The sequence below is a fragment of the Corapipo altera genome, unplaced genomic scaffold (assembly GCF_003945725.1).
Source record: "Corapipo altera isolate COAL_440 unplaced genomic scaffold, ASM394572v1 49, whole genome shotgun sequence".
NCBI lineage: Eukaryota > Metazoa > Chordata > Aves > Passeriformes > Pipridae > Corapipo > Corapipo altera.
In genome coordinates, this window is record NW_020884879.1 from 14613150 (window position 1) to 14901507 (window position 288358).

Below are 288358 nucleotides of genomic sequence, written 5' to 3' on the forward strand. Positions count from 1 at the left end.
TGGTATCCTGGGCTCCACTAGAGGAGTATTGCCAGGTGTGGAAGAAGGTGATCCTGCCCTTTTTATTCAGCACTGATGAGGCCACGCCTGGAGTGCTGGTGTCCAGCTCTGCGCTCTTCAGTACAAGAGAGAGACATGGGCATACTGGAGAAAGACCAGCTAAGGGCCACTAAGATGATGAAGCGACTGGAGCATCTCTCTTTTGAGGAGTAGCTGAGAGAGCTGGGACTATCCAGCCTGGAGAAGAGAAGGCTCAGGGGGATTAATTCCAGTGAAACCAAGATTAGAAGTTTATTTCTCATACAGGAAAAATGACACAAAATGTTGCTATGAGCAATCATGTTCTTGCTTTGACCTTTGTTAGAAATGCAGACAGAGTGCCACCTTTCCAACCTCAAGTTTCCTATCTCCATCTCTCTGATGATTTGAAAGATGCCCTTACTTCTGTGGTGGAATCCAAACTGGGCACACCTTGGAGCTGCTTGTTCTGGGAAATGTTTCTGTAGAAAGGTACGTTAATGTTCTGAAAGTTAAATTTGGACTTCATTTGTTCTACCTCCTGTGTAAGAGATGGTTTCGTCTCTTACTCTTTTTGTTGTTTTCACATTGACCGGTTTGGTGAACAAAATGGCGGACTCTGTCTTTAACTCCTGGCAGGGCTGTCTTCATCGTCTGGAGAGGACATTTTTAGACTACTTACCAGCCCTCCTGGAGAGTCTACAGCAGGGAAAACTTACATTGTCCCGCCTCAGCAGAGCCGGCCTGCCCAGATACCGATGGTCTAACCAATTGGCAGCGTGGAGGAGTCTACGCTGCAAGCCGGCCAATGAGTGTTGACTGTGGGGTATTTAAGACCGTGCCCAGCATTGCCAGTAGAGAGTTTTTTGTTGGTGGTCTTTTGTTTTGGGGGTCCAAGACAGCCGGAATTCAGTTTTGTTTGGGCCCAGGACACGCGGTGTTCAAAATCCAGTCCACCAGGTTCCAGTGTTCCAGTCTGCTGGGTCTTGACCCCACTCCTTGCTCCATCGCACCTGCCTCCATCTCGCCTGCCTCCGTTCCACCTCTCCCGCTCACCTCCAGCTTGGTCGAGTTCAACTCAGGGGCCAGTGTTGGCTGCTGACCTCCACGGCTGCTTTCGTCCATCTTGCCTGCCTACTGCCGTCCCACCTACCCATCCACCCTGCTCACCACCTGCCTCTGTTTGATGGTTCTTCTGCTGACTGCCTGAGGTTGTGTGCACCCGGTTTCTTCCCTCGCTGGTGGTGGCAATCCCTTTGTAATTTAATTTTGTAGCTTTTCCTTTTCCTTGTTTTTCCCCTTTCTCCTCCCCCCTTCCCTTGTTTTTACCATTTATAAAAATAAAGTTCATTTTCTGTTTGAGACCTTAACATTCGGATTTAGTGCCTTAATCTCATCTTCATAGTAGCCATTTAAAGAACCTCGTCGCAGCCACTAACTAGACTGTAACATCATGGCAGTAGACTTTTTAGATGTCTAGGCCTGTCAGTCATTTGACTGAAAGGCAGAAAAAAGCCATGAGAGGTATCAGAGGGAGCAGTTATTCAGTAAGATTTGAAATAAGATTCTGTCATTTGGTGGCACAGAATATTAAAAAATCATTTGTGTACTCTCCAGGATGGCAGTAATCTGGTGGAATACAAAAGTCCTTGTCTTCAAAGAAACTTTTGGAAATACATGTGTAAAATCATTGATGGCTGTATTTCTTACAGTTCCAGATTGGAACATTGACCTGAAATTTACTTCCAACATCTCAAGAGCTTCCCTTGCATAAGCACTACCACGCATTTTGCATAGAATGATTTCTGCATATATGGATTTTGGACAGGGGTATGTCATATAATGGATAAGACAAATCTTTAGAAGATACACCTCTAATTGTCCATCATTAAATTCAAACCTAACAATTTCTGACAAACTGTTTCAGGGTTATGTTTCAAATATTTTATTTGGTCAGACTTTTTCCCAAGCATCTCTGTCTTCCTCTTTTGTGGCTAGACAGTTATACAAAATGGAATCAACACAATTGTAGAATCATAGAATATACTGAGTTGGAAAGGACCTGAAAGAATCATTGAGCCAAACATCCTGGCCCCTGCACAGGACAACCCCAAAAATCACAGAATGTGTCTGAGAGTGTTGCTTCAGTATAGTTGTTTTAATATGTAAAGTATGTCTGAAACAACTTTTTCAATGAATTTCAATTTGGGTTTTATGTTTTCCAAGGTAGCAAATATGAGATTCTCAAAAACATTGGGCAGAGCAAATACGAGGATGGAGGTTGTGATCAGTTCATCACACATTGACTGTCTTGCCTTCCTTCTTAGGTGAGGACTCTTCACTCTTGCCTGCTCCAGCATGGGGTCCTTTCCACAGGAGACAGTCCTCCAGTGAACTTCTCCAATGTGGGTCCTTCCCATGGGCTGCAGTTCTTCCCAAACTGCTCCAGCATGGGTCCATTCCGTGGGGTGCAGTCCTTCGGGAACAGACTACACCAGCATGAGTCCCCTGTGAGGTCACAAGTCCTGCCAGCAAACCTGCTCCAGTGTGCGCTCCTCTCTCCACAGATCTGCAGGTCCTGCCAGGAACCTCCTCCAGCATGGGCTTCCCACAGGGTCACAGCCTCTTTTGGGCATATCCGAGGGCTGCAGGTGGATATTTGCTCCACCATGGACCTCCATGGGCTACATGGGGACAGCCTGCCTCACCATAATCTTTAGCATGGACTGCAAGGGAATCTCTACCCCAGTGCCTGGAGCACCTCCTCATTCTTCAGTGACCTGGGGGTCAGCAGAGCTGTTTCTCTCATATATTCTCACTCCTTTTTCCCCACCCACGAAGTAGGGCGGCCCAGTTCTAGTTCCATTTCCATCTGAAGAACCATTGCGACGCTTTGAGGGATGGGGAAAGGGAAACTCCAGGGGTTTCTCAGGGGTTTTTTCAGGCCCTGAGCCTGGAGGGGAGAGGTGCTCCCCTCTCCCCCCCCGCACGTGGCCCCATGCCGGCAGGGAGACAGGACACCGGACACCGGGCGTGGAGAGGAGGCAAGAGAGCGTTTATTGTTGGGGATGTTACATTTATAGGGTTTAGGAGGATTCACAGAGTAACCAATTAGAAGTCTCAAGGGGTTTACAGGAACACCCAATCACAGGAAGGGCTCAGGACACCTTCCCAGGACATTCCTGCATGGATAACACGGGGGCTATGCAGGACATTCCTGCATGGATAACATGGGGGGTGCTGGGAAGAAGAAGCATGTGTTTGCAAAGAGACCACCAGAAGCCATTTTAAAACCTGTTTAAACCACAGTTTTCCCATATAATGCAGGTTTAATGCTACACTCCTTTCTCCTGGCTGCTGGTGTTGCACAAGTTTTTCCCACCCGTTTCTTAAATATGGTATCCTGAGGTGCCACCACCATCACTGATGGGCTCAGCCTTGGCCAGTGGTGGTCCTGTCTTGGAACTGGGTGGCGTTGGCTCTATTGGACATAGGGGGAACTTCTCACAGAAGCCATCCCTGTATCCTGCCCCACATTATATGTCCTGCTGGGTGGGTCTGTCCTCTGAAGGTGTCACGGCTTTGGCTGCGCAGGGCAGCTGTGAGCTGCTGAGCTGGGGTGGGCTCTGGCACCTGTGACATCACAGGGTACGAGTCACAGTTGGGGTGGTTATCAGGGCCTGGCCATGAGCAGTCAGGGGGAGGTTGGGCTGGACAAGGGCTGGGACAGAAACGTGGCCCCTGCAGGGTGGATTCTCACCCTGCACTGAGGGCCCAGCCACCTGCCAGGAGCCTCACCCCCTCTCCTATCTGCACCCAGCTCCATGCAGCTTGCATCCCTGCTCCTTCCACTGCCAGCTCCCTCCTTCCCAGCCCACTTGATCATTTCTGTCCCTCCTCCTGCAGGCCATGGCTGCCCGAATGTTCCTCTCTGTGGTGCGACACATCCTCATCCAGCGCCTGCAGGTGGTTGGTGATGAGCTGGACGAGGCCACACGCGAACGCATGCAGCAGCGTGCAGAGATGCTGAACGAGGAGATGACTCGTCTGCTGCAGGAGCTGGAGCAGAATGACACGGCCCAGAGACACCTGCTCTTCACTGCCATCTGGCAGTGCTGGGCTGTAGCCCTTGTTGTGCTCTTGGGGCTGTGGTGGTGGCTCCGATTTTTGAGAAATCGTCATAGAATTGTAGAATCCTAGAATGGTTTGATTGAAGGGATCTTAAAGATCATCTAGTTCCAAGCCCCCTGCCATGAGCAGGGACACCTTTCACTAGACCAGGTTGCTCAATGCCTCATCCAACCTGGCCTTGAACGCTTCCAGGGATGGATGGGGCTTCCACAACTTCTCTGTGCAACCTGTTCCAGTGCCTCACCACCCTCACAGTAGGGTTTCTTCCTAATGGCTAATCTAAACATACCTTCCTTCAGCTTAAAGCCATTCCCCTTTTTCCTATGACTACAAACCCTTGTAAACAGTCCCTCTCCATCTTTCTTGTAGCCCCTTTAGGTACTGGATGGCTGCTATAAGGTCTCCTCAGAGCCTTCTTGTCTTGGTTTAAAGACAATGTATACTAGGAGGCGGGACCTCTGATGGAATAGAAACCCCTCCCTCCCAGACTTACTGTAAATTTTAAAATTATGAGACTTTCAAGCAAAGAATAGAAACGAGTAACAGTTTTTACTAAAAAAATGGAGAACAGGAAAAAACCAGAACAAAACAACAACCAAATACAGAGAAAATGTCACCCAAAAGGCACTCTTATGCCTCCACACTGCAGAGGCAACAACAGAGTCCTGGAGCAGGCACATGGTCCCCGAGGCAGGAAACCAGCGCAGGGCAGCAGGCAGGGAAAAATGCGTGGCAACTCCGGACACTGCGGCACAGGCAGGTGCTGCAGTCTTGATTGGTGGAAATGGCTGCTGATCTGGAGATGGCAGCGGGCAAGGGATGGCACAGGCTCCATGCAGCGAGGGACGGCAGGCAGTGGAGGGGGCTTCGGGGAGAGACAGCTCTGATGGGCACAGGCCTAGAGTGGCGCAGGATGTGCAAGGCAGGAGCATGAAACAGGTCCTCCCGTGGCTCCTGGCAGCTCCCTCCCAACAGCAGTCTCAGGACAAAGAGAGCGAAACTGGAACTCCTGGTTCCCCTTAATCCACCTAGTTATCATGAGACCCCTTCTTCCTGGGATCTCGTCTTCCCCTCTGTCTGCTCCCCAGCCCATCCCGTGGCTGGTTCCCCAGGGGCAGCTGGACCTCACAGCGCTATTGGCAAGCGCCTCCCAAAAACCCATAGTCGCATGGGGAAATTCAACAAGAGAATCTAAACTACAACACTTCTCCAGGATGAACAACACCAGCTCTCTCGCCTGGCTTCATAGGAGAGGTGTTCTAGCCCTGTGATCAACTTAGTGGCCCTCCTCTGGATTTGTTCCGACAGTTCCATGTCTTTCTTGTGTTGGGGGCCCCAGACCTGGACAGAGCACTCCAGGCGGGGTCTCATGAGAGTGGAGTAGAGAGGCAGAATCACCTCCCTCATCTTGCTGGTCTCGCTGCTTTTGATGCAGCCCAGGACGTGGTTGACCTTCTGGGCTGTGAGAGTGCATTGCTGAGATATGTCAAGCTTCTCATCTGTTCTCTGCCCAGTCTGTACTTGGGATTGCCTCAAGCCAGGTGCAGGACCTTGCCCTTGGCTTTGTTGAACTCCACAAAGTTCACCCAGGCCCACCTCTCAAACCTGTCAAGGTCTCCCTGGATGGCATCCCTCCCATCCTGCATGCTGACCGCACCATTCAGCTTCGTGTCATCGGCAAACTTGCTGAAGGTGCACTCGATTCGATCCCATTGTCCATGTCACCAGTGAAGATGTTAAACTGACTGGTCCAAATACTGATGCCTATGACTATGTAAAGCCCATTCAGCACTAACACTGTAATAAATGAAGTAAAGATATAAATGTTTGGCTGCTGCATCTTCTATTCCTCAGCTAGCATTATTTTTAGACAAAAAAAGGTTACCATAAAACAAGAAGTTTAATATTGATGCTCACCACTTTAGTTTCTGAAATTGTACTGAGCACTAATTCATTTTGGATCAACAGATGATAGGAATCACCATATTCAGACCTTTAAGTGACAAAATGATTGAAGTATCTATTAAAATGGAGAGCTAGCAGTATTATTGTCCTCCTATGCACACTTCACTTGTTTGCATACCAGTGTCTGCAAACCTGAATCCACCATCTCAAACTCCCATCTCATATCAACAAGGATATGTAGCATTTTGTTCCCACATCCTACGATACGTGGAGAGGAAAGAACAGGATTTTATTCTCCTTTGGATTGAAATTATTTAAATTTCATTAGAGGGGGTAGGTTGCTTTTTTGTTTTACTTACATGCAGGATGTCATTTTTACAAATCCAAGAACGGTCACAGGTCACTGTGACTTCCCATGCACAGTACAGTGGTTCTACATTTATTTGGTAAAAATACTGAGTCCTCTGCAAAGGTGTGCTGTAAGTTCAGAACAGGAGAACAGCCTACATGTCATTTTTCTTTCCTTCTGCAAGGTTGAGTCACATCCTCAGGTCTCCTTTTAAAAAGCTAACAAACGGTTAGAACAAAAAAAAATCTTTAATGGAGAAGCATTGCATTCAAGTGAACATACAGCACTGACAGAGGCCATAGTTCAATTCTTTGGCTCATTTTCTGCAGCGGCACAGACAAGAGGACTACACAGCTTTTTTTTCCTGTTAGAAGGAAAATCTGATGCTCTTCACAGCCAGACAATTTCGTCAAGGAATTTCAGAGAGAAATGAAAGGTTTTAATATTTATGAGGAGTCAATTAACACAAACAAATTTCCTGAAATTGCTATAATTAAAAAAACCCAACCCCCCAACAACCAAACATATGGCAGAAAGCAGAAAGTTCAACTACCTTTAAAGACAATACCTTTCTATAGAGCAAGTTCAGTCTAAAATTAAGATCTGTATTTGTTTCCTTTGGTCCTTCTAGCCCTTCAAATAAAATAAGTCTTTATCCTATTAAGCCATGATTGCCAGCAGAATAAACAGTTCTTGCCTTATTTCCTCTGTTCTACTAACGGGAACACCACTGGGTTCACATGGGTAAGTTCCCCTATGTTAACCCCACAAGTTAAGTTTCTCGAGCCTGTTTTGCTCAGCCCATCCAGTACACAGGCTGGGGCAAGCAAAACCCTTACCTTAAAACAGGTAAGTTAAACTTTAGATAGCTATTCCTAGTTATGCAACATCTTACTACAGTTCATTTCATCACACTGAAATGGACGGACCTCTTTAAATCATCTACGTTATACAGTTGCACAATCAGAACAACTGAGCAATTCGGATTAGAGCACCTCAGTCAACAATGAAGTAACATCCCAGATCTGCAGAGTTAAAATCTGTTAAAGCCTGAAAGTAAAAGTGAAGTTATTAGAAAACTATCTGTTTGTTAGGACAAGCATTTTATCTTTATTGTGTTTATAATTTTTTAAAAACAAACATTCTATCTTACCTCTAGCAGAGATGACACTGTTGATTTGGGAAATGCAAGATCCTGTCTCCAAAGATAAGTGGTAAGAAATAATTCAAAACAAATAGTTTTCACCATAGAGAAAATAACAACTTGCCAAATATTGTTTGACAGATGAACCAAGAATAGAAAGTAAAAATTATTATATGCTGCTATTATTCAGAAACAGTCAGAAAATGTACAGGCATCTCGGCATTATTTTGTTAAACACTGTATAGAGACCTGAGTACTCACACAGTCATTCTTTGTTCTTAAATAGGTATAGATGTTATTTACAAGTTATTTGTCCCCAGATGATGATTTACATAAATATTTGTGTTAAACCTTTTTTGCCACTCTCACAGTTTTACCTAGCTGTAAAGAAAAATTTTCAAAATGGAAAAGGAAGAACTCCAACAAAAACTTGGTATAATGAGGAGCTAGTTTGGAGTTTGTATCACCATATAGAATACATACACCTTGTTTAAATTGGAACAATATCTGCTATTTTGACACCTTTACATTTCTCTAGTTGGATTTCCAGCTTTGAAGAACTCAGACTGAAAATGCCTCCCTTAGAAACAGATTTAAAATATAAGATCAATTCTAATCTCAAATGATTTGAATGCAACTTGTCTTCAGTCGGAGAAGAAAGCTCAGATGGTTGTAATTACTAAAGATTGCTTGCCATTAGATGCAGGCACATAAATTAATTTCCTTTTATAATAAAGTAATGCCACTGCAGTTATACATAAGCCCTAAGGTAATTTGGGCTAAAGCAAACAGAAATTCACACAGGAAATGATGGACAAATTTACATAGGAGTTGAACACATGTTTCAATTAAAAATGAAGGGTTCCGAAAACGATATATTTATAATCCCCTCAAAGGGCTCAGCCATTTCCTGTCTGTGATGATCTAAACAGACAAACTATGCAAAACAGAGTAAACATTTTTTGCTAACAGCATTATTAACAATTGTTATTTAAGGTGGTAACATCTGACAAATTGAGAGTGTGGTGATGATCTTTAGTGAATAAAACCGGTAATACTTACATATCCTTTTTCATCTGTATTTTTAAAAGGCTAATGATCAATCTTCTTACTTCATAGAAGGAAACAGACACTAACTCTGGCAGAAATGCCTTGCTAAAATTTATGCACTTCTAGTTTGTGAAAAGCCAGGAAGAAAAGCCCATTCTCCTGAGATGCAGTCGTGTGACCTATCCACTGGACCATGCTACTTCCCAGAATACTGTAGTTTTTAGAAAGCCCTCTATGAAGCAATTTTTCATAATTAAAAACAAACGAAATGTCACAGCAAATATTTCATATGTTAAAAGTTTCATCTGAGGGTCAAAATTAACTTTCCTAAATTACATATTTCCTTGTGGATATTATTCTGAGGCTCTGAAAAGTAAAACTAGATCTCATAAAAATACACTCCAAGGAACAAGATCCTTCATTAATTCCTTAAAGGTTTAGAATAATTGTTTTTAACTCCAGAAAAGTCTTTCAACTAACTGGATACTCTCCGATGTCAGTTCCTCAAGACTTGACACAAGAAAAAAGTTCTATGTGCACGCAATTAATCTTATATTTTACCACCCCATATTTTAATAATTTTCACCACTTTGGGACCTGCATCCTAAAATGATACTAGCTCAACTCTGTAGTATTTAGATTTTGTCTGGTTTTGTAGTTTTTAAAGTATTTGTTTTTATAATTTTATCTTAACCTAATTTATGGTATGATATACAAAATGTTTTATATTGGGATTTCAATAAATACCTTAAATACAATGGAATCATTAAGGTTGGAAAGATCTTTAAGATTATTAATTTCAACTGTTACCCTTGCAGTGTAAAGTCCACCACTAAAACATGTCCCTAAGTGCCATGTCTATGTGTCTTTTAAATACCTCCAGGGACAGTGACTCGACCACTTCCCTGTGCAGCCTGGTCCAGTGCTTGACCCTTTCAGTGAAGAAATTTTTCCTAACATCCAATCCAGACCTCCCCTGGCGCAACTCGAGATCATTTCCTCTTATCCTTTCTCTTGTTACATGGGAGAAGAGACCAAGCCCCACCTCACTACAACCTCCTTTCAGGCAGTTGTAGAGAGCAATAAATTCCCCCCTGAGTCTCCTTTTCTCCAGGTTAAACAACCCCAGTTCCCTGAGTTGCTCATTATATTCCTGTTCCAGACCCTTCAACAGCTCTGTTACCCTTCTCTGAACAGGCTCTGGCACCTCAATGTCTTGTAGTGAGGGACCCAAAACTGGACACAGGATTTGAGGAGCAGCCTCAGCAATGCTGAGTACAGGGGGACGATCACTGCCCTGGTCCTGCTGGCCTCACTATTGCTGATACAAGCCAGGATGCCATTGGCCTTCTTGGCCACCTGGGCAAACTGCAGGCTCATGTTCAGCCAGCTGTCGACCAGCAACCCCCTAGGTCCTTTTCTGCTGGGCAGCTTTTCAGCCACTCTGGCCCAGGCCTGTAGCACTGCCTGGGGTTATCGTGACCCAAGTGCAGGACCCGGCACTTCACTTTGTTGAACGTCATACCATTAGTCTTGGCCCATGGATCCAGCCTGTCTAGGTCCCTCTGTAGAGCCTTCCTGCCCTCCAGCCAATCATGCTCCCAGCTGACTTGGTGTCATCTGCAAACTGACTGAGGGTGTGCTTGATCCCCTCATCTGGGTCATCAATGATGATATTAACCAGGACTGGCCCAAATACTGAGCCCTGGGAACAACACTCATGCCCAGCTACCAGCTGGATATAACTCTATTCCCCACCTCTCTGGGCCCGGCCATCCAGCCAGTTTTTTACCCAGTGAAGATTCCACCTGTCCAAGCCATGAGCAGCCAGTTTCTCCAGGGGAAATGTGGGAAATGGTATCAAAGGCTTTACTGAAGACCAGGTAGACAACATCTACAACCTTTCCCTCATCCACTAAGTTGGTCGCCTTGTCACAGAAGGAGATCAAGTTGGTCAAGCAGGACCTGCCTTTCCTAAATCCCTACTGGCTGGGCCTGATTCCCTGGTTGTCCTGTACGTGCTCTGTGGTAGCATTCAAAATGATCTGCTTCATAACCTTCCCCAGCACCAAGGTCAGGCTGACAGCCCTTTAGTTCCCTGGATCCTCCTTCTGGCCCTTCTTGTAAACGGGCATCGCATCGGCCAACCTGCAGTCAGCTGGGACCCTATCATCACCATTATTCAGCTCTAGACAACCAAAACACTCCCTAACATACAGGGCTACCCTACAGCCTCTCCTTCCTTGCCTATCCCTTCTGAAGAGTTTATTGCCATCCACTGCAGCACTCCAGTTCTGTGAGTCACCCTACCATGTCTCTGTGATGGCTACTGTATCACCGCTTTCCTGTTGCACAGTAACTTCCAGCTCCCCGTTTGTTGCCCACGCTGTGTGCATTGGTGTACATGTACTACAGTTGGGTTATTGATCCTGCTGCCTTTATTTTTAGGGAGAAGCTCTTACTCCCATGTGACCGCTCTCAGGCACTTCTATGGTTTCTAACACATCAATAACCCCTGTGTCTTTGCTGCCACGTGGATCTCCATCCACCACTTCCACTGAGATGGCAGACTTGAAGGACCTCATTAACACACTCTCCCTCAAACAGCAGTGTGGTGAACTGAGGTTTATCTCTATCCCCTTCCCCCTTTAAATCTAGTTTAAAGCTCTTTCAATGAGATGTGGTAATTCCTGAGCAAAGACCCTTTTCCTCCTTTGAGACAGGTGTACCTCATCTCTTGCCAGAAATGCAACCATTCAATCTTCAGGCAAGAAAAGTAATTTATGGAAGCTGTAATTCTATTGCTTACCAAACATTCGAAGGGAACTTCAAAGGAGAAGGTCTGATAGAATAATGAAGCACCTTTGTCCCAGTAATCACAGAATAAATATGAATGGCTTTTCTCCAAGCCTGCACACAGTAAGGAAATCTGGTACTCTATCAGGAATTAGAGCTTAATCCTTGGTATTTGACTGTCACAAATATGCATATATTTCTTAGGATTTTGTTGATATCAGTATGTATAAATTGTTTAAAAATGCAATTTGCATACATGAGAAATGCAAGCATACAGGAACACTTAAAAAAAGAAAAGCAGAAGAACAGGATAAGGAAGAAGTTCAAGCATAATTCAGCATTTTAGCATTCTGTAATTTTAATATATTGGCAAATATTGCTAGATTAAAAAATTGTGTTCATTAAATTTTTTATTCATTAAAACATGAAAGGCACTCATTTTGGAATGCATGCTTGTCTCAAAAATCCAATTAAAGAGAACTTATTTGTATGTGCTTTAGTATGTACTGTATTACTTCAGCTGTCAATTATCTGATATGTGGTACTCATTTACATAAACTAATTTTTAAATAAAAAGTGGGTGCAAATATGGAAGAAAAAATCGATGTATTTGTTGATACACAGCATGTATTGTTCTCAAGGATCCTCTTATTCCTAACATTTTTGAAATCCCAAAACTGTTTGGTAGAATGAAGGCGTACTCTCTATCTGTTGATGATTCTCCAGCGTTCAGGATACTCTTGTGCATGTGTATGTGTGTAGATATGGATGACTCCTCTCTGGAAATCATCTTTGATGCACGGAATTTTGATCTCAGAATCTGGAATAACGCTAGCATTAAAAATGGTTGATCAAAGACAAGCACACTGTTATTTTCATTCCAAGAAAATTAATAGCTTTGAATATTTGAATACCACAGCTTTCTTTTCCTGCCTCCCCACCACTGTCATGCCGAAAGAAGAATGAAACTGTTCTCCTATCAAACTGCACATCTGACAATTATCTCAGCTTTACTAGCTCCAATTAAACATATTTTTCCTATACAGTTGGATGCTGCCTTAAAACTTTTGATGAATTTCTGCTTCAGGGTATCTGCATTTCCCTGCTGAATTACAAATTTTCATTGTATAACTTGCACCTTAGCTTCAAATACACTGGAATCCATTTGGATGAAAAGCCTCAAAATGAATAACAGCTATTAAAATTTCCAGACCAAAACAAAACCAAAACCCACATCAAGGCAGAGTTAAGGCTGAAAAGAAATATCAGTTGCTTAAGGTATAAAGCATAATGGCATATTGTATAAAGCATAAACTACCCCAAAAGTAAACATTCCAACCCCCCCTTCCCCCAGGAAACTCAGGATTAAGGACAAAAACTTAAAAGAAATCCAAACATTATTGAATATTGGATATTATTGAAATTCAGTATGAAAGCCTCCAAAACAAACAAAGATCAGCCCTGCAGCAGCACCATGTTGTAAGCCAGCAATTATGATTAATGCATTTAGTATCTGTGGCCTGAAATTAGCCTAATACATATTTCAGAGATATTAATTTTTCATCTTGTTGTGAGTTTCACTGCAGAACTGGTCAACACTTGACTACTTAAAAATATAAAATGTCCATCATGAGTGTAATGCTGTAAGCAAAACACTGTTGTACTGTGCATAAGTGTTTCATTACTGTGAGAAGAAACCATTTCTGGCTGGACCAGTAAACCCAAATCAGGAAAGGTTCCATTAGATTTAATAACTTGTTAAAAGATAAACAAATGGGATTTCAATTCTTAAAATTAAACACAGATATTAAAATCTGAGAAACAAACTTCTTATACTGCATAGCTTACCTATCTAATCTAACTGAGTAGACAGTACTTTTCTACAGAACAATAAGAAAAAGAGTAAGAGAAGATAAATGCTTGCCAAAAATATCAAGGCCCAAAATACTCACTCGGTTTCAAAATTCTTTTATTGCAGTTGGATGAGATAAATATCTAAGACCAAAATCCAGTAAGTCACATTTATTTTTCTCTTGGAACAATTCTGCAAACTGGTTGTGTTTTATGATAAAGAACAAAAAGTTGCACTACATTTCAGAACATTTTGTTCTTTAAAACTGGTCAGACAGGTGGAAAATATTAAAGTACTACAAATTAAATGAATACTTTTCCACTCCAGCTTCATTTCCCAAATTGAACAAGTCCGAGCAAAAGAAACTATGGTATTTTCTGCTTTGGAGATGCATATCAGCTGGTGATGCGCTTCAAGCTATATTAATTTGATTAAAAAGTTTATCCTTAATAACCTGAGACATCAATCCATGTATAGCTTCTATGGTGGTCTTGCAGCTGAAAAACAAACATAAATTCAATGTTGGACAAAACCTGAACAGAACTGTCATTTTCTTTGAAGATATTCAGCTGTTTTGGAAGTTCAGGGTGCCCATAACCCCATGAATCTTAACAACTGTCCAGCAAGAAGTCACACACAGCAATTTAGTCATTGTTGCCAATACCTTTTTGTTACTTAAAAAGTAAACTGACTATACACACACACGGACCAATTCCAGAAAACTTCTTTGGCAATTTAGGACATCTTAACAATAGCAAGTGGGCTCTATGGTCCTCTAAACCAAAAAATGAAATAAAATGCCCAAAGAGCTGAGAGGATTCCTACTGATCCAAGTTTTCCCCAGTGTTTGGCTTAGGGAGATGTATCAAGCTAACAAATAAAAACAAATGCAAAAGGTGAATCAGCCCTGAAGGCGTGGAGAACAGGGACAAATTACTACCAGCTAGATAAAGGAATCTTATGGAAAAGAAGCTGACTTGGAGCACAATTTGGCTAATCCATACATACCCTTAGAAAATGGCTCTTAGAGATGTATATGTACAGTAACAGAAGATGTCATACATCCCAGTGTAAGCACCTTTATCCTAATGCCTTACAGCACTGTTTTTCCTAAAACAGGTACATCCAATAATCCTTTAGTAAACTTTGCAACCTTATTTTCTTCAAAGTAATTTAGGTGCCACTGAATCAACTGTCCTGTGTCTATAGAAGCCTTTTATTATCTTTACTCTCCTCTTAGGAAAGATTACTAATTGAAGAAAATACGCATCTGTAAAAGTGTTACAATTTGTTTTGGGAACTACGGTAGCTTTTGTTACACAGGAAAGCAGAATTCATGACAACAACAATCCCTTCCAGTCTTACAATTTATAAACTAACTACTGATGAAGACTAAACAAAAACAGAAAAGTATTTGCAAGAAATAAGACAGTAGGATGATCAGAGGAGTTATTTCTTAGAATAACTGTAAGCAGGTGAGAACAATGGGAAAATAAAATGTGGTCAGTATTATGGGACACCAAACAGGGACCAAAATTGATGCAAATTTGTCAGGAACTCCATCCTTCTCATGTCTTTTAAGCATTGCTATTCTGTTTCACTACAGGAACTGGGAGGTGTCACTTAACCTGGCTGTTATGAGCTAGCAACAGCCTTCACTTCATTGCAGATGTATTCTGCAACTGAAATAATCTAAATGAGTATTAACTTCTATAAAGTCACTCCCCTTAATGTTTGTTAGAAAGCTTGTAAAAGCTGTTAACTTTCCATAACAAGGAAACAAATGCACAGATGACACAAACACAATACCAACTCTGATTCTGTTTAGCAATGACCATACTACATTTGCAGATATTCCCCCATTGCTTACTGGGGAGCAAAGGCTTGTCCAACACAGGCTGACTCCTCTCTTTATTAAGGCAAAGCCTGTGTCCACCTTAGTCAGAGTAAACAAGATGTAAATAAAGTAATTTCTATTCACACAAGATCTCCTTTTTTTCCTCTTTGTTTTTTTTTTACCTACCTAATAAGTCACCACTCATCTGATATCTCAAAAATTAGTCCCTAAGTAAAGCTGGTACTGTCACACACATTGCTAGCATGCAGATGTGGGGGGGGAAAGAATACCAGAATACTGTTTTATGTATCAGGATAAAATGATGAGGAAGAGGGCCAGAAAGCCTCAAAATCTGAAAAGTAGAACATCCCAGCTTTTGTTCAATTTTTGCAGTCTGTACAAAGGTATTCTACAGAATTGTTCCTTACTAAATGGAATTATTATCTCTCACTCAGAACACTCCTAAGATGCCTGCAGGCAAGTTCTGCCTTCTCCACAGATGGATATGAAATTGCACTTGCATGTACAGTGCAGTATTCCTTGGTTTTTAAGGTCTGAAATTTGTCAAATACAATGTTCTTGAACAACCCAACTGTATGACTTGTTGGATACTATTACCTTTTATTAAAGATTTTACTTGGAGAAATGGTGACTATAATTCTGTACACCCAATGAGAACAACTTCATTAACTGATAAGAGCAAGTATTTCCTATCAGGCAAGATAGCTAAATATAAATGCCATAATATCTGTAATCTACTTCCTAAAAGCAAAACCACAAAAACCCCTTCCTCATTTGTGGAAAAAGGAAATATTAATTAAGAAACATGAAAAAAGGCAGTTCTTAATTTTTAAGAGTAAAAGTCTTACACAAGTGTAAACTAAACTTACTGGACTGTTAGCGTTAGTTCTTAAAATCACATTCTATACAATAATTTTATTTACTGTTAGTTTAAACCTGATTAACTACAAAAATGTGCTGTTAAAATTTTGCATTTGACAGAAAACATCTTTCTTTTGTTTGCCATATTCTGATGGAATTTTACTGAGATTTTTTTGTTTAATAAACTAGACTTAAATTTATTCCAGAAAAAAGACTGAAAAGTCTTAAACTTTCAAAAATAACTAAAGACATTTGGAGTCTCTCATTCATATCTACAATTTAATAATTCTTATCTCTAATCTTGTTGGGTTACAATTTAATTGGCATGTTACAATTTCAGGCATGATAAAAGTTTAAAACAAAATAACACTTTTTACAGAGAAGACAAATGTATGCATTATCTTACCTGTCTCTTGTTGCTTTTGCAAGTTTGTCTTCTGATTTCTTGTCATGAGTCTCTAAACCCAGCATGAAACTGCCCCTTCCAAGCTGAGCTTCTGACTGTTCTAATTTTTCAGACAAATCAAAGACTTGGCCAGTGGTGTAGTCGGCATTCTTGGGAGAAAGAAGGCAATAAGCATATTGATTTCTAAGCTACACATTCAAGCCTTTATACACAAAATAAACAAAATCTGAAAAGACCTTTTAAGACTGTAGTACTGCACATTTTAACCTATATCTGCAATTGAAGTGATGCAGAACATGAGCGGCATGAGTGGTGGTTGAGAGAACAGAAGCTAAACCTCAGACAATTTCTCAATCCCTAAAGCCTGAAATGGGCACTCTTTATTACTGTCAACCTGTGCCCTAGGTCATGAAAGAGTAAGTAAAACTCAATTGGTTCTGTCCAAGAGAAAAGGCATAAAACTGTTCTACAGAAGGAAGGTTTTGATGCTGTTATGCTGAAGGTCTACTTGCAGTATTTCGGTTGCAACGTTGTTTCAATAGTCTCATTGACTGTTTTTTTAAAAAGTGTTTACTTATTAAACACCATTATTTTAAGGCATACTATTAATTTCAGTGTTGTATAGAGTTACAAGGTTAAAAGGTGTTTAAGATAAAATTTAAGCGTACAGAGACAACTCAGTAAAATTAAATGTAAGTTATTCCCACCTTCTACAGAGCAGATACCAGGAACGTTTCAGTACTTACGATTAGGAAAAACTCACTGTCTTGTATAATCTGATAGATTCTTAATATCTATCATATCCCCATATCTAATGTGGGATCTATATCTATCAATGTTCTGTTAAGCATTTTAAAGTGGGGGGTCCGGTTTTTAGCACTCTTGAGTGAATAAATGCACACAACAACATACTGTGGTACTTACAGTAAGTAAACTAGAAGAACTGAGAGTGTTCACCCAGTACTTGTTCCACAAAAGTTCAAGCAATTTACGATCCAAAGATGATTTAAAGTATGAGACTTCTAAAGCATAATACCTTCAAAAACAAACATGCAAACAAAAAAAGCTTCCAGCTAAATATGTCCTTTGACTGTCACACACAAAATACATGCAACTCAAAAAAATCCTTATCAATAGCAAGTATCTTCAAAAACACAAAGCACTGAACAATTAAAAAAATTACCCCCAGTTCCAATTCTAACTCTTAAGATTTTCCATAAGTAACTCCTATATAACTTTAATACAGGAATACATAATCCCCACATATACTGCTGTGTTCTATTTAATGAAATTGCAAGGGTTTTTTAATTATTCTCTCAACAACTTCTTGTGCAATGTAGTGATGCCCTGTTACATGCCTGGAATACTTCAACACTGTAATAACTTACAGTTGATTGCAGTTTTGCATATGCCACCTCTAACTCCTTTAGGAAGAGTTGGTAGCAGTAAATGTTACAAATAGGCAAACAATCTTATGTTCTACCACACCTATTTTGAAAGCCAGGCTTCAGTGGTGCTACAAAATTCACAAGAGACAATAAAGCAGATAGAAAGTTGAGCTATGTAAAGTCATCAGTGTGGGTGAACTACAGCAACTTTTAAGAGCTATATTAAACTTTATTTTGATCAGGAAATTCTTGCACAGGTTATCAATAATCCTGTTATCTCTTGGTCTCTCTGTAAAGTTATTTTGCTCAGCATTTCTGTAAGAAGTCCCCTCAGAGATAACAATGCTATAAAATCTAGCAACTGACCACACTTTAATACTTCTGGAATTTCACAAATAACATTATTGCACATATGTGACAAAAAATGAGATACTAAGCCAGTTCTTCCAAGAGATGTGTGGCAGATCCAAAATTAGAAATCCAGGTTATTTGACAAACAATGTACTTACTAAAAATATAAAATGGAAACAATTTAGCATTGGGCTTTGAACATCAACTAAAGGAGAAAAGTTGGATTAAGATTATCCAGACTGCTACTGCTACCATGAATTGATTAGTAGTCACTGGCATTTCAAACAGACAGGATCATTAAGAGTCTTAAGAGAATTGGCTGAGGGAGCTGGGGTTGGTTAGCCTGGAGAAAAGAACCCTTGGGGAGACCTTATTTCTCTCTACAACTACCTGAAAGGAGGTTGTAGACAGGTGGGGGTTGGTCTCTTCTCCCAAGTATCAAGCTCAGGGCGAGAGGAAATGGTTTCAAGTTGCACCGGGGAGATCTGGATTGGACATTAAAGAGACAAACCCATGAAAGGGTTGTCAACTCTTGGAACAGGCTGCCCAGGGAAGTGGCTGAGTCACTGGAGGTATTTAAAAGATGTGTAGATGTGTCTCTTTAGGGACATGGTTTAGTGGTGAATTTGGCAGTGCTGGATTAACAGCAGGATTCAATGGCCTTAAAGGTCTTTTCCAACACAAATCCTCTCTGGTTCTATGACCATCATTCAAGTTCTCTAAACTTTTAATTCTTAGTCAGACTACTCATACTACTGAGAGGACACCACCACTCTAGTCTTTTGTATTATCAGTAATTTAGTAATGTGACAAGTTTCTAGTTTTAATTCCCTCTCCTGCCTAACTGCTGTTTCGTTCTATGAAAGACTGGAAAATACTTTCTTGGTTTGGATGGAAAGCAATGACTCGTACAAGAAGCCAGCTTCCTGAGATGGATATTCTAATGATAATTACTAAGTGCTGCCAACTTTAAAAAACCCTACCAAATGTACTCTCAGTTTTACAAAGATTTCCGCGTAGCTCCTGTTCTGGACCTTTCCTCAAATCAGACAGGAAGGCCAATTCCAATTGTTTTAATTTCTTCATCACTTCAGAGTCAAACTTTGCATTCAACTACAAAAACACTGAAGATCAGATACCCATGCACCAAAAACATGAAAAAACCCCACTATGCAACAGCCTACAGGGCTGTGTCAATGAGGTCTGCAAGTTCTCTGTACACAGATGCTGAAGGCAGAATTGAAACCAAGCCATTGTTGAAGGAATTGGTCCCATCCTTCCTTAGTTACTTTGCAAATGCTGTGTCTCCAATATCTGTCTCTACTTTCCCCCTCACTTTAGCTTAACCAGAAAGGACGTGTGTGCTCCCACAATTTAGGCCAGATCAGGGGACTGACCTGGCAAAACAAATGCCCCGACACATAAAGAAATGGTATGTATGTATGTATGTATGTATGTACATACGTATGTCTGGGGACACAACAGCTAAAAAAAAAGAATGGTTAAAACTAAACTACCTTTTTAATTTATGGAAAGTAAACTAGCAGGATAGAAAAAGCAGTAATTCTTCCTGTTACTGATCTTGTCCTTGAGGCTGCGCCACTTTCCAATCCTACCAGAGACAGAAACAATCTTAACACAACCAGTGATGCAGGATAACGAGCTGCACTCGACATGCTTACAAGAGCAAGATGGATTACAGGCTCCCCAGCCCTCTTGATCACTCTACATCTGAGCTTTCTTCCCTGCCCTAACAAGGCACTACTACTAAAATGTGTCCAGAAATCAAGTGCTAAAGCTTTTAATCAGTTCATCGTTCCAACAGTTCTCTCTTAAACCATCTCCTGCTAAATGCCAGCAACACTTTTTCACAAGACCAACAGTGCTAAAGTAACACTGAACTTCAAAATTCGAAATGCTCTAAGGAATTTAGTTTTCCATACTGCATCACTAACCTAAACACAAACATGCTGAAGTTATAAGTTTTTCTGTTACTTACTGTTTACAGTGTACACCAAAGTCTTCTATTTTATTAAGTGGAATAGTCTGGTATTCGGAGGGACCTTCATCTGGAGGTTTATAGCCCTAAAAATTCAACAAAGGGCAAAGATGACACAGTAATTCTGAGACTTTTTTTAATACCTCAACTCTTGGAAGCACTCCACAAAAAAAAAATCTAGTTTATGCAATTCTAGTTTATTTTTCCTAGGGAAAATGACATTTCACCTGGTAATCTGAAATTCAGAATTTTCTCGGATCTTGGGTTTACATTTGGCTTTACTAGCAGTCATTAATTTGCATGTCTATCAAAAGCAAACCAGTGGTCAACAGCTGAGTTTTTTCAAACGAGTAATACAGCAGGCTATAATCAGACCAAAGAATGGGCAAGCTTTTTCTAAGATAATATTTCTCTACCTATTCTTTGAAGTAATTTCAATCCTCTTTGAGGGAAGATTGGAGATGTGAGAAAAGGGAAGAAAAATCCATGCATTGGATATGCCTTAAAGATACCCAAAACTTCAGTTACTTATTTAGCCACTGACTAAGCAAAAAGTCCCTGCAGTCCACTGTGAGGACTCCCGAAAATTAGGCTTCCAATGTGACTTTCTAGATATGATTTGGTTTTCAGGCACAAGATTCTTCTCCCTGCTCAAAATTCTGAAAGTATTTATGAAGTAGTTTTGCCCACAGAATTGAATACGCTGAATCACAAACTATTCTAAGAAGATCTCTCATGGTTTTGTCAACAGAAAAATAATGCTTGGATCCAACTGGGGACCTTTCACAAACATTTTTGTTAATTTTTATTAAAAATTAATTTTGTTAATTTTTATTAAAAATTAATTTTGTTAATTGTTTTACTGGATGGCTGCCTGAAGTTCTTGATAAGTCAATAGTAACCGAGTATTTAAAAGATATACCTGAACTTTCTCAGATTGAAATTAAATAACACAGTTATCTCTCTGCCAGGATTATACACAGGAAACTGCATTTGGAGATCTGGATCTCCAATACTGATGTGATTTTCTAGTTTTAAGCCTAACCCTTCCATATTGTTTGACTTTTTTGTACATTATTTTGTGAAGATTCATAATATTTATTTGAAAGCTAAGTAGATAGTTTTGAACCTTCTTTTTCTCAAATGAAAAGCAAATTACAACATTTTAAACATGCTATTAACATTTGGTTTTAAGTCTAAAAAAATAAACAGAGAAGAATTAATGTAAATCTATTTTGATGAGTGCTGCCTACAACTATATCCATTAAAAAACAGCTTTATGGAGCTATATAATTTTAGGACAGCTCCACAATCTAGATAGTATATTTGATTTAACACTGCCAAAACTCTATGAAAACCAAACCAGAAATCAACTTTTGTAAACATAATCAATATCCAAAGGCATGAAGTAACCAGTATATCAGCATGTCCTCCTTTTGGAATGAACAATGACACACAGTACAGCACAGCAGATCAAACTGCAGTAATCTCTAGAACCAATCTATACTTATTTAAAGACAGTTCAGTGATCACACACTAGATGATTTTAACTATTTACCTTAGGATATGTCCTAAATGCTCCAAGATTTACTTTTCCTGCAGATATTGTTCTTGTTGGGTCAATCTGTAGAAATACAGGTAATACTCATAATGTGTATTTTATAAATTATTACAGGCATAAACTAAGCTTATTAATTACAATTACTACACTAATTAATTGTAGTTCAGAAATGTAATTCATGCAAATTGTATTAGTTTTGTCATAAATGGTATTTTTTCTGTTGGGATGAGACTCTAAACAGATGGGAATATCAATAGCCTGCTGTGGGCCATTTTTTCAAACTAATTTTCCCTGTTTAAAAAGTACTTAAAAGAAATTGCACTTTAGAACAGTCAATAAACTGTAATAAAAATCTGCATTTTAATCTTATAACCACTAGAGGTAAGAAAAAGTATTATATTATTTGCTGCACTTTGGTGGAAAATGCAGGAAACTAATGGAAAAATCTCCTTGCTAACATATGTACTAATGCCCTGTTTAATTTCAAAACTAATTAAAAAAAGAAAAGGAAAAAAAGAAAAAAGCAGTCCCTTGAAAAGTGTTCTGAATCTGTGAAATTATGTCATACAGGAAAATTCACACGGTGAAAATACTTCTTAAGAGTCATTTATCTTTTTCTTATGTAATTCTTCCATCAGTTATATTCCTTCTTTATGACTAATTTCAGTATTTTTTCCTTTATTTCCTTCAGTAGCAATGGTTATACAAATAGTATCTAAAATAAGGTTTACTTTTGATTTCAGAAGCCTAGAGAACATGAAGGTCTCAGGGATTTTTTTTCAGGTTGCTTCTTTAAAGATACATTTCCTAGTGTCTTCCACCTTGTACTATGCCACTGACTTAATTTAAAAGGCACTTTAGATACAAAATAACAGAACTTCGTGAATGTGCTTTGCTGTATTTCAGCAGCAGAAGGAAGAGAAAAAAAGAAACAGATTTTTTTTGTTTTATCACAGGAAATTAAACATGGATTGCTCAACACATTTTTTTTTCAAAAGTACCAAGCAGAACTTTATGTTAAGAGTAATGTATGGATTTGTACAAAGCCACCATAGATGGAACAATGCCGTGAAAATGGTCTTGGCAAACAATGCTACTGGTTTGGCCAGAATGTGGCCAGCAAAGCAAAAGGCGTGGCACCAATTTAAAATGTGGATCTAACACCTCCATCATGCAAAATACACACTGCTAGAACGTTAACAGACAGAAACCTAAAAATTATTCCCCCTTCAATATGATTTGCTACGCCGTTTAATCACTCATCGGCCAGTACTTACAACCACTGCTACGAAGGGTTCTTGAAATTGCTGATTAAGCATCTGCGTGCTGACGTCGATCCCCGAGAGCCAGCAGCCGTAGCCAGGGTGACTGTGATACCAGCCGATGGCATTTTCCAGGCGTCCGACCTAGGAACCAGGAAGGGAAAAGGCCGAGTTCATCTCCGTTCCCAAAGTACCGGCTGCCCTCCAGCGGCCCTTCCTGCACACTGCAACGCCGCGGGAGGATAAACAGGAATTTATTATGTTGCTCAACCATCCCCTAGAAACCGCGCAATGTGTAGTACTGGCATTCTCTGCTACAGCTGCTGCCACAGAACAAGGACCTTCAAGGAGTCAGGAGCTGAACTCCAGCGTCAGCTGAAGTACAGAAGAGGTTCCACACAGTGAGGTGGTGAGCTGGGACTCCTCAGCAGGCATGAGGAATTTTTTAGGGTGGTTATGACACAGGTATATATAATCTCATATAATGCATGAAACATCAGCAGTGAACGAATTGTTTAGTACAGTAACACATCTCAGAGGCATATACTATTAGTTTAGTGGTAGGTTTAAAAATTAACTTGAAAGGCATGTTTTTCAAACACCAGAAATGACAGAAACTATTGCCCAGAGCCAGCTCTAAAATCCAAAAGGTGAACTTTTGACACATTTTTATCAGATAAAAACTCAAACCAAATAATACCCCTGGCAACCTCTAAAAATACTGGAAGAAAAGGAACAAAGCCAAAAAAAGACAGGAGAATAAACACCCATTTAACCTAATTTTTGTAATCCTCTCTGAAGAATTGCTTACTGGCTGTTCCACACTGAGTAGGAAAATTTCAGTCCAACCTTACATGCCAGTTCTTTACTGAGAATTAAGATGTGTTTGGACACAGTGCCTGTTTGGTTTTGCCCAATACTGAGTATGTCAGGAAGGTTCAATCTGAAAAATTTAGAGATGAGAGGGAACACACAAACCTGCTTACTGAATGGAACATTTATTTTATTTTTTACTGGTGAATAATGTTTGTATTTCCTTTGCAATTCCCATAAGAGAGGCCAACAAAGCACTTTAGAATGTGTGTTATTTTTCAAAGCCAAATAACACATTTTAACTGTATTTATACCAGATCCTGCCCATGGAGAAGCAAATAACTGAAACACTGACCTCTATAAAGCACTTATGTAGAGGAATATATAAAATAGCAACTTAATATTAAAAAGAGTTATTCCAGGAACAAGTGCTTGCCAAAGTCAAATATGGAGCATGCATGCAAACCCTGCCAGAACACCAGGAAAGCTGAGTTATTATATTTGCACACGAGTTCAATTTCAAAATTGTGAAACTGTAGACAAAGCTATAAAATGTTGTTAATGTTGACAACAGCAAAAAACATTTCCTATGGCATAAGAACTCCTACAGACACACAGGTTGTTTTAAACACAAGCTGAACTCACTGTATATAAACCCCTAATTTTATGCTATATACTAACTGTTTTGAAACTCAGTATTTTTACCTAACAACAGGATAGTATGAATATATCTCTATCTAAAGATAGTATGAATGTATCTTCAGGCAAAGACATCTCTCCCAGTTACCTATTTTCTGCAACAACAGTATTAGCACCATGATATTAACAGTTTCCAGATAAAACAAACCAGATAAAATACATTATTTCTAAATTTTCTCATTAACAAGGTTGAATTATTTAAAAAGGTCTCAGAACATTTCTACTTCTGGATAGGAAGTATATTGAGTTACTCAGAAAGGATATTGAGGTGCTGGAGCAGGTCCAGCGAAGAGCAACGAGGCTGGTGAAGGGACTCAAGCACAAGTCCTATGAGGAGAGGCTGAGGGAGCTGGGGCTGTTCAGCCTGGAGAAGAGGAGGCTCAGGGGAGACCTCATCACTCTCTACAACTACCTGAAAGGAGGTTGTAGCCAGGTGGGGGTTGGTCTCTTCTCCCAGGTAGCTATCAGCAGGACAAGAGGGCATGGTCTTGAGCTCTGCCAGGGGAGGTTTAGGTTGGATATTATGAAGAAATTCTTTACAGAGAGGGTAATGAGGCATTGGAACGAGCTGCCCAGGGAAGTGGTGGATTCTCCATCCTTGGAGGTTTTTAAGATGAAACTGGATGTGGCACTTAGTGCCATGGTGTAGTAACCACGGTGGTAGTGGATCAAGAGTTGGACTTGATGATTTCAGAGGTCACTTCCAACCCAGCTGATTCTATGATTATGTTTATTCTTTCCTGATGTTATGATTCAGCCTAATGCACATCTATTTCAATATCTCTACCAGTATGCAAGGCTGTGAAGATAAGTAAAACACTCCAAAATAACCCATATACTCCTCTGTTATACCCACATAGTAAGTAAGGGGCTTCTAATTTTAGCTGGTCTAAAAATCAAAGTGTCAAACGGGTCTCAAAACTATTTGAGCTTGGAGAGTTTAAGTTATTTCAACTCTTATTTGTAGTATAGGATTGCCCTGTACGGGAAGAAGCACATCAGCAGGTGTTCTGATGAGCTGTGCTGGTTTCTACATCAGCCACAGAGCAGTCGTATTTCTGTTATCCTTCTGCACACGAGAACTTTACTGCATAGTCAGGTTTAATGAGACATGGATCTCTGAAAACAGAGAAACCGAGTCTGTTCAGCTAAATTTCCAAATGAATAATTAAGTTGCACTGAAACTTTCTTATTCCTTCATTGGCAACTTCTTCACTAATGTGTTTTCTTTATTTTATGGAAAAGAGCAGCATGGTTATGCAGTAAGACTTCAGGAGAAGGTAAGAATAAATGCCATATTTGTGATGTACAAATATAAGTATGTCTGATGCATACATATTGTATATTTAATTTTGCATATTGTTTTTAGAAACATGTATCAGTTATTTTAGGAACACGATCCCTCCTTGTACCATCCACAAGCCACCAGTTTCAGCCACAAAAACACTTCCTCAGCAATGAAAATAATTTACGAAGGAAAGAATACCGTACTCATTATAGAATCATTAAACTTGGAAAAGACCTCCAAGACCATCGAGTCCAACTTTTGATGACCTACAGTAAGACATGGAAGTACTTATGTGCAAATGTTTACAGGGCCCTGAGTTCCCTGCTGCTGACACAGTTACCACTGTCATGTCTGAGGAGAAACAGGACAATCGGGCAGGCACTAGTACCGGGGGGAAGCCTGCGAGCCCCCGAATGTGTTCCTATAGCTCACAAGACCCACAGGATCTCCGTGGAGGGGCAGAAACACCCGCTGCCCCCCCTCCTCACCTGCTTGGCGTTCTCGATGTACGCAGCCATGTACTCGTAGGCGGCGGCCTGCGCGTTGACGCGGGTCTCGGTGCCCTCCACGGGCAGGGCGAAGCTGTCCATGATGATCATGGTCTCCCCGTCCACCTTGCCCAGCATGAGCCCCATCACCTCCAGGTTGCCGCCGGACCTGGCGTGCATCACCATCTTCAGCAGCGCCAGCGCCGAGATCTTGCAGTACTTGAAGTAATGGTGGCTGCAGCGACACAGAGGCCGCGGGGGGAAGGCAGAGCTGTCAGACCAGGATCCTCGCAGCCCGTCCCGCCCGCCCCGCCGGCCCCGCTCCCACTCACTCCTTGGTCCAGGGCTTGGCCGCCAGGATCTCCTGCTGCTGCTTGCGGTCGTACTTGTAGATCTCGTCGATGCTCTGCGCCTCCTGCATGTTGTTCGCCAGCTCCCACGTCTTCTGCGCCATCCCGCTCCCGGAGGCGCTGCTCCCCGCCCCCGCCATCGCTCCCGTTCTCGACTCCAAGCCCGCTCCCAGCCCAGGCCCCGCTCCCGGCCCAGGCCCCGCTCCCGGCCCCGGCTCCGCACCGTCGCTCCGGGCCGCCGGCGGAACCAACCGCGGGGCGGGGGTGCGGGGGGTGCGATCCAGGGTGGTACGGTCCGCGCAGGCCCGGGGAGGGCGGCGCTGCGTCCCCAGCGGCCGCGCGCGGCTCTGCAGCCGGGTCGGAGCCGCGGGGCCGCGCGGCGCGCCCCCGATCGCACCGGGATGCGGCACCGCGGGAACCCTGGCCCCGGCCGGGCGGTACTTCACGGGGAGCCTCCCGCCAAGTGCCTCTTGTTATTATTACTGTTATTATTGTTATTTTATTTTTTAACTTGCTGTGTCCTGTTCTGGGTTCCTCAGTACAAGAGGGACACGGATCTCCTGGAGCGGGTCCAGCGGAGGGCAACAAAGATGATTAAGAGACTGGAGCATCTCTCTTACAAGGAACGGCTGAAGGAGGTGAGCGTGTTCAGCCTCGAGAAGAGTCGACTGAGACGGGACCTTATCGGTGTGTATAAATATCTAAGAGGAGGGTGTCAAGAGGATGGAGTCAGGCTCTTCTCGGTGGTGCCAACCATAGGATAAGAGGAGACGGGCAGAAACTGATGCACAGGAGGTTTCACCTGAATATGAGAAAGAACTTCTTTACTGTGTGAGTGACCGCACACTGGAACAGGTTGCCCCGACAGCTTGTGGAGGCTCCCTCACTAGAGATATTCAAGAACCGCTTGGACGCAATCCTGTGCCACGTGCTCCATGACGACCCTGCTTGAGCAGGGAGGTTGGATCAGATGACCCCCTGTGGTCCCTTCCAACAGGGTCCATTCCGTGATGCTGTGAAGCCCGCCCGCCACCTCCCACGGCGCTCCCTTTCCCCGCCCGGTGGGAGGAGGCGGTGGCGGCCGGGTCGCGCCGCCCTCCGGGGCAGGGGGGGGCGCTGCGCGGCGCCGCCCGCCGGGTTCCGGGGCGGTGGTAACCGAGGGGCGCGGACGGAGTCGGGGCTGCCGGCACCGGTGAGCGGGCGGCGGGGTCGCGGCGGCACCCGGGGACCCTCCCCCGCGGTCCCGCCGGGCAGTTCGCAGGGGCCGCACTAAGTCGGGGCGGTGGCGGGACCGAGGGGGGTCCGCCGGGCAGCAGGACGGGCTCCGGGGCGGGACGGGGCGGGGGCGCACCCGGGGCGCAGTGACGGGTCTGGATGTCCCTGCGGAGGCGGCGGGGCTCGGCCCGGCCCGGTCCGGCCCGGCTCGGCTCGTCCCTCCGGCGGGGCCGCTTGTTGTGCGGCCGTTGCCTGACAACGGCGCCGCGGTCCGGAAAAGGGGCCGAGCCGCGGGTGCCGCATCCCCGCCCCGGCCCCGGGGGGTCGGTGTCTCCGGGAATGCCCGAGAGATGCTGCCGAGGAGGGAGGGAGGCTGGGAGGCGTGCGCTGCAGGCCGGGGGAGAGACGCTTTCCCGAGCTGTCGCTCTTGCGAGAAATAAACCTGATCTCCTGGGTCTGAAACTTTGCCGAAATTGGTGTCTTTTTGGATCAGAGTACGTGCTCTGCTCTCTGGGAAGGCAGATAAACCCTACTGTGGAGGGGAGGTAACTCGTGAAACTTGTTGGTTGGTTGTTTAGAGGGTGAATTGCCTTCTTAGTTGCGAAAAGTCAGAGTTGCTTTAGTCAGAGTTTATTACTTGTGACCAAATTTATTATTTGTCCAGACCCTGGAATCTTTTGTGCTTTTTCAGCCAAGGATTTGAAAGAAACGGCAGTGAAAGGTACAGGAAGCACGTCTCTGGCAGCAGGAGCTTATTCTAAGTGCCATTCACAGGGATAGAGAAGCAGCCAGTACTGGCTGCTGTGAGACTTAGGAGGTTTGCGTGAAACTTTGAAAAATGTTTCTCAGTGACACAATTGGTGACTGTATAACCTGCAAGTACAATTACTAAACGTGGTGTATTTCAAAACATTTGGTTTTTCAAAGGTTTTTCAAAGCATTTTCCTCCTTGCCAGCCATGCTGCAATTCATATGGATGGGAATTGCCATTTTGCCAGTGTTCCTGATGTTATTTTAATATTGTGGTAGCACAGAAGAGACAAAATCTATTTGCACATGCTTATTTTAAATTTTGTGCCTCGTTTTCCTGAACAAATAGGAGGAAAAGGGGAAAGATTAAAACGGAATGCAATAAGCATTGCTCTAGGTGATAAAGTAGCTACACAATACATAGCTAAATATACTACATAAGATAAATATACACATAGATGTTTTGAATACCTTGAATACAGAGACATGCATTATTAACTCTGGGCATAGACCCATTAAAAATGTCATGTTCAAACCTGAATATCTATGTGCTTTTTATTGCTTGGTATATTTGCTTAAGTTGAAGTCTATTTAGCTCACTCCGTAATTATTCAGAGTTTTTGTGCTTTTGTGAAAACTTTCAGTTGGAAAGGAAAACAGGTTATGAAAATCTAAAATGTTCCTGAAAGAAAAAATACAGAAAAAATATTTTTATGGAACATTTTCAGACAGTAGTTGAATATATAGCAGCAGTATGTTTAATGAAATTGCACTTTGAATAATGCCATGTTTGAGAATGCAAATAATCCAAGATTTAAAGTTGCAAGAGCTAAAGGAAAGCTGATAGATTTGTGCTATCAAATGTTTTTTTAGCAATGGTATTTACAAAATATTGTGTTTTCCAAAAAGCATGAAAAATATGATGTTTACACCTCATAATTTTGGAAGCATATGATTTGTCCTTGGGTTTTCAAGTGTTTACAGCATATTCTGACTTCCCCTTTTGTGCATGCATGCACATGCTCATGGAGTGATGTCTCCAAGCTTGGTTTTGAATCTGCTACCTTTACTAGTAGTTGCAGGGGGCTAGAAATGTACAAAAGGCATTCAAATGCATTGCTAACCTGAAAATGAGCTATTTTGTTTTGATTGGAAGTGGCGTTATAGTGTCAGGGTTTTCCTTGGTGTGTTTGTGCAGTCATGCGAAGCCAGTTTGAAGTTGACAGTTCACTGTGAGTTTAGTGCTGTCACCTCCAAGATAATTCACTGCACACCAAAGGGCTGTGGTAGGCCTCTTCTCAGGTAGAAATGTGTTGTTTCCGTCTTTTTATTGTGATTAGTCATGATCTCTTCACATGATACAGTAAATGATAAAGTTGATTCATATTCAGTGGGACATTTGCTTACATGCTGGTATATTTTTGGAGCTTAGCAGTGTATGCATCATTTTCAAATTGTCACTCTTTTGCTTAGAGTAATAAGATTTTTTTCTTTTTTAGTATAAGATACTTGTTTTGCCTATCTCATAAAGTTTGCACTTGCGCATCTTTTAAGAAGATCGACTCAAGTAGAAGGATGTTAAGACTCAAAACATCTAGATGTTTCTAAGAAGGATTTGTCTACTTTTCCAGGCTATTTAGCTGTATTAAAGGTATGCTGAATCAACAGTGCTGTAGGATTAGTCATCTTAGTATTCTCCAAGGCCTGGAATCACCAGCTTTCTTCACACCGATCAAATTTGCCTGTGTAGTTCAACTGTAACAGTTTTGTCTTTGTTTTTAAATTTATTATATTGCTCTTTCAAGCAACGTGATGGGAGTGCAGAATGCTGGAATATTCATGGTGTTCCTCATGCTAGATAGAAAATATACTGCAAATACTCCTTTCCTTATACTGTCTCTCGGAATAAGCTTGTTACCATTCCCATGCAGTAATTTGGAAACAGTTCTAGAGTTTATAAATGCGATTGTAAATGGATATAAGAAATATAGATGTTACAGTCAGCGAGCTTTTGAAAAGGCTTCTCACAGTGCTTCCTACGTGCGGTTATTTTCCTCTTGATGACTGTGCTGCCCTAGATGGGTGATGAGACCAACTTTTACGTTTTTTAGTATGACAAGTTGCTTCAGCCTTTTTTCATTATTCTTATGTAACTTAATAGGCTAAATAAAATTTACCAGTGCCTGGAAACTTATCCTCTTTTAACTTATCCTTTCTCAGTGTACAAAACTAATGAGATTAAAGATTTAGGACAAATCAGATGGGGGTATTTATTTTTGGAATTGATTGTCCTGTATTACCACTAGGAATTGTAAATAGGTTGTCCTAGTTCTGCCTCCTTTGTAACAATATTATAATTTTATATTATGAATCAAAAAAGATAAAAAGTTTAAAGGAGTACATTCTGGGGAATATGTCAAGCAAATGTATTCATTAAATTAAGTTAGCCTGCAATTACTTGGCTTTATATGATAGCATTTGAGCATTTTTTGTTTTCATCTTACTTCTAGTAAGCATTTATCTCAGTCTTTCTGGACACATTATTTTTATGTTTACCGATGTGCTATCTTATTATATTTGAGGTGGTGGTTTGGTTTTTTGTTGTTGTTGTTGAAGTTCTCTGATCCTCTTCCTGAAACTGTTTTCTAATATACCTTTATGTTTACTTCATACAATCTATAGGCTTTAGAAAGATATCTAATCAGCCTCAAACAACCTACTGTTATAGTTAGATTAGTATAGAATAGTTTAGATGTTTGTTTAGATACTGGATGTGATGGGATTGTTCAGGAACCTGGATAAGCAATCCTATTTCTTAAGTTCTGTGGGTAGCATTAGAGTGATTTGAGGGTCACAATTTTCTTCTCAGTTTCATGCTTTTTTAAAGTATGGAATATAACTTAGAGATTTTTTTTTTTTAATCAGTGGGCTTGGTTTTGCAAAACTTCTCCTGCAGTGAAGTTGATGAAAACACTGAGTGGAGATTAGGATGAGTAGGCTTGTATCCAGTTGTTGGTTTTGGTTTCGTCTTTCCCTTTTTTCATGGTTACAGCTTTGCAGTATTTTTAGTTCTGGTAAGACTGTTCTAACAAAGAGTATTCAAAATTAACTTTTGTACAGTTTCACTGACATGAATTTGATTGACTCTCATTTTTATTATGAGGTTATCCAGGTGCAGCAATGTACAATAGATTCCACAAATAAGATGCTAAAATTTCTGCTCTGAAGGGCTTTCAGTTAAATAGGCAAGGTGCACAACTTATGAAAGAGAGGTAATCAGCTCTTCTTCAGTACATGTTTTCTTACAGATGATTGGCAGATTATTGCAGAATTGTAGCTATTCTTATTGCTTCTGCTATTTTAGTGGTACAGGAGGTAGTGATACACTGGTGGCTCCAACTCCAGAAACACTATGCATGTATTGTGAGTTTTTTCTTTGTTTTGTCTTGTTTTTAATAAGCTTGATTGTTTTTAAGACTTCTCATGATAGTAAGTTAAGCACACAACTGACTGTATGATTTGGTACGTATTTTGGACTATACATGTAATATGCACTTTTCATACTCTTTTGTCTAGTGATTCCTTTATCCTGTTTATTTTTGTGTATTTTCTAATTTTGATTTAATTGTTCACTAACAGTCAGCTTGTGCTAGTGTGTAGCAAAGGGCCATTGGTAGACTTGCAGTTAAAAAAACTAACCCCAAACACTTTAACTGTGTTAGAAAAAAGGATTAGAGAAGTATCTTCAATCTTACAATCTAGAATCTTTGAATTTTCTCTCTGGTGAAACATCAAGTAGTATCCTCCATGAATGGGTTTCCTAAGTCAGGTGTTTTGTTGACTCAGCAAACATCTTAAGAGTTGTAGTTCTGAGGGACAAACTTGGTTATTTTTTAACTGCTGTCTTAAGCAACTATAATTGAGCTTTAAATTTTTGAAATTCTAATGTAAAGGTAACGTCTAAAGTTCTGCGTCTTTTCTGTAACCTTAGAAATGATGGCAGATGACTTAGACAAATCTATTGAAGAACACAAGGCCAAATATGCACAAGATAAGGCAGAACTTGAAAATGATCCACCTTACATGGAAATGAGGGTAAGACTGTTAAAAAGCTTTCCTGAATATAAGTACTTGTGTTGCTAAGCCTAGTTTTACTGTGCTCTTATAACTGGTTTTTTTTGTTAAATTATATATTAAAGATTAAGTAATTTCTAACTTAAATACTTTGTATCTGTATGTATGTAGATTTTTAAAAACCTGTATGCTACCAGGCATACACAGTAAGATTTGTATTTTACAAGTGAGAAAACTCTTGTAAATGGCTATTATTGCTCCTTCCCCCTCCTCCCTAGGGAAGGTGACTATCAGGGATCTGCCCTCTGCTCACTCCAGAGCTGTGGTCTTGGGATATCCTCAACAGTTCTCTTACAGAAACTAGGAAATATAAAAGGAAAGTAACAATTAAACAAAATCTGTTCTTATCACAGTTTTCCTGTTAGTAATTTTAATGTGTTAATCCAGCATTACTTTCAGTCTCTCTATTCTCCAGTGCCAATAATTATGTTACTAATGTTCTTATACATGATATTTCCTTTACCTTGTACTGCAGTAAAGCATTTTGTTTTGTTTTCAGAATAAGGAATCAGAGAAGCTTTCTGAGACTAGGAAAATGTTAATCTCCATGGCTAAAGAAAATATACCTCCGAATAGTCAACAGAACTATCCTTTAGGTATAGTATATTTTTTTATTATATTTTCTAGATTTAAGTAGCATTTAATTACATTTGGGAATTTTTGTAAGGGAATTACTGCTTTAGATCTTTAATCATAAGATGATCATTGTAATTCAAGTGCGTAATAATTCTTCAGTCTTCCAAAAGTCTTGGGATTGTATGGAATTTTATTTATTTTGCAGTTACGCTTTTTTTTTTTTATCAGGAGAATAGGGCAAGCACTTTCTTCCTGTAAAGGTAGTGCCACTAAAAAAAAAATCCAGATCAACCAACCAAAAAAAAAGAAATCTGCTTGCCTGTCCTTGATAGGTGATATGTCCTTTCCTGTTGTATTTGAGTGAAAAAAGCTTTGAAATTCCATCTCTTATCTGGACTTTACTTCAAAAGGATACATTCTCTGTACTTTGTGACAGGGAAGTAAGAATACTTTTCCTTTCAACCTCTTAGGTTAAGAGTCCTAGTCCAACTTGACTAAAATGCATACAGTTAAACTTAAGTTTTTTCATTCAATGGTAAGCATCTTTCAGATGTTTAGGCAGTTAAAACTGTTTGTATTGCTCTGTAATTTTTTTACAATGTACAACGTCCAATGTTATATGTAGTCATTTACTATTCAGGGACAGAACAAGCACTTAGTTTTGGTTGAAGTCTTAACTAAGGGAAATGGTTAAATTTGTTTTGCTGTGACTATCAGTATTAGTAACTGTTTTCATTATATATTGTCCTTTTTCTTCTTTTCTTTGTGATTTCTGATTGAAAATGTGTGTGACAGTGTTCTTTTCTCCATTTTAATGTTTCTGTAATGTGCCACCCTTCCTTACTTGTCCATCTCCTTTCTGTTGGCACTACTGTTTTTCCTTAGTTACACTTGTATAGCTCAGGTTTGTTCTGACAGCTTTAGAGCTTTTTCATGTCCTATTTCTTGTTGATAGGGAACTCTTTTCTTTCAGTGTAGATGCTTTGGGTTTGTACCTCATTAATTTTCATGCTGTGCCTGCTGTAATTCTGATGTAATTCTGCAGCTTCCAGTGGGAGGTGGAACCTGAGCTTGTGAATCTGTGGGTTTGAACTGATCTTAGCTGCATAAATAAAAACATGGTTTTTGTAAGGATGTTGTATAAATAGATCTACCAGCCATCAGAAGACTTTTAGAGGAAAACTTCACAAAAAATACTTGAAATGGTAATTGAATATTCCTTGCTGCCAGAAGTCATAATAGATAAACTTGGTTGTAGGACAGCACTTGAATAAGTATCTATCATGCATTTTTGGTGGTTTTATTAGGATCAGCATGTTATTCCTGGTGTTGATAATTCTTTGCTTAACAGTGGAAACATATGATACAGAAAATAGAATACAATAGGTAGTATCCCACTGCCTGACAGTGACAGATCAATACTGAACAGTTAAGCTATTTTAATATTAAAATAACTTTATCATTGTGGGAGAGCTATAATAACATATCATGTTGTGTTTGTTATTACAAATTTGAATTAACTGTTAACACCTAAATATAGTAACCCAACAAAGTATTACAGGTGAGGGGCATTTTCAGGTGGTCTTAAATGAAAACCAGTAAGTAGTTATTGCCCTGTCATGGTTTAACCCCAGATGGCAACTAAACACCATACAACCACTCACTCACTCTGCAGTTGGGGAAGAGAATTGGAAGAGTCAAAGTGAAAAAGCTCATGGGTTGAAATAAAAGCAGTTTAATAGTTGAAAAAAAAAGTGATGAAAAAGAAAATAACAAAGAGAAAGAAATAAAACCCAAGAAAGACGAGTGATACAAATGAAAACAGTTGTTCACCACCAGCTGACCGATGCCCAGCCAGTTCTTGATGTTATGGGTGGGAGTGGAAGACTTAAACAAAATTTATTAAAGAAACCGTGCTGTTGAGTCAGGAGGTCCAGAAAGTATCCAATCTTAGCCTCAGATTTTGTCAGTGGTTTAAATTTAAGGAATTATAGAGGTGTGATTGAACCGCCTTTGTCCGTAGGTTTTAATGATGGGAAATGAATAATTTATTATTACAAATGATCAGACAAAAGATCTTAATCAGAATTATCTATTACACAATATAAATCCTAAAAGTACTAGTAGTGTTAGTAAGTGGCAGGAGGGCCTACCCCAATAAGAATCTGGTAAGATAGCACAGTGCACTATATTGAGGCAATTATTGAAGCAATTATATTAGAGTTATCAAAAAAAGAAATAATTATTAAGTAGAGATTTGATATAACTTACCCATACCAGTGCTTGTGGGGAGATCTCTTTCCATCAGCCTTGGAGGGTGTCCCCAGCGAAAGGGAGGAATCTCCACACACACACCCCAGGAAGGGTTATGTTAGAAGAACCTGACTGTATGAAAGTGACTGGACTTTTATAGTATAGAGTGATGGACTGCTAGTCAGAAATTTACAGGCGAGCTACCAGCTTATCTGTCACATCCGACTTCAAAAAGCAGGATATATGTTTGGAGTTCAGTGAACCAGGCTAGTTTTAGCATAATTCAACACCAAAAGCTTTACCACGGTGCCACCAGTAACTCACTACAGAGAGCTGGCGTTGCTTGCATTCTCTGACCAGATTCTAGGCCTTACTGGGGCAAGCCCTCCTGCCACACTCGAGCAGCAGACCCCCCCAACCTCCCCCCTAGTGTTATTTATGAGCATGATGCCATATGGTATGGCATATCCCTATGGTCAGCTGGAGTCAACTGTCCCAGCTGTGTCCTCTCCCAGCTCTTTGAGTACCCCCAGCCTGCTTGCTGATGGGTAGAACAAGAAGCAGATAAAGCCTTGATGCTGTGTGACCACTGTTCAGCAATAACAAAAACATCCTTGTGTTACCAACAGTTTCCAGCACAAATCCAAAACACAGCGCCACAGCAGCTACTCTGAAGAAAATTACCTCTATATTAGCCCAAATCAGCACTTTCTATAATAATAATTTGGATGCTGAAGTGGATGGTTGTTGGTATTATTGGTTGGCTCTGCTTTAAAGCAATGTAATTTCCTGTGGATTAAATCAGACAGGGACTTGTTCCTTGGTAGCTACTAAGTGTACTCTATAGTTCTAGCAATAATGTTGAGATTCAGACTGAATGAAGTGACAGTTATTTCTCATCATTAAATGCATGCAAACGTTTATATAAAACTGCATTTAAAATCTTAGCTTTTTTAAAAAAATTGTCAGTGTCCTTATATGTGATTAATGGAATATGAAATGGCAGATAACTACAGCAATTACACAAAAAACAAAAGCAGAAAACCATTGAAAAAGGAAGTAAATCTCTTATTCTGATGGAAGAATTCAGACAAGTTGCGCACGAAATTAGGGTGAATGTATGTTAGCTGCAGTAGTTTTGCTCTGCTAGGCTCTCCTAGAATAAGTTTTTGAAGTGAGTAGTTTTCAAATATCCTGCAGATCATTACCCATGATTGTTATATCAGTGCTTTTCCAGTGGCCAAAAAAAGGTCTTCTGTTAAAAAAATTAAACACTTTTTTGTTTGAATACTTCACATATTTGAATCAAAGCACTTGATTCCTTAATTGTCACTTCTTTTCTTTTTTTTTTTTCGATACTGAATTTTACTGGCATCTGTGAAATTCCTGAATAAATCTTGGTCTGACCTGTTAGTTGCTTTTGACCTTCTTCTTGGTTTTCTATAACTAATTCAAAAATAATACATGTGAAAATAAAAAGCAAGAGCAAGTAGCTGAAACAAACCATTTCCTCTTCTGTATTCTGTTCATCCTTGCACTTATCCCTTTTCTTAGTGTTGAAATGGTACATTACTTTTTTAAACAGAACTCACATTTACCTTATGTGTGGAATTGGGAGAAAAAAGTAACTTGGAGGTTGGAGAAGAAGCTCCTGTGCAGATTTTGGTTAGTAGTTGAATTCTGCAAGCTGTTTCAGAGTAGCATATGACATATTTAATCAGGTCCTTTGGTTCTACAGAACAGCAGGCTGACTCCTGTTTGTCACTTCTTCCCTGTTACACTGCTTCACTGGCTTAGGAGGACAGTTTCAGCTCTGTCAGAATATATCTCAATCCCGGCCAAACAAACTCATGCAATAAATTGGGACTGATATAAGAGTAAATCTTGAATATCCCTCTCTTCTCTCTTACTCCTTGCTATTAATTTTACATAGATCACAAGATGTAGAAATGCTTAATAAAAATGCTTAATAAAAAAAGCCCCCACCCAATAGTTGCAATTTTTGTCTCTTGTTGGATGGGTTTGTGGAATTCACTAGCTCTTTGTGGAGAGTGGTGAAAGTGGTTGCAGAGATGGCCTTCTGGGGCAGGGAGTGTTTCTTGCAAAGTACGTTAAGATGTATTTTGGGAACAGCAAACAGCTTGCATAGCATTATTTTTTTAATTTAGCAGCTGTTATGAGACCAGATAGTAATCTCAGAAAAGTACTAATGTGTTTTGGGTCTACTACAATTAAAAACACTGCGGTGGAAAGAAGAATGATTATAATTATCGTGTGGTCAGATTCTAGTTATATAGAAGCCAACATATTTTTCAAGTGCTTTGTGCTAAACAAATAGCTTGTTGCTTTCAGTTGTGAATTATGTTTTCTCTTGTGTGACAAGCACAGCATAAAATATCAGATTAATTTAGGAACTAACACATCAAAGGAGATTTCTTCTGAAACATACATTCACAAAAAAAATATGTATAATCTTTAGGTTATATTATACTGTTTGTAAACTCTTCAAATGAATTCAATTTATGTTGCTTTTTTTTCTTTTTTTTTTCCAGTGGAGAGAAAAAGCGCAAGGACTAGAGAAAAACTAATATCCAAATACCAATCTATTTTTTTTGTGCTTTCCATCCATCTACTCATACATACTACTGTTTTTTTGGCTGTTTTGTAATTACTGGTTGCATAATTAATTTTTTTTTATTGCTTGTGTCAAAATCCAGATGTAGCTTTTGCAGGATGTGCTTTGCATTGATGGAAAATAGTAAATATGATATTTCATGGTGTCAAACTTTCAGGTGACTATGGCATGAGTTTACCTCTTGGAGAGGAATATGAACGAAAGAAACATAAACTCAAAGAGGAACTCCGAGAAGATTATAGGCGATATCTTTCTCAGGTATGGCTGCTTGACTGCTTGCTGTACTTTAGTGAGTATCTTAAAATGATTCTTTCATTTATTTGAATGAAAATTAATGATATCTGTAAAAAATTTTTATAAGCAATGGCTCATTTCAAAGACTTGGATAAAAGTAATTTCAAAATGTTACCTCTAGGAAGGGTTATATATTTTAGGCTTCTACAGATCTCATTGCCATGAGACTACGTATTACTTAGTACACTTTATTCTGAATACTTTATTTTTTTGTCTTCTTCCTTAGTTTTTTGCTTAAGAATTTAAAATCTGTTACTTCCTTAAGTACTTAACGTATTTTGTGGTCTGTAATTGGGGTAAGAATATTTCTGTAATTAGTGTGAGTCCATTTGACAACTTCTTTTTAATTTTAGGAAGAAAAAAGCTTTGATGTTCTGCTTAACATGAGTTACTAAATGTCACAGTCAATTTAAAATTGAAATGATATGTATGAAATGTCATCATCTTGGGAGTATTCCGTATCTCCTCTTCGTGAGACAGAAAAAATAAGGAACCAAATAATTTCTGTTATATGAAAATGCTATTTATCAGTGTCTTTAGTTCTTAAAATGAAAAAATGAATTTGCTTTAAGAAAGGAAAGACTTTTTGTTAAGTCATATATTTTTGAATGAAAGACTCTTTTTGAATAGTATCTTCTCCCTGACTTTTAGGGTATATCACAGGCAAAAAGAAAGGTAGGGTGTCTGCAATATGATTTTTTTTTTCTTTCCAATTAGTTGCTTTTTGCTTTGTTTGAAGGCTTTGTGCTCTTGGAATTTAAGAAATCATTTTTTTTGTGTGGTTTGTGTGTTTGTGCATGCTGTAGTGATTAGTTGTGACTAACAGCATTGTTTGCTTTGTGCAAAATTATTAATTGTATTTATTATTTTCCATTAGTAATATTTTAAAACATTTGTTGATTTCCTTTTCCCTTTGCAGTTGCTATTGTTGCTGTCTAATGCTGACTGTACAATAGTTTTTATTTTAGTAGACATTTGCTTCCAGGTTTATCAGTTACATAGATATTGAGAGTTCAGATCCTTTTTTTTCTCCATGATATACATACTTTATAAGGCTGATACAAAATAGTAACCTCTGAAATATTATAGTGTGTCATTGAAACCAGTCAGGGATTTTTTCTTCCAATCACTATCATCAGTTGTGCTTAGGGAAGCAGTAGAGTCAGTTATTCAACACCTGGTGGCCAGAATGCAAGAATTGTGAGGAAAAATAAAACCTCTGGTGTTATTTTTGCAAGCTTTGGCCAATTGATTTTTAATTATTTATATCATTATACTGTCATGTATCTATAATTTTAAAATTTAACACAGTCCATTCAGGTTGTTCAGATCAAACAACTTCAGTAACATGGTAGAAACACAACCTACTGGTTTTTCTGGGGCTTTGAATAACAGAATTTGTGAAAAACAATAGCAACAGCAGAATAAACTGCCTTCTTAACCTCTGACTCAAATTATGCTTATGTGATTGTTGCTTCTTGTTTAATCTTAAAACTCCAGATTATTTTCGAAGTTAGAATGTTGTGTTAAAATTAATGTTTCATAATTTTCACCAAAGTACCCAAATAATATAATTTTTGCATTAACTTCTAGTGTTTTATTCTCAACTGAACTCCAGTTTTACAAATTTAGGTTTACAAGGTGGTGTTTTTTGTTTTATTTTGTTTTGTTTTGGTTTGTTATGTTTTTTTTTTTTTTTGATGTAGTACATGTTAGCTATATTAAGCTTGTAAGGCCTGACCAAGAGACAGGATAACAATCTTTAATTTCTTTTCCAATCTCTAATTTCTTTTGCCCACCTAAAGAGATAGTGTAACTTTTAGCAGCTCTCGCAGTGATAATTTTTTTTAATTAATAACTTGTTTAATCTTGCTTATCTAGAAAAATGCAGTTTCCATATCAACTTCTGATTTTTGGCAAATATGTTTTTAACATCAGGGATGATTTCCGTAGATGTCTTCAGAATGCGTGAAAAAAATTACTTAATAATGAGGATTACGGTTTATTTACTTAAGCTAGTTGTCTTGATGCTTGAATGTTTGCAAACCCCTTAAATCTTCTAATGTGTAATTGTAAAATATAAGTCATAATGATGTGGTTTTGTACTGGAACAGACAGAGCTCTTGAGTGCCTCCAAGCTTTTAAGTTACCCTGCAACATAGATAATGGAAGGGAAACAGTGCTAGTGAATACCATATCTCACCCATTCCCTTCTTCAGCCCATGCCACACAAAGAGATGATCATTTTGTTAATCAGATTTATAAAACACAGATGATTGACTGAGAAGGGCCTGGGGATGCTTTTAGTAAAAGAGTGATGTGTGACGGAGCCACTAGACCTGGAAGCCAAGGACGTGCCCCAGCATTGGTATTTCGTTTGAAAGGCAACTACTTTGACTTGCTGCACAGCCCAGTTCCCAAACTGTGACCCAGAGATCTATACGGAGCAACAACATTGTGGTTTTGATGGGAATTTCTGTTCTGAAAGTGACTGATGGTCCGTAAGGAATTACAAGATTTAGTAATGGGTCGTTATCCTGAAAAGTTTGGGGAATGCTGGTATAGAAAACACTGTTGAGATACAGATGTGACTATGCTACTGTTAGCATAGATTTCATCTATTGAAGTAAGAGGTAGACATGTTTTCTGCAGTTAGAAAAAGCAGTTTTTCATCTTCAGATATCATCTTGGAAAATTCCTCTTATGCTTGTACAGATGCTTGTGCTTATGCTACAGAAGAACTGAGTGGGGTTTCTTTGAATAAAAATTAGGTTTTTTTTAGTATACAGAGACTAACTGTAATACTTCAAATAGTGTAACAGGGAAGAAGTGACAAACACTTTCAAACTCAAGCTTAAAACTTGACAGAGACGTTTACTTTCTGCATTCCTTGACTTCATTCATGCGTTCCAAGAACACTCTACATTTTCAAAAACATTAAGGTTGTCTTCAGTGTTTTTTTTTTTCACTAAATTGCTCAAATTAATTTCAAAAAATATGATTCCTAAAAACTATTTACTTGAATAAGAATTGGTATTTTAAAATATATTGAATGGTTTTAAATTTTTTTTAATGTAGAAAAATTATCTGACTACTGGTGAAGTAGATCCATATACTCAGGGATTATCTCTTCCTATTGATGAGCGAAGATCTGCCAAGGTAAATATATGAAGGAAATTAAGTAAGTGAACTGTAACTTGAAAATGAACCTGAATGTCTAAACTGTTGTGGAAAAAATATTTCTATTCAAGTTTTTTTGTTTGGGTGTTTGTTTGGTTTGATTTTTTTACACAATAGAACATTTTTGGAAGTGGTCATTAGAATGATTTTCTGAAAAGTCAAGTCTTTACATTTTGTTTTTGTTTTGTTTGTTTTTATTTTGTTTTTGTTTTGTTTTAAAAAAAATTTAATCCTAGGTTACTTTTACTCAATTTTTCATAATTTGATGTATAGTTCCATACTGATAGTAGTCTGAGGTTTGCTACTTCTCATCCACAACTAGTGGTTGTGCTTAGGTTTTGTTCAGCAATAAATATTGATCTGATAAAGAACATTGGTTTTGTTATAATTGTGTATGCTTTTCTACTTTATTGCTCTTCTTACTGCAGCCTGGGGATTGTTTTAAAAATATTTGCTCGTAGGTGTTTCTACAGTGATATTTTTACCAGTTCCTAACAGCACTGAAGAAAGTGTGCTTTCTGCTGCTCACAATTTGCTTTGGTGTCTTTTGCTTACACTTAACCTACCCACTTATCCTCACACACTTCTTTCTTTTAACAGTTGAATCTGGAAATCTAAATAAAAGCTGATTTGATATTTCACATATTGCCTGCTGTTAATATAGGAATCTTCGCAATTTCAAATCTTTCATTGAGAGTACAGATGCTAATTTGTTTTGTGAATGGAGTACACAAACTCTTTCTGCATTTAGCCCCTTTGATCTCCCAGAGGTTTCTTAGCAGTTTGTGATCTTGCTTTCATTTGTTGTAGTAGTATACCAGCCATGAAAGTCTCCCTGCTGTTGGAGCTTCGTGGAGGTTCAATTACGAAAATGCAACATGCTTATGTGGGTTTTCTTTACCTCTGATCCATTCCTCTGATGTATGGTATAATTCTGTGAAAGCCAAAATCAGTCTTACAGGAGTCATCTCTCCTCATGCCCTCACATGGTTGGTCTTATAATCCCAGTTCCTTTCTTATATTTGCTTGTAAATTGATCCAGGAAGTTGAGTCAGCAGAAACACTGTAATTTATCAAAAGTTTTGCTAATTCTACAAGTGCAACTGGTTGGTTGTTAGGATTAGTCAAACCACAGTGGGCATACAAGGAAGAAAGACAAACTGTATTGCTGGAGGAGGACCAGACATTTGCGCTCCTGGGAGTTTTATTTTCTTTTGGGTGTTTTTTAACCTATATTGGCTTGAGGTTGCACTGTTGATCTGTGTTTGGGACTAACTGTCGTTGTAACCTGGTGCAAGGCTTCTGTTTTGGGATGTGTTGGTCTTGTCCTTGCTGTGCTTACTTACACTTTCTGCCTCTCTTGTGGTGCTTTGGCCATATGAGGAGCCAGGTGAGAACTCAAATAAGTGAAATTGCCCTTGTGAAAAAACCCCAAACTCCAAGTTACATGAATGCAAAAAGGAGGCAGCAAGAATGAAATGTCCAGAAAGGGGAAAAGGACTCCTCCTCAGTGGCTGCATACACTTGTACTAAATTTGTGTTATCTTCAGGTTCTCATGAGCTTTGTGTTAACCCTTGCAAGTATGTGTGCTGAAACAGTGGAAAATAAAAGTATCTTTGATTAATTCTGTGGAAACTGAAGATGTATTTGAACTGGGAACATGTCTGATCATTGGTGGTTTTATATCATAGCAGGTCAACATTTATTGAGATTGTCTGTTTGTACAGTTGTGTTATATCCTTTTTATGCTTTTTACCCATTTATTGCTGTTGCAGAACCTAGAAGCTGCCAGAAGATGTCACACTGTGCCCTGCTAAACAGTTGGTTTCTGGGCAGATAGGGATGAGAGGTTGACATTTGCATTTTGATTTCCTTCAGTGCAGTCACACAGCATATTGAATTTTCTGCTGAGTGTTTTGCCACCTGTTAAAGACGAAGCTTGTTTCTCAGCTTTGGAAAATGCCTCTCAGGCAGCTTTCATGGCTGTCTGCATGTTTTATATTGTCACTGTTATAAAACCTAGACACAAATTTTGGGAAAAAACCAAAAATCAAACCAAACAATTTTGGCGACTATTAGTATGATTTGCAAATCTATTACGAGTCTGGTATTTCCATGGTGATTGAGGTATAAATTTTTTTTGTTGTAAATTGGTTCATGAGAAAGTAAATTTATATGTAATGTTCAGATTTTTTTAATACCTTTTCCTTTTTTTTTTTTTTTTTTTGAAAATGCTGCAGTGGAAAAGAGCATGCTTTGTAATGTTGTAATATAACTCTCTTTTTTTAATTTATGTGATGGTTGAAATGAGGTAATATAAGAGATGCCCCATGCTCTAAGCACAAGGTAGTAATATCAAGAAGTAATGTAAGTTAGAGTTTGCTTTATCCAGAGACTTGTGTTTCATATATTATTAGACTATTGATGTGCAGTTCATGTGTGTTTTTGGACCTGAGCAAGCTGGTTATAAATATTGTCACCTTGAAAAAGCAACTAGGACAATGTGGATAGATCAGTTTTTTCCCTGTTTTTCCTTGCATTCTTTGCACTTTTGACTCTTTTGCTGTCAAGTTCAAGTCAAATTTAACTGCTTGTTTGAATTTCACAGTTCATGTTATACCCTAAGCTATAATTGACGCATCTTTTCTATACATGTATTTGTTGTCCTGTTTTAATTATGAACAGGGCAATACACAACTAATCTTAACACACAATAAAAATCGTATGTGTAAAAATCATCTGTAAATACATTCAGATTGGAAATTAGAAACTGGTTTCTAATTGTCAAGGGAGTGAGCCTTTGGAAAATTTTGGAATAGGTTTAGCAGGAGGAAGCCTAACTGGTTGATCTACAGTAGTGTCACTGGGGACTAGACTTCATGGCCAAGGAGCTGACTTCTGCTTACAGATTTCAGATTAGGGGAAAGTACTATGTTCAAGAATGAATAAAAACCTCAAAGCAATTCAAGCCTTATTTGTACATCACAAAGACTAGGGGGGGCCAAACACACAGTTTGCATGTATTCACTTAATACGTCAGTTCTATGAAGTTAAAAGCTACTAAAAATGCTAAATTATGATGCCCTTTTCAATGCCTATTTTAGGAGAAATTACGACTTGAAAGAAACAAGGAGTACAATCAATATCTCAGGGATAAAGAAGAATGGAATGAAAGGCTAAGGAAATTAGGGAAGAAAAACAGAGAGGTAATACAGTTTTACAGTCCTACCAATAACTAAGACATACAAAGTAAGACAAAACAAGCAAATTATGTTGTTCGATGAGACCAGTTTTATTAATGTGTCTAGGAGGTCCTGGTTACAACTCATACAGTACAGTTCTTGATTCCTGCTTCCATCATATCTGTGTCATAGATGGGTGCTTTCATTCTTCTATGTGTCTAAAGCAAATCCCTGGGTTGTTTTTGGTGATAAAAGTGGTAGCCAAAAAAGCTGTCTCTTTGAACAAAATATTGAACCTTATAGAGCTTTTATTTGCAGATGCTCTTTTCCTTAGTCTGTGTCCAGTTCATGAGAAAGCAAGGCAAGTGCAGGCAACTGTCCAGAATATGAGGCTGTGCATTTGTGAATAAAAAACAAAAATTAAAAAAATTTACTACTGAAAGTGAGCTAGACACATGCATAATTGAAATCACGTTCTGATCTGAGGCCTTTGATTTGTATGGCAGTAAGCAGGTAGGAACACATGCACACTCCCTTCCACTGGATGAGGGAAAGAATCAGAAGGGTAAAAGTGAGAAAACTTGTAGGTTGAGTTAAAGACAGTTTAAGAGGTAAAGCAAAAGCTGCACGCACACAAGCAAAGCAAAATCAGGAGTTCGTTCCCTATTTCCCATGGGCAGGCAGGTGTTCAGCCATCCCCAGGAAAGCAGGGCTCCATCATGTATAACAGTGACTGGGGAAGTCAAATGCCATCACTCTGAATGTCCCCCTGCCCTTCTCCTTTCCCCGTCTTTATATGTTGAGCATGACATCCTGTAGTGTGGAATATCCCTGTGGTCAGTTGGGGTCAGCTTCCCTTGTGCCCACAGCCACCTTGCTGGTGGGACACCATCAGAACCAGAAAGTCTTTGGCACTGTGTTAGTGCTATTCAGTAGGAACTAAATTATTCCTCTGTTACCAACATTGTTTTCATCACAAATCTAAAGCATAGCCTCATAGAAGCTACTATGAAGAAATTTATGCCAAACCAATGCAACAGCCAATGGGATTTTTAGATCTGATTAACATTGTTGTGAGACCCTTTGCTTTAGTAGTCTGGAAGCAATATATTGATCTGAGAAATCTGCTTTCTAATAATAAAATCTTTTCTGGAAAGGGTAAATTTTATTTTTAAAATATTTTTGCCTTAGTTTAATAATTTGGAACTCCCTAATGTAGATTTGATTTAAGAAGGCCTTCCACTTCTTTTTAATACAGAAATTCTGAAGCGTACACTAGCGTGAGAGCTAGGTCGTTCCACGAAGTGCCTTGTATTTGTACTCAAAACATCCAAAAGTTTATTGTCATTCTTACAGCAAGTGCAAATACCCATGTGTTTTTAATTTCTCTCCAGAAGAATGTTTCTTGTTTCTAGAAGGATTGTTTTCTTATGTAAAGGTCTTATGTAAAGATCTTTTCCTCCAAGTACATTGGAGTGTCATATAGTTAAAAAATATTTTAGTCTGTGAAGACATGTAGAAGGCAGTATTCAGGCATCCTTTAGATGTTGAAATTCAATATCTGTTTCTTAACTGACTTCTTGAAGGGTTGGAGTGCTACACAACAGTGATCCCTAGGAAACTGGCAAAAATGCTGTTTGTGTTTGTGTAACTGAGTATGTAAATTTCTAAAATTTTTCTGCATTTTTGGGCATTTATGTTTCCTTATCTGACTTGTCTAATGAAATCTATTTAGGGACTCAGGGTTTTTTCTTCTTGCTTTGTTTGTTGTCCAGTTGGACTTCTAAGTTATATTTTTATTATTCTTGTGTAGAAACAATTTTGCTGTCATAAAAGAACAAACAGAAAAAAAGCCTGGTGACTAGTTGTTGAGATTATGCCATCTCTGAGGGATATTTAACTTGGAGTGAGAGTCAAATAACATATGTGACCTCAAAAGTTTGATCCAACAGTTTAGATAATCCTAGGATAAACTTCAGTTCCAAGGAACCTCTGGAAGTCATATAGTACAATCCTCTGCCCAGAGTAGGGTTAATTCACAGTTAGATTGGGTTGGTCAGGCCTCATCTGGTTGAGTTTTGAAAGGATGAAGTATGCACAGTTCCTCTGGGCAACCTGTTCCACTGCTTTAACTTCTTGATCTGAATTTCTATTCCTCTGTATCCCACTGGAATATCCTTTCCTGCAACTTGTGACTGTTGATTCTTTGAAAACCATTATTCTGGCATCTCTGTAACTATCCTTTAGGGAGAGACTACAATTACTAGTTCCTCCTGCTCCATACAAACCCTCCTTAGGCACCTTCTTCCAGGCTGAATAAACCCGGCTTTGTCAGCTTCTCCTTTAAGAGCTCAAATGCCATCTCAGTAGCCATCCTCTGCACTTTCTCCAGTTCATCAGTATCTGGGTGGGGGAGGGAGAGCAGAAACTGGGCACAATACACCAGAACCTGGATACTGAATAAATACTGAGCAGAGAAGGATCACTTACCCTGACCTGCTGACAAGAAGTAATGCAGCCCAGGTTGTTGTTAGCAGTTATCACTGCTGAGGGCCCTCTGCTGACTCATGTGCAGCTTGTTGCCCACTGCTAACCCAGGCCTTTATCTGCAGAACTGCTCTCTAGGCAGTTGGTGCCCAGCCTGTGCTGTGTGTGGCATTGTTCTGTCTCAAGTGCAGAGTTTTGCCTTTGCATTTGTTGATCTTCATGAGGTTTTTGTCAGCATATTTCTCCAGTTTGTCAAGACCCTTCTGAGTGGCAGTTACACCTTCTGGTACACTGATCCTTCTTCCCAGTTTGGTGTCATTTACATCCTTAATTTATTTTTCATTATATTTTGTAAAGTGTGAGTTACTGTTATCTTTATTCCATAGATGAAGGATTAATGCACAGAAATACTACAGGATTTATCCAAACCCATGTAGTTTGTTAGAACTGTGTATTGAACTCTGGTCCAGTGTGTCATAGGTTTGGTTTTTATTTACTAAACTATCCTTCCTCATAAAGACTTCTGCTGGAGAGCAAAGAAATAGATTAAGAAATAGTCAGGTTTTAAAAGGTTGTGTTGATAGGGAAGAAGTATTACAGACTTACCTGAGTCTGGATATAATAAAGATATCTAGTCTCTTGGTGAGGTGTAAAGTTCCAAGTGGTTTTTTGATTATTTGCACCTCTGAAACTGAAAGTCAAATTAGAGTTGGTAAAAGGCCTGTCCAGGATTGATAGCCATGCTTCTGAAACACATTAGATACAAGGAAGAGTACCTTTTTTAATCTCAAGAAAAAGAAATAAAACACTAGCTTTTAAGCACTTCTGGAAGTATTTTCCTCACCTCTTATCTTTCTTCCAGTACTTGTTTAGGGATTGTTTCAAGCAATACAAAACTAAGGTTTTACTCAATGTTATTAGTTTTTATTCAGATCTTTTAATATTTTTTTCCATTAAACAGAATGAGATGGACAGGAATAAAAAACCTGCTGCTGTTACCAGGCTCAAGCCAGATCTACATACAGAAGTACAGCCCTTTAATACGGGTGCAGAACCTCCCAAGAAGGATGCCTTTACTTCTACAGAAGATTATGAAGAGCTGCAAAATAAGAGATGGCTGGAGGAAGACAGGTACCACAGGTTAGATGATGAGGTTGAATTAAGAAGTCGACTATTAAATAAAAGACTCGATGCAGATTTGGATGTTCCCAATGGAAGACATCATGGATTTGCTAGCCAGTCTGTAATTCCTATTAGGAAGCATCACAGACTTGATGAAGATCGTGATTTTGGTAGAAGATACTACAGAGTGGACTATGATCCTGAGATAAGTGAAGAAACGGACCCTAGATTTAGATGTGAAAGCACCTATGACAGAAGAACTCCCCGGGTTTTTCATGCTGAAAGGTATTCTTAATTCCACTTTCTCCTTTATTTCTGTAGCTCTCATTGACAACCATGGCTTGCTGTCATTGAAAATTATACAAGATTCCCATGTGAAAGCAGGATTTTTGTACTTACTTATAAAAAGGAACTTTGCAATAATTTATAGAAAAAGTGTTGAACAATTGGACCAGTACCTAAGACTATACATCATAGATTAAGGAGCATTGTCTATATTATAGCAAACCAAGGATACTAAAGAAATTACTCCAGAAGAAGCAGCCCACAATTAATTTTTGTGAGGAATGGTGTCCCAGAAAGCATGTTATTATTTGAGAGCAAACACCTGCACTGGAAACCCAGTGTTATCTCTGTTTTCTTAGTCTGAAATAGTAATAGCAAGTCAATTTTCAGTTCAGATTCCAAAACTGGTTTGAGCTTCAATTTTTGGTACATGCCACTGTGTGTATAAAATGCAAAAATGTGTTTTTAAAAAATCTTGTTTTTTACTCCTTGTCTTGGTAAATGACGGGCTTTAAACCTTTGCGTAATTGAATCAAATCCTGATGGTTTTAATAGGTGCTAATCTCTGTAATAACTACACAGGTTGAATAAACATATAAGAAAGCCCAAACCAAACAAAAGAGGGTGTCTCAGATAAATCATTCAGGAGGAAAACTGATATTATGTACTGTTCAGTATTAAATAGTCTTTACTGTGTTAACTGATACAGCAGTTTTGTTACTTTGACATAAATTGTTAATCATTCTCTTCCAGCTTATTCACTTAAAAGAAAAAAAAAGTATAACCTTCCCAATCATTCAAGGTCTGGCCACCTTTGGTTATTCTATTGCAAGAACTGGTTGCTTTAAACCCACATGAGTTGTGGTGCAAAACAGTACCAACCTGGAAACAGATGTGTTTCATATAGCTAAATTCAAATGAAATAAATTGGTAAAGTTTATTGTAAACAAAAGGGACTTTAAGGGTGTTCATTTGGTTCACTTTCCAGATCTTGGGAACATGAGTGTTATAGCTTTTTTTTTTTTCCTGTTGCCAGAATTATTTTCCTGCAGTTGCTTTAAGGGAAGGAAACACCAGTGTCTTCTCTTTGTAAGGCAAAATAAAGACTTTTTTTCCCCTAGATTTAACACTTCTAGAAAAAACAAAGGCAAATTGTACTACTTTCAACCATGTTAAATATTAGTCATGTTTCGTTGTTAGTTGCTGGTGGACTGGTTAAATGATCTTTTGAGTTGTTGTTTACAGGGATAATTTTCTGGATAATAGTGCAAATTAATAACTGGGGAGGGGGAAAGCCCTAAAATGCTTATCTGTTTTAAAAGCATTTTTTTAATTCAATGGTCTCATGCTGCTTTTCCAGTTTCAAATGCCACTAGAGTTAAAATATTTTTTCTCAAAAGCTTTTGATAGTCTTTATAAAAAAAAAAGAAAAAGTAAAGGAATTAGATCTATGGAGAAAATTAAATGTCTGGAAGAGGCAGACTAAATAAATGGGTTGTTTCAAAGTTTCAGACTGTGTTCTGATGTGCTTCTAAAAGCCTGTATTCATACAGTGTTTCTGAAAAAGACTAGCAAATGGAAACAGTGGTTAAATAGAGAAGAGGAATAAGATTGCCTGTTTTCTGCTGAATGAGATTCAGAGAAGAGAAAATTGAAGGTTTTAGGGTAGAGTCAGCTTGTCCTATAGCTTTTCAGAAAGAAAAAATATTAGAAGCTAAACTTGATGTCTAACAAAGATAACCAAAATATTTTTGAGACTAACAGCAAGTTTAATCATCTGTGTTAATTCATACTCAGAAGGATGAATATCCTCTTTTTATTAGGTAGCTGTTTGCCACTGTCTAATGCAGTTGGACACAGAGTCTAATATTTAAAATATAAAAATAACCATTTGATAACAGTTTGTTTCTCAAAAAATTTATACAGAATTATATAGATAAATGATCAGCAAGCATAGTGTTTGAACCAACAGTAGACATCATGTTGAATAGAAGTATACTAGTTTTTAATTATTCCAGAAAACATGGATAGTGCTTATATAATATATCTGTGACCAATATATCACTAGGCAATTCATTGCTTATTTGGAGAGGCCTCTGAAACAGGTTTAGTTTCTGTTAAAAGAAAATATAGAAGATAGTCTTATCTTTGCTATTGGCAAACCTGGTGCATCTTCTTAAAAGCAGTTGCTGGACCACCACCTGAATGGCCTGAACTTAAATTTGTACATGAAGTTCTTTGGGGTTTTGTTGGTGTATTTTCTATTACTGAATGTTTATTAAAAATTAATTTTCAGTATTTTTTTATTAAATGTGTTTTTTAATCTAGTACTTTTTTCTCCTTTGCAAGGAGCTCCACTTAACCTCCTATGAACTACATTCAGTCTCTTTTCAAGGAGAAATACATCTCTTATTGACAGCTCAGCTTCTGAAGAGTTAGTATTTTTTTTTTATTTCAGGCAAAGTCAACTTTTCCAGAACACGTGTGATTCATGAGAGAAACTAAATTCATGAGGAGGCATATTTTTGTTTTCTGTGCTAAAGTCCTTATGTTCCTAAATGGGATTTATTAGTTTTGAGGGGCAGCTTTTCATAACAGGACTTTTCAGAAAGGCTTGTTTTGACGGAGGCACAAGGACCATGGCATATTTCAACAAATAGAAATGGTGCCAGGGAAGCGAGAAGAATTGCAAAATGTTTTGGTTCTTAAGGGTAGAATGCTTTAATCCATTGCCAGCAGTTAGGTGTGTCCTATGAACAGGAGACAACAGCTTCTAGATTGATTTGGGCCAATATGTCTGGGCCTGCCTTGCTAAACTTGCTGCTTTCTACAAAAAAAGGTTGCCTTTTGAATCCTAAGGTTTGTTTCTTTGCTTCCTCCCTGCATCCTTTCATTACAGTATGGACTGGGCTTTCTCTTTCCTAACTGCATTTGTCTTACATGACCAGCCTTGTAAGGAGCAGATTGATCATCATCAAAAAGATGATCTTGATCATGAAAGGAGATCATGTTATGCAAAGAGGGTGGATATCATTCTTTCATGTTGTTTTTTGGGTTGTTATGATGCGAAATCAATGTTTAATAACCTGCTTGTTCCTTTTGCCTTTGATTATTGACTCTTATTTCAATTACAGAAGACCTGTGGTTCTTTTTACGTAAGAGATGAGGCTTTTTCCATGTTTACCTATGGGTTTTTTTGATTTTTTTTTTTTGTTTGCTAAATAGGAAGTCCATGGCTCTGTCCAGCTCTGGAAAATATATGACTTTGTTAGCATTTGTTAGGTACTTTATTTTTCATTGAATACCTATTCTTGTCTTATTTTGTTGAGATAACTTGAAGTCCACAATAAAGAGTTGTCATTTTGCAAGACGAGAAAAGCTTATAAATTCAACCCCCCCAGATCATTTTAGGAATAGCTCTCTTGTGTTCATACAATATTTGGCATCTTTGAAGTTACTTGAAGTTCCAATTATATTACTTCATATGTAGATAAATCAAATTTTAGCTCCTGAATTTTTGTATTCACCGTGTTGCCTGTCTTTTATCTTGATCAAAAGTCACCTCTCCCTTTTAAATTCTATCAGGTGCATAGTGAAGGTTAGGTTGTCATTAAAGAAGCTTTTCATATCTGAATTGGTTGTTTCACCAGACTTGCCCAATAACTGTGCATCAAAACCTGTTGTAGACTTTGTTAGCTCCTGGGGATCAAGAGCATCAAGATCTGTTACGATTAATGCAGTGTGAGTGTCAAAAGTCCTTCAGCTCTCAAAACTCTTAACCAGGCTCAACAGTTAAAGGCTGCATGAAAGCAGGCTTGGGAATTCACACTCCAGACAAAGAGCTGACTTGACTGTGCTAGCAAAATGAATTATTTCTAGAAATTTTGTGTGATATTTTCAGAACTGGTTCTGCTGCCCAGTGTGCAGTCAGGCTGAAAATACATTTACACGAAACTGCTGGACCTTCCATTTCAGATTGGATGTTTTTAGGCAAGCATAGCTGAATATTTTCCGTTTCTTTAAGGCCCTGTCTGAATGGAATAGTAAGAGACATACTTGTAGATTATGAAGACAAATTAAAGGAGAGAGCATGTATGTGGCAGATCTCTGGAACTGGATATTCTAGATGTGGTATACTGTGTATTTTTCTGATAACTGCACTAGAAAATCATGATGAAAGGAAAATATTAATTTAAAATCCATGATATGTTATCTGAAATGGCTGATAGTTTTTCCTGCAGCTAGTATAACAAGAAAAACATGTTTCCTTTGAGAACAGCCATTGAAGCTTGCATGCCAGTTTTCTTTTTGAATCAATAGATCACCAATTTCTCCAACTGAAGACTTTTATTGATTCATGTAATGGGGAATCCTTTTTTGATAGTAGTTTTAAAATTCCTTTTTTTCCTGTTGTCTTGGTTTTGCAACTCCTGAAGTGATTTAAGTGTATGAGGCAGAAGCAGAACACTTGTAAAGCCCTTACATAAACTCTTGACTGGCACCATACAGTCTGTCAGCATGATTGAAGTGCTCAGCTGAGTCAGTGTTGCTGATGGCTGCAGAAACCACAGGCAAATGGGAACTGTGAGAAGCGTCTTCTTGCCAGGCAGTTTTTGCTTTTGCTCCTGCTATTTCTATGGATTGTAGGAAAGCTGTTTTTCATATATGTATCACATGGTGACATAAGTGCATCTATCATGTTTCACACAGACTGTGAAAGAAATTCTTGAGGTTGATCACTTGGTTTTCTTTTTTGCCTCTGCCAGAAATCAGGTACAGATTCATCCTTCAGCTAATGAGGAGGCCAGGTCTGCAGCTGAAATGCGGTATAGATCAGGCCTTGTTCTTGGTATGTATGAGAACCTAACTAATGACACTGGGTTAAACTTTCCTTGCATATATTATTTTTCCCTGTGAATAATTAAAACCTAGAAAAATGAGCTTTTGTTTTCCCCCTTGTGCTAGTTGTCTCCAAGACAGGTAAATAAATACTATTGACATAGAAAAAATAAAGAAAAACATGTTTTCCCCCTTAACGCAACAGGACTTTCTGATTAATTTTGAAGAGCCCGAGTTTCTTCTTAGATATCGTTAACAGTTTAAGGTCCAGATATGTAATTACATTTTTTTTTTTTTTTTTTTTACAAAATGAAGCATAGAAGAAGTCTTAACCTCTGTATTCTTAAAGACACAACTTTATAGTGAATTTTAATTGCAGAAGTATGGAAAATGGTAATTTTCACAACCTTGGGCAAGAATAAATGATTCTGATCATCTCTTACTGCTTAAACATAGCCATAAAATTTAGCAGGGAACATTAGTGTTGACTGTAATCGAGAGAAATACTGTTAAATGCATAGCATTCCTAGCTGAATTCAGAAAATTATAAGATAAGAATGAATGAACTGCAGTAGTAGTTCTTTAGATGGAAGCTTTTGAAGGCGAGCTAGGTTTGAATTATGAAAGGATCGATTAACAGTTGTCAGAATAATTTCTGTTTATTCTTTCATTTGAACTTACCTGATCTTCAGTACTATATGTAGCAGGTAAAGTTTTTTGGAACTGTTTAAAGGCAGCATTAAAACAGTGGTGTTGTGGTGGTCAGTCTCTGGTCTGTCCAGTATCTCATTTGTGGTAACTTGAGTACACAGAGTTATGAATTTGTATTCCTGGCAGTTCTGGTTAGAAGAGTGTTGTTAGCTATGTTGTATAAAGATTAAGTAAATTAAAACTTGAAATTTTTGAAAATGAGAAGTGATTTCAGACTCTCCCCAAATCACAAACCGTGAGGTTATCTTGCACATTTTGGTCACTTTACAGTTCCAGCACAATAGTTGAACAAAAAAGTCAGTCAGTCATGCGTCAGGTTTTGGTGTTGTTGTTGATTTGGCTTTTATTTTATTTCTTTCCAGCTTTCTTCTCTATATTGTTCGGGTCAACTTTACTAGAGATCCACAGTGACTTTGTGTATGGAGTATGTTAGGAATTCCTGTGTCTGATAGTTGTACTGTACAGAAAGTGGTGATGATGGTTTTTATTGTTTTGTCTGTAAAATAATAGAACACCTCCACACTTATTCTGAGGGTACGACTAAAAGTTGAAAGTTTTTTGGGTTCCTTAAAATCCATGTGGGGTGTTATCCCTTTGCATACACACATCTCCCAGTTCTTTGCTAATTCTTAGTAGTCATGGGAATCGTTCTAGAAGTGGAGGAATTTGCTTTCCTCCCTGTGGGCTTGAATCTCTTCAGTTTTAACTTTCCTTTTGTATCCTGAGCAGTGCATCATAATTTTGGAGTGCTGTAGTGTATCTTCATTAGTTGTGCATTAGAGGAAAAAAAAAACCCTAACTTTTTTTAGTTGCTGTTTTATCACATGCCTTTGAAATTTGTAGCTTCCTGACTATACAAAACCAGGCAAACTGAGAAAATAATAATGAAAATTTTAGTAGTTTTGATCATACTCCAAACAAACTGTATATTAAAACTATCTATTTTTTTTTAGTCAACAAAGATCCAGTGTTCATATACTCTGCTGTGTTTCAGGTTTTAAATTGACTGAAATTCAGTGCTTTTGTTCAGTACCTTTTGTGTATTTTGTGGAGCATTTACACAAATGTGTGATCATTTCCATTAGGTGGTCAGGACCGAGAGCTTCTCCAAAGGAGAAAGGAGAAATACAGGCGAGAGCTGATGGAACAGATGGCTGAGCAACAGCGAAATAAAAGACGGTAATGGAAAGTTACTATGTTTTTCTAAAGATAGTGGCTGGAATTTGGAGGCATTTCATTAATTCAATGTGGTAAGAGAAAAATTTGTAACTGAGGAATTTCAGGTAGTGAGGTAATATTGCATTCAATTAAACTCATCGCCGTGAGAGCTTTAGTTTCTAATAATCAAATTCAGCAGCTCTCAATGGGACAAAGAAAACCCAGGTATTTTTTCATTTTTAAAAAATAATTTTTAGTTTCTTCAGGGTAAAGAAGCTTTAACTGAAATTATCTTTTTTGCTGATGCGGGAGTGTCTAACTACTTGGCAAAGTTGAATATTAGTCTTGTTTTTGCCCTCCAATTTAGTAAAGTAACCTCTTATTTTTGAAACACTTGACCATGTGGCTTATGCAGAATAATAAAATATTAATTTCTTCCTTAACTATTAGCAGCTGCCTACTTAATACAGTATGGATACATAAAACACACAGTTATATTAGTGAAGGGATAAGGAATTAAAAATAAGTTAATATTGACAGTTTCACTATGATGAAAAATTGTACATGCTGAACAAGCCTGAGCCCAGAAATTACAAAATAGTATTTATTGCTGCACTTTTGAATAATTCATTTCAGTGTATTTAATATTAACTTATTTAATGTGAATAAAGATACATTTTTAAGAAATGTCCTGAAAAGTTGTAGTAAACAGGTTTGTGGTGATTTGTCCTTTTATGGTAGTTGGATTTTTTTAGGTGGAATAGATGATAGCCAGATGCTTCTTGAGAGTTCTGTTTATTTAAAATATTACACAGTTTCCTTCACTGACTCCAGAAGAATTCAAGTGGATCATTGTCTTCTGTTATCCTGTATTTTCAGAGTTATTTTAACTACCAAGTTGTGAGCTCTGTGCTTTGAAAGAATGAGTATAGTTGTTACTACTTTCTGATATGATCCTTTTTTTTAAAAAAAAATCCCCAACAAAACAGTGAGAAGGAACTTGAGCTCTTAGTTGCTGCTTCTGGAGCTCATGACCCAGAAAAGAAGGTAAGAAACTTGGATTTTCTTTCACCTATATAGACTTTTCCTTTTTTCTTGCTCAGTCACAAAACTCTGTAGGGCTTCTATAAAATGATAAATGCTGATTGTTTTGTGGGTTTTTTTTAATAGGGCATCAGCATAGAACAAAATTGAAACCAAGGATGATAAGGCTGTGTCATGGTTTAACCCCAGTCAGCAGCCAAGCCCCACACAGACGCTTATTCAATCCCCCACCAGTGGGACTGGGGAGAAAATAGGAAGGATAAAAGCTAGAAAACTCATGGGTTGAGAGAAAGACAGTTTAATAGGGAAAGCAAAACCTGCACACACAAACAAAGCAACACAAGGAATTAATTCTCTGCTTCCCATGGGCAGGCATCTCCAGGAGAACTGGGCCCCATCGCACATGATGGTGACTTGGGAAGACAAACACCATCACTCTGAACATCCCTCCCTTCTTCTTGCCCCCACTTCATATAATGAACATGATGTCATATGGTCTGGAATGTCCCTTTGGTCAGCTGGGGGCAGCTGTCCCAACCTCCCATGCACCCACAGTCTCCTCACCAGCATGTCAGTATGAAAAGCAGAAAAGGCCTTACCTCTGCATAAGCACTGCTCTGCAATAACAAAAACATCACTATATTATCAACCCAGTGTTCAACACAAATCCAAAATATAGCTCCGTAACAGCCACTGTGAAGAAAGTTAACTCTACCCCAGCCAAAACCAGCACAGGCACGTTACACATGCTGTCAGCTTAAGAGGAAAGTATTTTCATGGAAGTTATTGAACATTTTCTTGTGCAGTGACCAAGTGGAAATTTTGGACAGGCACTGATTATCATAAAAAAAATTCTTAGTGTCCATTGCTAGCCTGTTTACATGCAAACAGTAGTAACCTTTCCCTGGAAATGTAAAGTATGCTGCAAAAAGTTTTTTCTCTTTTTCAATTAAGAAAAAATCTAGTTGTTTTGCAGACGAGTTGATTTCACTGTATCAATTTTTAATTTCAAATTTGTAATTGTTTTTAAATGATTCCATGTAGTGTTCAGGATTGCAAGCATTTTTATAGGATTTTGTAAAAAACAAGATGCTTAATATTTTGTTGCTTGTAAAAGGTAATGCAGAGTTCCTACTGTCTCCACTTCCTTAGTGAGGTGATGATTATGTTAAAATTTTTGATTAGCATATATCAAGGAGTAGGTTGTCAGCACTATAGCACTAGTAGCTGACTGCTTGTTGCAGAACTTGCATGATTTGCCTGTGTGTTTGCTATGTGCCTGAAGCCACTGCTTCTTGGAGATCTGCTGCTGAAGAGTTGGTAACCGTTTCAATCAAGAATAGACTGGTTATTAATTTAACTGGTAACTGGTTTAAATTATCAGCAGTGCTGGGTGTTTTTGAATGCAAGAAACTTATGCCATTTCTGGAGGGTCCAGCAGAGGTGAAAGGAGGTCCTATTTGCTAGAAAATGAAGGTGGGTGGATAGCTGTAAGATTTTATTAGTCAGCATGTGAGGCAGGAGGCTGAGAATGTGTGCAGACAAGCAGCGAAGCTCAATCAAAATTCTTACTTCTAAATGGGGAGGGAGAACACTGCTCTGGGTGTGTGTTCCTGCCCTCCCTGCTGAAAGTGTCTGTCTTGCTTGTTTGATCCGTTTTGCAAACTGAGTCAGCTTGGTTAGCTGGCAAAAATCTGAATCTTTTTTGCTGCTTTAGTTGGCTTAGAGAGGTCAACTGGCTGATCAGGGATTCAGATGGTGAAAGGGAGAGAGATGGAGTATACTGCTGAGAGCCAGGCAGGAAAAGAGACAAAACTGAGCAGAGGATGCTGGGTCCTTTGGCTCAGCAGGCTGCAAGGTCAGTGTAAACAGTATTGTCTAATCAAAGCTGACTATGCAGAAGCATGCTTTGCTGCAGCACTCAGTATACCATATGTATCTCAAAAGTGCCTGTTGTAGGAATAAAATTATATCTAGAGCACGTCCAGAGCATGCACAGTGTTTTAAACCCACTAATTTAGCTGAAAGCCTTCAATTAAGTAGAATTGCTGCATTCATTAAGCATCAGTCACTGTTAGCTTTAAATTGCCTCTCAGGGAGAGATTCTAATTAGGTGGATTTCTTGATTAATTACAGGTTGGTTAAATAGCAATGCCTGATTAAGAATCTATAAATGTAGACGTTTGGCTCGTTAAAATGAAACAATTCCCAGGATGAACTGAGTACCACAGTCACATCTGAAATTAGCTACAGAGCTGAAATCTGGGGCACTTTGGGAACAGTTCACATTAAAGTTAGTGAAAAAGGCTGTTTTAAATGTTCTTCTGCTCAAGACACTGGATTTGAAAAGACAAGTTAAAAAATAGTCTGTAGACTGTATTATAATTTTCAATTGCTGTAGCTTGTATCTGTTAGCTAATTTTGTATTCACATATAGAAATTTGAAGTTAAATGTTACAAGCAAATCAAGTAGATTTTGAGAATTTTTATCTTAATGCTGTAGTCTGTGATTGGTGAGTACTAACTGCTTTGTATATACTGTCTTGCAGCTAAGTGATGAGGAGGTAAAGATTTAATATTTTGCTGAAATACTTCCATATTGTAGGGTTTATGATTTGCTGTTAGATATTTAATAATTAGCTGGTTTCTGGTATTACTTTCTCTGAATGCATGTTAGTTGAAGCACTGCAATGTTAGGACCAGTGAATTCAGAACAAAATCTGTTTTACTTATACACTGTATGATTTGTTTCCATTCTTCTATTATATTAACTTATTTAAATAAACATTAAAATAGTTATACATAGCAGTTGCTGTAAGGGCTTTCTGGATGTGATAGGGTAGTTCTGAAACTAACTGACTTGCATGCCTTTGCATTATTTGCATGTTGCTTTTGAATTTCTTCTGAGGCTACCAGTTATCAATAAACATTTGCTACTTCTATTTTTAAAAAGAACCGCCCCAAAAATTCATAATTGTTGTGGTTGAAAAAATCAATAAAATCGAAGGAACTTAAAAAATGAAATAATGGTATTGCAAGGAAATGTTTATTGGAAAAAGTCTCAGTATGTGTTTTAGTTTTTAGTGATTATGAACCATTTCAGTCTTGGGATGGGAGGGAGGGATTTTGTAAACTTTTCCTATGCCTATTATAATGTGACAATTCTGTCAGTGTAGAAAATTGGCAGCTGTAGATAACCCGTACTACAGACAAAAATATTCTTTTTTCTGGGTATTAACTAGAACTGTATGCTTCTTGAAACTTGCCACAGAGGTTGTTTTTTGTAGATCTGTGATAAACTTCATAGATTTCCTTGTAGTATTAGATTCCCAGTAAATCACTGGGAGAAAAACCTGCAATTACTAGAAATTTGAACAGCTAGTTGGGACCCAGTGAAGTGTTTAAAATAACCTAAATGGAAGGTCAGAATATCTCCTAGTAATGACAAGATAACCGTTTTGTTTTGTTTTGTTTTTTTGTTTACACTCTTTTTTTCTCTTACCTTTTTTTTTTTTACCCTTTTAGCCAAATAGACTGAAGCAGTTTGGCTTCACGGCAAGAGCTTCTGAAGAGAAAGTACCTCCTGAAAGGCCCAGGGTGGCTTTCCAAACTCCAGTGCCTGCCCCTTCAGCCTCTCCAGTGAATGAAGACTTTCAGAGTGATAAAGACTTTCACAGAGGGCTAGCCAGCACTCTTGGTGAAATAGCAGCTCCCAGGTGCTTCACCATCATGTTCATTTTGCACGTTAAATAAGATTGATGTTAAGGATGTTATTGCTGCTGAGGTAGAGCTCAGTGGTGCTACTGATCTTTCTCCAAGGAACTGGTGGAGGTAGAAATAATATTTTGACAATTAACAGAAAACTGACTACTTTGCACTGGAATAAAATGTCAATTTCTTCACATTTTATTTTGAAAAATCTGTGGAGGCTGGATTATCTGTGAAGACAGCTCTCTCAAAGTGGGTGTTTGTATAAGGGTTGTGCTGTAGAAGTTATGTCCATGCCTGTAATATTGAATCATGTGTGAGGATGCTTGGGCAGATGCCCAGCAATGTCCATATTTTCAGAAGACTGGTATGGTATGAATTTGTCAGTTAGCAATATCCCAAGGTTAAGCTCAGGAATGCACTGTAGGCAAGGACAGTGTCCATTAGATGCTGTGATTGAGGCTAAACTGTTGAGAGAGAGAGAAGGAGCTTCAGGCATGTGGCTGAAGCTTTGCTGAGCTACTCAGCCTTTGACCAGAGACTAATCCTTGCCTTGTTTTATTTACTGTTACTGATGTAACCAGTAAGTATCATTAACTGAACTAGTAAAAGAAGGCGTGCTTGTTTTATGTTCTTTAGATCTCTGGAATAGTGTGGGTTCATGTACTACTCCCTAAGGGAAGGTAAATTCCCTACTGAGGCTTATTGTTTCTGCACGGCACTAATGAGAGGTCTTCAGCTGAATTAAATTAGAATTTTTTTCATAATGAATTCTCTTTCTACTCCCATTCCCCCTCCCTTCTCTTTCCCTCCCTCTCTTTTCCCTCCTCACTTCGCTTCTTTTGATGATCTCTTTTCAGCTGCACAGCAAACCAAAGAGCTGTGTCCCTTTTTTCTTTAAGGCTTGCACCATTGCCACCGCCTCCACCACCAGTTCTGACAGACAACTATAGAACACCTTATGATGACGCATATTACTTTTATGGGGCTAGGAATCCTCTGGATCCCGCTCTTGCGTATTGTAAGTGGATGATTTTAGGTGTATTGGTTGTTAGAGTGATTAAGGTGACTACTTTTAATCTAGTTAAATAATGAATAATGTGGAACTAGCGACAGCAAATTGAACTCATTTTTTAGATTAAATGAAAAGGGCTTTTTTCCAATGGTGTTTTTGAATGAAGTAGTTTTTTTTCAACTACAAAAGGGGCTGTGGCTTCCAGAAATCTTGTTCATCACTTGAACAAGCTCTAGTCTCGGCTACTTAGCCATTACTCCTCCTACATTATCATTTTCATTATAATTTTGATAATTAAAACATTATTTTCTAAATTTACTTAACTAATATAATTCATTTCATGTTTGGTGTTGTTACAATTTCAGATATAATTTTAAATATTTTTAGAACATTAATACATTAAATATCGTAAAATAATGTACAAAGAATTCTACCTTTGTATTTTAAGGACTTTTTTTGGTCTGTCCTTGGAGCGCTTCAAAAATGATTTCATGAGAGAAACAATTGTGATGTGTGTGTGGAGGGACTGGATCGTGTGGTGTGTGTTTTTCTCTCTTTTCTTTTCTTTGCTTTTTTGGAGGAAAAAGCAGAAATACTTTTTAAAATTTGTTGTGCTACTGTGCTGGTTTAAAGGTCATCATCATCATCATGATGGCTGGGCTTTGCGAACAAAGATTTGGGAAGGGCTCTACCCACGTTTGTTGCAAGCGCATTGGTTTACCTTTACCTTTCAGTTTAAAGGTAAATTGAAAGGTAAAGGTAAACTGAACCCAATTCAAAAGAGATTATAAATCAGAGTTACAATTTAATAACAATAATACAGTAAATACAATTATACAGGCAGACAATTGGTTTTAACCTACAAAACCCAGCACACTGGGGCACACACAGAATGATGTTTGTTGGCCCCTGTGCTGAGCCCCACATGGCCCCCCTGAGTCCAAAGTAAAAGGGGAGGAAAACCTGTTGGTGAGAGTGCTGGTCACAGTCTGGTTGAGGTTCTGGTCCTCCTCTGGATCTGACGAGTGAGGGCTCAGAAGTCCCAAGACCCCAAGATTATATACTCTTAGGTTCGAGTGGGAATGCCCAGTACCTGCTGCAGGATGGGAAGTTCTTCAATGGGTAGTTGTGAGTTGTGAGATATTTTTGGGGTCCTTGGTGGCCCATTAGCAGACATGACCCCTCAGGCTGGGTGTGAAGGTGCTAATGGCTCCCTGGAGGGGAGTTATCACACTTGAGTCATTGGTGTGAGGATAGGAACATCCTCCTATCTCACAGGCTTTTTAACACCCAGCTTATAGCCTGAGGGGTCAGGTGTGCTCTGGGCAGCTGCTGCAAATGGTCTATTGTTAGCAGCTTCTGGGAAATGACATAGAGGGTGTAGAATACACAGTTTGGGTTACACCCACACAGTGATGAACTGGTCCTGGCTGCTCTAACTAGGACAGCTACCTTCATAGAAACGGTAAAATAAAGGGGGAAAAAAAACCTTACAAAAATAACTCTTTTACTAGTTTTATTTGAATGGTATTTGTATGCACTGAGGAATTTCAGGAAAGCTGGAGACTGAAGAGCAAAAGTTTTGGGATTTTTTTTTCTGTCTCCATTGTAAATTTCTACTGTCTTGTTATGTGATAGCTTAGGGTTTGAGAAAGACTTGTTTGTTTCCTTATTTAAAAGTTCCATGCATTTTATCTTTTCTTTGTAATATTATTTTCAGACCACTGTTTTAACTCACAGAAGTTTGGGGAATTTGATGGGGTTGTTTGGTTTCATTTTTTTTTTCCTGTATATTTTATTTTGGTAGTTATTGTTTTGTTTTGGTGTTTGTTTTTAACCCTTGTATCAGTATAACTTCTAGGATAAAATGGCTTACAGTTTAGAGTATTAAAAAAACTAATACTTGAAATTCACATGTGAGAGTTAAGTTGTCCTAAAGCTTGGTTACTCAAACTGGAATATTGCTAGTGCTTAATATTTGAACAGTGAAATTGTCTTGAACACAAGCAGTAATACGCACAGTAATTTCAAGCCCATTGTGGCAGGTGCTGCAGGTCTTGTTTCAGTGAGAGTACAGGTGCCAGATGTACTGCAATTAGATGATACATTTGGAAAGCATGAGGACAAGTGTTACCATTAAGCAAGTTATTTAATTTTGTTATTTCATTTTAAAATATGTTATTGAAGTAATTTGTAAAATTTAAAGGGGTTTAGTTGAATTTAAGAAATAGATTTGTACCTTGGCATTGTATTTCTTGCTTTAGAGGGCATTATGGATTAGCTAAATTTTTTATAGAAGCTGAGAGTCCTGTTAGTAATTCTGCACTTACAGAGTCAGAGCAGCGAACTCTGTTCTTTTAAGTGATGACAAATACTTATACCCGAGCATTCAAAATTTAAAATGGTATTTTTATTTTTTCTGTGTAGATGGTACTGGTATGATGGGAATGCAGCCCACTCCTAATCTGGATCCTCCTTTAAATCAAGCCCCAGTAGAGCAATCTGTGTAAGTGTTATCTGGATTCATATTCTTTGTTTGGGTTTATCTTTTTGTGTTGGGATTATTTTGCTGAGAATGGACATGCCTTTGAAATAAAATATATTAAACACAACTCTTCAAACTTATAATGAAGGATTTCTGTCTAAACAGTAGACCAATAATTCAGCAAACTCCTACTTTCATATAGATTTATGAAAATGTTTGGGATTATAATCTGCCAGGCTGTGGAAAACAGCTTTTAAGTATTTCAGGCAGGAATTTTTATTTTTCTTTTTTTTTTAATTCCCCTCATCTGGACCCTGTGATGTTTTCCTTTTGTATGTGTGGTTTTTCAATTCAGAAGTAACATTGGACAGAGGAATACAGGAGACAGACAAAGAAGCATAGGAATATTTTCTGAAGAAAAAACACAGCCTTCCAAAGAGGCAACATTATCTTACCAACAAGAATTACAACAGCAGGTACTGAGTGATAAAGCTTCTGACTCTTTATTCTTTTATTTTTTAACGTGTAATAGCTGTAACCATAGTACTCTTTCAGACATTTTTATTTAGCTTACAAGTATAAAGTTTTCTAACTCTCCCTCCCTTCATCACTTCCTTCCTCACGTTCCTCAGACCTTGCTTTGGTTCACTTTAGCTTTTCAAACAGACAGTAAGCTCTTCAATTTTTTTTGTCAGAGGCAGAGAGAATGTTAAGATTTACTGCAAACATTAGTTCCAGGCATGAAGCTTTGTATGATTATTTTCATAAACATAAGAACCTGCATCTTAAAGGCAGTGGATTATGGTGCTGTGATGTTCCTGCTAAAAGATTGCTTTTGAACATTATTGCTATAATTATTAAGAACAGTCTAATTTCAGTAAGTTCTTCGTGATCATTTGGACACTAATTCAAAAGCTTCCCTGATGTTAGTTTCCAGTGTGTTTGCAGTGGTGTCTTACCATTTTTAGCTTCCTTTTTGATAGACTAGACAAATTTTTCGAATCCCCTGTTCCAGTAGACATCCTAGACCCCTACTCATTTTAGTGGCCTTTTGCTGCTGTACCTTGTGGGAGTTTATAAAATTTATTTGGCCATAATGAGGCATATTATTTTGGAAGATATTTTACTAGAACCCAGTTCAGTGGCACTTAATATTTTCTTATCTTATTCTTTATATATTTCTTTGCTGGAGGTAAATAATGGCTATAAAAATATTATAGTTCTAATTATGATTGTGCATAGGGATAAAAGAAAGGCTGCCGAGCAAAGTCAAATAAAGAATTAAATAAACATTTAGGAATAGTGTCTGATATTGCACATATGCTTCTCTAAAGGCATTTTTTTACTATGGGCTTAAGTAAATTTTGTCTTGCCATATGAGAGACTGCACAATTTGACATAAAGGTCTAATAAACATTGCACGATACAGTTTTTCAGAGTTATTATGCTGCTTATGGTTGAAAGCAAACAGAAGGCATTCTGCTTTTTTTTCCTGTTGACAAGACTGACCATTTTTATAAATGGTTGAAGGAGCTAGATGGGTGTTTGTTGACTCATTATATCTCTAATGAAATTGTATGACTACTTGATAAGGGGAAATCATAGAATTACAGAATGGTTAGACTTGGAAGGGACCCTAAAGGTCATCTTGTTCCACCTCCCCCTGCAGAGACACCTACCATTAGAGCAGGTTGTTCAGAGCCATATCCCAACTGGCCATGAACACTTCCAGGGATGGAACATCCACAGCTTCTCTGGGCAGCCTGTTGCAGTGCCTCATCACCCTCACAAGTGGTTTATACTAACTATATTTATCTAATTAGTAAGTTTATCTAATGCACATGCAAACTTAAAAAAAAATACAGTAATATATTTTAGTTACATAGATAGTAGTTAATGTTTGAAAAGCTCTAAGTAGAAGAGGAACTTTTTAACAGCTGTTCACTTTGTATATGTTACGTTTATGAGGAAATTTAGTTACATAAATTTAACCTGATTTTGAAGATAAGGAAGAACAATCTGTATGAACATTTCTGTGTTACATACATACATCATATGGTATTACTGCAGAAAACTAGTTCATCAATGGTTATAGAATTGTGTATCATTCTGTTAAGGCAGTTATTGTTAGGAGTCATCTCTAGTTTAAGTTTTGATTGAACAAAATATACCAGGTTGAGAGAAGCAAGTGTTGTAGTATTGTACAATTTTCCCTGTTTGGTTTTCAGGCAGTATAAACATCTGTTTCAAAGATGCAGAGAAATGGAACTTTAAATATAGATCCAGTGTCAGATGTGAACATTTCTGGAACTTGGGAGTCTTACAATGTGTATCTGTGTGTTTCTCTGATTATGCACAACTGGCCATGCACGTTTTCACAACGGTATTCAATGCACTGTCTGCAGCATAGACAGTGAAATGTTTGGATCTGCTTGATACAGATGAGGGAAATAGATAATGAGAGCATTCAGTTGGCACTGTTAACTTTTTATTAAAATTGTACCTAATGTGATATTTTTATGGAACTGACTTTGGTTTGTTTTTAGATAAGAGAGAGAGAAGAGCGGCGCAGGCAGGAGCGAGAGGAGAAGGAGCGCTATGAAGCCAAGTTAGAAGCAGAAATGAAGAATTACAACCCCTGGGGAAGAAGTGGTGGTGGTGCTCCTCTCAGAGATGCGAAAGGAAATCTGATAAGTATGTTTGCCAAAATTATGTGTTGTCTTTTCAAGATTGATGTTTTCTTGCTCTCCTAAAGGCTCTATTCAGCTATGTTATCCCTTGTTTTGTAACACTAGTAACCCTTTATTGACAAATAGACTTACTTGTTTCAAGGAGGTGCACTCTAGGAATATTTTGGTAATTATTTTGATTTCTGTAGAGGCATTCGAAGAGTACAATTTGAACAAAATGGGCAATGCAGGATATGTCAAGTAGAAGTGAAGATGCAGTCGTAAAGGGAGAAGGAGGAAAACAAGCTGTTAGAATCATCAGCAATACAAGTATGCTCTCTTGTGAAGACTTTTATTTAAACGTGTCCAGGGACAAGTTTTAAATTGTTTTTCTTTTCAAAAGTAATTTCAAGGGTTAGAAATCTCTACTTATGACATGGAAAATGGAAGCATGTTTAATATAAATATACAAAGCTAAGTGGAATATTTAAATTTCCACAAGTAACACTGCTGGTAAGTGGCTATAAAGAGCAGTCTACAGTAATGTTTTTTAAGACTTAGTTTTTTCCAAATGCTCTTTTATACAAGATGGGAGTAGTGAGCTGGGAAATAACTGTGATCCAGGCAAGTTGTTCATCCACCCTTCCAGTAAATCATGGAACGCTTACTTGGATAAGTAGTTAGTTTCAGTTATATGACACCTGAGCAACATATGGCAAAATTAATAGTGTAGTTTGAGGGTAGCAGGTGAAGTTTAAATGCTTTTTTAAAGATTTTGTAGCCAAATTACAAGTTCAGAAGCTTGCATTAAGGATCCAAGCTTACATTTATTGCCAGAGCAGATAGAGGTGTTAATACTGCCTGACTTTAGATGCTGCATTTAAGTGTTTGGCTTCTTTCTCTGCGCTTTAACAGTGGTGAGAGTGGAAATGTAGAGGTCTCACACTAGCCTGAGCTCTACTGAGAACTTTATCTGTAAATGAGGAACTGAGAGAAAGAAGCTTCTTACTATGTTTTCCTGAATTACATATGTAAAGTTCTTTTCCCACCATAGCTTGGCAACATGATGGATAAGCTATGAGTCAAATGGCGTGAAACATCACATGCTTTCTACCATGTCTCTTTTTTATGCAGTGTGACTTGTCTTTTTATCCTCTTAAAAATGTCTGTAAATAGCTTTTGAGATTCTGATATGTGCAAAGGCTGCTGTACAGAGAGGAATGTAATTTGAAGTTCCTGGAATCCATGTGCTTAAATGACTACGTAATTATCATTATGATTACATAATTATCAGAAATGCTATTTCAAAAGGTAGTCTGAAAACTGTGCAGTACTTTTTTTGTTTTGAAATGAACCTTCTAGGTATAGTATGGTAACACTTCAAAACCAGTTGAAATCAACATCTTTGATCAGGCACCATGTAAATTTTGGTGCAAATGCTGGATAATGTTGCTTTGCTAACATATAGAAATTTGCATCTGGATTATTACTGAAGACATGAAAACTGAAATACACTTCAATGCTTCAGTGCACTTATCACTCCTAATAGTAATCAAATAGAGATTCAGTACTTAAATACCAACACTAAACTCAAAAGTGTTTTACAGGTTTAAGGAGATAGAAGAAGGGGTGGTTTCTAAATACCTGTTTGTCAACATAGACTCGTCAGTCACTTTTGTCTTTGAGCTCTTTATCTTTTCATTTAATAGCATTTTGGGGTGGAAAAATGGGAGGTTTATTGTGAAGAATCGTTCCTGACAAAAGAAAAGCAACAAAATAAATCTTTTAATCAGCTAATTAATAGTACCTAATTATATATTAATTATATGTAATATATATACACATTATATATATTAATAGTACCTAAGTATTTCACCTTTAGCCTCTATATTCTTGTCTTTGCCTGAATCTTCTGTTCCCATAGCTGATATGCTCAGGAAAAGTGGAATTCAGTCAAAAACCCCTGTATTTTTGAGAATCTGGGGTGAACGTGCTTTTTATGAGAATAAAATACTATAAACAGTTATTTCCCCTTTCCTTTAGCGGACTTGAATATCATGCACAAGCAAAATGAAGATGCATATCATAATCCAGAGGCAAGACTATATGAAGATAAAAGGGCTCTTGTAGCTGTTGACCTAAGTTTGGCCTCCTCAAGACCTGAGAACACAGAAGCATCTACAAATAAAATAGCAGGTTTATACTATATTACAGCTCTAATTATCCATAAGTCTTAGTGATCAAAATTCTCTAGTTCTTTACCCGTTTTTAGTAGTCTTGTGATAGTGTTAGTGCTCTCTGTGTGTGAAAATCAGTATCATGCTTCTTTCCCAAACTTCTTCATTGCTGTCACTGCGTGCCCTTAAAATGTATTTTCTTATCTGTCTTGTCAGTAGTGGTAACTAATCAGTGTTTTAGCACTGACGAGTCAGGATCAGTATGTTAGTTTTCCAGGTTCAGTGTTATCTAATCAAATCCTCATACGTACTTTTTAAATTCTTAAATGACATAGTAAAATACGGCTATATAGTAGGTGAGAATACGAAATAAAAGGAGATGGAAGGTCTTTAGGTGTATATTAGAGATTTAAGGTGAAATTGGTACAGTAATGAGCTTAACAAGTTCTAAAAAGTTACAGGTAAATTAGGTCCGTATGCAGCCCTGTGCACTGCCTCCAAGTTATAGAGATTTTGTTTTTTTCATGTTTAAAAACAAATACTTCTTACATTTTGTGAGACATCTAAATGAGAACACTGTGGTACTCCAGATCTGTCCCTAGTTTAGGCAAACACCAGGATCGGTGATGATCTTCTTAAGTCAGATGCTACTTTTCTTTCTCCTGTCCGAACTGTTGCACTGCTGTATAAAGAGTTACATGGTATTTGGGGCATAGATCTACTTTGCATGATTACAACTCACTGTCTTTACTACTAACTTTTGTTCCTTCTGTCCCACCTCTTATTCTTTATCTCTTACAGGCTGTATATTTAATCATTTAGTGAGAATGAAACAGGGAAGGCCGATAAAGTAATAATGTAAAACAGCAAAGAGCCCCCTGGTTAGACCACTTACTTTGAAATCAGGTGGTGGTGCACATCAGTGATGGGAACTTTATAGTCTTGCACCTTGAATTTGATCAGCCAGGCAGTGAAGTGACATTGTATATGTTTTGGTGGGTTTGGTTGGTTGGATTTGCAGGGGCTTTTTGTACACCAACTCACTAAAAGAGGAACTTGAAGGATAGTAGCTGGTACACAGCAAGTGTTTTCCTTGATACTTTCCATAGTAACTTGTGTCTGTCTTGTATCCATGCCTTCTAAATGGTATATAAAATTTATTCTGCTTTTTTGCATGGAACATATCTATGGGAAGTAACTCCATCCTGAAAGAGCTACATGTAAATTTAGTTACATTTTGGAAAGATTCAAACACTGCTTCCATGTAAGGAAGAATAACACCTCAAAGTGTACTCCTTGGTGTGCAAGCACATGCTCCTAAGGTTAGACTGTGGTAGTAAGCGTATGCATTCCTATGGGAATACGTGTATGTGTTATTTCTGCTTTCATCTGACTTAGATGGTACATCACCATATAGGGAAATGTAATGTTTGTCTGAGCTCAGTGGAGCTGTTACTCTTGCACATCTTTGAGGCACTCTCCTTCAGAGAAGGCATGATATGAGTGAAGAACATGCTGTATGAGCTGGCAAGTTAACACAACTTACTCTACTTTTCCTTTACTTCCTTTCTTTCTCCTCTATTTCCTGTGGGGATTCTGTTCTGCAAAATCTGCTCTGTGTGGTATCTGAATTAATCCTCCTATCTAGAGCTTTTGGGACTGTATGATTATGACATGTTTGTAACTCAGAGCTAAAGGAGGCCTGACGCTTCCTGCTTCATAGTACAGAAGGCACCTTATACTTCCAGAATTCAGTTTTCTGACTGCTTAGGATTTTATTTGCCAGTCTGGGGCTTCGTTTTTTGTAGCATCCTTTGCTATTTTACCTAAATATTTGTTCTATTAGGATACTGTGTTTTTAAGTAGTGAATAAACCTAAGGAACAGAACTATATGTTCTAAGAGTAATTGCAAGCAGTGAAGTTATGAGGTGTAAAGTATTTGCTATTCTATTAACTTGCAGGTAATATTTTTAGATACTAAACTGCAGATCAATCAGGAAAATATATGATTTTTGTAGGTGTTATTCAGTAAAAAAAAAAACTCACTTTGATATTATTAATTAAGCAGCTAAAACCTGGCAATATTGTAGGCAGGCAATGTAATAACTTTTAATCCCAGTTATAGTATTGAATTATGGGTGTCATAAGATACCTTTTGAAACAAGTGTCTTAGATTCTCCCTTCTTCACTCTGACTTGCTGTCTTAAATTTGCTTTGATTTTTGTCTGTAATTTTTCCCCTCCCCTAGGTTTTACATTTGCACAGGCCTCTCCTTTTGCTCGAGGTAATGTGTTTGGTGAACCACCATCTCCACGGTATCTGAAGCGACAGGAGTCATACAAGAACTTTCTTCGTCTACAGGTCAATGTGCACACCAGATATCATCTGATTAAATGAACTTTAAAAAGAGGGTTTGCAGTTGGAGCAAATCATCACTTGATGATGACCAAAGACTCCACTTACCCAATCATACCCAATTCTGTACACAAGAGGTGTAGTAAGAGCTATGTACTATCAAGTTTCTCAGATTTTGGCTTACATAATAGCATCACTTTTATAAGCATTTCTTATTAGTTGGCTTCTTTAATCCAGGTTCTATTTTTTTTTTTTCTAAGTACAGCTCTTCAAATACAGTATTGAATTCTCAAACTGTGCTTACTGTACAGGTTTGTGCACATAAATACCTAAAGAAACAAAGATGTTTGCCTTTGGAAGTTTACATGATGCACGCTCATCAAAACGAAATGGTGATCAGTGAGACAGTCACAGTGTAGTTATTTATTGATGTGTATATAAAACCCAACTGTTCTTCTACCAGCTTCTGTCTTCTGTCCGTAATACTTCACATTTAATCTTATGCCACAGGAATTAAATATCAATGTAATTAAATATCAATATTGAGGAAATCCTATATAATTTAAAAGAGTACTAAAGTCATACAGTAGTTTGATTTGGATCTCTTGAAAAGATAAAGGGTTTTTTTGTCTCTGTGTATGGGACTGCCAAAAAGACTAAAGGGCAGACCTTTAGCTTTAGTGAGTCAGCACCGGGTCTAAAAATACTATAATTGTGGAAAGGGAAAAGAATTGTCATGTATTTTTTGTTTGGTTTCCCATCTTCCATTATTTAATCAGTGAAGAAAAGTGTTATGCCAGCACATCTGGAGTAGAGTAAGTGTTAGGAAATACCCTGGGTTTATTAGTAGCATTTAAAACTAGTTTTCTTACTGGAGGATGGTTCTGTAAATAGTGGCCAAAAAGAAATAGTAAAATAGAATGTCATTTTAAAGGAGTTCTGAAACTGAAATGTAAGATAGGCCCTGGTATTCTTTCCGTTGCACCATAAAACTTTTGATTGTGGAAGTAGGTACTGCAAAAGGTCATGATGGTAAATGTTGTTTATCAGATTATTGCTGGCTATTAACAGTTAAATACGTCTGTGTTTTATTTTCTAGATTGAAGAAAAGAGACGTAGGGAAGAAGCAGAACGAGAAAAACTTAGAATGGAAGAAGAAAAAGAGGAAAAACGACTAGCAGAACAGAGGATGAGAATTCAAAAAGCATATGAAGATGAACAAGAAGAGAAAAGGAAGAAAGACGAGGAGGTGTAGTATTTTGATCCTTGGACTTTTTTACATCCTAAACTAACCTTTTGCAATATTTGTCATTTAGACTAAGAAGGTAAACTAAGCATTGTCCTGTGAATTGGTCCTTGCTTGTAAATGGGTCCACATTAGCCAGAGGAGAAGTGGAAGATTGTCTGCATTAACTAGCACATCCTTCTCACTCTTTATTGTGTACTATGACCTCGAAGTGGTGCTGTTACTGCTTCTTAGAAAAATTACATGGTTTTGTAAGTGACAGTTGTACTCTTCTTTCTAGAGGAATTTGGTGATAAAACCAATAAAAAGCTTTGTCAAATTGGTGAATTAAAAAAAAACAGCCCAGTTTTTGGCTTTTTTTATTAGCATCTTAAATCTAGCTCTCATGGAACTATTTGTATTCCAAATGTAGCTATACAGGAAGGTTTTGTAAAGCTTTCTTTTGAATTGGTAAAGAGATATCTTTGAGATAAGAATACTACTTGTTTTGGAAGAATGCCAAGCACATCTAATGAATGCTTTTCATGGAGGTAAATTCAAATCCAAATCAATCCCCATGGATTTAATTAAAATGTAAAAGCTTTATTTATCAGGTTTGAAAAAGTGAATACATTTTCATGATTTTGAATATCATAAATAATTGTAGGAAAAGGATGCAGGACCATCAGAGATGGAGGAATCTTTCAGTACCCTGCGGGATTATGAAAGATTGGTTCAAGATGTAGGACTTCAAGTTTTCTGAGAGAGAACACTTAGCTTATATTCTAAATTCTCCTTCCATAGTATGAGCAAGTTAGTTGGATGAGCCTTGTTTTCGGAATACTAGAGCTGGTCTGGTATAGAGTGGGAAACTTACTGGTATCATCGCTAATTGCAACCACAGGACTAAAATTGAGATTGAATGATAATTTTCTCTGTGGGCTAGTGATTGACTGGTGCATGTTTATGGTATGTTTTGTTTGAATCTGAATTTTTGGAAATCACTCCTGCAGTTTAGCCTTAGCTCATGGCAGATCTGGGGTCACAAACTGATGTTTATAGAAATTATTAGGAATTCTGTTAAATGATGTGAGCAAAGCCAGGACTGTGGATGTTTACTATTTGCATGAGATACTTTTTTAGTTTGAATGTTTGAAGTCAGCCTAATGAAATATGCTTTTCATTTCATACTAGATACTTTGATGTGTAATTTTAACTTTCCGAAGAAAACCAAAACAAAACTTCAGTAATTTTGAGTCTTTTTTTTACGTACTAATAATGTTTATGTTACAGCGAAGATTGAAAAATAAAGAAATAATTCGATTGGATGAAGAAAGGAAAAAAGAGGCAGAAAAAAAAAGAAAAGAAAAAGAAGAAAAGCAAGAGGAACAACTTAGACAATATTTTGAGAAAGAAAAGATGGAAGAGGAAAAGAAGATGGTATGCTTCAGTGACTTTCTAAGATACAAATACTTCTTTCTAACTTCTAGAAATAACTGGATTTTAAAGAAATCACATGATTTCTTATACCTCTACTTTCAGTGTTGTTCCCTTTTCACTTTATCAATCTGCAGTATACTTAATGAACAAACGGAACAGCTGATTGAAAAATCAGATATACTGCAGTGGAAACTTATCTTGCTGATCAAATTTGCATTAAGAAATAGTAAAAACAAGATTAATAATAGCAAGGTGCACTCTATAGTTGATTTTTATATCTGCAGTGAAGTACTGTGATCTGAATTAGCAGAGGTGCAAATACAAATAAAATTAGTTATACAGTGTAGAGGACTGGTAGGACTGTTTGTCTTGAACAATGGTGTTATTGATAATCTAATTATTTTTCTTTGACCTGGATGGTGTAAAAAGTCCATCACATAGAATTTTGATGGACAAAATTGAAGTAAATTATAAAACTGTCTCTCTTATAAAATTTTTACAAAATTTCTGTCTCTTCTCCAAAGTGGACAGATATAATAGAAGTGTCTAGAGGAAAAAAGATTTGCAACTTAAACATAAATGAAAAAGTCCCTAGAGCATAGAAAAAAAAAGGATTAAAACTGCTACAGGTGAAACCAAAATCATATTAAATAATTTTTTCAATAATTTTATGCATTTAAAAGCATTTTACTGTCAAATGAAAAACACTAACAAAACTCTTCCTGTCCAAAATAATACTTTATTCAGAAGCTATAGGAACATAGTTTCAGCCTTACTTTCCTCCTTGCAGTTTTCACGGCAATCTTCTCCCATCATTCCCACTCTTCAGAACAAATCAGTAAGAAAAGAAGAAAGGATTCCCTCTGCTGAGAGCCGTATATCTTACTATTCACAAGTATGATTATTGTAGCAAACTTTTAGTGGTTTATTTAAGACCATACAGTGTATGAAATCCTACCAGGTTTTTAATGGTTGCTAGTTATTACTGGAATGCTGCAGATAACTGGAGGCAGTCTTTACATTGATCAGTCTTGTAGCTCTGAAATTTAAAGTTAAATTTGATTCCAAGTATTGAAGACATTTTTTGGCCATGTGTTGTTTAAATTTTTTTTTCTGCATATGCATATTCTGTAGGGATGAGCACCTCATTTTGGACAGGACAGACACTGTCCAAGACCCTTACCAAGGGTCTAATGATCTCAAGATTTAGGATAAGAAAGATTACTTATTATGTAGCAGCTCATCCTGTTCACTCAGAGAACTTAGTTCAGGCATGAAGTTTAGTGTTGATTCATAGCTACAGACATTATTGTTTCATCTTTATGTTTTTGAAGGTACAAGAAGATTATAACTCCTAATATGCTTTGTATCTTCTCTGCATAAAAAATGAGTTACAGGAGTGGTCCTGAGACCTCTCATTTCTTTCATTTGGCAATCTTCCCTGGGACAATATTTTTTTGTTTTTTTAAATAAATTTCTCCTGTAAAGAGTAGATTAAATAATTGGTTATGATACTTGAATCTCAGTTTACACTTCTGTCTTTTTACTGAGAAAGTGTTTTTTGGGTTTTTTTTTTATAAACTGTCTGTATGAACTCAGCTAAATACTTTATAGTGCAGTTTCAGAGAATATTTTATGTTGGACTTTAAACCTTATTAAAACCATTGCTTTCCCTAAACGCGAAGAATGCTGTGGAAAAAGGTCTGTTTAGTTCTGTCTTAGCAGTACTTCATATGGGTTTGTCTAGATCTCTGAGTAGTGCATTACAGTAATATATAAATTTATAGTGGCTGTAAATACTATCCAAACATAGGAATTTGGATTATACATTTAAATATCAGATTTAAAAAACCTTAGGCATTAACAACCTGTAAGGTTATTATTCTGTCTTCCAATTGTTAATGTAAATTGAATGTAAAATAAGGAAGTAAAATGTACTATATTTTCTTTCTTTTGCGTATTAACATTTCATGTTCATTATAATCACTAGGATCCTGCACAGCCAAGAGTTCCTTCTCCACCTGTCCCTGCTAGAAGAAATCAGTTGCGTTCATTAGGTGTGTATCTGTCTTTATTACAAACTCACTTTCTGTTACAATAAAATTTTTCTCAGTTACAGTTCCCTTTCTTTCCTGCAAAGAAATAGTCTTTTAAAGTTTGCATTTATATGTGGATGTTTTCTCTGTCTTAATAATATCAGTGTATTAGTATGATATATCTGAAGTTTTAATGCAAAATAGAAATACATTTATTATGTATCTTCATCAGGAAAAGTTTTTTTGTAAAAACTCTTATAATGGAATAGTCTTCACGGGAAGTACTGGATCTCTCAGTCAGAACAGTCATTACCACTGTGACCAGAATATTGCAAAATGGGAGAGTTTTGCATTGGCTGAGTAATGGATTAAACCAACAATTGCAGTTGTAACTCTTAAATTCTGCTTATATTTGGTAATCTGCCTAATCCTCTGCTTGTTCCTCTTAGCTTTCATTGTTGGTTTTAAAATTCAGCTGTGCTGGGAGGATCTCCTTTTTATATGCTAGTTATCTTGGCAATATATGGGTGGAAAGCAGTAATTTTTCTTCTGACTCTTTTTTACTAGAAATATAAGAAATATTCTTTATATAAGAAACAACATATGGAATGTAGCAGTAAACACTGTCCTGTTGTGTCTTTTCCACTAAATGGGACAGTGGTTCTTAATGCGGCCATTGGAAATTGATTGACTCAGACTGTCTGTCACGAGAGAAATGAAGACATATGAATTAAGTCTTGTGTTTGAGGATTTAAACTAGTAAAACTTGCTTCCCTTCTGGGTTCTGGACACAGTCTAAAAGTCAGTAAAATATCAAATTACTAAGCATGTTATTTGGAAAATGAGGAATTTATTAAACTAGTTTAACTTGTGGAATAATGCTGTCGTGACCACAAAAAAACAGCTTAGACCCGAAGTGGGTCTAAAAAGTCAGCATAAGCACATACTAAAAATTGAAGTTAGTAGTTGACCACTTAAGACAGTCTGCACTGGACAGACAGATATTCCACTTTTGAGACAGGAAACAGAAATGAGGTTGTGTGCTTGCAGATACCACCTCAGTTCCTGTCATCTGCCTCTGGACCTCTGAGGAATGCGTAGGTTTGCTTATTTCAAAGTAAGGCTTTTTACTGGCAATGTCCTCTTGCTGCTATTTCATAGCTTTTCCTTTTTTTAAATATAGTGAAACATTTCCAGTGACTTTTGGATGCTTTCTGCTATTCAGGGAATCTGGTCCTTGTGTTGTCTCAAAATACAAGCTCTAATCTAATTTCTAGTATATGAAATGCTGCAATCCTTGTGTTTGTACAGTCCTTGTTTCAATTAACATTTCATTATCTCTGTTTTCTCTTTTTTTACCTTATGTTTATGAAGTAGACAGAAAAGTGGCTCTGACACTCTTTATTTTTAAATTATTTGTGCTAAATTCCAGAGGAAAGAAAGAACGTGATAAATGAATTATCAGAGATGAGGAAACAGCTTCGTAGTGAAGAAAGGCGACTGCAGGAACAGTTGCTAAATATGGCCACTGATGATGATGTACCAATTACACGGTAAGAATTTCATCTTCAGTTTTAAAAGTTAGGTTTTGCATAGGAACTTAGAGCTTCTGTGTATTAGTTGGCCAGTATACATGAGCGAAATGAGGATATAAAGATAGAACTTGTATATAAAATTATCTTCATTTTTTTCTAATGTGTATGGTTTTTTTCCAAGAATCTTGCTAAAGTTTATTGTCAGAATGGCTATACTGGTAAGATTGGAGGTTGCAATGATCTGCCTCAGAAAGAGGATGTGTAAGGTGGAATTTTATCTCATTACCTCTTTTCCTAGGGCATAATTTATGCCTGTAAAATGCAGTACTGCTGCTGTTGAATATGTTTTTGAATGCCATACTGCTGTGAAAGTACTTACTTTATTCTTGAAAAATCATACCCTCTTTATTTAATAGGTTTTGTTTGTTTCCAAAATGGATTAGTTAATTATATCAATTAGTTGGAAAAGACTCACCTGATCACCAGTCTTAGTCCTATTCCATAAAGTTTGAGGGATTTTTTTTAAGTTTTAAGTAGGTTATCCCTTTTTATAACAACTTTCAAACTTGTTTTCCTGTTTAGATAGATTTATTAAGGATAAAAGATCCAAATTTTATCAATATTATATTTCCATCCAACTCATTAATATTACACTCTGCTTGTTTTACAAACTTTTCATGCAGGAGGAGAGACAAGAATCCAAAGGATATATTTGAGAAGGCCAGACTTCGCCTGCAGGCCCCAGTAAGGCGACCTTCATCAAAGGAGGCACAAGATCCTGTCAATATACAGAATATCTGGGAATTTAATGAGCTTAAATACAAAGGCAGGTAGCTCTTCCTGTTGCTGATGAAGACGGGTAGTGAAACATCTGTTCTTTTCTTCCATCTTCCATTCCATCCAGTATTTAATGGCAAAAATAAAAATCAGGCTCTTCACAGCTACTGCTCAAACAACACAGTCAGTGAATGGCCTTCTGTATGTGTATGTATCTGTGTGGTCATTCCTACAAGTCCATGGAATTCACAGCATCCTAATGCTGTGTTTTCACTCGGAGCACCCACCTGTCTTCTAGTCCTTGCTGCTTAAACTTCCTGTGCATTTGATGTTATGGTGTTTCTGAAAGTAGACCAAATTAGATTTTTTTACCCACAAACAAATTATGGTTCTCTGTAACTTTCTGTTTCTCCTTTACCAGAAAATATATATTTTTAATGTAGAAAAATTGTGAAGTCATTGTGAAGTGGCTCATCCTCTTGGACACTGTCACCATTATTTTTAATGTGATTTTTTTATGACTTTCTAGCTATTTCTTCAAAAGTGCTTTTCAGAAATGTTGGTTTAGGGGAAAAAAAGTAAATTTCATATCTTTACTATAGATTCTGAAACGCGTATTGGCTTGAGGCACATGTATCCTGATCCTCCAAAAGATGACCAGACTCTAGAGATTCAACAGCAGGCACTGTTGAGGGAGCAGCAGAAGAAACTTGACAGAATGAGAATGAGGAGAGAAACAGAAGGTAAGGAATGAATGGTCTGAGATCAACAAAAATCAATGAAATTGTGTTTTGAATTTGATAAGAATTAAAACCCATGAGGTCTAGTTTTACTTCTTCCAAGTTCACTGTCAGCACTGCAGTACGAAACAGTAAAGCACCAGAATGCTGAAATTCTATAATAATGTAAACATAAAGAAATTGAGTGTTTGTGGGAGCTTTTGTGGTTTTATATTTGGTTTTGGGTTTAATTACTGCAACTGTTTCTCTTTGGTTCCCTGATGAAAGTAATTTAGCTAGTGCCTCATACTTCAGAAAAATGCAAGAGAGAAGTAATTTTGTTACTGTTTTTTAAAGAAAAATACAGAACAGGGTAGCTCTTCAGCTGATCTGTGATAAAAGTGTTAGCAGATAAGTTCCTTGAAGCAATTCTTGAGTTCCCACTGAGAAAGTAGATGGCTTTGAGCTGTGAATTGATTAAAATGCAGATGGCATATCTTTACTTTGCTCTCCTTTTAATGGATTAAATTTCTTTTATTTCCATAATCTTGGTTTGAGTATTTCAAAGTTTTGGCAACCTGTAGTCATAAACAGGCTTTGCTTTAGAAACCACATGTGAGATATCTTAAATACTTTAAGTCTCTAGAAGGAAAATGTTGCTTGTATTGCTTAATAGAGATGTTCCTAAGATAGTAAAATATTAATATTCTAACATGGTAAAATATTTTAGCTGCATATTGCAGAAAGAGCGAAATGTAAATGTAATGCCCCTTTTTTGCATGCTCCGCATAATTCCAAATGTAAGGTTCATTTAGATACCTTTTACAAACAGTCATGAAGGACCAATATCTCCAGTTATTTTGGATATTTAAAAATATAATGAGAGTTGCTTCAGCCTTCCCAAACCATACAAATGAACTTAGTTTTGCGTGCAAGATACAAATTTCTCAGAAAACTGTTTGCCTCTGTAATTCAGACTGGCCTAGCTAAATTTTTGAAGAGAGAGTAACTTTATTTCTGTGGTGGCTTAGCCTTTCCTAGCAGCCAAACTCCCACCCAGCTGCCCTCCTCCTTACATCCCCTCACTCCTGCTCCTTGCTGAGGTGGTAGGGGATACAGGAAGAATAAAGCTTGTTGGCCAAGCCATAGATGGGAAGGTTGATTACCAACTACTGTTGTGGGCAAAGCAGACCTGACTTGGGGAAAATTAACTTAATTACTCTAAACTTAAATATTTAATTACTGACTTTGAGTAGCAGGAAACAAAAAGACAAACATCAAACCCACATCTTTTCTACCCCCTTCCCCATACCGAGTTTCACTCTGTGCCCCTGCTCCCCTTCCTTGGTACCACCACAGGTTATGTTCAGTCCCTTCAATGATGCAATGAGTGGTGTCAGGCTGAGGCAGGGGGGAAATATGGTCAGTACATAGTGGTTTCTCTCTTCTGCCTCTGTCTTCTTGCACCTTTCCATCTGCTCCACCATGGTCTCTTCAGGTCCTGCAGGGGAATCTGCTCTGGCACCTGGAGAATCTCCTCCCCCTCCTTCTTCTCCAACCTTCGTGTCTGCTTTTTGTGTGTTTGTCCTCACTCCTAACTGACATGCTTTGCTTTGCTCTTTCTTAAATATGTTTTCAGAGGCACCACAAACTTGACTGATGGGCTCAGCTGCAGGTCTGTTATGACACTAGCTGTGCCTGGCACAGAGTCGTCCATGGCATCTTCTCACAGTGCCTGCAGTCCTCGCCTTGCCTTGGTCACCTCTGCGACTGCTTCTTAGACTTTTTTAGCCTTAGAGATGAGGTGAAAATTGGACATTAAAAAAAACCCTAACACAAACACACATGGAAGGAAAATAGTGATACCTTTCCATACTGGTTTAAAAAAATGGAGTTAGCTGTTCCTGTTAGCTGTTACTAGACCTATATGTGAGTAAGATCAACAAAATTGGTTACCAGGGTGTGAAGGGTGACAGTTACTTGCAGGGTGTTCAGTTCAGCTCCTCTTGAGCATTAAATATGATTCCTATTCTGTCTTGGACAGATGTGCTGGTGTTCAAGCAAATGTGTCCAATATTGCTTATGGATAATAGAACATCACAGTTGCAAATAAGCATATGTGTACCGTTTTCTGTGTTAATTACATGACTGTGAATATAATTTAATGTCTCAATGGAGTGTATAGGGTTGTCTTCAGTCTTCCCCTCTGTGAGATTGAGTGAAAATGATAAAAAATAGTTCACTAACTTCAGCTGAGATTTCTCTGGGGTGTGTTTCTGATTTTCCACCATTAGAATATTTTTTAATAGTCCAGTCAGAAAAAGGTTTCATATAATGTTGTCTGAAGAGGAACCTCCAAAATCTAGAAAGTAAATTTGCCATTTTCATTCATTTCGAGCATGTGCAGTCATTTTAGACACCTACTAATGCTAAATGGATAATGCAGGCTTACATGATGACAACCTGAAGAGGCCTTTCCTTGGACAACTTGTATTAGTTGCTAGACAAGCAGCTTATTTTTTTAATGATTTTCTACCGATGCTTCTAGAGGATCCTTGAACAGCTTTCTCTCCCTCTCTCTCATCACTTTACAACTTCATTTAACTTTATAGTCTGTCACTGAGCACTGAGCAGGAGAATTAGTTGCTATGTATTTCTCTGTTTATGACATATTTTCGTCAGAGGAAAGTTCATCATCCCCTCACTGAAAATAGATGAGTGGTTTTATTGTCTGATTTAAGGCAGAAAGGAAAATGAATTAGAACAGTATGTAATTTTGTACTTTTGCGTTATGGGCTGTAGTGGTGTACCTGTTTTCCCACATTATGTAAGTGTTCTTTACCTTACATGCTTTTTATACAGTTTCCACTGTCTTTACATAAAGGAGAAATATGTGGACTGTTAGTGGAACTATAAACTGAAAAACTAGTGATTTTAAATGTCCTCAGTTTTAAATGCTAGATGTATCCCTATAAATAAGACAGTTTTTTGCAGATTTCTGGACAATTGTTATTTCAAGGGATAGGAGGGAAAGGCAGAGGAGCAGTTTTGATGTTGTTGCACTGCAGTGCTGGGCTCTGCCTGACTGGAATATTATGTTGGGAATGGACTGATAGCCCATGTGCTCTGGTTTTTGATGCTGGAAGCTCACACAGCTTCACACAGAAGCTCAGCTACACACTGAATAAGTTTGCTAGACAGAGATGCAAACCCCAAAGTCTATCGTATTAAAAAATAATAAAATAAAATAAAAAAAATTTTAAAATTAAAATAAAATTAATTAAAATAATTTTAAACATTAATAAAACACTATTAAATGTTTTATTTGAAAACTTAACCTAAATAAGAAAAGTAACTTCGATTTTGCTTCTTTGCATTTCCAGCATGCATTAAGCCATTTTTACAATGACCTAATGATACAATGATATAATTGACAATGACCTAATGATACAATTTAATGATACATTAAATTTCAAGATGATTCTCTGTGCTCTGCAGAACTGAGGTTTTTATCCTTAGACAAGTACTTTCCTCTGTAGTGATCTCTGTCTAGTTCAGCCACTCTTGAAAGCTGCAAGAGTGGTGTGCTCAGCATGCTGAGTGTGCATTCACTCCTGGGGCTTTCTGCAGTCCCTGCTCTCGTTATTACACCCTGACAGAAGGCAAGAGAAATGATTTCATTAACAGAGTTGATTGTGACACATCATCCTCCTTGCTAGTCAGTTTGATTGTTGAGGTGTCCCACCTAGGGGAGAAGATCATTAGTCTTGAGTTCTGTTGATATAAGTACAACTGTTTAGTTATACAAACATTCCTGGCAAGCAGATGTCTGGAATATAGAGTAAATATTTTTGGAGTATCCATGAATCTTAACTACCAAGCAGTGTAATATTTAGCTTCACTGCATATAAATGAGACTCCTGACTTGCAGTCTAGCCCGTGATAAACTGCTAAAAATAATGGCAAAAACCAAATTAGGGACAGGAATTATATGGCTTGGGTGATCCCTAATTTTGGAAGAAATAATTAATTTTTGGCTCTCTAAGTTTTGAAATTTGATGCAGAATTGGTTTGTATTTCTACTTGGTTCATATCTAGTTTAAACAAAAAATGATAAATCAGAGAGATTTCTTTCCATTTTTGGGGTCTTTTGTGTCCTAGCTGGGAAGTTCAGATGGAGTTTAAAGTACTGCAGTTTAGCACTAGCAATTGCTGGTATGCTGAATACCATTAACTTCTGATTTTTTTTTTTTAATTTACAAATGTGTTTCGTGTAAGAAAAAAAATGTGACAGATAAAATTTAGTATGTGAAGATGATGGCAAGAAAACCAGAATATGTGTGCTAGGAAAGGGAGGATAATCTTCATTATAATAAGAAGGCCATCAACTTGGAGTTATTTGCTACACTTTGGAAAATAGATTTCTGTCAAAATGCTTTTTCATCTGCAGTACTTAACCTGTTGGGTTTTATGAGTACCACATTCCATTTGCATTAGGATTCAGCAGTGTACAGAACACTGGACAAACCCCCCATTTCTCTCTAGCTGTGTGGCTGGATTTTGTCGAAGATGCAGTAATTCAAACAATAAAGATCTTAAGGTATCAAAAACTGAAGCATAAGGGAGAAGAGAGAGAAACTAAGTATTCATGCAGCAAACTTTTGTGCCTCCATGTGTTGCTTTGATGGTTTAAACTGTGCTGCTTTCCCACAAATTGATGGGTTTTTTACATTATTAAGTCAGTACTTGGACATGACCTTTCTGTAACAAGTGTTTAGAATATTATTGTAAACATACCTCAGAGGTAGTTCTGACTGTTGCAGTATGGGGAACTTTTTCAGAATTCAGCACAATTTAGTGCAATTCTAGCATTTAGTGAAATGTGATTATAATCTTTTAAAACATGGTTTTCAGTAGCCACAGAAATGGTTATGCTTCCTTTTTCTGGATAACAAGTAAGGTTTTGAGTAAGATGGAAACCAGTTGATTTTTATTAGTAGTGAATAGTATGATTCTGCTGTGAAATGAATGTGACTGAATCCAGCCTTAGGGGCTTGCATGTGCTCAACATTTTCAGAAACAATACACTACAGATTTCTGTTTGATTTCTCTGATTCTGCTTAAATTTATGTAAGGAAACTGGAATAACCGTTGCATTCAAATGTTTTGAAAATTTGTTCATTCGTTACAATGTATGTAAATTTAAAGGTGTAATGCATATTGGTCTTCATTTTTGTAATTGTATAGTGATAAAACTTTTAGGGTGTTTTGGTATTAACTGTCTTTATGTCAACACTGTCATTTTGTCTCTTGTCTATGTTGCCTTTGTTGATCAAGATGACTCTGCTTCTGACAGCTACCCACAAACCATGGGACTGGTAAGAATAAAACAGGATTTGTATTTTATTGCTTTTTTCAAGTGGGAGAAATATTGTGTCTTTCACTGATTTGGAGAAGAGAATTAAATAACAACGCAGCAAGCTTACTTACTTCTCTTGCTTGTCCATACAATGAGTAACAGCCTCTTTAAACTTGACATACAAGTTATGTTTGTGTGTAGAGAGAGCCTGATTCTTTAACTCCCTTCTTTTTATGTTCATCGGTATGTATTTTATATTCATACAACATTCAGTTGTTGCTTGGGGAGATAATTAGTAGAAAAAGACAAGCCAGAAGCAGTTGCTCCAAATTTGGGTGGTTTAAGGGATGGACTTGGCAGTCAAGAATTAAGTCTGTTGTCTCAGATGGGATGTTTATTCTCTGACTTGGAGAAAAGAGCAAAAAGAAGTGCTATCAAATTGGAATTTTGTACTAACCCAAGCTAAAGGATAACAGAGCTCAATTGTGTTTCATGGTAATGTGAAACCATGCAAAATAGGAGACTGTGCAAGAGCAAAGACATTAACCTTGAGGATAATACTGTAACTAAATGCAGAAATGGAACAGTTTTTTGTTTAAAAAAATAATCATCTTAATGCACTTTATAGTTGTAATTTATTGACTGAAATTCTCATTCAGAGCAATACTTTGCAGTAAAAGATTCGTTTCCTATTGTTCTGTTCCCTCTGATAGTTTCTACTACTTTGATTTTAGAGTGGTTTTCAACATAAATTATTCCACAGTAGAATTTCTGTAACAAATGGTTGCATTTATGGAGTGAACTAGGAGTGTTGGTCTTAGGGCTTGCTGCTACGATGAAGAAATTTGTTATTTTAATGCTTTAATGTCAAAGCTTGTATGTGGTGGGATAAGCGAAACATAAGGAATCATTCTTCATTTGATCAATACTTCATACAAACCTAAAGTGCAAAGCTCCCCTCCAGCACTGACTGTTCTGAAACTCAGATGGAGAGAGAGGGATCTATTTCTCAATAGACATGTCTGTGTTGCACGAATCACCAAAACAGCTGCCATGTGTGGGCAATTTCAGCAAATGGGATTACTACAGAAAAGTAAAATAAAGACCCTAATGCTTAAAGGGAATATGAGTTATTTAAAAATGTATTGGGTTTGTAGAAACCTAAAGTAAAGAATAGTAGAATATAACGCTGTAGAGCTGCTCTTTACTTTGTAGAAGTTTGGCAATTAATTTATATTAATTATAATTTGGCTCCAGAAATATATTGAGGCCTCTGAATTTCCATTTATTCTGTTTCACTTTTGTAGTTCAGGAATGAATCTAATGAATTCTTGAAGAATTCACTGTTGGAATCAGATAGCGCTTTTATCGGTGAGTTCATACCTCTCCTTAACCATTTTGTGAGTGTACAAACATGTTATTCAATGCTGTGTCTCTTAAATGATTATTACTGTTTTAAAAGTTACAGCGGTTATAGGTATCGTGGTTGGTTTAAAGTATTAGAAAAATTATGCCTCCAAATTAAAATGCAAATATTTATGAAATTGTACTGCAATAAATTTGCGTAGATCACCCCTAAAATTAATGATGCTGCCTTATACCACTTTACATCCTTTTATGAGAAAACATCTTTCTCTGCTCTTTGTGCCTTGTCTGGGATGCTAGTCTTGTCTAGGAGCTTCTTTTGACATCTTCCCAGCTTTGGATAAGGAAAAGCTAATATTTGTTCAGCAAATGTGTTACAGCGGTAGAGTATACAATGCTCTTCTGTTGTTCTGCGGCAAATAAAATACTTTATTGGCAATCACAGCTTACAACTGCAAGCTGTCCATAGTGAAATACAAAAGTCTTAGCAGTTATTTTCGCTGTTATTCTTTTGATTTACAAGGATGCTCAATTTTAAGTATGATTATATGGGTATAATAGTGATTCTCTCTAAATTAATCACTTTTCTGCAGTCCACCTATTATTTCACTTGAAGCATCATACTTGTAAATATTGTTGCGTTTTCATCATCTGAAGTAGATGATTTTTAGTTTTAAGATTCTTGTATAAAGGACTGCCTCATTCTCTTACGTCTGCTTATTCAACCTTCATCTGCATGTATGTATAAGTGCTGTTTTATTTCCATTCACTAGAAATAATAAGGCTAGAAAACCCCAATCAACTCAGGCATCTACACATTATTTTCCTTTAGCAGGCATTACAGTATCTTGAAATTTCCTTCGTTCATTTTACAAGGTTTTTATTCTGTGCTGTAGGGAAGATGCAGTTGAGTTCTGCTTTTTAATGAAAGTAGATGATAAACTGATGATTATTATCTCTGGCTTTGGTTAAAAGCAAAATTTTTCATTTGTAATGTATTCAAGCTTATTCTGTTAACATGCAAGTCCTGGAGTAGAGGATAGAACCTGGCCTTGGGAGGGGCACAGGACGAGGCTTTCAGCCTTATTCAATGCATTTGGTACTCTTTGTAGTTCTGCAATGCCTTCTTTTTCAGGTTAGGAATAGTACAGCCCAAATGGGGAAAGGATGCTTTAGGAGAGCCCATCAGTCTAGAATGTGGCCGAATATCCTAAGTCAAATGCTCTGTGATTGCATTTAATAAGTCTTGCAAAGCTGGGTCTTTAATAGGTTGTCTTTCATGAATGGGAACGAGCATTTTTGAATCCTAATTGTTTCCCATTAGCAGTATTGTGTGGATAAACATCCACACTATCTCCTTTCATCTGCTCTGAATCTGCCACCTGTGTAATGAGGTGCTCTTGGTTTTGTTCACCGCTTTCACAAGGTTCATGATTTTTATAGTCCTCTCACCCTTTTCGTTTTTCTCCCCATCCAGCTGGTACTTGCAGCTCAGTGAGGTGATGGAGTTAACCTATGATATTATATATTTCCCCCTTTCTTTTCCGTTTTATTCCCAGATCATTTAGGACCGTGGTGAAAACCATGTTCTCTAATACTGAGCTGTAGGCACTAAGTAAAACTGTTATCCTTTGCATTATTTGGGCTTGACAAATTAAAATTCTGAATGTGAATCTGGTGACTTCCATCCCTGACTACCATTATCTGTGGGCTGCCTTCTCTGTGAATCGTGCTGCTCACATTGTCTGAGGGTCTTTTGTGAAATACTTGGGGTATATTTTAACAATGTTTTTCATTTCCCAAGAGGAGTGTAACACTACCCTTTGTTTTTGGTTTTTTTTTTTTTTTTGACATGGGTTTAAAATCCAACTCATTTTTGACATCTATTATGTCAGCATTACAAATGAATTTATCTCCCAGGGCTCAGAAATTTGAGGCAGTTAGGAATAAAGAGGTTCATCAGTTTCTTTTTTTCCTTTTTTATCTCACTGGAAACCCTACAATCATTAGTGTTAATGCAGTGATTTGAAAGCATCTCTCTGCAGCAGTATGTGAATGATAGATGTTTACAGGAACAGGTAGTATCTTACACGAATGACATGCTAATGGTACAAATAAATTCTACTTTATCTTGTACTTTGTTTCTGTTGTCATAAATTGACATGATTAAACCATTTTTTATACTTTGAGTAATAGCACTAATTTGAATATAGTGAAGTTGAACTGATCTTGTAGCTGGAATTCTGATATGTGGATTGTTAGCCATATACCATTTCAAAATTACGCTTTGATTTTTTTCACTGAAACGTTTGTGATAGGAGTATGAGTACCTGTGATGAAACTGGGAAGGGAGAAGAGGAGAGGAGAATAAAATTTTTGTTTTTAGAGAAAAAACAACTGGTAATACAAAAGAATTTTTTAATATCTCTTTGTTTCTCTGAATTTGTTTCGTATCAATAAAATGTATTTTTCAAACCTAAGTATTTCATTTTTCAACCAAAATAATTGTTTAATTGTTACTTTTAGAATTTACACCGATCTGTCATCTTAATTCTTTTACTTAGTGTATCATACCAGACTAAGCACCTTTTCAAAAGGTGACTTTGTTACAAAGAGTAGTTGGTTTAATGGATTCTATACTGATTTTGTTGAGCAAAGTCCTTCCTTTTCCTGGGAGTATCAGTCCTTGAAGGTGCTAGAGGATCTGAACTAGGAATGAGAACCCAATGTTAGCAGCAAGCAGCAGCAAAACCATAAACCAGCCCCCAAGCAGTGGTTACTAGTCCTGGAGAAAAAAAAAAGTACCTGTTTGAAATAGTTTGTATTTGAAATAGTTTCCAGAATCAGCAAAAGAAAGGGAAATAGACAAGACAAGTGTGAAGCAGAGAGGTCACCTTAGGGTTCGTTTGTATTATAAAAATAGATGAAACTCCCTCCACTGTAATATGATACAGGTAGGATAAAAAAAATTAGTTGTTTTTGTATGAACAGATTCTAACAGTTTATTACAAGAAATCGCTGAGATATGACCAAGGCTGTGTGATTAATGCATAGATTGTGTTATCATATTCTATGTAACATTATCATTCTGTGTAATGTTATTATGTATTCCATGTAATATATTTCCATACATAATTTATTACATGATTGTATCTTTTTATGACTCTAATTTGCCTAGTGTTCTCTCTTTCGAGCAAACAAACTTGTTTGAATACTCATTTTTCTCTAAAGGTCTAGGTATAAACAAGATGTGGTGAAGTGAGGTGGGTGGTAGATTTGCAGGATGCCTTATCCTTATATAGAGTTATCTTGATATATATCATAGAATCACAGAAGGGCTTGGGTTGGAAGGGACCTTAAAGGTCATCTTGTTCCAACCTCTGTGCCATGGGCAGGACATCTTCTACTAGACCAGGTTGCTCGGAGTCCCATCCAACCTGGCCTTCAACACTTCCAAGGATGGGGAGTCCGCAACTTCTCTGGATCACCTGTTCCAGGAATATTTCTGGCCTTTGCTTGAAGGTCATCCCTTTCTGCCATTGTGGTGCCTTGTTCTTTTGTCTGAATCTGAATTATCACTGGCTTTGTCCAAGATGTCCTAATGAATACATGCCTTGATTCCTGTGATGAAATCAAATACAGTATATGGGCTCATTTCAAAGCATAAGCAGGTTTGAGCACTGTGTGGTATTTTGATTTCTTTGCAAATGATTTCACCTGTTTTTCCAGGTGCTAACGGGGAAACATTTCCTGCCTTAGAAGAAGTTAATTTATTACCACAACTTCCATCTTCTGCAAGGGAGAGGAGACGAATGAAGCAGAAAGCTTTGGAGCGTGCTGCTGTACGTATGATAACTGGCTTGGCTTAAATATGAAGGTGGGCCACAGATCTAATGTCAGACAGTTCCTGTGGTTCCTATGGTGTTATAGATCCAGAGAGAGTACATATGTAACTATTTGCCCTTTCAAAAAGGGTGCTGTTTAACTGAAGGAATTGTGCCTTCTTTGATTTTCTGCAGGAGGATGTTCCAGCAGCCCAGACACCACTGCTGCAGCCTGACAGCCTTAGTTTGCACTCAAATTTCAGCCTCGACGTTGATCAGTTGAAAGGCAAGAATGAGGAACGATTGCACAGACTGACTGAGCTCCAGCAGAAATCTGCTTACTTGGGTATGCTCTGTGTAGTAGAGATGATGTAGTGAATACTAATTAATTACAATAATTAAAGGAACAAATAATAGGCTGCACGTAGTAGAACAGTGAGGAACTGGATCAAACACAGGAATTATTTACAGAGTTGTGTAGCTGCTGCAGGGAGTTCCCCAGCAAACTTCAACACAACTCTTTTAGAGTAGGTTTAGAGGAGGGTAGTAGGAAAAGATGCTCTAATTCCTGTCTCATCAGCCACTTATACTTGTCCTGTCTGTCCCACTGCGATGTGTCACTGCTGGCAGTAGGGTGGGGATATCCAGCTGCATTGCTGAAATATTAGTGGAAAGAAATGAAATGCCTGAGTGATGAATGGTTTTGAGGTGCCTGTGTGAGTTTGTTGGCACTCCTGGGAATCAGATGTGTGTGGTCTAACCAGAATGAAGATATGCCAGAAAATTGTGTATGGTGAAGTACTTCAGTTTCTAGTAATGTAATTTTCTAGTGATTGGTTAATATAAATGAACATTCAGTATTTAAGGTTGATATTGATACCTCATTCACTGGACACACACTGGAATTCATTCTGTGTTTCTTATCATATAATACATCAGACTGGAGTCATCTTGGAGCTTCTGCACAGGCTGACTGCCTAATCTAGATATCCTTTGTATATGAAGTACTAGTCATGGCAGCCATTAATGGCTTGTAATTCCTCATGTGGGTTATGACCCAGATTCTTTCATATGAGTCTGAAATCTCCCTTTTTTTAGGAGGTGGTTGCTATGCTGTATAGGCAATTACAGTATCAGTATCCTTTTTATAAATTTAATGAGAGTACAGATGCTGGCAGTACTTTTGATTCTGTTGCTATGGGTACTCTTACAAGCACTTCATCCTTTTTTTGTTTGCTTTAAACATCTCACTGTGATTTTTAAGTCACTAAAAAAACCCCATTCATATTAATTTTTTTCTATAAGCTAAATAAATGCTTTACTAATTTTACTCCACTCAGATATTTTTGCTATATGAACTTCTTTTACGTCTCTGCGCTTACTCTTATCTCACCTCTTTTATAATTTCACTTCATACCATATGAACCACACTTAATTTTGTTTGCCTTCTGTTTTTCATGGTCTCCAGAGCTTCAACCTCTAGTATATAATTTTTATATGTGTATGTGTGTGCGTATATTTGTATGTCTGTATGTAACTTGTTCTTTGGAACACATGGGGACCATCACTCATCCTTACCATATGTGCTTCTTGAAAAGGTAGCTAGAGATGCTCTTGCTCAGCTGTGGTCATTCAGGCTGCACTGCTGCCTGCCTTCCTGTTCCCTCCTCATGCTCAGGGACATTACAGAAAAAATGAGTGAAGCCACGTGGTTTTATTCCTTTTCCATAACAGTTTGATAGAACCCTTGTAGCATCCTTTTGCTTTCCCAGCAGCTAGGACTGTTATTTTTTTCTCTGCCCTCAGAGACACTGCTGTAAGAAAACAAATCTGTCAAATATATAACTAAGGAAATGTAACTGGTTATCTTCCCTTTAAATGACCAGAGATGACAATTTACAGGCTTAGATAAATTCTAAATGCTGATCCTGTTGGCTAAATAAGGAGGCTCTGTGCACAGCAGTTCACTTTCCCCTCTGGGACTGATATGGGAATCCTAAAACCATGCTAGTATTGTTTTCTTAATTGGAAAATTAGAAAAATGGAGCCAGGCCTCCTCTGCTGTTTTAACCCATACAAAAAAAAACATTCCCATCAACGCAGACTTGGTGAATCCTTTCAGTGATGGACTCTGCCAGCCAGCAGATACTTTCCCAGCGAGCAAGGTGGGCATGTTCCTAACTGCATAAACAAGAGCAGGCTTACATACAGAAGAGAGAATTCTCACAGATTTGGGCACATTAGGTATGTGGCTGAGACCCTGCTATGTGTAAGAGAAATTGCCTAAATTGCTCGAGACTTTTTAGGCATTTCTCTGTAAGTAAAGGAATGCCAGAGCTTGCAATGATCTACAGCAGGATCAGGCAGCAGCACTGGTTCCTGGTAAGTGCAGACTGGCAGATGATGTCTACTTGAGGTGCCAAAGGAGTTTGTTCTCATTGAGGGGCAGGATGAGCTGTAGTCAGTGTTTTGCTGGAGGATGCCACTAAGTTTCTAAATCAGTATTCTATGCAAAGGAAAGAGCTCTGCTTATCAGAGCTCTGCAGATACAAACTGAATTATCAAGTGGCAGCTCCAAAGAAAATGCTTTTCATGTGTCCCAATTAAGAACAGCTTTTTATGGAGTATCCAAAGTGTTGAAATTCATGGTGAAGGAAGTTTTGCGCTGTAGCTGATCTGTGGTGCTTTCTAAAAGCAGCGCCAAGTGATTCTGATATAGTGTTGTGCACTATGATCTTATCTCTGTTAAAATAGTTGTTCCTACCTCTGACATCTGGAAGATCTAAAGGCTTTGTCTTTAAAGGCAGTAATAGTTTAGCTTGGGGAAATGCAGCTTTCTGGCCTGGATGTCCAGTTTGTCTCTTCTCTAAACAAATGTGTTACCTTATATTTATTGTTTCTAAGTATCATCTCTTGAAGCAGCAAAGAGAAATTTAATTTTCTTTAGGTATTACTTTTTCTGCTATGTATTGTTTTTAACCTCACCATAACTTACGTGTGTGAAAACCATGGGTTCCAATCCACAGGAGAGTTCATTTGACCCAGGATTTAGGAGGCAAAGAGGTTTGCTCTGCCAGCTTTAAGCACTGCTCTCACTTCTAATGTTACAGTCAAGTTTTGTTTTAACTAGACTAGGAAGGCTTGGAGGATGATCAGATCAGTGTCTGTATGATGTGACAGAACTAATGATTTGGTGCCAAATTCTTTTAGAACAGGAAGTAATTGGCATTTTGTTTGGGAATGTGAAATCCCACCTCGGGCATGAAGAGAAAAACAACCTTTGCTCCCATTGTATGTGGGGTCGTGCAGTTTCTATCCTTCCCTTCACCTATCCACACCTGGCTGCTCCTTCTGCAGGACCTGAGTTCTTGTGCCTATGCTTAAACCATCAACTTTCAAGTTTTAATGAGAAGATAAAGAGAAATTTTGGTTTAAAATCAGATTTTAAAAAGTCATAATTTTTTTCCAAAATAAAAACCTTTAACTTTGGAAAAATCATGCAAATGCTTTAATTAAATGACACAAATTGCTAAAGGGAATTATTTGATCACTACATACAGAATTCTTTTATATTTTGCTTGAATTAGGATGTTTCTGCAAAACTTTTGTGATTTTTTGTTTTTTCCTAAGCCAGAATCTTTAAATATTTTTCTGCCCACCTTAAACACACACCAACAAACCAGAACCTCTTCATTTATGTGACTCAGCTTTAAAGGGGAAAATATTGCAATTTTCAGATGTTTTAGGTGTGTATCTGGGGATCGTGTAATTTTGTGGTTTATATACATAAAATGTTGTGAAGCCAAAAAATGAACAGCACAGAGAAATTGATACATTTATGTATAATAAAAATTTGTTGTTTTATAATCCACACTAAGAACTATTTGTTTAAGGTATTAGGTATGTATGGTTGCTAACAGAATTGAAATGAGTGAAGTTCAGACCTCAAATTCAAAGGCAAGGCAGTTCAGCTTTTTTTTTGGTGGGGTTTGTTTTGTAGCTGGAAGATCACAACTTATCCAGTTTGAGAGTGTCGTTGCATTGAGGTTATAAGCTGTGCTGGACTGTGATACACTTGCATTTACATGGTTAACTAGTGATGAAATAATTCTTCCTGAGTTCTCTCCCGAGTAAGAGACTGACTATACAAGAGTGTTGGGCCATGCCACTGTAATTTAATGGCCTTATTTTTAAATGCATTTTTTAGGCATATGTGCTCTGACAGATTTGAGTTTTCCTTATATCAGGAGCTTTTGGGGAAGCCAGAACCATCTACTGAGTCCATCCACCTTTGCCTGTATCACCCCCTTGTTGACCTGGTGATGGGGGTGTGGAGCTGTTGAGGCTCAGTTCCTCAGAACATCAACAAATGTGTCTTAAGTAGAAGTAAATGTGATTTACGACCATTATTTATGCATTCTTTGCAGACAAGCAACCCTGTTGAATGTTCTGGTAAGATGTGATAAGCTTCTGTCCCCTTTATCACGTGTGTGTTGCTCTCCTCCTTTCCCAGGTGATGACATTTCCTTAGGAGATGTGGATGATCTTTTGAAGCGCCCTCCATCCCACACGGGCAGACGCCCCAGTTCTGTTGACACGGTCGCGACAGAGCCCTGGCTGCGACCAGGAACTTCCGACACGCTCCAGAGACTGATGGCTGAACAGTCAAACCCAGCAAAGCTGCCGCCGGAGAACACGCTCCCGCTCGGTTGGCAGGGCCTCTCCACTGCGCACGGCTGACTCCGGCCTGGGGGAACCAGCTGTGCCTTGCGGCCAAGGAGGGACCATCCAGCACTACCGCACTTTCCAGGGTCTCCTGGAGGGAGAGTTCTCTTCCGTGTACATAGCGTGGAGTTGTGCGTGTGTGTAATTTAAAATAGCAATAATAAAGATTCAGACACTGCAGTGTAATGGAGAATGTAGCATAGGGATGTTTTCTATTCCATGACGTGGGAAGCGGAGGAATAGCTTGTCGGCTTTTGCACTTTTTATACAACTTGGTTTCAGCCTCAGAGCTGGTCTTACCACAGATACAGTGTGGGGTGTGTGTGAATTTAGTATGAAATCAAAGTTATTTTTTAGCTTTATAGTCAAACTCCAGAACTGTCTGGAACTAGAGTAACCCAAGAGCAGAGGGGCATTAGGTTTTTACCAAAAGAGTGAGTAACTTGGAGAAGGACCCTTGCTTTTCATACCTTTTGCATGGAAGGGCAGAGAACATTTCAATGAAAAAAAATTATTATTAGCAATGTGTTGTATGTTCCCTAACTTATGTGCTGAAAAGATATAAATTGTTGCAAATATTTATGTTTCTGATTGAATGAAGAGTCAAAATAAAGTATTTTGTTACTAAAATTATTTTTGTTACAAAAAAAATGTGAAAGCAGACTTCAATTTTCTTAATTTATCATTTGATTCAGCTTACATTTACTTATGAACAAACTGTCTTCAAAGAAACAGGAAAACACATGGAAAATTTGTTGATTAAAAGCACAGAGCTTTAAAAAGGACATGTAGAGATGGAAGTAAGATTTTAGGAGTTCAGTGAACTGAAACACGAAGGTGAAATAAGGATAAGGCTGCAACTTTCCTCTTGGTTAGGAAATTCCCACCCAGATGCCACAGCTTAACCAGTGGGGGGAGTGGGGGTAGGATAACCACTGATGAAAACAGTGGTTTTGTGAATTTGTAAAAGTATCTTCATTTTTACTAAAATGCCACTTTGAAGCTTTTGTAAACCTGCTTGAAGGCCACAGCAGTTCCATGATGACAGCAGGCAGTTCTTGCTGAGAGAGATGTCCTTCAACCTTGTGTTGGGCTTAGCTTCTTCATGGGTTTAGCATGTGCTGTCCCAGAGAGGATTTATCAGATCTGACTAATCCTTACCCTGAATCTCTGGCCCAGCAGTGAGAAGGCTCATGATGTTCAGCAGTGTGGGTGTGAGAGAAATGGCCAGTCCTGCAGGGGCTTTACTGTAATCCAACACCTGGGCTGCAGCATAGGACAGGCGGCACAGCTGTGCATTGCTGACTTCCCAGAGGCAGGAAGCACAAAGGAATTTCAAGCAGCTGAGGTGAAAATGTTCTATAATACATTTACTTACCCCCCACTCCAGCACCTCTCATGCTGAAACCCATCATTTTATACTTCTCTTGGGCACCTGCCAGCCTTGCCATTGTTTTTGATGCCTGATGGCTCTTTTCAGTTGCTTCACAATTTGAACTTTGTGATACGTTAACTGGACTAACTCTAGGTTACATAAAGAACTTGTCTTCTTCCTCATCTAGGTGCCTATGTAGTTTAATTATTCCTTATTCCCTTAGCTTTAATTGAAGTTTTATCCTCAACAGAAGCATAAAGTCAATGTTACCCGATGAAACCACCCTCATGTCACTGCAGGAAGTTTTTTAAATGCCAGACTACCACAGGCCAGCATTCCTTGCCTCCAGTTCAAGCCAAGACACAGCCCATCCCCTCCTGAAGTTGTTTCCTTCACTGCTGCTGTGGCCTGAAACCAGTGAACTTTAACCTTACTGCTCAACAGCCTTCAGCACCATGAATTACACTTTTTCTCACGTCTATCCCTCCCTTGGGCACCCAGGCTGCTACTCAGGATACTGTGGGTCCTTCAGCTTTCTCTGCATCTCCAAAGCTCAGCTGTTAAAGGCCCTTCTGCCTTCCTAAATTTTTTAAACTTTTTATCATGACAGCCTTACCTGCAAAATAAATGGACCTGCACAGTGGTTTAACATTTAAACAATGCACAACAAACTGCAAAAGTAAAATATAGCCCAAGAAAAAGTGTACAATTACAATTAATTAAAATAACCTCAAATCTCCCCCTTCTGACATTGGTAAATGCAATTTGGTGAATCACAGGTCATGGCAGTTAATTCCCGTCTCTGACTTTTCCAGAGCTTATTCATCAAACTGCTTATGTTTTTGGAACCTGCAGTGAAGGGCAACTGGAGATTCATTCCTCTGGAAGAGAGGGGAGGCTCCCTCACACACCTCAGTCTTCAGACTGCTCTCCTGTGCTATTCAGGAGTTCTGCGGGAACACACTGGAGAACAATTCCACTTTTACTCATCAAATCACAGATGCTGACAAAGCTGAGCTGGCTGATCTGTTCCAAGTCAGCAGAACTCCCAGCCTTTGCCTCCCAACCACTCTTTCTCCCTTGTCAGTTTGGTGTTTATATTTTAATCCCCAGAAAGCAATGCCCAGTATTTGAGTTTCTATCTGTGCAGCACTAGAGGGTTCAGCTGACCAGTTCATGCACAAACATTTTTATTCTCCTCCTCCCTGCCCTTTGTTTTTAATTTACCGTTCTTTTTCCCACTGTATTTGTCTCTAAAAGTGAGATCACAGTCAACCAAAGGTCACCCACCTTTCTGCCCCCAGGAGGCTGGGGTTTGCCCTTTTGAAACAGAAGCATGAGAGGCAAAGCAAACTAAAACAAGTAGCTGTGGATTAGACCGGTTTTGATTGCACTGATGAAAGAGTTCAAAAACTTTATTGACCTATAACCTGATTAGAATATGCCAGATGAGAACCAAATATTGTACAGAAAGTTGTACAGAATTTTTTTTTTACATAGAAAACTTTACATATCTGTACCATATACATTTTGTCCATCTGAAAAAAATTTCTACATCCATTGTAATACAGAATGCTTGACAATCTCATCTGTTAACCATCAGAGCACAATTCACAGTATGAATACATTTCCAATAAATTTAACCATCCCCAAACCATGCCAGATTTGTTACTTGAATATATTCAACATTAAATTCTGTACATAAGAGTGAAATCTACATCAAACAAAAAACATCTGACAGCAGACACAACCTAGACTTGTTTGCAGTGATTCAAGTTCCAGTCCTTGAAGGATCATCATTTCAATGGCTCGTTTTAATATTTAAAAGCCCTAAAACAAGTATATTACAGGTAGTTATGTCAGTCGTGATATTTCTACCGCTGTTCTTGACAAAAGTCGGCAACACTAACTTCTGGGCTACAATGAAACAAAGCAAAACAAAACAACAAAAACAAAAAAAAAAAAAAAGGAAGAAAACTCACAACCCAAAAAAAAAAATCAACCCAAACTTCTAGTGCATTTGGTAAACGAGTAAGAGTTATGGGCTTTCAGCAAATCAATATTACAGAAATAAAACAATTCGGGAAGAACTGTATAGTGTTAAAGAGTTTATATTACAGACCTGCATCTCTGTACATTTTCACAGAAGGATGATTTCCAATGTCTCAGACAGCCTGAGTGTGCAAAAATCTTAGAATAAGAATATCAGACATAGTTGCTAAATATCTTTTACCATGAACAATAATCTCAATTTTCTTTTCACTATAAACATTTTATCCTTCAAAATACAGCTCTCCTGAGTTGTACTTCTCGCAGAAGCTCAAACCTTTACATATATATGTTTCTTTGGGTACATTTTACTTTCACACCCGCCATAAACATCTGTTGCTATACTGCTGTCTAGGACAGTAAAGGATACTGCAGCCCATGCTGACAAGGGGACTGTGCTAAAAACTGGCTTTGTGCTCAGCACGAGCCAGGCAAGAGAAACCGATAGAGATAATCCGTCAGGAAATAAAGGGACTGGAGTGTTGCAAGCCTTAATTACAGTTGTAAGCATCTGTACCGTTAACCCTTGGATACATGTTGCCATACAAAGAAATCATTTTTATGGATATCCAGACAGAATGGCTCAGCTACCTGGTCCTTGTATTTAGCTGAGGAATATAAACTTTTAAACAGTGTCACTATCTGCTACTGCTTGCTTATTCCAGACTCTTGTTCTGGTGGTTGGGATATTTGGAAAACCACACCAATCCGCAGGAAAAACCTCCGTAAAACAGCTCGAAGCTCAGGAATAAGGTCAAACTGCATGATTTCACACAACAGAGGATAGTAGAACGATGCATGGGCTTTGAACTGCAGAGAAAACAAGCAGAAGAAATTACTCTATTATACATCAATACACCTCAGAAGGCACATTGCAAGATATGAATTTTAAATACTTCTCCAAATCACGGTGAGAAACCCACAATGTGACAAGCAGAAACATCATTATAACTGAAGTTAGCAATGCTAGAATAAGGCTATGACAGCTGTAACATACTCTGACAGACCCTCAGTAGCTACACACAGCTCCTTATTAATGCTTATTCTCCAAAAGGAAATATTTTTCTATAACCAGTTTTTTACTGTAGTTGGTCCCTTTCACTTAAATATTTCAGCCAGGTTTTGTTAGAAACAGAGAGAGACCTAAATATGGATTTATTTACTGCAGAGTTGCTTTGGAGAAGGTCAAGGTGATGTACATGTAGCACTGAAGTCAGAAACAGAGGTTAATTCTTTGAATCACTAATCCTATTCTTCAGCAGGAGAGGGGTAAAAGCAACTTAACACACAGTTCTAAAGGATTCTAGCATCTTTCAACTTCTCTCAGACACGTTTTATTTTATCACTCACTGCACCTTCACACTGAATTATTACTGTCAGTATCTGTCAAATGCAGTTTGAATGTACATTCCCTCAACAAAGGAGTGTCTACAGAGCAGCAGGAGCTTTTAAAGTCAACTCTATAACTGTGTGTGAAGAACTGGCCTAGAACTACCTCTTACCTGTAAATGTTATCTGAAACACCATTCCAAACAGTTACTTACCCTTTCATCACTTATCTTCAGCACTTTAGTCAAAAATAAGAGTAAAAGATTAGTCCAGGCTTCCCGATGACTTTCTGATGTAAGAGTCAGGAAATAACTCAGAGCCTCACTGCAGACACTAGAGAGAACACAAACAAAAATTAGTAACTCATATTTCATTCAAAGCTCTACTGCAGAGAAGGAGCTCTGGCTTTGTAACTCATGGCAGTAGAACCCTGGTGTAGAACAGCATTTTTTTTATGAAAGCTACTCTAAGCCTGATTAGTTACAGAAGGCAGTGATCTTGTTCAACTTAAACCCAAAGTCCTAGTACTTCAGCAAAAAATAAGCTGATAAAACATTATGCTGTTTGTGCATGTATTTTGAAGTGCATCAAGTGTTCTCTGAGAGGTATTAAAATCCACATGACAAATGCTATGCAGACTTTAAGAACATATCTCACGCTGATGTAATCAGGTAGTTTTCAGCTCTGCTTCCTGGTCTGTGAACCTTAAAGTCTGTGCCTTAAGTGTTACTGTCATAGTTTCAAGCCCTCTCTCATTCCAACACTTGCTTGAAAAACTCTGTAAACAAAAACCATTCAGGTGAATCTTAGTATTCAAAGTAATGAATAAGCAAAAAGCCAAAAGCCTCTCTATGTGCAACACAAAGCTGCTCAACCCCAGCGTCTATTTCTGCAGATGAGAAGTGTCAATTCTCTAAAATACCTGAGGTTACTGAAAGAAAAAATCCCAGCGTTTAGGTGACAGTTGCCTTCCTTCTTAAAGAGGAGCTGTAACAAGCCCCCACCTAACCACATGATACAAAAAAAGGTGACAAACCCTTTGTTCTCTCCAGCAAAACGTGTAATGAGAACAAAAAGCAGAGACAGCATCAGTAGCTGGAGGCACAGCACCCTCCACACCACATAAAAACTCTTAGTGTTAGCTGTGACCACCACCGCACACATTAGCTCTAGGAAATTTACCTCAAACAGAGAAGGTGCACCCTTTTAAATAAAAAAACTCCTTTAACATCAGAAACAACATCAACAGGTTCAGCTACATGGACCTTACTTTAGTAGTCTATGCTGGACTTCCTCCCACGCACTGGTACGGCTTTCATCCATGTACATACGGAACAGAATGCGCAACCCACAGGCCAGGCTGCTCGTCTCCTGCTTCAGGAGGTTAGGCTTTGATTTGCCTTTGAAACCTAGAGAAATTCCAAGCATCCATTTAGATTTTTGGTTCAACTGACATTCTCCCTAACAGTCCCCCACTTCTAAGCATTTTCTGCACGTAGACAGTTAGAAGAACGACCCTGAGTAATTAATTTCTTATGACATTAAGTACAGTGGAGCACTGCTACAAATGAACCTATTTATATACGCCACAATTGTGTTTAGCACCCATTTGTACATAAGCTTCCAATTAGCTGTGAAACCTGTGTTTGTGCCTGCAGCTTCCTAGCATGCCACTCACACTGGCAGCTGTAACTCAGTGAAACCTTAAATTCTAGGAAACCAAGAAGATATTTGCACCTGCACAGATGAGGTCTCCTTCCCTTAAGAATCCCAAGGTCATAAAGCTAAAGTCTGATACTCAATTTTTACATTCAGCTTCTAAGTAGTTTTGACTTTCAAAGCACAGTAGCACCCTGTCACTAAGTATTTCCCCAAGATGACTGACTCACCTGCTTTCCAGAGAGCAGTTCTCTGTTCATTGTTTGAATTAAATGCTTTAGCAAATCTGTGAGATTCCAACAGACAATCCAGAAGTTTGAAAAGCTGCTGTGATGTCAGAAAACGATACATCCCTTGATCTTGTGTATCCACGTGGACATCAAAGTCTACAGCATCTCTCTGTTAAAAAAAAAAAAAAAAAAAAAGGAAAAAACCCAAGGGTTTCAAGTAAAAATTCATAACTGTGTTCAGCAAGCTCTTGTGATAACTCAATCCTACCCTGCTGCCCTGGCACAGCGAAAGCAATTTAATGCAAGTTGTAGAAGATCTCAAGTGCATTTAAAAACTGTAAATTAGCAGACACTATAAGAATTTATGAAATTTTATCCACCAGACGAAAAGCTGTTAAAAAGAGAGAAACTTATCTGTTCTGCTTACTTGTGCTGCTGCTAGATTCTCTGCATCCTCTTTTTTGCTAGTTGCTGGGAAGAACACAATGTTGTCGATCGTCTGAATGAGTTCCAGCTGTACAACACATTTGATCAAAAGAGCAGCAAATAATTTCTGTTCTGGAAATTCTTTAAAGGAAAGAAAAAGAAAACTACTTGTTAACTAGGGAACTGCAATACTTTTTTCTTTTTTTGAGTTATTTTGAGAGTAAGTTGAAGAACAGTTTGACTTCGAGTATATTCATAAAACAAACCTGGAATCCATCAGTCTCGAACCACTAAAACCAGAACTTATGATCATTTTAACAACTGGCACATCTTAAAACATATTTCCTGAAGTCATCTGTGATATATTGGACAAATATTCGATGTTACCTAAAAATCACCAAAATGAGTGACTTGGATCTCAGTATCAGTGCAATAGCAAGAACCTGCAGCTGAGGCTGTCACAGGCAGAAGGCTTAGGACAGTACTGGTACCATTGTTTGCTTGCACTTGTGGGAAGTACTAATAGCACCACAGTCACGAGTATTTAAGCACTAACATATAACTTTGCACAAGTTATCTTAAGGGTTTCATATATTCTCTTCAAATCATAGACAGGATTTTACAGCTACATTCTACAGCTGTATTTTCAACTACAGCTTCTGTTGCATTTTGCACTGAAAAATCTTTGGTCCTAAGACAAAAAAAATTATTACTCATTTACATAGCATTGTAAGGAGAACACTATTTTTAATATTTTGCTTTTGGTAAAAAGCCTGCAAGTTAGCAGTTGAACTCTTGATTTTTAAAACATAGGTCAAAAGTGTGGACCCACAGGAATCCAACACAGTTCTGAAACACTACACGATGACAAAAATGCAAACAATGATTTTCTTCTTGTCATGTTTCTACAGATATCAAACATCTGGTAAATACTACCCTTAAAAGAGATAAAATGCCAAGTCACTACAAAGCACGCACTTGGTGTTGGCCTGGTTTTACTTGTTTCTTCACCTACTATGGCCCCTGTGCTGGGTTGATATGGGCGTCCATCTGAAGGTCTAGGCTGAATGGAATCATGAATATCTACTGACTTCTGTGAGATTGTATCCTGAAAACAAAGCCAAAAAAAAAAAAAGAAATTAACTTACAAAAAACTTTGGCAAGCAATTGTCAACAGTGCTGTGCTCTTCACAGCTTAAGATATTTGCTGTTTCAACACTGCACTTTCGTTCACTTTAGTCTTATTTGATATTATCATTCATGAAAGACGTGTGAAAAAGACGACCTAATAAGAAAGATTTGAAAATTTAACAAGAAACAAAAATTTAATTACACAGAAAAGTTAATGTATTTTGCAGATAGGATTTTGCATTCCATTCAACCATTTAGTGTGTCAGCCAACAGTTTGGCTTTTACCAGGTGAAGTGTACGAGGTTTGCTGCAAGGTTGCCCCTATGAGGTTGCGAGCTATCCTGGTGATGGTACATGCCGTCAGCAGGGTCTCCCATGACAGACAGGTCAAAACCGAAGGGTCAGATATAATGTGTCCATGGGCAGGATGGGCTCACTAGCCTTCTGGCAATCATCCTAGGAGAAGGACAATTGTAATTTCCAAACCCAGGCAGATGGAGCTCGCTTAGCCCTGTAAGGCCATCCATCTAAGAGAAGGTCACTCTAATTAAACCTACGTCCTGAGGACCTTGCTGCCACCATCCAAGCTCTCTCGGTCCTGGCAGATGAACCTTGGGATTAAAGGGTGGGTTCAGTTCTGCGCACACTGTGTCTCACCTAAAACATCCACTGTGCAGGCTCGACCCTGTTCTACAGTGAAAAAACCCCTCAAGACCTTCTGTGAGAAACTGTTTTCCTTTATAACTGGTGAAAATGTGAACGCACAGCTCTTAAATGAGAAGTACAAGCAATATGAAGTATCATGAGACTCTCATCTTTACTTGCCTTTACTCCCTTGAGTGTTCTGAACCATAAGCTCCTAACATGTCTGTGGATGATACAGGAATTTACTGCAGTGAAATGATGGAGGAGAATATATTTGTATCACAAAAATACTCTAATTTAAAATTCTTTTGCCAGAGAGCTGCGTCAGCAGACTTCTGCAACGTGTTCTAATTCTCCCTGTTACTGTGTTACCTTGTGAACTAGAACTCAATGACTTTAGAAGAGAAATTGTTGAAGTTTTGTTTTATTTTTTAATAAATATCTTCCTTCTTGACAAGTTGAACGTAAAGTATTAAAATTAATACCTATTGTTTTAATTTCAGAAAGCATTAACTGAAAGAGGGAAATGTAATTATTAACAAAATATGCTATCATTAACTGCAAAGCACATATCTATACACAGACATATGGTGACCAGTGACAGGACTCAAGGGAATGGCGTGATGTTGTGTCAGAGGATGCTCAGGTTGAATATTAAAAAAAGGTTGTTCACCCAGAGGGTGGTTGGGCACTGGAACAGGCTCCCCAGTGGAGTGGTCACAGCACCAAGCCTGACAGAGTTCAAGAAGCATTTAGATGATACTCTCAGGCAGGTGGTATGACTCTTGGGATGGTCCTGTGCAGGGCCAGGAGTTGGACTTGACGATCATTGTTGGTCCCTTCCAACTGTGATACAGATATATAAAAAATAATGTCCCACTCTATAACCCAGCATTTCTATCGGCACTTGTTCCATAAGTGCCACTGAAGACAACACATTAATGCCCTTGATTGTGCTGTTAGCAAGACTTAAATCTACACATATAGTTCCTATAAAGAATGTAGACTTCTCATACCAGTATAAACCAAGGATTTCATCACTACTAAGTATAAATTTATATTTTAATAAGTATCATGTCTATAGATAGCAAAACACTCCATCATATTTGAACTACCTAAAGAAAAGTGAGATGAAATTATCTAAAGCCTACAAAAAATCCTACCAAAAAGATCCAAAGTATTTCTCCTTTAATACTATTTATTTTATAAGCTGTTAATTTTGAAGTTGCAATGTGTTTTTACATTGAAGATGAAAAAAATTTCTGAAAACATTTATGTTAAAACTATTTCAAAGAGAAAAGATCCTTCAATTTACTCAAGACTAAGACATTTAATATATCTGCCATATATGCATGCAATCATTGACATAAATGGATCAAAAATGTAGCCAATGTTTAGATCAAACATTTTACACATCAAACCATTATAAATGAGTCATACATAATATAGCACGAATGTACAATACCTATACAATGAGAACTGGCCATCACAAACATTTACACTCCGTTTGAATTAAATTATGGTAACACTCCATAAAGACAAATGGAGGGAGTCGGTCTTTCTTGGTAGAGCTCATTTGGGACCATTATCCTTGAACAACTGTTATCAAATGCTTCATTAATCTATGAAGAACTTTATGCAGCAATCTTGTGGGAATTTCAAAAGACAAACTAATTCTCATCAGTAGTAAAGTAGCTACAGGGCTGTCAACCTGTAGGTAAATCCAAATTATACCTCAGTTTATTCAATCAGTGCTAAGCAATCTCATGGTTATATAGATTTTCTATTTTAAACACTGACGTTTAAGTTCTTATTACCAGAGAAAATCTGAAGGAAAAAAAAAAAAGTCAATCTGTCATTCTATCCCCCTTTACTGTTTTCTCATCTTGCCAATGTATCAAAATGAAAGAAAAAACATGACCCAAAACAGGAAACAACTCGAAGCCTAAATACAGTATTAGAGAAACTATGAGACACAGAACATGACCTAAAACAAACACAAGTAACTACCTAAGGCAACTTCTGGAAGCTATGTCTACTGCAAACAAATATGTACTTCTTTATCAATTAATTCCTTGTTATTTTAAAGCACTAAATAGAACTCTAGCCGGAAAAAAAGTTTTCAAGTAAATCATAATTGAAAAATGTATATTTTGAACTTATTCTTCATCACAACACAACAATACCCAGCTCTTGCAATCTTAAAATATTTATTTCAGCAGCTTACCAGTTTTTCTTTTGCATCAGAGGGAGAGCCAGAGCCAAACTCCCCTGCAACAGGTCGCCAAGTCAGCAGCCTTTAAAACATAAAATCAATACCAAATTTACTAATTTTGAAATACAAATCAGAACCAACACTCTAAAAAGTCCACTTCAACATGGTGGGGATTTGTTTCTATTAATTTAATTAATGGAAGCTAAACATTAAAAGAGTATGATATAGATACTTCCATAAATTAATAAACTAATTTCAGTTCTAAGTACATACATTTTTCTTTCACACAAATTGAAAAATATAAGTATTGTGGTTTTTGAACTTCAATGTTTCTGCCAGCTGCTTTGGACAGACAACTGGATTATGCAGAGGTGAAGTAATTTTTTTCAGAAATACTGGATTTGGTTTAAGGGACTGTTCTAGTCCCATTAGTGGGCTCTGTTCTCCCACACTGCCTTAAGCTTTACCTAGAATAAGGAATTAATCTACCCCAAAACAAATCTGCATGAATATCTGGAAATGTTTTGCATCCTCTGTGTGGGGTATGTTCCAGCACTGTGTTTCCATTTTCACTTAGGATTCATTGCTGCTACATCCTATCAAGTCACTGACAATACTGATCATTCTCTGCTGATTTCCTATAGACGTGTCTGTCTTGAAAATCTTCACCTTAAGCACTAAAAAATGCCTACATTGATTGTAACTTATTGAGGCTGTCTGTGCTTGCCAAGAATCAAGGGAAACTGGATTAAACTACTTAAGTGGTCCCATTATCTCTTTTTCTTCAAATCTATCACTACAAAGTAAAATTAAAGTTATTTGTCATCATTAAGATCTCAAACTATTTAGTTTCAGTCTGTGTGAGGCAACGCATGATGGACATTTGCATCTGCACATCCTAAAGAAGAGCCTTTTCTCACTGTGTTAAGGTTCCTAAATTAATGTATCACTGATCTCCAGACAACTAAAGATCAGATAACTAGAAAGACAAACTGGAGATAAGGAAATATAAAATCTTGAGGCATGTAATGAGACAACAAATAAAGTAGAACAGAGAACTGAACTGATTCATGAAAGCTACAAGGACACAAACTGAGGTCTTGGAATAATGAGCCGTTATGAGCCAGTAGAGGCCAGACCATCATAATTTGTGCAAGGAATCAATTCTAACTCTTGAATTTCTTGAGGACAAGAGGGCATTCAGGATGGCTGTCTCAGGATGGCAAGCCAAGACTTGCTTTCATGAAGCTTCAGAAAATTTTCATCAACAAAATTTAGAAACAGAACTTAAACAAAAAGAAAAATAAAATAAACTATTAAAATAAGCTAACAAACTATGGGTTGGATGAGCAAACAGTGAGGTGGATCAAAAACTGGCTGAACAGCCTAGAAGCTAAGAGGATGATGAGAAGGGGCATAAAATCTAGTTGGAGTCCAGTGGTACATCCCAGGGAGCAAAACCGGGTCCAGTTCCATTCAACATCTTAATGAATGATCTGGGTGATGGGGCAGAGCAGACTTTCAGCAAGTTTGCTGAAGAAACAAAAGTAGGAGGAGTGGCTGATATACCAGGTCATGATGCATCCAGACGGATCTGAACAGGCTGAAGAAACGGGCTGATGGGAACCTTGTGCAGTTCAACAGGGGTGAAGTGTAAAGTTCTTCATTTGGGGAGGAACAAGCCCATGCTCCAGGACATGCTGGGAGCTGCCCAACTGGAAAGTAGCTTAACAGAGAAAGCCCTGGGGATCCCGGCAGACATCAGCTTGGACATGAGTCAGCAGTGTGCCCTTGCTGCAAAGAAAGAAAATGGTATCCTGGGCTACATGAGGAGAGGGAGGGGATCCTGCCCCTCTGCTCAGCACTGTGTCCAGTCCTGGGCTCCCAGTATAAGAGACATGGACCTACTGGGGAGGGTCCAGAAAAAGGCCACAAAGGTGGTGAAGGGACTGGAGCATGCCTCCTATAAGGAAAGGCTGAGAGAGCTGGGACTGTCCAGGCTGGTGAAGAGAAAGCTTGGGGTATCTCATCAACATATATAAATATCTGAAAGGGCAGAGCAAAGAGGACAGAGCCAGGCTTTTTCCAGTGATTTGCAGTGCCAAGACCAGAGGTAATGGTACAAACTGAAACACAGAAGGTTCCATATGAACATCAGGGAACACTTTTTCACTCTGACTGTGACCAAGCACTGGCACAGGTTGCCAAAAACAGCTGTGGGGCTTCACTTCTTGGAGATATCCAAAAGCCAGAATACGATCCCAGGAAAACTGCTCTGGGTGGCCATGCCTCAGCACAGGGATTGGATCAGACAACCTCTAGAGCCCCTTCCAACTTTAGCCATTCTGTGTCACTCTGTATTAGTACCTTCAGCTATCAACATCTCAATGATTCTGTAGAAGCTTGGGAGCAGTACAGCTTGTGGTTTTCTACTGAGTGATCCTTGCTGGAATTGGTAGCTGAGTAAATATTCCAGTACCACATTTTCAAAACAAGGAAATAATATGTTCATCTCTCTTTGCAAGAAAGTAACTTGCCAAGAAGCAGCAGAGGCTGATACTGATACTGCAACTAAGAACTCCCACAGCCAGTGCTGCAGCTCTTAAATTGAATAAGTTAGTTACACAATACTTGGGAGATGTTTTATATGAATGCTAATAAAGAACATATGTTACCCTATCTGATTACAGTAATAAGAATCTCTGCCAGAAGATACTTTACACTCCAGAGATTCGTAGCATCTGACTATTTCAAGACAATTAGCAATTAAAGCACTTGCCCAGAAAGTTTTCATATGTACCACTGTGAGACTTGTCCTCTTCAATTCAACATTAACTATTGTGTTACTTCTGCATATGGGTAAACAAAGGTAAAAGCATCATTTGCCTTCTTCTCTAAGTACTGAGGTAGTGTTCACAAAAAGCTGGGTATTAAAACTGCACTGTCAAAAAAAAAGTAATAAAAAAATTAAGGCTGGGAGGGCAGGAAAAGCTCTGTTGTAAAAATAAAAGGAAAAGCTTTGTTGCAAAAATAAGGCTAATAGAGGGACTAAGAAATACAAATATGGGATTTCAGCCAAACCAGGAATCAGAAAAAGAACTAGATCCCATAAAAAGAGAGGGGAAAAAAAAGAAGTATCCTCCTAGGACTCAGAAAGAGAAGGAAAAAAAGATGAGTACAAAGTTTCCATTAAAATTACAAGTACCTGCATATTGTTTGGCTTTAATTAAATATGGTCAAAGTGAAAAGACACTTTTAAGTAGTTTTTTGTCATCCAACAATTGCTGGTGTACTTTCACCACGGAAAAGGAGATGAATTACATATGCTCAAGGGATTACTCTCATATAAAATATAAGTAAGATTTACTTTACCCTGCAAAAGCAGGGAACCTCCAAGAAATTAAAGAAGGAATAATATAATGAAGTTCTCAAAAGAAGGCACAGAAAGATGAAAAAAGGAGATGAGAAGACTGGAAATCTATGGAAGGAGTCAGATATTCTCCCAGGAAAAATAACCTATTTGAAAAGCAGAAGAGCCATAATCAAAGGGAATAATGCACATATTTCAAATCAGATATACCTAAAGGCAACAAGAGTATTTTGAATGTGTCTAAATATTAAGATATCCAAAATGCTGCTGCAGAAAGGTTTCTAATATTCAACTATAAGAACAGCCAGAAAAATAAGTTTTGATTGTGTGATGAAACCAAAGCAAATATTCTGCTAGTGACTATTTACTTCAAAATCTTTTCAAGTATGGGACACAGTAATTTAGAGCTAATTCAACTGGACTTTCACATCCAGAGATTTGGTTTCAAATTTTATCTCTGGCAGTTACCAAAATGCAGAAAAAATATCTTGCTAGTTCCCGAGTGTTTCAGCTTTATTTCAGTATTATTTTTGGATGGAATTAATTCATACCTACTCACATAAAAAAAGTAGGTGAGGTAGTGACAGATTTTATCTGTTAATGAATGAATCTGTTTTGGATTTTTTCCGTTAATGAAGCTCTCTTTGAATGCTATCTGATAGACAACTCTAAAATTAAGGCTCCTTTTGCTTCTGTTTTCTTCAAACCTGAACTAGGCCCCAGAAGCAAATGCCATGAACTAGCTGACAGACACAGGACAAATAATAACATCAGATATGAAAACAAGCAGTGTTTCATCTCAGTGTTTGTAGCACAGGGGAAAAAACCCTTCAACTTTGGCATAATGCTGGACATGGTTTTTTGTTATTCTGCCCTCTGATGCATAAGATAATCCTCTGAATGGGGAAGCCTTGTTTTAAGAAGCTTCACATCAAGTTATAACATGAAGGGAAAGACAGTTACTAATTATGCAAGATCATTTTCATAAAAAGATTGGGATTCACAGAAACATATGATGAAAGTTAACCATCAACCACAGAGACTTAAATCTGTAAGACTTGAAGTATTTTAGTATTTTGTGGACGTAAGACTTGATATGCATATGGGTAACTGGAGAACTAAGCCTTAGCTAAAACACTGAGGGAACTTTAATTGGAAACCGGAAATGCTACAAGGAGCTGTAAAAATTCACAGCCTGGTGGGAAATACACACACGGAGCAGGTCTCCTGCCTCACATATCAAAGGCCTGACGCACGTGCAGATGCCCACTAGCTTGCTCTTGTACTGTTTTTATTTTCTCTTCTTATCTCCCTTCCCCCAAGTCTGTGGGAAAGGAAGCTTTGAAGTTTTACACAGCCTGCAGGTATCTTCCTTCATAAAAAATTTGTCTGTTTCAGCAAGAACAGCCTGAGGGAAAGACAGAATGTTACAGTTCCCACGCTACTTCTCCTAGACTTAAACCTTCCAGGTGCAGAAGGTCTCTTGAGTGAAGAAAATCCTTAAACAGCTCCCCCTTCCTCCTCACCCAAAAATCTTCTGTTTGTCACCCCTGCATCCCCACAGTGGAAAAAGCTTCACGTGTAATTACAAACAGCAAAGTCTGCCTATCAATAGCATTATTCTATTACAAAAAAGAAAATAACAAAAAAAATCAGACAGTACTTCTCCAAAAAATCCAACATCGTCAAATTGATTCAAGTTACATTTTGAGGGTCATTGGTTTTTCCACTTATCTCCTATATAGTATTTTAGGTTTTAACAGTTTATCATTTATAATACAAAAGTATACCTAGTACCTAACTTATCATTATGTTCCAAGAAAGTCTGTTTCTCTTTAGTCCACACATAACAGCTTTCTGTTCACCCCATCTATGAGACATCTGAGAGTTTGAAATTGGTAAGTAATTTAGTTGAACTATTTTAGAAAATATAAATATTAGCAGTTGTCTTACGCGTGAGGGATTGTAGTTTTGAAAATATCCAGCATGCAAGTGCAAGTTTTATCCCAGATTTCTAGGGTAAACTTTTCACCATTGAGGATGACAACATTCTCCAAACAGTTTGTACCAGATCGTGCCAGTTGTTCATTGTCTGTAAAAGACAAACAGTGTATTTGTTTATTCACATTCAACACAGTAAAATGTTAACATTGTTTTAAACATAATCTGGTACAGTCCTACCTTGCTGCACACACCAGTACAGCTGTGCAAATATATCATCCAAAAGAACATCACTAAGTACTTCTAAATACTGTGTGAATACATCACATATTGCATAAAGTGCATGGTTACAAGTAGTTGTCATCCATTCTGCTTTCTAGGAGTGGAAAAAAAGAAGAGTTACAACTTTAAGGTGACACTTCAGGATACGTATAGATGGATGCATGTATTTACCTAATTTGAATTGCTTACTAGTGACATGCAATTTGTTTCTGTATCTCAAAACTCGGAGCCCCAACTTTTGCTTTGCTAACTAGCATGTTTTAAAAAACAACAGAAACAGAGTTTCTACAAAACTACAAACAACTGTCTCAGTGTCTTATCCTAGCTCAACGATTTAACACCACATCAAAGCTGTGTTTAAGTATTTTCCAGAGAATAAAAACTTGGAAAGTGAGACATGTCCTTCCATAAACAGCTAGACGAGGCTGCCCAAACAATCGACAATTTTGGTCAAACTTCTAATATTAATAATTTACACCTAATTTCCATCTTTAGGGCCATTTCTGTTCAATTCTTTGTCAGAACAGTACCTCGTTCTGGTTTGGCAGGTCAAAAGAGTCCAGTGAAAGCACAGTGCTGTTTGGGAGGATTTTCTGTTTGGTTTTGGGTTGGTTATGGGGGTTTTTTTCTTCTGTTTTGGTTTTTTTTTCCTTAGGTATCAAAAATTTTTGAACTAGTAGAACTTATTTCTTCTAATTGTGACTTCACTGCTGATTACAAGTCTCACTTCATTGAGCATGTTGTGTGTTTCAGATTCCACACATCATGTGTAAAAGCTACAGTTCTTATAACACTACAAGTATTTAATTTTATGCTATTCCTCTGTTGTTTGTAGTGTAAAGTACTAGGCCTTTCACACATTAAAAAAATGAAAAAAGTGACAACACCTGCCAACAGAATGCCATTAAAACAAAAAAAGGCTACTAAAATCATATAGGTCAACCACTCGAGTTTTGAGGTTTGCCTTACGTTACTTGATAAATCTATATTACAGGTTTTCTGTTGTAAATATAGTTCTCATGTAAACTATATTTTCCCACTTTTTTCACCTCAGTCTGCTGTTCTGGCAGTTTCATGTTGTCAAATATCCTGAAGACAATTCGAAACAAATCTTGCCACCAGTGTTTTTCATAAGTATGGCCGTATGTCTTCATTATTTCAAACATTACTGTTAAGCCCCTGAAATGAAGAAAGAAAAACATATACTAAGAGTTACAGAAACACAACACGTGTGAGACCAAATATGTCCAACTGCAGCAACAATAACAAACTCAACAATACTGCTGGGAACAATATACCTGGATCTGATGTGGATCAGGTACACTAGTACCCAAAAATTAAGTAGAAAATCACCTTGTAAAAAAAATCACTTTATAGTTACAGGCAACAGCCAGAGAATTGTGGTAATTTAAAACTGAAGTAGGAAAACAACTTTGTTACCAGGGACCACAAGAACAAACAAACAAATATTTCCAGGAAGGAACAAGTATTAACCTTCAGCAGCTATAAAGGGAGTTCATATGCACAGCTCACATGTAGATGTGCAAACTCAGAGTTATTTGTATACAACCTCTCATATTTCGCATCTGAACTGCAACTGAATATACTTTAGAAGGGAAGAGCCATATTCAAGGAAAATAAGCAGGTTTTATATGAGATCAGAGTACAGCTTTGATTTTTCAACTGTTTCTGCAATCTTCAACCAGCGAATGAATCTAGTATAAACCCAGTCTTAAAATCCCCAAACTAAGTATGATGGGCAAGACACACAACACAGTCACAGCTACTTAACTTCGTTATTGATTATAACAGAAAATAAAAATGTCGTATGTAAAGAACACGGAATAAATGTCTGCATTCGAGCATCCATTTAAAAGGTGTCTAGTGTTTCCAAAGTGATATCACCCAAATTTAAATATATAAATCATTTTATGATGGTTACATTTAGTAGAAGAGTTGTTTCTATTTTAAAAGTGTAAACTAAGCCTTTTAAAATTTGAATTACAAATACTGATTGTTACCTGGTTCTTACATCTAATTTGCATCTATTGATGATACAGGACAACTCGAAGAGAATTGGGAACCACCCTCGCACCCACACTCTGTCTTCAGGAGCTACATTCATATCATCACTTGTGTATTCCTTGAATGCCTTTAGAAGAAAACAAAGGGTTATAGAGAGTCATAGGAGTTAGATTGTCCAAAATAAAACACAATCTGGACTGTAAATAACAATCTCTGCTGTACTAGTATCACATCCTGACACTTCAGGTGAGCTGGCAATCAAAATACTACTGAGAAGACAAAGTGTTTTTCAAAGTACTGCTTAGTATATTATGAAGAATAAACTTATAAACAAGATTATACATTCGATTATCAGTTTTTGCTTGTAATTCAGTGTGAGTCTCTTGCTGTCATTTTCATAGAGACAGCATTGAAAGTGGGGATCTATCATAATATTTTAAGGATATCAAGCATTTTTGCTTATGCCATTATCCATTCTTCACAACATTTCTCAGTAGAGAGAGATCCTGAGATGCATTGATTTCCAGCAGCTCTCAGGAATGCCAGTCACCAGTTGAACTGGGTGCATAGGGATGGGCAAAGGGGAATGAAAGAAGAAAAAGAAATTGCCAATACTTTCAAAGCCCATGGCATTTTATACTCCTATTGTTTCTGAATAAAGTATATCTCTCATTAATCCATGAAACTTGCAGGGAAGCCAAGAAGTTTAGCGCAAGTATTTTTTCTTTATAAAAGCACTATTGATTAAAGCACTTACAATTTAGCTAATACAGAATATACCTGAGGTCTGTCAGATACATATTTCGCACAGTGGCGGATGAGGCGGATCGCTTCCATACTGGTATCTGGAAACGCTGCATTGCAGGCAAATTCAGACAAGCACTTTACTGCATCCTGGAAAGAATCTATGGTTGCTGGGAAGTGTTTTTCAAACACGATTGCTGAGAGAAAAGTGTGAACAGAGGAAAAAAAAAAGTGTCATGCTTTAAAATCTATTAATTCTAATATGAACTGACTGTAACAGAAGCCATGAGAGACCAGTTCATCAATTGGTGCTGTCAAATGCTTGAGTAGTAAGAAAAACTAAAGAAAAAACCCCAGAAGAATGGTCTAACAAGAAAAAAAAAAAATCACCTAGAGGGCATTCCATTTTGACAGTAAATAAGTGTTTAAAATAAGATAGCATCTAGACTAAAGAAGGGCAATTTAACAGTTAAGCAAGACCAGAGTGATAGGCTTAGTGTTTAACACCGGTCTGTGTGACCAGACCTTAAGAGGGCTACATGAAGCATGGAGCTAACATCTACTAATGGACTTCCCCCTCTGCAACATGTTGCCTTGTTTTGAAATAGATACTTTTCAGGATAAAAAAATGCTTCATCAAAGCTGAAAAAGTTTTAGGAACTTGCAGAGGTTGAGACAGAATGAAGAGATCCCTTATGGTCCTTAAAGCCTGTGATCTAGATTAGAGTGGGAAGGAAAAAAAAATTAAAATCCTCATAGTGCCACATAGCTCAGCACTTTCTCTTAAACAGGGTCATGCTCAAACACAATTCAGAAACATGGAAAAAGACAAGCAAACAACATAATACTAAAATGACTACACTTCTTTTTTTCCTGGGGGGAAAAACGTAACATTCTTCACTTAAATGAAAATCTACAGACTATGTAAAATTATCTAAGGTCTGACTTGTTTTACTACAGAATGCTACAAACATATATTTTTTTTAAAGGCATAAAGACAGACAGATAACTATAATCTTATTGAATGACTTTGGTAAGTATTTTCCCAGAGGACTGGTTGAAAAGTGTGGATTGGTTCTACAACATGAAGCAGGCTTTACTATGCAGACTGTGGAGTCAACAGACAAACAAAGCTTTTCAGGCTCGGGAGTGACACACACTTCCATGACGTCTGAATATCGTTCATACTCACTGACAATGTGCCCTGTAGTCTGGAATGCCAGTTCCACTATACTTTCATCCTGATCTGAGGCTGCCAGATGAAATACTGAAAAAATGTTCTTCCAGCCAGAACGAATGTTAGCAGCCTGGGAATTTACCATCTGTGCAATACACCGTACAACCATGTCTCGAATAGTAGGAGACCTAAATTAAGATAATAAATAATATTTTTTTAAACTACATTACATAATCAATTAGAATAGTATAATTTTTTAACTATTGATTTTACAAAAGTAATTTGAAAAATTAATTGCAAAAGTTGATGCTTGCAATCCCAGGCAATTCAGTTAATTGTATGTTATTACCTATTTCTCTTCATGATATGTTCAAATGGTCTTAGGAAGTCCTTCTGGAATCGGAAATTAGCAAGTTCTCCTTTTTCCAAGAACTTCATTGACAATTGCCTTAATGAATCTACTGCAAAAATAGCTACATCTTCATTGGGATTGCAGCCAACCTGAGAAGGTAGAATAGAAATGCATGGTAAGTTTGCACCAGAATTCTTACGGATTCAGCATGAGCTGCCTACACAGTTGATAATGGAGAACTAAACAGTGCTGAAAAATTAACAAAATTACACAGCAGCCAGTTCCATAAACCACATTGTTAATGGAATTCAATAATCCCTAACCAGTTCCAGCTGTTTTCTACATTAATTAACCTGGCATTTAAAACTTTCTAAAAATTAGCAAGCTGTCTAGAAAGACTTCAACAGCTGTATTAAAAATGCATATCTACCATTCACCTGATAAACAATCCATTTAGACTTGAATAGAAAACATCATCTTATCCCAAGCTTCATAAAACACCCACAAAACTTTTAACACAAAACTAATGGCAGCCATGTCATGATAAATAACAATGCATACTTGTGTTTTTACACATTTATTATATCATGTACCTCTGTCGCCTTTTCAGCTTTACAATTTTTGTTGGTTTAAGGTACTTACACAGAAGGACAATAAAACCAGGATAACTCAGATAAGCATGTGCTTTTCCAACAAATCTCAAAATAAAATTAATTTGTATCAATAACTGGAGTATGCAGTAGAATCGTTAACAGGGATACCTTATTAAAATGATCACCAATAACTTCCCAGATCCTAGACCACTGTAACCTTATCCGTCCCATGTTGTAGTAAGAAATCTCCACTATCTTCTGCAGACTAAACATTCGAGGGTGGGTAGCAGACAGCAGCTCATCCATAGATACAGCACAAAGCCAGCGAACAAAATCCACTGTTAAACAACCACAGATTTTAATGCAGTATTTTTCCAAGGTTTAGTTTACAGGGGTGGGTGGGGTGGGGAAGAGATAAAACCTACCAATAGCATTTCCATCCAACCTCGTAGATCCCGTAAATATTCTGCAAAATGCAGTTAAAGACATTGTTACAATTTCTTAAAAAAAAAAAAAAAAAAAAAGCAGCTATTAAACATGTATTCCAAGTTTGGTTTTGGTTTTCTGTTGGTTCCCCTCCCCAATATATAGACATCCTTGGATTACTTTTATTTATTAAAAAGGAGTTAGTAATTGTGGAGAAATACCAATGAATACTGTCAGTAGTTTTTATTATCCCTCCCCAAATATAGAAGCCAAGCTTCTCCAGAGTGCACAATTCCCATCTGCCATGACAAGCAGATACCTGAAACACTTCCCATTATGAAGCAGGGAGAGACACTGCAAACCTAAAGAGCTATTACGTTTGACATTAAGCTTCCACTTCACTGACTGTGATTTTACTGCAAGGCAACCTTCAATGAACTGATACCGATCTTGCTGCCTACATTTAATCATAGAAATGTTTGTAAGCCTTCAAAATGATACCTCTTCATCAATTTTGACAACCATTAAGAAAATGATGTGTTCTGATTTCTTATATGCTGAGCCAGCAGGGACCATTAACACTCCAGTCTCATCAGTACTTCATGAGATAAACAAGGAATGTTCACGATATGTATTATGCCCGGCCAAATCCAGTAAAATAAATGTGATTCATAGAAAGGAAGACTGGAATAATAATTTTGGTCATTTCAGACAACATCTACATAAACTAGAGGAAAGTAGGGAGTCAGTAATTATATTTAGGAGAGAAAGGGTCTGTCAATAATGCCCTCTGTACTAAGGCAAAATGAGATTTGCTGTCTGTTACTATATACAGTAAATCAAGATTCACCAGACACTACAGCAGTCTCCATGCTGCAAATCTACTGCAGAAATTTTTTTAAGTAAAAAGGTTTCTTGTCTAATCTTTGCTGTGCTCCTGTTTGCAAAAATACCTATGATCCATAAAAAAAGGGAAAGTCCCCATCCAAAACCAAAAAGAACTTTAATATAGTAGTATTGAGTTTTTTCAAATAAATTAATAATGTCCCATTCTTAGCATAGATGATTCAAATACTGCTTAAAAAGCTTGAGGTCACAACAACAAATTCAATACAATACAGTACCTGTCTACAGCAACGACAACACTTTGGGAGCTAGTTTCTCCAATGGATTCCTGAATACTTGCTATCTGCTTCCAATCCACGTTTCCACCAACTACAGTGAACAAAAATTGAAAAACAGGTAAGTGACAACACAGAAAGAGCTGGGAAGAAAAAGGAAGAGAAGTTGTGCCAATACCAGTATAATTAAATATATTTTTAATTCACAAAAAAGTGAAGGATATTATTAATTTCCCTTGAATGATCTGGGCATCTCAGCGGACAGTTGCATGTTGGTCTAAGCCCTAATTAACTGGATTCTCTATCAATGTACAAACTATATTAATCTGAGAAAATTATCCATGTTTGGAGCAACTGCATGAACAGAAAAAAGTGAAAAAAATTAAAAACTATGAAAAGCATCTTTTTTTCTCCATCTTTCAATGAACCTTAGGTAATTTTGCTACTGAAAATATACAACAAATGATAGAGAATACCACACGGAGAAACTTTTCACACTTTACTAGCATCAAGTAAATCCATCTTGATAGGTTTTATTTTAGATTATTCATGGAGAAGAGCTTCCACCAAAACTCCATCTTTAAGCTACATCTCAAGTACAGCAAAATTATCACAACAGTGAGAAAAATCTGTAAATAAAAATAGCAGTTATTTATTTTGGAGGCTAGAAACTGTAACCTACATCTGGGAAATCTCATATTAAGAAACTGTTAATAGTGAGCAAAATTCTGAAATTTCTGGTAATCTCTAAACTTGCCTCAAATTGTCATCACAAAAAGAGAGGAATCTTGCACCATTCTGGCTAATTCCACAACCCCTGCATTTAGTTTTTTTCCCCTTAGGCATCCTATCAGAAAGATAAGGGAGAACAGAAGACCTAAAGAAAGCCAGCAGTTCTGTTCTCAGAGCTTTGCAGAGACAAGAAGTTCTCCTATTTCAGATTGCCTCCCAAAAGTCTGCTTCTGAGTCTCACTGTGCTCCACCCACACTTGAAGGTGGCTGGAGATGACTGTCAGACAAATCTATATAACCTGATCCATCTGAAGTATTTTTCTAAGGCATTTATGGACCAAACATTTGGTACATACATACATACACAAGTATTTCAGGAACTTATAATACTGTTGGATTTGATCAAGGCTTCTCTTGTAAGCACACAAGCTGCCAATATCAATTAGCTTGAGGCTTGGTAATGAGTCAGCTAAGAAACATATCAAATGAGCAGCTGGTGAATTTGAAGGGCTATCTCCAAGAAGCCAGGTAACAGTAACCAAGCCAGTTCCACGTGAGAATTCCTTGCTATTACAGTATTTACCATCAGTGCTGGAAAACCTAAGGAGATAGTAGACTTTTATTTTAACAGTTATGAATCTCTTTGAATGAAAACTAAAGAGTCATCTACATAACTCTGCTTTACAAAAAACCGATTCCTCAGATTCCCCTTGTCCAAAGAGGATTTCTGGTCACCTAAGAGATACACTTTGGCTGCGACCTACTCACTGCAGCAGGTTTTGACTTCCAACTTTATCAACAGAAGAAACTGGAATAGAAGAAACCTGAATTTGACAATTACAACTAAAAGTAAGACCACATTCCTACCAAAGAGGTAAAGGAATAGATGCTTATTCTTTTACTTTTCCAACCCACATGCTTGTGATGCTTTAAATGTCCAAGTAAAACAAAAAAAGGGCCACCGCAGGAGGATAATGCAAGAGATGATGACAGAGAAATGCATGAAGAGCCACACCTGAATCCTTGTTGAGGAAGTGAACGAGCAAAGGAGCTTTTGGGGTTGGTTCTGTTGCTTTTTGGAGTGAATATTGCTGTTTATCCATGTTTGAGTTTGCAAGCAGGCTTGAAAGATGGAGATTCTGTGTCACCAGACTGAAACTTCACTGACTCTAATTAAACTCTAATTATTTTCCTGTAAAATGTGTCTGTATATATGGACCTATGCACTATATGTTCTTCCAAGGAATTTAGGTTTATAGAAAGGTTGTTTGCAATCTGTAGTTCCAAAGGATACTTTGGAGTGATCATAGAAAATTAAACTATCTGCAAAACACAATTTACAGAAAGGAGTGGAAAAAACCAAAACAGTTGAAAAAATGTTCTAACAGCCCCGAAGTGCAAGAAAACCAAATTCCTATAAGCTAGGTATTTTCCTAAAAGATTGAAGTAATATTATTAAAAAAAAGGAAAAAATGGTTAAGTTTCCATATGTGCACTGTAATAAGCATTCCAGAAATTCGATTCAGAGAGAAACACTTCATGCACTTGGGCATAAACTATTTTCCTTAAAAATGTAGTTGATGGCAGTAAAAAGTCTTTATGAGCTGGATTTACACCAATGATAGCAAATATGATTTAGAGACACCTGACTACAGTTTACATTCTTGAGCAATTAGGACTTAAAAGCTTTAGAAGCCAATCACTTCAATGTAGAGAAAGTGCCAGCATCTGGAAACAGTGAAGTTGGATAGGTCATTGGGGAACACTAAACTGGAGGATAGATATTAGAAGGGCAGAAGAAGCTCAGTATATGAGATGCTGGCAGACTCATTAATTTCCAGGCATAAGTTCTCCCTTGATCAGCTCTTGGCAAGGTGAGTACATGGAGGCTGGCCAAAGGAAAGTAGAAGGGAAAGAAAAAGACTGACTGCAGAAGAAAAACTGTCTGAGGAGAAAACAAAGCTGGATGATTAGGACTAATCTGGGAGCTAAGATCGGGGAAAACAGGAAAATAATCATTACTACTAAAAAAAAGGTACACAAAAAATTGAGGGAAGACAAGGCTTTTTTCTTGGCTTTGGGTGAAGTTTAGAAAGGCAGGAGATACCGAGCATCACACAAACAAACTTTTCAGCAGTCAAATACATTTATACATATACACTTTGATGCTTCTAGAGTTTCCTAATACGCTACACCTGTATATATCTGTAACTGTGTTCCCTTTTTAAAAAACAAACAAACAACAACCCCACAAGAAAACCCCCACTGTTTTGAAGATAAATTAAGGTAAGACCGCTATATATTTTAGTAGGATAATAAGCATCTCATTTATGGAGTACATTTTGGTGCTCAGGTCAACCTAAAAAAGGCACTTACTCAGTACCAAAGTAACCAAGAGAGGAAAGAAATGGCATCTCAGAATTTAAGCTAAATTAATCTCCCACTTGGTTTGAGTTCTACATATTTCTCACAAAGCTTCACAACAGATGCTTAACCTACACATACTAACTTGCTTGTTTGGTAAAATACTTGGTGCATCAATGTTGCAATATTATTAAATCTGGTCATACCATCTGTGATCCGTTCTAACTTGGTCAGCTGTATTTTAATAAAAATTAGTAACATAAAATTTTCTTACATTTTCTACTCTCCCACCCTGGTAATAATATTTAACAGAGCAAACCAAATATTCCAGAAATTGGAACAAATCTATTAAAAGCCTAGGAGTTTTATGAGGACTATTTTATGGTCTTCTGCCTGAACCTCACAGTCAACAAGAATGAACACAAAGGACAAACCTGAATAGCTGTGAACAAAGCCAGTTAAATGAAATACTTCATATCTGCATTACTTACCCAGTCCTAGCCCCACAAATTCATCCGGTGTCTGATCTTTTGTTCCAGTAAAAGAACCTTCCCTGCCACGCACTGTCCCTGAGATGTAGCGAGGTTTTACTCCAGTTCCTATTAACTGTGCCAGTTCAAGCTGACTGATGCATTTCAGAATCTATTCCAGAGAATAACGAAGTTGTTTATCAACAAAAAGCAGTTTTAAATAGTAAAAAATAGATAAATAAAAATCTTCAAAAGAAAAAAATTCTCAACATTCAAGGTCAGAAAAGTTATTTCTGTTCTTGTCTAAAATGAATATTAATTTAGAGATGTTTTGCTACTTTAATTGGCTGCATAATATATGCACAAAAGTATATACTAGGTACTTATCTAAAAACCACTGTATTTATGCACAAACAAGTACACCACTGTGGTCAAAAATCAGTAAACACGCTGTCTTACAATTTAAATACAAATGACTTTTACCTCATGCCAGGAATTTCCTAAATAGTTTCCATCTGTATGAGCCACCGTGATGAGAGTTTTAATGGTGTCAATATTCTTCTGCTTCATTTCAGTAATACCAGAACTCACTGTAAGTAACGTAAATCTTGCTAAGGCTTGAACGTAGGCATCTCTCTCAAGCTGGAAATGGGAGGGAAAACCCCAAAATTCTCGTAAGTATTTTTTCTGTTTCTTCATCTTAGTACAGTCTGTGTGGTTTCATCAACTATTCCATTTACATTTCTCTTCCTAGAACTGAATTTCCAAAGCATAGTGAAAATATCTTATGTTCTTGTACAGTAAGCACAGAACACATAGGTTGTTGTTAGGTTTCTGGTTTGGTCTTTTTGGGGGGCTTTTTTGGAAAATAGGATGCTGTTTCAAAATAAATGTGGTTACTTAGCTAAGCTTTTAATATTCTTGTACAATACTCAGACCTACTCTGAAAATGCTGCCCGAGCAGACACACTATAGTTGAAGGATTTTTTTTGTCAACAGAGTCTACATAATGTATCTAAAAGGCACATTTTGCCAATTCCACAGAACTGCTCAAAATGTATTTGACTTAATCCACATTGTTTGGAGCACCTCAGAATCTTCTGAGGCAAGCGTCACAGGCAGGTAGACAGCAAGTGACCATAATCTAGACAGATGAAATCTATCTCACAAAAGAAAAAAGGTTCTGCATGTAGTTACCCAATTTTTATATTGTACTATAAACAACAAAGAAAACTCTTCAGATCTCATATGAACCAACTAAAACAGTGAAAAGGGGATTACAGCTGAGCTCACATGTGCATTGTACTCTCCTGTTGTGTATAAATGAAATGTACACCAGATAAACAAATGACAATTACAAAATACATTTAACTGCTTGGATATTTAGGGCTGTTTTCAAGTTAAAAAAATAACTGAGAATATAAACCAACCAAATACAAAATATTAAAAAAAAATATCCCAGGAAGAATGCTTATTTCACAGAGAAAACATGAACACCATAACAGTGGGCAACGATAGAAGGGATGGATTATCACAGAGCCACACAACGTGTCTGCCATGTTCAAATCCAACTACTACTGCAGGGTAGGCTGGCAAAGGCACAGCAAATGATGTCTAAGCACAGAAAAATGGAAGTTTCAAAGAAAGCATACTCAGTAATGAAGGTTTAGAGTCTAGAAAATGTGTATCTTCTGGAAAATGTTTTCAGTCCTACCTATTCATACAGATATTCCCCCTCTGCCCCTTTTTCTAAGCCATCAAAGTAGGAGAAAAACAACTAAACAATGTGTCCATCACCCAAAAATTAAAACCAGATGATGTAAGCAGATTAAGTACATCCTTTTGATGCATATCTTGGTTCAGATGCTTAAAGACAAAAGTCTGACTCTGTGACAGTCTAAGATAAAGAAGCATACATAATTAAAACCAGAATCTATAATTCAGGTTTTAGAGGTGAACATGCATAGCTTAAACTAAATTGTGTACTTTGAAAACTTTCTTAAAACTAAAAGCATCAACATCTCTCAAGATGTGTAAACTAATGTTAACTCTTACTAGACACCAATCTTAATTTCTGTATGTTTATTCAATGAAATAGAAAGGTTGCCAGCACTGGAGGAAAAACTTGATTCCAACAAAAAAGATCCTTAAATCAGCTTAAGTACAGATTTGCCAGTCTGCTACAAACCACCAGAGCTACTTGGCCTCTGAAGTAAGACAAGATGCCATCTAATCACTGCCTTGTGCAATGGAACAGTTCTATAACATACTGAAATTGTCAACAAGCCAGTACTGTTTTTAATGATATCAACAAAGCAGAATTCCCATAGGAAACAAAGAAGGAATATCCTTTACACAGGAAATTCAAAAGCAACACTTCTCATTTTCTGAAATTTAAAAACTTGGTTTTGCAACACCTCCAGTTCAAGCAAGTTTGTCCCAAGCCAGTTGAAGGGTATGACTGGAGCATGGGGATCTTCTGAGTGTAAGCAAGCACGTCCTTGCCCTCGCCACGCAAGGCAGACCACTGCAGGACTGGGAGCTAAACTCTGCAGCTGCTGAAACTGATATTTGTACCAGTTTCACTTTTGCAGCTTAGAAACAAAAATAACAGGAATGTGAATTACACAGACCAGCTGTAGGCTCCAGGGAAGGCTTTGTTAATCAAATTTTTAAGTCTGTTCAGTCTGGGGGCAGGTGGTGATGATGCAGAAATTAAGTGGAGAGACAGAGGAAGGAAACCTTACATGATCTCAAATGGGCTTTTCTAAGCAGCTGTATAAGAGGTCCCAATGGGACTTTTCCCATTGGCAATAAAAAGTTATCTAATTTGCCAAATACAAGTGCAAGAGGAGAAGGAAGGAAAGCATTCACTAACGTTTTTAACTTAAAGTTAATCTTACAGGGTTCTTTGTTGGGGTTTTTTTATTTACATATGTTTTCAGTGTACACATGAAATAATGCAATGTCAAACATGAATTTTGCTTGCCCCTCTCTTCAGCTACCCCTATGATGGACTTACAGCAGACCACTATTTCATTTATTAACTAATTATCTACAATAACATAATTGTACCTTCACTACCAAGGATTTTTAAACGGAAAAAAATAAAGCCAAAAAAAGCCCAAATTTAATCAGAATTGCCCTCTGGAGCCAGAGAGTCTGGAATTCTTGGCATTGTGCTTATAATGCAAGATACAGTCATGCATCACATCAGGAATGACATTTCCAGTGCCATAACTGTTAAAATGGCATCCAATTATAGAAGTCTTGTATTAGTATAATCTCTCTGAAGTTGAGAACAATACCTCAAATAGAGTTCACAGAGATACTATTTTACTTGTGAAACACAACAGAAAGACTCATTTTTGGAAGCACCACAACAAAGCTTAACAGTTTGTAACTAGAAAGAAAGTCAAAAAGAAAGTACTTTGACTTAAAAGTAGTCAACTGATATGGAAACAAAAATTCAGTATATACGCATGGAAGAACTTACCACAAAACACCAGGAAAAAGAAAGGTAACTTTATTTACACTTCCAGTCAAATATCAGATGAAGTAGTAATGGCAGAAGGAGGCAGCCTCTAGGTATTTAAGTGCAATAACTTCAGCAACAAGGACTTTTAGAATCCCACTAACATTTTGCAGGTACATAAATCAAAGTATTGTCTCAATCTTAAATTTTTTTACCTGAATGTTGAAAATGCAAGCAATCCGGATCGCACATCGTATACCCTCTAAACAAAGAGAGGCAACTTCGGTGTCATCACAGTCCTGCAGACCCACACTGAACGCAGCTAGAAAAGGTGTCCATGCCAACTGGAACGTATGCAAAATAAGTTTTTATGTTAGCATTTTAAGTTAGTACTTGAAGGGAATGTTATAGTTTTGACATCTTGCTAAAGTGTAAATTCCATCCTTAACTCACATCATTATCCTGAAGTTGCCTTTTGCCAAAAAGGAAATAGAATAGATAGGCATGAGACATCGAATAGTATAAAGTGTGGTCAGACGAGACGTGAGAATGGGACAGGAGTAACACAGACTGGCACCCCCCTCAGAAGCACTCGTCCTCTCCCTCAGCAATCAGCACACTCAACCATCCTCAGATTGTAGGAAAACCCAAACCCTAAAGCTATGTCAGTTAGATGTCTACTGGAACTTAGGTATTCCCAGAATAACCTTTATCTTTGCACACTGAGAAAGAGAGATAAGAGTTGATAGTTATTGCAAAAACCAATACAGCACATGGCAGATTCCTTTATGATGAAAAGTACTTAAATAAAACTAGCTTATCCTGATAACAGCAGAAGGAAAGAAAAGAAGGCAGTGAAAATAGGACAAACTGTATTAATTCCACTAAAATTACGGTAAGACAACAATAAGAAATACAGGACATGAATCTGCTCTTAAGTTTCTTGCCCTTATCCCTCCATGTTCTTGTATCCAAGCTACTGTTGATGTTTTCCATCTCTCTTGCCTTAGGTGGGACTGGGGGTATAACACACTCAACTGAAGTTATTGCATGAGAGTCTACATGGTCCTGTCTTTGTGGTCAAGGCTCCCTCTCCCACTGGCAGAAAAACCAATCAGAAGATGCAGAGAATCAGAAGATGCAGAGGATACCTGCCATAACTACATGTCCTTATGGAGAGGAAACCCCATGGTACCCAGAACAATTTTCAAAATCATTTTACCTGAAGTCACCCCAGATGAAATACAGACTCAATGGGCACAGCAGGGAGTACAGATTTCACACTTAATTTCATAGTAAAATGATGCACCAGAGAGCTCTGGTTTAATTTAAGTCAGCAATTCCAAATGCACTACCTCAGAAAAGCATTTAACACTTGCATATACCAAAGGGTATCTGTGGGACAGTATTGAAGGCATCAGATGAATTCCTAGATCCAGGATTTAATTCCCTATTGTATGACCTTTAAAGGTCCCTTCCCACCCAAGCTATTCTATGATTTTATGTTCAGAAATGTATGTTTCTTCTCACTGCCTTCCTAATTTTTCATTCCTGCTGAAACCAAAACTAATCTTAAAAATCACAAAACTGAAATACTTTCTTAAGAACCATCTAATGATCTGTATATATGCTTTATAACTAGATTTATGCTGTTATTTTTAATACACATAAATTGACACCCTGTTTTGTCAATAAGGATGAAATTAACCAGCCAATCAGCTTTGGGCTGCTAAGGTGGATGCATGAAGTAAATTTTTGCTCTGTTTTCATCATTTAGCAAATCTATCTGTAAATACAGTTATAATGATCAATTTTACATGGACATCAATAGGTGAGATACCCAGAAATTTATAAAATTTATAAATTTTTGCTGAAATAAAAATTTAAAAAAGTCTAAAGGTGTGAAACTTAGTATTTAAATTTCACAGTTCTCACTTTTTTGAGAAGACAGCTCTCTGTTAGACACATTACACTGTCCTCAGTACTTTAATTAGTTCATGAACATCCTCACTTCTAATTCTTAGCACCTTCACAAAAGATGTTAAGGGTGTTAATTTACCCTGATGCTTCATATTTTGCTCCTTTGAAAATGGTCTTTGCAAATGTACTTTTCAGATACTAAAGGCTAGGAAGCACTAGGGCTGGTATTTTAAGAAAAAACAGACTACAAATTTTACAGATGCCTGCACACAGGTGATTTCATTTCAGTCTTAAAGAAGTCAACAGAGGGGATGTACAGTATACCTCTACCAAGTGACACCCTGAAAGCAGACCTTTTAAAAGGGCTACATTAGTGTTCCTCTGTACAAACAGAGTGTTATACTACTTTTATTAATAAGGTGACAAAGAACTCAGAAGTTTGCCTCATGGACAGCAATCCCACAGCTAGATCCTCAGTGTGCCCAGGTGGCCAAGAAGGCCAATGGCATCCTGGCCTGTATCAGAAATAGTATGGCCAGCAGGACCAGGGCAGTGATCATCCCCCTGGACCCGGCACTGGTGAGGCTGCACCTCAGACACCGCATTCAGTTTTGGACCCTTCATGACAAGAAAGACATTGAGGTGTTGGAGCATGTCCACAGAAGGGCAATAAAGCTGGTGAAGGAGTTGGTCTCTTCTCCCAAGTAACATGTGATAGGACAAGAGGAAATGACTTCAAGTTGCACCAGAGGAGGTTTAGATTGGATATCTGGAAAAATTTCTTCACAGAAAGAGTTGAAAAATGTTGGAACAGTCTGCCTATGGAAGTGGTGTAGTCACCAGCCCCGGAGGTATTTAAAAGATGTGTAGATGTGGCACTTGGGGACACGGTTTAGTAGTGGACTTGGCAGTGCTGGGTTAACAACTGGAAACAAAGTTCTTAAAGGTCTTTTTCAAGCTAAATGCTTCTATGATTCTTGAGCATGGACCTGGAGCTCCACCTGACCTCACAACACATCCCTCCAGGGATGTTACATTAGTTTATTGTAACAGCAGAGGTCTGCAACTTCACCTCCCTGCAGCAGTTCACAAAGGGGTCATGCGAGGACCACGACTTGCACAAAGGGCTGCAAATATGAGCATGTGGTAAAGGGCACAACAGTTTATTTCAGTGACAGATAACTGCTATGAGTTGGTTATGCCAGAGACCACATCCAAGATCACACTGAGGCATCATACACTACTGAATGACTGTATCTATTAATCTGAATCATTGGTATGGAAAAGGCATTTGGGATGCAGACAGATATTTACCTACACAAGAGCAAAGACAGGTGTTTCAAATAATAGTTTAATACAGGTCCAGCTACCTCCTCCTAAACTAGAGTCTTAGCTTGTCTAAAATAATAATCTGCCACAAACAACATCAGATAAAAGTTTGTTCTGATAACTGCTCCCCCAAAATACAATTAAGTAACCTCCCCTAGAGCAGTAAGAGGGAGCCAAATCAATGAACTGAAATTAGTAATTTCTCACTTTTATAAATCTGGTTTTTGACTACACCTCTACACCTGAAATAAAAATGCTAACATTTTAAATTTTTAACTATTCTTCATAGGTTTTTCCCTTTAACTCCTCCACTGTATCAAGATGCTAATTCCATCAGCCCTGAAACTTCTTAAATTCCAGGGTTAATTAAAATAGATTAGAAGGCTCAAAATCTTTTATTTCCTGAAGCAATTTAAATAACTTACAAAATGATCAAAAGACAGCAGATACAAATCTTTAGTATTTTCAATAAATCCTATCAGTCAGTATTTTTTATTAAGAAACTGTGATATTCTCCATATTAAATATATATCTCACCTTAAACATGGGTCTCACATGCTCCAGGTGTGTTGCACTAGTAAAAGGGGCCTGAACGTGGCTCACTGCCTCCATCAGAGCTTTAGCTGTTTTAGCCATTTGTTCCATTTCCAAGTTATAAAGGAGTCTTCTCTGCTTTTCACTAGCAACACCTGTAAACACATTTTTTCCTCTCATTTGTACATCTTTAGTAGTGTGTCTTTAGGAATATAATAATTTCACATTTTTCATTAACTGCAATACTCAGATGCAATTTTTGTATTAACTTCACATTTTGAAGTTACCACACCAGCAAGATATTTCTTTTACAATACAGATAAAATTTAACTTAAGGCAAACTAATGTGTGAAATGTAACCTACTTTTAAACTTTTATAGAATTTTAAGATTTGGACAAAAAAGTTCTTCTCCATCACCTCAACTGACAGTATAAATATCACATCCCCAAAACTAAATTCAAAGTGAAGAAATCTTTCATAGTAATCTATCAGCACACAAAATAAGAATAAAAACAACTGGACAGCCTTTTTCTGAAGGAGAACTACATTAATCACCTTTTCATTTCCATAATGGAATCTCCATCTCATCAAGCCAGTGAAACCCAAGAAGCATATAATAATAAGCTTTTTAAAAATTACAATAAAACATTGCGTTAATTGAATGAATACTGAAAACAAGATGGATTCTTTTAGCCAGATGCAAGTTTCCTACAAGCACTCTGCTTATAAGGCTAACATAGGACTTGAAAGTATACAAATATGTTGGGAAAAAGTCAAGTCTCTTTAATGTTCTCTGTAGAAAAGCTAGAATGAATAACACCTGAATTTTCATGCTGTGCAAAACACAAAAAGTTTTTCTGGTATTTGAGAGAGGAAAAGATAATTCATTTTAAAAGTGCATAAATTAGTGCCCTACAAACCAAATATTGCAAAATTTTTGAAGATGACAGACTGGTTATTGCAGGAAATCACAATGGTTACTATAGAAATAAAAGACCCACTCAGTGTTCTGCACTGTGCTTATGGGTGACACTTATTTCACAAGCTTAAATTTCCTTGTGTTGCTGTTCAACAGCAAAACCTACCTTCTCTCCTCAGTGAGTGCACCAATGGTCAGGAATTCAGACACAAAGGGAAGTGAAAATAAGCAGGTGCATTTAACACCATCAAGCATCAGGCATCATCATGCATTGATGTGAAATGGAAAAGGATATGAAATTAACTCATTTTGAGTTGAGTGGTGTTTGCTTCATTGAACTCTCATTTTAAAAATAAGAACTTAATGAAACTGAAGAGCCAAAACTCTAAAGAAAGCTAATATTACAACTACTTACTTTGTTTACTAGATTTGGTGGGTATTGTTAATTCTTTTGTTTCCTTCATTGAAATCTTCTTTCCAGCTATTTCATTATAGATAGCAGACAAATATTCTTCAGGGAGATCTTTACTGTCATTGATACCTCTATTCATTTTAATATACTGTTCTTTTGTCATTTTATTCTTAACCTGAAATCCAGAAAATAGCTATAAATATCAACAAATGAGGCAAGCTCATTGCAGTTACAATGCTGCCTACAAAACTGGTCAGCAGATGACAAGTTGCCATCAAGGACAAACCTACTGATTCAGAAGACATTTTTAAGTATCCAACATATGCAAGGACTGTCATATCTACAAAATAATACAAGGACATGAGGACATTCCAACACTCATGCAGTAGGATCCACAGATCAATTATAATACACATTACCAAAAAAAAAAAAAAAGAAAAAGAAAGAAAGAAAGGAAGAAAGAAAGAAAAAGAATGTTTTATCTTGGCATACAGACCAAACTATCTATCTAAAAGAAATCTACCTTACAGAAAGGCCTAACCAAAACAACTTAAAAATCTCAATGCCCATGAAACATAAAACTGTTAAACATAACCTAGCTTACTTCTTACACACATATTGGTGTTAAATTGGACCTCAAGTTTTTAAAACTACATTGTCACAAAGCTTGAAAGTTACATATCTATGGATTACACAGATACTTATTTCAGCAACATACCTGTGGACTGTGAAGATCTGTTGTCAACATGATAATTGAGTAAGCTAAAACATATGCAGTATCTGCACTAGCAAAAAGAGTTTGCCTGAAGGCAAAAAGGAGAAAAAGAACAGCAAATTTAATTTATTAGGATTTTTTACTAATTATTCAGCTTTCCAAGGTTCTGAAGACAAAGTACATCTTACCCTTGGTTACATTCTAAATATCTAGCAGCAAATTTCTCCATTAGGCGATCAATTTTTTGAGCTTCTCCTGGAAGGCGAAATCCTTCTAGAAACATGCGCAGAGCTGAAACAAAATCCTTTCCTGAAAAGTCGTGCTGGTCTACATAGGCATACATGACTTCTTTGTTAAATTTATCATTGTCTCCCAGGAACTCCCCAACCTGAGTCTAAAATAAGAACAGAAAAGGTAAACTAGTGCATTTACACTAGGAAAAACACAAAACTGAAAACAGAGTCAAAAGTCTCACAAAACCAGAGGCCTGTATGCAATTAACTAAGACGTACTCTTGCTTCTCCTCTCTAAAGCCAAGTATTTTGGCCATATATCCCATCATAATGCTTTTACATCCTCATGCATATCTGCCTACGTTCTTCCTTCTCTGGCTTTACTTATATGCCATTTTTCCATTAGATGAACTCCACATGCACAATACAAAGTTAATATTACCAATGATTGTTCTCTACTATAACGATTTTTGTAGTTAGGACACTTACTACAGGAATGAAAAAATTACTAAACTAAACTTTATCCCTTAGGTTGCAGATCTCAAACAGATGCAAGGGATGCTCAAATATAAATAGCTGGTACTCAAATTCATCCAATTTCACTCTCAATGCAACACAGTACAGTGAAAAACAACAAGCAGTCAGATAAAGATGCCTGTATGTGTATATGTAAACTGAGGTTAAAAAACTTGTTTTGATGTGAGATTTTAAGTTTTAATACTGAAATTTGTGACTTTTGCCACAGTTGCAAGCATGGGCACCAAAACAGGTGTGGCTACTAAGCACAGTGGTGCAGGCTGCTGTTTCAGAAAGCTGTTTTTCATGAGATATTCCAATCCTCAGACAGATACTGTAGGACCCTTCCAAGTTCAGAAACAGCTTCTAGGTGTAAATAAAATCAAAGAACATTAAATAACTTTCTTTTGGGAAACAGAAAAAGAGCTTTTAATGTTGTTGCACAACATTATTGTTTAGCCCTCTCTGAAGGACAGATACTTCCACCAGTTACTTACTGGACTAAAGTACATACAATTTACAAGGTTCTTCTAGTTATACTAGTAACTAAGTACAAGTTTTGAGTCAGTTCAAGTAGGTCAATGTTTTCCTTTACACTTTGCTGAACTGCAGGATGCATATAGCACAGGGTGCAGCTCTAACGCATTCTACAAACCAAATTCCTTAAGCTTACGAATTTTAGAAGAGAGAGAAGTTTCCATTTCCTCACTGTACAATAACGTTACACACTTCAATACACTAACAAGTGATTTGCAATTAGTATAAACACATCTGCATCAGCAAAAACAATTATCAGGAAGACAGTTTTCTTACTGAATCTAATCTTTCCTCTTGATGCAAGAACTGAGCAATATCTTCTGGGGTAGTGCCAAGCATTCCTTGTTCTTGCAGGTACTGAATCCCCCTCTTTGGTTTCTTATTGAACCTGTACAATCAAGATCAGGATGGAATAAGAGTTAACCCTTTTACCCATGCACAAAGCTGTACAAGCTTAAGTAAAAAGATTTAATAATTTCAGATAAGGTCCTGAAAAATCTATGTATTAAATATTTTTCCTTTATCAAAGTATGCATTAGATGGGAATGAGCTGTTGCTTTCTATAATTACTGGATTATGGGGTTTTTGTTTGTTTTTGTTGTTGTTACCCTGTAAACAGCCTCCTCTTCCTCTTTCCAACATAACTGCCAGCATGTCATCCAGGCAGCTCCAAGTAAAGAGAGCTAAACACTATCATTTACTCTGGCACTCGTGAATTAAAAAATATTCTGCAGAGACAGCAAAGTGTTGGCTTGGAAAGAACAATTATACCCTGTTGCTTTTTATTTCTATCTGTATGAAACAACCAAGAAATCCATGAGTTGCCTGTAAGAATGAAAATGTACAAGACAAGGAACCAGATAACTGAAAGAAATCAACACCTTAAAGGAATAAGGCATGTTTGTTCAGGGTCCCAGAACTATATGACAGAAAACTTTTATTTTTGCATAAACTGACCTCACCAAGGAGGTTAAGGTGAAAAAGCTGAAATCACACAGAAGATTCATGTCAGACTGCACTGAGAAATTACGCTATCCTGCAGTTATAATTATGACAAGTTAATTAATCAGAAGGAAGCATCAGCTTAAGTATACAGGCACTTTCATCAGTAATGTGTACATTAAAAGGGGTCATATTCAACTGATCACGAGTTCAATGTTCTTTTTATCCAAATATAAACCCCTTATTTTTAGACAAGCAGGTCTGGAGAAAAAAAGAACAAACATTCAGAGTACTCATCTTCTAGCTGTGAGGAACTAGGTTAACACAAAACACTGTTGACAGGCTCCAAAGCGGACACCATTCAGCACTCTTTCACCAGAGGAAGTGCTGTTACATCCAGAGTATTTTCCTAACACAAGATGAGTATCTATGAGGAGAAGGAAGAAAAACCCAGGAATCTTCATAGCTCCAAAAGAATCCACCCTCCCGGGGTGATAAAAGGGCACTCACAAGTCAATTCCTTGTTCTATTATTTCCTTTTGTTGCTTTAGGACCTCAAACTGCTCTGGGTTGTCAGTGCCAGACATCTGTGTGCTGTAACTGCCAATTCCTGATGAAGCAGTAGAATCCAAGGAATTTAAGCTTCCATATCTGTTAATTGTCTCAGGGTGTTTGGTTTCACTGCTGTCCTGTTCTGTGGGTTTTTCTTGGCCTAGAAATTGGAAAGGGTTACATATATCCAAAATACATACAGGAAAAAAACCTAAAATCACAGCTTATTCTTAAAATCCTTTCTCAAGGCTTTAAAAAGTTAGTTGAGTTACCCTCAATGATGTATTTATTTTTATATAAATATTCTGCTTTTATTTTAATTGGAAAAAAAAATAAAAAATTATTACAAAATATCAAGGAGAATTCTTTTAGTTCATCACATACTGATATTTAAGCCTTAACTATAATTTGTAGGCACCTGGAAAAAAACTTGACACCTTAGAAACCTAAGTACAACTCATATCTTTTATTTTCAAGTCCAATATTACTTTTTACCTGAAGAAAACCACAATATTCTGAATTTCTGAAGCACAGTGTTTAAAAGAATGTAGACACATCAAGGAGCTGGTGCTCTCAGTTCTCAAGGACAGCCACGCTAACCATCCTAAAAAGTTCATTACTTCACCTACCAACTTTAAGCACCTAATCTGAAAATTCTGGCATAACCTTAGTACTTCTCACCTCAGGTCAGATGGAAACAGGACTAAAACAAGATTAATGATTTAGTTACTTCATTGCTTACAACATTCAAAGTTCTATAGCTATAATAGGTAAATAATAAATAAATAATTTTTTTACTATTAAGTAAAAAAATGCTCTCCATCCTGCTTGCTCCAGTAGTAATTTAATCAATATGAAATTAGATGCAATTAAGGGAGCTTCAAAGCTAGTTCTGAGATCCTTTTAAAATTAGAAATACAGAAAATAACAGGATTTAGTAATTTTCAGTGTAGTAGTGTTCTACAAATTCATACAATTAGGAAAAGACAACTTAGACAACTTGTTCAAATTACACCAAACTTACAAATATTTCTATTCAGAAAAAAATTTATTCTCTCTCTTTCATGCAAGAGACCTTACTAACCTGTACACTAACATTAGCAAGATATGGATAGAACACACAAAACTCTTGCAGCACCCCTTCATTAAAGCCAGAAGAAACATATCGTGTCTTACCAAGTGTTGTCTGAGAATTGGGATTTACATATTGATCCTTACTCCACTCGACCATGCACTTCAAGATTGACACTAAGCATTCCAATCCTTTTTTTCTCAAACTTAATTCCTAGAAAAGATTTCATAAACAATTATTAGTGGAACGCAGTTTAGTTTCAACCTATCATGCCAAGAAACATGAAGCTTTATAAAGTTTAGTGAAATTTTTACCTGAACATTGGACATGCCAAGTTCTTGGCTACCCCTTCCTTGAGCAATCTTTGATAAGTCATTAACCAGCCTTTCGAATATATTTGCTGCATTTAAATCACAATCATAGTTCACGTAGATGTCCACTACACTCTGGGCATCTATAAATAAAGTGATATTGTCAAACTTGGAACAAAAACTAGGTAACTCAATGAAAGGCAAGTACAGTTTTGTTCTTCAAGATAAAAATGTAAAAACTAGAATCAAATGATCCTTAATACCTGCACATATCCTTGTCAGTGTTTGTATAACCATCCACTTATGATCAAATGAGCTAGTAGAAGTTTCCAAGATATACAGGAAAATTTCTTTGAAGAAAACCTAACAAATATTCCAGGAAGAGGGAGAAAAAAAAAAATCGATTACAAACACAGTCACTAACTTTGATGCCAAAATTCTGACATAATTCTGAAAGCAGCACCTTAGAGGTACAGGAAATAAAGAGGAAAAAAAAAAAAGAAGGAAAGGAAGAAATACAACTTATGCTTGATACATTCAAATTAGGAATTTGAACTGTTAGTTATGTACCTCTGGAGTTTTGGCCAGATGAAACATTTGCTTTATATTTTGAACACTCAAAACCAGAAGAACTGGGAAAGACGACAGACCCTGAAGGACAATTTAACCTAACAAGAAGTCTAAGCTGCTAAGAGTTCATTTGGGATTTTGAAAGGAGAGGTACTACCTCATCACAAAAAGATTTTCTCTACAAGACAGTGAAAAACATAACAAACAGTCACTTAAGCAAATTTAAAGTGTAGGACCTCCATTAGAAAGGTAAAATTCTGACAAAAAGAATCACACTTCAGTATTAGATTATTGGAAGAAGGGTACTGGTCAGGCACAGCATAAAAACACAGCAGCAAGTCCATTAATAAGAAAGCTACTCTTCCCTAAAAGAGTCATTAGTTTTCCCTGAAATCACTTCAGTACAGGTGCTGTTGTTTGGAACAGAGACTATTTTATCCCCTCTCAGTTCCTCACCAGATCTATCAACACTATGGGCTTACTAATTCAGCCAAGTATGCTTAGCAGGACAGGTTTCTTCTCACTTCTCTCCTGAGCAGCAGTTACTGCCGTAACAGCATTTGAGCTCAAAGTGAGAACTGCTACATGGCATTACATCACCATCCTACGCAGCATTACATCGCTGTTCGGCACTTCTAAGAGTTCAGCTCCTCACAGCCAGTTGTGGCCTACCAAATCCACCAACATGTTTTTTCTAGAACATTGCTGATAGGCTCGCTTCTCTTCTCCAATAGCATCGTGCAAATATCCAAATAGGTAACTACTCTTGTTTATAATATTGGTTGTTCCTTTTAGCACAGAATTTATAAAGAGATTTTTATGCTATTAGCCACATAGAGGTAAGCATAATTGCACTTTATGTCACGTTTGGGGAAAAACAGCAATGCTGACTTTTAGGAACTTTTGCTGGTAAATAAATTCCTCAAGCAAAATCTGCTACCAACAGTTACATTCTCTTTAGAGAGACAGGCACACAGCACAATCCCAGATACTAGTCTTAGTAAGCAAAGCACCCTACGAAACCTAAGGAGTTCAGCATAAGATCAAAGACTTTCAAGTGCCTAAACATACTTAAGAGAATACTAGACTGATTTTAGTCACAATTTTATGTAATCAGACATTATAAAGACAAAAGTTTAACAAATGTCATGCTAAGAGCAATCCTTAGTTATGTATTTGCTGTTTTCTGATTTTTTTTACTGAAAGACAGTAATGTTATATACTCTCTGAAATCAGGAAAATTATTTTTTTCTGGTAGAAAACTTAAAAAAAAAGAAGTCACTGAAGGAGCAGAGAACAAAAGTTTCACGGATAAAAACCAAACCCAAATCTAAACTAGAAGAGAAATTAACTGAAAGGTCTGCATATTATGAAGGCACTTGAGATCTCTGCTTCCAAGACAGAGCCAAACTTCTTGCTTTTGGTGTCACCTTTGGAGAAGCATATCTTGGAATGAACAGCTTCTCAAAACTGTACTGATTATTTACATTTCAGATATTTAAAAATGCTATCACTATGTTACTTATTGCAATTCGCATCACAGAGTTGAGACTCTGTTCCTAGTATATTGGAAGAGTAAACCAGAAAAGAGCCAACTATTTATTTACTTGGTCAACTGAGAGTATGAGTTTAAAGGCAGCTTATATTAACAATTATGAACAGGGGGTAATGGTAAATACAGCTGAATGTCACCCCAACTTCCCTGATATCTAGGACTTGACTTGCTGCAAACATATTCATTGACCCATTCAGAAATACAGTTACAGTTACAATATATCTAAGGTACAACTCAAACTATTTTAGCTGTCAGAGCTATTGTAAGTCAAAAGGCTAAGGGAGGGATACTTTGACCAGAATCTGAAGCTTTTCTTTTAAAATATGCCAGAAAATTCTTACACAGACGAAGAATGCAGCCTCAATCCCAAAATATATAGATTTTGCATATTATAAATCAGAGCATATGGTTCTCCTTACAGCTCCAAGACACAAACTGAATGTGAAGTTATCTACTTGTCTACCCACATCTTTTGAATAACCTTTAGGCTCAGGAGCTGAAAGAGGAATTCTTAGCTCACAACCAGGAAAAAGTTTCTATCCCCCACATTTTGCAATAGATGGGACACTTTGGCAGCATCAAGGTTTTTGCTTTCATACTCACAAGGAAGAAATACAGCCCTGATACGGGTGATGGTCCTAATTCGACATACCCTAGAACCTGCTACAATAGTGTAGGGTATCCTATATCCCATTTTCCTCAGATATGTCTTCATTTTTTGCTTGGAATTTGTGATAGGATGGCAGCGATGGAAACGCATCCACTTTCTGTCAGGGAAGTTGGATTGCAACGCATTCACCACCTACATGCTGATTGTAAGCTCTGCGAGTACATAGCAAGTCCAACACTTTCTGGGAAGCAGGCTGTGTGACTGAGGAGCAGCTCAGCCCAGTCTGTCTGATGTGCCAAACAGCACACTTGCACTACAGTCTTGTTGAGCACACAGTTTGTCTTGAAACCCTTCAAAACACATCATATTTTCAAGGCACATTCAATCGCTGCTATAAAATACTGGAAAATCTATTGTTTCTTCACCTAAAAGGTATCTAAATAACCTGGTAAGTGATCACAACACAATCCTTTTCTGACTTGCTACTGTCAAATTGAGGTTCTTCCTCCAACTTGTACAGTGAAATGCACAGATGAAGAATTCCCTGAATTCAAGGTCCTTATAACAGCAACATTATCAACATTTCTCAGCATTTTTTCACGCACTTAAGCTCCACACAGATGGGGCAATCTGTAGGCTTCAGTGTTCACACTGACTCCACAAACATAAAAATACTAAAATGCACAGTAGGGACACACTGTGCACACTACTGCTTCATTCACCACAGAATTAAGATCTTTAACACACGGGACACCACAAGAGGGTATCCATGTGGTTCCAAAGGGCAGATTAGTTCTGTACACAGCTACACTCTGGCACAAAGAACAGTACTCAAGAACAAACCCTGTACATACATCTGGCTTTCCCCTATGACTTAGAATGTATTAGTGCAGTGAGAGAATTTACACTGTCTGCAAGGACTCAGATAACTTATTGCTAAGAATACATACTTATCTCTACGTACTGCCCAAGGAGTTTAATTGTGCACATATCTTTAGAGGAAATGAGATTATCTTATTTGGAACATATACTGATTTAGGCCCTGATTTACAAAGAAAAGTGGCTACAATAATCAAATAGCTGGGATTTCCCTAGAGAAAGAAATTTGTTCAAGTGACCTCAAAGAGAATCCACAATGTTTTTCAAGTCATTAATTTTTCTTTTAAAATTCCTTTGTAAAACCATATATTACATAGAATTTCATAAGTGTACTCATTTTCCTAATTTGTGCTATGCAGTGCAGGGCTAAACTTTCTTAATCACATTATTGAACACTGATTGATTGAGTTTAGCCACAAACCTACTCAATTCTGAGTTTCAGCATCACGTGATAATAACATGCCACAGCCAACAGAAAACTTTAAAATAAGGAAGATCTGGCAAGTCTTACACAAAAGCAGTGAGTCAAATTTATCTAAGTGAGACTGAGCTACAAGCAAACAAACAAATGTTCACTGAACATCCTCCACTCTTTAATTAGAAATTAATGTAACGTACCTCGATCTGCATCTTTAGATGAGTCTTAAAGTTTGAGAGGAGGGTAAGAAATATGGAAAGTGAAAGTTCAAAAACTTCTGGAACTGATGAGACTCCATTTTTTGAAAGTGCAACACAAAGGTACTGCTTTATAGCATTAATAAACATCTCATTTGTCCTGAAGACTGGTCCTGCGTTTTGCAGAATGGAGAGAAGCAACTGCAATGAAAGAATCTTTGATCGCAGTTCATGAGATCTAGAACAAAACAGAGCATGTCAGCTCGGCCTAAGTCATAAAAAATAAAACATTCTCTTGAAAAGTCAATACACACAATGATTTTGCCAGCTGTATGTTAATGAAATTCACTCAAATTTGACACAACCTGTTGTAGAAAGGATCATTAAAAGATGTTGACCTTTTTTACTGAAGTGATCATTCTTCAACCAAGGTGGGCAAGAATAACTTCTTACGGAAGTTATTTTCCAGAAAGGGAAAAATAAATATTGAACTACTCTCTCTTCTGCATCACAGCACTGCAGAACAGCAGCAAAAGGAGGCATAAGAGGATGAAGTGAGCATTCTTTCCTCTTAATGGACCTTTGGAAGATCCCATCTAAAATATGCAGCCCACCTACCAAATTCTGACTATCAAGATGTGGAAATTCCTCCTCCTCCTCTATTTCCACCAGCACGGAAAGAGAGTTGAAGGACTATAACGACAACACCTGTACTGCCTGACCTACTTCCTCCCAACACTGAAATCTCTTTTTTTGAATACAATATTTATTAGTCACTGGCCCCATCCCACTCCTAGAACAGCTAAGATACATAACACGTCTATTTTAAGCACGGCAGTCATAAAGTCAGGCAACTGCAGCATTTTCAAGTGCCCCACAGTAACATCATGCTTCTTACAGATTGAAATAAGCTAGAATTCATATCAGAACAGTGCTACCATTTATGCCTTAAAAACAAAACAAAACCAAACACAATAAAACAGTCAAAAAAACCCCAAACCACACACACACAAAGAAAGCATAAAGGAAATCTGCATCTATGAAAACACAACACAATAAAAAACATTCTGGGTGAAAACATTCCTCAGACTCCCAATGCTTCTTCCCATTTCTGATCATCTCAAAAAAAGAGTTCAGCTCTTCTGAAGGGCAGGTAAAGACATAATCGACTTTCCCAACAGGACAGTCCACAGTTTTCATTAAACAACTGCTCACAGTTATGAAATATGAGGAACAATGACAGGAAATTTTTCATCCAATACACCTCAGACACAGTAAGGAGTACTTCAAGTCAACATGTGACACAAACAGCAGTTGGATATTTGCTGTATGCTGCAAAAACAAAACCTTAATTGAAAAAAAAAAAGTAATTTCAGCCTAGCTAAAAGCAAAAATGCAAATTAATAACAAGTATGCTACAAATAAACTCAATTATTTCTGTCAAACCAAGTGGGATGGGGAAATCAATCTGCAAACATTTAAAACTCATAAATTGTAATTCCAACTGTAGACTTTTTTCTGAAGACACTTTTGAGCAGAAAACATAGCCAGTCAAACTGAGTGAAGAATTCGTCCCTCTCATTCTTCCTAATGGATTGCAGGTCAAAGTCAATGCCCCAAAACTGCTCTCTATAGGAGTTTTTCAAGAACATGCTTGGCTCTGGCACTGCACAGCCGCTGAAACCTGGCATAACAATCTCTCTTGATGCAAAAGGTTTGATTTTGCATCACAGGGTATCAAGTGTGTAGACAGACAGCAAACTTCAGTCACAAATAAAATATTAAATATTGCCTATTTGCAGCAAGTGTCAGCTCCTAACAGAAATCTTAACATGCTGGGCTTGTCAATCCTGTATGATGTGTAAAGCCCACTTAATTTAAAATAAGTTTCAGGAAAAAAAAAATAGCAAGCAAACCTTCAAGATATTTCACCCCCATCTTATTTTATTCCAGGGAAAAAGGAAACAAAGACATTAACGAGGTTCCCAGGAAGCATAAATGTTGATCTCAACTCCCACCCTTGTGATTTTAAGCTAAAGTTCTATGTCCAGTTACCTAAAATTTGAAAATATTTCATTACAGACTTCATAACAAATTTCACTGGAAATATTATTTTTAAAGGGGCAGATAAGACTCTTTAAAATGCTGTAGACACCCTACGCCTTCCCTTCCAATTACAGCATGTTTGTAATAGTTCAAAAACCCATCAATGCCTCAGAGTCACTGATAAATTCTAGGCACTTCTCCAAATATGAGATATCTTCGAATGCATTTGCAGTGAATTTCTGTTGCCCGAAATGCTGTTTCCTCTGATTTGTTTTATACGAAGAGTTTTATCAGTTCTAATATGAACGTCAAGCTCCAAGAGCCTCAACAGCTATTGCTGCTCTTGCAGAGGGAGTTAATCCATTAAAGCCTTTAATAAATGGGCAGCTTTAGTCTCAGAGAACTAAAACCGCAGGATTTTCATGGAATTTCCTGGAAGACAATTCTCAAAAATAGTCAGGAAAAACCTCATGCCTCAGTCTTCATTCTCTAATACCCTGACTTTCCATAGTGCATTGCTAGATAACTTAAGAATGGTTCCAGACTAAACCTTCAAACTCTTTCTACTATCTTTTCAGCTTATTAAATCCACAACACAAATCACTGATTAAACTAACCTGTCTTAAAGTTACCTGCTTTAAAAGCTAGACCGTGGAACAAGGTCTTGGAAAAGGTAAAGCTGATTTTATTTTGAAGAATTCCAGGCCTTTCACTGCCCTCTGAAGTAATACTACAGTTTTAAGATCCCAGTAAGAAAAAAGTAGGCCTCTTGAAAATTATTACCAATTGCTCCTAATGTGCAAAAAAACCATGTATACAAATTCTGTCCAAGATCAGAAAGCAAACTTTTTTGCCAAGACTCAAACTTAATACTGGCACCCATCTATGAACAATTTATTTTTTTGCTTTACAACAAAAAATTCTCTAAGCCAAGATGAAAACTTGGTATCTTCAGTCAGAGCTCAAGACTTTCAAACCCAGCCAAATAAAGACCTTGTTTTCAAAACATTTGAGTTTTGATTAAGTGGGCTGAAGAAAGTGTCCAACCTGAACAAAAGAATGGAACAGTATAGCATGAACTGATCACAAGTGGCATCTGCTCAAAGTGAGGAGTTTATATTAATAGGAAGTAGAGTTGGGTATGTGCGCTGGACACACAGTATGTAAGAGATGAAAGAAACTGTGGGGCACAAACAGCAATGGTTATGAACCTAGAAATTACATAAAAGCAGAGCAACATGAGCCAAGACCAGAAATACCTGAAGATCTTCTATACAAACCCTTCTGAAAAGCATTATAAAGAGCAACTGGGAAGAACATGATGTACTTACAGGAAGCATAGGTGTTGTTAATAAACTTCTAAACAAGTATATAAAAGATGCACTAAAACATAAAAGTATCTTTTCGAAGTTTCTAGGTTCTTTTTACCATACCATTACTTCCTCAGTAATCGAGAACTCACAAAAATATTTAAATAATTTATTTTTATTTTCAGACAGTAAAGATGATTATGAAAACTCTTAAATTCTACTTACTTTGGATCCGGTGGTCCATCTGACAGGGGCTTCATGGAGAGCTTACACAGTGACCTGAATACAAGGAAGGCATCCTTTTGTAAAATGTGGGAAAACTTAGCACCAGGGGTAGGTCCTGAAGAATTTCCAGATTCCTAAAGAAGTTAACATATTTCAGTATTCCATTTTGCATTAGCAGGGTGTGTAGGGAAATCCCCACCTCCTAGCAACAAGAAGTTAATATATTATACAAATATAACCAATTCACTTTAGGTTTATGGTCTCAAGACTAAAACAAAACAAAATATACTTCAGTCCAGTTAAAACAAATGCACTTACTAATAAAAACTGCCATTTCAGTAAAAAGTCAGAATTAATTAAATATTGTCACAAAATTAGGTAGGTCAAGTTTAAGTAGGGTAATTTGCAGTGAACTGCCTTCAGACATTTTCAGTAGAAAACTGGACCCAAACACTTGACATTTTAATAGAGTGTGAGTAGTTATATATCCTCTCAGCAGACACATTTGATAAAATCTCTACAGTATAATAAATACTCGTAAGTTCTTGCAATTTTGTATTATTGTTCCATATAGAAGCAACATATTTAATCTTCTCTTTATATGACCTTTGTGACTGTAATTTTTTAAGCTTAAAATTTATTATTCCCAAACCTAATTACTCAGTACACTCTGACAGCAGAAACACTCGGTCAGTTGATAGTGTATACATGTCCAAATCTGATACAGAAGGAGTGTATATATTCACATCTATTTTATTAATGAAAATCAAATCCTCTCACATATGAAACTATTTACTTAAAATCACTGCAGTAAGGTCATGCTATAGGCTTGAAATTATTTATCATTTGAAAAGAGCACACTAAAATTACACAGGTATGTCTATAATTGGTGATATTCTTCACTATGTATCTTGAATACTAGTTTTATTATTTCTCAGGAGCAGTTCACAAAACAAGAAACTGAATTCTCTAATCTTGGAACAGTGTAGTCCATGGGGCAGCTAAAAATATGGTAGGATAAGAGAGACATCAAATGCAGAATTTACTTAGAAAAATTTCATTTAAAGAGTGCATTAAGGAAGAATAATGCTTAGAACATGACTTCATACTTGAAATTCGTCTCAGCAACTTATTTTATGGAATTATATTAAACAGTCTGCACAAGCATTGGGCAATATTTAAAAACATACTACTTTTTTCAGTATTTTCTAATTTATAACTATCTGTACCTGAGTATCGTTGGAAGAGACAGACAGTCTGTCATCAGGTAAAGATGGTGTATAAGCAACAGAAATTGGAGTCCCTGGAATTCCATTTGCCTGAATGTTTTCACTGTCACTGCCATCCTCTAATGTTACCATTGTGCCATCACCACCTGCACTTTCAGCAGTGCCTTCGACATCTATCAGAAAAGATGGAAAAATTATTAACAAATGTTACACGAGACTCAAAATTAAAAAAAGCTTTTAAAACTAAAATCTAAAATACTAAAACAATCATAAGAAAATTATCACAAGGAGGAGCTTAAGGCAGAATTTACATGGCATTACAGAACTATAAAAATTGCAAACACTCTTAATTCCCACTAATAAAAACTACAATAAAAAAATTAACTTATAACTTTACATTGTTGGGGTCACCCCTCTACCAGGTTTCCAAGAAGTACTGGGACAGGAAATCACTCACTAGTTTGATAATCAATTTCCAACAAATTAAAAAATGCAGTGATAACACTGTTACTACAGAGGGGGGCCCATTTCTGAAGAGCGTTTATGTAGAACAGAAAAAAAAACAACCCAACCTTTTTTGCATTTTAAAAGAACATTGGTGTCCAATATAAAAAGTGTAAATCAATGTATGAAATCTTCTCCATTTTACTGTTAAATAATGCACAGCTAAGGTCAGACAACTGAACCTGTCTTCTTCTGCATGTAAGTAATTTTTAAATAATTACATATTTCAGTTAAATATTTTAAAGTGTTAAAAGTAATTCTTAAAGGTCAGGATTCAGACTGCTATTGACTAGACAGACATTAATATAATACCTCCAACTACTATGTTCACCATTTCCTGCACAATACTTTCTACAATTTCTTGTGCCTTCTCTTCACACTCATTGCTTTCACCATCATATGCTCCTCCATCAGCTTTAGAAAGATCTTTATAAAGAACAACAAACACAAAAAAACATTAATGATAAACTCAGAAATTAAGAAAGTATTTAGCTTGCATTTAGTATTTAAAAATGCAATTACAAATCTATTAATAGGAGAGTATACATTTAAAAAAGCATGTTTGGTCACTTCAAAACCAGATATTTGCAGAATGTAAGAATTCTGGGTTCAACCTGTAAATGGTAATTAATCTACAGGCCTACGCCAACAAAAGACATCAATTTTGTATCTTCACGTACATTAAACACTGAGAAGTCGATGGTTCTAAGGCGTTATTCTCAAAAACTTTCACAATATGACAAAGATACAAAAAGGAGTCTTTGCTACAGTGACTACAACAGAGTGCAGGACTAAAGAATACTCATGATGAAGTTTAACAGCAGTAACAAGGGTAACAAATATTTTGTGTTAGTCAACTACTTGAAAACATATGCCTGACTTCAGATTTCGGAGAAGGAAAAAAAGATCATCCTTAAGCCTTTCTCTTTACAGACATTTCCCTCCCTCCAAGAAACAAAAATACACACTGATTACTTTCTGCTGCTGTGGCTTGGTCAGCTTCTGTCTGTTCATTTTCAGCACTAGAAATGTCAGATCCATTTTCTGCCTCAATATCTTCTTGAAGGTTTTTGTCCATATCATTTGTGCTGTGGTCAAGTTCCCTCTCATGTTCTTTGGACAGCTGATCAGTCTGTGCTGGAATATGTCTCAGCTGAGGTGATTCAGGTTCATGATGGCTTAATGGAGACTGCTGTAGATGGTGTTGCTGTCTGTGTCTTTCCTTTTCCATCTGTTTGGCTTCTTGAAGCTAAAAAAGCATTGCAAACACACAAAAACTTCTCTATCAAAATATAATAATAAGTTGTATACACTGTTTTATAAACATGACATCTCTATTGTCTCTGCTTACACAGTACCTTCCTAAAAGATGTAACAGTTTAAGAAAATGCATCTTTAATTATAAATAATTTTTATATCACAGGATAATCCATTGCAAGGGGGGCTGCTTCCCAACTATGCACATTGCACTTAACTATACCTTCACTGTGGAAGAGGGATGACTATACTACATATGCTATAAGACCAAAAGTTGTCTGCCTGCCCTATAAGGAATTTCAGAGAGCAGATGTGACAGTAAACAAGGACTGCATGGAAAAACATGCAGATTTTTTTTGTGGTCCCTTGATCTGAAATCCTTGAGAAAGGGAAGAATTTCTGTCACTTGTCTAATGCATCAAGACAACATGCATTAGAGCCAAACCGAAGCAGGATGTCCTTTGAGATGATGCTCTAAGAACTGGCTTCCTATCCCTGCAGAGTCTAGCATTTATCAGAACTTTTGTAACTTTTTATCCTGTTATTTTGGCTACTGTGATCTCAGCCCTTTACTCTTTTCCACTTAAAGCTTTCTATGCTGCATCTTTTGGGGTGCCACAGTGTCCCAAGAAGATACAACTCAAACTACAGCTCAAACAATTCCTTTTAGCATCAGTCAGATATGCTGAAATAACTGCACTGAGTGTGCAAAACAAGTAGGACTGCTAATCAAGACTAGACTTTAGTCTGGTAAAAATCAAGATTTCCAACGTAGAATAATAACAATAACAATAATAATAATAATTCTCTTCTAATTAAGTGGCTTAGAAGGGCAGTAACTGCACTGATTTCCCAAAGCTTTCAGGTGCTGCATGGCTCTTGACACTTACCATAAATATGATCTCTCATACTGCTTCAACTGTGATGGCACCATGTACCAATATGCAGTTGCTTCTGGAGGGAAAGTACGAAAGTACTACAAACTTAAGAGTTTGCAATATTACAGCAGAATTACTTCTAGGAGTAGCTAGGAATTCAACCTGTTCTCAAATCTGGACATCTGCATTTTTGCTTATGTGGATTTTGGGTGTTTTTTTATTTCTTTTAAAATAGAACTCAGGACACTTATTTTGTCTTCTACATCTTTACTATCAGCAGTAGAAGGCACAGGGCACATGCTGAAGTCCTTGCTGAAAATTCACCATAGCATTTTCAGTGACAGAAGTAAATGTTAAAAAAAGTATATGATTACATGACTGAAGAGACTTTTCTGTTTTTTTGGGTAGGGCTGCAATTGAATACATCCATTAAATATAGAGAACCACTATGAGAAGTTTAAAACCTAAACACCACCCCCAAAAAACACATTTGACAATTATTTCAGAATGCAAAATGCAAGAAGAAAAACACAAGACACCAGATTATTTTTTTCTCCAAAGTACCTAAGTTAGAAGAGCCAGAAATTTTAATAATGATGACCAAACAAACCTCTCAAGCTGGTTTGCTTTCAAGAGTTAGTTTCTAAATAAAGATACTGAGATACTCACTGCTTGATTTTCCATACGTGCAAAAATGACATTCAGCATTTGTGTCAGAGTGGCCTTGGCTGTGGTTTGATTTATAAGATTTTTGCTTGCTAGGTAGATATTGTAACATGTTCGTACAGCCTGTAGCACTGTTCCTTCGTGTATTTCTATGTGTTGAGATGTTACTGCAGTGAGCAAAGCCTAAATAAACACATACACACATATATTTTCCAGTCAGAACCTTAGCAATCAAAAAGTTTGCAAATTAACAAACACAAAACCTGGATTACTTCTAAAATATATCTAAATACATATCCCAAACTGCAATTTAATTATGTTTTCCCAGGTACTCTTGTAGCCATGTCAGAACATCATATATACCAGTTATACTAAACTGACAGTGTTTGTCATCAACATATCTAGAAAATACATGTTTCATAATACGTAACAGCAAGAAGTAAGCAATGCAGTCATCAGAGAAGTACTTCATAGAAGTCACTCTAGAATTTTCTAGACACAAACATGAACAGATTACCTGTTAAAAATATAGAAAGCAAGCCAAAGGGTGCAAAAGGTTTTTCAGAAATAAATGCAAATGTGATGAACAAAGACTGAGTATGAGATTAGGCAGCTATAGAGGGACAACTGCCTTTTACAAAAACTCTTTTTGGGTAGATGCTAGAATATTGTGTTGTCCTCTCTGTAGAAATTCATTTCTGTCTTCCTATTTGAGCTAATATCTCCTCTTTAAAAAAAAATAAAATATGCACGTAAGCCTGTAAAAGATCAGGTAACAGAGGAGTAAGGAGCACATTATCTTTATGTGAGGCAGAGGTAGGCTGGATTAAAGGGCAGAAACAGAGGTAAACAAAAGCTGAGGACAGGGTATGAAAACACTGTCAGAGAAGCATGCTGAAGAGTGGAAAGAAAGGGGAAGAACTTGGTCCACAACAGTCCCAATGTTTATATTGATCGCTTACTCCAGTAGAAGGAATCTGGGAACTGTAAGCACTTAAAACTTTGACGAAGTTCTGATTTAATGGAACATTTAGACTAAGTAGGAACTAGAAGCACTGGAATGCTCCTACTTCTCTTTTTAACTGTGATAAATTTATAAAAGTTATTTCAAGTGTTGGTTTGTTTCACCAAACCACACCTTGTTTCTTGCTGCCACTGTCAGCACTTCTGTACACACAAAGCACCATGAAGTGAACAAATAGTATCCACTGTTCACTCAAACTCTTTAAAAAACTAAAATCAGTAACTCTTGAAAACAAGCCGAACAAGCAGATCCCAGGCATTAACAGCTATTTCTTCCAAAGCACTACTGTCTGAGCCCAACACAGTAAATATTTAGATTTAGTTAATATTTCTTTCATTCAGTTACAAAGGATACTAGTGACACACACACACACACACACACACACACACTCTCTTAATGCACCAGTTTAACAACCACCTACAGCTTCTCACCTGGAAGATAAGGTCTCTTGCAGCCCAGTGTTTAGGACAATAATGAAAAGGTGCAGGGGGATCAAGCCTCCATTTCTTTTTTTGTCTAGTTATGTCATTCATAAAGTTACTCCTTTTTGTCACTGTTTCCTTGTTAAATTCAGGTGATTAAGAAGCTGATATTTGAAAGTCCAATTTTAACTTCCATCTCAGTTCAGTAAAGTCTTACAAGGTTTTTTTCCCCCAACTTGTAATAATAGGAAGCAGTGCCACCTAGTAGAAAAAGGTGACAAGGCTACAGATGGACTATGTGCTCTTTTGTTTTAACTGGCTTAACAGCCTGAATTTCCTCATTTTTTTCAGTATGCCTGTTATGACTACTAGATCTACTAGTATGCCTGTTATGACCTCTTTTCACACCATCTGATAAGGGGGTGTGGAGGAGAAGAAATGCTTCCAATGCACACAGAAACATATTAATCCAAATTCACTAATAACATCTATGCAGACTGAGAAGTCAGTCTTTCCACAGGGCATCTCTCTACAGATATCTAACTATAAAAGAGTTCAACTTGGCTACAGAGTTCATGACAGTCACTTGTTTTGGGCTTCTTTCCTTCCCAGGCACTAGAGACTAATCTTAATGACTACTATACATGTTCACAAACTGATAAGCATTTTTAACTTTGATCTCTTGCTAATATCTTTCATCTTCCTCCTAATTTAGAGCCAGCCTCAGGACATTAGTCATGCTTACTTCACATTTCAGTGTCATTTCTGTTCCTCTACTATGACAACTAGTAGAAATACGAGAACAAACATAAGACAGGAAGTATTTTACAATTACTTTCTGAACAACATCCTTTCCTCTTGGCAGCTTCCATTTAGGGTTAATTTGATGACATGCCCTAAACAATGTCACCTAATTCTGTATCATAAAAGAGAACATCGTTACCACAACGGGCATGACAGCTAACCCCGAGAAACCACAGGTTACGATCAGGAGCAGCACTGCTAATCTTCTGGAACCCTTGTCAATTCATATGTTAGCAAAATAAACCCTTCCTTTCTCATTTTATTGCTTTTCTTCATGCTACTCCCCAGTGTTACTCTGTGACCAAATAGCCACTATGTCCAACACAAAGTAGAGAGGTGAGACAGAGTAGAGGACAATCACTTCAGCAACAGTCCTCAGTTAAGGAGGGTTAGTACACAAAACCTGAAACTGCTACACAACAATGCACGTCCTTACGACATGAACAACACAAGGTCTACCTTCCTTACAGCTACAGACTTTTATCACTTACTTTGCAACAGGTCTGGGACATGAAGTCACCAGTGCTATTTTAACAGCAAGATATCAACACATTTAAAAGCTAAGCAGAATAAAAACATCCAGGTGTTCTCTGGTGTTTGGGTTTTTGTTTTAAAAGTGATTTTAGTAGATTCAGAGTATTAAATGCATGCTAAGATAAAATCTGGAAGCAAAGCTTGGATGAAAAAATGCTTCCATTTTTCCAAGCTACTCCTTAGGAGTCACAGCATTATGTTGCTCTTTTCCATCATGCTAAAGATTTGCTGTTCAAGGCTTTTTGCAGCTGAGTTCCCACTCCTTCTGGTCACACTTAGCTCATCTGTTTTCATCCAGTATCTTCAGTGTGAGTTAAGGAGAGATGAATAAATGAAAAAAAAAAAAAAAAAGCCTACTTTACTGTACTCCTCTCCTTTGCTGTTCTTTAGGAGAAAGAAAACTTCGTAAAAACATTGTTAGCAGTACCTCACTACACTTCACTCCCTCCAAAAAAGCTTTGTCACAAAGCCTGCAAAAATACCAACAGTCAACAAGCTTTCCTTGTCCTGAAACTTCTGGCTAGCATCCTGACTGTGAGTTTGTTTCCTTATGCTTTCCTTCCAGTCCTTCACACCTGCTGTTCTGAATTTGAGAAAGATCCTACTGTTCTGTCCTGCTACCTAGTTACTATATATAAAGCTTATTCATTTTTATAAACAACCATCAGATGGCTTTGGGAAAAGACAAAAATCTTCAGGATCCTTTCTTGAGTTGCAGATTACCATATTTTTGTGTGACACACAGAGTATTTTTTCTTTTAGCTTGAAGTATGTTTGCCTAGTTAATTTCCTATTATGTAAAACAAGTGTATTAGCACAGGAAGTATTGCACTTTGTGAGGCAAAATGAATGTAATTTAAAAGTAAACTAAATTAACAATAATTCTCTACTGAAATCATTCAGCATCTATCTGTACCTCTAAACTTTGCACTCCTCTCACACTGAATATTCTGCAGGAACAGCACAGTTACAGTGAAAGAATATATCTACTACCAGGAGAACAATTTTCACCTCAGGGTCAGTCTTTTTTTCCTCTCAGCCAACTCTGATTGTTTTATCTTTGGAAGAATTTATGACACAGTAGAGCAGTCATCTGATCAGCATGGGCTTACTTTGTCTTAATTTCGTAATTCAGTTGCCTAGAAACTCTTGAATACTTGAGACAGTACATAAAACACAGTAGCCCTAACTCCTCTCTCTAGTGTTAATTAGCTACTGGAACCACCTAATTCCTTTCTTTGAGAGGGGCTATATGGTTATTTTCAATAATATTTTTTTTAAAGTTAACTTGAAGTCCCAACATTTACTTATCATGAAATAATGTGTTACTATGGACTGACTCTTGACAAAACACAGGATACTGAAGTTCTTAAACCTGAAAACAACAAACACATCAAATAACCTTTATAGATAAATAATTTTTCAATATAAGTGACACTAAAAAAACAAACATGCAGAATGCAGTAATTCTCCAAGCAACATTTTCTTTGTGAGCAAGTGACAATCTAATCTTCTGCTTTTTACCATTTCCAAATTATTCAGTCACTTATGTTACATATTTACATTGCTTTAAAATATCTAAGGTTACCTCACTTAGTTTACCAACTTTGAAGACCTGTGGAAATACACTGTAAGGTTATGAAGAACAGAAAAATACAGTGTTTGCTTCCAGTATGCTTTCACAGTCAAGACAGTGATTAAAATCAACAGTGTTACATCCTAGATTGTATATCAGATTTCAGCAATAACAAAATTATTAATTATCGGTAAGACTTAGTATTTGATTTTAACTAGTAATTTTTATCTACTTAACATCAAGTTTAAGAAAAAATAACCTATATTCTCAAACATTTGGTCAGTTGCCAGCCATGAAACTCATTGAAGAATTCTGAAGTTTGTGAATGAAAGAGAACTATATTCCAGTTTCTTCTATGGAAGATAACACAGAATATAAATTATATAAGAATATAAGCTTTTATTTAGTTTTATCAGTGGAAATTTAGGTGTTCAAAATGAACTAGAGTCTAATGTGGAATTAACCAGATAAGTATTTTGCAAAACAGAAGTATTTCATATCCAACTCTGAAAACAATCCTTCTCTAAAAAATAAAATTGCAAACTGCCAGAACAGCATTTTCAGGTTAAATAAGGAGAACCAGCTGTTAACTTAAGCCTCCAAATACAAGTATTCAGAAATAACACTTTTTGCATCATTATTGTATTCTCAAAGCATTCCACAATCTCCAACTCCTTCTAACCTCAGCAGGAGAAATTAAGTTTTCAACAATCTTTTAACAGGAAACAAAAATCACAGTACTACATGATACTGTAGATGATTAAGTTACTTAGCATTCCACACTACTGAAACATAACAGGACATGGAACTGAAGTAGTTCTAAGGGTATTCTCAATTCGGAATTTGCTTTCATGCAAATTTTGTTATAATACTTTCAAATCCACCAACATTCTCCTCATTGCTCAGAATTAGTTAGCCTTTACAGACTTCCCATTCTGTAATCTAACAGTGGGTTGTCCTCTATTTTCAATCAGTTTCAAAAGGCAACTTGTGCAAGCGACATTTGACTCAACTTTCCTTCCTCCAGGGACATCAGTCATACTGACAGTGTGACCAGCTGTAAAAAGACACAGACAGGAGCTGACCTTATGAACAGTCTATTGCAAATGGAAGACTCAGAAAACGTCACTAAAACACATTCAAGTTTTCAGACTACAGCTATCAAGCACACACAACAATTTTTCTCTGCCAGAGAGTAAATTAAGCTGTAAAAGTATCTAGATAATAACAAATACTTTCCATACAGCAGGCCAAGGTAAAACAAACACCGTTGACAGCATATTCCATCCTTCTTTCTCATCCTTATTCCTTCTTTAAGGATTTAAAAAAAAAATTAATACAATTTTTACCATAATGTTAGTTCTTCATGAACAAAAAGGCCAGACAGAAATGTAAACAGAACTTCAACTAAGATCTCTGCAGCTGTCAACAGAAGTCTGCACTCTCACGCAACAATGCCATAGTAGCCCTTGGAGAGCAAGCCTGGAGGCAAAGAGGTTCAACCAAGAGAGGTGATTTCAGACATAATTTGCATGAACCATTTTCAATCACACCAGCAGTCTAATTACTTGCTTTTTTTCCTGCCACAACAATCCCCATCATAACAACTGAGCAAGAAATTTGAATGGTTTCATGTCAAAATTACACCAAATCAAACTAAACTACAAGAGAAAGGAAGGAAAGGGCCAATTTCCCAGTCTGGTTAATCACAGGGTCTGCAGATGAAGAACAAGGGCATTACAGAGATGAGAACACGCAAGCAGAAACAGGAATAGAAAAGTTCAACTGGCCCCCATCAAAACAAGTGCAACACGTGCCTCTAAGCTTAGATACCTAAAAAAAAGACAAATTATACTCCTCAGTGTCAGCAAAATTATTTCCTTGGTAGTCAGCAGAAAGGTATTTTCAGAACTTCTAAGCAGCTCTGGTTGTTGGGAACTGGCTTAAGATGACTCCACCACCGGAAAGCCATCTAGGAACTAGGAAACAGCACTGAATGTAAGCTCTTACCCAACAAGGGCTCCCAGATCCTACACTGAGGGCACCACGCTATGTAAGGAACACCCATACAACACGCAGAACCAAGACATTCCAGGAAGTAAGGTGTTCGAGTGATCAAGGTTCTCAACTTTCACCATGGCGCTGGTGATGCAGCTGCCCTGTGGGAATGCTGCTTATGTTGTGGATAACAATCCTGGGAGTACCAGCACAGGAAAGCAGGAGAATGCAGGTGCCCTCTGCTTTCTATCTCTCTGATGGAATTAAAATTCTTCAGACAACATACTAGTCACTAGGACCACAGAAGAGTCTGAAAAGTCATGATCAATCCTTCAAATCATACTGGAGGAGTCCACACTCAGCTCAGAACTGAAGAGTTATGAACACGAGAATACAACTGACTTAGCAACTTCATTATTCCTCCAAAGTCAGAAGTTCTGGTCTTTGCCTGAGTTATTTCTAATTTTCAGGCTTTTTAGAGTGTTCAGTGTATTGGACAAACATGGAGACAAAGTCAAAACAGTACTCTCCACTTTCCTAGTAATTCTAACATGGTAATCAGCTAAAAGTAAACAGTAAAAAAATTAGGGCACTTAATGTATACACTTAATGCATGTAACAATTTTTGAAGAATTTACTTTCTCAACCTTTTTGTTGGACAGAAGGAATATCAGCTCATAGAAAAGTCCCTTCAGGTGGGGAAGACTAGAATAAGAAAGCATTCAGAGAGACAGTATTACAGTGAGAGGGAGATATAATAGTTACAACCACTGGAAGTTTAAATCAACAAAAGCTTCCTTTTGCAAGATGAAAAATGTCTTAAATGCTTCGGCAAAACAACACAACAAATCTAGAAAACAGCAGCATAAACCAACATTTTTAACAACTATTTGCTGGAGAAGTGGAGTTCAAAGAACAAGGAAGATCCCAGACACTAAAAGGAATAGGAGAACAAACTACATTCTTTGCAGTAAAACAAACAAATACAATGCCAATGAGGCAACAAACACTCCATTTCTCATAACTAATTCCAACTGTTTTCTTCACCACTGCTCACCATCACAGCCATTCAAAGACTGCTGTTACAGGAGCAGGGAATGGCATTTCCACTAGGTAGCTAACTCCTAGTACTTGGCATAATAATTTCCTGCAATAAATACCCATAATTAATGGCTGCAATCAGAAAACAGATTCCCCAGAAACATTTATTTGTACAAACTCCACATGCAACATTTACATAAGCTACGGAAAGAAACCCTGGACCTCCTTCAAGCAAAAGGCTTTGACACAGCAGCACAAAGCTAGTGGGGCAACACCCAACTGCCAGGTCTAATTGCATTTCATCAACCAATTCCAAAATGGATTTTAAAATCTGCTGCTTAATTACCATTTCCCCCACTGGGAGTGCAGGATGGTTTGACGGTAATTCCTCACAATTAGAGGAGGCACAATTATAGGCTCCATGAGTCTGCTATGAACGAAATTTCACCCTTTGGTCTGTGCACAAGACTTAAGGTCACAACCATGAGTTCACCCAAAATGCAGAGGGAGAAATTAGGAAAAGGAGAGTAGGACGGGGAGTTTCCATTTCAAAGAAAAAGGATCAAGAAAGTATTTTAAAATTACCATTACATTTACAAATTAAACACTTCTGCTTTCGAACTTTGAGATCATGTCTTCCTGCTGTCACCACGATAAATGCATGAGATATTTGAGTGTATTACCTTTATTATTTGTAGCTGAACCCCTTCGTCTGTTTGAGGGCCTTGAAAACAGCCACATATTGTCTCGATAATTCTATCAATTAATTTTTTGCCTGGAGCTGTACTGTCTGGAGCATTCCCTGTCAAGTGCCCATATGCTATAAGTTTCTGGAGAAAAGAAAAAAACTCACATAAATAAGAGCTTAAAAAATTAAGCTGTTTTTTTGTTATAATAAATAAATTCACTTGAAAGCTCTGACTTGCACAGAATAATTAAAACAGTACATTTTACCCCATGTCTCATAAAACATCAAGGATTTTTTTTAAACGCCTTCCAGATTTATTCCATTTTTCACTCAGCAACTGCAATACAAAGTTTGTCAGTAAGTTTAACATTTTGTTCATCAGTTAATGTTTTAAAATGAACAGGTTCCTAAAAACTAGCTCACATCACACAAGTCTTCATATGTAGGCAGCACACAAATGTTTTTAATACCAGATAAACCAGCTGCAAATGATTTCTATTTAAAGATAGAAGATTAGTTAGTAGATTCGGTGTTTCTTCTGTTTTTAAGTGTTCTTTTATCCCTTTCTTTCAACTAAGTCTTCAATACTGGAAAGTGGAATTTATTACAAAATTAGTAAACCCCTCTTCTGAACACTTCAGACATAAGAGTATTTGTAAATCTCCACGGCCCACCTACTGAAAAATACAGAGTAGCATCATGGTGCAAGAGCTTGCCAGGCATGAATGTGCCTGTGACTGTAAACTGGGTTCATTGTTGGGCTGCTCAGGAGAAGCAAATGGCAAAATTCCAGGCTGTAGAATTTGTTCTGAAAACATTACGGGAACCTCAGGAGTTTTGAGAAACTAGACATCTCAAATTAAAACTATTTTACAACAATTATGAATAACAAAAAGAATTTGCTAATGCTATACCTGCTGTGTTAGTTCAACACATATTTGAACACATGAAAAGTAGTTGTACATAATAAAACTGATCCAAACACATAACTGTGGTAATACATATACTCACAAATAAACACATACATACACTACATAATAAATAACATACATTCATCTTTTGTGAGAAATAAATGTTATTTGGCTGTGTGTGCAATAAAGTAAAATAATAAAAATACCATTACATTATTTGTTACATTCAACTGCACTTCCCCTCTAAAGCAACAGAATTTAAAGGTGACAGTTAAAGCCCATCTTTATACAGACCTGTAAACAATCTAGAGACGTACTGACAATCCTGGGGCACTTGGACTGGCATGCCAATTCAAATGGTAGGAAGTATTTGTCGGCTTCAATGAAGCTTGTCTTTGATTTCACAGGTGGAAGAGTGCTTGAACCAGACTTTGCTTCTCCATGAGGGGGACTAAACAGAATGACTGTATTAGAATGCTGTAAGTGATCACGCAAATAGTTCTCACCACCACTATGTTTATGAATGAAATAAAATATCAAGAAAATTAACACTGGAAAAGACTAACTTCTATGAAGTTAACGTAATGGTAATACGTAAAATATTCTTAACAGCTTTTATAATTCACATCTCCTTTATGGATCAGGTAAATTGACCCATTTGCACACTAAGTGGACATTCAGTGGTCCCTGCTGGTTTGAAGGCATAAGACTTGTTTCTTCTCAAATAGGAAAAGACTCCCCTTATTTGATTGGTGAAAACAGAGGGGAAGAAAGGAAATCTATTCAGTACAATTTCCACATGAAATAATAATTAGGAGATGTCAAGTTTGTTACTACTAGAACCAATAAAAATACAACTTGCCAAAACTAATGATCCTGGAAGTTATTAACTACTCAACTACCATATTACGATACAAGCTTGGTTCAGTACTTTAGAGAAAGTACACCTGTTTTGGAAATGAAATTGTATCTGAACTTCAATCCTGAATATACTCAGGGGATAAAAACAAACCAACAAACTAACAAAACAAAACTCCTCAAACCTTTACCCTATCTCTGCTTCAAGTGACACCACAGAATTTAAGAGTTCAGTGATTAGGAATATATCTCACTTGGGCAAATTATCTGAAATGACTAACAGTACAAAAGCAAGAAAATTATGAGCTGTTGAAGTTTTATTGCTTACAGCACCTTCAGAAAGGTCATGCTCATTAATACTTATCGAAAAAGGGTCATTAAGAATGGGTCATTTTTCACTAATTTGTGTGCTTCAATGCAGTTTGCCTTTGGCTCAAAGGAAGACGTTCAGATTTTTTATTTCACAGAAAGCTCATCACCTATCATCCATAAAGCATTCCTGACCTTTTTTGTGCACGCACAGGTATCTTTACATTAAAGGTAAACTACACTGTCTTACACAGACTTCACAAGCGGTATTAAAAAAAAAAAAAGGCGCATAACAGCATATTCTGTAGTGAAGGACTGTAAAATACTTGCAGAAATTCAAACAGATCTTTATAGAATAACTATATTCAAACACAGGTCTTATGCATGTTGCAAATAAAATCAGATGCTTCAAGGAATGCATTCAATTTCACGTTCCTGAAGTGAAAGAATGAACTGCCAAGAGTTTATTATAAATCTAAGGAATGATTGCAGTCCCATGCATCATGAAGTGAGCCTTAAACTAATCAATATACATTAGTTTCAGCTTTTCATGGAGCAAGCTGCATTGTCCTTGAGATGATGTTTGGTACCACATTCCAAGAGACCTCCTTGTTTAGGTTGTTTAAAAAGGGAGCTAAATTCTAAGTCTTAACAGTGAACAATTAGTGTTAAGATGCTACTTTCTACGAAATAACATTTCTTTTGAAGGTTTAATTTATCCCTACATATTTTTTTCCTGAAGAAAATCAGAGGCTTGTCTTTATGTTGGATGTGCAACTTTATTTATTGCCTTATATTGTTTTGCTGGAAGCAGAGCTCTTTTGAACAAAACCCCAATCAGATAAGTTGCAAAGGAAGTACACGATTCTTCTATGTTCTTAAACCTCTCTGAAATTCTTATAAAAGCTTTTCTCTGAGGAATGGAAGGGTGGTTATCTCTTGCTTATGTCATGACAAGACTGTTCCTCATCTAGTGATTATGTCTATTGAAACCATTAAAATTAAGTTGAAAAGAGCACTCCAGAAATAAACCCAGAATTGTTCAAAACAAGGAGCAGGCCATGATGAGATTATGGAAATGATGAACCCAGGCCAGAGCAAGTTACTGAATAAGCCTGAAGCTTCTCTTAATTGAAAGCTATTTTAAAATGGGTAAAATATTAAGTATGGAAGATGATACACCTTTGTCTCTGGAAAAGCAACTCAATAACCTCATCACATTACTGATGATGTAAGGGAAGGAGACAGCAGAGAGGGGAAAATAGAAACTCAAAGGGATTTTTCTTCTTAATGTCGGTGAATTGCTTCTGTTGGTTTGTTGGTTTTTTGTCGTTTGTTTTTTCCCCAGCAGACTCTAAAACCAGAAACTATACTCAAAACTTTCTTCCACCAAGGTATCTACCAAGCATGAGAATTATGAAATATGTTGATCTTATGTATCAGCAATAGAAAAAGGCTAAGGTATCAAACAGTGGATTTTGAAAACCGTTTTGGAAGCATTTGCTGCGTACCAGTTATATAAATCAGCCTGTACTTTTCTATTCCATTCCCCTCCACTCCACTACCAAATGCCAGTTCTGTTTAAAAAAATAAACAACAAACGAAGCAGTTTTCCATACAAAACTTCTGAAAGGTGAAAATTATCTATTTTTCAATGCATTCCAGGTTAACTTTCAGATTAGTTACCTTGAACAGAGACTGGAAAATTTTAAAGAATCATCATTAGAAGTCCCTTGATAGGGTATTCAAATCTCAATTACAGAAATAAGAAGCTGAAAATAATTTGATAAACTAAGAAGTTTATCTATTCTAAGGCCTAGAAAAACAGTATTTTCTACTGCATCTAAAAAATTTGACTCTACAGTAAAAATAGGGAAGTCCATCCACAATTTCCAAGTCCAGCAATGCCTTCATAGCAGCAAAAGCTACTGTCAAAATAAAGACAGCACTGAAGAAATCAAAATTTATTTAGAAAATGTACACAGGCAGACACATTCTACCCCCAAAATAAACACAACTTCAGACATTATTAGGACAGAAATGAAGCACCCAAAGTTCAGAAATGGCTGAATCACACTTGTATAAATAATTATAATTCAGCGCTCTCATTAGTCTTAGCATGGTATTTAACTACAGGATCAGATATTACCTTTCCTTATTCAGTGCCCAGAACAAACATCTCTCACTGAATATTTAACATTAAGGTGTTTTTTTTTCTTATCATGCTTTTCACAATGTGGACTTCTGCTTTACTTATACTTCTCTAGGAAAACCTTATTATAAATCCACATTATTACTTTCTGTCTGAGACAGTCTTGTGGTGCTAGATACAACACTTTCTGAACACTACAAAAATATTAAATTTATTTTTACAATCCTACTATGAGCTAATGGTATTGACTTTATTTTGCTGGTGGAAAGTGAAGCACAGTCTCAATCAGATGCACCCACTAAGGTTTAACGTGTTCAATTTGATAAGCTGCAAGACTAAATTTTTCAGCATATTTGATATTAAGCTTTCCTTTACATATTCTGAAATGAAGTTCCCACTGGCTTTCCTTCCAGCTAGATGTGCTTACACTGTCCAAGTAAAAACCTGTAGATTTCAGCCCAAACACCTAGGGGATGAAGCAGAAATCATTAGAAGCCAATTCTGACAGCTGTGGTTTAAATGATTTGCCCAAACCAGGGTAGAACACAGATTCCCAAGCAGCTCTCATCTGCTTAAGCTGTAAGAACACTTTCATCATCAGTTTCACACTGATCTGATTCTTTTAACAAGTGGTATAAAAAGTCCTCACCACACAGCCCTGACTCACAGTCAGTAATGTACCCTGGATGAGGAAGAAGATCCCGTGGAACACGTAAATACTAATAATGCACTCCACAGTTTACCAATACTTAAAAATTTACTTGCTGATAGCAGAAGAGTGCTAAATGTCAAATGTTGGTTCTACCTTCACACACAGACGAACTATTCCCTAACAAGGTCCTTTCCACACACTGTCTTTTCAAACTACATTGGTTTTCTCTGCTCATTCCAACTTCCTCATCCCTATCTCCTCCCCTTGCTCACTCACAGTGTTCAAGTCTTTTATCTGCATTCCAGGCTCTTTCCCCCTTCTCCAAACCCGCTTCAAGGCTCCTCCACCAATCAATATAAAGAAAGAAATTTCTATGCCACCCACGAAGACCTTTTCCCGACTTGATTCTTATTTCCTACATTTCCTGGCCAGACAGTATCAGCCTGCTCTCTCTAAGCTATTTTCTGAAGCTAGTCCCAAGCCCTGTGCCTTGCACCAGAACAGCCAGTCACATAAACAGCACTATTTGCACATTTCCAGATACTACCAGCCATCCAAAATATGTTAAAAATACTTTTCAGAGAGAGCCTGTATTCCCACTGCAGAATAAGTATGGTACACATTTTAACATGCTAAAAGCACTATCACTTAATACAATGAACTATCACATACCTTTGCTTTTCAGTTTCAGCCTTTATTTCCTCTGTAAAATGAAACAAAGGCATAGTTATAGAAACGGTGTCATAACAACAAATATAAAATTAAATAACTGAAAATGTCTGGAAAGTAAAACTATTTAGGTAAACATTTGAAACCAGGATTAGTATACAACAGAAAACACATGTTTACAAGCAGTTTCTTAAGTACTTCTACTCTTCGCCTGCATTGATTGCAAACTGTATCAAAATTACTTTACAAATCTATATTCAAAACTGAATGCTTAAATTTGCATCAGTTCATGACAGCTAAACACCACCCTGGAATGTTTCTGCCAAGACATGGAAAACTCTTTTCACAGCTCACATACATAGAAATAACAAGGCAAACTAAAACATTATTAGAACTACTAATTTATCTATAAAAGATATGAAGTACACACTGCTTGTTAAATGAGGCATATACAGAAAAAAAAGGCACAGATTATACAGAAAAAACCACTCAAAACAAACAACCCACCACTGCTGGTTCTGCTATGAAACCTTAATGACCAGTTAACATATTTGGTCTTAAACAGTTTTAGATACCACAGTAATGACTAAGGGGAAGGAAAAGTTTGTAGTGCCTCTATTTCATACTATTTTAAAATACATTAAAACAGAAGGAATAAGACTTTAATGCTTCTGACAAACACTTCAAGTAATTGTTTTACAGTATATTTTCAACATAATCTCAAGTTACTTAAACCAATTTTAGGAAATATCTTCGATTTCAAAAGTAGTCTTGTCTGTATGCTCTAGTCATTTTGCAAGGTTAAATCATAGGGAATTTCATGAAGCCTAGTTTTCCAATGTTGTAGGAATACATTCTTGAAATATGCAGGATCAAGAATGGATGGAGATATATGTATATATATATGTATGTATGTGTGTTATAAGAAATCATCTCAGGAAGTCTGTTCTAACACCAAAGCCTGCTCAAACATGCAAAACCATAATCAACTAAACACAACACCTTGCTTTGATTTTTGTGTGTAAGCTTTAAACTAATGGCATGGACTGATTCTGACAAAACCCACACCAATTTCATATTTCTAACTAAGTTCCCATGCAGCAAAAGCACACTTTGCCTGTGTCCTGTCCCTCATTTACCATTTCACACAGTCACACTAATTCACTTACCTAACACAGGTTCTCAAGTTTGGCATTTTATCACAAATCACGAGCAACAAATATGTTTACTCATAGACTTGCCTAACATCAAGAAATGTGAGCAAAATGAATACACACCAACCTAAAATCTACATCTTATTTCTGATATGACTGATGTTCAGGTTTACCCCCAGTAAGCCCCAGGTTAGCAGGTCAGTGGTTCATCCCAGAAACAGCTAGTCCAGAGGTTGTTCAAATGCACGTTACCCAGGACTGTTCAAAACATGAAAATAATTCCATATTCCAGACATTCAGTATTCCTCAATAAGTAACAATAATAACAACAGTAACCTAATAGTCACCAACGCTTTAGGAAAGTATGCCTTCCTCCCAAGTTAGGACATTCAATCCACTTACTTGCTTGAAGACAAATTCCTGATCAACAGGAAGGAGAAGAAACTCTTTTCCTCCCTCCAGCATCTTCATACCTTCCATAATTTTACCTCCCACCTTAGCATTCACACCCAGGAACTCTGCTCCCTGAGATGCTCTGAAGCCTGTCCAACAAACATTACCAAGCAACAGAGACAATGGAATGGCTTCCAAGTTTAAAGTTTCCAACTAAACCCACAAAACTGAGCAGAAGTAAAAAGTTCATGTAACTGTCAATCTAATTAAATGTTATTACTCTTTCAAGCAGCATTGCCTAAACCTATTAATGTGAAAGTACAGATTTTGTAACCTTTGTTAAATAAAAAGAAAGGTTCTTACAGTAGTCGACATTAATTATTTTTAGAAGGCCAAAATATTTTTAATGGTAGATAAGCACATGATATGATACTATTACTATGAATGAGGTAGAGATCAGACTTGAACTTTACTTTTACTCTTGAGAATAGAGAAAATCTAATATCCTTCACTGTGTGACTGCTCCCTCTGCCCTCCACACCAAAACACAAGTTAATCACAGTACAATACCATGGTCATGTAACAACCACATCTAGTAGTAAGCATACAAAAATTCAAGAAGCATTATCAGCAGAAAAACAGATTATAACAAAGGTAACTAACAATTTTCACACAAGACAAATAATATCTTAAAGACAAATAAAATGGAACTGATACAATCTTTTAAATGGGAAAAAGTAATCTCTGCAAAACTAAAAATTAGCAAGAGAAAGAAGACGTCAGGCTTGAAAACATAGGCTACTTCCTTGTTTTGCTCTCCCTCTCCCCAAACACACAATCAAAACCACAACAGAGAGGATCCAAGAGCTGGAAATGCTTATCTCAACATCACCATTGATTTTGGGAAGGAAAAGAGGATGTAAAATGCTGAAACAGGGGAATAAGACTGTAGAAAAGCACTACAGCTTTCGGAGTCTTCCTCTGTATTATCTGTGACATAAACACAGAATTACAGCTCAGATTATTATAGGGAATTAAAAGGATTACGTATCCTAAAATGGAACTAATTGTACTAGTATTTAGTACTTTCAAATAAAGTGCACCAGAAATGAAACAATAAATCCCTCCTGAACTCTCACATTCACACACAGCTGCAGAAGACCATGTCTTTATAGATCTCTATCACAGAATTAATGGAAATCTATGTGGTTTTTGCACAGAGAAGCTAGAGCTGATCAAACAGATGCATTATTTTGCAGTTTTACAATGGTGTGCAGCAACCGTTTCACCACGCAGGTGAGTCATGTACTACAGTTTCAACATAATTTTCCATTTCATCTACACTTCTAGAGACCATCATAATTTCAAAGAAATCTCTGAAAACGTGGAAGATCTTTGTTGTTGGTTTTGGCTTGGTCAGAGCTCATCTTCTTCACAGTAGGTTATATGGTGCTGTGTTTTGGATTTGTGCTGCAAACACTGTTGACAACTCAGGGATGTTTTAGTTACTGCTGAGCAGTGCTTAAAGAAGAGTCAAGGCCTTTTTTAACTTCTCACCCCACCCCACCAGTGAGCAGGCTGAGGGTGCACAAGTTGTTTGGAAGGGACACAGTCGGGACAGCTGACCCCAACTGACCTCAGGAATATTTCATGCCATATGGTGTCATGCTCAGCAAATTTTGTGTGTGTGTGTGTGCGTGTATAGTTTGCCTGTCGCTGCTTGGAGACTGGCTGGGCATTGGTCACCTGGTGGTGAGCTACTGCCTTTTTTCTTTTACTCCTCCCCCGTCTTTTTTTTTTTTTTTTTTTTTTTTGCTTATTGACCTGTCTTTATCTCAACCCACAGTTTTCTGTAAGAGGTTTCATGGGGCTTAGCTGCTGGCCAGAGGTAAACCACTACAACAGGTATCCATAATACTTTTCTCACCTCTCCAGCTTTAATTCACTTTTTCAGCACATAATTTGAAAGTTTTTCCTTACCCTCTTCAGACTGTTCATCATTTTTGTATAAAAAAAACCCCAACTGGTTTCTAGTTTTCTCCTTTTTCCTTTAACACCTTATAACCAGCTAGCCTCATTTGCAACTATAAAATTAACAAATCTCTCTGTAAAGACAGTGGTAAGACTTCATCTGCAAGGGTCAAAGAGGTCAAGCCACTGCTGTGGGCGATACCAGTCTATAACATGAAACAAACTCCAACTTAGATCTAATTCACTGTTTACCCCCCTCCCCAATTCAATTCAAAGCATCAATTAAAACTTAACTACACTGAAGGATATCTCTTATTCCCATTTGAAATTTGCTTATGACTGGATTATTCCATTGGTTCCTATGCCAACATCCCTCTGTATCTGAAGGGAACCCTCTCTTCTAGGCTGTCTTTAGGTAATATTTCTTCTGATTACTTAAATATGCTGTCATACCATGTAAAGTATAAATATCTCACAGTTATACTTTGGCAGAAGTCAAGGATAACACTCTCATCAAGTAAGGGATAACTGAATTGTTACCTTTAGGAAAGCTATACAGATTCTACAATATCAACATCAAATTGTACATTAGATTACAGGAAAAAGAATTCTTATGGAACTTGCCATTGGGAAAAATGTAAACTATTTACCATAAAATGGAAAAATACAAATTCATTACAAAATATGATGCTAGGAAAACCCCCACACTTACAAGCATTTATTACATATCTTTCATTAATTTTTTCCATTCTTGCATCAGAATTGTATTCAAAAATGAAGAACATGTTGTGTTCCCTCAATACCGTACTCTAAACAACTGGCATTCCCTGCCAGAGAAGCACATACATAAGTCTCAATTCTACAAGGATCTGCATATCTGAAACCTAATATTCACCATAAACATGAGAATAAAAGTTTATTTACTTAACTGAAAGTAAATATTCTGGAATAGAAAACATCCTACATTCTCACTGGAAAAAAGAATTACCTCATAAAAATAACATCCAAAATGAATACATGTGCTCCTCTGCTCACTGGAGGAGAGGCAGAAGAAGATACTCTTCCACTTGGTATTAAAAAAAAAGGGGCAAAAAATGTTCGCAGACAACTAAAAAAATCACAATATTACAACTAAAAACAAACAAACAAAAAAGTATTAAATATGTAATGAATACAAACCAGTAAGCACTGGCATTTTAAAGAACTGTAACCATCCTGGTAATCAGAAGGTAGCACCAGTCCAAGCAGCACAGGCTGGAATACTTCAAGGAAACCAATCAATGTTTGGAGTTCACACGATTTATACCATAGAAGACTACTGTGAGAAGGAACCAATCCGAATTAAATTCTTTCAAGCCAAAGCCAGTGGATGAGATCCAAGGAACATGCAAAGATAATAATAATTAAAATTATATTGTTATCTATACTTTAAAAAAAGAGTGAAATTATATTATAACATTAAAAGCTTTGCTTGAAATTGACTTTGCATTCTTTCACTCAAGTATTCTAGTGACTGTCTCCAACATCACACAAAATATTTGGCAACCAAGAGATTAAAAAAACCTCAAGTTTTCATCATTAACAATACTGACACTGTCCTTCTCCATGTCAAGGCATCTGGAAATCCTCAAAGACACAGTAGGCTAAAGGTACTTGTGTTCACTGTACTCTAAGTTACATAAAACTAGAAATTCACCCTTCATTTGAAGAGAACTTTAATTAACTACATTCCCAACTATGTAATAAGGTTATTACACATACGGTAACAGTTTAATTACAAAACTTTACCAAACTGGAACTCACACTAGTAAAGCCATGTAAACTTCATAGGAATAAAAGAAGTCCACAAAACAATTTCTCCCTTAGTGAGATAAAATTCTAGGCATATCATGCTAAGTTCTCCCCCAAACAGGTTATTAGAATATATTTCTAAATAAATACCTGACACTTGGTTTTTTCTAGATATCTATTAACTTCAAGCAGTGTCAAAAAGTCTCTTGCCTATTCAGTTAAAGTAAGGAAGCATTAACACCTGAAAGCCACTAGCAGACTTCAGAAAAAAACTAAAATAATCATGTCTAAGGAGACTCAACAACAGAACAGGAGAAGCATCCAATCATTTTTAACTCAAAGTCCATTGCATTCAGACAATAACAATCCAGAGATGATCTCTGTGGGTAGCTTCTGCCAAGTCAGTACATCTAAGAAAAAACAGCAAGTTTATGTAAAAAAACATGCTGCAAATTTAGCACTTGCTTTTCCCCAAACATTGTTCCTAACAACTAAACTGCTTACAGTTCTTCCACACAGCTGAAGATTTGCCAAGAGACACACAGTATCCAGTACACACACACAGAGATTTTCTTTGTGCTTCCAGCTGACGACTCTTCTTGGTCCCACAGAGCCTTCACCTCACTGCTTCTGAACTACTCCAGCTTCCATAAGTTTTCTCGTGCTGAAGATGTATAGAGAAGAGTAACTAGCAAACTCAGATTATGGTACTTTCCTCTCTCATTTCTTTTTTACCTGTAGCAACATAATTAACTTTCAATAATTTTAACACAGCCATTTTCAACAGTAAACCATATCAGTGTATGCAAATAGCAAGCAGACAAAAAAAAATGAAAGCTTTCTAATAAGCCTTGCTGGGATCTCAGATCACCACAGAATAATTAAACAGTTTAGTACAATACTGTAATTCCCCTAGATTACCAAATCAGGTTTACCTGCCTCAAACTGCTAGTAGTGCATGCAAGTTCATTATAGGAAGACAGTACTGAAATAATCAGTATTTTGGGTGGCCTGCAAAAGAAACCACTCCTTATGAAAGATGAAATTGCTCCTTAAATGGAATTCCCAAGATACATATGATAGCACTATGTCTCCCTGTAAATCCTGTAAAGAGCTTTCTCCATCATGCCTTCCAGGATGCAGAGAGATCTCTCCTCCCTTCCCCCAAATCCTCTTGAATGTAGGGACTAGAAATACAGATGCAAGTGCAAGCACATATAGCATCAAAGTGTGAATTTTCCCTGTGTACATTCTTCCCATTGTAGAATACCATGAGTGTTTCTTCTCCCACAAAATTCCTAGCCCAGGCTTTAGCACAGGCCTTCATCTACAGTTTATTTACGTTTGTATGACTGTTGGTATTTGCTGGACTCAATTAACCTTTCATTATACCTTGTTTACTCTGTCTGCAAAATTACAGCTCACATAGCTATGGTACACAGACAGAAAAGAGCAAAGTTCTGTGCAGATTTAAGAAAATTGCTGCTGTGGTCTTCACTTAGCATTTATATAGTAGGAAATAATTTTTGTACAGACAAACAAAAGAATCTTAAGAGTATATCTGAACACTTCAACTTGCTTTCAATTCCAACATATTATACTATTGCTTCTTCATGTTTACAGGTATTGAACTAAGGAAGCAGATTAAACATGCTATTTGAGCAGCAGCATTCCAAACAAACAGCAATTACATTTTTAGTCTGATAACTTTTGATGACAATCTGTGTAAACTCTCTTCGTTGTGCTCTACAGAACCCTCTCTACTCAACTGAAATGCCTCATTGTCTTTGAAAAACATGGAGTAACAACCTTTGAAGCACATAGAAAAATATTTATGTGTACATACACGCAAGGTAAAAACTCAAAAGTCAAAAAAATAAACTCTGTACAAGTGAAACGGTTAAACCTTAGATGACACTAGTCCTCTGAAGAAAGTGCTAATACAATAAAGGAACATTTTATGTTATTACTTCCCATGCCATATTTTCTGCTATGTTAAAGGTTTGCAGCAAATCCTGTTGGAAGTCTTTCTCTAATTTTATATCTGCAATTCAACAGGTAATATGTCTGATGGGTTTTTTATCTGTGAAGCAATCTTCTCACCTATTCTCCACTTTCTCCTCAGCCGTTTTTAGACATTCATACAGAACTACAGCTTGTCCCCAGCCCTGCTCACAATACACCATTCAGGAATATACAATTCTGGTATAATTTCAGAAACCTAAATGCACAACCTGTCTTGATTCAGTCAGCCTTAGTACCTGCTCCTCCAGCTTATTAAATGTGACATTTTCAAATAACGAATCACTGGCAAATCTACAGAAAAGCAGAAACTACTCTAGTGGCTTCATTCTATTTAAAATTAGTTCAGAATAATTCAATCCAGTGGGTCTTTGTAACTGGATTTTCTGTAATAATCTTTCTATTTGCTAAACCAATTTGAGACTACTGTCAGTTGCTTCACTGACTACTTGAGAAGAGGAGGAGGTCACACATTACCAAGGATAACTGAATTGTAGTCATTATTAGTAGCATTTATATTCTAACACATGGTTGAAAAGCTCATTTTCTGCAGCAGTAAATTCCTCTGCTTCCCCTCAATATTATATGGGTCCCTATCCCTCATTAAATCTACAGCAAACTCTCAGCAGTATCCAAACTTTTGTCTTTTCTTAGATCAAAATCAAAGAATGGAAAGAGACCCTTTATTTACATCTTTAAACACAGTTATGAGAAGAGGACAGCCATGTACATTTATTTTAATCAAGCAGAGTACACCTTTCAAATACCTTGTTCCAGCCTCCTCCTCCTGCCTTTGTATATCAGTTTCAAGCCCAGAACTCATGGGACAAGTTGCTGAAAAGGTGTGTTAATATACACCAGATACACACTGACATAACCAGATGATTACAGACAGGATCTTGCTTAGAGATATAGTTTTTCAATGTGCTTTAATCCAGTCTGAGGGTGACCTCCAAAAAAAACTTGTTGCCTCCTACACCACATCTGTCTGTGCTTATTTGCACACTCCTTATACAATCACTACCAAAGCACCAAGCTTTAATAGCTTGACAAATTCAGTTTTCATTGGGCCAGTGAGCTCTTTCAACTCCCTGTAGACTTACATGACCCTGAGTTGCCACATGTGCATCATGTTTTGGGAAAGAAGAGCTGGAACAGAATTGCTCATTGCACTGGATGCCTAAAAGTATACTGGAATAAATATACTGCAAAACCCTATGATGTTTACCCACTATGTTTCATCGACATTATCTTTTTTTTTTAAGTGAATTAAGTTTTGCAAGGACAAAAATGTTTCTTTATCGTGAAAGGGTGGGGAAGTCTGCAGCTGTATATTCCTCTTCATTTTCACAATGTGTATAGTTTTTCTGACCCTTCTTTTTCATGTCACACATTAAAATACTTGTGAGTTGCACAAATTCTGATTCTAGAGGCTACAACCCCAGCAACACAGCAACAGCTATCCACATGGAGGCAGGTAGCGCATTGTGAAAATAGCATAAATTTAACTCCACTCAGTTATTTTTATTCCTTTTTTGTAATTTTTGCTCCTTAAAGAAAGTAGGTAGCATACATAAGCTGTGCAGACAGATGAGGTAACTACTACTCAGAACAAAGGATGACTATTCAGCAAGAAAAACTTACAATGTTAACGTGCTAAACAGCAAAAACTTTTTTGCTACTTAACATCTCTTTCCTCCTGACTGCATTATCAATCTGAATTAAGCCAGTACAACTGTCCGTGCATGCCTGCTATAAAATTGCAGGGGGACTTTACCAGTTCAAAAGTAACAAAGTAACACTGGATTAAGAAGGTAAATGTTAAAGTTTTTACCTTAAATTTTAAAGGACTTACAAAACCAAACCGAAGCAAAACAAGCATGTATCAGTTCCTTCAGCTGGTTTTGCCATGTGGCTAAGGGCAGGGTGGAGAAGAAAACTAATAAGAAAACAAATGCTTTAGCTGGTATTACTACTGCTGCTAGGGAAATATGGTTTGTTAATTTATAATGGACTGGAATCACAGAAAGAACAGAAAATGAAAGTCAATGGAAACATGAGAACCTGTGTTGAGGGAAATAATTTATTTCTTTACTAAAGAATATAAGAGGACAAAATACTGCAGGGAAACAACCAAAATAAGACAGATCCCCTACAAGAGTTTGATCAAAGGATATACTACAATTATTGAGGTTCAGATAACTATATTTTACAGAAAAAGACATTTCACCAACTCAGTGCAACAGTATACAGATCAGTATAAAAAAAGATTCTTACCAATGTCTCTCATGAAAATACCAACACGCTGGACTAAGAATATTCTTGCACAGAATCATGCCATCTAACTAACTCGTAGCATGGTAAAAGAAATTAACTACCAATTATAAATTCCATAACAGAGGGATCATAATCAGCATAATTCTTGAGAGAAGTCAAGCTTATATTTAAATACAAAGCACTCTGTATGTGTGAATTCCTGCAAATACCTGTAACTCCCCTAAAAAGAGTTGTGAATCTAGTAATTGAATTAAGTTTCAAATTTAAGGGAGGGGGGCAAGGTTAAGCTTGAAGGATGATGCAATTTAATGGTCTGAAATAATACACAACTTCTGGAGTCTCTCTAGAATAGTTCATGCAAGACAACAGACTCACCCCCACTCTTGTTTACCTGAGTCAACTGATGGGGTACATTAGTTTCTCAGCATATTCATCAAAGAGAAAACAGAGTGAAAAACCAGGACAGATATTCTCAACAGCGTGTATTGCACAGAGACTCAATACGTTCAATCCTCCTATCAATTTCCTCAAATGTTCATTAGTTCACTTGATTCAATATTTGCTCCAGTCAGCAGAATTGTGGTTTGCAGCACTGCATGCAAGAGCAGGACTGCACACACTCTCTAATCCTGGTGGGTTTGTGCTTCCTCAAAGCCACACAGAAACCATTAGCTCTGTTGTTTAAGATTGTGAAATATATTTGCCTAGTTCTAGAGAAGGTGAATCATCATCATTGATTTGCCACAGCAGCTTGATATGTTGCCCTCTGAGTTCTTCTGCTGCAAACTTTAAGCAACATAGCTGATTATGTATGACATTTCTGGTGAAAACTATCAGATATGAAAGAAATGTAGTATTGTGTCTTACAAAGAAAGTAAGCTTGTGGTAATGCACGTTGTGCCTTTTAATATCAAGTTGGGCTTCCCGTCCTTCCCCTCCCTCAAATGAGTAGGTTAGTTTCCCTCATTTTTAAGATCAGAAGCTGAAGTACATCCCTCATACTCTGCTTGGAAATGTATGAGTTTCGGGGGGGGGGGGAGAAAATATATATATATGTCAGAAACAGAAACAAATTTTGCAGACATAAGATTACATTTGAAATAGGGAAAGCATTTTGAATCAATTCATTTCCATCTGCCTGAAAAAGCTTATCTGAAGTGAAACATATCCAGAACAAAATCCTGTGATTTCTAAGTCATCTGAAGGGACACAATGAGCTTCTCTCTGAAGATCATCTTTAAGTTTGACCTTTAAGTTCAAAGCAGGCAAACATGAACAGTCTAATTAAAAACAAAAAAAAAAAAATCAAAGACCTGATAGAAAGAAATTATCTCAGCCCTCTTCAATGTAGTTGCTGGATTCTTCCACCATATCCACTCCCATAAGCGAGAAATTTCTGCACACTCGCAGTCAAACAACGTGATGAATAGAAGGCTTAACAGAAACAAGTCTCTTAAGTATCTCAGTAACTCTTAAAATTTAAGTTACCATTTGTAATTATTTGCATTTACAGCTAAAAAAGTATCTAAACATTCAACAGAACCTACATTTAGAAACACAAAATGTCGCGTTCAAGCCAGGATTCAGCTTGATATATATGATGTTTCTCCCTGTGTGTTTCACTCATGCCATCTGCCCGACCTCCTGCAAATGCAAGTCGTCAATGCAATTAGGAGCTGAGGAAGCTGTGCAGCAGATGGATCAGGAGGTGTGCTTCAGGACTTGCCCAAGCATTCTCCAAAGCCAGCACAGAGCTGATCAATAATCATGGAATACCAGAAATTAGACACATATCAAGGCCCCTAACCTTAGGCATCTTACTCCAAGTGAATCCTGTTTCAAGAGTTTATGCTCTAATAAGAGAATTAACAACCTAGTAAGACAAGTGACAGATAACATGAATTTAAGTCACACAGCCAATTTCTCAATTTTTCCTCAGCACCAATACTCACATATTTTAACAACAGTATTACAGCTTATACATAAAGCACTGCATTTACATAAATTATGACAGAAACTCAAAGAAACAAAGACTATTTTCACTTACATACTTGGGCTCTTCATGAATCCAAATTTTAAGGCCTAACCAAATATAAATCGGAAAAATCAAGCCACCCTATATTCTGCAACAGTTGAGCTCTCCTTGTGTTATACAAGCATTCTGTTCTTCCTGCTTCAGATACAACACAGCTTTTTACACCTACATGCAAAGTTTAATTCTAGATTTACTGTATCTTCAGTTCATGATGCCATTCCCAGAACAACAGTATTTTCAATCACCATTTCATGTCATAAGACAGGGATTTGTATGCAGTAGCTCTAGTCCATTTAGTTAAGAACAAAAATGCCTTTTTCCTTTTCAGCTAAACATACATTTTAATACATAAATAAACTTAAAAAATATATAGTTTTGAACACCCAGTTCAAAAGCAGGCATAGTGGAAAAATAATTTCAAATGAGGAATGAAGGTAACTAATCAAGCTTGACAGACAATGAATGTTTCATGAAATACATAAGCAGATCCGTGTCCAAAGATGCTAACAGAAATGGAGCATCCCTATCCCAGATTTTTAAATATAGTTTGTGGAAACTTTAGGAACTGCGGAACAAACAAAGAAATAAAATCTCAAAACATCAGACTGTATTGGAAAAAAAGGTACAAGAATAGAAGATTTTTCTTAAACCCTTGATATGTAGCCTGCATTTTGCTTTCATGAGTGGCCAACAGCATATGCTTAAGTAAATGCAGACTATAAAAGCAGGGCAAGAATGCTGCAATAGTTCCCTCCTACCAGCATTTAGCCATCTGTGGCTTATACTCTTCCTGCACAGAGACTGTTCCTGCAGGTTTGACAACCCTTGTTAAATTTTCATTTAATCACTTTTCAAACAATTTTAACATTTGGTATGAATGGATTACAAGCTGCTGGAAAGAGCATTTTTTTGCTTTACTTAAATAAGCTGGGTTCTTTACAGGATCTCTGGATCTACATTATGAGAAATTACAATCAATTATTCTCTTTTCATGTCTATACCACTTGCAATCTTAAAAACTTCCTTTATATGCATCTTTCTCATTTTTCCCCTCCAGGGAGCAAGAACCATAGTCTGTTTGGTCACCTCTGGAAACCATTCCATCCTTGCTGACTTCCAATGCATCATTTCTAAGACAACTGTCTCTCAGGAGCAGCAGAGAGCAGAACTGCACATGGAACACATGAAAGCTTTATAAAGTGGTGTAACAGTCCAATTTTTTTTCTGTATTGTTTTCGTATTTGTCTTTTGACAAAGGAATCAATATTCTGACTGAATCATCCACAGTAATTCAAATGCTGCACACACACACCCCCCCCCCACAGATAAAAGTCTGTAGGAGTCTGTGCTTGTGCAATTTAGACCAGTTTCCTCCTCCACTCATATGGGTCACTTTGCCTTTAACAACACTCCACTAGAGCCATTTCATGTGGTCAGAACTGCACAGCTGCTGGCTTTAGCAGATTGTTTGTACTCTGTTTAGTATTTTCTTCTGTCACCTCGCCATTCACCCCAAAACACCACAAAGCTCTAGAGAACTGAAATACCTCTCTGCAGGAAAAGCAGTACATGTAATCCTTGACAGCTACGTACCTTCAGAAACCTTGGGTAAGCAACCTGGCTGAGGTTTACTGTAAAACTGGCTTACATTACACTTACCTATACACATACCAACTCTGCCTTGCAGATTTGGGATGGCAAGTTTCCCCTCCGCAAAGTTTGCACCGATTCTGCCTCACCACAGTACACACACCCATTCTGTTCTCAACCAGCTTTATTCTTTGCTACAATTCAGACTTGCAAGGCTGAAGTTCTCAAGATCTCTTCATCCCTTATACCCTTGGCACTTTTTTCAAAAGAAAAAAACCCCAAAACACTGACTCTAGTTTCCCATTCCTTTACTGGCAAGCCATGAAATTTAAAACTTATTAAATTAAAGCTCCATTAAACAGTTCAGCAATTTAAGATTTTAGACCCTTTAAAAACTCCTAGTACTAACAAGTTAATAGGAACTTTAGTTTGAACTTCAAATTGGGATTTTTTTTTTCTGATTTGTTTCTTTTAATTCCTCTGTAGGAAATTTCCTCAGCTTCCATAAACAACAGAAAAATGAATTATATATTTTGGCCTTCTTCAATATCTTTATATTCCCCAAATACTTTTGAGACACTATTATAATTTACAAGCACAGATATGGGTGTGCTTTCTTTGCTATTTGTTCATACCTGCTTTATCACAAACTTTTCACAAGCTTTTATCAATACCTGATATACACTGTTAACAAACACATGACAAAAATCAGCTCTAAGCATTTTGGTCCTTCCAAAATGTCCTCAATCTTGTATCACTCCTTTTGAAATAAAATATGGACTTCAGTGAGTTTTTTTTCAGGACAGCTACGAAGCTGAATTTGAGACTATATTTGAGCACATAATGCTGAGAATGCTATTACAGAGAATGTTATCAGTTCTTCAATTGCTGCATCTTAAACCAATTCCTGGGTACTGCTCAAGAAGGACTCAAGACCTGTTCAATACATCTTAACTGAATGTTACCTGTCAATGCAGTTGAATTTATTTACCTACCATGAGTAAGCTTTCTATCAAGTAGAGCAAATTAAACATTGATACCTACATAATCAATGCTCTGTAATTAAGACTTTTCCACAAATTATCCCTACTCATTCCTGGCCTGTTAAGACAGCATCCACACCTTAAAACTACTGATACTTTCTCAGCTGACCACTTTTAAAGACTTCTGGCATTCATATACTAGCAAGCATACATTTCTTTTTGATGTAGTTACCTATTGATGAAACTATTTCTTGACACTTCTCTGTTATTTTCTACTATGCTCTATTTGCCCATTTGCTTGGTTGGTGACAACTGAAGACTGAAATAAATGTTTTACTAATGCTTTGTATTTATTCTGGCAAGGACAGGCTGCTGCTGCAGAACAAGACTGGCATTATGTTTTTCAGTCTTGTTTCTGGATCATTTGGCAGTACAAACAAAAGCTACACATCCCCTCTTCACACAGCCCACCTCTTCAGTAATGTTTTGTCATGTAACATGATCCTTCAAACATCCCTGGTTTTTTCTTTAAAAATTATTTTTCAGGAGTAAGCACACATGCATAGCAGTGATGATGCATCCTTATTCCATATATTTTTGAAGTATAACCACAAATTACTATTACATACAAGTTTTGCAGTTTATTCAGGGTAAGAAAAGTAATTACACCTCTGCTGTGCCCTCCACAAATACAAGCATACAAAATATTAAATAGGTGTAGTATACATACAGAACAGACTCATGGAACAAAAGAAATCCTGGCATATGATTATTCTAAGCCAGCCATCTGAGCATATTTATCTCAAAGTACGTATTTATTTTAGCTGCTAGAATATTTTTTAATAAAATCTGGAGTTAAAACTGATCAAACTATGGGTAGTAACCCTCCCCACATCCTGCAAAAAGCATGAACATTTATCTTTCTTATGAAAGGAATAAGCATTTGCTATAACATTTTCAATGTCTATGAGCTTTCATTCACCTTTCTGTCAAGCAATCAGAACTCTGATTTGTCAAAGATGAGACACAAGCAAGGACAGTAAGATCTTGTGCAGTGTTAAGTTCTAAGAACAGCTAGAATCAATTTAAAAGACCCCTTCGTAATATGAGGAAAAATCTACACTTTATTTTTAACCTCCATCCTTGCTGTAGATGAGTACCTTTTTCTTCCCCATTTGTAAATGTGTAGTTTAAAAGGCAATTTAAAAGTTGGAAATTACTAAGTTCTGTTTCAGACTTAAATACAGGATACTTTTAAGTCCATAATACCTTAAGAAATGGCAAAAACCCCTCAACATACTCCCATTAAGTAGCCTGCTCACCCCAGTAACTTCAAAAGCAACAACATACATGACACTGCAAGACTTTTATCCATTTCAAGTACTAAAACTTTAAAGGTCACATATAAGTCTATACATGAATTATACTACTAAATACAAGAGCATTAAGCCACTTCCCTCCTGCTGTAGCTCTGAATTGTAAGACAATCATTATCTTTTCCAGCTACAAGAAGATAGGCAGACCACAATTTAATGCGTGTCTATAAAATTCACAAAGTTATATTTGACAGCGGAAAAAGAAAGGATAACAAAGAAGCATGGACTTAAGTTTATTTTCATGTCTATGGTATGCCCCTCAAAAAGGTTACAACCATATCAAATTTGTAATTTTCACCCACACAAAAGTTTGTATTTGTAATAGAAAGCTCAAACTTTAAATCTGAAGTCCTGATGTGAGATGTTTCAGATGAAGCTTTCAAGGTGATCACTAAAGTCCTGATTTCTCCATTAAATTCTAATATAGAAAGCAGCTCAGACTAAGATTCTTGAAAGAACAAAAGAAGTAATAATATCAGTACTGAAGTACTTTGAAATCTCCAGTGTGGCTGCTTTCAATACAGCACATATGCAGTAGATTATTAATAGAATGAAACATTAATTCTCCTTGTTCCTTTATTTACATCCATGAAATTTTTTGAGAAAAGTTTAGACCACATAAATTAAGACAACTACTCATGTGACAACTATTCTTTCTTTTCTCACGTGCCAATAAGAAGACAAGTGGAAGGCTACTTACAAAGATCACCACTACACAATACTGTTAACTCCATCCATGCTGCAAACTGTGCTACTAAGTGCTTCTTTTACCACTGCTTACCAAAGTGTGAAGAATTTAAGGCATTCAGTTCCATATTTACTGGATCCACTGGATCCATAGTTCATAATAAACTATTACGAAAAAATTTATTTGCATTAACTACACAAATTCTTCCATTTAACAATATAATTTCTATTTAAAGGTAAGTACTTATACTTTCTACTGCACTGAGATTGTGCCTCTTCTACTCGTTCTTTAAGAGCATTTTAGGACACGTGGTTAAATAAAAGCTGTTACAAACAACAACAGTCAGTCAAAGAACCTGTCACCTGCCTCAAGTTCATCACTGAAACCCTGGACAGCAACCAGACAGACAGCAGCTTCTGCTTTCATGTGATAAGGTGGTGAACAAGGATACCATGGTCCAAGTACCGCTGTTCCTTCAATGTAAAAGACTGTTAATAATTTGAACGCAGATTTGGTTTTGAGCAAGACTCAGGGATGGAGGCCAAACTTAGCTCCTCTTGTCTTCTTTTCTGCATGTAAGATACAAACCTGAAGCTTCTGCAAACATTGTTGACCACCACAATCTGTTTTCCCCAGTGTTGAGTACAATTTTAAAGAAAACTAGTTCTCTTTGCAGCAAAATTTCTAGGCATTCGAGATCTATTTATGTGCATAATTATGCACACATAATCACACAAAATAAAGTGCCATGCCTTAAATCACAAGTGGAAAACATCTAAGTGTCTCATTTCGCTGCAGGTGAAGAAAATTTTAATCATACTTCTCAGACACTTAGACGGTTTTTATCCAGCTTTCAAACTTTCATGCAAATGCTGCAGCTGTCCTATTCCAACAATTTTACTTAAGGTTATAAAACTCTGTTTCCATTTCAAAGTAATAAAACCAGAGGTAAATTTATTCCTATCTACTTCCCCATACACCACACAGTATCCAGTACAGCATTCTTGCAAACGTCACAGTCATTAGCCAAATGAAGCAAGCCAAGTTAAGGCTGCATTTTCCAGCTTTCCTGAGTTGCAGAAAAAGTCCAGTGATTTTATGCCAGCTGCTCAGTCCATGCAACAGTAACACCCAGACCTTTCCACACACTGTTAGCACCTGCAAGGTCACTTGCCAGGCATGTAGAGGTGTTAGTTTTACATGCAACAGAACTATACTTTTGAAAAAAAATAAATCTTCATTTGAAAGGGCACTCCCATTAGTTTATGCTTACAACCTGCATCAAAAATACACTGTTTTGTGCAAATATCTGTGTTAATTTTTAGCACATAAATTAAAACATGATAGGAAGCTACCGAAGAAATCACACCAGTGGCACATTACTTATTTTTAATTTACAGATTTGAAACTCTGAGAGTGTACCTCATAATATACAAGCCCTGTAGTATAAAATGCTATTTAACATCTTCAGTAAACCTCAATATTTTTATCTCAATTTCAAAGTCTAAAAATATCTCCTCCCTAGTATCTCTCAAACTGCAAAGCTGCACAGTGCAATATTGAAGCATGCTGGTCATTCAAACATTCCTAACAACTAAGTGCAATGCTGACATTCAGGAGTCACACATGTACTTCAAGATGAAAAAAAAAAAAGGCAGTAAAACACTCCTGTATCCAACACTGGCTAAAATCTCTTGACATGAAATAATTACAAACCTAATTACATTTTTATTTCTAAATGAAAAGAAGGAATAACATTACAAAACCTGTTCAAGATTATTAGAACAGCAAGTGCTAAAGACAGTACATGTAGAATTCGTATTATTAATGGATTATCTTTTTGAAACCTATCTCCCTTTGAGTAGACAGAAAAGAGAGCTTGAATAAACCCATTTATCTCAATGGTATTTTCAATTATCTTTAAAATATAATTCTTCTGACATAAGAAAAGCATGAAATGAAGAAGACTGAAGAACACAGGAGAGTAGACATGATCCATTTGAACAAAAACAAGTATTAAATACCACAACGTCAATAACTGTGCAATCAGGTACCCCACGAGCATACATGATAGATAGAGTACCAGGAATGCAGGGAGAGGAAAGAAATGAAACACTCTGAACTAAAATCACTTCAAAAGAGAAAAAAAACATGTCCAGACCAATCATGATCTAAACATCTTATTTAAAAGACACTCTTGGTTTTGGAAATAATTGAGTTCTGCTATTAAAGCATGCATACAGTTCTAAAATAAAAAGCTCGGACAAAAGACAAAAACCCCACCCATGCATGACAAAACAGCTATAAGCTGTATCAGGTAGAGTTAGTATAAGCTCCACATTCCCTACCCAAGCTTCCACATTGCTCTTGACTACAGCATCATACTTAAGAGCTCAGCATCCTCAAGGCTTCAAGTTCTTTTAAGAACTCCAGCTTCCCAACTGAAATTTCATCATCTACTAATACATCCACAATAAAAATAAAATTTAAAACTTTAAATTAAACAGCCAACAACACCAAGCCCAGAAACCCCTGAAGGAAACCAAGCAAAATCTCCAACACCAAGAAGAATTCCTAAAAGGTAAGACCAAGTGTGGGCTGGAAAGAAGTAACATGAAGAAAGGGGAAGGGGAACAAAACTAAAACCAAACCAAACAAAAATCCCACGCCAAATTTGCCAATATTTATCAATTCAAATGAAATTTTATCAAGTCTTTTTTTAACAGTTTGGTAATTTTTACTATTACTCATCACATAAAATTAAGAACTGAAGAATGCAGGATTTACAGAAGACTAAAACGTGCCGAAAAACTCAAAACTGTAGAGGACCTGCGTTTTTTTTTTCTTTAATCTTTCTCAATACTTTGTTGACTATCAGTTTTGTTCTCACTCATATCATGTATCAGTCACTCCACCTCTTTGCCTGGGATCAACATCAGGCCAATACACAAGAAATTACATAGGTCACTTCTATTCATACTTGTAACAATGCTGGCACAGTAGCTGATGTCTTCCAATCCTTTGGAATTGTCTTGGCATCCTATGATTGATTAGAAATCAATAAGAGAATTGTGCCAGATATTTCAAACTCTCGGATCTTCACAGGCCTATTTTTAGCATCTCTTTACATCTATGCTCAAAATGGAGAGTATCATATAACAAGTATCATCTACGCCTTACCCCTCAAAACAGATTTTTATTTAACATTTTCCTGTGTTCCATGAAGGTATCTATAAAACATATAGGCTAGGTGTTGTTTATTTGGTTTGGGGGTTTGTTTATTTTCTTAATTTTAGATTCTGACATTAGATGTTTTTCATAGGAACACCACATACCATTTGTACAATATCATCTTTCTATGAAGTCCCACAGAAGCATTTTATGTTTTCTCTGATTGTTTGGAGACTTTTCGTATGTATGTGATTTTTCTTAAAGGTCTGGTTTGCCTAAGAGTAACCTATAGTTTCTTTTACTATTTACTTATGGAAATGAACCAGAGGTTAACTAAGCTACACAGAGAACAACACTTCTTGGTCTGTATGCATCCGACTAACACACCTATAACACATTATTTCTGGCTTTCAGACACACACAATAGAGTTCTGCCTTCTTTAACAGATAAAAATTATCACATCTCTTACTCAACTCTGTTTGCTTGGTACCTCCCCTCCTTTCTTGAATTCTGCAGAGCTGTGTTTCCCAAGTCCCTTCAGCCTATGATGCTCTACTGACAGTAGCTGTCTTTCCTAGACCTAAGTATTTTCTCTCTGTAAACCACGAATTTACACGTCACACAGGAAAGTTTTAGTCCGGATGCAGAAAACGTGAAACTCCTTCTCCCTGCCCACTCAATTCACCAATTTAGGGTTGGTTGTTACAGAATTGAATGAGAGTCATGTACAAGTTCGCTGGTCTCACTTCCTCGCTGCGTTTGTTTAGAGTGCAAACTAATCAACAACCCGATAAAAGTATCAACACCAATAAAACACCCAAACTGAGGGCTGGGTGCTCCCCAAAAAGACAAGCCTTCCTCATCTAGCTCTTTATAAGTCCGTGATTTCAGCTAGGATGTCTGCCAAGAACAGGGAAGAGAGACTGACTAGAATACGACTGGCTGATGCTCCCTCTCTATGAACACCCATGTGACAATCCTTCCTGAAAACTACACAAGTGAACATATTTAACAGGGTATCAAAATACTATCTCAATACCAGTTGTTCCCTGAAGGATTCCAGAAGAGGTCTGGAATGTTCACCTGATGTCAACAGTCAAGCTAATTTTATTTTTTCCAACTATATGTGAAGAAGACTCACAAGAACAGACACTGTTGACATCCTGAATGAATGACACAGTGGTTAACTGGAGACAAGAACTAAGGGAAGAAATTAAAAGATGACAATTACAGCAGGAATACACTGGAAGTGTGCAGAAAGAAAAATGAGCTAGAACAAAACCCCACGAAACAGCAAAGATAGTTCTTAGAAGAAATAGATGCATTCTGGTCACAAAGCAACAACTTCTCATTTTAAGCTTCAACATTCCAGTTAGAGCTCTAAAACATGCAGCAGAACAGAGGTATTTAACAGCTGTCCTGTGTCACAAAGATATGTTGAAGTCTTTCAAAATTAAATTTTAAAAGATAGTGAAAATCGATGCTAAAATTCAAAATACCAAAGGCTTTAACCGAATACATATTTCAGAATGAAGTCAAAGTTACACCTGAAAGAAATACCATTTTTATCTTCCAAGGCAAAAATCAAGTATTTGATACTCATTATCCATTAACATTTTTCCAACCAAGACACAATCCACCTTGTTTTCTACAAATGCGTTCTTACGTGCACGCTGCCAACCATCCCCTTTCTCGAAGAAGCTCATCAGCATTACCATTCTGTATAGCCAAGATCTGATTGCATTTTAAACAATAAAAATTCCCACTATCCACACCTTTTCTTAAAGTAGCCCCATAAATTCTACATAAACAGTACCTTACACATCAAACGCAGAAGGCAACCTGGAAAGCAGTTTATGGGGCCACCCAAACTTACTGTTACCAAGTCAAGTTTTAAATCTTTGCAAAAGTAGATGAGACTGAAAGCCTGCTATTTAAACCCCAAGCTTAGCAAAGCAAGCAAGAGGAGGGAATGGCAGCTGTAACTTTTAGGGGTTTGGTTGTTTTTTTCTAAATATACATCTTGGGTTTTACTAGCAAGAAGTGTCCATTTATCCTCCTTGCTTACTTAAAGATAAATGTTTCAGAAGAACAATTACAACCAGAAAATAAATTGCCTATGGACAATAGTGACATATATTGTGAAAATTCATGCCCTTAGCACATGCAGACAACAGACAATGGTACAGATCTCTTTGTATTCAGCAAAGACATCAAAAATTCTGACCTTTGGATTCTAAAAAAGGACAACTAGTTCTCATGAAAGATGGGAAGGCAGCCTACCAAGAGCATCACCATCCAAATTACACTCATCCTCAACTTCTCCAATAAAATTAATTTCAGTGCAGTAACATGATAATGGTCTTCAAAATGTATTTTTACCTTTCCATCATAGTTTAGGAAGGTATTTTCCAATGCACCCAGCATTTCCAACACGTAGATGCACTTCAGTACTGACTGTTAACCTAACTTATTCTAATATACATGATCATATGTATATGTGAAGGACACAAGACGATTAAACTAGGATCTAGTAAAAGGGTAAAAAGAGAGACAGAAACATGTATGTAGGTGAGACTTTCCCAGGTCATTTACAAATCTGTGTAGGTAAGGATGTAGATAAACCTTCCCACCCCTGGGTAAGTCCTACGCCAAACGTTACCTGTTTTCACAAAACCTAAGATCCACTGCTTAATTATATCCTGCTGCCTCATCTTCCTACACATGCACGTAATGGCAGCACAAACTGAACAGAGTTGTTACTTTCACACTGCATGAGACCTACATCATTCAGCAGGATCCTTGCATGACAGACTAAAATAACCCAAGGAGTGCTAAAGAACCTTTCAAAACTAAGTTCCAGGCCTCCTTGGTTGGGAGTTCCAAGAACTCCAAGAAGCACTTGCACACTTTTCTTTGAAGCACGTACTAGGTACATATCCACATCGTTTTACATCACTTGAAGTTTGGAGTTTTATAGAAGAGTTGCTTCACTCCCAATTTGTAGTTGAATTAGCAGCTTTTATACAAGCAAGGGATTATGGTTTGCTTAGCTGGGTCCTATGAAATCACCTTTCCAGGCAGATAAATCCACACTCCAGATTCTGACACAAAGCACTAGCAAGTTTTGTTCAGTCTACTAAAAACTTTATGTTCAGATGAGGATCTTTTGCCCCCCAAAACCTTTCATGGATTATGTAAACACGGTGTGTTTACAGTAAAGTTTCCTATACTGTAATATGGCTGAAAACCAATAAAGAAACACCAGCGGAGGTAACTCACTGGAAAGCAGCTTTCAAATCTAATCCTGCTGACAGCTTGCTGCCTAATGCTTTCTGCAAGTGGACAATTTTAAGGATAAACTCATTCCTTACAAAGATTAAGAGCTGTTGCTATGCAAATAAACAATATGAAGTTCTAAATTAGCTCTATTACATTAAGTGACTAAAGAAATGTTATGTTTTCTACACAGAGAGAATATCTTTCAGAAAGGACAACATTACATGAAAAAAACCCATTAGACTCGGAGTCCACTGTTCTGTATTAATCCAGACAATCTTGTGAATCATCAAACACAGGATACTGCAAGTATCAGGCTTAATTTCATCCCTGTTAAAAAGCCAAAGAACATCTATAAATCAGGTTGCAATACTTAATTCATATTTTGCTTTCTTATCTTCTAATAGACTACAAAAATGGTCATACTAGAAGAATCTCATTTTAACACCTGCTCAGAGGTCAGACTGTCAGAGTAACATACACCAGGAATGTTGCAGGCTTTTTTTATCTAAGAATTTGTAAACCAAAAATAAATGATGTATAATCTTAACACAATTAAGTGCAACAGCACAGATTTATAAGAAAATATATGGAGATTAAAACTGACAAAAGGATATTATTAAAGATTCTTTAAAAAAAAAGATTCTTAAAATAAAATATTCTTAAATACTCAGTCTAAAAAGCAGAGCTGCAATTTGTTTGCCTGTTGTACAAGAATACCGTATTTCTGGTCAGTGCTTGCTCATTTCTCAAATACTTCAATAGGATCTTATACAGACAATGTAAAGAGTGGATTTAGGAAAAAAGAAGAAAATATTTCAAAAAATGAAATAAAAAAGAGCCTGGATTAGTAACAACTACTACTTAGAATATCTGACATACTACTAATAAGCAACATTTTACTACAGTCATGCAATTGGGAAAAAAAAAAGACCTTGATGGCTGAGTTTTGTATTAATCAGATAATTTCAGTGAAGACCAATCAACTAAATATTCAGACTGAAAAAAAAGGTGTTGATTTGAAGATGTGTAATTACTGCCGTGATTTTTCAAAGTTATCTTTTTATTTAACAACCACTAAAAGAAAATCCAATAAAACTGTAAAGTCAGACTTTGCCAGATTTAACACCAAATTGAATTTAACTCTAAATTACTATTTTACTAATGTTTTATCATTAATGTTGTTGCTCTCCAAAATAAAGCAACTTCTCAGGAATAAAAAGTCCGTACTCCTTGTTTAAGGTGGCAAAGAAGCATCCAGTTGAAGAGGAGTCTCCAACAGATGAGGAGCTAGATGGACAGAGCACAACACGTGCACCCTACTTGCAAAACTATGAAATGCTATGAAAATCTCAGCTCAGCTTTCTCAACCAGTTGCCCCACATGTGAAATAAGGATGATACCTACTTTTCCCTGAAAAGCCTTTTATAGCTAGACATGAGCACTACTCAAGAGTTACATATTGCCACTTCTGAATGAGGAGTCTATCACACACAAAACCAGACAATGGACCACATTTAAAATCACCAACTATACTTTGTTGTGCCACAACTGAAAAAAGTTTATTTCAGTAAGACTCTGTTAATTAAGATCATGTCTGATATTTTTCAAGTTCATGAAGCCCTCCTATATACTTAGGTAATATACATAATCTTGTATGTCTTCTTTTCTGCTTCAATGGCTTTTATATTGTTTTCCTATTAAGGCCCCAATCACATGATCAGATCCATAGGAAAAAGTTTCAATGAAGCTGTAGGACAGAAATCACTGGGATGTGTGCTTGGGGGTCTCAGTTTACAAGACATTAGATGCAGCCTGTACAGTCTAGAGGGTTTGTTTTATAATCTGTGTAAAACACTGGATGGAGCTATGCTTGGAGGGATCTGGATGATACTTAAGACAGATCAAGCTACTGAAATAAAGTACAGCAGAAACACAAGATTAATATCAATGTCTAATTCTACGGATGACATACAGGCTGGATATAAATTTAGTTTAACAATAAAAAACCAAAAGTTTATCTGCTGTATTTCTAAGTTGAATGCACAGTCTCATGTCAATGGAACGGCCAAAGGATTACCAGTTTAATCCCACCTGCATAAATCATAAGACTACTGTTGTCACTATTCTAGTGATAAGTGAAAAATGTAAGGGAAAAACTCTTTCTGATCAATTTTAATTTTTAAGAAATAAATAGTTGAACTACGGTTATTTCTGCCCTCGATCTGTCAGGGTCTTTTACAGTAAAAGAAAAAAAGAAGAGGATTGTTCTTTTTTGGTTGTTTTTTTTTTAAGTACTATAAAAAAACAAATTAATTGAATGACAAAAAAAAACCAGCATGAAATTACTTATATTCATTTTTAAAACAAGCAAGTTTCAGCTTCATGTTACCTCTTCAAACAAATCCATTTAAACAAACAGTATTCCTGTACAAAGTCAAGATAATTACCTCCAAGCCCAGAAACAATTAAACCAGAAAGGGAGGGGCATAATCCGTTTATGTATTATTTAAATACACCAGGTCTTTCTCCAGAAGTCTTTCAGTAAATATGTCCATATTTTGCCACACAGGTTCAAGCCCTGCCTGTAATTGTCATGTCAGAACTGTGAAGCCCAAGCTGTCCTTTCACGCTGCCTGTTATTGGATGTGTACATGTGCTTTGTACTATCCAGCACTGGTACTTCCCCCACGCTCCCAGACAAGGTGGTGCTGACGCAGCTGCACTACAAACCCAATACCCCTCCTTCGGCCCGAGGCAGGCAAATGTTCCCACTTCTTGGGAATCCAACAACATGGGGGGCTGCACTAGATGATCTCCAGAAGTCCCTTCCAACCCCAACAATTGTGTGATCTTCCGTGGCCGCTCCAGCTCTGACATGCACGAAGGAAACCCCCTTCCCCATCAGTTGTTTCTCCACCAGGAACGACTCGGTTAAGGCTCTCCTTGACACATCTCCCGGACCATCCTCTCCCTCTCTAGCCTTCCTTTCGGCTGCGAAGGGCCACCAGCTCCAGACGTGGCCCGGTGTCATTGTCTCTGCTCTCTGCCACCCCCGCTTCCTCACCCGTCCCTCCTCCCCCACCGCTGCCTGTCACCTGCTCCCTCCCCGCCGGCCGTCTGCTTCCAGGTCAGCTCAGCTCAGCTCAGCTCCCTCTCTGCCTATTCATCCTGCGAGCGGGGAGGAGGAGGAGGAGGAGGACCCGCCGGGCGCCGCAGCGCCCTCGCCGCCGCTGTCAGCGCGGGGCCCTGTGCGGAGGGGCCGCTCCCGGCGATGCTCGCCCGCAGCCCAGAGCACACACACACCGCCGGGGGCCTGTGGGGCTCTGCAGCACGACGCAGACCTGTGCCACGGCTCAGCCCGCAGCCTCACTTCCCCTGACGGGCGGCCCCTCTGCCTCGTCCCCCCAGAGGACCCACAGCCCCCCCGTAACACAAACACGCACAGGGAAAGCGGCCCCCGGAGCGCACCCCGACCTCTGGCCGCCCCTTCCCTTCCCGCCCGGGCTGCGCCTCACCTAAGGCCACCTCGCATGCTTTGCGCAGCTGGGAGTGATGCGCCTTCTTCACCTCCTTGTCGGCCAGGATCTTCTCCAGGGCCCGGGTCAGAAACATGTTTTTCGTCTTCTTCCCTTCATACATGGGCGCGATCGAGCCGTGAGAAGAGGAGGAGGCGGAGGAGGAGGGTGGGGTGAGGAAGAGAGAGCAGGGCACCGGCCGCTCCCGCCGGGAGCGCTGCCAGGGGCCGCGGCGGGCACGAGGGAAGGGCTCCCTCGGAGGGCGCCCCGACGCCCGCTCGGCGGCTCCCCCGGGGGAGGCTGGAGTGGGCCCGGGCAGCGCCGACAGCCAAACCCCGCGGCTGAGGGAGGACGAAGCCTTCTCCTCCCTTCTCCTCCCCCGCCCCTGCTGCGTGTGTGCGCGGACGGCGCCCGTCAGTCCCCGAGCCGCCCCCGGCCCGCGCCCGCCTCCATCAGCACCGGCGGCAGCAGCAGCGGCGGCGGCGGCCGCAGCAACAACCTGCCCTCGCCATGTTGGAAGGAAGCGACGTCAGGGCCGCAGCCGGAGCGGGAGGAAACAGCGGCCGTGTCCCGGGAGGGAGGGCGGGCGGAGGGAAGCGAGAGGGCGGGGGGCACTCGCCTTCTGCCCGCCCCGCGGCCGCGCTACAGGTGGAGCGGATCCGCGGGAGGCAGCGGAGAGGGCGGCACGGGGATGGCTGCTGCCACCTGAGAGCGGGATGAGGAGGAGGGGCAGGACTTCCCTTCCGGGCCACCAGCGCTAGGAGGAGGGGGAGAAGGAGGAGGAGGAAGAAGGTTCCTCCAGGATGCGACACCTTCCCCTGAAGGGCGGACTCCTCCGGGGCTGGGGCAAGGGGTCTCCCTCGGAGAGGAGCTGTCGTCCTTCCCCGGCCGCCGCCTCCCGTGACGAGAAGCGCCCAGGGCTCCGGCTCCCGGGGGCAGCGAGCGGGGAGCAGCCCCCGCCCCCGCGGGAGGGAGGAGCGCCTTGGGTTTCGGGACGCGTCCGGGCTTCCCGGGGCGTTCCTTCAGCCTCCTCCAGCTTTCGGGGTTTGGGCTTCGCCTCCGCCTCGTCCTGTGGCCGCCTGCCCGCACCCGTCCTCGGCCGGGGATGAGCGCTGCACCTGCGGGTTCGCATGGTGCCCTTTTCTTATCGCCTGCATCCTCTGCCTTTAAAATGCCGTCATCCGGCGTTTTTTCCCATTGCACGTGCACTAGGAATACAAAGCAAACCAAACCAAACCAAAAACCAAAAAGCCAAAACAACAACAAACCCCTCACTTACAAGTAAACAGTGCCTTTTGTGATTTCTTACTTTAATAAATCGTCGGAAATTCTTGTAAAATTGTGGGGGTAGGGGGTGTTGTTATATTTTGTTTTGGGTGTTTTTTTTGCTTGCGTTTTTTGGCCCTTTTCCCTCCCAGAGAGTGAAAGGGTAATCTCTTCATGCTTGGTTCGGAGCCAAGAAAAGCTCAGATCGAAGCTGGCTAGCTGCAAAAACATCATAAGGGTCAGCTTTTGCACTCAGAGGTGGTACACCAGTATTTAAAAGTAGAATTTGGCACTAACTGAAGCCAGCCCTGGTTTGGAAAATTTTTACCTGATTAAAAAAAAAAAATTGGAAATGGAAGGACAGAATTTCTACATATAACTTTTAGTCAGAGTGGGACACTGCTATAGCATCAGTGTGCAGAAAGCAGAGATGGTTGTGGAGACCGGAGGCCATCTCTGACCTTGGAGAACAGAGAGCCAGCACACAGGAAAAAGGTTATCCCTAACTAACTTTCCCAGTCTGTTCTCTATTCCTGTGGTCCTGCTGCATCAATCAGAAGCACAGCCTTCCTAAGTTAGTCCCAATCCCTTCCTTATCGAGAATTTGAGATAGTCTGTCCAGGCTGTCATGCCTCCATGCTAAGGCCTTGTAAGCAAATCAGCCAGTTCATTTGAGCATCGGTTTCTTGGTCTACAGTGGAGCAGTTGTAGCTGCATTAGTAAAGGTACAGTAATCCCAGCCTCTTAATGAAGAGGCAGGTAATGTTGCTCAGTGTGGCTTTAACCAGTTTCCCAAATGAAAAATTACTTGTGTCAAAATGACTTGCTGCCTCATAGGTACCTACATTTGGACTTTTTAAGGAATACCCTGGCACAGGGAATTCTGCTAAAGCTATAGCTGAATGGTAGGCCCGAATGTTAGAGCAAAATGCTTGTTCTGCTGAAATTACTTGATTTGTACCAGTGGCTTTTTCTGGTCACTGTCAGAACCCTCAGACTGTTTTACTAGCCAAATGATAAACAATACGGAAAATATTAAGAGGAAAATATGTGAATTTAGCGTTATAACAGCTTTGTGAGAGAGTTAGAAGTCACAACACCAAGCACATTGATTTCTGAAAAAAAATACACAAGTTTTTAAAATTACCATATTCAGATTGCGTTGGTTTATTCAAAATACTGTGTCTTCAACAGCACAATTGCTAAGCATAATGGCATTATTTCTACTAATTTATTTAGTGAAAACATTTTGCCTGTTTGTTAAATATCAAATTTTTTTAAGTACCTATGCAAGTTCAGAAATGCAGATGTCAAAATAACTGGTCTTTCAAAGATGTGCACTAGTGACTACGTGGCACGAGTAAGAATTTCCTTGGAATTCTTGCTGGTTTTGCACAAACCACTTGAGTCCAAATTTCCTTAGCCAAGTCTGAGCTTGCAAGTGTTATTTAGTAAATGGAGTTTGCTATTGATTTTCACAGTCTATTTAGCAGAAATAGACTTGCAGTATCATGAAGACAATGGGTATCTGTACATAAAGAGCACTGAGCACTGCAGTTATCTGTTTTGTTCATATTAATGTCTGTTTTCATGTTCTGTACATAAGGTAGTTTTACATGTAAAATATGTTTTAGTTGAGCGTACAAAATTGCTGCTGAAGCATCAAACTACTGGAGAAAAAGACCTGTCAAATAGAGACTCAGTTTCATGTCTGTTAATCCTGCTCTAATATGAATAGATTAAACCGCTTGTTTTGGTTTGGGTATTTTTTAATGTGGTTTGAATCTTCAATTTCTGTTCTCAGGTTCAAACAACTGCTGCTCTGTTGACTCAGTTTATAGCTTGGCACAACTGGATATCTACATGCTAATCACAAGGTAACCACTATCCAAACCTCACAGCAGTGTGGAGCTCGTACTGAAGGACTGCATCTGAAATTGCCCAGGAAGATCTTATAAATCCCCCGTCTGGTAGGTCAACATCCAATTTCCTTCCAAGAGTTGAGTCAATAAGGATGGAAATCATAGGGAACTATGATATAAGCATTGGAGACAAAAAAACAGTCCCATGTTCTCATTTAGAGCCAAGATTTGAATGGTGATCAGCTTGACTGCTGGGTCCTAATGTTTTGAATAGTCAGTTGTTATGACAGCTCGATGTAGTAGGTGAGTCAGGTATTAAAATAATGTTTGGTCAATTATAAGAAAAATCATGGGTCTTTAAGGAAGCATTTTAAGGGCAGATTTTGTTACAGAGACTTATAGGCTGTAAGGAAGATGTTTAACTCTTTACAGATTACTTTAAAAGCTAGTGGTTTATATCTAGTGAAAGGAGAATAAGAAAACTCACGAGAAAGAAAAGGTGAAGATTTAGAATATTTATCTTACATGGATTCCTAACTAAAGATAGAATTGTAGAATCATTCGATTCTGTAGAAACGACCTTTAAGATCATTGAGTCCAATTGTGAACCCAGCACTGCCGAGTCCGTTACTAAACTGTCCCTAGGTGCCACATTTTAAATAAATACAGATCTTTGCTTTACTAGTAATTTGCATCAGTAAATGTCTGACCCAAGGACTGTAATCCTCACAGCTGCAGAGATCCCTGTTCGGTTGCTGGTGAAGTTCTGAAGGTGTGGAAAAGGACTGGTAATTGTTTTTTCTGCTCAAACCACTAAGTGTGCTGGGAATATGTATGAAATATTATAGTTGTCCAGTCAAACCTGAGAAATGTTTTGTGGCCAACAAAAAAGAAACATGTTGGTATACATGTGCTAAAGCACAAAAGTATTACTGATTTTTGGAGCCTTTACATTTAAACATTGAGCAGCACGAGAGAAAAATTGTATTTGAGAAACACTGCAAAAATTATTGTCTAGTACATTTTTATTTACAAGTTAATTGGAATATTCCAAAAGCCATTTATATTGTTTCATATATTTAAACTGTGGGTGTTAGATACTTGTTTAGTAAAAAACTGTAGAGAACTTTTCCTGTGAGAGGGAACAATTAGCACCTGCTTCTGATGGGTTTATGTACCACAATTGTATGTAGTGCTTGTTTGAAAATGCTGAAAAACTAGGACTTTTAAGCCTTTGCTTAAAAGTCACATGGGCAGTAAAAGGGTATAGTAAAAATGCAATCTCATGCTTGGAACAATCTGATGATATTCAGCTGTTCAGCCTCCCAAAGGGAACTCTTTCACCTATATGAGCTCTCACCCCTTTTGTGTTGGTCCAGTTGTGCAACTGTGCAATCTGTGGTCCAGCCAAAAATCAGCCTTATAAGAAAGTTAGTTTTCAGTGGGATCAGCGAATTGATCAGACTCACCTGCATATTCAGTAAATCTTACAGAAGAAAGGGAGTGGGGAATGTGGGTGATGAGGAGGGCTGGTCTGCTGCTCATGGTGGTACTGTCTTCTTAAATCATCTTGATGAGCTTTGAAACAGCACAGTTGTGTTAGACTGTGATCACTTTAAGCTAAAATAAGACAGAACTACCACTAAAGGATGCAATCCTTCCTACTCCTATCTGTATGTTTCTTGCTTCCTTGGTCACTGTCAGCATTTGCATTGCATGTTGTGAAATATGTGATGAATTATATTCAGAATGTAATTAGATTGAAATTAACCTGACAAGAAACAGACTGTTTTTTAATCCAGATATATTCCATATCTTGATTCATCAGGCAACCTCACAGATGTTTTTGTTAGCTCAAGTGTGAGGATAACACAAGAACAGGAACAAGAAAATGGGTAAGAGGAGGGCAGGTTAGCTTTTCTTTTTTGCAACAGTATCGGTTTATGTCAGCTTTAAGCATTGTTTAAACTACTACTTTTAATATAAATTTTCTTGAGTATTTCCATTGTGCAAGAGACCACTCAGCCCTGTCTCTGTGTGTAACCCCATATATAGGTGGGATGGGTCAATAGAACCAGTGTATTCATGCCAGTGTATGTGAACCTTTAATTGTGGTGGCTCAGTTGTCACCTTCTTTAGTTGCAGAATAGTGCTTTGCATCTGTTCCTGTTCTGTTTTTGTGCACCAGATGCAGATAATCAGTGCGTGATGGATCAGAGTCCAGATGGATTTGACAGATGGGAACCTGGAACAGGAGAGAAGCTGTGATTATAGTCTGCAACTGCAGGCACCTTGGTGGAGAAGGTTCTAAGTCTCTTACTGAAAGCATAAGATTTAACAGCTCTGCTGGTGATGCTTGGTCATGTAATACTGAGGTACAAAAGAGGCATTTCTCTCTGTCCATTCGTGGACTCGTAGATATGTCATCCTAGTAAAAATAAGTGAACCACAATTCAGAATATTCACCGTATCCGTTATGCAAAGGAGCGCAATCTGTCAACCAAACTGCAAGGGATACACTCACCATAAATGTACTTTAATATTTTTAGTGGGGTTCTTTGTTGTTGGTTTTTTTGGTGATTTTTTTTACATAAATTCAGGAGCAGAATATAAGAAGTCAGTTTGTTCATAGAGTGAATATTCTAACAGGTTGCAGTATATCCACTGCTGCACTGAAAGAATGAAAAAGCAAATTTCTATTGGCAGATGGAATATGTATCAGTAGGTAATTCCTAGGCTGGTTCCACCAAACATTTGTATGAAAGCATATGACACTCTGGAGTGACCGGTAACGAAATAAACATCCATCACTGTGAGGGGGGCTCTTTCAATGTGACAAATTTATTCCTTAAAGCTAAAAAATACGGAGTCTTGCTGTATTGAAATACATTCCCAATACTACAGTTAAGTGAGGATACATAATCCTAGCAAAGCATGCTTTTTGTCAGGCTGTGACATATAGGAGAAATGTCAGAGAGCAGTGAAGATAAAAATCCCACCTCTTGTGGTTGATGGAATAAAGCTTTGAATTGTGGCTGGAAACTGTGGAGGATATCAAAGGCTCATGGCTGTAGCTTGCATGTAGGTAGTGGAAGTTATGCTGCTGCATTTTCTGAAATGTGATTCCTCTACGCTAGGTCTTTTTTTCTGTGGGAATACATTTTCTAGCCTACCTACAGGAGTTTTCAACTTCTTTCTTCAGCATCTTGCTCCTGCTAATAGATAAATAATTCAGTTTCCAGCTTCCATGGCACCTCAGCATACTGTTCCCTTATACCGTGAATGAAGAGGGAATATGAGTATCCATCTCTAAGACAGAATGAAATACATTTTTAAAAATTGGTCACGTAGGGTTTTTTAAAAAGTTTCTTTAGTAGTTTTACAAACTTGGGGGCCTCATTATGGATGTATCAGCCATAACTGTCTAAAAATGTGATTTTCTGAGGTCCTCTCTTGGAGAAGACTGTTTCTTTTGGGGAATGCAGAAATGAATAGTGCTTCTTCACCCTGAACCAGGAACCTACTATACAGTTGTTGTATGTGAGGCTATGCAAATCCAAAGGTAAATCCAAGCCAGTATTGTGACTCCTTCATAATGGCAAATATTTCTGTCTCTAAATGCCAAGAACATAAAGCTCTGGCAATTTCCTGAGAGCCTTTGCACTGCAAAAGAAGACATTTGGAGAATGTATGACAAAGCTAGCAATAAGATCCACTGATTTATTGCTTCCCCCAGCCAATTCCAGCAGATAAAATTGCTAAGAAACTATAATTGGATTTTAAGGAGAAAGTATTGAAGGGGGGGAAGCCACAACATGATTGCCCTTTTTCCTGGGAGGTGCTGTCACTACCATTATGGCTTTCCTAGTTTTCCCTGTGGGTGTGAGCCTGGTTAATTAGTTATCTCACCAAACATCTGTAATAGGAAGAACTACCATAGTGTATGCTTATCCTGCGTTCTTAATCTTAAAAAATGGGAATATTCTGACTTGTGACAAATAAGAAAAGTAACAAATTTACCGTGAAAATGATGACTGTCCTACCTTAATATCCTAACTTCAGACTCCTGCAGGTCTTTCTAAGTGATGCGACATGACCAGTGTAATGCATGCTGAGTTGTCCTACAGATTAGTAATTAAATACCCTAGATCCTGGGTGCATGAAGCGTTAGTTTGAACCTAATTTTTATATGTGGAATGACTCTTTTCCCCTTGACCTGAGGTGAATTCAGCATAGCACTTTGGAACTTGTGCATTTTTAAAGGTTTATGCAGATCTCTTTCAATAAGCTGCTAATAACAAAAGAACAGTTGAAAATGAAAAGCAACTGAGAAAAGTTAAATGGGATTCAGCTGGAGAAAAATATCCCTTTAATGTCTGTGTAGGGTAAGTCAAATGAATAATAAGGATGGTTTCCAAATACTTTAATATCTGTGTTGAAATGCTTAGAGAGAGAGGTCATAAAAGTCATGTGAATTAAGGTGCGAAGCAATGAGACTGAAGCAATAACCACTTTTGACTGCCGCGAAATGATCTTTGAATCTGCCTGATTGTTTCCTCCAGCAACTGTAGTGGGTTATTTTCTGTCAAAAATGCAATAACTGATATTTCAGCATATACATTATAAACTGTGGGCTTTGTGGCAGAAATGAAAGATTTTTAGTATGAATAATTGAAGATAAAATTGAATGGGTGTGACTTGAAGAAAGACATTAAAGAAGCACTGTAGTGATTCTTTCTAGTATGCTGGTTAGCTAACTAAGTATTTGCTAGATATGTATTCACTCAAATATTTGTACAAGACATTTTGAAATACCTGCAACAGTTTTGACTAGACTTCCAAGGTGTTTCTAGTTTCAAGTCAAGTGTCACAGCTGATGTGCAATCTGGATCATGAAAAACTGGACTGACTGGCTCACAGCAAGTACGATGGATGGTTTTTCATGACATTGAAAGCTGCTGCTGTCTGGGTTTTGATCCAGGTAGACCTGGAGTGTTTAGTTTTGTTATCTGGAAGTTTGTATTATGTGCTGTTTCTTGCTAAAAGCTTTATGATTTTAAATTCCTTCATACAGGATTAGGGACAGTGGCTATCTGAAAATGTTGCTGTGCCACTGGTGGGACTGTTGAGGTGCAATTTATAATTGTTTGTAGCTGAGAAAATCAAACAAATGTTGTTGGGCTACTGGGCTCATACAAATCCCATTTATTATAGTTTATGAGACATGCATCAGATAATTCTACAGGGCCAAGTTCCTCCATAGAGCCATTGCTGATTTTTGTGACTGCTTCTTGACAAATATGATTTGAGGTAAGTTGTGGTTACCAGTATTGCAACTCTTGCTTAAACAAGTGTCCGTGAAGAGAGGCTTATGCAGGGCCTTTATGATAGATACCTAACATACAAATGAACAGTAATGATAATCTTTATGGTGTTTTATATGTACCTGGACCAAACTTACTTCCTTGGCTAGCACTGGGACTAGATTCATTTTGCAATAAAAGCGTAGTTACATGAATTTAATAGCAGGTTATAGCAGTGGAACTGGTCTACTTGTTCTGTGTGGGATGGGGTCATGCCTCTGGATGGCTGCAGGTGTCATCCTTAAAATGTTCACCTGAAAAACCCCTTCTGTTCCTTAGTGCCTTCTTCCTTCACTTTTCCTGGTTTAAACTCATGCCAGCACATTGCTTCTCTTTGGCTCACCATTTTAGAACAGAAATAATACGTGGGATATTAATGCATGCAGATGGCATGAACACAGATCTAAGAAGGATAAAATATAGTACAGTGTTTCAAAAGGAAGCATGCTGGCAGTAAGCTCTCATATGCATGAGGTCAGCCCAAGTATGGATACTTAGTATGGGTATCTGGAATTTCTGCTTTTTTTGGTGCAGCAGTATGTGTGGCACCTGCAAGGTAGCTTCCTTAATCCTAAGGCTTAATAGTTCGTGGAGAAATATGTAAAGGAGGGTACACAATTCTGCATCATTTTATAATAGCAGTTTGAGGCATTCATGTCACAAAATACGAGACCCCACCAAAATTTTCCCCAAGTTTGTGGAAGCTTAAAGTGCATGTTTTCACTTCTTTTTACTGTATTGCTGGATCAAACATAGAAGGTTAAAATGCAAACTGGCTTTAAATTCACAGTGTTGTATAGGAATGTGGTTGTGCCCTTTGAAATACGTGTTAGCCCTCTATGGAAGCTGACTGTGCTCTGATTTAAAAATCTGAGAGATAACAGCAATGTCTTATAAGCAGGCTTTGAGTATTTGTGCACATTTGGTAAACGTGGTCACTGTGTGAAATATAATATTAAAACATTCTTGTGTATTTGCAAACCTAAATGTTGTTGCAATAATTGCAAAACCATCCATTAATTAAAAAAGAATCACAGAACACAGAAATCTGTAGTCACTAATTCTGTGCATAAGTTCTGAGGTTGTTTTTACTCTGTCATTTACTAGAAAGTATTTAGTTCACTCTTACAATTCTAATAAATGTTTTACCATGAAGCTATGACTACATTTTATTTTTCTTGCTAATAAAAAGCTCAACATGTGTTTTCTTTCTAGTGAAGATATTGAATTCTATAAGAAAAAGATTGGTTTCTAGAGGGGGAAGGTGAAGAGGCTAAATCTTACTTTGAATATTTGTTTACTAGTCTCCATTAATGATAATTTCCATGAAACGTTGAGCTGTTACACTTTCTTATAAAAATAAGATAACATTTTCATTTTAAACTAAGGGAGTGCTTTAAACTCAGTAGCCTTTAAATATCATGTAATGCCTGCTAGAAACTACAAAAAGGGATAATTAACAGAGGAGGCTGACTGTTTAGAGGGGTGTTTCCTATGGATTCAGCAGGCAGCTGACAATCAGGCAGCTGCTGGGGTAAAATCCACAGAAAGACCATGAAATTTTTCTTCCAGACCAGTGAGAATTGAGGCCTGCCACCCCATGGGATGAATACAGAAAAACAGAAGATGAATGCTGGCATTGGTAAGCCTGTAACACCTTGTTCCTTAGTATCTTCCATTACTATACCCCAGCAGGAGGTACAAGGGTGCCTGGATTTTTACCAGGAGGATTTACTGCGATATCTCAGAAATCTCAAGTAAAGCTTTCGGCTGTAGAATTATTGCCAGTTGTTGTCAATATACTGAAATACAGTGATTTGACAGTTAGAGGCTTGGATCTTTTTCATAGTGGTGTATATGATTGTCAGGGAACACCTAAAGTGAAGTACAGAGAGATTCATAACTGAGGTATGTGAGCCTTGGTAAGTAATACTCTTAATATAACAAATTTGCAGAGTTTAAAGTTAAAATAAATATTATTTATTTGTTGTTCCTTTTAAAACAGATATAGACTAGGCAAGTAGACTGACTTGGCTGTGTTAAAATAATTTCTCACACTGAATGGGAAGTAAAATGACACATATCCAAGAGTTCTCGCTTTCCTTGCAGCCTTGACTTCTGTACTCCAGTGAATCTGAGCATGAAGCATGATTTAAATAGATACACATTGTCAAGATTTAGGGAAGCCTAAGAAAGGCTTCCTTGGAAACATTCCTGTATAAATCTCATCTCCTGGGTTCCAATGCTGCTTTTTGCTTGGAATTTATTACATGTCTTTAATTTCATACCGCATATTGGTTATGCTGCAACTTTATCCTTTTCAGCTATGGTGTCAGTCTGTTCTTGAGAAGCTGTGTACTTATGGAAGTGCATTGAACTGCAGAAGAATTGAGAAAAATCATCTTTGTGTGGCATTATGGGTGTCTAATGAAAAGTAGAAGAAGAAATGCACTTCTACCATGCAGAGGGATCAATATTTTGATAAATTTTGTGACAAGCAAGAATTTCCATAAAGGAAGCTAATCTTAACCTCTTCACCTTTTTGTATCTTATAGGAGATACATGGTTCTTTTTACACTTATGCATGTTCCCTTGTGGGAATGCCCCCCATATATAATGCAGACAACTTCTGCTAGTTCTGTATAGAATCCACTGCTCTGCTTTTTCACATAACAGCTACCAATCTGTTTTTGCTGTGTTAGACTTTATCCACATATACAGCTGGAGAGGTGGAGATAAAGTGCCAAACTGCATGGAGTGGGAAACACTGGTATTACCGGGTAAGTTAGTAAGCATTACTAGATAGATACCTTTTACCTCTTTCTGATATCCACATCCACCAAAAATTAATCAGGGTTCCTGAATAATAATTGAAATTAACATTGTCCCCATGTACTCCAAAGGCAGGTAATTTTATTTAAGGTAAGAGAAGCTTGATTATGTGCTCTGACACCATCAGATAAACAGAGAAGTGATTCTCTTCATTTTAATGTCCATCTAGTCTCCTCTGCTTGTTACTTTTAGAAATAATCTCAGCAGTATCTGTTTATTTTACTTACTCAGGATGAAGTTATTTTTATACTCCTAATAGAGTGTCAGTCAATCTAAAATTATTAGTCTGCTTGTTTGCCAATTTTTTTTCTAAGTTTTGTTCCTCCACCTGTTTGTTTAGTCACCAATAGTGGTTCACTCTCACAGTATGCCATCTGACCCATCACCTCTGAGTTTTTCAAACATTAACCTTATTCAACATTATTTTCTTTCATCTTTCTTAAATATTGGTGCTTCAGTGATTTTACTCCTGGTTAAAAATAAAAATGCCTTTTTATACTAGTTAAAGTAATCTCTGTTTCTCTTGGGACATAGAGTCTTGCTATTTAGTTTGGACTCCATCTTATAGACTTCTGTCTTTGCCTTTATTTTTAAGTCCTTATACCAAATGAAAATGGAAAACATGCTCCAAATGTTTCACCTTTGGTCTGTGCATTCAGAATTAGCGTATGAAGATGACACATACTGTACTTGGTATGGTTTTGGACAAAACCTTCCATTAATAATTTGTCTTCTGGGATTATTTTTTCCCCCATGGACATACAAATGGTTAGTTTTCAACAGAATGGAAATCACTGAATCTAAAAAGGAATTTTTAAGAAATTGGCTTTTGGTGTGACCTTCAACAGACAGTTCTCTTCAACAGAGTGTTACTCTTGTGCATATTCAGGCTTCAGGAGTGGTGGATTGTTTACAATTCCAGTAGAGGCAAAAAAACCCAAGACAGTGATTCCATCAGTTTTAAACAATGCTGTTTCTAAAGGGCTGTGTGCCAGCAGATCTGCAGTGAGGCACACCAGCAGAAGAGCCCTTCCCTGGTGTCGTGCAGAAGAGCGTGAAATGAATGGGGACCTTCCCTTCTCTGTTAAAAGTCTGACACAGACTAATGTTTTTTTTGAAAAGTGCAGTCCTGACAGCTATGGAAATGTGATGTTCCTACTCTCAGCTGAAGAAGAGAGAGTTGTAGAAGAGCTTCCCAACATTCATTAGCCAGTCTGCATCAAAACTGCTCTCTGAGGAGTATCCCAAGCTTCACACGTTTGCAGCAAGGTCTCTGCTGAGACATCTCCTGAAGGGTTGTGCTTATTATCTGCAGTGTTGGTAGGTCTGTGTTTGACATGTAGTGAACTGCATCCACTGGCTCACTAAACAACCTTCAGCATGATAGCAACTTAAGGTTATTTCTCAGCTTCTTGGAAAGGAGATGTCATTTCTCAGAAAAGAAACCTCATTAAAATAAACACAACAGCTTCAACAGAAAATCTTTAACATGTGTAAGAGAACGGGGTTTTTTTGGTCTAAAATTACTGTTTTAAAAATGTATTTGTGCAAATGGTTAATATATAGAAGAATTGTTTATGGGCTGAAGTGGTTTTAAAAATCGTGGTGGCAGCTGATATGGATCTGTAGGCTCTCCAATGCTCTGCTTAATGCTACCAGACTTTCCAGGCACAGTAGCAGACATCCCTTTGGTCACTCTATGCAATGGTGTAGAACTTTCTTCATAACCAATGAGGTAATGAAGGCTTTCTGTGATGCAATCGACATTGCGAGTTTAACACCCCCTCAGAGCCTCTACCCTAAGTGTTCATAACAGCAAAACCCAACCTCTGAGCTCTGTAGGGTGCAGCACACAAAGAGTTTGTCCCACAAGAGGAGCTCATAGGTGGTGTGTCAATGGTAGTGTCACATAACCCACAGAAGGACACTGCAGCAACCCCAGGAGGAGAACTTGTGCTGCACCAGTGAAATAGTGTCTTTTAGGCTTTTAGGGAGCTGGCCAAGCAAGCTGAACTTGTGTGTGCTTACAGCAGGCAGAGGAGAGATGCTGAACACATGCTGCCTGCTATCAGCAGCCCTGTGGTTGCCAAGAAGTGCAGCTACACCGTTACATAAACCATCACACAGTACACATTGTGCAGCCAGACGTCTTGTTTGTGTGTGAATGGCTCTGCGTAGGTATGTGGGGAAGTTCAACCTGTTAAGGTTCATGATTTAAATTTAGTACCAACAGACAGTATTCCCTTCTTTTTTGAAATGGAGGAAGAGAAATGGAGGTGCATGCAGCATGACGGAGGAAATTTATCCTGTCAGAGAAGGCTCAAGTACATCTTGTCTTTTTGACAGATTCTGTGTTATCAAGGCCAAAGAGCAGCTCTGATTCTCCTACAAAACTAGTAGGCATTTCACACATTTAACCCTTAGAAAACTGGCTGGTTCACAGCAAAATAAAAATACATCTTTCCAAGCCGTCTCTGCAAATGTGATAATTTAATTCAAACAGCGTAAAGCAATTAGTCTGCATAAAGAACTTATAATAGACCAAGTTCCTTTTCTGTTTCTTTTTTTTTTTTAGTAGCTATTTCTAGCTCATTAAGCACAGAAAACCCCTTTACACTCAGCTTTTTGACTGCACTCCATCAATTCAGCCCAATCAGCACAGATTTTCTCAATCTAGAAACAAAGCAAAATGAAACAAGGGAAGTTAAACAGTGAGTAGATCAGTCATTTCTGCTCAGCTTTTCAGGCTGCTATAACTGTTTTTTTTTTTCAGTTACGACATGCTAAAAACAATAAGCCAACTGAAAACCATGGCTCTGATTTTAAAAGATACATTATTTTTAAGAAAATTGAAAATTTATTGTAAAATCAAACTTTCTCAGACTTTTTTTGTGAGTATATGTCTTCAGACCTAACTTGATATTCTACTCCAATTTGGAAAAACGTTTCATTATTTGGTTAAAAAAAGAGACAGTCCTCCTAGCATTGATCCATGCTGGTATGCAGAGGAATAGCCTGGCACATTGTAGTTAGCACAAAAGACTACAACACTTGCTCGCAGTCATGCCACAATATTTATTTCAGAAGCTGTTATCTATTATTTGATATAAAGCATATGGTCCTACAGACCTGGAGGTATTTTAAAATATTTCATTTTTATGGCTATTCTACCTCTTGTCTTTTTCAATAAGACCAGGCAGTGCTAAGGTAGCTGGACTCCCAGAGCAGGCAGGACAGATGGAATAGGTTACCCCACATCTTATGGCAATGGATGGATTTTCCTTGTCACAGACAAAGTGTGCTTTCTGCATGGCCGGGGACAGAGGCAGATTTTTTTTTTAATTAAAATTTCAATCAATTATTTATGAGTGGATTCCCTGATGTCTGAATCCAAGGGCAAGCCCTGCTGTGCTTGACTTGGTTTCTTGCGAGAGGGCTCGAAAGGACCTGCAACTGGAGAGAGCTGAGACTTTCTGCTTGACTGCTCCAGCTTGTCAGGCAAGGACAAACATTCAGGGATAAAGATTTCCCAATTCTCAATGTCCTTGACCCAAACATCATTTGCTAAGGACACACATATGTTAGCTCTGTGCTAGTTCCCAAATTTGCAAATGTTAACAGAAGACCTTGTTGTTAAGGCGGGCCCTTTTGACACCACATGCAGCCTAAGACTGTGAATTTCTGACAAGCTGCTCAACCAGCAAATCATGCTTGGGGTGACAGGCACGTTCAGCTGAAAACTGTGAAAACTGTTCTGGAATCGTTCCACTTCCTCCAAGTCAGACCCACCAACAGCATCAGTACTCCTGACTTGGTGGTGCTGATTGGGCTGGAAAGTCTATCGATGCAGTCAACCAGAAGGCAGCTCTCTCCGCACCCAGCTTCCCTCCTACACAGTGAAGGAGGAAGCAATCACAGCTGTTTGGACCTAAATTTTTTATTCTGAATGATTTTGAGAGTCAAGCATATTCCAAATGATCTACATTTTCCATGAACAGAAGACTTAAAAAGACAGGAAAGGTATCTTGTGTGGTAAGCATTTACCAATGTTTTTTAAGAAGTATACCTAGTGTCACAGGGTTTAATATTTAAAAAGTCTTTCTGTAATTTATTTAAATTTCTGTTCTCTTGTCCTGTTTTCTATAGCAGAGAGGTAGTTGTATCTCTGTGCATCTGAGATATTGTTCAGGTGTTTTACCATCACTTAAGAACTGCATCAAAATGGTAATATCTGGCTTTTAGACACAGAGTTCAAAAATATGAACTCATTATGTGAGAGACTGAATGTGACAGCTACACTGAACTATGAAAATTATATAGTACTTTTGCATAACCAAAGGAAAGGTCAAAATGCTTACAAAAGTACTTATTACCCTACTTGTGCTACAAGTATCATATTGTTTGAGTGGTACCATTAAATTGAATGTAAACATAAAAAGGGAAAGGATTGTTCAACATGAATAAACTGGAACAGTTGAATAGTAACTTATATTTGGTACAATGCTTTCTTCCCAGCCTTAAGAATTAGATGCAGTCTTGTCAATCAAGGGTTATTTTGTGCAGTCCTGAAGTAGGCAGCGCAATCTGCACACTGCTGTTTGTTAGAAACTAGTGGACTGACTCTGGATGTAAATGGATGTTGGCATTCAAGGTCATTTAGACTCTTTCAATTCAAATTTCAGAAAATTCAAAAAGGAATTGTCATTTTCCATATGCTTCATATATTATGAGTGACCAAATAACGTTGACCTTTTTGAAGCAACTTCTAAAAAACACACAAGGAGCTTCAGCCATCAGCTGTGCTCTTTCTTCAAGGTTTGCAACAAAACTCAATACCTTTTTTGACCTATAAAAGCCAACTTTTTTTTAATTTATGAATGATGATTTAATGTAATTTGTGATAATTAGTTTTGAGAAGAGTGACTCAAAGAGGCATGGACCTGTTTCCTTCCCATTAATTAATCTTAGAAGTTTGTTTATAAAAAATAGAAGCTACCCCCCCAAAAAAAAAGAATGGATCTTCACAAAAGCTTGTCTGAGCACTTCTTCCAACTTACAGAAGCAGTTGTAACTATTTTATCAATAATCAATGGAAGTGTAACTTCTGGATTTCACATAATCAATATGTATGTGATTTTGACTGCTGGGTTAATAAACAGCGTTTCGCTATTCATGTACTTTTTACTGTGTTGAATGATAAATTGTGTGCATGATCATAAAATCACTTTTCTCAAAACCAGCTATCAGTTCTGTTGTCCTATAGTCAATAAAGACTGCTGAAGAGAAGTACAAAGGGAAGAGAACTAAGCAATTATGGAGATAAAAAAGAGCTGTTCAGAGAAGTCACAGAGGCTGCGATTTCATATCCAAATAGCTGATTTCCGTTATTTTTTTCCTTAGGGTAAACTACTCCATTTAGAATCAATTTTGCTGATAAATTGTCTTACAGATTTTTAATTCAGGAAATAGGGTTTGTTCTTTCTTAGTGACTGCCTTTCCATCAGCTTTAATGACCCTGTAATTAAAGGGCTAAGAGACTGTTTACACATGTATTCAGCTGCGGGGCATTAAATAACCCTGCACAGGTTTTCAAAAATCAGGTCAGATTTTTCATTTGCACATCATACGTAGTATTCAGATGGAGTCCATCCAGATACTAGCATGTAGCTTTGTTCATGGACTGATTTTGATATTAAGTACTTCTAAATGTCAAAGCTTTATACATAAATCTAAGTATACTTACAGTTCTCTCCAAGTTCCTCTCCAAGAAGGTAAACGAGATCTAGTGTTTGGTTCTTTTGGTAACTAAAAGATGTGTTTGGTTGCTTGGTTTTTTGTTTCCCTTTCTTGCTCCAAGATTTCAATTACTTTTCATTACCACTGGAGTTGTAATGGTATAAAGATGAAACTGAAATGTTTCATATGATGAACTATTGAACTACAAGCAGGAATAAAACCAACACATCAGAATCTGGTTTCTCCATGGTTGTACTGTAGCAATTCAAAGGTAAATTTTCCTCATGCTGATTAGACATTCATCATACATTCTGTCCTTCATTTCAGTCTCTTATGTCGTTGTAGCAGTTCAGTCTTGTCACTTAAATCCAGAATAACTCATAAGAGTTGGTGCTAATAATTAATTTACACCCCTATCAAGGCCATTGGTCAAGAATCTGTGCATAGTAAAAGACAGTTATTGCTGTCTTCAAAATATTAAATGATTATGGTCATAAGCAATTGGAAATTACTAATGGATAGATATTTTGAGAGCTACTGTCCCCTAGATTTTTAATAAACCAGAATAGAAACTTGAATTACTCAAACCAGAAAGAACTAAAAAAACCTGAACGAGCATTGAGAAATCCTGTTTAAAATAAATACATTTATTAACAAAATGTTAGACAAGTAGAATGAAATTCTGTCATTGTTGCTCACTGATTGCCTTTTGCAATATGCAAAAGAGTATGCAAAAGCAATGGTATGCTTACTTAAATACAGTGCTCCCTAGACTTATAAAGATTGCCCATTTGCTAAGTTCAAGTATTTATTTAGAGAGGATGTAGGTTTTTTAAAATACCATAACTTTAGTGTCAGGAATGTTTCACAGATAGGTAAAATTGTTACATCCTTGAACTATAGCTTTAACACTTAAATGAAATATGAAGAATACTTCAAAAGTCTCTGATGATTTTGTTAACAAACATGTTTTATTTAACATGTAGTGTTGTAAGATTAAACTCAAAATTAATAAAGTAAAATATATGCTTTCCCAGATATAATAAGATTTAAAAAATAGTATTTTAAAAGTACCAAAACCCCCTCAACATGTTGTTATTTTCTCTGTGTTTTCATTATTGTTCTTTCAAACATGGTGCTTATTCACTGTATATGAGCTGTAAGGCTTCTGCCTTCATCTCTGGCTCACTTAAAAATCTATTAAGAATTTATTAATTCCTTTAAAACATGCAAAAAAAAAAAAAAAAACTTCCAAGAGGAAAAGTCACATAGCCATAGAGCTGCAGAACTTACTGCAAGAATACTGATAAATAAAACATCAGTTATCATCAGTTAATTACAGTTTAAGGCTAAATCCTTGGCTGGTGGAAATTGCTGCAATCATTGACTACAGTAGAACCTATATGCACCAGCTGACTGCCAGCTTCCAAGTTCCAAGTCATGGCAAGTTGCTTTGTCTCTCCATAAAGCAGAGTATTGTATATCTCAATAATATTTCATTATAATTCTTACACATTGCTAGGAAAGTTACATATTCAAAGACGATATATTGATTTTGAGTCCACCCCAATACATACATTTGAAAATAGGTTTCTCTGAACAGTTAAAGAAAACCCTGGTTCAAATTATTGCATAATATGAAAAAAAATCACAAAAGTGCATACATGTATGTATGTACATATAAATGCAGAAGAGAGCCATATTGCCACTTGCAGCTACCACTATATGGCATTTACTGCTGTGGAAACAGGCCTGTGTTGGATCACAGAGTACATTTACATGAATGTAAACTTTACCCCTTGATTTGAGAGATCCCACTAGGAGATGTCTTCCTATTAGGGAAAAGAGTAAGGCTAGGGCCTACCTGGAAGTGGAACTTTATTTCAGGCATCTGTATGTGGACCAAGACTTGCCCCACTGAAGCTGCAAAATTAAAGCTTTATTGCAAAAAGAAGAAACTATTTACACCATGCTGGTAGCTAAGTTAGTATGTCAACTTTATGGACTTCTGTAGAGCAGATATTAAATGATTCTTTCCATTTCCCACCAAGTAAATCTGGTAGAAACAATACCATGTTTCCCACTAGCTTCATGATTTTTAAAGTGGCCAAGCTTAGAATGGCAACTGAATGCACTGAAAGGCATCAGCACTGTGAATAAAATGTTCACTTCAAGCTCTCTCTCAGTGACATTTCCTCAGCAAGTGAAGAGTTATATTTTTAACTGCAAGCATGGTCTCTGTGCAGGTTGGTTTGATCAACGTCTCAGGAAGTAAAAATCCAAAATGGCCAGTGTCACGCAGCTCAAATGCAAATGCGTAGGGGATGCCATTTTTGTAGGCCCAGTCCATAGAGCTGCCAGAACTCACATCTGAAAGAGGAAATTCAGAGAAAATTTTAAAAAATGTTAAATTCAGGTCATGTTGAAAGCACCAGAAGGTTCATGTGGCATTTTGTCTCTGGGACTCAGTGAATATACTTGCAACTCAAACTGTTGCTTGCTCTGATCCTGAACACCCTTTCGAAAAGGGCATGGGCACCCAGCACCTGGTGAAAGGTGCTCAGCATGGTGTGGATTAGACCCTTGATTTTCATAGGAAAAATATTATAACTGACTGTTTTGTGTAAAGCAAAATTTTAATAAAAGAGAACATATAGAATAAAGCCTCAGACTGTTCCTGTCCTCATCTGTGTGCAGTCTAAAGCTTTCCTTCCACAATGATCTCCCAGCTGAACTGGAGTTCTGTGTGCTCCTAGGTTTAACCTGGGTTTTTTAGGCAATTCCTTTTCAGGGAGAAGAGGAACAGTTGATAAAGTAATCTAACTTCTCCTTTTTAAAGTGCTTTTAAAATTATTTTCATTTGTCTTATATTCTCACTATTTCCTCACAGCATGAGAGCATTTGTATAGGTGGTGTCTAATATTAACAAACCTTCCCAAGGAAGTGTGCTGCTTATGCTTTCATTGTCTCCCTAAGTTGTTTACCCAAGACACATATTTATATAAAGATCCATCTCTCACGTGGCCTGCTGTAGTCTGTGCAATTCTGGCATTCATTCACACTGCTTTTCCTTTGACATAGGACTGACTGCACTGTAATGAGCACAACAAGATGATCATGCTGTGAGATGGAGGCCCACAATAAGTGGAGCTGTAGCCAAAACACAGCAACAGCAGAGGAGATGCAGGAAGTTGCTTGTGAAAAATCTTAAGCTTTTCACTTTTTCAGTATCTGTTATCATTATCCACAGCATGCAGGCCTCATAGTTTCAGTAAAGAAAAAAAAGTGTCTTGTTGAAACCTGTTGAACTTCTTTTTCTCTTACCTGTCAACAGAGAGCTTGACTGACAAATGCTGTTACAACTTAGTAGTGCATTTGCAGATAATGATATGCTTTCTAAGATCTTAATTTATCTTTCTTTTTTCAAAAATATGGTTTTATATGTTATCAATATTTACTGGCTTTTGCCTCTCATATGCATTGCAGTTTAATCTCTTTTATTGCATCAGTTGAGTTAATCTTACTGCAATCAACTGACTGAATCAGCTGCAAAGCTTCATCTTCCGCCTTCCTCACAACCCAAAACTATGTCAAAGTTCACTTTAAACAGTGTTTGCTTTCTTTGTTATAATAAGGGTATTCTCCTTCTTACCATAGGAAGGTCAAAGTCACAAAATCTGCCAGAGGAAAACTTACACAAAGTGCTAGAAGCAGGACCATATCTGTATCTTATACCATAGGCTGACTGAAGAGCGTTAACAGCATTATAGGCTGCTGATTCCTGGGGAGGAGGAGAAAAACAAATACATAAATGCCACATAAAATTACCAGATTTTTAAAAAGACATACACAAACTCAGTCACGCCATGTAAGTTCACTGCAAACACTAAGGCAAATGACTATACAGGAAGAAAAGGGATGAAAAGCAGGTGAAATTTAAAAGTCCTGAGATAGATATATGTTTCTGCTGTTTTTTTTCAATCTGAAAGATTACTTTTATTTTAAGTATTTTAAAAGAACAGATTTCAGGAGAATGTTAATAAGAGAGTTGTGCCTAAATTAGAGCAGAATATGCATGTTGTGATCAGTACACAGCTCTCCAGTTTCAAAGCAGCTCTGAATAATTGAACACTTTAATCGAAACGGTAACTGACAGCTCACTAAAATGATCCGGCCCAGACAGAAACATCCTTTCTACTGCTCAGAATTAATTGTGTCCCCCTGCTAGCACCAAATGTTATTTATCTGCTATGCATGTGGGGTCCTACAGTTCTCCACTGTACACAGTCCATGTAGGCAAACAACCTTTGTTCTATCAGCTTCAGGAAACAGAGATCCATTGCTTTCTAACTCACTGTAATTGCCAAGAGAAATGGAGAATCTGAAACTTCACCCTAAGTCACCATTTTAGAGACTTCAAGTATTAAAAACTATTCATTTAGGAGCTACCAGGTGATGGAGAGTTTGGTTGTAGGCAAATATTAAAACAAACAAATAAATAAGCAACAATATTCCATTAATTTTCACTGTGATCCCCATAACGAGCTTTATAAATTACAGGAAATTACTGCAGTTTCTTTTTCCAACCTCCTTGTTCTTTTTGACCCACTTCAATAAAAAGAAATATAACTTCCAAATACTGGCAAAATATTTAAAATTGGGATTTGGCTTCCATTTGGCTGTTGTTTAAAACAAGTGTCTCTCTTCGTTCCTTTAGGTTTGTCCTTCACACCCTCCAATGAGGAGACTGATGTAAGGGCTCACAAAGCTTAGGAACACCTATTAAATATCAAAAACTGGGATCCTTTAGTCTAAAAGCTATGGATGGAAAGATAGAGTGTGTGTGTGCTACGGGCTAGTTACTTCTTGTCTCAGAATGGAAATATCCCTTGAGCAACAAAAACTATACTGCACATACACTGGTGTGTGTTCTCTTTTAGACATTCCTTCTCCTTACAATTTCCTGTCTATAGTGTCGCCTATTGCCTTACATTGCTCCGGATATCTTCATAAGATACCCAATAATTATATACTTGCAGAGGAGATGCTGATTCTTCCTAACACCATGTCTTTATCACCTTCTCTCTTGTCTGTTCAGAAAAAAATATTCTTGCATCTGCTGTCTTCAAAGGAATTAGATTCTGTTGTTTTAAATTGCCAGTCTATGTTTTTTTGGTAAGTAATAGTCATCAATTCACTTGGGGAACTCCTTTCTCAGTGTTACTCCCCAAAAGAGGGTGGAGAAGGTAGAATAAAAAGAAGATTCATGACTTTATTCACAGTCAATACAGGGCTGGGTGGTCAGTCCCCACAAGTCTCATATTTTTAGCTCCTTTGGCTGCTTAGTTAACTTCTAACTTGCTCTGTTCCACAGGAATGATGTCAGACAGAAGAATATTTAGTAGCTGCTGAAATTAAGTGTCTCGACAGAAATAAACCTACAAAGAGAGTTTAGCTTGTGGAGTGCTGGCTGCTCAGCCTCCTGAGAGAACAGACGACTGAAACTTCAGTGAAGCTCCAAGGACTGCCAGCATCATTTATTCTGCATAGGATAAATCTAAGGTGCAGTTAAGCTCCTTTGGAGAAAACTAACTTAAACTAGCAAGTTAAAAGTCATTGCAACTTACAGCTTTCAAGGTAAAAATGAAAGATATATGGAAAATGTAATTTTACTGGGGACTGAGGGTGACAGAAAGAGGATTGCAACTGGTTGATGCAGTATGGGTCTGTGAGCAGGAGCAAACAGAAAGCAAAGCTTAGCCAGATTTCCCTAAGAGAATAAGCCATAAGGAGGGTTTTATGAACAGGAGGATGGCTAAAACAGACCTCAGACTGCAAGCAGAGGGAATAGTTCTGCGTTTGGATGAGCATGAAATACATGAAATGTATGTATCTAAATCAATACACTTACATCAGAAAATGTATTCTTATTGCTTTATTCTTCTCATATACAGAAGCCTCTGATGTTAATTAACTGCTTGTCTTAAACAGTTAAAAGCACTGTGTCTAAGCAGAATGATACATAATGCAATTGAAGCTTTACTTTTGGTGAAATCGAAAGATTTCTCCTTGAACTGATAAATGCAAACAATTTCAATTTTTTTTTGTTCATAACATTGAAGATGATCTACTGTATGATCCTAGTGTTTAAGTTCTGAGCATGAAGAGACAGAATTTCAGCTACGTGCCCAAGGACTTGACTACATAATTCCCATTACAGTTAATTAAATAAAATGATAATAATTATAATTAAAACCTAGGGATTTATCCTATAAAGTAATTTGAAGGGACTGATGGATGGAAAGCACTATACCATTTTAATCAAATTACCATGGACTCATGGTGAGTCAAGGTTATATAACCAGAAATGCGATTGCAGGCAAATCCAGAATAAATACTTCTCAGTGTTAAATATATGCAAAGTATTGAAGAAACAAGTCTCCTCTCAAAACAAAACATACAACAAATATTATATAAGGGAGCATATTCTCCCAAGTTTTAATGTACTTACCACACAGCTGAAGTTTGGAATAGTTTCATATTTGTAAGAGTAAGGGTACAGCAGCATCTGTGCATATGCATGGAAGGACAAGTAGGCTTTTATTTGTTTCCGATGTTTGCGGAGGAAATGAGCGACAGCCTTTACTTCAGGCTCAGACTCAGGAAAGGGACCACAGTATGTGTCATCACATGGGTGAAATGAAGCACCTTCATCTAGAGATTGAAAGAGAAAGTTGATGGTGCACGATCACAGAGAATTTCCAAGGGTCAGCTTCTGGTTCAACCTTTTTTGGCCCCCGTGAAAAAGCATGAAAAGCAATAAACACATTGCTTTCTTGTGACTGATGAGCTTGAGTCAGTGGGACCTCAGTACAGCAATCTGCTTGTTCATCTAGTAGACACAACGAGTTTCCAATTGGCCAACTACGGGCAGTTCTCCCAAGAGGATATATTTCAAACCCAACAGAAAAAGGAGAGCTTGACTTCACTGTCCTTTCTTCCCTTGCTTTCTGTATCAGTAGCACTTTTTATGACAGCATTTCCTTATTAAAACTATTGATAGGTCTCAGTTGGTCTGTTTGAAATCAGAGAGCTATACCTCTTTATTAATCACTGCCAAGACAAATCTAGACTTTAAGAGCATTTTAATGTACTGGTTACTACAGTGGTGGTTACAATGGTAGGTACAAAACCTCAACAGGTGTTACCTTAGAGACTGGTTTAAAACATGAGAATAGTTCCTGATTAGACTATTTTCACCCTTGCAAACCTTGTGGGGAAAAAAATGACAAGCCACATGGGATGATCACTGTTAGTTAAAATAGAAATCATCTCAGTTTGTACAGGGCCTGAATTTCCTTCAAGTCTGGGGCAGGAGTTCAGTTTTGAGGATATCTTTCACTACATCAGCCTGCTCAGGTGGCAGCAAGCTGCACAAGAGTAGCCTACTTGTAATATCCCATGAGGTACAGAAAGATGAAACTTAGAAAAGGGGACGTGGTGGTGGCTCCTTTATCATTTAGCAATTCTGTATCTAAGCCATCATCTCATTTACAGCTTAGGGCTTGGGCCTGAAAGAACAATATTTACGCAAATCCTGTCCTCTCCTATCTGCTGTGATTTCAAAATACCATGTTTTACACTGACCTGCAGAATAATAATAATTTGTTTGAGAACTTCCCTGGTGCCATTAGAGACTTACAAAAGCAATGTTTTATTAGCTTTCCTTTGTACAGTAAGTACTGCCATCTTCAATTAATAAGAAAAGAGCAGTGTGTGAGAAGGCATAAAGATATCAACTAAACCAGGGTTATACAATCAACATAATGCCAAAATTAAAAAGTGGAAGAATTTCATGCTGCTGTTTCATTTTAAGATGAAAATTGAGGCTACCATTCAGTGGCCACAGGTGGGGATTTCAAAAGATATTAGTGCTTGGATTGCAGTGGATATGGAAGGGTTATATAGAGGGCAGATGGTATCTCCCATGCAAAACAGATGGCCACCAAGTCATCCAAATCTCAAGAGCACTCTGCCTCAATGTCTTGTCAGATAATACAGCTAAAGGAGAGCTATTTAACACACCCTCCAGAGCCTTTGCTTTTTTTTTTATGGATACTTCATCTCCTGTAACAGTGTATACCAAATTATGGAAATGAATATCACTGTTAATAAACAGTGGAATCCTACAAGCTAAGGGTAAAACGACCCAATGGAAAAATATGACTCAGTTTAGTGACTTTCAGTGAAGAAAAAAACTTTCTAAACTTCCCAGCCCATTACTGTAAGCCATTTAAAATCCCAGCTGTAGTTAATGCTTTACCTTAAGAGAAGCTGGCTGTAGTAAAAAGAGAGGGTTTCAATGGTGGCCTTGGATAATGTAAGGATATACTCAGTTTTCATACTGAAAGTTCTTTCAAAGTAACTCAAGAAGGAAAAAAATTGATACAGTATGTAGCAACTCCAGTGAAATTTCTGAGTTACAATCATGAGAAGCAAATGGAATTGTGTAAAATGTCACCATGCTGTCTTATTTTTGTACCTGATAGCATACCAGGGAGTAGGTATTCTTCAACATTCATCATGAGATCAAGCAAACAAAGGAAATGTGTGCTGAGACTGATAAAACCAATGCTTTGATACAGAAAGAAGACAGACAATGGATGAGCTGGAGCATGATTCTCAAACTTACTTGCAGCCACTTCTGCCAGTGTGGGGTACTGTTTTCAGTGAGCACTGTGGTACACCGGAAATTGGGATGTGCTGGAAATTTTAACTCCCATTGCTGCTCTCACAGGGATTTGGACGCAACCTCTTTAACTGGATTTGCCCTATGAACAATTTAGTTCTAAGTACCTCATTATTTGTTTTAAAGTTGATATTTATTTCATTATCATTAAACCACTGTGCTGGCTGTTGCACATATATTCGTATTGCAAGGAGCATTCCCAGAGGCTTTGCTGTCAGTATTCACATGGATCTGTGTGCAATTTCTGTGCACTATTTTGGGTACAAGGTGCTGCAATGTGAAATCTAGCACAATCAGTGATATGGCTTTTTTCTTGGTCCCTAGAGAATACAGAAGTGATATCACAAAGTTTACATCAAAGTCCTACACTGGCAGGGAAGAGGAAAGCAGACAGGATGCTGTGATATCTGTACTGACTAGCTCCCTGCTGCTTGCTTGCAGCGGCTTTGCTGGGGCTGGATTCTGCCACAACACACCTGCCTGGAACCCCCACAGTGAAGTTAAGCCTGTCTGCAAACTGAAGTGCGACCAAACTGAATGAAAAGGTTTTTACAAGCACATGCAGTTTTAAATGTTAAACACACCATGATTATGCAAGCTTCAAAGTGTGATATGATCCAGATTCTTCTCTGACTCATTTAGTGTCCAGGACCTTCTGAGCACCAGTCAGCCCAGTTCATGAAAGAGCTCTTTATTCTCCATCAAAATAGAGAATCAGACAGAGTTTGGGTTCCAGAGAGGGAAGCAGAGCATATGCATGATGAGCAACCTTGAAAGAATTTTTATTTTTTAAACTCGGGGCGAGGACCTGTCTTTCATGTTCAGTGCAGGGGAGAAATGCAACAAGTAGGGGATTACAACACACAAGGTATGTGGGTATTACGACAGTTTCACTCAGGCTAGAAAAAATAGGTTTTTAAATGAAAACTAAGCAGTTATTTTTAGGACTGAGTAAAAATGCACTCTAATGCAGTGGCTAGGGAACAGGAAAAGGGAGGTGCTGAGAGATGTGAACCCAAAAAAGATTAATTAGGACTAGAAAGAAAATGCACTGAGTGTTAATGTTGCACTGATAGGTACCTAAAATATGTGTCCAAAGACTTCATAAAAGAACTGATCATTCCAACTACACCAGTGGCTATCTTCTGAACAGTAAATGTATGTTCCCAAAATACCTGCAGTTGTGACTTATGCACTTGAATAAATGATGATAGCAGTGATGCAGGATTGGTTCATTTTTACATTATTTTTGCAGCATAACATTGCATTAAAGATTGTGATAGCGGCCCTGGGACTCAGCTAATGTAGGCTTTCTGTAACTACTTCTGTGTCAGTCCTCTTCTTACAGCAAGTAGAGTTGAAAAAATTCAGAAGCATATTTCACAGGTCCATACTGTACTGAAAGTATGCTTCTGTTCACACTCACTGCATTTGTAAACTTCCCGGGCAGGTTATTCACACTCACTTTTATCCTTACAATTCTCAAAGCTCTACTAGAAGAATCCAGTCATTGCAAGCCAGACCGCACGGTGCTCACTCCTACTGCAAGTAATTAGAGTATTGTGGAAACATCTAGAGACTTCCAGAGGAAGAGGGATGGGCTGAAGGGAGGGCCCTTGCACTAGCATTACGCAAACACAATTTTTTGTCTTTACAAGCTTGTAGTATAAATAAGGAAGGTGGATTAATGCTGGAGGAGAAAAGAGCTGCACAGAGAAGTGAAGGAAGTTGCTCAAGATGGGAGAGCAGGTCAGCAGGTATAAATTGCTGTATTTCATAACAAAGTGTTCTTACTTTCTTACACCAGAACTTGTAGGGCTGCTTACACCTGTGTGAGTTGCACTGTCTTCTGTAAGATTTAATCAAATACTATTTCTTCGATGGACCCATTTCAGCTCTTCTGCTAGTTATTTCATTACTGCTGCATCCTCTATGCAAAACTGAGGCAAATTTTTATGGAAGTATTTACAAAAGTGCTGGGAGATTCAAGTTGTATCTCCATACATTTAGAAACACCTTCTTTCTGTATTAAATCACTAATAATTAAGGCCTTAAGACCACTGAGGCTGACAAAGCAAGTTCGACATTTCCAAAGCTAAAATAATTTCAGAGAAATGAAGAATTCAATAAAATGAAGTTTGAAATGTTTCCTAAAGCTGTAGTAAGGTGAATCCTAAAAAGTGATGGACCAGTCTCAATACTGGGCTTCAAATTATTTATATGATTGCCAAAATACAAAATAACTGTATGTGTGATTTTTTTACTTTTGCAACATTTTCCATGAAAACTTTTTACTTATTATAAGGTCTGTTTCTCCAAAATTCAGGACTTTTATTTTTTTAGAACATAAAAGGAATATTTGAGCCTTGGCTTGTGGCTTTATGAGAAAGTATCTTCAACTTTAACTGTGGAAAAGAGAACACTTCACAACAGATGTGATCTAACCTACTTGGATAATTGCCTCTGTTGGATAATTAAATACAGAGTAATCTGAACTGGGAGACCAAAGCACCTCTGTACTTACCACACCATTTCACTTTCCAGTTGCGATTAGCATCAACACCATGACAGTGAAACCTTGTGTTCTTTGATCTCGTTTTTCTCCAAAATCGATCCTGTCAGAAGTTACAAAGTATTTAAATAGCAATAGTACTATATTTTGGCAAATATCTATTTGTACACGTAACAGATCAACCCTAGTAAACACATACAATATTCTACTTCGACTGAGGTAATTTACTTCCATTTTGCAAGGCAAAAAGTGATGGACCAGAGTATACAGAAAGTCACCTTTGAATGATGTACAACCATTCGATCTTTCCCGTCTGAATAATTTTTTGAGAAATACTACTGAAATTACTTACATTTGTCCAGCTAAAATGATATCCATCCACATTAAATACAGGCATGATATAGAAATACAGCTGAGTTAGCATCTTTCTCATAGCAGGATCAGTCTGGTAAGTCTGAAGAGCCTAAAGCAGAAAAGCCAAAGAAAACAGTTTCCATAATAAAAATAATTTTCCAATTAAGTATTGTGACAGGCTAAGACAGTCATGAGGCCTTCAGCAGTATAGAGATCTGATCTCATGGCACCACAGACATCCTTTGAGCTCTGCTTGAAAGGCTGACGTCTTCCTGCAAATGTGATTCAGGCAGCATGTGAACACATGAAAAAGGTGTTTAAAAGTAGCTGCTTCTCAGCTACTTTCAGTAGTCAAGAAGATACAACTCATATTACAGAGAAGCAAATGCATACAAAGTATTTCTTGATATAGGAGCTGAAAGCCAGTGGAATAGATTTTTACTTGAGGAAAAGAATTTAGTTCCCATAAGACAATGGGGTCCTGTTGTCTCCACCAGGTGACAATTTGATAAGGTCTTAAAGCATTTAAGGCTCTCATTACACAAGCTTTTGTTGTATTCATAATACATGCACAATTATTAATACAGGGAGTTTACTCCTTTCTAACTGAGAAATCCTTCTATTTTGAAGAATCTTAAGTATAAAGGTTGGTAGAGGAAGGCTAGGGAGGGAAAGTATTTTTATTTTCCTCTCTGCATCTTAGAAAAACACAGCAAAAATCAGAGGCTCCTCAGCAGTTCTGTTTGCTAGTGCCAGAGATGCTCCTTTACCGGTTCCAGGAAGCTTGGACTCCACATGCTGTAGTAAATACTGTCTCTTGTCATAGCTGGGCACCAAATTTGCATCCTTCAAAGTTTAAGTGTTGATTCTGTAAGGTGAGGAATCGAGTGCTTCACGTGGCAGGCAGAAAGCGTTTCACACTGACACTGGGTTCAGAGGGATGCCTGAGCCTGGCTCCCCTCCTCCTGGTGCTGTGATTACAGCCTTCTGCTCTGCAGTATTTCTGGCCCTTCAGATCCAAAGAGTAGCATGTGTTTGGGGGGCAAAGGGAAATGTTTGTTCTGAAATAAACTAAGCTAAATGCTTTTCAATTGACAAATGCCAGGGAACAGTGTGAAGTACAGGAATTCAATACTTACGGGCTCCCAACCATGCAGCTGTTTGAATTACTGAAGCTGCCATGGGAGCTGAGGGATGCTTTTAGTGAAACACTGTGAAGAAATAGCCATACAACTGGATGTGTCTGGATCTGGAATTTACTCAGGGAGAGGTCTGACATTTTCTTCTTTACTGAGGGGATTAGTGAGACTTCTAAATACTTTTTCTAAGGGGTTCATTAACCACCTCTCTGTTGTGTGATGCTTTCTCTTCACCCAGCCTCATTCTGCCCTCCCAGCAGTGCTCTGCACGTGCAAGTCCTTCAGCCTCACTTGCAGATCCAAAGCAGTGCATCATCCCTGTGCAAAGCCAAGTCACTCCGTGCTACTCCACACTGTTTCAGACAGGCAAGAGGAGGGGAAGGTGAGCAATAGGGGGCAAAGGGGCACAGCACAGAATGAAAAATGAGATTTAGGCAGCAGCTAGAACATCATGGTGTAGAGCATTGCAGGGTGGCATGAGATGACAAAAGAGGGGTTACCACAGGCAGAGAACACATCTAACTAGGTAAAGAGTCTAGCCCTGCATGTAAATCTGCATGGGATTAAGAGCCTGTAAGGTGAGTATGTATGTGAAATCACTAAAACTGTTCTTACAGAGGAGACAGAACCAAGCCATGCTCCAGAATATAAGTCAAGGAAAATGAACATTTTTATTGTACTTATTTCAGGAAGAAGTAATTTAGCTGGGGAGAAAATGAGGCTACATATACAATTTCCTTGACTTTTTTATGCTTTTCTCTTTTTAGACAGTATTAGCAAATTAAGCTCAGGCTTTGTCCCCATGTTGGATATTTGCCTGATAATGAGATTGGCATATGTGCTTGTATCTGTACTTATGTATGCCATTCTTTCACTGTCAGCTGCATCTGTAATTATGCATTTTGTTACCCTGTAATGTTATATACTGTGTTTTAAACTGCAATGGTGTAAGATTAAACACTTTAAAATTATCTCCTTAAAATAACTACATATAATGAATTAATTTAAGGTAATACACTGCTTAAAGTTGCATGGATGAGCTTTGTAAGTTTTTCAGAACCTTTCCAAATTTGCAAAAAATGACATAATGAAAATACTTGAATTAAGACTTTTTAATATAGGTTTTAAATCCTGTGAAGAATATATTTTTCTTCCTAGATAAAAGTACCACCATTTAGAAACCTAAACAAAACATAGACAGCAAAATGCCAAGCACCCTTTCATTTTTTTAAAGTTACTCTGTGTTATTTTAATGCCTTCTGTCATTGGCAAAATATCAGGAGAGACTTTAGGAAGCATTATAGTCTCCTGTAATAATACTGAAATTTGAAGCCTTAAAGTTGATTTAAAGCCAAACATGTCAATCATTCAGTGCTGTTCTTTAAAGCATATACGGGTTTTCTTAATAACTTGATTACCCTTTTAAAGTAGCATTTCATTAAAAATGTAGTGGAACTAGTGCAGCTTTCTTCTTCATGGAAAGCAAGAGTGTAGAGGGTGTCAAATGTAATCATATTCATTCTTTCTGCTGAAAACATTTTGTCTTTCGTACTGCTTTTATCTGGCAATTTTATTTATGAATGTAATCAGCCAACGCGGACTGTATAATCTCTGGCAATGTGCCTTAGAGTTACCAAGGTGTATCCTTGCTGGAGTAAAGCCCATAACTTGCCTTTTGTGACATGATTCCCAAATCCTCCCAACAACGATCATGTGAACTACCTCCCCCATCCCCCTCTGGCAGTGTTGAAACGTTTTCTCCCTGCGTGACACAAGCGAGGCAAATATAAACCATTAGTGAATTAACTGCATTGTAGTTTGCACAGAGCTCTCAGAATATGGCTTGATACTGCTTCCCCATCATGCAATCAATAGCAGCTTTGCTGCTGAACATGCAGAGAGCCAAACCAGCCCAATAAATGCTGAATAGTGTTATTAGTGAGTGAACAGATGATATAGGAACCCTGCCAATACCGTGCAAGCAATCTGCCTGGGGGATGGGGGAAACGACCGGTGATTAATAGGAGGGGGCTCTTTCATCTGGATCAGCTGAGTGGTGGTTGTTGACAGAGCTACACCGGCTTAGGCTGGCTGAGGATCTGGTCCATAGGAAATTTAATTTAGGGGACGAAGTAAACAAAAGAGCTATATTATAAACTGCCAAGGCAATAAAAGGCAAGGGTGTAAAATGGATTTAAGATGCAGCTAGGCTTTTTATAAAATAAGGGGATTGACCGAGAAAGACAAAGCAAGGAGACAGGGTTGAGAGAAACTCTGAAAATGCAATTGAGCTTAATAACAATTTGCTATCCCAAAATTAATTATTATTAAATTTAAGGTAGCAATCAGTTCTTGCTGTTTCTGGTTTTGAATTAAACAATCATTGAATTAAACAGTTACTATTTTAGCACACGGAATTGACTCTCTTTACTGTTGTACCAGAAATCACACAAAACCGCTTCTTACAAAACAGGATTAACTCTTTCATGCCATTAGTAAGATATCACTCAAAACATCCTTTTTGACAGTAACATACAATATTTTACTATTATCTGTACATCTTACACTTTAGGAGGGTGACACTATGATCTGCAACTCAGGCCTTCATTGACACTTTATCAATTTGACAAGCTAGTAATTAGCTCTGTCTTTGTACTTGGAAGCAGTACACCTTTTTATCTCCTTTTTCCCTTTTACTGCTAGTATCCTGCTTTAGCATTCAAATCACAAGCAGAGTGGTAAGCCTGTTATTAGGGCTAAGATACAACTGAGTATCTGAAAACAAATGGTTTAAAACAAAGGGGCAAATTTTCAAGGCTGAAGATTGAACTGTATCTGACGTATCTTCCTTCCTTCCTCTTTGGGAGCAGGAGAAACCAAGAAAAAAGTGAGAGAGATGACTGTACTGCAGCTGCTCTTCAATAATCAGGAGAGAGTCCATAAAAAGAGTCTGACAAGAAGGATCTGCAGAATCCCAATGTAAATGGATGTAAATGGAGAAAATGCTGAAGTAGAGAAGAGGTGGAGGGACTGTGATGTGATGTTAGAGAAGAAAACAGCCATTCCAGGAAACCTGTGCAAGGCTGGGACCACTCAAGCAAAGGCATGATCTTGTGGTGAAGAAGCTGCATAACTACACAGATCTTAGTAGAGATGGGAGACATAACTTCTTGGTTCCACTCTGTGAAGTAGAACTTAAAAAATCTCTTAGGTCCCAAACAAGTCAAGGACTGCCTAGCACAGAAAGGAAAGGCCAGTGTTGTGAAGCACTGTGAGTGCTCTGATCTACTAGCAATTGTATGAAACTGATGCCCACCGACTTGGTGGAGACCTGCCAAGATATATGCCTCTGAAGAATGTAATTACTGAATTTTACGTCCTACTTATGTTGGTCCAGGGTAGTACATATTGAGGGTAACCCAAAAGGATTCACTTGAATACAAGGTTTAACTAAATTGTTGAGACACAACTAAATAGAATGACAGAATCACAGAATATGCTGAGTTGGAAGGGACCCACAGTGACCATTGAGTCCAGCCCTTAGCTCTGCACAAGACCGTCCCCAAGATTAACACCATGTGCCTGAGAATATTGTCCAAATAATTAAGATACAAATTATTGCTTGTAATTCCATTTCTGGAACCACTAAATTGTCCAACGCATGGAATTTTTTCACAGTCCTTTCTCATGCTCCGTATTGTTTCTGCATATCAGCAGTTTTACTGAGGCCCTAGTTACTCAGCACCATGGTACAGGAGTGGACTGCTAAAATATAGAGCAGAATTTCCTCCCTAGGGCAAGTAATGTGTTGGAACAACAATGCAAATTCTTTTCATGACTTGAAGAGGAACATACTCAACATCTTAAAAGCCTTTATATGGTAGAATCTGAATGTCCTAGTGATGAATACTTACACGGGAATTTGTGCAAGCGTCATTGAAGAATTCTTACTACCGGCACAACACAGCTGCAGCGTTACTTTTATTTTTTCAAGATGTACTCACATTGTTAAAAATTAATAGCTGCAAGCAAAATGAATGTACTTTTTACCTTCTTAAAATTATGGGTAGGCAGGAAGATGCAGCTGAGTAGTTGGAAGTGCACAAGAAAAATAATGCAGTACTTATTTCCTTCTGGAAAAGGAAAACTGGGAACAATTTTAACTGGGTTTTTTTGCCATCGTGAAGATGTCACAGCAAAGGAAAGCACCTTTTCTAAACTGTCTTCTTGTTGAATAAAACCTGGGAAGTTCCACCATGGATCAAAAGAGAAAAAAACCCTGCACAGTATAAAAACAGTTTGCCACAGCTGCCTTTAAAACAATGCATCACATGCCTCGTTGTGGTGACAGCATGGTACTGCACTCTATCTTTCTGGCATTGGCTTAGATTTTATCCATCAAAAAAAACCCTAAACCAAAGCATCACAATTGAGGGCCCAGTCTGGGAAACTGTTGTTGATAATGTTCACTGCTACTTTATTTTCCTTCCCCTCAGAAGTGGTGCACATTAGTAACCTCTGTTTTCAGTAGCAAGGATGTGCTAGAGAGTTGTAGACATGTGAAGTGGTATATAGGATGGCTGCCAAAATAACTGAACACATTCAGAACTGAGACAGCTGTGGAATGGAGGGGATGTGTTAAGTAGAAGCAGAAACTACTACACATAGGTATGATTACTACACGTAAACTTAAAATGTTGGAACAGCATTTGGAGGATGAAAAAATATCACGAGTTAAAACAAATTTTGCATTGGTACCAGTGCCTCTTGCTGGTGAAAGGCTGATGAATGAAGTGCTGACTGAAGAGGCTGGAAGTGGTGATCTTTCTGATGGAGAAAACACAAATAGTGTTTCAGGCAGAAGCTCCTGACAGAGAAGAATGAGTTAGCTAAAGACAAGTAAGGCTGAGTGTTTCAAATATAGATACTGCAGAATGAAACAGATGGATTTTTCCTCCAGATAATGGATATATAGGGAGCACTCAGAGAAGTCAATTTTTTTCTGAGGTTAGGCAGCAAAAAAGACAGCTGGGGAGATTAGAATCTGGCAAATGATGAAAATTAAGCATCAATGATTGTATTGCATTTACTGAAAGACCTGCAGAGCATTTGTGGAGAGATTGTCACCAGCTGACTGGTCCTTCAAGGTGAAAAAAAGACCAGTTTTTGTAGTGCCATCACCATTCGCACCTGTGAAGGATGCTGCAGGGTCAAGACGCAGCCCTTGGAAGCTTCTGACCTTCCTAAAGCAACGGTAAGCTAAAAATTGATGATCAGGAGGAAAACCCATATAGGAAGATTTCATAGAGTAAGAAGATGTGATGATTTAAAGAGAAACAAAAATTTCATGTCAAGCCAACATCATCTGAAGAACCTTAGCTGAAGGGAACGGACCTTGGAAAGAAGGAACTAAAGAGTGAAAAGAAAAAGCTACAAGTACAGTCTTTGTTTTGATCTTGCACACCTCTCATTCACTTTGGAATATTTCAAATTATTTCAAAAGCTCTTCAGATTTCTGAGGGCCAGCAATCAAAGATGTGTTAGGAACGGTGGCATACCTGTTCCCAGGAAGAGGACTGGCATAAATATATGGCTTATATGGAGAGGCAGTTGGGTCCTTCCTTTCCTTCCTCTAAACGTCTGCTTGGAGAACTCAAAAAAACCAAAAACCAGATAGAAAGCCTATCACAGGGGGTGAAATACATTGTCTCAAAGAACAACTAAATATAGGGGTAATGAGCATCCTTTGAACCAATCTTAGTCTGAAATCCCGGATTGTGGGAACATAGAATTTCAGCCGTACCTGTTCAAAAGACTTAAGTCTGTTGACAAATGATAGGTCAAGTGTATAATCTTTAACAAACATCATTGTGTTGCTTCGCATAACTATCTTACACACCCCCAAGATCAGTCTGTTTCGTAAGTGGGTGAAAAAACTGGTATCTGAATTTAATAATTAGCCAGTATTTCAAGCTAGGAGCTATGGATAGCAAGGGGAAAGAAATTTTCTGACTCCTAAAGGGCTGCTAGTTTTGATGGAGCTCAGCAAGACCCAGAAATTATCCAGAATGTGAAGCTGTTTTCCTGGCAGCCTAGACTTCAGCGCTGGAATGAATGACTGAGTGTTGCCTTGACTGTTGAGGCAGCATATGGCAGATGTTTTGTCCATCAGAATATGGACTGTGGAATTTTGTGGAATGAGTATAAGTGCTACATGGGCTTTCAGCAGATCTTAAAGTAGGAATACTTATAGTTTTATTGCCTTCTGATCATATGGCCTGCAAAGCACAGAAAAAGAGCCAACCCTTTTTAACACTGTCTGAGTCTCCTGCTTGGACCTGTGTCTGATCACACTGCTGTCCTTTTTTGGCTCTGTGTATGTGCTGTTACTTTAGCTATTCTGTCTACAGGCAAGCACTTCATAAACATTCTTGAGGAAGAATCTGAGGTCTTGAATGCTGCAAAATTCCTGGTAAAGACTGGTCTCTGGGGCCTGGTCCACAAGCCTAATGGCTGGTTAATTGGCAGTATGCATCCCATATGCATCCCACAAGGTGAGTCATAAATCAGTCTCAATCTGAGAATAGTGGGAGCAGATGTTGCAATTTTGTTTCTTGGATTTACTGTGTGTCTCTCTTGCCTCATTATTATGGAGTGAAAAGACAGGATTCTGGTCTGGTTTTGGAAGAAACCAATACCAATGTCAGCATGAAAAAAAAATTAAAAATTGAGATTTGCCCTCAGCCTTTAACTTCTTTGTCTGCAGTTACACATTTGCTCCATGGCTGCATGACGAAGTCCAAACACATTGTCTTAAATAATTTGGGAACTCAAATAATTGAGATCCCTATTGAGGATGGGAAAAGAAGGTGATGGTGGAGGTTACTGCATTTCCAAAGAGTGAGGCATTTTCACATTCATTTGAGGCCCTGATGAGGACACTTCTTAGGGAGATGCACTTGATCTTAATGGACATTTCCCTTACAGTTGTTATGGGATTCTTAGAATATTTTGTCAAGGAGAAAAAGCAGTGCTTGCTTCTTGAAGGTTTTTAATTACATTTATTGGATTTCCTAATCTTGAAATACAAATTCCTGCATCAGAAACAAAGAATAATGCAACTCAAAGTCCCATCTCTTCATGTTATTTTCTGAAAATGTTGTATGAATGACAGACATTTCAAGGTTATACATCATTGAAATGGATCAAATGGCAGCATTTATTAGAGGGAAGAAAGTCAAACCAGATGTAATGGGAATCCTCATCTGCTTTCACTAAAGCTGAAACAGAATCTAGTTTTGATGTTAATTTGAATAGCAGTCTGTGAACTATATTTCAGATTTTTTAAAAAATGGTAAAATTCTAAATTTGAGGTCTGGATAATTTGATATCTGAATTCTACTTCTTCTCTCCTAAGTGCACACACAATGAATAGCAGTTAAATGTTCTTACTTAGCATATGTACAAATGTAATTGTATTTTTGCAAAAAGACTATAGGTTTTGTGTCTTTGTTTCTATGAGCGTTATTTTAGACACATGCTATGTCTGAATTTTGTTTCTAAAGTCTACTGCTTTCTATGAAGTAATTACACATAATGGAGTATCTTTTGTTACTAACATGTTTTAATGTATTAGATCCCATTTAGCTTTTTTAAAATTCTAGACTAACAAACTTTTTTTTTTTTTTTTTTTTTTTGGTAAATCTTGCTGTGGACACAAGTTTTGTCTTCATTTATCTTTTCAGGCTCCCTTCACAACAGCCCACATGTAATCAGTTCTGTTTCCTTTTACATTTCATCATGCTTCCCTACTCCACCACTGGTCTCTTAATATTTCCACTGTCAGAGCCCTTTTTCCATCCCTTTCCGGATGGGTAAGGCTTGAAACTGGATGGGATTGCACTGTAACATGAGTGCTATTTCACTACAATACAGGTGCAGACACTTCTCTGTGGCTCATTGGCTGGTACCCAAAGCTCTAAACCTGTGTGTGCATGCTCTCCCCTTTATTGACTTGAAATGCAATGACCATGAGGTAGGGTTTGTCAGAGGCCACTAGTACTGCTAATCCTAATAGAACATCTGATTATCTTTAGCTGAGAGAATACAGACATTCAGGGGTGTCTTCTACAGAAACAAACAGTGATGTTGTTACTAACACCAGATCTGTGTATCACAGAGTCAAGGCTAGAGCTCTTTCTGGAGTAGATTATAAGAAAAAAACCCAACCCAACACACAGAAAACAACTCCCCAAACCATGGTCTTTGCTTTCTTTTTGTTTGTTTCAAAATGTGAGTAGGGTGGTTTTTTACTTTGAATTGTATTATCACATAATGCAAAACTCTTTCCTGTGCATTCTCTTTCAAATCTTTAACTTCTGTATCTTTCTCCGCTTCTCTCTAGTTCATCTGTTCTTTTTCTCTGACTATTGTATTTGCCCACATACAGAACAAGCCTGTGTGGCAGGCAGCCTCTTGCCTTCCCGTGCTCCAGCCTTACATCCTCACTTCCCAAATCTGATCTGCTTTAGTCTATTTTGCATTTCTAAATGGGTGGGATCTGGGTCCTTCTCAGCTAAACAACTCCAGATGCTTTGTAGAAAGTGGGGAGCCACTGCCCATACCCTGGCAAGCCACACTAGTAGCTGCTCAATGACACTTCCACGCTATGGAGGTGGTGTCTCCCATTGTTTGCAGCAAATCCACTGACACTCAGAAGCTGCCAGAGGTGTAGGTATGAAAACTGAGGGTTCCCAGGCTGAGTAGGAGTATCTGGTCAAGTTTGTAGCACCCAGTCTTGAGCTTGAATGTTAAGTGACATTCATGCATAGGTTTGATTTTTTTTCTAAGCTAAATCACTTGAAAAGCCTAGTTGTATACAGGAACATGGATATACTTCAATAAAACCAAATGACAGAGATCACAGGGTGAAGTGAAAGCTCAATAAAACATTTCAGGCTGTCTGTGTAGCAAAGGAATGTACATATGCTGTTCCTGCTAGAAAAGAAGCCAACATCATGTATATCCAACATTTCCTTTTCCTTGCCTTAAATCAAGAGGCTTGTGGTGCTATTCCTTGGAGTCAACAAACATGCCAGGAAAAATCTGTCTCCAAGCTGACTGCCCTTTCTCAGAACTGCCCGTAAGTGCCAGGGAGGATGGAAAAGTAAGCTGCTGGGCTGCAGAGGTGTTCAAGTGAGGAGTTTGCCAGCAAAAGAGAATTGCAGAGTTTGAAGTACAGAGAGACCTTCAGTTTTGCCAGAGTTCTTATTAAAAATGTCTAATTCATATAATGAGAAAAGCAATATCCTAAACCAAGCGATCTAAACATCTTATCTCTCCCAGTAATTTTTAATGTAATGATGGAGACTATGAGCATAATATATTCTTTTCCTGATGCTTTTTGCTTTAATGCTGGATGAAATATTGCTCTAAGAAGGGATGGGGAGACAAAGGTGGTACATTCTTGTAGTCTTGAGGGACTGTGCAGAGACTTTTTTTATAGGAAAGTGCTTTTACATAGTTAGTGAAGCAGCCTTACTGGTAAGCTACTCTCTGAAGATCTCAGATAATAACCAGAAGGTTTTTATATATACAGTCAGAGCCTATATTCTGCAATAAACTCCAGGGAGAAACCTTGTGACTTTTACCTTGCTGCTACATTGTAGTGCTTTATGGGAAAACCTTAATAAGGAAGAGGTACTTGGGCAACAGCCTTTCCCATCAGTGCCTGTCTGTCCCAAATATCTTCCTTACTTACTGCAGCCGGTTCTCCTGGGTAGAAAAGATGCTCAGAAATAGTTGTAAGTTAGTTTATCTTTACACTGACAGAAGACCTAATAAGAAGACACACCATCATTGCATGCCAAACTATGGAGACCAGCTCCTGGATCTGGTTTAGCCTATCCATGCATCAGCGGCCATGGTGATGGGCTCATCCAAACTGCTGGGGCCTCATTATTTCTGTGCTTGCTCTGTAGGCTGCTCTGACTTCTGAGGGAAGGCCATATATGGTTAGATGATCATCTCAGCTAACACATTAGCATATTGATGATGCACAATTTTACTCTCACAAAATCAGAGGAGGTATTAATACGTTGCAGAATTCCACAGTGATATGGCTGGCAAAAAAAGTGAGAAAACTGTGTTTATAGGAAGAACCCTGTAAAAATTATGTTGCATCCCTTATTTTGTGGAGAAAAAAAAAAGGTATGCAAAAATACTCAAACCACACCTGTGGGGTTTTATTAAGCTACCTTTGACTTCTGTGAATTACATTGCAAGATAGTCTCCATTGTGCAGGTAATATCCCATATTGAACAAAAGTTTGTTGGCTAAAGGGAAATGGCAAAATCCTGTATATATCATTCATCTCTAACAAATCCCAAATGAGAACAGATTAAGTGCTGATATTAAAAAAAAAAACAAACAAAAAAAACCCAACAACCTCCCCCCCCGACAATTGGGAAAGCAAAGTTCAAATTCCATTTGGTTTCACCACTCATTTGGAAGATGGCAAATGGATGGATATGAAGGCTAAATCCTAGACATCAAAGGGAATAAATCCAATAGGATAGGATCAAAGAAACATTGGAATAGTGTGATACTCAGACAATATGAAATACATATTTTTGGATGAAATCCATCTATGAAGAAGAACCAGAAGATAAAAATCTGGCTCTGCGACTGGTGTCACTGGCAGAATTCTGGGTTTTTTGATCATATGTTGGTTTAGACAACAGTAGGCTTCCGGTGATACAGGATACACTTGTATCAAGGGGAGAAAAGGATCTTTGCTCAGAAGTTAGCAGGTCTCATGAAAGATCTCTATGAAAGACCTTTAAACTAGATTTGAAGGGAAGAGGGGATAAAACCAGGTTCAATAGAGATAAGCCTAGGGGCACCACACCCATGTTTGAGGGACCATGTTCTAGCGAGTTTCTTTGGTCTGCCATCTCAGTGGTGGTAGTGGATGGAGATCCATGTGGCAGCAAACATGCAAGAGTTAATGATGTGTTAAAAAGCACAGAAGTGCCTGAGAATGGTTATGTAGGAATTAGGGCTTTTTCCCTGCAAAAAGTGGCAGGATCAATAGCCCAGCTGAAGCACATCTACACCAATGATGCACACAGGATGGGCAACAAACAGGACGATCTGGAAGCCATTGCACAGCAGGAAAACTATGATAGTTGCCATCATGGAAACATGGTGGATGAATTCTTGATAGGTTGAGGCTAACTGTTCAACGAGGCCAAGTGCCAGATCCAGCACTTGGGTCATAACAACCCCATGCAGGCTTGGGGAAGAGTGGCTGGAACGATGCCTGCTGAGAAGAGAACCTGGAGATGGTCAACACCCAACTGAACATGAGCCAGCAGTGTGCCCAGGTGGCCAAGAAGGCAAATGGCATCCTGGCCTGTATCAGCAATAGTGTAGCCAGCAGGATCAGGGCAGTGATTGTTCCCCTATACTCGGCACTAGTGAGGCTGCACCTCAAATCCTGTGTTCAGTTCTGGGGCCCTCACTACAAGAAGGATATTGAGAGGCTGGAGTGTGTCCAGAGAAGGGTGACAGAGCTGGTGGCTGAGTGAGCTGGGGTTGTTCAATTTGGAGAAAAGAAGGCTTGGGGAGGCCTTATTGCTCTCTACAACCACCTGAAAGGAGGCTGTAGTGAGGTAGGGGTTGGCCTCTTCTCCCTAGTAACAAGTGATAGGACAAGAGGAAATGGCCTCCGGTTCAGCCAGAGAAGGTTTTGATTGGATACTGGGAAAAGTTTCTTCACTGAAAGGGTTGTCAAACATTGGAATAGGTTGCCCAGGGAAGTGGTTAATTTGCCACCCCTGGAGGTATTTAAAAGACGTGTAGTTGTGGCACTTGGGAAGATGGTTTAGTGGTGGACTCTGCAGTGTTAAGAGTTGGACTTGATGATCTTATAGGTTTTTTCAAACCTAAACAATTCTGTGATTCTATTTAATGATTCTGTGATTTTATCTTCCTATTCCTACGGAATTACACAAAAGAGAAATGTCTTTCTTAAACTAAGTCCTTAAAGCAAAGATACTGCTGAACTGATCTGAAGCAATGCACATGGGCACTGATTTACCTGGCCTATAATCAGAATCACAATCTTTACATTTTTAGGTCTTGGAATGAAATCCTGCTTCATATCCCTGCCAATATGTGTCTGACATATTTTTGCCCTGTGCCTAGCTGTGTCTGGCTGTCGCTATCAGCTTTGTTTATCAAGCACTTAAGTATTCTACAAATAATAAAAAAAGAAGTATAATAGAGCTAGTTCTTTTTCTTGTTAGTAATATGTTAGATCTTTCGTAGGAAAAGTGCAAAGTTTATTGAACTGAAGGAACTTTATGGCTGCAAATCTTTAAACACTTACTTCTTTCACGAACCACTGGCAAAAGGCAGGGCCAATCCATTCTCTTGCATGAATCCCACAGTCTATCCAGACAGCTTTCTTGTAGGGCCGTGATCTTTTACCTAACTTGAAGTGTGAATATTCACAAAATATCAATAGATCTCATGGCATTAGTGAAACACGATAATGAGAAAATAATAGAATATGAGAAACACTAAACCATTTTGAATTTACCCATATAAAGGAACATAAATTTATTCTTTTCAAAGGTATGGCCAAGATAAGGTTTGGCAGGTGTGCCAAGACAATGAGGCTGATCTACGGAAAAAAAAACCTGAAAGGAGAAGTGAGATCTCTCAATTCCTCTTTTATGAGGAATGATATCCTTAAATATCACATGGAGTAGGGTGAGGAAGAATGACATTACAGGAATAGCCTGATGAAGAATCACATTTTCAGAACTCTTCAACAGGAGATGAAAAGAAAATACATTGAAACTAAAATTTTTTTGTGTCTTGCTGACACACTTTAATTTGTGGTCCTAATCATGTGAATTGGAAGCACACAGCCCTTAAATTTTGTCAGCAGCTAAAAAGGAAGTGTATGTGGCACAGGCTGAGAAGGGCTCCAGAGTCCTCTGGGGTCCCTCTCCAGCATAACTGCTCTCCTAGTTGTCTATAAACACAAAGCTTTCCAATCTACTTAAATCCAAATCCTGCTAATTGAACTTGTCCTGTAATCTATCTTCATGTATATCCAATCCAAGTAAATAGGATTTGCCTTTTAGTTTTCCACCTTTTTTTTTCTTTCTTCATTGAAGATGACATTCAGAGAGATACTTAGATCTTAGCAACTTATCCCTGGGAAATGCTGTTAAGCTGCATCTCTGGTGTACATGCTATAACATAAGTAACAAAGTGTCTGTCCCTGATTCCAGACTTTAGTCTGATTAATGACAATTTAATCTTTACCTTGAGTACATACAGTGGTCTCCCTTCATAGGATTTTCCAACAGAGAACATGTGAACAAGATCTGAATAAGTTCTATTCAGATGATGCATCCAGTCCTGGATCTGCAAATACAGAAATTAAACCATTGCTTCAATCTTTGCATTACATGGGAAGCAAATATAATACATTTATTAATCTCACCTCTCAGTCCTCTGTATGTTTTGGGATTTTCCTATAGTTTTTATTTTTGTCTTTTTTGTTTGTTTGCTTTGCTTGCTTACTTGCTTGTTTGGTTTTGTTTTGACATTTTAACTATTATTTGGCTCTCATAGCTCTATTGCCAGAGTCTGGATGCTGCCTTCAATGACATGGTATTTTTTTCCCATTTCAATGTTGGATATTACTGGAATGCATTAGCTGTCCATCGAAAATCTGGGGATGGGGTTAATCCACCATTGTCACTAAATACTAACGGAACAAAGAAAGAAGGTCCCTGATTCTGCCTGCCAGAACACAGAATGGCAAACAGATTGACTTGAAGGATTCAATGGTACCTGCAATATTTGTTTCACAGGCACCAGACCTTCTTGACGTGCAGCACTCCCTATGCCCGGTCTAGTGACTTTGCTTTGGTGCAGACTGAAACTGTGTATGTGAGCAGACAGAAATCAACAGAAATTATTTACCCAGCCATCATCTGGGATAGTTAAACACGAATTTGCATCTATGTATTTTTAAGTATTTGTGCCTCTTGTGTAAATACTTAAGCATTTGGTCACATCACTTAAAAGACTCAGTGTGACTCACTGAAATCTCTTATTCCACTGGAGTAAAAAACCTATTTAAAAAAAAAAAATCATAAGCTGTCAAAGATAGTTACGTGTAAGGATAAGCCTTGAATACAAATACTAAAAAACCATATATTTTTCAAGAAGGTGCCGATTTTCGAAGAAGAAACACTTAGAACACTTCTGAAGATGAACAGGTAACCAGAACTTGTAGAGAGAATGTAGTAGATAAGAGGAACAATATGAATTTTCACGTACTTCTTCCAGGGAGTGATACACTTCGTAGTTATACCCAGAGAGGGACCTTCGATTCCTATACGACCTCAGTCCAGTTTGGTTTTCTACTGCTTTCTGTAGGTCTGATATAAGAATTCTAAGTAAAAAAAAGGTAGCAGTATTACTGAAAATGTACTAGAACACACAAGCTAAGTCAGAACAACAATCACATTTAGAAGAAATATGGCAGGAGTTAAACCATCCTGACTTTACTTTATCTGTTATATTTTGACAAAAGAGTGCTTCAGGCTCATTTGAATATAAGCTGCCAAATAAATAGTCCAGCTGCTCTGAAATGTAACAGTGCCTTCAAAACCACAATGAGCTTGTTAAATGACTAAAACAGGATGATGTAAATAATCTAGCCAATGTGAAGAAGCAACCACTTTCATTTGTTTATGGAGCAGCATTTGCTGTCTTCTTTTGTAATCCAGTTATATTATGTGATCATGGATCTTCAAAAACTGATTTCAATCCATTTAAAAATCTTTTTAGGCTTAGAAAAACATGCACATACTATTTTTCTGGCATGGAACATTACCTATAGTTACAAGTTGTAGAGGCAAAACAAAAAAAGAAGAACGTGGCAGCACTGTCATTCTGCCTAAAACACAAAAACCAGCAAACAAAGAAAAAATCCTGTGTGCTTTGTTGTTCACATTCTCTATGCTGTAATAGTTTTTTGCTAGTTGTATTAAAATAACTCAGGAAAACCATGAAACAATACCAAATGGAAATTAAATATACTTGCATAAAAAGCAGAAGGTTCTTTGTATTATGAGTAAAATGCAGAAAGAGTTGTGTAAGTGGAAATCTTTCCTGGTTTATGGCAAAAATAAATAATGATACAAATAAAAATATAATATAACATCTAAAATAATTATAAAGAAGAAATCGGAGCATCTATCCATTCCACGAGGCAGTAGCAGGATCTGGGAATATTGTCACTGACATCAGTAACAACATGACTGTAGAACTGAGTCAATCCTTGTACCCCAACTTCTCCTAAAGCACGGGAATGTGTAATCATCACACCACTAATTCATCATTCCTGTAAAATGATAGTCACATTCAACCTTTTAAATTTTCATTGGCATCAGCTGCAATGATAGGAAAAAGATGGAAAGAAATGGCATTTACTGTGCTCCTAACTCAGGTGTGCAGCAGGTACCTCAAACGTAATAGGTCCACCTACATGTAATATCAAAGTAAAGGTTATTCCCATCTTCAAATGCATTAGTGAAGTAGTTGTATAATTAGGAATTATATTGTTCTACATCAGCACCATTCATTAAGCAAACCAAAGAATTATAGTCTTGACTTTCAAAGTACTATATATACTGTAAGACCAGTACTGTAATGCCTGTAATTAGATTAAAGGAGTGGTTTTATTCAAGTTATTAAGACATTTAATACTTTAAAAAAATACTTGAATTCTTTGCAGAATTCTGATTAGTGTAAGTACCTACCAGAATCAAGCACTGTTTGTTCACTTTTAAAATAATACATTTCATAACTCCTGATTGTTATGGATTCATAACTCCATCTGTACTCTGCATGAGACGATAATCTTCCTTTACTCTTAAGTGACTGTGTACTTTGTGTACTTACAACAGAAAGGCTCTTAAGTCTCTCAGGTTTTAATGCAACCTAAGTGGCTTCTTTACCAGAAAACTTACAACTGAAGCAACTTGGTGCAGAAAGAGTTTATCTGACGCCTGGCTTGTTTTCATGACTATTTTGTCATGAAGTCAAGCCCAAAGACAGATAAGCCTGTTTTACAGACAAGTACTGGTCACGTGGTTCATTATTAGGAATGCTTCCTAACTTTAGAAATTTGTCATAATTTAAGCTATTTAAGCTTAATGTTTCCTAACTTTAGAGATTTTTCATAATTTAAGCAGTCATCAGGCTGAAATTTTAGCTGACGTTTGCCTCAGATTTTCCAGTTCCAAAAGGGATATAGCAATTTTAACTCCTTTGCAGAATGTGCAAAAATTAAACAATAAAAAAAAACACCATTGTGAAAACCAGCCATTTGAAAAGGAGCTGTACAAAATCTTGCTTGAAGTGGAGATGCACTTCAGCTCGGTGGCTGTGCCTGGTTACCCTGCTTTCCCTGACTGTGGCTGTTGCTTTCATGGCAAATCCTCCTGGCTCTTTTGGAGTTACAGATCTCAGGAGGCTTGTCAGGAATGTAGAGGCTTGCTTGTAGAGGCTTTGAAGAGTTTTGCGTCTGATGGCTTGGACCATCTGAGATGGGCAGCAGGGGGAGGAAGAGGGAGAGCAAGGGAAAAGTCTGGACCTGACAAAATGCTGCCCATGTTCCTTCGAAGTGCACACAGCTTGTGTGCCAAAAGTCAGAGAGGGGACTTTTTCCCTGTGGAAGATTAATGCAATGTTGTCATAGTATTTGTACCATGTTGTTTCAGGTAAGCTGCAGAGACCCTTTGCCCTTTCAGTTCTTGCCCTTGCACACTCTGCTCTGCAACCCAAGCAAAGGTCTTTAAGTACAGTGAGTGTTTATAACACATATAAAACAGCCTTCTGTCATTTTATTAAAGGTGATTACTGTGAGCAGGAACAGCAACAGACATGAATACAACTGCTAGGGCACAGTAATTAGGGGACTTTTTTTTATAAGCACAGGAAAACAATTACAGAAATCCCCATCTCAGTTTTAAACATAAACAAAACTGAAGCCGTGTTGAAGACACATGAAAGTCACTCTGAACTTCAGCTATTGAGCTTGTGTAATTAATCTCCTTATATTTGTTTCTGTATTTTTAGAACAACAAATTTATAAGAGACCATTGTTATAATAAAAATAGAATTCTGATCAGTACTACATACATACATACATATACAGTATGATTTGCACCATCCTTTTCTCACTGAAAAATAAACATAAATACCCTCATGTAGGTCTTTATTTAGCAAATATTTGAGAATTCAAATAACTCATCACTTGATTATTCAGATGCTTAGGCATCTCACTGAAAAGTCTTTTATGGCAAGATCATTACTCTTGTTCAGTATATCATACTGCTAAATATGAAAGGATAAGTATACTTCAAAATTGTCTTGATTTTTTTTAAGGAACACTATAAATGATATGTGATCCTTAGCGCATGTGTATTTGTCGTATGACTTGTGTTGGGTCACTAGGATTGGAGAATAATAGAACTAATGTGTTCCTGTATAGTTGATGAAGAAGGCTTTCCTCTGCGTTTGCGGCACACTTTTAAACAAACCTTGCTCCTGCTAAATACAGAGAGAGGCAAATCAGGCTGTAGAATTAGTAATTACCATCCTTCTCTTAATAGATGTGATTTCGCATGCATTGAAAACACTTCAGCTTGACTCCAAAGGAGGGCATTTAATTAAAACCACCTGCCTGTGGGAGATTTTCTATTCTCCCATTAAAACGGTTGTTTTCTTGGCAGTGCCTATTTGTCTGCCAGTCTAATTGCTGTGATGTGGAATGTATTCCCAAGCGCACTTGGCATGGTAGAGGCAGACCTGCCTGGAAGGCCAGATCTCTGGAGCAAGGCAAGGAAAGTGAAGCATAGGCTTACGTGTACTGGATGTTTGCTTGCTGGAGGTAGGGCAGCAGGCTTCGGGTCGTATTCTGTGGTACTCGCACATCAGTGACTGTGCCTTCGACGATGTGGAAGGGGCTGCTGGGCTGCCACAAGTCCACCTGTAGTGCAGGAACCAACCTGTAATTCATATGCATTCAGTGTAGGTGGGGAAATCCAGGAGATGGCATGCTTGAAGGTATGCAGGCAAACACTTTAGGCATGATACAGACCTGCACTGGCTGGTCCAGCTTGACATCTATGCTAATGGAGCAGATTTTGAGGAATGATTGTGTCCAATTTACCACAACTCTTATGAGAGATTTGCCAATGGGAAGAGAGAACAGTTTCCAGAATGTGCGTCCTCAAATAGTTTGAAATAAAAGGCACTTCCAGCTTCATGCACTTCCTCAGACTACTATACATTCCCTATGTCCTATGGAGTCCATGAGTCTCTTTTATTTCACAAGGCATTTTCTATGTTCACTAGGGCAGTAAAAGAATGCTAGAGATACAGAAGGCATAGCAGATACCACTGTTCTTTACAAAGCGTACCCAAGCTTTATTCTTGATAATAAGCAGATCAGAGGTCAGTAACAGGGTGCCAATACCATGAATACCCAAAATTTTATATGAAATGTCAAAATAACAGGATTAAGATAATCAAATCATTACAATCTTGTAAAAAATGATAGCTACTGAACGATACCACTATTATTATTGTACTACCTCTATCTGCGTATATCTGAGGGATGGTTCTTGTCCATTTTTACTTCCTTTAGTTGCCAAATCTGAAATACATTTGGAAATTCTAGCCTAAGGCATGCACAAATTTTAAAAAAAGCAAGAAAGTTTGCAAACGGGTTTGAAAATCAGCGTTCTACACTCTGTAAATTAGTAGTAAAATAGTGTAGATGCACATACTCTACAACAGAGGTGAGAACAGTTCCTCCTCAGCCAGTGTGGGACTATCCAACAGCAAGAACACAAATTAACAAAACTCCTCCCAGAGCTGTTGGATAGTCCCAGGAGACTATAAATGGGAGTTTCAGCAACTGTCTCTGTATCAATGTGACAAACATGCATGTCAGGATCCATAGGCTTTAAAAATATATGTTTGTGAGCTGAATACAAAGAATGGACTACCATGTCCACACATCTTAAAGATAATTTAAAAATAATCAATATTTGATAAAAGTCTTTTGAAGTTCATTGCAATCCTGGCATCTGTGCCAGGCTGCACTGATGGAAGTCATTAATACAGCTTGTGAGTGTCCTCTGCTTTTCAGGTTTCTAAGGTTTTTATAATCTGCATTTTAAAAGATCCTGACTACTTCTATGCCATACAAGCTATTTTTGAAATACCAAATGCATTTCACCTGGTCTTGCTATAACCTCTTTTGTGAGGGGAGTACAATCTTGAAACAGGTGTTTAATTCTCGCCATTTCTCAAATGACCCTGATTAAGAATATTTTGATTACCAAGAGGTCATCTGACACTGAACCTGATGCTACCTCTTACAGCAATAGTGACCTCAGTCCAGTTAATCCAATTAAATGCCTGCTACTTTGGAAGCAGCCAAAGAGGAGCAGCCTCTTCTAGTTCCTGCCAAACCCACTCTTTGTTTCATGCTGCCACAATATGGTCCATGGGTCTGAGTGATAGTGGTGGGTGGGCACAGCATCTTTTCAAGTCTAACACCAGCACTGGCAAAGTTCACGGGGCTTGTGAGGCTGACAGCAGCTATGACAGATGGTCAGTAGAAAGCAAAATTGTGAATTAAATGGTGTTAAATGCTGCTTATAAATAAATATCTTCTCACTGTGCTAACACCTTATGTTTGTTAGTTTATCTGTCTTTCATATTTTGATACATTAGAGACACAGTGAAATTCAACATGGTTAATTTCCCACACAATAATTAGAAATGCGTATTAGACTTTTAAGATTTATCCCTAAAAATACACATCAGAAAGGGTAAATTTGTTTCTCTTGGAGCAACAGTGTATCAATCAGCTTGAGCCATGTTTATAAAAATAACAACAAAATGTTACACAAAAGCTAACAGCGATCAAAAGGCAGTTTCCAAGCACACAAAACTGGAATAGAAAAATGAAAAAAAAAAAAAATCACACTTGAGATACACATGAAAATTGTCTTTGTTCTTGGCAGTTACTCAGGATTTATTTTGGTGAAATTCTCCATCATCATGGAGGGGATAAAACAACCAATATTCACACTATTAGTTATAACATCACCAAGCTTTTTAATTTCTGAGGCATTCTAATTGTTCCTCACATTACTGTCTACAAGTGAATATCAGAAGCAGAAGTAATCTTCATGAAATCAGTGGTATATTGCACATCAGTATTCTCTTTTAGTGAAAATCCAGTATTTCACTCCTGGCATTGTCCTGGAAGTGAGACAAAAAAATCCCATATTTAGAATGTAAATCATTCCACTCCAACTCAGTTCCCTATTTGGCTTCATTTGACTCTCACTCTTCACTCTTTGCAATGTAAACGAAGCATTCAGTGCTCCTCTGGGAGATGTTACCTGTCCTGTCCAGAGTACTTCAATTGCTAACTTGATTTTGCCTTATAAAGCATATAACAAGAAATACATTTCTCTGACAGACATCTTACTTATATGCAGCCTTCAGCTTGTCCTTGGTGTGACATAGAGACAGTGCATGAAAACTAACAAGCAGAAGATGGATTTCAGAGCAGGCATGTTCTATCCTTTATTTACTGTCATCTTCAGGAGACTTCATCATTGCATCTCCCACAGATAGCGAGGGTCTCATCGGAGTCATCCCTCTTCTTTCAGCATCATTCTGCTCACAAGCATGCCTTGGATTTCCACTCTGGGCTCTGCTGGTTAGTGAGTGGTAGGGATACTAATTGCTATCCTATCCTCTTTACTGTCTGTGATATGGTGTTGTTATCCCCACACACTATACCTTAGCTGTTATACAGTATTATGAATGGTGTACCAGTCAGTGCCAAAAGATATCTATTTGCTGTGTGGGTGGTAGGATTTCCTGGGTAGGAGGAAGATTCTCCAGCTACAAAACAAAGAGATGCAGAAATCCTACAAAACTCTCTGAACATACAGCCAAAAATCTGAACCTCAAAATTCATCTGGTATCTTGAGGTTAGAGGAAAAGCTATATGCTTCAGAGCATGTCTGCAAACTTAAATACTCTCATCTCCTTTACACATCTTATCCCGTCTTTCAGTCAGCAGGTTACCTTTAAAAGGTCTTGGGATTTTTTTATGCCTTAAATAACAAGCAGAGCCCATTCAAGATTTTTCAACATGTTCAGAGTTGGGACTAGGAGACCAATTACTCAGCACCACCACTGCACACAAGTGCAAGTGTGACTATCGGTACCTGTTATCAGGAATAGCAGTGCACAGATGCCCAGTGAATGCTCTTTCCCGGAATCTCACTGGAGGCACAAGCATCCTGAGTAGCTTTCCATGAGAAGAAATGGTATGTAAAAGCATACAGTTCGCTCTCTTTTCTCAGGGGATTTAAGCACGTTATTGCTTTATTAAACCAAGAAGGTATAAGAGATTATTAATTGTGACTACATAAGTAAGTATTGCTGTTTATCTTCTCATTCTTTTTTCCAACCTCACTCATCCCATAGAAGACCCTGTGGTTCAACTTGTGCTTAGGAAAGCCAAGTTTCTTTTTAGGCAGTTTCTCTTTAAACCGAGGTGTTAAAGACAGCTCATGAATATAAATGCATCACATTTTACCTGGACATCTTTCAAGGTACAGCAACCTTGAACTCATTAGTCACGTCTCTAAGTTTTGGCCAGTACAGTGTCGAAAAGTCAGCACAAATAATTTTCCAAGAATACAAACACTTCATTGGTATAATGCTACATGTTTCAAATGGCGTACAGAAAACTCTGTTGTCCTGGCAAGACAGAAACCAGAACAGGGACTTTTTTTTTCACTACTTCAGGTTTTCCTCCTGCTTATTCCATGCCTGTGGAAAGAGAGCCTGAGAAGAAAAGAGTCTCCCTGCTTTTCCCTATAAACACTCTCATGGCTGCATAAATCCCACAGTTTTGTTTTCTTTTTTTTTTTCACTCAAGTCACTGAAATAAATCCCCAGCTTCTTTAGACCATCAGGCTTAGTCCAGCCTTTGTAATTAAAGGCATTTTCTTGGGCAGTAGCCTCCAGTTGTCTCTCACTACCCTTTCATAAGCAGATGTTTAATTTCTTCATCCATTTATCCTGAAAGGAAGATGCTTAGTGCTCTCATCAGGTCTGCAATTGTGTATCAATCAAAAGAGATGATTGATGCTTGTCATGAAAATAACTAGAATAACTTTGCCATAACTTATATTTAGTATCTGGAGAAAATTGTATGATTTATCTATGTTATAGCCCATGAAAACAGTAATTTTGTTATGCTTTATTACCTAGAAATTCCAGTTTTTATTTTTACTGAGTTGTATACAGCAATACATGCGCCAAAGCTGGCCTTGTCCTTAACATCACTACGAATGGATTTCTTTGAGAAATGCTGTCAGCTGTAAAGTTCAGAATATAATTATTGTTATGATGCCATCAGCTGAAATGGTTTGGCATTTCTGAGCCTCTTGTAAAAGGGAATGTGCAGTCAATAATGCAAGCAGTGACAGTCTTTGCTCATGGACTCTCTCAGGAAGTGTGGATTTCCCATTTACATCCATATGCTCATGTACATGAACACCCTAAGCAGTCCTAAAATTCATTAGATACGTTTTCAGTTATAAATCCATAGTAGAAGGTAGAGAGTAGAAGTAGAAACTGCTCTGGTTTTACTGATGTCATCAGAGGTCTGACTGTCTGAGTATTCATCACATAACACACAAGAAGCACAGTCACACGCATCTATGTACATAAACACCCCTCACATACACATGCATAGTATGCAACAGAATTTTAGGCTTCTGTTGGTACATTTGAAAAGAAAGAAGCAAGGAAGAATGACTCCTGTTCACTTTGACACTGGTGGATAATTATAGCTGTGCTGTAGTTCACATGGAAAGAGTAGAACTGCTCCTCTCTAATGCCTTCACCCTTACAAATATTTTCAGGATTGGGATTGATTTCATCCTCACTTGCTCCTGCCAGTTAAGGAACTTAATTGATAGTCCTGATCGCAAATCTCCTTCAGCTGCCCTTTATGTAATGCAAAGTGGTCCAGAGGCAATTCAGTGTGGGATTCCCTGTGCTTTCTAAAAGGACTTAAAAGGTAGTCCCAGTACAAAGTAATTTAGGTTTCTGACTGAGCACAGTAGACATTTAATTGGCTCTAACTTTTCTGTATTTATTTGTTCTTCAGTGAGGCTGGTAAGAGTAATTGTGCTAATAAACCAGGATTGATTCATGGGATTGTAGCAAACATAACGCTGGCAGAATGCGAACAATGCACAGCTTGAAGTTTTGAGTTTTGCAGGTCTTTGTGGAATTATAACAAAGTAATGGTCTTGCCCTCTGCTTAAATGGTATAATTTTACACAAGGCTGTACGCTGAAAAGAACCTGTAGGCTATTCTTCAAGAGAGTCACTGAGATAAAAATCGTATTCAGTTATAAGGTAACTGAATGTCCCTTCTTACAAGTACAGATGCCACTGGGTTAAGTATATTTGAAAGATGGGAAAGAGTGTTTAACAGCCGTATTAAAAAACAGACAGCCAAACACCTATTTTGTTTCTTATTAACTATTTATGGCTTGGTTCATTTTGCAGTTGCTTCTGTACTGCATGAGAAACAGAAGGGTAATAGTGAATGGGGTAACATTAGACTGGTGTCCTGTCACTAGTGGGGTTCCACAGGGCTCCATCTTAGGCCCTGTGCTCTTCAACATCTCCATAAATGACTTGGACTGGAAGGGATACTCAGCAAGTTTGCAGATCATGCAAAACTGGGAGGAGCTGTTGACTCCCTTGAAAGCAGGGAGGCCCTAGATAGAGACCTCAACAGATTAGAGGACTGGGAAATCACCAACCATATGAAGTTTAACAAGGGGAAGTGACAGATTCTAGAGCGGGAATGGGGCAACCCTGGATGTTCGTACAGACTGGGGAATGAGATGCTGGAAAGCAGTGCCATGGAAAGGGACCTGGGGGTCCTGGTAGAGGGCAAGTTGAATGTGACTCAGCAGTGCCCTGGCAGCTGGGGGCAGCTGGTTGGCAGGAGGGCCAACCAAATCCTGGGGGGCATCAGGTAAAGCATTGCCAGCCTGTCGAGGGAGGGGATTGTCTTGCTCTGCTCTGCACTGCTGAGGCCTCATCTTGGATATTGTGTGCAGTTTTGGGCACCTCAATATAAGAAAGATATTAAACTATTAGAGAACGTCCAAAGGAGGGCAATGAAGATGGTGAAGGACTCTCAGGGGAAGCCATATGAGCAGGGGTTGAGGTCACTTGGTCTGTTCAGCCCGGAGAAGAAGAGGAGACTGAGTGGAGACCTCATCGCAGTCTACAACTTTCTCATGAGGGGAAGGAGAGGGGCAGACACTGATCTCTTCTCTGTGGTGACCAGTGGCAGGACCCAAGGGAATGGCCTGAAGATGTGTCAGGGGACGTTTAGGTTGGGTATTAGAAAAGGTTTCCTCACCCAGAGGGTAGCTGGGCACTGGAAGAGGCTCCCCAGGGAAGTGGTCACAGCACCAAGCCTGACAGAGCTCAAGAAGTATGTGGAATAGTAAGCCCTGGATTTGATCCTGCTCCCACCGGGGCTATGCTGATGACTTTGCTGAGCTTGGGCTCAGGCTTCCTCAGAGGAAGCAGGTTCCTCCCATCTCAGAAAGTCCATATTTTCTATAGCTTGTGAAAACAATACACCCAGTACCTGGGCTCTCCTGTTCTATCTTGCACATTCCTACTGAAGTTTTTCTGGAAGAACACTTTTCTTCGGAGCCTTGCAAGTGGTTTCCAAACATACATTCTGATATATTGATGAATAGCCTCTGTTGTCACCTGATGTTCTTTGTGTATCTGAAATAGTCTATCCATATCTGACTGGAACCCTAACTATGAATTAGGGTAAAATCTGGACTGAAAACTAAAGCATCTTGCTATATAGATATATTTGGTATATATGCAAAATAAAATGCACAGCCCTGGCCACTGAACTAGTTCTTTCCTTCTGCAAAGTAAGATTATCTCCACTTGGGCGGACAGGCTTTCTTACTGCATTTTCAGATGGGCTTTTGTCCTCTGAAGCCTTTTTAAGCATTTTCCTATGGAGGCGTAACCTATCAGATTTATAGCCAAGTGATCCTTTTCCCCTATGAGACATTTTTTCTGATTCCCTGAACTGCAATGACAGGATCAATTCAGGGATTACAATGGATAAGCAGCTGCTGTAAGGACTAGAAAACAAACAAGGCTTCAAGGCCGGCTAGGCTGGCTCCTCCCAGAGCTGAAGAAGTGCCTGGCTGTGCCCAGGAATTTCTTTTGTTAAAACTACCGAGGAATGAGTGATCTAACACTATTATGCCAGGAATGTTCACAGAGCGGTAGGTTCTTTACTACCTATACAAACAGTCCAGATCTCAGTCAGGCGTTATGTGATAAAAAGTGCTTGTAGATCACTGATGGAGTACAAATTATCAGTCAAGGCTCAAATGAAGTGCTGCTTCAAAAATAACGCTTACAAAGGAAAATTCCAGAGCAGATAATCAGAATCTGTTGGATCTGAGGACCCAATTAAATTCCTGTTTCTTGCAAAGCACTTGGGAATGTGACATTTGTTTCTGTCAGTCAGGTTCAACAGAATTAAAACCATGAAAGGGCTCATAAATCAGCAATAGGCTCCTCAAATTGTCTTCTAAACAAGAAAGAGCAGGGGAAAATAGCCAGTCATTGGACAGGTGTACAAGGCAGGATGACAGCAGATGGACAAAAGGAGTCCTGGGAGACAGAGAGCAGGTAGTAATACTCAGGTCACTGTAGTAGTACCATCCCAAATATTTCTCTTTTATTTGTTGATTACTGTAATAATTTGCAAATGATTAGTGTGGAACCGTGAACCTGCAAAAAGATATTTCTGGTCTTAGACACTGAGTTGGGATCAAAGATTTGTGGCATCTCTGTAAAAAAATAAAGTATTTATAAGAGCAAAGGACTGCAAGAGAAAATCTAAAATTTAAGATTCACGCCTGTGATGGCATTACAGCAGCAGCCAATCCAAAAATTGGGACAGTGCTCTATAGCTAGAAAAATAAATAAATAAATCCATGAGTTTGCACTTGAATTGCCAAAGAATTTGCTGCATTTAATTCATCACAACCATATGAAAATGTTCCTCAAGACTGCTATGCAATATACTCGTCATCTTACATAAATGTCAGTGGAGGAGCTCCACAGTCATTTATCCTTGTCATACTCACCATTATATTTACCTCAGTGGTCTTTGGCACAGGGACTGTACTAAACGTGTTCAAGGGTGTGGGGTGGTGCTGCTGGTGGGAAGCAGAGTTACCAGCATCTTATTTTTCTTCCGCAGAGAAAGAAATGACGTAGGAGCACACTGGAGATAAGAGTACATATGCATGTATACATACTGATGGCATCTCCCAGCTGCTACTACCTCTGTCAGTAAAAACCAGAAACTGCCATCTCCTGCCTCAAAAGCATCACTCTCAGTTCCTCATCTGCCCCATTTTTTACAGCCTTAGGCACATGTTGCCCTAAGAAAGAGTTGCATACAAGCAGTGCATGATGCACAAGAGTTTTCTGAGAACTTGGTCTGGAGAGATGGTGACACTGTGGCCCTAGAGTGGCAGGGTGGTGGTGGGGGCGCAGGGGACCCTACTCTGCCTGGCTGAGTCATGAGGGATCAGGGCCAGAGCATCTCCTGCTGCTTTGAGGCTGGGATACAGCTGATCGGACTTAGTGTATTTAGGCTTATTTATTGCTTCTTTAGTGTGGATGTGTTTCTTGGTTGAACACATGCAAGTTCAAGCAATTGTACAGAACTAACAGCAGACAAATTTTAGTCTGTAGAGCTGGCTATTTTCACTGGCAGTGCAGGTCTACATGCTATGTTTACTCCATCTGGGAAAAAAAGCAATATTCTGTCACCTAAAAGTGAACAGAACCAGTCAATGAAGGAATCAATTTATAATAATGATTAATAACAAAACACTGCGGGCAATGGAGCTACAGACTAAAACTAATTTGTGGAAATTACTCAGCAAGTGATTATGACTAATGTGATTTGCCTTTCGGCAATTCACGAAAAAAAGTTAAATGTGTGGAATGAAACATTCATTATCCATTATTCCCTCGGTATAGGCAATGGCATTCATACTGTAGCAGAGCCTATACACTTCAGGCAGATTTCAGGGGTTTACTACACTAAGAATTATATGGACTCTTTTTTTTTCCTTAAAAAAAAGGGGGGGCAAATATCCCTCCTAAGGAGCTCCAGATGCTAAGTTTAAAAAGTCCTGAGGGACTATGCCTCATGTAAAAGTATGTGAGTTAACTCTGCAGCTTAAATATTGGTAGAAGAGCAGTCCTGTTTGAGATCAAGAGGTTTCCTCAGGAACAAAACCCCTGAGTAGCCATTCAACCTCTTAGATGAATTTTCTTGCTTATGCTGTATTTAGACTGCTAGTGCTGCTGAAGTTAATCACTGTGGGCATATTCTAAGATACTTCTAATACATCAAGACATACAGCCAAGGTGATCTTTCAAGGATGTCTCAGTGTAGGTTTCTGCAAATGCACATTCAGGAAAGCATTCCTTTTGTGTTGGATACTCTTCCCAAAAGGGACAGACCTTGCAGCTTGCTGACCTCTAGAGCATTGGCTTTAGCATAGTAAAAGGTAGAACTCTCACCACTTCTTTCCCCACTGCCCTGGTGTTTCTTTCGGAAAGAAAACAGCTAGAGCAGACTGTAAATGACAAAATCTACTCAGGAAAAATCATTGGTAAGAGCAGTCGTTAAGAAACTGGCAGATAAAATGAGTGAAAAGATACAATGCTGTTCTTCCCAGTGCCCACTTATTTTCTTCATGATTGTTTTCCCTTTGTCCAAATCAGTGGGCAATAAGAAAGGGTATCTGTGGCAGTAAATCTGCATTATATGGGAAAACTGTTGTTTAAACATGTCTTAAAATGGCTTTTGGTGGTCTCTTTGCAAACACATGCTTCTTCTTCCCAACACCCCCCACGACAAGTGTTATCCCATGCAAGAATGTCCTGAGAAGATATCCTGAGGTGTTCTCATCGGCCCCTTTTAACCCCTTCCTATTGGTTGTTAACCCCTTCCTGCAACCTGTAATTGGTTACTCTGTGAATCCTCCTAAGCCTATAAATGTAACACCCCCAACAATAAACGCTCTCTTGCCTCCTCTCCACGCCGGTGTGCTGTCTCTGTGCCAGCCATGGAGCCACGTGGGTGGGGAGAGAAGGGGAGAGCATCTCTCCCCTCCAGGCTCAGGGCCTGAAGAAACCCGTGATGCTGGAGTTCCCTTTCCCTATCCTTCAAGACGTCGGAATGGTTCCTCAGACAGAAACGGAACTAGAACTGGGTCGCCCCATGCCACGGGGGGGAAGGGATCCAGAGGTATCTTTGCATTTGCTTTACTTTCTGCCTGACACCAAAATTCATTGCTTTGTAATAAGATCATCAGGATCATTTTCTCAAACTTCTTTGTGATAAAGCCCTTCAGAAGGATATGCTCACTTGAACTGAGGGGAGATTTCCTTTTAATTTTTTTAAATATGAAAGGTAGGCCAGAGGGAAAGGCTAAATCACTCTGCAAGTGTAAATTTAAAGGCAGAAGGAAATGACTGAAATGAACACAGAACACCATGAGTCTATGTGAAAGTTCCCTCCATCAGACACAGTGAGGAGGAAACCTGGGAAGCCCTTTCCCTTATCAGAACAGATGGTCTGTTGTATGCAAGGAAATCCTGCAACAAGAATACAATCCATTTGTGCAGGATCTACTCGGTTTTTGCACCATCCTAGGAATTTATTCAAAATATTTACCTTATGCATGGATCACTCTGGGGGTAAACTGGGCTCCCCAGTTTTGCAAAGTAATTCCTATGTTTTTTTGGGTTGGCTAATGAGGACTAATCCTGACTTCACTAGAGAGTGTAACTTTTGGTACCTTTGAAATACACCTCATAGATAAACTTGCCTGAGTAGAGAAACAGGCCTGAATTTAAACTCAAGTGCAGGTATCCTTCTCATTTCATGAACAAAAGTGATGTAACTTTTATTTTCACTGACTTTTCGTGTTCTTATAATACTGACAATGGAGAACACTATCAGGGCATATCACAACTCAGGTTGGAAACTGAATTTTGCTCAACACTGAGTAACACAACAGAAGGATCCCATGTTTTGAAAGGATCCTGATTCCATCTTTATTTTTCCCATGAGGAGCAGAACATGTAAGTAATATAACAGGTTGATATTAATTTACTGCTCAAACCAGAATAGATTCAAAGGAGATGTGCCTTAAACCAATTCTGATTTTCTGACTCAAAAATGAAAAAATCCAAAGTGCAGTCTTTGTAATTATAGCAATTTGTATATCTCTGCTGACATTTCTGTTCATATCATGTCAGGCATATGGTGCTAAGACAGCATCAGGACTCTATCTGAGTTTTGTTTGTAGCTTATTTTGCACTATTGGGGTTTTTTTCGTGCACTATCTTTTATTTTCTCCTGAGCACATATTCAGTGTGGTGCTTAAAGACTCATAGTCCATGGTCTTTTGAATTTTCAACTCTGGAAGTCTAGGGGCAGGAGAAGGACAGAGGAGACTTGACATGGAGACTTAAAAATTGCAAAACTCTAAATACATGGTTCTTCTGAGGAGCAGATGACTTGCAGCCACTACTGACTTTTGCCAGTATTGTAGGGACTTGCACCTCTGAGGATTGTCATTGTTTTTCCACTTCTTCATGAGGGAATAACCTGAGATTTTGTTGGGGGGAGAAGATGATAAGTAGTATTAAACGTATCCATTACTTGTTAGCCACTCAGGTGTCTCTTTCTGTCCGACCACATGCCGATGGGCAGTGAAGCAGCTGCAGATGGAAGAGCCTTAAGACCTGACATGCAGCCAAACCCAGCCTATGTTCATGAAACCAGGTGTCACTGCATTCTCTTTTATTGAGTCTTCCCTTCAACCTCCTCATCTTAGTGCCTCAACAGAATCAATCACTTTCTAATTAACTAGTCAGATTCCAACGCAGTTTGCCAAAATTTTATTATCCTGCTCTAAGAGTTATAGCATACAATTATTTATTCAAGTTTCTACTGCTCCCACTTTGATGGAATTGGGTGAAGGAATATCTTTCTGGGAGCCTAAGGGAGCTCTGTAATGAGAAACAGTTGCAGGAAGGTGAGTAACCCTTTTGCTTTGCAGGGTTTGCAATATGAGGAGAAAGGAACAAACATATGTGCTCCCTCCTTATGTTCCAGCATCCAGGGGGAAGAAATTAAAGCAAAAACCAGCTTCCACATGTATTTCTCGGGTTTATGGTTAGATTTTTTTTTCCTAATTGGGAGTAAAAAATTTATCCTTTTTTGGGTGTTGCAGTAATATTCACAGGTGAGGGTCAGGCCCTTAATAAGCAGTGTAGAAGCAAATATAAGACAATATTCTTCAAAAGAGTTGGACATTACAGTGCCAACTGCAGTAATGCAAGGTATCATGACACTACCTCTGTGCAACATGTACACAGTTTGGGGGTCTTGAGAACGGGATTTACAAAAGACAGCATCTTGAGTGGGGAACGAACTGAACACAGCGTTAAGAAATGCAGATGTGAAGAAGACAGCCTCAGTTTTTCTACTTAAAACTAGTAAGGTGTCAATGTCTTGACTGCAGTCACACAGCTGTAATCACAGAAGCAAGCTTTCTCCTGGGCTGCTGTGGTAGCCTTACCTACCTAAGGTAGCTCTATCCTCTTTCTTAAAAAAATGGTAGGAAGAAAGCTTTGTCATAACTGAAAGATGGAATGTTTTTTGAAGGGTGTAAGAGCTCTTATTACATCTTCATTTTGGTTTATTTGGTATGTGGACAGAGATTTGATGTATGTGTATCCCAGATGTTAACTATTGGACTAGGAAATTATATGCACCTTCTTTTTTTCCTCATTGAGAACACAATCATTTATGTGACATTTCAGCAACAGAGACAGAGGTACACCACAGAATGCCTAACAGTTTGATGGAATTGAAGGCAGTGAGCAGCCCAAAGGTTTTGCACATGCTCCAAACACTTTGGTACAACTGGTGTTCTGCTGTGACCCAAAACTGTATGTCAGAGGACTGATAAAGTTACCAACAAGTTCCTTTGTCTATGCCAGCCAGACACAACGAAGGCTTGAGTTTCTGTGCCAAATGACTTTAGCTTGTGCCTGTGGTGTCTATAAGGTTGCCCTTCAAACTCCTTTACCTTCACAGGTACAGGGAGAAGCCAACTGTTGCCTGCTGGGGTCAAGCAAACACGAGCTAATGCAGGGGAAGAGCCTGGGAGACACATTCAAATCCCGGAACAAACTCAACATAGTGATCCAGTTGTTACTTCCCTTGTTCTGCTCTGGTTAGGCTGTGTTTTGGCAACTCTTAACAAGGCTCATCCCTTTTCCCCAGTGCCGGGGGGCAGCACATGTGCGTGGCACAGTCCTTTCCACATTGCCGTAGGGGCCATAGACCTGGCTTACAGGCACTCCCCCATTCTCTAACACAGTGGGCCATGCTGCTTTGGAAAGACTGCCTCTGGCTTTGCTAGTTGTGCCAGCAAACAGCATGCTGCAGAGTGCTCCTATGCTGCACTGCTACAGTGGGACCACTGCTTTACATTCATACCTGCAGGAAAAGGCCAGGGAAGAAAGATTTTGGTTTGCTAACACTCTCTCAACTGCCTCTAGAAAATTATTCTGCCAGAGAGATTCCCAAACTGAAGCCACTTCCTCTTTCATATTCCTGTGTGTATTCACAACTTGAATTAACTCAGTGTTTTAAATAACACCATCAGTCAGATAATGAAGCATGTAACTATGTATGCTAGAAAGAAATGGAAGAGAGAAGAAAGCAAATTTCTGAGTATGGTTCCTACATTACTCTAAGTCAATAAGTCTTTCTTGTTAAAATTGTCAGGTATGATGAATCTGATTCTTACACTATTTTATTGGGAAATTAGGAATTTAATGGGCAAAGGCTGCTTTCCAGATTATAAAATAACTTGAAGTGCCAAGTGAAAGGCAAGTCAGTTGAAGACTACAGTCTTCAAGAAGATCAGAAAAAGAAGATGAAAATAATCAAACTCACCTCAAGTGTGTTGAATGCAGCCCTCAGGATCTGTGTTTCCCTCTCGCTCTCAGGAACAACTCGTATGACTTTATCCCTGCCAATAACAGAACATTAAATTGATACTTTAAGGCTCTTTGCAGCAGCACAATGTGACGGTAAATAGGTTCAGACATCTACAATAATTGTGCTCTTTTTCAGCATCTGCAAAATGTCAGGTGAACTGGAACTCTGCTTCTAAACTTGGCACCTTGGATTATGCACTTCCATAGAAATTATTTGCTCTTTATAGATCAGTGTCATCTTGACCCTCCATTTCTATGTAAATGCTTTGTTCATTACTTCTAGGTTAAACCATTCAAGCTGACATCTTCCATACTGAGTATCTGCCTCAGATCAAAACTACTATTTTTTTTTTCAAAGCAATTAATCTGTTTCTGAGGAAGAGATTAGGTAAGATACATTGCTTTTTCATGTTTAAATCTTTAATGGGCTTTGAAAAGTCCAGTGTTCTCATGCATTAAAGAGGGGACAATTTTAGAAAAGAGGTGATCTTCACATCGGGGCATGCCTTTTGCTTTATCCATTAAAGCTTGCACAAATTTTGTGAAGTAAATAGCTGGTTGTACATGTTCATAAGATTCTAGGTAATAGCAGCTAGTTTTGTTCACTTTATTTAGCAAAAACTGAAATAAAGTAGCTTTAGATAAGATATTAGGAAGAAATTCTTTACTGTGAGGAGCACTAGAACTGGTTGCCCAGAGAAGTTGTGGATGCCCCAACCCTGGAAGTGTTTGAGGCAAGGTTGGATGAGGTTCTGGGCAACCTGTTCAAGTGGAAGGTGTTCCTGCCCATGGCAGGAGGCCTGGAAATACATGACCTTTAAGGTCTCTTCCATCCAAACCATTCTGTGATTCTATGATCTTTGGCAAAGAGGAAACAGGAAACCGAATGACCATTCAATGACTACCATCTATGTAATGAACTATGGGAGGCTGGAGACCACAGAAAATATAGCAGTTGATCCTGTAACTAAGATGTTGGCCATACACAAGAAGGCTGACACGGCCAACGTTGATTCTGGAACTTTCCTACATTTTGAGGTTTTTAATTTGTACTTTTGATAATCCTCTTTCAAGAGACCTTGGAGGTCATGCATATCTTTATTTCTACAGTTCTATCCACTAGCCAGAATACCTTTTAAATAAATAACATACAGTTTCTGCATTATCTGGGAATTTTACACTGTAGAGTTTCCCTTGACATTGAGATGTTGGTCCCATAAATAGACTGTGAGCTCTCCTATTTCACTGAAGCTTCTAAGTCTGATGAGAAGATATCTGGCTAACTAGAAAGACCACTGGTGAGTGTTCTGCTGCTGGCCTCATTGTTTTAGGGAGGGTCCCAAGCTGCTTCTGTTCTCAGCAAGCAGGTGCCAGGTCTTGCCTTTGGTGTACTGCAGTTTCTGCACTATCTGGGAATCATTTCCCCTTACCCCCATTCTTCTTTAGTCTTTTCTCTACAGTCAGCATCTGCTCCCCTTTGTTAGCCTCTGATCCTTCTTTCTGTCTCAGCTCTCCAGTTTTGGTTCTCACCCCTGCTGAGTTTTCCCTGCAGTCAAGTCCCAAGCCTCCCAACTCCTTCATGGCCTTAAAGTTTTTGGTCCAGTTAGACTCCAGGTTATTGTTGCAACAACACGGATGTAGCCAGGGATGTGGACCTCAGTCTTGGCTGCTCTTGACCTTACTTGACAAATGGTTTATGCCTAAGAAAGATTTCTGAAAGCACTCTTGTTGTAATTTGGCAGCTATAAAAATTTAGGGGAAATTACTATGCTTCCAAGACAAGTTTAACCTCCTGCATAGGAACTTACACAGAAAGGAATAAACCCCTTAGAGCACTACAAGTGCTACATCTTTTCAAGGAAAATAGATGCTTTTAATTTATCATACATACAGTAGTAATATTCTTTCCCATTACTCACTTCTTTCAGAGTATTAAATTGCTGTTAAGAACAAAATGAGTAAAAAGAAGCAATGATTGCCCAGGACATGTGAAGTCAAAGTAATTAATAAAGATTCATTGGACATTTATGGAAGGATTGGCACAATCAACATATTTTAATGAAATAAGTAGCTAAGCATGTGTTACACAGCTGTAATGGAATTTCAAAGGAATGGATATCACTTAGGTATGGTCTCGAATTAATACACATCACTCTAAACTGTCTTGCATTAGCTCAGTAACTCTGTCATTTCCAATGTGATGAAAAACCTGCCTGAAAAAGAGGAAAATACTGGTGCTCTGACACAGCGATCATTTGACACATTGTTGGGAAATACCTCAAGATGTGTCTGAGTCTGCTGCTAGAGAGCTCAAGCAAGCAGTTTAACATACCTGGTAATGTTAGTATTTTATTAAAAGATGGTTAAGCCATTATAAGACACTTCCAATTTTTGTGCATGCAAGTTGCAGGAATAAACTGAATTCCTGAGAACTCTCTGCTAACACCCACTTACTTCTGTAGCCTGGCTAGCCAGTGGATAAGCATTATACATTCTTCAAAAAGCAGATACAAAATCTGACTTTACTACTGATATCTACCAATCAAAGAACATAGTCCTAAGTTAATTTTTTAGTTTTACAGCCCCCCTAGTTACATTTTACATTAAAGAAATCAAATGATTACCTTAAACTCTGTGCAATACCCATTGAACTTAGGGTAGAAATGCAAGAACCTACCCACTGTTTAAAAGCCAACAACAAAATCTACCAGATCATGGACTAAAGTGGTTGATACATGGCAGCTGTACCCTAAACACTAAGGACTACCCCTTGGTGAGGTCCCCTGCCATCCTTCATGTTGAGATGTTGAAGAAAAAGAAGCAAGTGAGCATATATACATCTAGGGAAAGTTGTGTTGCCTGCAGACATATGTCAGCAATCTGCTGATTTATGCAGCTGAGGTTATTTTTCTAACCATAATGTCTCTAAATCTCTTTTTTGAAGGCTATTTTTTAAAATTTCTAAACAAACAGCAGGATGGGATATATTTTGTAGAAATTAATATAGAAATTTACGTCCACCATGACAAACTTTCAATTTACCCCTAACAAATAGGCTAATAGAATTTAAAGCTAGGATTAAATGAGATCTTTAGAATTTTGTGTAAACACAGTTGAAAGCCTTTGCCAAGAGCAAAACACAAGCTTTAGTAAATGGACTGACTAAATGAGAGTAGTGAGCAAAGAGTAGAAGCCAGACGGCTGATGTCCCCAGGGACAGCCTTATGTCTGAGCAAAATGGGTGACCAGCTGTTGACCAGCACTGACATGCAACGTCTTTTTTTTTTTTTTTCCTTCATTACCCTCTTATATTTTCAGGAACAGCATGAAAAATTACACAGCTGCTTTTGAAACACAGAGTACGTTACATGGCTTTAGGAAGGGTGATACTCCCTGACGCCAATGGGGACTAAAAACTATTGGTTTATATCTTTGGCTTTTTCATTTACTTCTTTTCCATTTACTTCATAGTTTTACTCATCTATGAACAGACCAGATGGATTCAATGAAATCATTCTGCAGCACATCTATAACTTCTTTACTGATGGAATTAGTAGCTCTCTCTCATGAAACTTCCCTGCTAAGTCACATGGTATGAACTGCATTTATGTAAATTCCTCATTTCCTTCAGGAAAATCCTTCTTATTGTTTTATTTTCCTGACTAATGTGAACCTTAATCAGATCTCTGCTCTCCCATGGAATTCAATAAAAGTATGTTTACAAAGGTTTTACAAGTATTTTAAACACAGTTTAAGGAATGATATGCTATAAATCAAATACCTATAGAAAAAATAGCAAAGAAAATAAATCCCCACTTATAGGCATTCATTCCTAATGGTAGAGGAGGGATTATAGTTCTTGAGAACAAGATGCCTTAGTTGTTGCACTTAAGTGGTTCAGTAAGGCTGAACAACACATCTGAAAAGAGCTACAATATGAGAGCCTCTTGTCAACTCCCAATATACCATATCACTTGCGATGAGAGATCAATAGCTTCATTACTTTTTCTCCACTAAATTCTGATAGTCAAAAGGTTAAAAAATATTAAAATATTAATGTTTTTTCCTCTCTTCATTACTGGGATGAAGAGTTTTAGCAGGGACTCAGTCCTGTTACAAAATCAAGTTACTTAAATATGGCTGGGCTTCTTCCCAAGACCTGATGGGGACATCTGGAAAGAGAATTTTACAAAACTTCCTGAGCCCTTCATTATGGTTTTCTGTATTACAGCAGATGCTGATCCAAACAGAAGAAAACACCATTTGTATTGTCTAGATAGCAATGCTTATATTTTCTCCCTTTTAGTTATTAAGGCTGGAAAACTGATGCCATTCCTAGTATAAGGAAGAGCTAGGTAATCTATAAGTTTTAATGAAAAAGACATGCTTGGGTAATGTAGGCAGAAATGCTGAGGAGGCAAAATATGTTACTGCATTATATTTATCAGTATAGCACAGATGACTTCTTGGAAAGCTGAACTTTTATGCAAGTTGCCTGCTAATTCCCAGGCATGGGATATCTGATTTTCACGGATTTTTTTCAGGTGCAAAAAGAGTTTCTTTACCCAAGCAGGAAACCTTACGGACTAAAGCAATGCTGTATTACTAGCACTCTTCCTTTAAACAGCTTCATCCCAGACACAGGTGGTATGGAAAGGTGAATGTCTGCAAATATTCCAGTTTTCATTCCAACTAAGGAATGATGCTTTTCCAAGCAAAGTTGGCCTCCAGTGTCTCAGAAGCACTGGATATAGGGCCATCTAGCTTAAACACAGCAAGTGGGAATCAGTTGCTTCAGTGCATGCCTCTGTCTCAGAAAAAAAATCCCAGCTGTGTATAGTAATGAATACTGTCATGGCTTCACCGAGTGTCATCCAGTTGTGTGCAAATAAAAGAGAGTAAGGAGGCAGTGATTCGGGGCAAAAAAAGAAAAGAAATAGCAAGACCAATACACACCTAAGACAAACAAACAGACCAAATTAAGAAAGTGGATAACAAGGAGATATTGAACTAACTCAATACCCAGGGGAAGGCTGCAGTATTCTGCTTAAATGAAACATCATGTATACTTATGCAAATTCCCTTCCTAAGAAATGTATTGTAATTACATGTTTGCATGAAGCAACTGATGATCATTTAGCTTGGACATAATCCTTCCAATGGCATACTATATGAAGCACTGTCACTTTTACAGAAAGGATCATCATCATTCTGCTAACAAATTATTTAAAGGAACTTCTGCCATAAGCCCCATCTACTTCTTTATTCTCATGGCTCACATATTTCTCCAGTGAGTTGGTCTGTGCTTTGTAGGGAAGAAATGAGTAGACGGTGATGCTCTTAGGCCTGGAATGGGCCTGACAGTACCAGGATGCTCATCTGTCTGTCTGGGTGCTCCTCCACCCAAACAATAAAGCTTCCCTCCATCCTCCCTCTTCATCTGGACTGCAAAGGCATGTTGAATTGTGTGGTGTGGCCAGACAAGCTTGGTTTAATGTCCTGATTAGGCAGTAGCAAATAATCACTCCTCAGCCAGTGCCTCTGAACAGACCTGATTACATCTGCTCCAAATATTTTACTCCTTTTCTTGTTCCCCACACTTGTACCTTGCTCTCTCTCCCCATCTCTCAAATAAACAACTCAGCCTTAACTACTTTTCCTCAGTTGGTCCCAGCTTTGTTACATCTGTACCCAAAATGGGTATTTCTAGGTAATCTCAGGTTCATATGGTATTACTGACAGGATTGCCTAGATATTGTTGGCCACAAAATGCCCCCAGTATTCCCTTTTCAACTGCCTGTAGAATTCAACCATTTCTCAAATACCCCCTCCTTTACCTCCTGCAAGATCCAGTTGTCCTTCACAGTGCTCTCTGAATTTTTTTCAGCTTCTCACATTGTCATATCCAGTAATTTCTCATGTCATATCCCGTAGTTTATCCACGTCCAAATCACTTATCTTAACCTCAGACCAGAGTCTAGTCCACATGCCTGCTAGGCCATGTCTAGTCTAGGCCACGAGCTGCACGTGCCTACAGCTCCCATCATGCTGAAAGTCCACACAGAAGCTCATATGCTTTTCTGAACTTCAAAGCTACTTCAGTTCATTCTAAGTTGCATGTATGTTTTCAGACAACTGCAGCAACTGTTTCTAAATTAAGTATCTCAGGACTCCGTGCAGCAGATCTGTTCTTGACCTCAGTGAAATCAAAGAAGGAATACAATATTTGAAAGAGGTTTGTTACAGAATTTAGATATTGAGAGCAGAAAGCTGAGGGGGGAATAATGGTTCAGTGCTAGAGGCCTACGTTAAGACTTCTTGTACTCCAGCTTCCTTTAAGACCTTGAACAAACAATCACAGACCATCTACCAATGAGATTAAGTGCAGGCTTGGCAGAAGGTTTCCTATACTGAGCTCCATATGCTTTATATCCACATTGTTGGCTGCCGTTGATGTGTGAAAACCACACACCGTGTATTTGGTTAGAGATATTTGCTGGTGGATTGGTTTGTCTGGTCCCTCTCTTCCCCATCTGTTTCAATGGCCTGAGAAAGAGTCTGGGCTCTGTCCTGGTAGGTGTGCTTAAAGCACGGGTAGTTGCCAAAGCCTGGCATTCAGCCTGACTCTCAGACTGAGTGCACACCTGCCTGTAAAGCATGATGGACCAGCTGGGCCTTAGAGCTATGTTTAGCTGATGGTGTACACATGGTTCAGCTCCCTGCCCCTATAACCAGGGATGACATCATCCTTTAAACTTGTGGGGATATTGAGAGAATAAATAAACTCATGACTTTTAAGCTTGCTGATGTCTTTGGTAATGGGAGCAAGGCAGGGACCATAGACGGAAAGCACTAAATACAGCTTTCACAGAAGAACAAAATTCTGCAACTCTTAAAGTCTTGAAGCATTGTGCATTTACTCCCTAGAGTTCAACAGTGTTGAAAGAAAAAATCTTTTTTCCCCAAAAAGTTAGTATTTTCCACATCTTCAACTTTTTCTATACATGATAACATGGATAATTTGGCAAAGTCTTGTCTGTATGCAAAGAGGGTGTGCAGAGAACCCTTATTTTTCAATGTTCACTGAAAAATTAGTAGGTATAGTGCTTCTTTCCTTTCATGCTTTTCCACACACAATGAATTCACATTTGTAAAATAATGAACAGCAAAGAGTCCAAACAAGAGATGTCCATGCTCTCTTGCTTTGGAGACAGCTATGAAATTGTAAAATATGCTCAAAGGTTGGAACTAAACCTCATCTTGCTGTTGTTCAGTCAAGCTACAAACCTGGAAATATGAAGTATTATATTATCAATGAAAGTAGTCTTCTACAATCTTTAATGACAATTTTAAACTGGTTGTATTCTGATAAAATTGCCTAAATTATCACCACTGAATACTAAACCTTAATATTTAAAATTGATTTACCATATAACCCAGAAGTAAATAAAATAACTATTTTCTGATACTAATAAAGAGCTTATCACACACTAGTGTAAGGTCTAAAACCTTCCTTTAGAATATTTGAAGTTTGTAGAAAACCTTTAAATTATAGAACACACAAACTATGTGGACTTCACTTTCTATGAGCTACAGTTTTACTTGACAATGACCTTTACTTAACCTGTACTTGCCACAGCAGTCAAATACCTGCACATTTTCAACTCTGTGACAACCACTGAATAGGGTATGCAATTTATCTGCCTTAATGACTTCTTCTCAAGGACCAGACAATCCTTCAATCTTTAAAAAACAGAAAAGAAGAAATTTTAACTTTCATTTTCTTAAGACATGGTCTTCACTCAAATTTGTATTTATTTTTCTTTTCTCCCCCCCTCCCAAAAATTTAAAGAGAATCTCTATAGGCAGCCCAGAAAAAAACTTGCCTAATTTATTATATAGTTTCCTTTAACAGCAAAGAGGAAGATCTTATTATCAGCAGGTCTATTCTAATAGTACTCTGTTCCTCTCATTGTTTGCAATGCGTTCAATCCAAAATTATTTCCATCTTTGTAGAAACAATTTCATAGAACAAGAGAATAATTTGGTTTGATGGGATATCTGGAGATGATTTCATCAGATGTCTTTGTAGCTCTTCTCTTCATCTGTTCATGTTTTTTTGCTTTCAAATATGGACCAAAAGCACTGTGTAAACTTTGTTACTCCTTTGAAAAGTCTCCTATAAACTCAGTATTATGGTCCTAACACACTGGAGCTCACAGTCATCCTGTGGCTGAATAGTACATTGCTATTTTTTTTCTCCTTGATCCAACCCAAGGATTTGCAGTAATAGGGAGAAAATATTGAATGAATGATCTCAAATGTATGATCTCAAATTTGAACTATTGCATTTCATCCCGGTTCTTTTAATTCAGTCATTAAGTCCATCAAGTTTTTCTAACACATTTCTAGAACCCTTCTTGAATAAATAACTTCAGGAAATAACTGGAAATAAAAATTCCTTTTTTTTTTGGTAGGTAATGATAATTCAAGACATAGAGAATGAGGGTTGAAAGCATGGAGCAATTCCTGTGGCTGAATGGGACCAAGTCTGGAAGTATTAGGTTATTCCTGGCAGGTGATCTCTTTAGCTCAACTAAAGAGATCCTCAAGCTCCATGAATGTACAAAGGCTTTAAGAATTAGGAGGAGGAAGCTTGTATTCATTATTGTACTTAGCCCTGAAACACAAGTAACTTGTAAGCGTGCATCTGTAAGTGTATAAAAAAAAGAGATCAGAGGAATTGTCTCATACATATTTTAAGTAGTAAATGTCAAGATGATTAGCTTCTATTTAATTTAGGACTTATCATTAGTGTTTTCTATGCATTTATTCATTTATGCAAGTTACAGCAAGAAAGATGAAAATATTTATGGAGTAAAAAAATGTTATGGTGTGAAATACTGCTGCCAGGAGATGTCTGTAGCATGTTAAGCTTCCCCAAACTATTCCATCATGACTTATTACCTAGTTTGCTTCCACACAGTGATTTTATATTTTAATTCACAGAAAGTACACCTTTAATATCAATGGCTAAATAAAGGACAAACAGGACATGTCTCTCCAGAGTCTTGCAGGACAGGATCCATGGATTTCAAAGCTGAGGAATACACCAAATTTATTGAACATAGGAAAATCACAGAACCATAGAATCAACTGGTTTGGAAAAGACCTCTGTGATCATCAAATCCAACCCTTGATCCAACACCGCCATGGTTACTGGACCATGGCACTAAGCGCCACATTCAGTCTCATCTTAAAAATCTCCAGGGATGGTGAATCCACCACCTCCTTGGGCAGCCCATTCCAGTGTCTGAATCTTGGGTCTACTTCTCTTTTTGTTGTTGTTACTACAGTAGGCTGGTGTACTTCCACTGATTTCCAAGAGTCTTGCTAGATTAAGCAAGAAAAAAGCAGCAGGCTTTTTTTTTCTTTTTCATTACAGCACAATCAGCTATTCCTGTGTTTCAGATAAAGGTAATAGAGACCTGGGTGCTGAGCTGTTCATCAGTTTAGAATGCTATTTTGAAAAAGAAATGGGAAGTCTGCAAGTGCTAAGCCGAGGAACAATTATGTGTGACATTAACTGCTAAATCCTACCACAGCAGATTACTGAGAGTCTCACAGGGAGCCCTCTTATTTTCCCCTCAGGGACATGAACAAGGTGACAGTGTTGACCTGAGATGCAACACTCTGTGTTCAGGTAGACTGTGTCTGACAATGGGGATGAGGAGAGTCCCTCAGCAAAGGGACACCTTGCACACCTAGACTGATGTCATGACTGATGTCAAATCGTATTTGTAAACTTCTGTTCAGTCTGTACTGCAGAATATCTTCCCATGAACTGAAAATGATACTGCAAGAAAGGAGTAAATTAAATATATATAAATCAGAGATGTAAGGTAGAGTCTTCGAATTAAAAATGCCAGACAGTTGGTCTCCATGATCGCTGCTACATTGTGTCATTTTTGCTTTCTACCAACTGCCTTGAATAAAGGGACCAGTGAGACAAATCTAGCAGTAAGTCGAGCGGCCTGTAAAACCTACAGTTATACCTGGGAGTATTTCCCAGTTTAATGCACTACCTGGATGTATATTGACTTCAAGCTGAATTCCAGGTACCTGCATTCAACCATCATTTCCCTGTGAAAAGATGCAAGGTGTATGTCACCGATGAAAGTCTGTGTATGCCCTGGAAGAAACCTACATTGCTGGGTAATCAATACACACAAATGCACTTTTCATTTAACACTGTCAAGTTTTGTGTAATAAGATGTTTTTAAAAACCCAGAGGTGTTTTTGGATGCCTTATTATGCAACAGGTTTTCTTTAAATTGACTTTAATAAAAATTAAATCTGAAAATAAAAATGTTTAATTAAATTTTCAATTAACATGGAAACCAAATGTGAAGCAGAAGAAAGAAGTAATTTTCATGAAAAATTTTTCATTTTGCTTTCAAGAATCATGCACTGAAAAGCGCAGCTGCAATTCTGCAGCATGTGTCCTTCAAATTGCAGTGTATTAACTGACCCATCTTTCCTTACCAAAATCAATCCAATTTCCCATTAAGTATAAGCAATTAAGTATGCATGTGCCTGCAATAGGAAGTGTTATTCTACTAACCGTTGCAGATTTTTAATGTTTACATTTTCATAATATGCATATAGAGGTCAGATTTATTTATTTTTTAATATCAGAATTCAAAACAACACTTTGGAACTAGTTGTAGTACTACAAAGAGCAACCATGTGATTCACAGAATGTTCTCTGTCAAGGACCACTTTTCCATGGCGATTAATTTATAGAAAAGTTTTAAAAACCTTCCATGGTGGGACATTTTTAGCATATAAAGAGGAAAACACTTATCCAGCTGCTCCATGCAGCTTTATGGATGCATGTAGTCTTTTTGCTTATACATGCATTTAAGCTGTTTTCAAGCTCTGTAACTTTTTTCCCAGCATTTTTTTAGAAACACAGGGTTTACATCCATTTGTTTCTGATACCATATGAGTTACTTGATAATCTGCCCAAAGCAAGGAACCAGTCCCTCTGAAGAGCCCATGCTGCCAGCTCGGGTGTGTGGCCCTCCCTGTCACATTCTCTGCTCACAGGGCAGCAGCTCTTCAGATGACTGCTTGCAGCACTTCTATCAATATTTTGTCAAAAGCATAAATAAGGCAGATAAGAATAAAGACAGAAAATACATGCAGAACCAACTCTAGGACCTGCATGTAAATATACATGTCACCATACATGTCAGTAAAATTAACAGTACATCTAATTGCTTGCAGGATCTAAACATCAGGAGGCATTTGAATATACCAGTAGATTAAAAAAACAACAGCCAAAAAGTGTGTTTAATGTGATCATCATACATATCTTCATTACTTGTTTTACAGGCTGTGAAAATCAGCACAATAGGCACGTAGAAGTGCCTTTGCTTTGATAATCTCCATCTTGAACATACTGGATATTGTTTGCTTACTTTTTAGGGAAGGGGGAAAATGGGGGGTTTGGTGGTGGTTTTTTGTTTATTTATTTTTTAAAAAATAAAGTGGCTTTATGTATCAGCAAAGGACTTTCAGATGCACCCATGGAAAGCCTGAGGTCAACTGTATTTACGAGTAGGAATGTAAAAGCCAGCCAGACTCACTTTGCTGGACATGGGGCTCACTGTATAAAGGCTGTGCAAGACTTTCAATGGCTTTGCATTTCTCTATCCTATCAGGATACTCCATTTTATCCTTCTGCATTTTTATAGTAATAAATTTAGGTTGCAACCTGGTGCAAGGTTTCTCAGGGGCAGATTACCCATGCAACCCTGCCATCAGTAGGGCTGACATTTGTGCCGGCCAATCATTTGTTAAGATGGGCTGCCATACATTTCACTGTGCATTTGGCTGGATCCAGTGTCAAAAGTAAAAGATTTTCCAGTGTCAAAAGTAAAAGATTTAAAAAAACCCCAAACCAACAATAATGTAGAGAATGTGGTGGGAAAGAATTAGAGAGGAGGGCCTTCCTGGCCAGGCTGCCTAGAAAATGAAAGGTGATCCAAGAGAGCTCTCTGATCATGATGTGACTGCAGCTGCTTCTCAGGGCAGTGCATTTCTTAAGTGCTATTTAGTCTTTTCTTGTAAGAGGCATTGTGTAGGCACATAACCCTGTCTTAATCCCTAATGATGTTCTAATACATACATCACAGCTCTTACACATACTCAACTACGTGTCTTGATAAAAAGAGATGTCAGGATGCTCCTTTTAAGCATGTTTATACTAGATGGCAAGTTTGCAGTCTCAACAGCAAGTAGTGGATGGGAAGGAAGTGTATAACACAGTCACACATAAACAAGATAGCTATGCATGATTTGATGGATCTGTATCTTTGAACTTGCTCTTGATATGCACATCCTGACTCTCCTTTGATCCGGATTTTCCTGAATAAATTCTTTTTCTCTTGTTCCTCAACCAGTCCTGAGTATCATACACAACTGACCTGCTATCCTATCACTAAAAAATGTACCTATAGTGCTGAAGAAAACAAAAGCACACCAAATGCAGACTGCTGATAGAAACACAAAATCAAACTGAAGGCTTTGGGAGAGATATAAATATTTTAGCGGAAATGAAATTATTTATTCTCTGAAGACAGCTCCTGTAAGGCAGCTGCACCATCCATTAAGGCAATTATATTCTGCCATTTTTATAAGCTGCTTGAGAAATAATTTTTCTCTACTACATTAAAGCTGTGTCAGTTCTCTATAAAATCACTTCTGACTTAAGGGAATACTGGAGATATTTACGTCTTGATTGTATTAATACTTGTTTGTGTGGGACAATTTGGAGTTCTGCAGAAACTTTTGTCCCTCTTGGTTTGCTCATAGCCTGACCATAGAGGATGCCATAGTAAGATTTCCCAAAGCAGTAAAGTGTAAAATCTGTCTGTGGTTAAGATAATAACGATCAGTTTAACTGTACCTATTGAGCTTGTCACAATTTCAATACAATTGAAAATGAGGCCCATTCCACAAGTCTTCCCTGAGCTTCCCTGCTGTAACCCTGCCACACCTTCTATCATGGTGCCATGAATAGACAGAATGATTTTGTTGTATCATGAAGACAGATGGGAAATAATGTTTGTAGGCATGTAAGAAAACGTTGCCCTTTCTACCACCCCAACTCTGTTAATAGACCAGCCACAATTCTGAACTGCTGAGAGAGTATTTTGTAAAAAGAATGACCTTAGGCAGGTATCTTGGTAAAACACCTCTTGATAGCTGTCTTCTTGCAGGTGGTTGTAGCACCTGTGTTACAGGCCCAGGTCCATTCCACGTGACTCAGTACAGCCCACAGTGAGAGATGGACATCTCAAGACTATTCAGGCTGATAAAGATATGAATCACCTTCCAGAAGTCCAGTACAGTATAGAGCACAATATAGTTAAGCTATTTGATATTATATTTGTCTGGCAGCTTTACCTTATGCCTATCTGTTTTATTGCTTTTTTCCTCCCTTTTTGCTTCACAAAATTGCTGTTCTCTGATTCCAGGGATATGACTGCTTTGAGCACTTTATTTTGAGCTTTGTACACTAACCTAATGCACATTCTGACATGCTTCCTCAAGCCAGCTGAGACTGACTTTTATGCCTGTTCCTCATCAGTAGAAGATAAATGTATATTTTTAAAATAAGGGTGACAAATAAGGATTAACAGGCAATGAATAAATTAACAGATCTTGGTGAGGTTATTTATGTAACTAAAGTGAGGTAAAATACTTCACTAAGGAATAAATATAGTCCATATATTGTAACTGTGCTGTGAGGCTGATATTTAACTTCATGGCAATCTGCGTTTATGACAGCAAAGATAAAGATTTATATTACATATTTAAGTAAAAATGCTTTCTTAAAATATCGTTCAAAAGCATTTGGTGTTATTTTCTTTTTTGTTGGTGTTAATACACATTGTTTTGCATGGACTTATGCCTGCTTGCATAAACTGGGAACCTGCTTGTGAATTTTCCTATATGCTGACATCTGTGACCTGCAGATGTTGGGGCAAAATGTTTGTTGCAGGATGTCTATTGCACTGAAATCCATAAGGTAATAATCCATTATTGGTATTTGTTTAAAATATACCTACATGGCATGGGCAGATAAATCTTTCTGCAGTACAACCCTCTTTGCAACATCTTCAATCCTGGTGGCTTTCCTTTTTCTTCTTTTTCAATTTAAAAATATATTGATTGTAGTGTGAGTTAGATGTAATACCCAACAAAACTACCAACACCAAGGTTCTCTCCATTAGACCAGCAGGCTTACTGAGCTGAAGCACTTTGGAATAAAAGTCTACACCTGAAACACAGCTTGACTATGACGGTTAGGGTTGGAACTAGATCTGCTTTTAATTATTTTTTTACAGGAGCAGCAAAGGTGATGTTAATAAGTCCTATTAATATTATAATTAGAGCCAATATAAATATAAAATAAATAATAATTAAGTATTTTTAGTAGTAGATTTCCAAACTTTTTCATACTACTCAATTGGGAAATAGAACAGTAAAAATGAACGATACAAGGAAGTAACAGATTAAAATATTCACACCAAACTGATGTCAAGTAGAAGCTGCATAAGGCAGTTTCAGCACAGCAACAAGGAGCTGCTGAACAACGTGAAAGAAAAAGGAGAAAAGCGAAAAGAAAAAGTGAATTTTATGTTTGTTTTTGTAAACAGAAAGCTCTGAGGTAGCATTTTAGTTCAAGGAGTACAGTCTTGAACATTAGGAAACCCATAGTACAAATGAGTATTAGCTGAACAACTACCGCATTACAGATGCAGTGAACAGTCCAATGTTGGTGGATGAAGGGCCATATTGCAGGAGCCTCAGATAGTCACAGTAATCCCACTGACAAGAACCAGTTTCCTGTCTCCAGCAACTGTTTCTGCCATGATCCCTAGAGCAAGATGCTTCAGTTTTCCTTTCCTTTGTGCCTCAAGCACTTAAATTTCCTTAAAAACCTCTTGATGTGCTTCCAGAAGGCATATGCAACACAAACTTGCTTTGAGTTTATCTGAAGATCAGTATGGGTCAAAAGGTGGTTAATCTTTATCAAAGCATCTCTGTTTTGGGCCAGTCTTCTTGCCCAGTCAGCTGCATGTACCTGCAGAAGGTGACAGCCAGCCAAATTCTAGGTTGTACAGCGTCACCTGCACGAGGAACAGTAGTGAGATGCTGAAGCACATTGAATTGCCTTTGCAGAATCTGTTCACTCTTTTTCAGTAAACGAAAAACCTGAAATAATGTGGAGATTAACACAGTGTGGTGTGTAAGGGGAGTTTTTCCCCTCTGCCCTCAAGCAAGAAGCTGTGACAGCTGTGCTCAGTTTACTACAACGGAAGCTGCCAAGGGCACAAGTTGGTGTCTTTTAAATCTTTAGCTCAGCCTGAAAAACCTCTCCAGGGCTGCTGGGACTTGCCCTACACTTCTTGAGCCCACTCACGGTAATATGACTCCTAACTTCAAACGTGAAAGCACTTCTGTTACTGGAGAATTGCCTTGGTTTCTGCAAAGGAAAGATTGAAAAGACACCTTCGCAAGCGAATTGAAGGAAGAAATGCATACTGAGAGTTTATGCTTTGCTATTTTTATGTTGGGTGTGGTGTATGCATAGCTAACATATGTGGGGCTGGTTCCTGATGATACATAGCTGTCTCACAGCAGGAGCTGAGAAGTAAAAGCACCCAGCAAGACGGTCCAGGGTGGGCACCAGAGTGCAGTCACAGCTGTCGGTTCAAGTGGACCACATGGTGCTTCCCAGCCACACAAGACCTACCACCCAAGCCAAAGCTGATGAGATAGTTCCCCTAAGTCCACTCAGATGGGTGTCTCAGGTATACACAGGTAAATGTTTTGCTTCCCCCAATGTAACTTTTTACTGAAGGACAAATAGTGATCACTAAACATGACTCACTTCAGTCCTCAGCTAACAAAAGAAATGGTATAAATGATCCTGAACTGCTTCAGTAGTTAGTCAGTCAACTGATTTCTAATCTCTGAGGACAGTGATTTGAAGTGCTCTGTATATTTAGTGACATGACAGCCTTCAGCACAGAGATCCCAACATATAGACGGTATATGGCAATGCTTTATCATAACTACATTTGTTTCTACAGTTATATTTTCTGGTCCACAAAGCAAAGGAGAGGAAAAATTTTGCTAGTTTAAATACATTCCTGGTATAGAGCAGGTAATTACTTTATTTTTAGGCAATACAAATCTAATTACAATGTGAAAGTATTCTTCTGAAAGAGAAGCCAATGGCTGAGTAAAGTTTTTAAAAATGTGCAAAGAAAGGAATTGTGGACCACTCTGGATGGAAACTACTCCCACAAATTACAAAAACAAGTGATCACAAATGCAACAATTTCATATTCTCCTCCAAGACACCTCAGAGATCTCAGTACCTTTATCAATGATAAATGATGGAGATTAGGAAAAAACCTTTGCAGAAGGCACACCATTTCACAGCTGCAAGGTTTCAGACACCTTATTCTTTAGGTATTAGTGTTGGGAGAGGGACAGACGCTACATAAACGCTTTAATTCGGATCAGAAACGCACTTCTGACACAAACCTGAGTGTCCCTTCTTACGAACGTGGTTCGCACTACGACACAGCCTCTGGTTTCCTGACAGACATAGAACCTGTCTGAGGGTGCATGAACTGGATTGAATATAGACTGAGAGATGCTCTTGGGGTACATGTAATGTGTCCCAACCTCAAATCAGCTTTCAGTCTGTGGGATGAGATCAACTGGTCTGAAGCAAAACCCAACCAGCTTGTCTGTCTGTCTACACAGCACTAACTGCTAACACAGACATAACCTGAAGGGATGGTTATTTTGACTCAATATGATACGACATAATAGATCTTTGCTTAGATTTAAATTTAATCAAACTTCATACTTTAAATTTACCAAAGGCAGGATAACTAATTGAGGGCAATTTTTCCCACAGAAGACCATGTGTTTGAGAGGGTGGATGTATATCCTACACCACTGCTTGCAGAAAACATTTTTTTCCCCACTCAAATCCATGTCATTAACACACAAGCTACAAGTCATCCTGCCTTCTAGTGAGATAGATTTCAGCCTGAGACTTTTGTAGTAATTGAGGTAAATCCTAATTTGTCAATAACTACTGAGGAAATGTATCTATTTCCAGAGAAATAATAAGGAGGTTAATCTATTTAGTTTCCAGAAAATTATTATTAAAATATATTTTAAATATTTCTGCTGCCTCTTTTTTAGCATCAGTGAAAGTATGAAAAAAACCCAGAAATTTCTATTCTGTCAAGGGCTGATTTAACCAAAAAACATCCACAGTAACTTTTGGTTTTGCTAGTTCTACATGACAGATGTTTTCTGCCTACAAGGGCACTATGTTACACGACCGCTGATACCTGAATGCTATCAAAGTCAGTGCATACTTAAATGTGTAAAATTAGCTTTCTCAGCTCCACATTAGATTCTTATGTGAAATGTTACAGTTTTAAGCAAGTGCCAATGAACCCAAAGCACTCTTCTTCAAAACTTCTCCATAAAATACTTTAATGATCTGGTTATGCATGTACATAGCTTTCTAAAGGTCTTTTGCAAACCTATAAATTCCGTGTTCTCACACATTTTAGAATCTCATGCCATTAGCCTAACTTATAAAATTAAGTGCTGTAAAAGATTAAATACTAATTCTAATGTTTCTAGCTTCTCTTTTCAGTATTCATATTACTATTTTTGAGTAACATATAAATTTCAGCCTTAAATTACGAAGTATTTTGTCTGAGGCAACAGTGATGGATTTTACTAAGTGATTTGGTAGATTTTAAGGGTTCCTTATGTGCTCCAAGGTTTGCATTTCACATTTATTCTGAAGGTCAATTGCCAGGAGAAAGAGGCTATCAGTTCTGTAGATAAAGTGAACAGGTACTTAATTCCCTGGGTAGATGAGTATTTTGGGTGTTATTTGCCTACAGGAAGCCTGGTAATTTACTAGAAAGTGGCATCCCAGTACTGTGTTGTTGCACTTGTAAATGATCATGCTATCACACATGACCAGATAAATCAGTATAATACAGAAATACACCAGACCCATGGCTACTTAGGGAGCAGAGCAGGGTGGCTGCTAGCCTGGCGTTTGCTGTCACTTGGGATGTGAAAGTGAAGAGATTCCTGATGCTGTAAGTCTCCTTAACGCTCACGTTTAATGAGCAACACCTAAAACTTGCCTTTGGGAATCCTTCACAGAACAGCATAGTTGCTGAATTCCCTTGTCCTATTACCGTTCCCAGTGAAAACAAGGGAAGAAGAAGAAGCTATTTTATTTATGCTCCCTTTGATATCAGTGTCCTAAGTGAAACTATTTTATTGATTTTCAAATTAGTTTACTAGCGTCCTTAGTAACACCACACTACAACGTTTTTTAATATCAGATTACAAAAGACTGATAATCTGTTCTGTGGCCCATTGCTGGTCTGACGTTTGATGGCAGTATCAATTTCTATGTGAGCACTAAATTGGAAGAGAATTGGGAGCACCATTATCACAAGAACAAGGAGGCCACTGAAGAAGATGAAGGCAGTGAGGGGAAAGGCTGGTTAGATGGCATTTGCATGAAAACACTTGACTGTCACTCAGCATAACATACCGGTGCTTAATAATTGTCTGGGTTGCGGGCAAAGTCAGTGGCACCTCTGATAAATAGCATGCAGAGCCAGAGTGGAGTGACAACTCTGATCCTCTGGTCTGATGCTTCTCTGCTTTCCCTCTCATTGTTGACTTTGAGTATTCAAATAGTTTGTGCAGACTCTAAGAGAAGTTTAAGAAATATTCAGTACAGGAGAACCAAAGCATTAGGCTATTTATCTGATGGTTTTGAGTGTATAGGCTCACAGTGGAGACTCATTTTCCATGATATTTCAGATATTTTGATTGCATGATCTGAGAAGAAAAAAAAAAGAATTATTAACATCAGCATGAATATAACTGGTTTCACAGCTCCAGAAGGCCTGATGATACAAAAACTCTAGACCATCCAGCAGAGCAGGGATGTCGTATACAGACTCAAGTGTTAGATATAGGGACAAGAGTACTAGACTGCTGTAACCTATACAGAAATGGAATAGACTAAGAATGAACTATTTCAATTCCTCTATTTTCTATCTCACTTAATTTGGAAACTACTGATTTTAAGCAATTTTATGTTTAATTAGAGTTTAACATCCAGGAGATAATGAAGATTCTTTTTCTGCCTAAGAGCAGCTCCCATCTACTTCTAAAAGCAGTATGGTGCTTCTTTGCAGAACATCTTAAATCAAGATATACACAAATCGGAGTATTTACAGTCAATGTTTCAGATGACATAACCAGTTAATTCTAGACTCATTTTCATAACAGAAAAACACAGTTCACAGATGACTTCCTCTAGTAAAAAATTTCTGATAATAGAGCTAGATACCAAACTAGGTGTCACACTCAGTTTACAAAAGAAAGCGATTGAGAAGTTTCTGACCAGTTGATGGGTGCATTAATGGTCTTGCACAGATGGGAAATCTTTTAATTGTTTGTTTTGAATGTCTACAAGTGCAGAACTTTCGGTGATGAGGGATCATAATTCTTGTAGTACTGTAAATTTGTCCCAGTCCCAATTCAGAATGCATACTTAGAGGCTGTAAGCCCTAAATACTAGGGCTGAGTGTGAAGGTTTGCCTGTGTGGAGATCCTCTGAAGAGAGAGAAGGGTGGGGAATAAACCTAAATATTAAATGTTAAAGCTATCACAACCAGGAACACATGGCAGTCCAGAGAGCCCATTGTCAGTTAAAGCATGTGGCAAACTCAAAGGCCCAGTTTAAAGCTGGCAATATAAAATCTGTTTAGGCTGCCAAAAAACAAGATGTCTCATGCCTGGAAGATTCTCTTTCCTTTGCTGACTCTTTGCTTATGGGCCCTGTGATTGATATGCCAAAAGGACACCATAAATCATTCCCAGTTTAATGTGAGGTATTGTGATGTGAGGTATTTAATATGGGATGAGGGCGGGAAATTCAAATCACAACATGAATTAAAATGCTTTACCGTTTCATTCACTTTGGAGAATTTAGTAACTTTTGGAGAAAACAGCTTGTTTTATTATTCAGGTTCCTGAATCAATGTCTGTGTTTTCCCCCAGTAATTTAATAGATAACTAAAAATACAGAAAATCAGGTGGCAGTGCTATTCATTTTATCAAAAGGAACAACAAAGTCATAAGCTTGAAGTAAAAGTCTGACTTGAAAATATTCTCCAAACACAGAAATAATGCACTAGGGTTTGGGAGTCCCTTATGTTACCAAGAAGAGAGACATAATCTATTTTTTGGGAACTCTGCTAAATCAAAAAGCCAGAGCTGTTATTAGTTTTTACTTCCACACACGTAAAAAAAAAAGGCTTAATGCTCTGAACTGGAACTTGGGGAAATCTCTCCTATTTGCCTCGTAATCACTTTTTCCTCAAATTAAGGGGCATTCATTTTTTGGCTGAATTCTGATTTTATTGTTGCAATTCCATCACAACATCCTTGCAGTACCTTGGCTGCCCTCCCAAAACTCTTAAATGGAAAAGCAGTAACTCTGTGTTTTCAAAGTTCAAGGTGTGGTTACAACTGAGTTATGGCTTGGACTAGTCATGCTGAATGTGACATAATGATTTTGGCTCTTCTGCTGGGAGAAGCCACTGAAGATGGTGAAGGGACTACTCGGAAAGACTCAGTGCACTGACAACACACAGCAAATCCCATTAGTGCCAGCTGGAGCCATGTGGCATCTGCGGTAATAAACAGATGTTATATGCACTGTTAAAACAACTTACAACTGATTTCTTGAGACATGCCATTACATTTGTTTATTACTTGATTGTTAAAAAGCATTACCACACTGATTATTTGTTAAACATTCATTGAGAATATAGTTTGCTAAACTAAGACAAACCACAAATGCGGAGATCTCCTCAAAGTATTGTGCCTTTGTCACTGAAATACCAAACTTGCCATTTGAGGTTTAATGTCATTCATTTTGTTTAGAAAATTCACTGCTGTGCTCTTAGAATAAACCATGCTGCAGAAGCTGGATTTATGAAACATGGTATAAACATGTTCTGCCTAAGAGCACACAGACAGTAAATGCCTAGGGCGTTCTGTAATTGTCCTGGGAATATGGTTTCTTATACATCTCAGATTTATTACTGTAATTTTCATTGGATACCTGATACAGTAAATGTTTCTAAAGGTTTTATAGTTTTTATCTAGAAAAGACAGAATGTTTAGTCTACCTAACTGAATGACATCATGCTGCTCATACTTTCTGTATGAAAGACAGTTACCTTTCTGTGTTGTTTTGACTTACCAGGTTTCGAGGGTTATGGACAACTTTCTCATTTCAGAAATGCTGATGCGCATATATGTGTGAATGTATGAAAACATAGTTGTAATTTTTAGTGAAAAAGGACGTTGCTACCAACTTCATCCACGATGTGAGCTACATTGAACTGAAACAAATAGGGTAGATAATATCTTAGAGCTATTGTTTATGACCTCCTGCTTACTCGCCTCTATTGGTCCCTATTTCTAACTCTCACACCCAGAGAATTACTAAAATCAACCAAACAAACCAAGAAAATCCAAAGGGATCCAGGAGAACAGGAGAGCAAGATACTAAGTTCGGAATATGTCAGTAGAGCCTTGTACTCATGTATAAGCTATTTCTCAGCCTTGCTCATATAAACTCAACATGTTACAAAATGGAGCTTTGTCTGTTGATACTTCATGGAAATTTCCTAAGTGTGATTTTTTTCCTGCTACAATAATTAGCAAAAATTAATGAAATGTTGAAGAGAGCTGCTAGCTCCTTAAACAAATCATCTCATCAGCATTCCTTGCCCTCTGCCCAACTGAAAACAAATCTCTAAATTGAAAACATTAATAATAATAAAAAAAATTTAAGCTTATTTTCACCTGTGTAAGACTGTTATTTATCATACTGGCTGGGCCCACTGTTCAAAAGACCTGTTTTAGAGCTGAAACTGCTCTTGCCTGATTATAATGCAGTCACACAACAACAAAAATCTGAAATTATCTGCTGACCCAGCAGGTAATAAAATGCCTCAGTGCCTACCCAGAACAGTTCTGCAGGCTGTTTACGATGAGACATGAGGACAATGAAGTAGAAAGAATGTGAGAACTGAGAGGCAGGTATGAGGAAAAGGGGCAGGATTTTACACAGCAGGCTGTAATCTCAGCTCAGCACCTGCACAGCCAGCAAAAGGAAAGGTCCTTTGAAAAAGACAACTGAGAAACTGTGTACACAGGCCTTCTGTGAAACAACTTTTGATGCCAAATGCTATTTCCACCAGGGAGCTGTTGCTTGCCAAGAAACATCCCCCAGGCAGTATTTTTGCTAGAAATCTGCTTCTGCTGCTGTAGCACCCAGTGATTTCATGAGACAGAGCCTCTAACGTGTTTGCTCCCCATCTAAAGATAAAATGCTGTGCTAGAGAAGATTTGGTTGGTTTATTTAATTTTGCTGAGTTTTTGGCAGATAAGTAGGATGGAGCTCAATTTGACCAAAATGACCTAGAAGAGGGAGATGAAATTTCAGATGAAGAAATATATAATGTTTACATTATCTTATGCTATCTTGAGCGCACAAATTTTGAAACCTGTGAACAATATTGAACTTCAGCCTCGCAGTACATTTTGTTCTAGAAGAGGACAGCTGTTTTGATTTGCCTGAAGGAATGAGATTTATCAGAATTATAAAAGGAAGCTTTTTTCTGGAAATTAGCAGCAACAGGACATTCCACTAAATGCTATAATCAGAACCCAGATACAAACTTGTGTTTATTTTTGATGTTACATTATTTTTAAAAATTCAGATAAAATTACATTATTTGCTTTTACACACAATTTAAATTGTCTTTATTACATTGTATACTGGAATAAATTAATAAGGTGAATTAATTTCCATTTGCAATTATTTCAGTCTATAAAGCTGTGATGGGCAAAATATATGCACTCTGAGCTACACTTGACATGCTGTATGAATTAATATCACTCAAATTTAGACCTTTACAAAACCATTAAATTGTTGTCTCCATATTTCTGCAGCTTCTTTCTCATTATGCTCTTTTTGTGATCAGCCATCATTACATAAAGTTTCATGGAAAATGGAGTTGGCATGCTCCATGACTAAGAACAAGCTGCCAAAAACTTTTATTATGCAAGAAGTAGCACAATGTATGAGGTGATACTTTGCTTTTACATCATAATTTTGTTTTTTCCATATCAAACGAAAAATATATCCTTTTGTTGTACTTCTGGTTTTGCTTTTGTAAAATAAAGAGGAGTGACCTAAGCCATACATCAGGACAATGCGTGGCCAAAACGGCAAAGGCCTCTTTGGCTTTTGCTGCAACACCAAGAGGCAACACTTCCTTCAGTTAATCCCCACCATAAGACAGCTCTTACTTCCTTCTTCATAAACTGTAATTTAAAACCCTCCCTTCCTTGTTTCACATGAGTAATAATTAACCTTAAAACAACAAAACCCTACACGCAATGGGGACACAAGTCTTGACTGTGGTGAAGAGTGTTTGGTTGTCCTTGTTTTATGAACAAGACGTCACTGCTAAAAGCGAGTATCTGCATGTTCCTCATAGACAACAGATTCCAGTTTTGTTCTGAGATTACTTCACTGTACAACATCTGGTGTTTTATAGCCATGTAGTTTAAAAATAAATACTCTGCATGCAATTTTATAACTTAAAAAAACCTCCCCTTAAATTCACTCATTTATTTATTCATTCTTGTAAGAAGCAAAGTTCTTTATACACCAACTAATTTAAAAATTCCTCATTTGTTTGCTTGAAGTTTGTCTTATTTTTTCCTCCAGCAAAAAGTAATGTTTTCCAGAGGGGCAGAGGGACTTTGGTTGCTAAATACACCCTAAGAATTACTTTTCCATTGCCTGCTCTGAAACTGGTCCTCCCAGTTAGATCCCTGCATAAAATCTTTCTTTTGTTGTTCTTCTATTTTATGTTTTAGCAGAATTATTATTATTATGCATTTTTATTGGCCAGCTATTAGCTACTCCATTAAGACTGTATTTCATTAGCTCTAATAAGATAACTGAAATCACGTAGATCCAATACTTGTAGAATTAAACATTTAAATGTAGAATTTAAACATTTAAAATGTATGTCTCTTCCCTCAGCCAATGTCACTTCACAGTAAACGCACCTGAATATCAGAAATCTCTTTCCTCAGACCTCCTAGTTCTCAGAGACCTGTCCTCTTAAACCATCCAGGAGAATGTTTTTTGTCTTGTTTGCTTCTTTTTTCCCAGTATAACAACACAGCCTGCAGTAGCGTGACTTGCTTCAGGCTCTGCAACCACATGCCTTCTAATTCAAAGACCACCCCCAGTGTAGCTGCTATACATAAAAGCTTACATGTATCTTTTTCAACAGAGATAATGGTCACTGGATTAAAGACAAACAATGCAGAAAGATCAGATTTCACAGAGCGCAGTGTGGATGCCTTGTTCTCTACAATTCTGTACCCTAAACTGTTTCATGGAAATGTCTCGCCGTCTGCAAATTAGTAGGATTGATCTCATCTGACAAGGTAAAATCTGTGGGATTTCCCCTCACAATTGCAATTTAATTCAGCAGAAGCAAAAGATCATGTTTACCTGGTCCATGGAGCCCTTCACCCACCATTCCTCCATGTGGCTTTTACAGGATTCGAAAAGGTTGCCCATCACAGATATAAGGTTAACTCATCTTGATCACTACTTCATACTGACTGCTTATCAAGTAGGAAACCGACTTGACTTCACTCTTCCATGGTCTCCCAGAGGCTTAAACTAATTAACCTTTCTATCGTTTTAAACTGTGTTCCCATTTGTTTGTGGGTGATACATACTAATGGTTACGAATTGTCCTTCACCTTGGTTAGCAGAGGCAGCCTGTGCTAACAGACTTTTAGGGTGCCTTTTTGTCCATCACTCACCATATAGTCAAAAATCCACCAGTTATGGAGAAGAGATGATAGGTCCAAGGAAAGAGGGTTGGACATAGGAAAAATAACACACTGGTGGGTTGCATGCCAGCCACTGGCTAAGGACCAAGCATACATAGAGGGAGTGGAAGCTAATGGGGGTGCATTGATGGTTCTGTAATCCCCAGGTCTGTGACACCTGCTAACTTGCTTCTGACCTGCTCAGTCACTCATTGGACATCTATTTCCTAATTTGATACAGATGTTTTTGCAGGTGAAGCTAGATGCAAGGCCTTGAAAGATATAATTACTTCATGCGACAAACAACATATGCTGTAGATGGGAGGAAAGGCTGAAGCCCCTGAGTCCTCACTCACCCCATCTGAGCTTAAAATATCCACATTTCTGCCTCCATGTTGGCTCAGAACTGTCTGTCAAGACTAGATCAATGTCTTTGTCATGTATCTGTCTGAGAGAGGACAATGGGAAAATTTCTTCGCTGAATGGGTTGTCAAGCATTGGAATAGGCTGCTCAGGGAACTGGTGGAGTCACCATCCCTGGAGGTATTTAAAAGACATGTAGATGTGGTGCTTAGGAACATGGTTTAGTGGTGGACTCTGCAGTGTAGGCTAACAGTTAGACTCTGATCTTAAGGGTCTTTTCCAACCTAAACAATTCTATGGTTCTATGATTCTATGACGAGTTAATGTTCCTTTCCCTGGGGCCTCTGAGAGATATGATGCACCAAATGTGCTCAGACACTACATAGCCTACGCCAAGCAGACAGGGATCCTCGCAAGATGTGGTCTGAGCAGAGAAACCTTTGGTTCCTGAGTTTCTCACTCCTCGCAGCCACTTTGGAGGGAGAACCACTCTCTCTCAGGACAACTTACTGTTGAACAGAATACTTACAGTAGGGATCAAAACCTGCATAATTACATATTTCACTGCAGTTAACATTCTAGTCTAGGCCCTCAAAAATACATGAGTAATTGTTTTAATGCTACTGGATAGTGAATATAAAAGCTTTTACCCTTTATACTCAAATGCTTAGATTTCCTCTGAAACCTTCTTTCTGGCTACATCAAAACATGACGATGTTTGACTCAAAAGTAAGCTGCTTTTGGTAAAAGCAAAACAAAAGAACCTCAAGTGAACAAACTGACGGTGAAACTATTTAATTTTTCACAAAGAAAGGAAATCACTCAGACTTTATGTTCTATTAATGATCTCCATATACATTTTTTAGCATTGTCACTACCAGAGCCAGATGGATCAGGGATCCAGTCTGTTGATAATGAAGTAGGATAAGAACATGCTGTGCTGTCTTTGTGCCACCTGGGGTGTTTACACTGAGCAAGGACACAAGCTCATTCTGTGGAAACACTTGACTTACCAGCCCAGGCTTGGCACTGTGCTTACATGGTGACTCTTGTTATTTGGCACAAATTTTGGGCAGAGCATGTTCTTGGCTGCCTGTGTTATACAGTTCAAGTGAGCCCAAGGTTTATTTCCCAGTTGAAACTGCACTACGATGAAAAAGGCAGAGATCTTAATAAGACATACTTAATTAAATATCTTCCCAGTTTCCTTGACATGTATAGCTATTATTTGCCTAACACAAACCTATTTAATAAATTTAATAAATATATTATTTTTCTTTAGATAATCTTGTTTGTTATATAAAGAAGGACTTAGAGCTTCTTCAGACATTAAGAATGGTGAAAACCCATTGCTTCAAAAAACCACAGGTGATGATGGCTAGTACCAAAGTTAGATTTTGCTTTGGTTTTGCACTTTCAGGAAGGTGATTATTTGAAAATGAAAATGAAAATAGTCTGCACGCTATTATTCCTTCTGTGAGCCTGAAACACTCGTTAGTGATTGTTCCTTTGACATAGGTCTGGAGGGGAATCTGGGAGCTGGGACTGATCAAGAAGCCAAATTCTGTCGAGATAAACGCACGGTGTGCTCCTTGGAATACACACCTGAAATTAACTGGTTTCAGACAACTGTCTCCAGTGCATATGTGCACAGGGAGACTGACTGGCTTGAGGTATACAGGCAGGTACTAAAAAACCAGCCATTCCTGCCCCTTCCCTGTGCCAATACAAACACCCCAGAGGCTCTGCAGCAGCCAGATCACAGCCTGACAAGCTGTCAGTCCAGGGGGGAAAAAAAAGAGGAAGAAGTGTTTCTTTTGCTCTCTGTGCTCCCGCAATTGGCTTGCTGTAGGCGTAGGAGTGCCACTCACCGAGCAGAGGGCGCACATTTGGAACAGCAGGAGCACAACTGACTGCTCTGGCAGCAGGTGGCCATTAGAGGGCTGGCCTCAGAGTAGCATCTGGAGGTGATCTTGTTAGGAGTAAGGTGAAGTAAATCAAAGAGTGCACCAGTTTTCCATCACGCCTGCTAAAGTACTTTAGAATAGTTTGTGTTGGAAGGGACTTTTAAAGGCCATCTAGTCCAACCCCTCTGCAGGGACATCTTTCACTACTTCAGGTTGCCCAGAGATGTGGTAGATGATCCATTCCTGAAAACCTTCAAGGTCAGGTTGAATAGAGTCCTGGCCAAAAAGAGCTGTACCAGTGTTTCACTACCCATTTTACACATTGTAAAATGTTTCTTTCATACATCTAGTCTAAATCTTCCCTCTTTTAGTTTAAAACCATTACCTCTTGCCCTATTGTTACAGGCCCTGCTAAAAGGTTTGTCCTCATTTGTCTTATAAGCCCCCTTAAAGTACTGAAAGACAGCAATGAGGTCTCACTGGAGTCTTCTCCAGGCTGAACAATCCCAACTCTCACAGCCTTTCATCATAGAAGAGATGTTCCAGCCCTCTGACCATTTTGTGGCCCTCCTCTGGACTTGCTCCAGCAGATCTATGTCTTTCCTATGCTGGGGACCCCGAGCTGGATGCACTGAAGCACTCTAGGTAGAGTCTCACAAGAATGGAGTAGATAGGCAGAATCACCTCCCTAGACCTGCTGGCCATACTTCTGTTAATGCAGCCCTGGATGTGATTGGCTTTCTGGTCTGTGAACGCCCAGAATTTATTTTTAATCTAAATTAAAAAGAGCTTTTTTTTTTTCTTTCTAAGTCAACCATGAGGTGCTGTTAACAAGTATCACTTTTCTTCAGAAAATTTGAAATACAGTATGATATAAGAAACAGTAAGTTTTTCTTAGAATAACTTTACGTACAAACTGATTTTCAAAGTCTAGTTATGATAGTCTCCCCCGGAGAGTGGCCTTAACTGAGCTGCAGAACATAAAGAAAAGAAGAACTGTTTTGATTTCATAAGATACATCTGTTTTTTCCGTGGCTGTATTTAGGCAATCTAGAACATCTCCTTAGGAAATGCTGTTCTTTGTATTGCTTTGTCTAGTAAATTTATGGTGTGGCTTCTCTTTAAATAAACATAAAGTCCCATTGTTCCCCAGAGGAAGAGGAGGGTTGGCAGAACCTTGTTCTCCAGAGCGTTCAGCACGCACAGAGCAGATACAGGGAGAAAGAAAGGGTTTGTGCTGCCTGTCCACTGCTAGATTCCAGCCCCCATCCCTTCCTTCTCATTTTGCAAGTTCAAGGTGCAGAATATTAGAAAAAAATGGAATATGTTGTCCCCATTCATTTGTTGGTCTGAGTACTTTGGCTCACCTACCCTCAGGTGCCTTGCACAAAATGCAAGTTTAAAGTTTTCTTTGCAGATGCTTTTTTTACTGTCAGTGTCTGTTTAAGGTCTGATTCTGATCTGATTGATATACTGAGGTGCAAACTAGTAGCACCCTTGAAATTCATGCATATTTTGCTGTAACACCAACATCAAATCAGAACCACAGCTCTGTATTCTGTATTCAGTCCCATGAACAAAGTCTTTAAATCAGAATTCGGATTGGGCTTAATTGTCTCCAGAAGTTTGTTGACTGTGGATCTGTTCCTGCAAATCTGAGACCAGCAAAAGTCCTGTTAAGTTCTGCAAGGAGTTTTGCCCACAGCGGAGTTTCCAGAGAGGGTCTAATGCGTAAATGTAATTATTGGTTCTCATTTTGCAACTAAACCTGCTTATTATTGTAAATAGAACAGAGAGTACAGGTTTCACTGAAAGTTGTTTTCAGCATGAAAAATAATACTGATAACACAAACAGGTAAGGTAGGTGGGCAGGGGACAGTAATGATGCTGTTTATCTTAATGGGATTTTTTACTTTTATTTTTGTGTAGAGGATCAAACTACAGAAAACTTCTCCTTATCTACAGCCTGAGAGCAAAACAAATCATATTGCCTGAGCAGTAAAAATACTGACTGATGATCCACACTGGTGTTTTCAGTTTTTACTGCTATATGCATGCTCACACAGCAGGTTTTGCTTACAGAACTGAAGAGATGCCCAATATATGTTCAATAGAACTGTTTATTTCTTGACTTTTGCCTTAATATTATGCACACAGTGCCCTCTTAAATTCTATTATCTACTGCACAAGAGGGAGTACATTTTCTGTTATGTATTCAGAAGTAAAATTAAGGAGAAAATGTAAGTGAAGGGCAGTTCTGCAAAACAGAGATGACAGAGTTTACCTTCCTGAGATAGTGAGAAATGATTAATGATGGCCACTCACCTTCAACTGGATAGAGCAGTAAATGTTTCCTGTAGCATTTTGACCATGTAAGGCTGTTTCAGACATATGGATGACATTTTATAGATACTAGAGTTTCAGGAGATGAGACTTGGGATCCTGTTTATTGTGCACTGTGTGATACAGTTCTATGCAGTGTATGAAACTAAGGGCTCCCTACAAATTATTAGCAATGTATTCAAGAAAAGCAGATTTTTAGCCTCACTTTTTCAAATTGGCTCCTTCCAGAACCATGATTTTCCTTCTGGACTCCAAGTAGGTTCCACTTTTACATGAATTGCTCACATATTTCAGATTCCATTTGTTTAAATAAAAAAAATAAATCAGTACGTACATAATTTATATAGTGTCTGTCCCCTGTTAAGTGCTTGTTAAATCCTGTACAAAACATTCAGAGTTGAGAACTTCACTTTAAGAAGCCTATGAGTGACTCTGGGAGAGTGAATTTACAGCAGCAGCATCTGGAAGTGAGTATAGTGTAGAAGTGGGAGCTTTGGACTTCCCTGCAACTAGTACCAGAAGCTCTGGGAAAAACTGTATTTCTTTACCTGCTTATTTTCATGACACAGTGAAACTGGTGTATTCAACGTGGATGCTTTAGAGTGAGGGTCTAGGTAGATTTCATATGTGAATTCTTTCTTTTTAGAAGTATCTTTTTCTAAGTACACCTTAGACATATCCTGTTTTTTGCAGAATATAACTGTTGGATTCAAAATCGAGCCAGAACATGAATTTTCTTCCTAAAACACTACATTCTCATTTGTAACACAGATACTTTTAAAAATGAGAAAAGAGTGTTTACTGGAATTAGTTTTACACTTCCAAAAGAATAATTTTTGCAGGAAGACCATAGGTTTCACATAATGTAGGAAACCTAGGAAAGGTTCACAGCTCCTAAGTATGGATGCCAGCTTTGCCTATGCCCTTTACTCCCAGAGACTTTTGCCCATCTCTTCCACCTCAAGAGGCCAGAAACTGCAACACCAGCCAATGGGATCCCAATTTGAGCAAGTACAGGGATCAGGTTCACATGATGACATGAACCTGCAGATCAATTTAGACAGAGCAATAATAAACTGGGAGCCTCCTTGCCTGGTATGCACTTCACTTGGGTAATGTGGATGTGCACTGCTGTTCCAATTATTAAAAAAACAATAAAAGAGGGAAAGAAAGAGCAACTGAAACACTTCATATTCCTCATTTATAATGAGAGGGCAGACAAGCTTTAAAAAGTAAATTTATCATGCTTGGACATAGAGGAGAAAAAGAATCAAAACCTGGCAGTATTTTTTTCCTGTAGAACATAAACGTTATTGTGCAGGGGGAATATCAGGTGATGAGAAAGCACATAAGTAGAGCTCGGTGTGTGTTCAAGAATAGGTATAGGGGTCCCAGAGCTGTTGTGGATTTCACTGATCTATGCTCTTTTTAGGAAGCAGGGGTACTTTGATTATAGAATTATTGGTTATTTAAATAAAAGGATATTTAATATTGTTTGTGCTAGAAAGCTCACAGCTTTTCACATTTGAGAAGCTCCTTGACACCATTCAGGGAAGAACTAAGGGTGGTTTTCTTCTGAATGAATATGATTACCTTCCATCTCATTATGGTAGTGTGCTCTCCAAATGCTTTTTTGCTAGTTTGTGCATGACATCTTACTTTGACTTGGGGGTGGGGAAGGAGAGCTGAGCAGCAGGGAGAAAGAATGTTTTTTACACAGCAGAGCTTTCAGTTCCCGATTGAAACATTTGGAAAAAATCTACAGAGGGAATAGCACAGAAGGAGTTCCTTTCCACTTCTCAATTCCCTCAACAACTCATTTTCGTCACACTCCCATGTGTTTTTTCCATGAGACAGAACAATTGCCAGTCATTGTGTGTAAGGTACTGTGGGATCAGTTATGGTATGTAGGGGTATTAATGGGCATTAAAATACCTGAAATTTGCTGAATGCTCTCAGATTTGATGTCTGTCCTTATCTACATGAACAGTTGGTTTATGCAATTTTCAGGACATAATGTCCGAGTAGCTACAGCACATTATATCTTGGATTACAAAACATTTCTTTACTCTTTCCTTGCTATCCACCTCCACATCACTCGCAGATTATTTTATGTAGTTGTTACCCAATAATGTAAGCATGTACTATAGCCTTCATCTGACCAAGAGAAATGATAATTATCTGCAGTACTGCAACCCACAAAAGAATAACATTTAGGGGGAGTTATCACTGTGATCCAATATTTAAAAAGATTCCAAATCCTGCATCAAAACTCTTAGAGAAGGACTGGACACATTTTTCAACCTTTGCCTGTTCTTAGTTATTTACAGGTGAGAGAAAAGGTGAGATGAAAAGGTTTTGGAAGGACAAAAAGTGGGGGAGAAATTGGAAGGAACATGCCAAGCCACCATCTACAGGCAGAGGTAGATGAACTGAAGTAAAAACATCACAGTAGTGACGTTCAAAGAATCTTGATCTGCTAATGGGATGCCATATCCTTCTTCATAGGACTCCTAAGAGTAGGAAGATTGCTGCATTTGGTAAAAAAAATCCTCAAACTCCATCTGCTCCAGCAGCACCCTACTCTGTAAACAATTTGTCAATAGTCAACTACCCAAGGAAGGGTAACAATAAGGCAAAAGGGTGAGGCAAAAGTACCCTCCCAACAGTCAGCTACTTTCAATGCAGTGATCTGGGATAAATGTTATTTCAGTAGCTTATCTAGCAACTTGTCCTTCCATGGACCTGTCAAGCCCCACTGAATCCTTGTAAACATTTCACATCCTTCAGCAAGGATTTCCACAGGTCTCAATCTGGTTCCTATTAGATTCCTTTTATGTCTCCTGCTTCTTGTAACTTGAAGAAACAGTGAACAACTGATGTCTATCCAACAGGTCCATGTTACTCAAAGTTTGTAGGCATCTGTTAGGCCCTAAATTGTTTCTACTAGACACCAAAGAGTCCTAGCTTACTCGGTTATTTCAGGCACTTAAACTGTTCCCATACATTTGGTTATCCTTGTTTCCTCTACTTGAACTTCTGGTAATGGCCTCCTGAAAAATCCTCTTGAATACACCACATATACTCTGTCCAAACCTTGATATGTGTGTGTCTCCCTCTTGCCCATCTCCCCTGGAACCTTTGGATAGAGCATGCAAATGCGAGAAGGAAAAATGTGTGTATGTGAGTATAGTTTTCAGTTTGCTGTTGGGTAGCTGATTAGCAGTGTCTTTTAGACAGCTCCTCTTGAGTTCCTTCAGGCATGAGAGCACAGAAGTAGGTTGAACTGCATGCTGTGTGAGGCAGAAGAAGGCAAATACAACTGCCCCCAGTCTTTGCAAGACCTCGGTGGGCATGAGAGCTGCTTCCTCTTTGCTGAGGCTCCCCAAGTATTTGCTGACTTCCCAAAGGTATCTGGAACACATTTCCTTAAAGATATGTCCATATGGCATACCTGGCCTGCTCTGAACACCGTCTGGAGACACATGTGCAATATCAATTAATTAAGGTCTGAGTACTCAGCTAAAGAGCTACAGTTGCACTGTGCCTCATAGTGCTGGCCTGAGTTCATGAGAAAAAGTTTTCCATTGCCTTTTTATTTTTGTTCTTTTTTTCTCTCATCCTTTTGCCTTAATTATATTTATGCCTTTCCCCTATATGGTATGGCTTCTGACATGATAGAAATTATTAGGATTCACAGCTATTTCTTAGCATACAATGAAGTCAGTTTGTTGGGACACCCTTTTTAATGGTGAACATTACAAAACTATTCACCTCCCAACTGGCTTTCTCAAAAAAAACCCCTACCAACACTTTTTTTCTTTAAGTGACGGCCAGGTTCAGTGGTAATGGCAATACTGGCTCAACTGTTTCTAATCAATGGCACACACAGAAGAAATTAAAAGACCCTGCTCAGGTCACTGGACTGATGACAGATGGACAAGATATATTCATAATTCTGAAGAAACCTTCATCCCATTTCAAACTCATTTTCCATCATCTTTTATTGACATGAATAATACCAGGATAGTAGAAATGGAAAATATTAGTAGAGTAGGAAAAATATTAGGTTGTTTTTCCAGTTTGTGTTATACATGTAGTACACATTCTGGTTTCTGTTTCAAATATTGCCCACATCTTCAGCAAGGCTTGTAAATGTATTTTGGCCCCCTACTACAATTGCCTATTGACCAAGAGATTTTATAATAAACTCTAGCTTTTTTTTTTGAGTAGTGATTTTTGTTGTGCTTGCCCAAATTCTGGAAGCTGATGAGAAACCTCATTTTTTTTAACTAGTGTCTATGCAGAAGCTTTAAAACAGAAATCAACAAGGGAGGGTTTGGGTGGGTCTTTTACATGTTACCTCACGAACATGAAATGTTCAAACAAGAAAATAATTTTTAGAACTTTAAACAAAATTAGTGAGTCACATAGACAAGCACAAGTACAATATCTGAATCTTCATGCATCTTTTTCTATTTGAACCAACTTGCTTATCATTGGCCATCTCACCTAAACCTAAAAGATATTAAAATGTGGATTTTGACATCTCATACATCAATTAGTAGATAACTCATGTAAGTAATATTCAGAAGAAGTTAAGTACCAGCACTGAGAATGTGTTATTGATCTCAGTGCCACCTGGAAATGAATTGAATGCAACCTTGAACTTAAAAAAAAAATGTGTACAAGACCAGCCCAGTGCTATGGGCTCCACACAGACAGAGCAGTGCTGCTACAAAAAACTTACAGCAGCACCCTGGCTTTGAAGAACAGTTTAGTTTTCTCTCCTACTCCTTTCCAGCACTGTCAGGAGGGCTCCTGACTGCTGTGGCCTGTTTGATTTCACAGTGCAGGCAGATACCAGAACCTGAGGAACTGAACAGAGATGGTGAAACAGCTGTCAATTGTTTAACTACTTTCTATCACTAATAGTGACCCAGGGGTGAATGGCTTCATATCAAATTACCAAATCCTTGAAGCTTAGGCCATAGTGGTTTTTTTAAAACTTCATTTTAGTAGGGGAATTTCTATGTCTGGCTTGGCTACTTTAATAAAATAAGAAGAATAGTACATCATCCTACTACCAGAAAGAAGTACGCTTATTCTGAGGAATTTTCTGGTCAGTTGGAAAGAATTTTATACTGTATGTGAACAGATGCCACTGGCTTTTAATGCTCCTATATTTGACTGCATTTTCATTTGCATCATAAACTTCATACATTAAATACTTTCTAAAAACAGAGTCTTTAAACTGGGCAAAGAACATACACTTTGGAGGCACAGCCTACCAATGATACTGCAATTCGCCTTTTACTACTACTTAGTTCAAACTTTCTCTTTCTAACACAAAATTGAACTTCAAATCAAAACAAAAAAAAAAGGAAAAAGTCTAGTTTAAATTACGCATAAAAGTCTTAGTCTTCACTTGTTTACAGTAAAGTTAATCGAGTTCCCTTATTGCTTGAGCTTTTTATGCATTCAGTAATACGCCTGCACATTGTTCAACTTTTTAAAAAACAATTTTAAGTTTCAGTATAATTGTCCCCTAAAGGAAAATATAAACCTTCATTCACTTCAGAGCACGGTGAAGCCTCTAAAACTTTTTCCACTTCCCCTCCCCTGGTGTAAGCGCAATTTCTTTTTGCACGAGGACACTAAAACTTTTTTTCTTTTCCCCCTAGTGTAGCATCCTTCGTATTACCAGCAGAGACTCTCAGGATCTCTAGCAAGAACTACACGCTACAAGTGCCAGCAAAGCACACGACCAGGTCGGCAGCGGGAAGGGACGCCCGAACGCGCAGACACACCGACCGCTTCTCGCCGGCGGAGCGGAGCGGAGGGTGCGCGGTCGCGGTGATGCCCCGCGGGAGGAGCGGGCGGCGGGCGGACTTACCCGGCGTAGCGGCCGCGGTGGCCGCGGAGCGGCAGCGCAGCCTGGAGGCAGAGCAGACAAAGGGGCAGGAGCCCGCGGAGCGGCATCGTGCGGGGCCGCGCCGGCACCGCCACCCCGGGCACAGGCACAGCCACCGCCGGCACGGCCACCGCCGCCGCGCCCGCCCCAGGTGGCGGCTGCTGCCGCGCACACAAAGCCCGGGAGGGGGCCGGGAGAAGCGGAGCGCTCAGAGATGTTGCTGGTCGCCGGCGGCGAGCGGGGAAAGTCGTGGGAGGACGGGCGTCGCCTGCAGCCCCGCTGCGCCTGGGCACGGGGACGGGACGGGGACGGGACTGGGCGGGGAGGCGCCCGACTGGGAGGGCTGGGGGTGCGGGGGGTGCGGGGGGTGCGCGGCCCCGCCGCCGCCCTGCCCGGCGGGGAGCCCGGGGGCTGGCAGGGGCCGGGCGGCGGCGAGCAGCCCCCCGCGGGCACGGCGGCTCCCTCGGGGCTGGAGGGACGAGGGGCGCGGCGGGGAGGGCTTCGACTGCAGGTGCTGCGGCGAAGCAGCCGGCCAAGGGTCGCTTAACGCGCGGTCAGTGGCATCGGGGGATTATCGGCGAGATTTCCCTGGCTGGGCAAAAGAGCTGAGGCTGATGAGAAGGCAGAGATACACCTCCATAAAATAAAAAGCGGTGGAGAGTCCATTAGGAGTCATGAAGCGAGGAGAAAGCGGGATTTCATGTTACCAATGTGGCCAAAAATCTTGGATATGAGTAGTGGGAAGGGAAGACAGGCTGATACAATAGGATAAAATAAAACCACAACATCTTTTCAAAACTGGGGGTTTACAGCCTCTTTTCCACGCTGGTGAGGGTGAAAGACCCACATAAAGGTAAGTCAATGGAGCACAGGGAATAACAAGAAGAATGGGAAGAATTTTGCTGCAAATAATTGTAGTTTATAGAAAATACGTGGAGGACTTGTTAAAGAAAATGTAGGTAAAAATATTATGCCAATATGGACTAAATTGATAGCCCCTTTGATACTTTTATATTGAATTTACTAAAAAGAAGGAAAAAGTGTTTCAAGCTCGACTGATTCTCAGCCTCTCTGAAAGCAAAATGAATGAGTGGGCTGTAGACAAATAAAACTAGCTGACATTTGAACATGTGTGAGAACTACTGTAAATCCCTGTTAATGTTTCAGAGACACAGGGAGCCTTTTGAAAAAGGACTATATTAAACCACACACACTTCGTATTCTCTGGCTGAAAGGCAAACAAGCATTTTCCTTTGTCTCTTTTTCATACTGGCACCAAATCTGACACTAGTTGTGTCATAGAGTCTGGAGGTGGAAAAGACTTTGTCCAGGGCAGGATTATTCCCTTCTGTCTGGTTACCGGTATTCTCTCCCTTGAGCTTCCCATAAATCTCAAGTTAATTTCTGGTGAGGATATGCAGAGGGGAATTTGTGTGTGCTTATATGCTGTACATCTCTTGTTGAAAACACTTTCCATTTACTACAGACAACCCCCAAAACCTTTTCTGTGAGTATTCAATCTTGTAATAAATGTAACTTCATCTTTACAAACACCTAGTTAATAGAAGTTCTCCTCTATGTTCAGAGGCCACTTCAAAGGGAAAGTTAGCTATCAGGAAGTCAAGTAACTGACTTGTGAAGGGCATGAGTATGATATTGAAGCAAACCACACTGCTTTATTTCACACATTTACTTTACTTACTATGTATTCTTGCTACACCTGAAGTGTATCAGATAATACACCAATTTATTTAAATGTTTGAAAAATGTAAGTTTCTCTATTATCCTAAGATATTTGCTTTTGGGATAAAACCCTGGCTCTATTGGAGTTAGTAAGAGTTTTACTTTTGGCCTCTGTCTGCAAAATAGTTTGGCCATTATTAGAAAAATTTTGCTTTCAAGAGGAAAACTTGGTTCCATTTAAATTAGGGAGAATGTAATTATGGGCTTCTGTGGCTGTAGTTTTCAGTCTTAAATCCTGCCTTTCTGCAACATTCCCTGCAAGTAAAAGGCAAGAAGATATAAGAAAGAAAGGGAATTCAAGACCAAAACCAAATAATGAAGGAAAGCAACACAATGGGGAATAAATACACAAAAAAGGTATTGCTACCTTTCTTAATATGTATTACTTCTGCCAGTTTAAAATACATTTTAATAATAATTTAAAAGTACACTTTTAGAGCTGTGGAGAAGCCGGAGAGGGAAAAGTTAAAAAGTACCAAAAAAGACTTTAACAGGGGTAGGGATAATGAGGGTTATACAGATCCATCGGTCTCTCTTTGATCCATCAGTTTAAATTGTACTAGGTGACAGGGCAGACTGGAGGGAAGGCTGGAACTCTGTCATGCTGGCAGCTAGGAAAGGATTAAAAGACTGTAGTCAAGCCTGGGAGCTACAGATGTGGTAAGTCTACTTTCCCGACAAGATGGAGCTATAAAACTTGCACCTAACTAAGCAAAGGATTTGAGACAAAGAAAACCAGAATTTCTTTTCCTTAATTTCTTGGAGCTGAAAGGAGGAGTTGCCAGCACCAAGAGTTCTGATGTGCAACTTGGAGGTGATGAGGGGCTATGATGGAACAGGAGAGAGCAAACTGAGATATAGAATAGGATCATAGAATATCCTGAGTTGGAAGGGACCCAAAAGGATCATTAAGTCCAACTTCTGGCCCTGCACAGTATACCTCAACAATCCTAGCATGTGCCTGAAAGCCTTGTCCAAACACTCCTTGAGCTCTGTCAGGCTTGGGGCTGTGACCACTGCCCTGGAGGACCTGTTACAGTACCTGACCATCCTCTGAGAGAAGAACCTTTTCCTAATGTCTGACCTAGATCTCTCCTGACACAGCTTCGTGTTGTTCCCTAGAGTCACTGGTCATCAGAGAGAAGAGATCAGATTCTGCCCCTTCTGTAGCTGTTGCAGTTTGATTTCCACTCTCTGCTCTTCCACTGCAATTCCGCTTCTGGCAGGAAGGGCAGCCTTGTCCCTCCTGTGCCCTTCCCCGGCTCTTGGCTCCAGTTTTTCTTTCTGTGTTGGTAGGACCTCCACCACTCTCTGTGGGGCAGCGAATCTGTTCCCACTTCTGGGAAGTGGTGATTTGGTTCTGATGTCAGCTGGAAAACTCTGCTGTGGACCAAAGCAATTAAACATTTGCTCTTGCCAATCCTTGCCACAACCACCAGCAAAATGGTTAATATAAGTAAGATTTGGCCTTAAATTTTCACCTTGGAAGTGCAGGGTGGGCATGCTACCTTTGGCTGGCTTGTGCTGGTTTCAGCAGTGCTCCTGCAAGAGCAGAGTAACTGTCCAGGATGTGCTGAGCCAGGGAAGCTCCAGGACGAAACAGCAAAATGCTGCCTGTGGTTTCCCTCTTCAAAATGTGGGATTTACCACTTTACAAGGAACACAGGCAGTTGCTGAAACAGAGGCAATTCTACATGGCACGGAAACAAGAAAGGCTTCATGTAAGGTGAGTGGGCAGGCAGCCTACATTTGGTACATGCACTTGAGAATATACCATTTATTGAGAAAAGCAGAAAAAGGGCAATAGCTTCTTATAAACATGTTTTATACTCTGAGCTGTCCTAAATCTCACCTTCATGAGAAGGTTGCATTGGCTCAAATAAAAATCCTTGCTGTACATTTGTTAGATTCATAATGGTTCAGAAACAGGAATTTAAACAAGGTTTACACTGTTCTAGTTTAAATCATACCCATTAATAATAAATTAGACTAAGTGTGTTCATGCTGGGATTTGCACTGCTATAACTCATTAAAATGATTGAAGTTGATTGAGTGCAATGTCCTTTTCAAGATCTGGTCTCCATTTCTTTTAACTCACATGGAGACCTTGACAGATGAAGGACAGTGAAAATGGCCCTGCTGATTCTGTGCTAGATTAGGTTTGGGGTCTAAAATAGCATGAAAGCAATATAATTCACGCATGAGTGGCACGGCCAGTTAGCTGTAACTAACCACCCTGTGTAGTCAGGAATGTTACTGTAGCAACAAAGAACTGATAAACTAAGGACTTCCCACGCCTAGGGGTTGGTTTTGCTGGGCTTCACACTGTCAATGACAGGTTGCTGTTGGTACCTGGGCTAGTCTAAACTTGGGCTGCCAGGCTGCCACAGAGGCAGGACACTTAGGGTGTCTGTGCTACTCTGTGTAGGTTTGCTACCTTTCCTATGTGTCCTTCCACATCCCCACTCCCATCTCCTATAAGTTCCTTCAACCTCCCGCTCTGCCTGCTGTCTGTGGTCTTTCTTCCTTGGTCTTCTAACAAGCAGTACTTTGGAAGGTGCCACGAGCACCCTGCCCTCACTGTGGCTTAAGACGTGGCAGAACTGGAAAGAATAAATGGTCA

At 38.1% G+C, this 288358-nt stretch overlaps 5 protein-coding genes across 17 annotated transcripts; 1 reads left to right on the forward strand and 4 right to left on the reverse strand.

Moving 5' to 3' along the window:
* Nucleotides 1-13348: 13348 nt before the first annotated feature.
* On the reverse strand, nucleotides 13349-26749 carry COPS5 (COP9 signalosome subunit 5). The gene is made up of 8 exons (XM_027638801.1): nucleotides 26552-26749; nucleotides 26220-26454; nucleotides 22947-23075; nucleotides 21667-21732; nucleotides 20109-20194; nucleotides 17295-17406; nucleotides 16371-16519; nucleotides 13349-13742 (listed from the first exon to the last, which is right to left on the reverse strand). Exons 1-8 carry the CDS (start codon nucleotides 26707-26709, stop codon nucleotides 13658-13660), a joined length of 1020 nt encoding a protein of 339 aa, XP_027494602.1. The 5' UTR covers nucleotides 26710-26749; the 3' UTR covers nucleotides 13349-13657.
* A 535-nt stretch (nucleotides 26750-27284) lies between these two features.
* On the reverse strand, nucleotides 27285-30080 carry LOC113945072 (translation initiation factor IF-2-like). The gene is made up of 3 exons (XM_027638914.1): nucleotides 30044-30080; nucleotides 27603-28294; nucleotides 27285-27371 (listed from the first exon to the last, which is right to left on the reverse strand). Exons 1-3 carry the CDS (start codon nucleotides 30078-30080, stop codon nucleotides 27285-27287), a joined length of 816 nt encoding a protein of 271 aa, XP_027494715.1.
* CSPP1 (centrosome and spindle pole associated protein 1) lies at nucleotides 27680-94480 on the forward strand. 11 transcript variants are annotated; one of them, XM_027638795.1, is made up of 31 exons: nucleotides 27680-27761; nucleotides 32526-32629; nucleotides 33168-33264; nucleotides 38290-38390; nucleotides 39078-39101; nucleotides 41505-41585; nucleotides 44712-44813; nucleotides 48238-48407; nucleotides 48534-48683; nucleotides 53450-53532; nucleotides 55319-55412; nucleotides 56381-56438; nucleotides 59961-60151; nucleotides 61046-61164; nucleotides 63586-63664; nucleotides 63999-64119; nucleotides 66190-66337; nucleotides 68356-68508; nucleotides 70739-70851; nucleotides 71945-72094; nucleotides 73364-73510; nucleotides 74301-74405; nucleotides 75501-75567; nucleotides 76979-77099; nucleotides 77765-77907; nucleotides 78461-78601; nucleotides 83915-83955; nucleotides 85244-85307; nucleotides 89031-89140; nucleotides 89321-89471; nucleotides 93639-93865. In XM_027638795.1, exons 2-31 carry the CDS (start codon nucleotides 32528-32530, stop codon nucleotides 93863-93865), a joined length of 3453 nt encoding a protein of 1150 aa, XP_027494596.1. In that variant the 5' UTR covers nucleotides 27680-27761; nucleotides 32526-32527. The 11 variants fall into 11 exon arrangements, with proteins under 11 accessions (XP_027494596.1, XP_027494590.1, XP_027494595.1 ...); XM_027638790.1 differs by adding an exon at nucleotides 30034-30185 and having other exon boundaries at nucleotides 27697-27761; nucleotides 48238-48683; XM_027638791.1 differs by lacking the exon at nucleotides 27680-27761 and adding exons at nucleotides 28219-28505; nucleotides 30034-30185 and having other exon boundaries at nucleotides 48238-48683.
* Nucleotides 94481-96607: 2127 nt separating this feature from the next.
* Nucleotides 96608-186451, reverse strand: ARFGEF1 (ADP ribosylation factor guanine nucleotide exchange factor 1). 3 transcript variants are annotated; one of them, XM_027638786.1, is made up of 39 exons: nucleotides 186206-186451; nucleotides 159960-159990; nucleotides 155611-155767; nucleotides 154401-154547; nucleotides 146322-146501; nucleotides 144493-144766; nucleotides 143830-143943; nucleotides 143014-143186; nucleotides 141785-141918; nucleotides 138207-138441; nucleotides 134238-134337; nucleotides 133978-134117; nucleotides 133768-133876; nucleotides 132550-132751; nucleotides 131374-131485; nucleotides 130000-130205; nucleotides 129815-129899; nucleotides 129100-129271; nucleotides 127768-127919; nucleotides 124197-124325; nucleotides 120990-121148; nucleotides 120528-120678; nucleotides 116944-117034; nucleotides 115819-115859; nucleotides 115562-115731; nucleotides 114798-114949; nucleotides 114464-114636; nucleotides 113308-113468; nucleotides 112524-112654; nucleotides 111552-111681; nucleotides 110461-110596; nucleotides 110233-110371; nucleotides 104922-104991; nucleotides 101897-102026; nucleotides 100920-101059; nucleotides 100493-100661; nucleotides 99874-100012; nucleotides 98819-98936; nucleotides 96623-98084 (listed from the first exon to the last, which is right to left on the reverse strand). In XM_027638786.1, exons 1-39 carry the CDS (start codon nucleotides 186327-186329, stop codon nucleotides 97920-97922), a joined length of 5541 nt encoding a protein of 1846 aa, XP_027494587.1. In that variant the 5' UTR covers nucleotides 186330-186451; the 3' UTR covers nucleotides 96623-97919. The 3 variants fall into 3 exon arrangements, with proteins under 3 accessions (XP_027494589.1, XP_027494587.1, XP_027494588.1); XM_027638788.1 differs by lacking the exon at nucleotides 159960-159990 and having other exon boundaries at nucleotides 96608-98084; nucleotides 186206-186330; XM_027638787.1 differs by lacking the exon at nucleotides 143830-143943.
* Nucleotides 186452-205446: 18995 nt separating this feature from the next.
* CPA6 (carboxypeptidase A6) lies at nucleotides 205447-284060 on the reverse strand. Its single transcript, XM_027638915.1, has 11 exons — nucleotides 283975-284060; nucleotides 248315-248390; nucleotides 233985-234109; nucleotides 230389-230503; nucleotides 229363-229464; nucleotides 228413-228517; nucleotides 214878-214988; nucleotides 214538-214628; nucleotides 209776-209978; nucleotides 206961-207045; nucleotides 205447-205634 (listed from the first exon to the last, which is right to left on the reverse strand). Exons 1-11 carry the CDS (start codon nucleotides 284058-284060, stop codon nucleotides 205447-205449), a joined length of 1287 nt encoding a protein of 428 aa, XP_027494716.1.
* Nucleotides 284061-288358: the final 4298 nt, after the last annotated feature.

Bases quoted from the DNA above. Each gene is read 5' to 3' on its own strand.
- ARFGEF1 (XM_027638786.1), bottom strand. From the start codon at position 186,329: ATGTATGAAGGGAAGAAGACGAAAAACATGTTTCTGACCCGGGCCCTG. The intron at 112,655-113,307 runs GTATATTCTGTA...TTTCTTCTAAAG, and splicing joins ATGTATCTGACAGACCTCAG to GCATTCAAGGAATACACAAG. The intron at 100,662-100,919 runs GTAAGCAGAACA...TTTTTTTAACAG, and splicing joins AGAATCTAGCAGCAGCACAA to AGAGATGCTGTAGACTTTGA.
- CSPP1 (XM_027638789.1), top strand. From the start codon at position 32,528: ATGATGGCAGATGACTTAGACAAATCTATTGAAGAACACAAGGCCAAA. The intron at 38,391-39,077 runs GTATGGCTGCTT...CCTGACTTTTAG, and splicing joins ATAGGCGATATCTTTCTCAG to GGTATATCACAGGCAAAAAG. The intron at 63,665-63,998 runs GTAAGTGTTATC...TTTTCAATTCAG, and splicing joins GCCCCAGTAGAGCAATCTGT to AAGTAACATTGGACAGAGGA.
- LOC113945072 (XM_027638914.1), bottom strand. From the start codon at position 30,080: ATGCGCAAGTGCAAACTTTATGAGATAGGCAAAACAA. The intron at 28,295-30,043 runs GTATCTTATACT...CTGCCTTCCCAG, and splicing joins TTATGAGATAGGCAAAACAA to AGAGCAGAGCACGTACTCTG. The intron at 27,372-27,602 runs GTGGCGGGCGGG...TCTCATATTCAG, and splicing joins GAAAGGGAGCGCCGTGGGAG to GTGAAACCTCCTGTGCATCA.
- CPA6 (XM_027638915.1), bottom strand. From the start codon at position 284,060: ATGCCGCTCCGCGGGCTCCTGCCCCTTTGTCTGCTCTGCCTCCAGGCT. The intron at 248,391-283,974 runs GTAAGTCCGCCC...TGTTATTGGCAG, and splicing joins CACCGCGGCCGCTACGCCGG to GGATAAAGTCATACGAGTTG. The intron at 207,046-209,775 runs GTAAGTACATTA...CCTCCTCCCCAG, and splicing joins TTCCAAACTTCAGCTGTGTG to GAATCAGCAGCCTATAATGC.
- COPS5 (XM_027638801.1), bottom strand. From the start codon at position 26,709: ATGGCGGGGGCGGGGAGCAGCGCCTCCGGGAGCGGGATGGCGCAGAAG. The intron at 16,520-17,294 runs GTAAGTACCACA...CTTTCTCCCAAG, and splicing joins GTTCTTCTAGTTTACTTACT to AATGCCGACTACACCACTGG. The intron at 13,743-16,370 runs GTAAGATAATGC...TTTGTTTTTCAG, and splicing joins GCAAAAGCAACAAGAGACAG to CTGCAAGACCACCATAGAAG.